At 41.0% G+C, this 288,358-nt stretch overlaps 1 protein-coding gene across 2 annotated transcripts; it reads right to left on the bottom strand.

The window, feature by feature from the left end:
- Positions 1 to 53,301: 53,301 nt before the first annotated feature.
- LOC126175160 (clathrin interactor 1) lies at positions 53,302 to 255,241 on the bottom strand. 2 transcript variants are annotated; one of them, XM_049921745.1, is made up of 13 exons: positions 254,898 to 255,228; positions 253,942 to 254,021; positions 250,482 to 250,603; positions 211,346 to 211,488; positions 209,021 to 209,148; positions 208,830 to 208,938; positions 181,887 to 182,100; positions 170,836 to 171,077; positions 145,148 to 145,305; positions 131,059 to 131,196; positions 108,784 to 108,887; positions 108,005 to 108,155; positions 53,302 to 55,861 (listed from the first exon to the last, which is right to left on the bottom strand). In XM_049921745.1, exons 1-13 carry the CDS (start codon positions 254,927 to 254,929, stop codon positions 55,689 to 55,691), a joined length of 1,794 nt encoding a protein of 597 aa, XP_049777702.1. In that variant the 5' UTR covers positions 254,930 to 255,228; the 3' UTR covers positions 53,302 to 55,688. The 2 variants fall into 2 exon arrangements, with proteins under 2 accessions (XP_049777702.1, XP_049777701.1); XM_049921744.1 differs by lacking the exons at positions 53,302 to 55,861; positions 108,005 to 108,155; positions 108,784 to 108,887 and adding an exon at positions 123,891 to 126,950 and having other exon boundaries at positions 254,898 to 255,241.
- Positions 255,242 to 288,358: the final 33,117 nt, after the last annotated feature.

The raw sequence follows: 288,358 nt of genomic DNA, 5'->3' as shown, positions 1-288,358 counted from the left end.
CCCTCAGAGCTACCCATTCTTCTTCTACTGTATTTCTTTCCCCCATTCCTGTCAATTGTTCCCTTATGCTCTCCCTGAAACTCTGTACAACCTCTGTTTTAGTCAGTTTATCCAGGTCCCATCTCCTTAAATTCCCACCTTTTTGCAGTTTCTTCGGTTTTAATCTACAGTTCATAACCAATAGATTGTGGTCACAGTCCACATCTGCCCCTGGAAATGTCTTACAATTTAAAACCTGGTTCCTAAATCTCTGTCTTACCATTATATAATCTATCTGATACCTTCTAGTATCTCCAGGATCCTTCCATGTATACAACCTTCTTTCATGATTCTTGAACCAAGTGTTAGCTATGATTAGGTTATGCTCTGTGCAAAATTCTACCAGATGGCTTCCTCTTTCATTTCTCCCCCCCCCCCCCTTCCCCCCAATCCATATTCACCACCCACTATGTTTCCTTCTCTCCCTTTTCCTGCTCTCGAATTCCAGTCACTTATGACTATTAAATTTTCGTCTCCCTTCACTACCTGAATAATTTCTTTTATCTCATCATACATTTCTTCAATTTCTTTGTCATCTGCAGAGCTAGTTGGCATATAAACTTGTACTACTGCAGTAGGCATGGGCTTCGTGTCTATCTTGGCCACAATAATGCGTTCACTATGCTGTTGGTAGTAGCTTACCCGCACTCCTATTTTTTTATTCATTATTAAACCTACTCCTGCATTACCCCTATTTGATTTTGTATTTATAACCCTGTATTCACCTGACCAAAAGTCTTGTTCCTCCTGCCACTGAACTTCACTAATTCCCACTATATCTAATTTCAATCTATCTATTTCCCTTTTTAAATTTTCTGACCTACCTGCCCAATTAAGGGATCTGACATTCCACGCTCCGATCCATAGAACACCAGTTTTCTTTCACCTGATAACGCCGTCCTCTTGACTAGTCCCCGCCCAGAGATCCGAATGGGGGACTATTTTACCTCCGGAATATTTTACCCAAGAGGACGCCATCATCATTTAACTGTACAGTAAAGCTGCATGCCCTCGGAAAAAATTACGGCTGTAATATATGTGATTTATTCTAACACTTGATATATGTGTCTATACATTCTGAGATCAGAGACCAGACTTAGTCAGCAATGGTGCTGCATTATATGTATAGGGCAAAGTCCCTAAAATGTATTAGCTCTTATTGCCATTATTCCTTCTTATGTAACTCCTTTGTCAGTCTTTGTTGTTGTCTGTCTTGTTCAAACCTTATGTGCTAGTTCACTTATTTATTTATCTGTACCATCTATATGAACCAACATCTTGCCCCTATATATTTTCTAGTACTGATTTCCATGCATTTAGAAGGATTTATTGTTATTTATGAATCTGCATATAAATCTCTGCTTATGGTTCACTACACTGAGGCACCTTCTCTTGATTATCTTTCTCTGATTTATTTGCATATTTGACAACACTCTTGTTTCCCATCGAACAATTACCTTGCTTCTACATGATTCTTCCATATTTTGGGGCTTTTGTTGTTCGACAAGCTACACTGGTTGACTGTTACTTCAATCTCCTGCATTATTTTATTGCCCAAACATATACATTTCATTTTTCCAATGACTCCCTCTTGTTTGTAGAGTTTTATACTGCAAGGAAACAAGGGAGAGAATGTTATGTAGGCCCAATATCCTCTTCCTTCAACACAAATGCACACATGGATTAATACAGTTCTTTATTTACATGAACTTGAAGTATTTACTTGTCTTGAAAAGAGTCCATGTGTTGTGATACAAGCTCCTCAGTAATAGTCCTCTTGCAGACAGTATCAGTAATCTTGGTATAGTCACAATTCTGGATGCTGAATGTAGAGATGAGCCACGAGATGTGACTGGAGGACAGCATAATGCCAACTGTAACCCGCCATCTGGATTGCGAGCAACAGGAACATCCTCCGGAAAACTGCTGCCAGGGCACACATCCAGGCCTGAGGGTGTGTCCTGGGGTGATGATGGTGACAGTAATCGCAGGTCCATGTCCACCACGTCGGCAATTGGGGACAGTGGGGGTGAGGGTGCATTGTCCATTCACTTCTCCTGGGGTCCCCTGGTGGCACCAGTAGGCAGTTGTGAAGGTCATGAGGACATGAATCTGGGGAAGAAAAGCAGCAGAATCATGGGGCAAATGACACACACAAATTTGTTTCTGGTGACTATGCTGAAAACCATTGGGACCTGCAATCAAGTACATAAACAAGCCAGTGCGTGCCTGGAGCACAGCTCTTTCCCAGTCCCCATGGTTGCCATCAACCCTGAAAAGAATGAGATCACATGGCACAAAGTGATACTTGTGGACCATTGATGACAAGGTATGTGGCAGTGGGTGTAGCAAGCAGAACAGCATGTGATGGTGGTGGCCACGCACAAGTTCCACCAGTATTGATCCATCTCATGGGTGGGAGTAATAAGAGGTGAGAAAGAGCTGCAGTGCCTCTTCCCGTGGGTGGACATCTGTTGGTTAAAAGTGCATACAGAGCATTCTGCTCCTCCATTGGACTGGGGGTGAAATGGAGCACTTGTAGATGACAAATGCCATTTCGTTCCCAGAACTATTAAAAGTCACGTGAAGTGAACTGTGGTCTGTTGTCCGATGCAAGTACTTCTGGCAAACCTTCTATACAAAATACGGAGGACAATACTTGTGTGGTGCTACATGATATGGTAGAAGCCTTAGGCACTGCAAATGGAAACTTGCTAAAAGAGTCTACCACTATTAGCCAATGGTCCTACAAAGACAATGTGCACTCATTTCCATGGTGATTGAGTCTTAGGCCAAGCTGGGAATATCTGTGGTGAAGCAGACTAGTTTTCCATGCATGCATGACACCATGATGTATCTGTTCAATATGGGTGACAATGCCCTGCCAAGTGCAGTGCCAGATTAGATTAGATTAGATTAGATTAATACTAGTTCCATGGATCATGAATACGATATTTTGTAATGTCCTTGGTGGAGCAATAGCAACACATCTTTTTGCAACACTTTGGGAATATGCACATGTGATTGTCCACTGTCATTTTGAACTAGGATCACACACTGCTGAACTGAAAGGTTATGCTGATGTACAAAATGTTGGTGCACAACTGAGTTCTGGATGCTGTTCAATGAACGAGGCCAAGACCTGCGAATGTAATGCAACAAAATCTTGAGATCTGGGTTTGCTTCTGTGGCATACACAATTTTTCTGTAGTGCAAGAGAAAATATTCCAGCAATTAGAGTCCTGCACATTGATTTGGCAACAAATTGTGGCAGATGCATCAAAATCAGAGTCTGAACCAACTGGAAGGTGAGACAGGGTGTCTGCATTGCCATACTTTGCCGTAGGTCTGTACACAATTTCATATTGAAACTGCCAAAGCAACAAAGCCCATCATTGCAATTTTTGAGCAGTGCATGAAGGCACTGGCTGTGATAGATGAAACAAGGACTGCGAAGGCATGTGATCTCTCACTAAAAAGGACATGCAACTATACAAACAGTGATGGAATTTTGTCACACCATTCACAACAGCGAGAACCTCTTTTTCTATTTGAGAATAATTTTGTTGGATTTGAGTTAACAACTTTGATGCGAAAGCAATAGGACTATCTTGTTCACCAATTCTGTGTGAAAGCATCGTGCTGGTTTCTAAAACTACTGGCTTGGCAGGGTCAAAATGCATTAAACATCTGTTACCAAGCAAGACATTTTTGAGTTTCTTAAATGTGTCTTGACAGTCTTTAGTCCACACAAAAGGTACATTTTTGAGATGCAAGTGATGCAATGGAGCCGTGATCTGAGTGGCATTCAGTATGAACCGAACATAGTATCTCATCTTGCCAGTACTGACCGCACTTCAGACACATTGTAACAGGCAGGTAATGGATTACAAGCAAATGAAATTGTAGGGGGTGCCCATCCTAACTGTTTATCACATGACCTAAGTACTGTAGTTCAGCTTGCAAAAAGTCTCAATTTTCGAGACGACACTTTGGTTCTGCTTCGACAACACTCAAAAAACAGTACACAAATTCACAATGTGTTCCTCTGGTGTACAACCTGAGACAACAATATCGTCAATGTAGTTTGAATAAAATGGCACTTTTCCAGTTAGCTGTTCCAAGTAACAGAGAAAAATGGTGGGTACGGGAGCACTGCTGAAGGGCAAATGCAAATACTTGAACAATCCTAAGTGTGTATTTACAACAAACACTTTCTGTGGTTCTTCAGCCAATGGAATTTGCAAGTAGGCATCAGGCAAATCTATCTTAGAAAAGTAACGTCTTGCACAAAGCCTGTCCATAAGTTCCTCAGGGCGAGGTAATGGATAAGTGTCAAACTACTGTCTGTGGGTTGACTGACTATAGACTTGAAGTCGAAGTCAACACAAATGCAAATGCGACCAGAAGGCTTAGGTAACAAAACGAGAGGACGTGCCAACTGACTAGCTTGAAAGGGGGGGGGGGCAACTACGCAATCATCTTGCAATTCTTTCAATTCACAGGTTACTTTGTCTCTTAAAGCAATTGGAACTGCGTGTGCCTGGAAAAACTTAGGCTGTGCATTGTCTTTCAATGTAACATGCACTACAAAGTAATTAGCTTTCCCCATTCCTTCTGAAAATAGTTCAAGAAATTCTTTAAGCAATTGTCTTTTGAGTCAAGAGCAGACACTGAAAGTACAATATCTTGGATGATAAGTCCAAAAAAACCAAAGGCGTCTAAAGCGAATATGTTCTCACTGTCTCTTAATTGCAACAGAGCAAAATTCACTGTCCTAGTTTGAGAATTGTAAGTGGCATGCAAACTGCACTGTCCAAGCACTGGAGTTTCCTGTCCATAGTAAGCAGTGAGGTGCTTGTTAGATTTAGAAAGGCTTGGTGAGCTAGACTATTCATACATGGCACGATTAAGCAAAGTTACTGAGGCATCTGTGTCTAACTTAAAGTTTACACTATGACCAGCAATTTGCAATGAGACAAATAGTTTGTTAGAATGTCATTGCACAGCAATAAGGCAAGAAGGAGGCACAACCTTAATCTTACTTTTGTCAGAACCTGTTGTAGGTTTTGAAAACCACAGAGTTCACTGCATGTGCACGAGCCTGTTTTTTTCTGGGAGCAGGCAAAATTGGCCTTTTTGTGCTACTGCAAACAAACTGCATGGACATGGCCTTTTTTTCCACACTTGTAACATGTTGCAGTCCTATATGTTACAGTGAGCAGAACATCTAGGGGAAGACTTGACTAAATTCACAGGCCTTTTTACAAGTCAACGTGGCTGTCTGCATGGCTGTGTATGCACTCGGTGTTGTGGCTGGTTGGTGTGGTTCCGAACAAGGGGCAAATCGACCTGACAAATCTGGGCCTGGTCAAACTTATTGGCCACTAAGGCACCGAAATCATATTGCTCTAAGATTTGCAACACTTGGGGAAGTGATGGATCACAGTACTATAAGATCTGTTCCCGTATCCTGCTTTCTGGGACACTGAATGTTATTACATTGTGTATCTTGAAAGCACTGTGTACCACTGGTAGTACTTCTGTTCTGGCTTTTTCTGCAAGCAAAAGAACTGATATCTAGATGCAGCTACTTGGACTTGCTGGTCATAGTATTGAGTTAATGCAGTGATTGCTTGGTCATAGCTGAGTTTGTCGGGAGACACTGTTGGGATTAGTTTTTGTATTAACCTGAATGCTGGGGACCCAGCAATCAAAAGCAAGTATTGTAACTTTACAAAACCTTGTACAGGATGAACTTGACAATGTGCTTGGAATTGAGTCAGGTATTCAAGCCATCCTTATTCTGATTCCTTAAATTGCTGGAGTGGTGGTATACTGGTTAGCGGCACTTGTTGGACTCATTGATTTGTTCATTGGTTGTGCCGCCAATGCAGCTTGTGCAGCCAGTAGTTATTGTATCATCCTTAGCAGGGTAGTAATTTGTTGGTTCTGAAACTGCAAAACTGGTGTTAGATCCGTCACAGTGGCCATCTGTGGCTGACGCACGGCAGCAGGGGGTCGATGTGGTGGAGAATTCATCATTTACACAAATACATTTTAGCAAAAAAGAAGCAAAGCCCCTGAAAAGAAAAATTTTATTAGTTCTGCAGCTCCCCTTCTGGAATTCATGCAATAACACAATGACAAAAAATAGAAACACTTGAACAAAAGCACCCCTGCAAGCCAAAACACAAGGGAAGCAACAAAATGATTCGGCCAAGTTGATTATCTCCAATCGCCACGAAATTATCCTCGTTCACCACTACAGAGTCTTGTACCACAAGGAAGCAGGGGAGAGGATGGTGTTATCGGTGGCTGGTATCCTCTTTCTACAACATAAATGCTTATGTGCATTAATACAGTTCATTATTTACTTGAACTTGAAGTATTTACTTTTCCTGAATAGAGTCCATGTGTAGCAGTACAAGCCCATCAGTAATAGTCCTCTTCCAGACAATATCAGTAATCTTGCTATAGTCACAATTCTGGACCCTATGTACTGGCATAGCCTGTGCTGAACTAAACCGCTCCCCAAGTGGACTGCAGACACCAAACTGGAAGTGTGAATCAGTCAGTGCGCCAGTGAGGCCCTCCGGTCAGCAACCTAAATACAAGCTGTCAAGAAGGCATTGGCAGCACATTGCTTGTCCACGTGTCTCCTGCCTCTCTTGTGATAAGTGCGCTTGATCCAGTGCTTCTTCGTACTACATATTAGCTGACCGGTACGCTGGTGACAACTTACACCAGCACAGTGTTCACCTTGTTTTTACACTTTTTTCCACAAACTTTCCCAATTGCAATTTATTGTTACAATTGTTTCCTGTCTATCAACATGTTTTCATGTCCTATCGTGTGTGTGTGTGTGTGTGTGTGTGTGTGTGGGTGGGTGTGTCTTTTTAGAGCTTACGGGCACTCAACACTGAGCTTGTCAGTGTGCTTACACATATTAAAAGACATAAATGCAGTGAGGAGGAAATCTATAAAATGACACTCATTCCGGTTCTAGGCACTACAATCTGGAACTGCGCGACCACTACGGTTGCAGGTTCAAATCCTGCCTCGGGCATGGATGTGTGTGATGTCCTTAGGTTAGTTAGGTTTAAGTAGTTCTAAGTTCTAGGGGACTGCTGACCTCAGAAGTTAAGTCCCATAGTGCTCAGAGCCATTTGAACCATTGTTTTGACACTCATTCACTCACTCCCATCTCACTCACATTGACCCACACAATCACTCTATCACATAGGCCTTAACATGATGTAGAAGGGTGAAAGATGCTAAACACTGTGATGAAGCAAGCTGGGATGATTTTAATTCCCCTCTTGTTTTGCCATCTACCTTATTAAAAATTCGTTTTTTTACTTTCTACAATTTACCATTAACATACACGAATTTAATCTGCATTTTCGTAAAAGAGGAAGGTTGGGCCTCAGTTCAAAAGGATTTAACACCAGATCTAATTTTGTGCTTAGTTTGATGTATGTATTTGATTTTCTAATTTATTTTGGTTATTCCTAGTTATTATCTTTTCTTATAGGGTGAAACCAGTAATTGTTTCATAACATAAACTCTGTTGTTGACACATAAACAAGTATAAATTCTGTAATAATTGTAAACACTTGGAAGATGAAATACTAGTAATCTTAAAGTATCTATTTGGCTCTATTCAAAAACATGTTAGCAAAACTAGCCCTGAATTAATTCCAAAGTAATTAACAGTTTTGTCCAAAGTATTATTTACATAACTATATATCGTAATGGGAACTTTTGCCACTGAATGTATCAGGATGACCAAATGTAGCAGGAAGAGGTAGAAGGCACCATATTAAGATTCGTCTGACCTTTCCAAATGATTTATTTGTTTCTACTACAGTGCACCATTCACCTCCATCCGCGTCACAGGGTCTCGCAATGCTGAGACCACCGTCCCAGCAACCCAGTGCAATGCGCTGCTATATTGGCCTTGTAGTGCCGGGTTGCAGGGCTGCACCGGGAGCTGAATCAGCGGTCTTCTTCCCCATTGAGTCAGCGCCACTCTGCTGGGAGTTGCTGAGCCACCCACTGCGTCCTTCCTCACTGGCATAGCTGAGATCATGGCAACTACAAGCACACACGATCCGGCGTCCGAATCTGTAGCCCTTGCCTCAGGATGCCTCCGGCATGTGTTGGAAGCCAGGACAAATGCCCACGGTAGCAAGCCGAAGAGTGGCCCGCCACTGGCTGGCTGGCTACGGACGCCGCATTGGCCTCAGAGGGTCAAACCAGTAACCCGCTGTGGACTGGAAAGCTGGCACCCCATCTGCTGCTGCATGTAGCTGGTGGTGTGAGCTCCAGGAGAGCTGCCACACTTGAATGCCTTGTTAGAAAACTAGCACCTATTTATACACAGCTGTGCACCTCTATTTTGCTAATGCGCCACTCCGAGTCACAACACCTAGGTTGCACCAGTGGGCCCCTTCTGCCTGTAACTTGCGCCATGCAAACTGCTGCATTTATGCTTTCAAGTGATTCGATGGCCCTGTGGCCTCCATTCTACTTTGCAACCACTGGTCAATGTAACTTACTGTCAACAGGCCCGCAACTGGCTGTAACTTGTGCCCTCAGAAATGTTGCACTGAATCTAACTTTCCTGTCTTCAACTGTGATGCCACTATATTATCCCCCTCTTCAGAAAGACCCGGTTCCCAGGTTGACCCTTAACTAGCTCTTAACTTGTTTGGGTCAGAACCTATGGCGTATTTCCTTACTATTGGAAAACTTAAATGTGGTCTAGTGCTCATTAAAACCATGACATGAAACAAAACCTAAGAATTCTTTACTGGATGACTACTGCTCAATCAACTCGTTACCTATTCATCTCATGCACTCAGTACCCAATCCACTGGAACTTGGACTACCCTTGGTTCCCTCTTGGAATTAGCTATCCACCTGATCAGAAAGAAAACAAGATCAGAAAGAAAACAACACATAACAAAGTAAAGGCTGCGATGACACTTGGCACCGAGGTGCTCAAAATCATTGTTATTTGCCATCACCTTTCCCTATACTGAGTGACATGTTGCACAAGCTGTTCAGCTGATATGCACCCATTTTGCTCTGAAATGAACTGGTTTATGGATCTCAACAGACCTGACTCCAGAGTTTGATTTAACAAGGTCAGATTCCGCCTTGGCAAAAACTCTTAAAGTGGCTTCTGGCCAGTACAGCTGTGGCTGCATAATATTCAATTGTGTGACTCCTGAAATTGCCGCTGGCAGATGGAACGTTGCTCCTATTATGTTACACTTAGCTCCATTGATTAAAATTCCACTCCCCTCAAGCTCTATACGTTTCACTTCTGCAAATACTCCCCGCTCAAAACAACTTGCTACTACCACCAAATTCTCATAGGTGGAGAAGATCCAATGCATCCCGACCTGCTGCAAGCTCAATTTTGGCTCCACAACGTCCCTTGGACAGTCTATTCCTCCCCCCCCCTCCCCCCTGGCTAAAAATAACTGCACCATGCACATATCCCATATTTGTAGCTTCACAGATTTTCCTCCAACCTTCACTATTTTTGACCCAAACTCAACACCGATTGTGTGATAACTTTCATCCTTAAATTTACATTATATGAACTGGTGCAATAAATATGACTTTCCTGACCCAGCACTGTTGATAACTAAAAATTTAATTAGGAAATCGTACAACTCTGACGTCATTCAACATCTATTTATTATGGCTTTGCTGCAAAATTTACTCCGACACATTTATTTCTACAGAGCTGCATTTGATTCTCCTCCAACGCTACACTTCCCTTTCCAGTGACCTGAGGACAGGGATCACCATTACCCTTCCCCCCCTCTTCAAAAAGACTGCTGCCCCTAGCAGGCTCACAGTACTCAAAAACACACATAAAATACAATGACTAATTAATCCATGCAAACCTAATGATACATGACACAAAAACAAAACAAAAAACTACAAATACTCTACTATTTTCTGGATTGCAAAGCATATGGTACTTCATGCTGTACTCTATCTTCTTGGTTTTACCTGTGCTTAGCACTTCTCTTCACTCTCTCTTTCTTCCTCTTTCCTTCCTGTGACACCCCTGGAATCACATCCAGACAACCCTTAAATGGCCGCAACCGCCCAATGTGTACTATCATTGTTCTAATTGGCAGCTGAACCTTAACATTAACAGGGGATGTGGTTTCAACAACTTGGTATGGCCCTTGATACCTCATGAGGAACTTCTTCATTTTCCCTTTTTGCGTATAGGGGATGGACAGCATTACCCATTGCCCCACTCTATACTGCGCTAAACTTCCTTTCCACATCACTGTGTCTTCCTGCCTTTCCAAATCCTTTGTATTTGCCTTTTGTACCCATTTCCAAACATCCTGAATTGTCCTTGCGAATTGACATACAGATTCACCAGTCCTACCTTTCTGTAGCCTCACCAAATCAAATGGTGATGGCATTTTTTGACCATACACTACCTCATATGGAGACAAACCTTTTGCATTGTACATGCATACAATATGCTTCAAATACTTGTCCCACTGATGCTGATGAGAGTCCACATGAAAACTCAGCATCTTCCCGATTGTTCTGTGTACCCGTTCTGTCCTTCCATTGGCCTGTGGATGCAACATGCGCGTCCTCAACTTCTTTACGTTCAACAATTTACACAGTTCCTTCATTAAACCCAACATGAAGTTGGTCCCTTGGTCAGTAATTGCTGCCTCCAGTACACGAAGCCTCAAAATCAAGTTGATTACTAATGCTTGCATGACCATTGCTGCCTGTTGATTTGGCATAGTCACCATCTCCACATACCTTGAAAAATGGTCTATTATTGTCAGAACGAATCTGTTCCCCGATCTCTGCACACATGGTATACAATTCTTGACATACTGATACACATTTCCTTTCCTTCCTCTCCACTCTCCTACCATTGCTCTACACTCTCCATGACCAGATAAAACGTGATCATGTGCTTCCTTTAAAACCTCATCCCTCAACTTCACTGGCACTACTGCACTTGGCTCTAACTTTGTTTCCCTGCACAGAAGACCATCATACAAATTAAACTGTGGCTGTGTCCGATAAAATTTACAATTATTGTCTGCACCCTGTAATTCTTGCCATACTGCTAGGTCATAACTTACGACTTCTACTTTTACCACCTTCCTACTTAGTGCATCTGCATTACCGTGCTTCTTCCCAGGCTTATGCACCACCTCATAGTCGAATTCACTAAGCCTCACAGCCCATCTAGCGAGTCTAGTGGACAGATCCTTCAACCCCAACAACCACTTCAATGCAGCATGATCTATCACTACCCGAAATCTTCTCCCGTATAAATAACATTTAAAATACATGATTCCACAGATTACGTCAAGCATCTCCCTCTCAGTTGTTGAATAATTCCTCTCTGCTGCATTCAACTGCCTAGATGCATAGGCTACAGGATGTTCTTTCCCTTGCCGGCCGAAGTGGCCGTGCGGTTAAAGGTGCTGCAGTCTGGAACCGCAAGACCGCTATGGTCGCGGTTCGAATCCTGCCTCAGGCATGGATGTTTGTGATGTCCTTAGGTTAGTTAGGTTTAACTAGTTCTAAGTTCTAGGGGACTAATGACCACAGAAGTTGAGTCCCATAGTGCTCAGAGCCATTAGAATTGTTGTTCTTTCCCTTCAATTTCCTGAGTAAGAACCCACCCTAATGCTTGATTCGATGCATCGCATGCTAGTATAAACTACTTTTCAAAATCTGGAAACACAAGAACCAGACTTGATGTTAACACTTTCTGACACTCGTCTGTCCACTCAAATTTCACACCCTTCTGTAACAGTCACGTCAATGGCTGTGCTAAATCTGCAAAACCTTTCACCAACTTTTGGTAGATGTTGAAAATTCTGATGAATGACTGCACTTCCTTAACTTTTTTCGGTTCCCGAAAATCCCTTACAGCCTGTACCCACCTTGGATCTGTTCGCACTCCATCCTTACTGATAATATGACCCAAATACTTTACTTCTTCTAATGCAAAAATGACACATCTCCAGGCTCAATGTCAAAAGAGCTGCTCTTAACCTCATAAAGACTTCCCTTAACCACTGTCTATGTTGCTCCATACTACCTGAAAACACTAATGTCTTCCAAATTGACAAGACATTGTCATGGTTTCCAGCACTTCAAGACACTGTCTAGCAACCTCTGAAACATTGCTGGAGCGTTTTTCAAACCGAATGGCATTCTAATGTACTGGTAATGGCCTCCAGGTGTAGAGAAAGCAGTTTTTGGACGATCCTCTGGAGCCACCTCTAACTGATGACAACCACTTGTCAAATCCATTGTAGAAAAGTACTGGCACTGTCCTAAGTGATCCAAAGTCTCCAATATGTTTGGAATGGGGTATGCATCTATTACTGTCTTATTATTGAGGTATCATTAGTCACAACAGAACCTGTATTTCTTAGTTCCATCCATAGATTTTTTTAAGGCACAGTCACAATGCCTGCTCCCCAGCAACTATTACTATGTTCTATTATACCGTCCGCAAGCTGCTGCTCAATGAAATCTTCCACAATCAGCTGCAAACACCTTGGTATTCTGTATGGTTTATGGTAAACAGGTGCTTCATTCCCTGTTATTATCGTATGTTGAACTAATGGAGTTGCTGGTAACGGGCCTTGTGGAAAAAACAAATCCTTAAATTCCCACAATAATTCTTCCATATGCTCTCTTTCTTCTCCTTTCAAATGCTTAATTTTGTCATGCAATACAGTTCTATGGGCAGTTAGTGGTTGATTGCTTCGCCTACCTCTCAAACACCAGTCTTCATCATCTGGCACATCCAAATTTGGTACTAAAACTCCTTTCCTCAAATTCACGTCTACAGCGCTAAAATTATCCATGTTCACAGGGGAACTACTCACCCGTCACTCCCCTCCTGTATGCGTACAACACTACGTTTCACAAAACAACCCAATGGTCCCAAAACTTGATTATCCTGCAATGGTTCAATAACACATACTGTACCAACAGGTAGATTTGACTCCACACTTACCCAAAGCGACTTCCCGTTGCCACTAGACACACACTCATACAAATTAAGCCTTAATGCTAATGTACACAGTTCAATTGGTTTGTTCATTATGTTGAGCACCCCTCACGACAGCTCTGCATTGACAACAGTTTCCCTTAGCTGAAATAACATTCCACCAAGTTCCACAGTTCATTGTCCAAGGTACATTTTGGCCTGATGTTGATGCAAGAAATCTACTCCTAGGATCATGTCGTAGCCCTCACTTACCCGTGGTACTACCTCCATGCATGCATTAAATCAGACTTTCTCTATTCGAAAGTCAACTGTCACCAACATCAAAGGCATGACCTCCTTATCCCACACTCTACGCAGCCTATAACGTGGTGGGTCTAGCTTACTTCGTCCCATTATATTCCTAGTTGCCACTGACACTTGCGCCCCTGTGTCCAGCAAAATCTTAAACTTTTTAGTTCCGGATCCTACCACTGAACATCCCTCATTTAACGCTTGTCCACCTCTCCTATCTCCACTTCTCTATCCTCCCCACTACCGATTACCACCCCTTCCTTTATTCCTCGGTGACTGTGTATATTGCCTCTGCACATGTCCCGTATGACCACATGTGGTGTCACAAGGCTTAGGCCTGTCCCACCCCTTATTAAGTCAACCAAGACTTATACGAAAAATTGTAAGAACAGTTGGCATTTTTATGTTCGTTAAGTTTGTTTTTTTGGGCTTCAGAAATACTGTGGGAAGAAAGTTTATTTATGTTGCAGATAATGTGGAAGACGTTGCCCAACGATCACCACAAAAGTTTGACATAGCAGCAAGTGGGCAAGGAATAAAACAAATGCTGCAAACTACAGCGAGCCATGGAAAAGCCTGGGCCACGAGGGCGTCAAGCTTCCTAGGTCATTGTTGGACAATGTCAAAGAAAGAGATTGTCTGCTTTCTCTTTGTAAACAGATCAATCGAGTCTTGAAAGGTTCTTGTAAAACGTGTAGGCGGGTGACACATTAGGTGGGACCCGATGCCTGTAATACTTCCACAGTTATTAAAAAGGTGTTAAACAGCAAAACCAATAGTTCATCATTTATATAGATAAAAAGTAGCACTCAGGGGACATCGACAACATTCAACAGCTTTCCACGTGACGTACGGTACCAGATCGCTGCACATTACGTCACGACTTCTTTAAAGGGGTGAGTTCCCAAATAAAACATTAACTACATTGATTTTAGAGTAGTAATTCAATATAAGACAGCAGTATGTTGCACATTAGGCGAATTCAGTGATTTTACAGTGTTTATCCAGAGTGATGCATTAGTGTTTTATACATTACGTTAATTTATATCGAATTTGAAGAGTTTCTTCATAGGGAATTATTAGTGTTTTGTGTATATTAATTATCATCGATCATTTCCAAAATGCATCCATACAAGATTCAAATGATATTAGTAAAATGTTTGATCAATTACTACAAAAAATGGATGAACACAGACAGGAACTTAATCGACATTTAGATGAACAAAGACAGGAACTTAATAGAAATTTAGCTGAACAAAGACAAGATTTACGTAACAGATTTGATGAGCAAAAACAAGAACTTAATCGAAAATTTAATGTTTTAGAAAGAAAACTTCTTACAGCAATAGATACACACAGAGAATATAGTCATAAGCAATTTAGTAACATTACAGAATAGTTACATGATCTGAAGGATGATGTAGCTACACAATCACAAAACTTGGAACAACACATATTATCTTCTACTCAGGAAACAGAACAAATTTCTAAGGAAATCAAGGGTTTAAATCAGAATTAATATATATGGATGTCAAACTTGGTTGTAAGTTTCAAGAGTGTGACACTAAAAATCGTGACAGGATCACAAAAATTAGGACAGAAATATTTTCAGACTTGGCAAAGCCTATTAAACATATCAGAAAAGACAGATACTTTTAAGGGAGTAATTGAAGATAAGGTACAAGCTATTTCATCTACAGCAGAACAGATACAAGAACAAGTAGCACAATTAAGATTGGGAATAAGTGTCGATTCAAATTCACAATCTGATTTGAAGGAAGTTCTTAAAGAGGAAATTACAATGGAATTAAAATCTATGCTATCAAGTACAGAGGAAACTAGTAAGAATGTACAGAACGGAGGTTTAAAATCTTCACAATAACAGGTTGAGCAACTTCATCAGCATATCACAGATAATAAAGAGTATATAGTATTACAAAATACAAATAATGTAATAAAGCAATTTCCAACTTTTAAACCAAATAACAGGATACATCCCATTGTGTTTTTGAAATCTTTTAAAAAATCATTACCAACCAACTGGTCAGATCTACAGAAGATAGATTTTGCAGTAGGTTGTATGGAAGCCGAAGCAAGAGACTGGGGAATAACTAACTTAGACAATTTTACTTCATGACAGGACTTTGAACACATGTTTATAGACAGGTTCTGGTCTAAAGGCACTCAGGATAAATTACGCCAATCTTTATTCAATCCACCATACTATAACAAAGAAAAAGGGTCATTAAAATGATATATACAAAGTCATCTAACCAAGTGTAAATATTTGGACAATCCAATACCTGAGGAACAATTAGCCGAAATATTGTTATCTAGACTACCAGTACAGGTTCAAAAAGAAGTATATTGTAAAGATTGGGAAGATGTTTCACAATTACTATCTTTTCTTGAGCATCTTGACACATTCACTAAACAGCAAACAAATGTATTTAATAAATATAATAGTACACATCAGGGTAGTATGATCTCAAGTACATTTACTAATAATGACAATCACACAACACCAAATAATACTGGAAATACCACGAAATAGTAAGGGCCAAGGCCAAGGCAAACAATCAGAATGGAATAGAAGCACAAATGATCAACCATCATTCAATAAAGGTGAGCATCATGGACAAGTACAGGGAAACGGCATTCGTTCTGGTCGGTGGGTCACGGGACGGAACGAAATGGAAGTTGCATAGACCCAAATATTTCAAAGTGTATGGTAAACTTTATACATAGTGAAGATGTAAGTAATGATTTGTTATCGGAAGAACATGATAAATGGGTAATAGCAAGAATTCAATTACCAACAGTAGAAGGAACTATACCCAACTTCAAGGTTCAATTAGCATTAGATTCATACAGTGAGGTAAGTTTAATTTCATATGATTGTTTTAGCATCATTAGGAAAACTGCGAAATGTGACATTTTACCAGTAACAGGAGTTAGGTTATTGGGTGTCGAAGGAAAAAAGGGAAAACATTACAGAAGAAACACGTTTACAGGTACATTTAAAAGTATTTAGCTTCATACGTACATTTTTAGTGAAGTGTAGCAGTATTTATAAGAGCTTTAGATAAAGCATTAAGTAGTGAACTACTGAAGGAATTGACAATCTATGTAGATGATTTAATGTTGGCATCATCAACATGGCAAGCTCATTTAAACTTACTCGAATGTACACTACACAGATTACAAATACGAGGAATTTCTATCAAGTTAGCAAAATCATTTTTTGCCAGAGAACAAGTAAATTATCTGGGACACGTGGTCACATCAACTGGTATAGCACCTGACCCACAGCATATACAGGCTATTAAAGATTGCCCGGAACCACATAACACTAAACAGTTAAAATCTTTCATGGGTTTGTTAGGTTTTTATAGAAGGTTTATAAAAGGACAGTGCTTGAATAACCCACATTTGCTCAAGTTATTAAAATCAAAAAAAAAAAAAAAAGGGAATGGAATAGGGAACAGAGAGAAGCATTTGCAGAACTTAAACAAGCATTATTAACATCAAATATATTACAACATCCTGGGTTTGACTTACCTTTCTGCCTATCAACAGATGCATTGGATTATGAGTGAATTCCAGGAGACTTCTAATGAAAATCATTATTCAATTGCATATGTTAGCAGAGCACTCACAAAGCATGAAATTAACTACACTACTACTGAGAAGGAATTATTAGCACTCATGTGGTCTATTAAAAAATTTCATTACTTGTTAGGAGGGAGAACATTCCATGTATACACCAATCACCAAGCATTACAATTCCTTATGGAAAGTAAATTATTAAATAGTAGACTCATGAGGTGGGCAATATTTCTTCAAGAATATGATATGAAAATACATTATATACAAGGTAAGTACAATGTAATTTCTGACGCTCTCTCCAGATTACCAATAGGCATGACTGAGGAAAGTCAATTAGAGAAACAAAAAAGAATTTTTAGAGTTTATTTTATTAAAAATGCAATACAAAGAAAGACGAACATTTATACCAACAACGAATTAACGATGAAATACACAAAGACGATTATTTTGGACCAATATTACGAGCAAAATTACATGATAAACTACATCAACCAACCAACCAACAATCAATGGCTATGGACCGATAATGTACTATTTTGGCGTAAAGACACATCTTCAAATCATTGGCATTTATGCATTCCCAATACAGTCACTAAAGATTTTATATATTATACAGTATACACAGAGGATATGGACACTTTGGTATACAAAAATGTATCAAACATATCAACAGATTTTATTATTTTCTAAACATGTCTAGAAAAGTGACTGTCATTATACGAAGCTGTGAAATATGTCAAAAAGTGAAAGGAGGTAAGTCAATGCATACATACACATTGCTTCCCATTATACCAAAATCATTGCTAGACATGGTTGCTATTGATTTTTATGGCCCTCTACCACCCAGTTGAGCGAGGGGGAATTAAGTATATTTTAGTCGAGACTGCTGGCCCAATGTCAAACTTTTCCCAATTAAATCACCAAATATAAACACAGTCACTGCAATATTACAAAAATATTTGGTAGAAAAACCAAAATGTATACTTTCTGATAGTGGGACACAGTTCAACAGCAACACTTTTCAGCAGTTTCTTATTTGGGAAGAAATTAAACATATCAAAATATCGAAACACCATCCAGAATCAAATCCTGCAGGGAGAGTTATGAAAGAGTTAGGCAGATTCTTTTGTACCTATAACGCAGAAAGACATACCAAGGGGGCAATAGTAGCTGCAGATTTACAACTAATTTTAAATGAATTACCACATTTAGCTACAGGACTAGTACCAACTGAATTAGTAACTGGAACATTTGTTGGAGAACCCTTATTAAAATACTTCCCTTGGCCCCAACATGCTTTAAATCAGAAATTATATACTAATGATCAGGTATTACAGTGACTATTAGACAATTCAAATATGAGATTAACAAAACATAATGAAGGAACAACTACACCTAACTACCAAATAGGAGATAATGATTTAGTGCACACACATCCACATAGTTCCACTATAGATAAGTGCAAAGCAAAGTTTTGTAACACATTTGAAGGACCTTATGAAATAACACAGATGCCATATCCAAAAGCAGTATATTTACGAGATGTACAAAACAATAGAGATATAGGCTTGTATAATGTGTAACATATTAAATGATTTATACCACAAGTATAGTGACAGAATTTTTTTTAATACTTTTGTAAGTCGTGTACTGACTAGGGGATGGGTTTTATTTCTTTTATTAGTATATTTTTATTATTTAGGAGATTAATATTAATATATTTAAAAAACAGAACATGACAACACATTAGAGAACTTGGACTTCAAGATATAGAGAGCTTAACATTTGCCGTAATAATGTCCTGCTTTCTAGGGGAGAAATAGTGGGGGAGAAGTAAAGAACAAGGACATTATTACATCAAATAATGTTAGTAAGTGATAGAGAACAGGAACACAAAGGTTTGTAAACGTATTAGCAAAGCACTTAGCACAAATTGAGATAAGGACGGATACTGATATGAAGAAAAATTGTTTCAGTTGAAGTAAAAGCGTAAAAATATTCAAGATTTACAGGTATACTACGGTGGCAAGAAGGATATGGTATTATGCAATGTTGTAGCCTACCTTCAAATCAGATGAAGAATAGACTTAAGGGTGAGAAGGCTCTTTAGTGAGATACAATTTACGTACCTCATCCTCAAAAGCACTGTACATTCAAACATATCAAAAAATAGATATAATTTAATATGTTGAAAATGCTTGGTGTTTGCCAATCTGAATGAATTTGTATAGTTTGAAATTGATCTGACAATGCTGTTCCAAGTTCAGTGTGATTTACTAGAGGAAAACTAGCTGTTGTACAGAAATGTATGAGTTATTATGAACTCTCTGAAATGTTGTACAACTGGTTATAAACCCACCTGTATAAATTAGTTTTCTGTTAATGAGAATCCCTTCAGGAAACTTTGTCATCTATTCACTATAATTTGTCATTGCTATTGATATAATGAAATAACGTATATCAATGGATATAAATGAAATATTAAAGTAAAAAGAATGAAGTGAATTTATATTAAGAATACCAAGTATAGTGATGAAATATTAATTAAATAAGGAGTATTAAAATAGAAAGGAACATTTAAAGTTTATGTAAATATTTTATCAAATAAGATGTACAAAGCGAGAATAATTCGCATAAGTCTGGTCTACAGTAGGAGTGTGTGGTGTCACAAGGCTTATGCCTGTCCCACCCCTCATTAAGTCGACCAAGACTTATACGAAAAATTGTAAGAACAGTTGGCATTTTTATGTTCGTTAAGTTTGTTTTTTGGGTTTCAGAAATACTGTGGGAAGAAAGTTTATTTATGTTGCAGATAATGTGGAAGACGTTGCCCAATGATCACCACAAAAGTTTGACGTAGCAGCAAGTGGGCAAGGAATAAAACAAATGCTGCAAACTACAGCGAGCCATGGAAGAGCCTGGGCCACGAGGGCGTCGAGCTTCCTAGATCATTGTTGGACAATGTCAAAGGAAGAGATATTCTGCTTTCTCTTTGTAAACAGATCGATCGAGTCTTGAAAGGTTCTTATAAAAGAGTCTAGGCAGGTGACAGATTAGGTGGGACCCGATGCCTGTAATACTTCCACAGTTATTAAAAAGTTGTTTAATGCCAAAACGAATAGTTCATCATTTATATAGATAAAAAGTAGTAAAGATATAGGAAAGGAAGAGTTGTGGCGTCAGAATGAAAAGTGATACATCGCTTAGCAATGAAGAAGGACGTAAACCGCGGGCATTACGAGCTGAAAACAAATCAACTAATAAAATAGTAAGTCTATAATTAAGCATAAAGCCACGTAACACTGCACACACTTAAAACATTTCACACTCACTGTAAACACTGTTTACCTAACGCATACCCCTGTTGCTATGTCTATTTCCTCACACTGAATTGCCAGCTGAATAGCCAAATACAAATCTTTTGGAGTCCCTTCACACACATTCCGTGACATATGCACCAGTAACCCTCTCAAAAATACATCAAGTACCCTTTGCTCAGCCTCCTGCAACAGAACACTATTCCCTTTATCGCTCTGACCGAACTCATAAGTATACACATTAATTTCCCTTATCCTGTCCGCAAATTTCTCCATTGTCCCTTTGAAATTGTACTTAACCTCTCTCTAAAGTACTGAGCACCATTCTGTTTTTTTTACCTTTGTAAAAGCCCTTCCTTTAACTGTTTAAACTATCCTGCCTTCCTTAAGGCCTCAGAACACCTTAGATATGTTTTCGCTTCACCCATTAATCTAATCTTGGCTACATGTAACAATTGTTCATCAGACCAACCATTCATCACAGCTGAAATTTCCAAGTCCTCCACAAACAAATGCACATCCTCAGATACCTTGCCAGAAAATGGAATAATCAAACTCGCGGCAGCTGGATCAATCTCCTGCACCCTAGGCAACAACGACTGAGCAGATGCGGTTTCCCGCTCACTTCTAGATGTTAATTCATTTCGCAGCTGCATATTTTCTGCTGTCAATTGTGCTATCTTTCCCATCAAAATCCGCACCGCTTCTGGTTCCAACACACCTTGCATCCTTGACTCTATCATTGTGTTGCTTTCATTCCCAGTTAGTCCCAAAACAAAACATTTAAGCACAAGAACAACCTGACTTCCTACAGCTCCATATCATCACACTCAGTATCATCATCAACTAATACAAAAATAATTAAATGCCATGAAAAAAAAATATCTTATTGCCCCAAAAACACTAACACTTACTCTGACAACAAATAATACTATGCCCACGCAAAACATCTAAAATGTGGCTTCTTGCAGGCAATACTCAAAACATAAACAAGCCAGAAAACGTCCAACACTCAAAAGAAAACTGGTCAAAACTCACATCATCTTGGGACCGTAATGCAGGTCTTGGGCTTGAACTTCTTACTGGACTGACGACGCCCGCTATTCTGACACCAGATGTAGTGGGAACTTCTGCCACTGAATGTATCAGGATGACCAAATGTAGCAGGAAGAGGTAGAAGGCACCGTATTAAGACTCATCTGAGCTTTCCAAATGATTGATTTGTTTCCACTACAGTGCCCCATTTGCCACAGTCCATATTGCAGGGTCCCACAATGCTGAGGCCACCGCCCCAGCAACCCAATGCAACATGCTGCTGTGTCAGCCTTGTAAGGCCATGTCGCAGGGCTGCACCAGCAGCTGACTTCCCTGTTCATTCTGCACGAGCGGCCCACTGTGTCCTTCCTCGCTGGTGTAGCTGAGATCGTGAGGACTATAAGCACCCGCGATCCGGCATCCAAATATGCAGCCCAGGCCTTGGGATGCCTCCGGCGTGTGTTTGAAGGTAGGTCAACTGCCTGTGGTAGCAAGCCAAAGTGCGGCCTGCCACTGGCTTGCTGGCTGGCTACGGACCCTGCGTCGACCTCAGAGGGTCGAACCACTGACCTGCTGTGGACTGGAACGCTGGCACCCCATCTGCTGATGCATGTGGCTGGTGGTGTGACACGCCCTGCTGTCCAGGAGAGCTGCCACACTTGAATGCCTCATTAGAAAACCAGCACCTATATATACATGGCTGTGTGCTTCTGTTTTGCTTACGTGCCGCACCAAGTCACGTACTCACAACACCTAGGTTGCGCTAGTGCGCCCCTTCTGCCTGTAACTTGCGCCATGCAAACCGCTGTGTTTACGCTTTTAAGTGGTTCAACGGCCCTATGGCCTCCATTCTACTTCGCAACTGCTGGTCAGCGTAACTTACTGCCAATAGGCCCACACCTGGCTGTAACTTGTGCACTCAGAAATGTTGCACCGAATCTAACTTTCCTATCTTAAACTGCGGTACCACTACAATAAGTTAATTTCATAATTTAAACAAATAATTCAGCTTAACCCTTGCAGTAGGAGTAACTGTTAAAAAGAACCAATTTTTCAATGTATTCAGTTAATTGAGTGAGTTAAGTTTTAATTGTAATTTCTGTAAATTTAACTTCAAACAATGTGTAGTTTCAGCACCTATTATTGTGATGATATATAAGGGCCTGATTTTTGGTCACGAGACAGTCACTCCACAGCCGAGTTTCAGATGAGTAACCTGTGCTGGTTAGAACAACAACAATGCTTCAGATTAACTGTGGAACAAGTGTTAAACAATTAGGCCCTGTGTAAAAACAGTGACAGTGTCTGCTCCATATGTACCTGATTATTATTCTTCAAGAACTGTGAACTTTGTGGTTAGGTTTTACTTCTCGTAGCTGTTCAACAGTAAACTATCATAGCAGTATGTGGAGTTTCGCCTGCAAACTATTAATGAGGCTTCTGGAAAGTTTTAACAACAGCGCACTGGTCATATAACTGTGTTTTATTGGGGGGGGGGGTTATGAAAAGTGAAATTATAGTACTATGAAACACAACTGTGCACCTGTCGGCTATATAATTTGCAGTAGTCAGTGTCGGAATCCACAACATTTTTTCAGCCAGTGTAGCAATGCAGTACATCGACACCAAGGACAATCATAAATTGACGAATAAATAAAAAGTAGATGGGACCACCACAACAAGTTATTAAACAAGAAGTAAAACCACAGAAGAGCCAAAGGAAAGGTGCAGGGAAATGTGACTGGTTGAGCACTTACAAAAAACATAGGTGAGCCAGTGTGTCCATAGACAAATGCAGGTACTAGTGCTGACACTAGCAACCTCCAGCCATCCTGGCTTAGGTTTCCTGTGATTTCCCTAAATCGCTTCAGGCAAATGCCAGGATGGTTCCTTCAAAAGGGCGTGGCTGACTTCCTTCCCCTGCCTATCCTAAATGAATTGAGTTGATGACCTCACTGTTTGGCCCCTCTCCCAAATCAGTCAACCAACCAAGAAGATTGGCTAAGCTCGGTTTATGGGAGAGGAGATGTGATTGACGGTGTGGCTGTTAAGGCAGCTGGATAGGGGCAGGGAGGAAAACACCACTGTTGAGGTAGTTCAGGAGAAGGTAAGTATCTGAGTTAGCTTCCACCTCCGCTCACTAAATGAGTTCCAAAATAGTTTAAGAATACATGTTGTGGTTGTCCCAGAATGGTGTTGGGAGCAGTGGAAATAAAGATGCAGACTGATGGAATTTTTGAAAATGTAAATTACATTTCACAAACTGATAACTGCCGCTTTATGCTGTCTGATTAGTGAAAATTTGTGGACTTCATCTTCAAATGACTGCAGCTTCAGGCTGTACAATAAGAGAAAAGATACTGATCATTAGTAACAAAGTTATTCAAGTGATGGATCAGTGTCACATCAAAGTGCTCCTCCTCTCTCACAAAAAATTTTGAAAAATTGGACTATTAGCACAATGATTAAGATAAATGTGTGGACTGGTATTGTAATCAAGTATGTGAAATTTAGCCTTTTCTTGCAGTCTGATGTTAGCTTGGCAGATGATACCATCCAAGGAAACATAAGGGGCAGATAACAGCTGGTTGTAGACTAGGATTACATCCAGAAACAAGGACTTTCAACACTCTTGGCAGTAATGCCCACAGACAAGCAGATTGTAAAAACCATAATGTTTTCGAAAGGACTGAATATAATATCTGTTGAGATCCACCATGGCAAGAGAGGAGGGTTTGGATTATTAAAGTTGGTAGTAATGGCATAAAAGAAGCGGGGGGGGGGGGGGGGGGGCAAATGGGAGAAAAAAATGGAGGTAATCAAGAAAAGAGATCAGAAAAATGTAGAAAAGTAATGGGTGGGTGAGAATTTTTCTTCACATTAGTTAACTATAATATATGAGACCCAGAGGCTCAGCATTCATTTACTGCATACGGGTATGGTGACCCAGGGGTTCAGAGCTGGGGGCTGGTAAATTCTGCCAGTGCTCTGTCACCGTAACCTCTAGACATACATCAATGACAACATTGCAGTGCAGTGGTGAAATTTTGGGTGTTGCAGGGCATAGGGCCTTGGCTTGACTGCCTGGATCATGAGGATGGTAAAAACCTCTGCAAAAACCCTTCAGTCACAAAGTGTGCTGTGTGCTGATGAGATGCATGGCTGTTGAGGCAGAACAGTCATTAGTGGATAGCCTATGGAGAACGTGCTGCTTCCCTCAGTTGTACAAGGCTTACGTAGGCACATGGGGCTCCATCTAAAATGGACATTCCTTTCCCTAGCTGCTCATGGGATTGAGGTGGAACCCTTGGAACCCTCTCCTTCTCCTCCCCCAGAATGGGTGTGTTGCTGGTAGGTACCAACACCCAATCAAATAGGAGGGCTTGTGTAGCCAGATTTCCTGACTGAGTTTATTCTAAAAGTATGGTCTCTAGTAATACAATGCATGCTGTTAGTCAAACTGTGTAGTGCATCGGAGATGTCAGCAGGTGTGTCAGAGACATCAGTGGGCGAGTCGGAGACATCAGCAGTTGCATTGGAGATGTCAGCTGGCACAGGACCTAGGAAAGAAGGCAGCAGTGGCACTGGCATCAGGTGGAGCAGGGACTGCATTGGTGACAACACTCAAAGTTTGCAGTGAAGGCAGGATTCCAAGACAGCAATCTGCCTGGTAGCAACCCACAGCTTCAGCGCAAACCAGATTGTCTGTGACACAGGAACAGGCATCGGAGGTATCAGGGGTGGAGGAGGTGGTGGGCCCTCTGGAATAGACCCTGCTGTGTGCAGCTGGTCGAAGTGACGGGACATCCACTCATCAGGTAATGGCTGTGGTGGTGCTTGATGATGGCAGTAATACAGTTTTGCCAGCAGATGAAACCACAAGCACAGACAGGTGCACCCGGACAGAACTGTCATGGAGCAGGTGACACTGGCAGACATGGCGTCAGATGCAGCAGGTGGAGGGTTTGTGGTTGACATCCATGTAGCAGCTCCACCAGGCTCTTGTCCCCCACCAGAGTGAAACAGCATGAACTCAATAAATGGTCTAAAGCAGCTTCAGCAGACCTGCCGGATACAGACTTCTGCGTACGAGCTTTAAAGGCCCAAACCACACTTTCGGCATCACCATTAGACTGAGGATGAAATGGAGCAGGTGTGAGATGGTGAACAGCACTAGCATGAAGAAAAGATGCAGATTCTTGAGAAAGAAACTGGGGGCTGTTATCGGTAACCACAGTATACACAAGTCCCTCAGTTGCAAAAATCTTAGACAGGGCCAAAATAGTAGTCACCACAGGCATGGGCGGATAATGTGTCACATAGGAAACTTGGAATAGGCATTCACTGCAATGAGCCAATACTGATGTAGGAGGCACCCAGCAAGATAGACAGGTAGATGCTCTCACGGGCACTGTGGCAGTAGTCATGGGGGAAAAGACACATATGGGGCAGCCTGTTCCTGAAAGCAGTGAGTGCAAGTAGCAATAAGTCGCGTAATGTCCCCCACCTATACCCAGCCAATACACATGCTAGCGGGCCAATGACCGACATGCAGAAGCTGCAGTACATCATGGCATAAGGAAGTGGGAATCACTACCTGGTGAATAGCATCCTCCATTGTTAATAAAAGAACCCCTTCAAACACAGAAAGATGGTGGGGGGAGGGGGTTCTGGCCAACCGTGCTGCACAAGAGAGAGGACCCAACTAAATACTATCCAAAGGGAGCTGGAGGTACACTTCCAAGAAATCAGTCTTGGAAAAATGGCAGTTGGCTGACCATTTTGTGAGTAACTCATTAGGGAGGGCAAAGTGTATGTATCTATTATCATGCACGGTGCATTAATTGTGACACTGAAATCACCACAAAGGCGAAGCTTATCTGTCGCCTTCTTAACAATGACCAGTAGTATAGCCCATTCATTGGAAGAAATAGGCCGAATGACATTGAGTGATATCAAATGACCTAATTTGGCTTTGACAGAGTTGTGCAACACAACAGGCAACTGTCGCCCCCAAATGAAAGGATGTCAGGCAGACTGTTTCATGGTAATGTGGGCTTGAAAACCAGTAGCACAACTGAGCCCAGGGAAAAAAGAGAGACGAAAACTCAGATCATGGAGAATCCAGCTGCTGATATGGAACTTGATCTGATACTAAATTTACCTCATTGGCAATGGACAAACTGAAAGCCTTAAATGCATCTAACCTGAACAGGTCTGCGGTGTGGGAATGATCCACAACATGGAAGGCAATAGGGTGAACAATAGAATTGTAAGAGACAGGAGCAGAGAACTGATCGAGGATCAGAACCTGCTGTTTATTGTAGCTAACCCATTTCCATGAAACCTGTGTGAGGGGAAGGGAGCCCAAGTCCACGTACGTTTGTGCATGTACTGAAGTTACTGTAGCTCCTGCGTCTACTTGCAAGTCAAACAGTTTTTTCAGGGAAACAGTCATCACAGAGATACAGTTTATGTGCTTGGGTACTACCGTGTCCACCACATTTGAAGAGGAGTTACACACTAATGCAACATGGTCTTTCTTTCGACACTTTTAGCAAACTGCCAAACACTTAGGACACTGAATATGCTCATGCTGGATGACACAGTATGGGCAGAATGGAAGGGGGCACACGGCCGCTACTGTGATGTGGCTCGTTGCTGCTGTCGCCAACTGACGCTGCCCCATCTGATGCTGAGTTGAAGGTTGTATTGCTCCAATGGCTTTCCCATCATCCTGAACACTTGCAGCCTGCCTAACAGGGGCTGACTGAGCAACTTCCAATACCTCCCCACACACAGCAGTCTGATCACCTGTGGGCCACAATGCTTCAAAGGACTGTGCTATATTGAGCACATACGTGTCAGATTCCCACATTGAAGAGTTTTTTGTGAACTTCCGTATCCATGGCCAAATGAATAATAATATCACGCACCATGTGAACAGCATAGGATTCGTGATGGATACTAGAGAAAAATTTATGATGGCTCACCCACGTGCTTCTGCAGCCCAGGCTTTGTAAGATTGGTTTTGGCATCTCTGACAATGATAAAATTCTACACGTCTCAATGACATGCATTCTGTCACAGCAATAGGTGAAGCTATGGAAGCTTGCACATTCATCAAAGGATATGCTAGACAATTCTTTCAAGGAATAAGTTGGTGCAACAACTGATAAACGCGTGGCAAAATTGAGAAAGAAAACAAGCCCTACATGGGTTTGCATCATCCAAACAAGAAACCCATGCTAGGGGGTTGGGTGGCCTCTATAAGTGGGGCTGTGAACTGTGTGGACGTGCAATCTCTGTAATCATAGCGGTCATGAATGAAGATACATCACAATGTGTATATGAAATCTCCAAATTCTTTAAAGACTTGTGTTTTGTTAAATCATGTCTCATATGAGCCCCAGTCTTCAGGCAATTGATTGTGTGCCAGAAATGGTAGCGAGTGCATTGACGGGAGAGTAATCTGCCACGAACACACAACTGTCACTTGATGTAGACCATGGGTGAGAGCATGCTGTTGTTCTGCAAAAGCTTGCTGCTGGGCAATGAGACATTGGAGGATTATTTCTTCCATCGAGAACTCCGTCATGTGACTTAGCAACTTTGATATAGTGAGAATAAACGCAATTTATGGAACATAGTACTTTACAGAGAAACACGTAAGATACAATGAATACAGGTTGTGCATAGTACTGAATACATGTACTGGAAAACAGTAATACAGGTTACAGAATAGTCTGCACACTCACTTACAATTGCTTAAATAATGCTGTTTCTTTGGCAGCTCACGAGAGCATGCTTGGGGGTTGGGCGGCCTCTATAACTGGGCCTGTGAACTGTATGGACGTGCGATCTCTGTAATCATCGCGCATCATGAATGAAGATACATCACAATGTATGTATTTAATCTTCAAATTCTTTAAACAGTTGTATTTTGTTAAACTTTATTTAGTATGCTTGCAGAATTTAACAGCACAGACATTTCAAGCAGTAGTATTTTATTTCGAGAAGTGTGTGCTCTACAACTGATATACTTTTACTAAAAGATGTTAGTTAAAACTTTTAAATTAGAAAATATAGAAAATTTTAGTTTCCAGGGATACTACATGAAGTAGAATCTGTCATTTAGGCCATTTAAAAGTTATACATACCGCAGGCTTTCCGGCCAAATGTTCTTTAAACCTACGGAACAGGTGATAGTCACTGGGCACCAAGTCTGGACTATAGGGGGGGGATTATGTTCCACTGAAACTGTGGCAAGAGAGCAACGGTTTGCCGAGCGATGTGTGGGAAAGCGTTGTCATGGAGAATGTGTACACCCTTGCTCAACATTCCTCTTCTCCGGTTCTGAATTGCCCATCTGAGTTTTTTCAGTCTCACAGTACCTGTCAGCATTAATTGTGGTCCCAGCGATTCAGCTCCAACTAAGAGGTGAAACAAGAGGTTCATAACTTTCTGAACAGCATGGCGGCGAGCTGGTATGATATGGGCATGCAAAAAACTGTCACAATGTCTACAAAAATGCATCCACAGAAATGGTGATTATGTGGAAAAATAGCTAAATGTTCAAGCTGTAAACTGATGTAAACTATTGTAGAAATAAACAGGTCTATGTACTTATAAAAAAGTAGGAGACCTTACTTTTGGAATTACACTCGTAAAATAACTTCACTACTGTGCATATTTATTCAATATAATTCCTGTCTATTATGTTTATCTTGAAAATGTAATAACTTTAAATAGGTGCGAGCTGCATTCAGTCTCAATTGTACATTCGTTGAGTTACGTTTGTACTATCAGTCACTGTCGAGCTGCAGTTATGTAAACTTCCATGTCAGTCCATCTGCAATTATCTAGTGATGTTAACTTTGTCAGTGTGTGTGCAGTTATAGTAGAGTACAGTCACTATTTTAGTTATTTAGTTAAGTCCCACAGTTATGTTATATACAGTCACTTTTGTAAATTTTCAGTTGAACAATTATTGAGTACGGACAATGAGTTATTGCTGTGTATTAAAGTTGTTACACTCCTCATAATCTAATTAATTTATTGATCTGTCTAGCCACAAGTGTGAAATTTAATATGTAAAAGCTGATAATCATTGTAAGGACAATGAAAATAAATAAGAGGAAATTGAAGACCTATTTTTCTTGTTCTGGGTAATGTTATTTAAAATTCACTTTCAGCTCCCAGCAATCAACAGTTTAAGAAGAGAAGAAGTTATGTCACCCAATGAGTAAACTTATGAACTTTGTGAATGGTACATGTCTGATACCTGTCAGTGTCCTTCTCACATCTTTACTAACTGAAGTCAGTTATTATGAAAAGGAAATGACATGCCAGTGTGCAACTCAACGAGTCATGTTTATAATCTATCCTTGTCATCAGGGCTGCTGAGAGCCAGCACTAGGCACAAGGCAGGGTATGAGTTTGCCCTAGGTTCTAATACAGCACACCAATTTTATTGTTATTTTAAAGAAGATTTGACATAATTTAAGCATAAAACAATTTGGAGAATACTGGAATACACAAAAATACTCCTTGGGATGAAATATAGAATTATCACAATTTATATTATGTTACAATACAATGCATGAAATATTGCTGGCAGAATTCAATCAAGCTAACAGTTGTTCATGGCATAAAATGTTGAATGATGTAGCATCAAGCCACTATTAACATAACAAAGTTCAATTGCATACTGGACGTAGAGTTATCCTGTATTACTGTTACTTTACTAAACAGTCACCATGTTTGTTTTTTCAAGCATTTTTGGTAATGTGCCAAGTTTTTCCAAATCAATGTTGATGTGACTTCATCATTGCAATTGTAGTGCTTATCACCATGAGGATCTTTGTGTTGAGGGAACACATGAAAATCACTTGGTGATCTGGTGATTATGGACGTGGGAACACTTCCCATTTGAATCTTCTGAGCTCCACTTGAGTCATTCAAGCTGCATGAGGCCGAGCATTGTTATGAAGGAAGAGAACTTTGCAAGACAAAAGTGCAGGACATAGTGGCAGCTCACAGATTCCTAAGTAAGACTTCTGCCTTTTTTGGGGGCACTTTTGTGAGGCTTGTTCAACACCGTGCCCTGATGTTTTGTCTCAGAAGATGAATGGTGGATCCAGGTCTCATCGCCAGCGATAAGCTGTTTGTACAGCAGACCTCCCTCTCTCTGTGATGCACTTCCAGATACATTCTGGCCGAATCCATCTGTTGCTGTTTGAAGGCACCACTCAGCAAATATGGCACCCATCTTGCACAGATTTTGTGGTAGTGAAGATGGTCTGTCAGGATCTTTGTGATGGAAGAGCATCCAACTGTAGATGCAAGAGGTAACCACATTAGGATGTTGTCAATGTTAATGCAACAGTCTCCCCTACAATATTACAAGCTGCCATAATGGCATCGTCACATACAGCCTTCCCGATAGGGGATAACTTCTGATGGGAATCGACAGCAGATAGTATTTTTGCTGTGAAAAAATGAATGACAGATTGCAGCTCACAAGTGGACACATTTTGTAGTGATAACTCCATACTAGATGGCAACATACTGCAGTATGCATTATAAGCCAGTGTGAGCATTGACAACACATACTGATCAAATTCGCCAGCCTTCACATCACAAGGACTGTTTATTTTGCAGAAAAGTAAAATTGAAAGACTCACTTATTGGATGACCCTCATATACCTTAAAAAAATACTGGCATCATGGTGCTTTCATCGATCAGGAGACTGAAAGAATAGTAATAAATATTGGTTTGAAAAGTAATGATGAAGACAGTGATCAGGAACCCAAGACCACTACAGCTAGGGAACAAAATGACAGTTCAATCGAAACCTACAGTGCAAGAAAGCAAACTGGTATGACTGATGAACTTACATCTTGCAAGTTTGACTTCAAATGCTACTCAGTAATGAACTATTTTTAAACTGTATGTAAGTGCCATTTCATTTCATTTTGTAAACTGGTATAATTTAATTTCACTTCATGCTAAAACAAAAGGCTTAGGATTATACTAATTTGTAAATTGCCAGTAATGCTATCCCAGCTCATGCCCTGCTGTGCCCACACATTTCAGTAAACAATGTCAGAACACTCGCATGCAAAGCACAATGAGCTTGCCCGTACCACTGTTAATAGTGCTTTGTGAGCCTTCCATTCAGCAAATGTTTGAATCACAGCATCAAAATCTAGTTGCCTTGCCAAATTACATTCAGTTGCCAAGGTCCCCGAACCTGTGAGATAATGTAGATGCATAGTCTGTGTGTGTTAATAGCATATAACTTAAGGGGAAGCATTATTACATATGGCAAAGAACCAGTGGTCACAAGTAACAAAACAGCAGCTTTTTTACAGTTGGGAGGGCAGAAACAAACTATGCTCAGAGGCAGGTTGAAAATGACATCCACACGGATGAAACAAACAACCAGAAAGCAAAGTTTAATGTACACAATTGATGCAAACAACCCCTACTTGAAACTCGAGATATTGAGTAATTGACATACAAATTAGGTTCATCCAATTGTTATTCAGCCAGTGTAAAAATCATTTATCCTTATTGCATCAGAATATCCAAGGTCTGAGGCGTAAGATTAATGAGTTGATTCTTTGTGTCGAAGAATTAGAGTTGAGCATACCAATTGATATAATTTGCTTCTCTGAACATCATGTGACAACTGGCATGGATATGTTGAATGTTACAGGATTCAGGTTAGCCTATTACTTCTGTAGAAAAATGGAGAAAGGAGGAGTTGCCACATTTGTCAGAAACTCTTTTAATTTCAAGACTGCTGGTTCCTTTATAATTTTTCTGACAGTTTTCATCTTCATTTTTCTCACAGAAGCTATAGCAATGTTTCATGAGTGTCTCAAAATCAGTTACTTTGTCTGTCTCTACACTTGTGATTGTGGCAACCGAGTTTTTTGATGTGTGGCCATGCTTTTGACATGTCCCAATCAAATGCAACTGTTATATCAGTGCTGCCTTTGTTCATTTCAATAGATTCATTTGCTGCCGCCTTAATTGCCATGGAAGCGACAGATTCAACTGCTTCTTCTGTAACTTCAGTATACCTCTGAACTTTTGCAGGTGTTGGTGGTAGGTTCATACATGGGCAGAAACACTGAGCTGCACTAAGATCTTTTCCAATAGCTCTCATGGCATAGAAAAGTCTTACCTTTACCTCATACCAATTTTTCTTCCAGTCATGTGACACTGCAAATGACTTTCTGTTGTCACAGCCAGTGCAAATAACTGTTATTGTCACAGCAAGTCCAATTCTTGCAGAAAACTCTTCTTCAATAATTACTTTTCCGCCACAAATATTACAGCACAGTGAATCACACAACACCTGATTTAAAATCTTTTTATCACACAAAACATAACCCAGACCAGAAGTGCTGTTTTCTAAATTATACTGCAGTAATCCTAGTTCCTCATATTTTATATCTATTTTAGTTTTACTTGCACTGAATGATGTCACAGCTCCCTTGTTCTCTGGTGGCACATTGAGGATATTTAATTTTATACTGCTCATGGGTTCTGACTCTTGAACACTCTGTTTTACACTCCTAGTGTGTTGGTTTCCTCCAGACTTACGTTTCCTGAAGAGACTAGCATTTCTAGGCACGTTTATACTATATCAAACTGCACCAGATATCACCGAAAGTAACTGTTTCACTCAAAACAAGCTAACAATTGCCAAGTGACAGACAATACAGGAGTGTGACTAACATCAAGGGCCACGTATTTTCTGTCCATAGATGAAAATCACAGCTTTCTATTAACTGTAGTTTCTGAGATATTCACATATAAGCAGATGCACGTCCTAAATTTGGTGATTTCAGAGGTAGGCATGAAAGACCAGAAAATTAAAAGAAATACTTGTAAATGTAGCACACACATAATTTATTAACCATTTTGTGCAGAAAGAATAAATAATATTCTAGGGCATGTTTTGTAAAATGTACAAAATTTTGAATTTTTGCGTGCAAACTCACCTTAAGCATCTGACTGCAAATAATATATTGTCCAAGTCACAGATTGGGTTCCTTGAGGGTTCTGATATAGAGCAGGGCACTTACACGTGCAGCGAGAATGCATTTAATTTATTAGATAACAAATTAGGGGCTACTGGCATTTCCTGTGACTTGTCAAAAGCCTTCTCGTAAGTAAATTAGAATGTTATGGTGTCACCAACAGTGCTGCAAAATGGTTCGAGTGTTAACTAACAAACAAGAAACAAAAGGTGTCATTGCAAAATACCTGTGGAGTAAGCAATTAGTCTTCATCCAACTGGGGATTAATTACATGTGGTATTCCTCAAGGTTCCACCTTGGGTTCATTGCTTTTTCTTGCGTACATTAACAACCTTCATTTGTTACATTGCCAGGTGCTTAGTTTATTTTGTTTGTAGATGATGCAAATATTACAGTAAATAGTGAGTCAAGTACAGATTTAGAAAAGTCTGCTAAACAAAGTTCAGTGACATTAATAAATGGTTGAAAGCTAATTCACTGTCATTCAACTTTGAAAAGACCCACTATACACAGTTCAGAACCTGCAAAAGATTTCCCTCCAGCAATATGTATAACATATGAAGATATGTAAATAGAAGAGATTGACAGACTTAAATTTCTGGGATTAAAATTCAATAATAAATTCCCTTGGGAAGGGCATACCACAGAATTGCTGAAGCGTCTAAGTAAGTCTGTATTTGCACTGAGAATGATGTCACATATAGGAGACATTAAAAAAAAAAAATAAAAAAAAATATAAAAAAAGACTTTGCATACTGTCATTCTATTATGTCATACGGTATCACATTCTGGAATAACTTGTCAAACCAAGAAAAAAATTTAGGGTGTAATAAGACTCATTTGCAGTGTAAATTCAAGAATATCGTGCAGAAATCAGTTCAAGGAACATGGTATTCAAACCACTGTCTCTCAGTATATTTATTCCTTAATTTGTTGCTAATAATATGTGTTTCCAACCAATAGGTCAATACAACACATAGTATCAATACTAAGAACAAGAACAAACTACACAAAGACCTAAAATCACTTACCTTGGTCCAAAAATGGGTCCAATACTCAGGAACACATATTTTTCAGTAAATTAACAAGTACGTAACTATGCTTCATTCTGATAGTGTATTAATTGTGTAAATATTAGCAGCTCCAGTTTACTGTAATCTATTCACATGTTTTGACAATCTCCTGACAAATGATCAGGTAAGTGTATACTACAGTCAAGTGTTCTATGTTTTTTATGTTATACTTTTTGACATGCCCCACACCCACGAGAATCATATCATTTTTTGGGTCTATGGAACGAAAACTGAATCTAATTTATAGTTGATCTGAGATCAGTTTGCAACATGAACCAAAGTGCTGAACGACCACTGCACTTCAGCATGTAGCTACACATACATTCATAAATAACCCTGAAATTTTAAACTAGTGCAACTTATTCAAGAGGTCTAATAGTTCCAAAGTAATGTATTCAAAGTTTGAATGCATGCCTAAGCACTATCAGTCAACTTTGAGCATTTCCATAAAAATCCCTATGTTTCATCTAAAATCTTCAGTATTTCATACAGGGCTTTCAAGTTAGACACTAGATTGTCTATGATGACATAAAATAATAATAATAAATCTTCTTGTTTTCAATTTTTTAAATTTTAAACAGGAAGAGGGATATTGAAGAAATTCAAAAGAAGGGAAGATTATTAGGAAAATATTGGGCCCAAAATTACTGATGGAGAAACTTACAGGCTGAGGAGTAATACGGAAATAGAAGAATACACATACATACATGGTGACATGAAAAAACAGACTTAAATTTTTTGGGCACATTTAAAAATGGCACACATTAGGTTGTCAAAACAAATAGTAGAACTATAAAAAAGTAGAAGTAAGGCTAAAACTGGGCCAATTAAATGGATCGCTGCAATTCAGGAGGATCTTAAAGTAGCCAGTATAACTTGGCAGATGTTACAGATAGAAAAACATTCATTCAGACAAAAGATACTTGACTGGAATGTTGGTCAGAGGGAAATCAGAAAATGGACTGGAACACTGTAGTCTGATGAAAGACAGAAACTTAATTCTCAAAAGTATCAAACAAATGTGGACACAAAGGAAGGCCAAGTATCAAAAGCGATACTGATTGTAGCTCGTGTGGTCCTATTAGGTCCCACACGTGAATAATAATAATGATAAATCTTCTGAATTCACATGTCACCTCACTCCTGGTTTCATATTGAAACGACTTCCTCTTCATAGTGCACCTCTCAGGATATTCAGGTTCGATATTAATAGAAGAATTTTAAGTCATTTAATAAGATCTCAAAGTGTTTTACATTAACATCTGTGCTAATATTTCAAGCTTGTATAAATTTGCTTCTCTAATTAATTAGTACCAACAGTCTTAATCAAGTAGATGTCATCATCAAACACGTGAAGGATCTCTCATAATCCACAACACCCCATACCACCTGTGACTTGCTGCACTCCAACGGATGTCAGACATCGAATATAAAGGACTTCCAACACACTGTTTCAGAATTTCTTGTTATTGTGGACTGCAACTGAACAGGTTGTAAGAATTTGAATCACTTCAAAATAATATATGCTTCGTGACGACTCTCAGCTACAAGGCTATGAGAAGCAAACAGTGAAACTTTGTAAGAGGATTCCATGAAGAAAATGTGCCCAAGTTCCTTTATAAGACCCTCCTGTACTACTTCCATTATCACAACCTTGTCAGCACCTTTTACTGACAGGAACTGAGTATTTCACAAGTACTGATCGAATTAAATGTGCAGTAGCAACTCCTGTTCTTTGATTGTAGTCTTAGAATTCCAGAAACTGTTCATTTATTTCATAGTCATCGATTTCCTTACTGAAGTAAATATAATGCAGGATGAACGTTGTCTGTTCAACATGATCTGAATCATGTGTTGCATCAACAAGAATTGAATAATATTTCTCATTCTCTCTCTCTCTCTCTCTCTCTCTCTCTCTCTCTCTCTCTCCCTCCCAAGACGGCACTCCTGCCTGACATATGTATAAATAAATTCATTCCCAGTATCATTTGGCAGACAATGCAATTGCAAAAGCTTTCTGTCCATCTGTGACATTGATAATGTATTTTGTAAGAACAGGATCGTAGAGACTCAAGAGCTCTAATATTTCGAGGAAATTTCCATTATTGGATATCAAATTTCCTGAGAGGAACTTCTGAAGGCCAAGTCTGTTCGACCAAGAAATAATATCACAGCAAGTGACATGAGAGTTTCCATGTAAGCTGGCTATTCTACAGTTGGAAGGAGGGGGGAGGGGGAGGGGGGGGGGGGGGAAGAGGAGATGGTACCTCTTTACTTCTGAGCATTAGCATGTCCAATGTACTGCTTTCATATCACTTTTACGATTCTTCCAGAACATTTACATACAAATACATACATTTTATTTTTGTTTACTCTCGAATGCAAAATACTTTATGTATATTTTGTGTAAAATCATCTTGTAATGGAATCAGAAGTGCCTTGCCTTTGAATGTTCGAAATCTTACCAAATTATAATGATGCTTCTTGGCTGTTACTGTATACAAGTGTTAGGGAAATGTTTTGGTAGGATTTCCAATATTAATTTATGAAAGAGCATTTTTGACTCCATTTCATGGTGGTTTTAGTGCATGATGTCTAAAGAAAATACTGTAAACTCAAGATTAAACATGAAAGACAACTGCATGTGACTGGCCTGTAAGATTCACAAAAGACAAGAACCAAAGAGGAGAGCAACAGTTAGATTGCTATACTGCTGCTGGGATAATGTTCTTTTATTTATTAACACTGAAGGGTGAAAGAAACTGGTACACTTGCCTAATATCATGTAGGATCCCCACAAGCACACAGAAGTGCCACAACATGATGTGACATGGACCCAACAAATGTCTGAAGTAGTGCTGGAGAGAGCTGACACAATGAATCCTGCAGGGCTGTCAATAAATCCACAAAAGTACGAGAGGGTGGAGCACAGCACGTTGCCAAGCATGAAGTTGTCAGGTCCACCTGTTCAATACAATCTGAAACAAGAGTCCTCCAGCCAGGCAACATGTTTCCAGCCATCAGCAGCCCAATGTCAGCATTGGTGGGCCCAGGCGAAGAATAAAGCTATATGTCATGCAGTCATCTAGGGTACATGAGTGAGCCTTCTTTAACAGGACTGTTTCATTGAATGGTTCACACACGTACACTTGTTGATGGCCCAGCACTGAAATAGCAATTTGCTGAAGGGTTGCACTTCTGACATGCTGAATGATTCTGTTACGTCGCTGTTGGACCTGTTCTTGCAAGATCTTATTCGGGCCACAGCAATGTCGGAGATTTGATGTCTTACCGGATTCCTGATATTCACTGCACACTCATTAAATGGTCGTACGGGAAAAATCCCCATTTTGTCGCTACCTCCGAGATGCTGTGTCCCAGTGCTTGTCGCCACCTATAACACCACATTCAAATTCACTTAAATCTTGATAACCTGCCTTTGTAGCAGCAGTAACCATTCTAACAATTGCGCCAGACACTTGTTGCCTTATATGGGCGTTGCTGATTGTAGCACTGTATTCTGCCTGTTTAAATATCTCTGTATTTGAATATGCATGCCTATACCAATTTCTTTGGCACTTCAGTGTATGATACAGCATTTATTTTAGAATAGTAGTTTGATATTTGCCAACTGAGCACCGTTGGGTATCTGATCCCTTGAGAGACTTGCCCCTCCCCCCCCTCGTCAGGCCAGTTTGTCATAATGGTAATATTCCAACCTGTACTCTTTCCATTGTTTAAAATTAGTTATTTTTATTTTTTGTAAAAATATTAAGCATTGTAAATTGATCAGCTAGTTCATTTAAAGAACTGTCTTTCGAGGTACAGCTCTACAGAGCAGCGTGATTCGGATTTTTGCCTCAGCTCTGTCTAGAGCTCCATGAGCAGGCGCACAGGGTGACTGTTCGCTTGACAATGACAATCAAGCAGTGCTGTGCACAGCTGGCTTATTCTCATTTTATGGAAAACTGTGGTGTCATAAATAGAAGACAGCATTTGAAACTGTTTAGTCACGAGTAATTCAGTACTATGGTGAGCAGTTGAGAATGTGCTCACCAAAGGAACCTTAAAAGGGAACCACAATTTTAATTAAACAGGTTGAAAATTCAATGAAGACACTTAAATACAATGCTCTTAGTGCCAAACAGATTTTCCAGTTCGAAAAAACATTGCCAGTAAATAAAGAAGGAAAAAATTAGTGTAAATACATACTAACTGTGATGGTTAATGTATGATGGCAAACTAACTCAATAACAAAGAAAGTACATGAAATTAATCCACGTAACTTTTCTGTTGACCAGAGCTTCAATGTTGGGAACGATTGATTCGGCACAGCTCAGTCTCAAAACATATTGCAGATGGTAATCTGATATGGAGATTCTTATGCAGTTTCATTAGGGTGAAAAAAACTGCTCACATTGTACACTCCTGGAAATGGAAAAAAGAACACATTGACACCGGTGTGTCAGACCCACCATACTTGCTCCGGACACTGCGAGAGGGCTGTACAAGCAATGATCACACGCACGGCACAGCGGACACACCAGGAACCGCGGTGTTGGCCGTCGAATGGCGCTAGCTGCGCAGCATTTGTGCACCGCCGCCGTCAGTGTCAGCCAGTTTGCCGTGGCATATGGAGCTCCATCGCAGTCTTTAACACTGGTAGCATGCCGCGACAGCGTGGACGTGAACCGTATGTGCAGTTGACGGACTTTGAGCGAGGGCGTATAGTGGGCATGCGGGACGCCGGGTGGACGTACCGTCGAATTGCTCAACACGTGGGGTGTGAGGTCTCCACAGTACATCGATGTTGTCGCCAGTGGTCGGCGGAAGGTGCACGTGCCCGTCGACCTGGGACCGGACCGCAGCGATGCACGGATGCACGCCAAGACCGTAGGATCCTACGCAGTGCCGTAGGGGACCGCACCGCCACTTCCCAGCAAATTAGGGACACTGTTGCTCCTGGGGTATCGGCGAGGACCATTCGCAACCGTCTCCATGAAGCTGGGCTACGGTCCCGCACACCGTTAGGCCGTCTTCCGCTCACGCCCCAACATCGTGCAGCCCGCCTCCAGTGGTGTCGCGACAGGCGTGAATGGAGGGACGAATGGAGACGTGTCGTCTTCAGTGATGAGAGTCGCTTCTGCCTTGGTGCCAATGATGGTCGTATGCGTGTTTGGCGCCGTGCAGGTGAGCGCCACAATCAGGACTGCATACGACCGAGGCACACAGGGCCAACACCCGGCATCATGGTGTGGGGAGCGATCTCCTACACTGGCCGTACACCACTGGTGATCGTCGAGGGGACACTGAATAGTGCACGGTACATCCAAACCGTTATTGAACCCATCGTTCTACCATTCCTAGACCGGCAAGGGAACTTGCTGTTCCAACAGGACAATGCACGTCCGCATGTATCCCGTGCCACCCAACGTGCTCTAGAAGGTGTAAGTCAACTACCCTGGCCAGCAAGATATCCGGATCTGTCCCCCATTGAGCATGTTTGGGACTGGATGAAGCGTCGTCTCACGCGGTCTGCACGTCCAGCACGAACGCTGGTCCAACTGAGGCGCCAGGTGGAAATGGCATGGCAAGCCGTTCCACAGGACTACATCCAGCATCTCTACGATCGTCTCCATGGGAGAATAGCAGCCTGCATTGCTGCGAAAGGTGGATATACACTGTACTAGTGCCGACATTGTGCATGCTCTGTTGCCTGTGTCTATGTGCCTGTGGTTCTGTCAGTGTGATCATGTGATGTATCTGACCCCAGGAATGTGTCAATAAAGTTTCCCCTTCCTGGGACAATGAATTCACGGTGTTCTTATTTCAATTTCCAGGAGTGTATATTGAGCAGAACAGACTAGGCCCCTGTGCTTCATGTCTATCAAGTTTTGGGTAGCATTTCTATGACAAATTGTTGTTAAAATCATTTTAAATCTTTCTGCTCTGATTTCTATCTTTCAATTCCAAATACCAGTGAAGATCTGTAATTTATGTTTGGAGAGGGCGGCTTACAGAAGCAGCATCCACAGAGTTCAGAGTAACAAAAATTCCTGAATATGCCTCGCACGAAATATCTGTGAATCTTGTTTCAAATTAAATATACAATTTCTTAAAAGATCTGTGTACTTTCCAATATGTGCAGCAATGCCAACGTTTGTTAATGGTGACAATTTTGGAAAGTAAGAGACACTTCTAGCCTCCAGCTGCTTTTCCCAGAGCGACAGTTTCATTTTGAATGCCTTTATTTTGTCACAGAAGTGGATGATGAGAATATCGTTATCTTGAAGTGACACACCCAAGTTGTGAAGATGCTATGTCACATCAGTTAAGAAGACTAAATCACAATCCATCTACAGGATGGGGCAAATGAAAGTGGCCTGGATGAGTGGATACAACTGGACATGAATGTGTGCATATAACCATACCCTGTGATGCGCACGCCATGTGTACACCCACCATGTGGTCCACACTGGTTCAGAGTATAATGTGGGCTGTGTCAGTGCGAGTGGAGCAGTGCAAAGGGGACGATGGTATACTCAGTGCAGCAGCAGGTGTTCTTTGTGGAAAGTTAACGTGATGACAAAGTTGTGGAAATGGTGTGGCCAGTTGTTTGTTGAGTTTAATGGTGTCAAAGTACCAGCACAGAATGCCATGCATTGCTTAGTCCGTAAATGGCTTCAGATGGTATCTCTTTTGAACAAGTCAAAAAATGTTCCAAAACATGCCCATACAGCAGAAAATGTGGCTGCATTTCACCACAAAATGCTTCAGAGTCCTACCAAATCAACCCGACACCTGTCGCTAGAGATCAGCATTTCATGTCAATCATGTGGGCGAATACTCCATCTGGACCTGAAGTCTGTTCATGACCCTGACTGGCCATCCAGGTCATCTTATCTGTCACTGTGCAGTTACCCTGTGTGGGGAGCCCTCAAGTCTAAGGTGTATTGCAAAAACCCTCATGATCTTCAAGAACTGCAGCAGAACATTTGGGATGAGACTACAGCAATTCCAGCAGTCCAGCTTCAATCTGCCTTCAGCAACTTGCTGACCAGGGCACAAAAGTGCCAAGATATGAATGGTGGTCACTTTCAGCATCTGCTGTAGTCAAGTTAATAATGTATTTTGCTTCCTCATCTGTGTTTCTTTGTACCCTTGAACTCTGTTCTCTGGGCCACTTCCATCTGTCCCACCCTGTATCATCCGACAGTTCAGGAACACTTTCTCACTTCATTTTCATGAATAACGATATTTCTTGGTGCAGTTCTACGAAGCGCCCCAGAACTTTAGCATAACTGAGGCAGTGAACCTTACAGCGATTAGGTAAATATCCATATTTACAACCAATACTGGCCAGAAAAACTTTGAACAAGCGATGAATGAATTATTCTAGCAAATTACCTTATTCAGTTTTAAACTTTTGGAACACAAATGATGATGATGACGAAGAATCCGACAGCGTAGTGGGTTAACCAGGAGATCATGATTCTTTATTTTTCTCTGGATGTATCCTACTTAGTCACTGATTTTGCCAGTCATAGCTGGACCAACGCCTGTTGCTACAGAAGTTAATAATTCCCACAGCAGATCAAACTTCTCCATAACCACTTCAGGTGCATCGAATATGTGCTTCAATGAGATGAGATCTAACATCCTTGTGGACTTCCAGTATTTTGTTTAATGCCCTAAGGAAAGTTACTAGCTGTGCTGTGTCTGACAAGTCAAGAGAGCTATCCAAAGATAAAGAAAATGCAACATTGTCTTTAATATTCATTGTCAGCTGAGCCTCCAAATTTTGCTAATTCTTCAATTCGATGCATTACAGTGGCTTGAGAAAGTTTTGTTTTGTTTTATTTTATGGCATAAAAACAACTAGGGTCATATGTGCCCATGCCAAAACTACACAACACACAGCCAGAGAGGAGTTAAAAAAACGACTACATGTTAATCCCAAATGATGTAAGAGAAGACAGATAAAAACAGGGATGTGTAGAAAGGTCTATAAAGTACATCCTAGAAAAACAGATGTCCAGAAATAAAAATTAAATGGCCTTTGCCATACTGCTACGATGGATAAAAAATAAAATGCATTCAACAGCTTACACATCATTTGCTAAAACAGCTGATAACTCAGACTGCAAACCCAAGCGGTAATGTAAACAGTTAAAAAATGCACATTACATCAGGAAATGGCAAACAGTTAAAATTGGGCACAATGGGTAGAAAGTGGTGGGAAATGGCGATGGCTCAAAAGGTAGTGCCCAATATGCAACCTAGTTAAAATGACCTCTTCGTGATGGGAGGGCCAAGAAGACGTTGTCCAAGCTGCTGGAAGAGGCTTAATTGCCCGGAGCTTGTTCGCATGAAGGGAGGACCAATGGTGATGCATCACCTGCTGACACACTCTGAGGGAATATAAGAACTAGTGTGCTGAGGTACAAGGCCTGCAGTCTTGGCAACAGCGTCAGCAGCATTGTTTCCTGGCAGGAACCCACAAACATCACAGTGGCTCCATCAAGAGTGAGCAAGTGAGAGTTTTTCTGGACCCTTTGCACTCACGGACAGGCAGTGCACAGCACACAGAGGATTTGAAGGGCGCTGAGAGAGCCTGAGCAGAAGAAACAACTGAAAAGCCTTTGTCGCCGGATGTACTCCATGGCCTGATAAAGGATGAAGAGTTCTGCTGTAAATACTGAGGAGTGTGCCAGATGCTGAAATAAAAAAATATTAACATCAATGACTACAGCACACTTGACACCACGGTCAGTCCAAGAGCCATCAGTGTACACAAAGGTATTATTGCAAAGTACCACGTAAAGGTCATGAAACTGAAGGCAATATAGTGATGCTGGTGTACTGTCCTTAGGAAGTGAATGAAGGCCAAGATGGTGAACAGTTCACACCCAATGAGAAAGTTGCATGTAGTGTGACGTTAAGCTGCCGCAGCAAGAGCCAAAAGCAAACTCCAGGGAGTAACAAAGAAGAGAGCTGCGCCTCATACTGGCAATCTAAGGAGTCATTGAAGGAGGTGGCATAGGATGGGTGGCCACACACGGCAAACAGCTTGCATACTTGCCGAGGAGAAAGTCACAGTGGTAGTTTAGCAGCTTCTGTGTACAAACTCTCAACCAGGCTAGTGTAAAAGGCACCAGTGGCCAAACTGATGCCACGATGGTGGATAGTGTTGAGACAGTATAAGAGGGACAGATGTGCAAATGCATAAACAATGCATCCATAGTCTAATTTCGAACAGACTAGGGACCGGTACAAACGGAGGGGGGTGGTTTGATCTGCACCCCACATAGTACCATTGAAGACATGTAGGACATTGAGGGACCGTGTATGGCAGGCTGCAGGTATGACTCGTGGGAGGTCCAAGGAACTTTCCTATCAAGAATGAGCCCCAGGAATTTCGTAGTTTCAACAAATGGAAGATCTACAGGCCCAAGATGTAAAGACCTTGGGAGAAACCAATTGTGCCACCAAAATTCATACAAACAGTTTTGTCAGTAGAAAAACAAAAGCCACTGGCAATACTCCATGAGTAAAGACAATTGAGACATCCCTGAAGATGCCACTCAATGAGACAGGTCTTTGGAGAACTGCAATAGATGGTAAAATCATTAACAAAAAGGGTGCTGAGATGCCTGGTGGGGGACAAGGCATTATAGGGTTAATGGTGATAGCAAAGAGTACAACACTCAGAGCGGAACCCTGAGGCACACACTTTTCTTTGATAATGGTGTCCGACAAGGCAGAACCCACACGGACCTTGAAAACTTGATCTTAAAAAATTCCTCAAAGAAACGGGGCAGATGGCCACGGAAGCTCCATATGTACAGAGTAAGGAGGATACCAGTTCTCCAGCAGGTGTCATAGACTTTCTCCAAACGGAAAAACACAGCCACATTCTGTGATTTCTGCAAAAAACCATTCATGACATGGGTGGACAAAGCAATGAGATGGTCAACTACAGAATGGCGTGCTCAAAATCCACACTGTGAAGTGGTTAGTAAATTGCGAGACTCAAGCCACCATACCAGCCCGGCGTGAATCATATGTTCCATCACCTTGCAAACACAGCTGATGAGAGAGACGGGGCGGTAGCTAGAAGGAAGGCGTTTGTCCTCACCGGGCTTAGGTATGGGGATGACACTGGCTTCATGCCAGCATCTGGTAAACGTACCCTCTACCCAGATGCAGTTGTAAATAATAAGGAGAAAGTGCTTGACCGCAAGAGAAAGGTGCTGCAACATCTGAATGTTAATAGTGTATGGCCCTTGTAACGGAACATATTAAAGGCTTTACTTTACTGAAGTATGCGATACCCTCCAAATTCAACCAGTTTAACGAGTATTTATGATTATAGAAAAGTTATTGTGTATGTTAACAATGATTGCATAACATGTCTCCATAAACTGTCAACCCATTAAATTATACTGAATAACTGACCCACACAAAAGTTTATATCACTTGATCACTGATACAGCAAATGTCATCATGTAAAAACACTAAGTTCATCTTAAATATTTAATATGAAGTACGAAGAATAGTGGCCAACTTAGGTATTTTGGATCTCCGTAAATAAAAATCACCCAGTGAAACCTATTTGTTCACTAGGAGCGTTTTCACTCAGTATTCACGTAAGCAATCCTATTTTAGACGAAAACCAATGTAATTCTTAATAATTCATGTTATTTACTTATGTATGCAAATTAGAGAAGTCAATTGACAAACTTCTAAAAAACGGCCTTTTTGTAACAAAGAATTATTCTGTCAAGTCAACAAATCTGTCTGTCATTTTAATAACATGGTAAATTATGTCACTCGATGCAAATTAATAACTTTTCTGCACAAATTATGATAACAGATATACATGTGACTTATAAACTATATCTCTTTTTAGTAGTTCTTTGACAATGTTATAAATACAAGCAGCAAGAACGGTCGGGAGGCAGTCGGAATGTCACTTTGGTAAAGTGTGTTTGTGTATTATTGTTTGAGGTGGATAAACAATGCAAAGAACATGTAACGTAAGTACTACTTTGTGTTGAGACATGGTCTTTGGTGGACAGTGGAATTAAGATGGCCACCAGAGTAATAAATATTTGAAGTTTACATATTTGTTGGTTTCGCTCGTTCTTTATCATCAAAAGCACATAAAAAACACGGGACCTCATGGTTTTAACCCTAGACAACCAGATTTAGAGCCAGCATCAGCATCGAGACACAGCAGCGATCCAGCAAGTAGCAGCGATTACCACAACACAATGCATTTTAATGGCGCCAACCTAACATCAAGTGCTAACAAGCTCCGTAAATGGGAGTGAAATAGTGTGATTATAGCAATTAGCTATAACTACGACTAGGCGACCATTACAAAAGTGGGGGCTCGTCCGGGATCTTTAAGTGCATCGATGATAATAGTGCAGCGATAAATTTCGTAAGTGCTTAGCATTCCAAAAAAGTTTATTTGTGCAGTGTGGCAACAGTGAAAATATGTCAAACGGAAAAAACGTGTGTATGTGCGGCTACGAAAAACAATCATCACAGCGCTCGGAAGATTAACGTCTGGATTATGTCAATGGAATTCATCTATCAAGACTTCAGCTTCGATAAAACCGAATAGAAGTGAAGAAAGCCAACAGGAACACCGATCACGACATCATAGTATAGCTACATAAAGCAAGGTATTTTGTTGTTGTCATTTAAAATAATTAATAGTTAACATGTCTCTACCTGAGAGGGATGAGATCGTAGGAAATGTAAAAATTGAACCAGGGGATGGTGAACAATTAAACTTAACAGAGTGGCTAGCAGCCTTTGCAACTCAAATAAGCTCGCAACTTAAACAATCGAGTGAACAAGTAAGTTCAAATTTTGATCTATTAAGTACTCATCTCAATGAGAAGTGTGAGGAAATTAAAACTACCCTCAGTAAGGACACTAGAGAACAGTTGATACACTTCAGAAAAGAATTTCAAGTTAAAGTTGAAAGTTTAAATGAAAACATACAAGCTAACACAGACAGCATTGCTGCCATCTACAACAGAGTAGATACTGAAGTTGAAAGATTAGATCAGAAAATAGACAAAACATCAGAAAACCTTAAACATGAATACAACCTGTATACCACTAATGTAGATACAAAAGTGGAAAATATACACACTAAATATACACAATTGGAAGATGCATTGATGTCAAAACAAATGTTTTACAATCTAAATACAATGTATGGGCACATCCAAGTGAAATGCTTTCCTGGTGAAAATCTGCACCCTATTGACTTTATTCACCAATGCAAGGATATGTTTGTTGTAGGAATGTCAGATAACATAAAAATTAAGTTAGTAAAACGGCTTCTAGAAGGGGAGGCCCTATCCTGGGCAAATGAGAATAATGATTCTTGGAATACTTTTGAAGAGTTTGAAGCTAAGTTTATTTGCAAATTTTGGTCACAATCCATACAAGCCAGATTAAAGTCAGAATTTCTAAATGGACCAGTGTATAGAGGGAAAGTAGGGGGAATGCAAAAATTTTGCAGAGATCAATTGAAAAAAACTTGCTCACTTGAATAACTCTTTTGATATTATGACACAAATTGATGTTTTAAAAAGAAGGTTACCAGAGAGACTGCAGTGGGAATTGGTCCATGGACCAGACGATTCAATGGAAGAGTTCCTGAAATTTGTAGATAGATTAGATAGGGCCTTGGAAAGAGAAAATAACCAAAGTTTTGGCTCTGGCAACAACCAGTATGGGGGGTGGAACAGGAATGTAAATAGAGATTATTATGGGAGGAGAGACTTTGAAAATTGTGGAAATAATGCTCCAAATAGGGGAGATAGGAGATATGAAAATGATTTCAGAAACAATACACAGGAGGGAGGATGGAGGAGAGAGAACAGGAATGATAGAAATAGGTATTGAGGAAGAGAACAAGATAGAAGTGGGTTTGTTGAAACTAGTGAACAAAACGACAACTACAAACGGACAGACCGAGGGAACCAGCCGGGAAACGGTGGACAGTCCCACTAGATGTCCGTAGTTTTGGGGCTAGACAATATTATGACAGGACAACACATAACCGAAACTGGAGAAGGAGAAGATACAATGTAAAGAGTAAGTACCATGAAAATACTGATGTTGTTAGAATGAATAAATTAGAATTTAATAAAAGGTTTTGGGATACTATGAGTAAAAGTGATACAGTTAATAAAAACAGTGTTCAAGCACAGGTAGTTAGTGAAAGTGCAGAAGTTGAAGGTATTGCAGAGCTCCATAGTTGGGCTGAAAAAGATACTGGTGTTAATAACAAGTCAGACACACCACAAATAGAATCTATTTTGGGGGGTTTATTTGATAAGAAGGGGGATGACGAAGTGTTTAATGGAGCCAAAGACTCAATTGCTGAGATTCAGATACATAGAGGGGAAGCTGAAGATGGGGTTGTTGTTGAGGAGGAGGAAGAAGTAATAGAGGGACATTTAAATAATGATCCTAAATCAAGTGATGTTGTTGATGAGAGTGTGGAGGAAGAAATAAAAGTATTTGTAGAATTGAAAAGTGATTATGTGGGAAAGGTAAGTGATGTGACAAACATGGGTAATAATGAGGTTAATTTAAGTGAAATGCAGACTAGGGAATGTGTATCTGAGGACAAGCTATTGCCTATTGGGAACTATGAAACACTAATCTATGAGAATGGTAATAATAATAATATTAAAGAAAATATAAAGGGATGGAATGTAAATGTGTATTTTCAAGAAAAAGGGGAAAAGTTTTTAGAAGTTTTGTGGAACAACTATGGAAACTGTATAAACAAAGATGCCTTTTGGAAAGAATTAGCAAAGGTAAGTGCAACCTTGTATCCTACATGGTGGACAAGAATCCGTAGTGGACTTTATAAAAAAGTGGGTGAAAACAGTAGTTTGTTAAGTGACAGTGTTAAAAGGAACAGGTGAAAACAAAGGTTTATGTTTAATTCTCAATGCTTTGCAAACAGAGAGGGGTGTGTCTAAGTGTAGGAAAGAGACATTAGACTTAGGAACTAAAGAAATTGAAAATGATCTATTGTTTGAAAATACTGAAATAGACAAAGATATTGAGCTAGGTTGTCCATATGTTAAAGTAAACATTGACATTTGTCCATTTGAAATAAAAGAAAGCCCACATCCTAATGCGTATAAACTTATCTTTCCCAGATCAAGAAGGTTATTTGGATTAAGAAACATCACTGAATTGAAACCATATAAACATGATTAAGCACATTTCCCTGTTTGAATACAGTTACTTACTCATTTTCCGTAAAGCGTGTTATCAGCAAAGAATTTTACTGGGTGTGTCAAATAGCAACTACCACTCATCCTACAGACCCTGGAAAAGTTCCAGATCTCTGAGAGAATGTTTTTATATTTTTATTGTCACTATAGAATATTAAATTTTGAGACATCATCTTTACTTGCAACGGGCATGAAGGTGACAAATGTTTATTACTTTCCTTTTGTATTATTGAATATGGGACATACTTGCACCAAATAAAAGACAAAGTAAAAATTGTTGTGCAAGACCCATCATTTTGTTACTATTGTGTTCTTAGGCATAAGATTTGTGTACAATTTTCTACAGCTAATCAGATGTTCACCAAGTTTGATGTTTGTGTTATGTTGTGACCAATTTAAGTGTCCAATCTTAGTATTAATATGTTCTTGTACTGTCTTGACTATGTGTCGCAATGGGAGACAATATTTAAAAAACTCTTCCTTTTTTTTCAAATGCATACTATATTCATACATGTGACTTCTCTAATGTTTGTGTTTATATATCATGTCCATACTTATAATTATGTTCTTTGTTTTCATTTCTTTTATGTGGCTCAAAAAGAGCAGACAATTACAATATTTTCCTATGGACATATGACCTGTTCACCTACGTAATATATTTATGTTCCTTCTATTATCTTGATTAATCTGTGACTCAATGAAAACTGACTTTGAAATAATTTACATATATTTTTTATATATCTTAAAATCGCATGTGATATATTTGTGTCTTTTTTTTATCATTTTCCATGTGGCTCACTGGGAGCAAAGATTAACATTTTTTTTTTTACTTTCATATATTACTAAATATTTTTATTATGCTGTCATACTGAGAGGCATTTCACAAAGTGCATTTGAAACAGCACAACTAAAATATTTGCAGGAAAAAAGTCATTTTGAGACGATGTAACGGTCCTTGTATACATACACATTATGCATAGTAAAACAAAAAAAATTATTAAAGTAGTACTTTCCAAAATTTTAACCATTTGACACATTTGTCCTAGTCGGCTAATATCATTAACATTCTGTAAATGATATTACCCGAGGGGGGTATTGTAACGGAACATATTAAAGGCTTTACTGTACCGAAGTATGCGATACCCTCCAAATTCAACCAGTTTAACAAGTATTTATGATTATAGAAAAGTTATTGTGTATGTTAACAATGATTGCATAACATGTCTGCATAAACAGTCAACCCATTAAATTATACTGAGTAACTGACTCACACAAAAGTTTATATCACTTGATCACTGATACAGCAAATGTCATCATGTAAAAACACTAAGTTCATCTTAAATAATTAATATGAAGTACGAAAAATAGTGGCCAACTTAGGTATTTTGGATCTCCGTAAATAAAAATCACCCAGTGAAACCTATTTGTTCACTAGGAGCGTTTTCACTCATTCACTCAGTATTCACGACATCAATTCTATTTTAGACGAAAACCAATGTAATTCTTAATAATTCATGTTATTTACTTATTTATGCAAATTAGAGAAGTCAATTGACAAACTTCTAAAAAACGGCCTTTTTGTAACAAAGAATTATTCTGTCAAGTCAACAAATCTGTCTGTCATTTTAATAACGTGTTAAATTATGTCACTCGATGCAAATTAATAACTTTTCTGCACAAATTATGATAACAGATGTACATGTGACTTGTAAACTATATCTCTTTTTAGTAGTTCTTTGACAATGTTATAAATACAAGCAGCAAGAACGGTCGGGAGGCAGTCGGAATGTCACTTTGGTAAAGTGTGTTTGTGTATTATTGTTTGAGGCGGATAAACAATGCAAAGAACATGTAAAGGAAATACTACTTTGTGTTGTGTCATGGTCTTTGGTGGACAGTGGAATTAAGATGGCCACCAGAGTAATAAATATTTGAAGTTTACATATTTGTTGGTTTCGATCGTTCTTTATCATCAAAAGCACATAAAAAACATGGGACCTCATGTTTTTAACCCTAGAAAACCAGATTTAGAGCCAGCATCAGCATCGAGACACAGCAGCGATCCAGCAAGTAGCAGCGATTACCACAACACAATGCATTTTAATGGCGCCAACCTAACATCAAGTGCTAACAAGCTCCGTAAATGGGAGTGAAATAGTGCAATTATAGCAATTAGCAATATCTACGACCAGGAGACCATTACACCCTGCAGCAGAGGATTATGGTGAAGTGAGAGCATGATCAAGCTCTCTTATAGTACAGTCAGCATTGTAGCACTCACGATTCTAAGAAGAGAAGGGTCTCGCTGAGCTCCTCTGCTTATTTCTGATGGAAGAAGGCAGGGTGATAGCAGGAAAAGCTCGAAGTTTTCGCAAATTGGTGGCCCAAGGAGTTGTAGATAGCAATAGGGTCCACAGTGGCATTGTTTGCTACTGTCAGGCCAAAAATATGGGAATGGATCTTGGTCCCAGAGAGCCATCAGAGGTTGACCTACATGACAGAGGAGGTGGTGGAACTGTTAAAACAAGTAGTGAATGAAACCCAGCTAGCTTTTTTGCTATCCTGAAAAATGTGAAGACACTGTGCACACATCTGTTTATAATGAATGCAGTTTGCCATCATAGGATGAGGGTTAAAATGCAGAGAGCACATCTCCACATGCGAATTGCGTTGCAGCATGCCTCAGTCCAAAGAGGCGTGGTAAAGAGGAAGTGCGGGGAATGGAACATTCTGCAGCGATATGGATAATGTTTGTCAAAAATTCCACCTGGTCTTCAGAAATGGGGAAATCTTGTTCGTCAAAGGTCGCCAGGGAGGAGTAAAGCCACCAGTCGGCCTTAATAAGCTGCCTCTTGGGTGTGCATACAGGTAGGGCAGGAGTCAGGAAACGAATAGCATAAGGGAAAAGGTCTCTCGAGCGGGTGTCAGAACTGATCACTCATGATGATGGGCAAGCTGGGCAGTGCAGATGGATAGATCCAAATCGGAACAGGTGTGCGAGGAGTTGGAAAGAAATGTGGGTGCTCCTCTGTTAAGGCAGAAGAGGTTAAGTTGATTAAGAAGGTCAACGAAGAGGGCAACTCTTTAACAGGTTATTGGAGAACACCAAAGGGGATGGTGCGTATTAAAGTCACTGAACAGCAGAAACGGGAGAGGTAGCTGTCCATTAAGCTGGAAGAAGTCTGCCCTGGTGACATCGAATGATGGAGGTATATAACTGGTACAAAGGCAAAATGCCAAGTGAGGGAGGAAATGGTGAACTGCAACAGCTTGAAGATGGGTAGTCAAGGAGATGGGTTGACTACGAACATCATCTGGTATGAGCAGCATGACTCCTCCAAGGAATGAAATTCTGACTTCTGTGGGAAGGTCAAAATGGACCAAGAAGAAATGTGAAATCTCAAAGCAGTCACGAGGACATAATTTTGTTTCCTGAAGGCAGAGTACAATGGATGCTGCAATTCTAAAAGCAACCCTAAATCCTCTTTGTTGGGTCAAACACTGCGAACCTTCCATTGGAGGAGAGTCATAATGAGGAAACAAATGAAGGGGTGTCAACTCGGCAGCTGCCGTGAGTCAGCCTGTGAAGACTCGCTGCTACAGGCCACAGAGGCAGGAGGATCCTGCTCCATGAAGTCCACAGAAGTGTCGGCTTTCTTGTGCTGTCTGCCTGTGGCATCCGACGCAGAGAAACAGTTGGTGGTGTGCATCAATGGCACAAGGACTGACTGGGTGAAGGTATCACGTGGCGACACGGTTGAAGAGGACCTTCTAGTCGGCAAAGGAAAAGACAATTTCCCTTTGTCGGACTTCTTTGTCGGGGAGGGAGGGGAGGAGGGGGGCAGGGCGCCTCGAGAAAGTGATGTGGACCGTAGCTGTGGGCACATCTCTTCTGCCACTATTACAAGAATTATTAAAGTCATCTTGAGCAAATGGCTTCAAGTGCACAGCTATCTGATGAGAAATATTGTAGTCAATTCCCAAGATAATTCTCTTCCAGAAAGATCAACATCTTGCAAATAATACAAAATACTTTTTAATCAAATAATATCAGTAGAATTAGCTCCCAAAAGTGACACAGTATTTGTGGGGTGTATTCTGCTGCACAATTTACTGCATAATCACTTCTCAAACTGAATTCCTTTAGATGACGCAAACACTGTGTGACACATTAAACCTTTTACATGACCTTTGTGTCCTGTAGAAAGGCTCAGTGTTAGAGCTACTTGCTGCTTCCTGCCACATCTAAACACACTGCTGTCTGGGATTGGTGGCTGGCATGGCCCGCACTCTTTTTGTTCCACTCACCTGGTGCTCTGTGTACCTTGTGGCTTCACATTCCTGACTGGCTTTGGTGAAAGCCCCTGATCTAAAGCTTCTACCCATTGATCTTTTATTGCTTTACTACAGCAAAAAATGCAAGGGGTAACCAGAGAGGGGGGGGGGTGTTTCTGCAATTTGTATCAGTTTTGACAAACAGCCGCAATTTCATATCTACTGTTTCATTTGATGAGGTATAAAATTAACAACAAACATTTTCTCCAAACAATTTATTGAAATTCCTGCATTTTTTGTTTACTGTGCTTGTATACTGTACAAAATTAGTTGAATCCCAAGCACCATGAGCAATACATGAACAAACACATTTCACATATGTACAACAACAATGGGATATAGTACATTATAATTTACATGTGACTCCCTTAAAAATAGTCAATATGAGGGAAAAATCCCATAGCAGCATATGTCGGAAACTTACAAAATATTTATATGGATATGTACTTAAAAATAAACAATTACATTAAAAAAATAAATCTCTTAAAAATGAGTAGTGCAATCAACAGTAACACTGTGTAAAGAGACCCACAACAAATGCAATATTAAAAAATGTGAAAATTGCATCAGTCCCCCATAATGCATGAAAAATGGAATGACAATGCCAAAGGAAAACAAGTCAAATTCAAGGTTATTTCATGACAAACTATGAAAAAATACTGATTTCCTAATTCTTGTGCATCATATTAAATAATAATAATAACAATTCAGTGTGTTTACACTACTTCAACTTTGAGTAAAACTGCAAAATCAAAGGAAATAATAAACATATACTTAAACTAAAAGCTGTAATGAAAAATTAAAATACGGATTAATAAAAACATTACAACAAATTTTCATGTAGTTTGATGCGCACTTGAACCAAGAACAGTAAAAGTTTTCTGATTCTCTAGAAAATACAGCAAATATACTCAGATTTGAACAAATTTTGATGGAAAATGGAAACCAGGAATAAAGAGATATCTTGAACCAGTATTGCCATAAATAGTTGTAATGCACCATACGGTGGTTTCAGATGTCCTGGACCGATCATTGCTAGGGCAGTTCACGAAGAAAAGCACCAATTTGCTAAACTGCTTTTACTCAACGAGGTTGCTAAAAAGAAAGACTAGTTACACCAAATTTTATAATTTATCTTGTTTCTTTGTAGGATCTTCTCTAATCAGAACAGATGAGAAGACTGACTCCTCGCAATATGGGGAAAAAAACAGCTTTTTTTCCTGTAATGGTTGAAAGACAATGAAAAGTACGTCAAAATCTTTGTCTCTCTCTCTCTCTCTCTCTCTCTCTCTCTCTCTCTCTCTCTCTCTCTCTCTCTCTCTAATAGCATAGATGAAAGGTTTACTAGCTTAACAGGTGTGTGTGTGTGTGTGTGTGTGTGTGTGTGTGTGTGTGTGTGTGTGTGTTATAGTAGGTCATTGACCACTCTGTGATTCATTCACATAGACGTTTTAAATCTATATTTTAGCTGAGCACTTATTCTCTGTAATGCCAATTCTTGTTACCATAGTCCCATTTAAATCACATTCTGCACTATTCAGTATGAAGTGCATTTGTTTCCTACAGCTCCCAAGCTTTGAGCAAATTGATTTCACAGTGATTTTAATCACATAAAATAACAACTTTCTGACATTCATGCAAACACATCAAAATAACATACCCTACCATAGATTTACTTGTCTATTTAACTGGGATAAGCCATTTATAAATAAAACAAATGACTAGTGTGCAGATCTCGTACCAACTGTGCATATTTGAGAAAAAAATTCACAAGAATTATATTCAAATTACTATTCATCCATTTCAGCTGATATGCTATGCACCACCCTAATGCAGCATTGCTTGTATTGATTTTATACTGTTTTGGTAATAGTAGTCAAATCATTAAAAATTAAGAAATAGAACTGTAACAGCATAGAGATCTCAGCTGGATTTTCTTTAACAGGACTGTATTTTTAATTATCACAAATGCAGAAGAAATTGCTACTTGCAGATAATATTTACTCACACTGCTTTCTGATTTTGTTGTGCAAATTCACTGCCCACATTACAGAACTCAAAATTTAGTATAAAATTCTCATTTCACTGAAGAATATCTTAAGCTAATCTCACCTGGCAAGGCACTGTGGCACAGCTTTTAAACATCAAGCTCTCCAGTTCTGGGAACTATGTCAACAGCATTTGCAAAAAATGCATAGCAGTTATGTATGTACACCCACACAATCTGACCAGGGCAAAGATTGGAACTAATTGCACATCATGCAATATGCAATTGTATAAATATTCCATCTTATACAGTTATGTCTTTAGATCTAATACATTTTGTGGTATATATTCTGCAAGAGGAATAGTCACCTGACTATGGGCAGTAAGAAAATGGAAGACAGCTAGGAAAATAGAAAAAGACATAAGAGCAAAAGATATACAAATGCTTCAAAAGGACATAGTTTCCATTATTTTTAAAATATACAAATTGGAGCATGGTGCCTGTATTTTGTGAACTGCCCATTTAACATCGGACAGTAAAGGCAAAAATACAAAACTCACTTTAAGTTCCACTGAATCACTGTCTCTAGAGAGAAATGGCTCACTTAAATGCTGGGAAAAATGTCTGGTTGCCTAGAGGAGTCTGTGAAGCTGCCAATGGTAAAGGAGTCTGTGTAGCTGCCAACGGTAAAGAAGACTGCACACCTGCCACCGGAGGTACACCAACCATTGGTCGAAAGGTTGTAGGGCTCACTGCACCTAAAGGAGGAATTGCTGCAACATTGAAAGTCACAATTTTACTTCCATGAAATTTGAAATAAATCACGTACTGGTGAAATAAATTTTCTACATTCATAAATTCAGCAAATTCATTTTTATTTTGAACACTTCCTCTGCCATCCATGAGACATTATTCCAATCTATTTTAACTGACAGAGCTCCAACAGCACAAGAACGTTCAGCATATGGACTAAAAGACTCTCCTTTTATGTATGATTCACTTCATTTCATGTCAAAGAAGCTTTCATAACAACCAAATTTCTTTCCAGTAAATTTAGATGTTCATCATATCTGGCATGGACACACAATAGATTTTCAAATTGAGGGCAAGGGGAAGCACAACGTGGGCTGGTATAGGGAAGAGGAAGAGAGAGGTAGGAGAGCTGACGGACAAAAAAGGAATGCAGAAGATGTATAGGAGACAGAAATGGAAATAACACCATAATCTGCATCCTCTTTTGTTACTCTGAGGCCCAAGCATTAATGCAGCTCACATAATGGTATTATTTGGAAAGCACCCATTTCTCGTATCACAAAAGCAACTTCCTGTTCTATTCCATTCCTGTACAGAGCAAGTAGAAAATTATTTTTAATATGCCTTAGTACATGTGCCGATTCTTTTGTTGTTATGATGATACCTACCAGAGATATATAGGATGGCTTGGAGACAAATGACACTTTAATACTGCACATACACAGTAGCTTTTACTAGATGGCAGAGAGGCAACGAGTGAAGGGGAGAACATTTCCTATACCAGTAGCAATGAAATATAGCATTGTCATTTCACTTCATCATTATTACAATATTGTGAAAGAAGTGCGAATTCTCTGAGACGACATTTTAATGTTGATCGACACTGTCAGGTACTAAATTAGCTCGGGTGAAGAGAAGTTGGGAAACAATGATAGTTTGATGTGAAGCATGGAGCATGTGTGCACCAGAAGAGTTGCAGAGAGTGAGGGAAGTCTTTTAATGTAATCCCCTATGCTCGGTGCACCAGTGGTTTCATGTTTTAGGGGTGAGTCTAAAAAGTTTATGCTGAATGTTTAAGGAGATCAAATTTCAGCATCACAAACTGCAAATTGCTCAGAAACTGAAACCTAGAGACAAGAAGTACAAGTTACTTTCTATACCAGTAGCAATGAAATATAGCGTTGTCATTTCACTTCATCTTTATTACAATATTGTGAAAGAAGTGCGAATTCTCTGAGATGACATTTTAATGTTGATCGACACGGTCAAGTACTACATTAGCTCGGGTGAAGGGAAGTTGGGAAACAATGATAGTTTAATGAGAAGCATGGAGCATGTGTGCACCAGAAGAGCTGCAGAGAGTGAGGGAAGTCTTTTAATGTAATCCCCTATGCTCGGTGCGCCAGTGGTTTCATGTTTTAGGGGTGAGTCTAAGAAGTTTATGCTGAATGTTTAAGGAGATCAAATTTCACCATCACAAATTGCAAATTGCTCAGAAACTGAAACCTAGAGACAAGAAGTACAAGTTACTTTCTGCAATGTCATGATTCATTTGACAAACAAAATCCCAATTTGTTGAATAATGCAGGAAAAGATAGGCTGCTACTTGCTGTAAAGATAACACACCAAGCATCAGCCTGTCCTTCCCTGCACTGTTCATATGCCTACCTAGAGTTTCTATCGTTTAATTTGTTAAATTATCTGTTCATGCCCAATGAAGCCCATTTCCAATTTTCAGACTTTGTCAACCAGTAGAACACACGTTACTGGTCTTCAGTGACTGCATGAAAAGCCACTGCACTCTCTCGAAGTGATAATTTGGTGTCTATTCAATGTTTTTGAGAATGTAGTACATAATTTTTACAAAATGAATGAAGATATGGAACAGTGACTGTTAATTCAGAATGTTACATCACTTTATTGAAAAACTTTGTTCAACCTTGACACTGATTCTGAAGGCCCTTTACTTTCAGCAAGAAAGCTTAACAGCCCACATCATGTGAAATGAGATGGCCAAGTTTATGGAATTTTCAACAGTGTTCTCTCTTGTTTTGTTCTGGAGACATTGCTTGGCCTGCTCAGTCATCTGATTTTTTTTCCTGTGTGGATTCTTGAAAGACCCATACGTTATGGAGACTTATAGTGAACATTTAGGAACTCAAATTTATTCCACATGGCTCAGTAAGAAAACCACTGCCTTTCTTCCAGAGATTTATGATATCTAAGCCTCTGTGTTAAACTTTCATCTGGACCTATTACAGTCCTGCTGTGCGCATCTGACTTAATTTGATGTCTGCTGTTAGGCTTACTTGGCAATACCTTCAAACTGTGGAACAGCATACTCTAGAGTAGGTCACAGTAGCATCTTGTTTGCTGCTGTCATGACAGTTTCTCACTTTATCACAAACCAAGGTCAGCACAGATGTGGGTATCCACAGTAGCTGTTATCTTGCAGATAAAAGCACGTACAATTAGGGGTATCCATGAGTTATCTATAGATATCTGCAATAGTTGCTGTGTAGTTCAAAATTAAAGAACAATTCAATTTTCTTATACTTTTTTATAAACTTGTGTTACCTGCAGACAATGATTGCGACTGCACGAATCAGCACTGCACACCTGTTATAATATCGCCCAGAAAATAAGTCTGTGGGCATTCTTGGAATGTTTGCAAGGTCCAGGTAAAGTGAACGTTGTTTCTGTCCCTATGTTCTGGCTATGACCACTTTAGCTGCACCCACGGGATCTTCACATAGTGACTGTGTATTGCCACGAGCTTATCTTATGTGCTGTCTGTGAAGCACAATCTGGACGACACTATGTGCATCACATCAGCAACCATATAAGGCACGGCTCACAGACCAAAAGGCTCCACTGTGCCAGCCAATTTGATTGTTTGCAGCAAGCGACAATGCTCTGTGATGTGACTGCCCAGTTGATTGTTTACAACTAAATGTCTACTTTTCTAATGGAGCATGAATTATTGTAAGACATATCGCTGAACTTTACAGTTACAGTTTTATTTACTTGTTTATTTCAGAAGATAGATTGCACTGTATACATTTGACTGTTCAGTGCACTGGAGGAGGATATAATCGTCGTCACATCTGCTGGGGCTAAATATGGCGACATGTTCTTCATCCTGGTTTTGCACAATTTTAAATGTGCAATTTATTTCCATCTTATAAGCAGCTGCCTTACATCTAATTCCTGTTTCTTTTGAAGTAACAGAGCTCAGTTGTGCAATTTCAAAAACCAACCACAATGTTATAACTAAGCTCTTCTAGGACAAACGGTTTTTTGAAAGTTTCCTTTCATAACCTCACTTCTGTCAATCACAACCACCATACAAAATGTTTGGTACAAAACTGGTGAGTCTATCAACATTTGTACTACGTATATTTAAAGTACGCTATGCAGTGATTGTTACACTGGGAAGAGTAACATGTTGACATAATTTAGCAGTGCAGTAATCAATATACATATGATAAACCAACTATTTAACTGACATTTAACAGTATGCAACACATGACAAATAGTGCCACGATTTCATCTGACTTCATGTTTGGCACACAACCGGCGAGTCCATCGACATTTGTACTACGTATATTTAAAGTACGCTATGCAGTGTTTGTTACAGTGAGAAGAGTAACATATTGACATAATTTAGGGAAGGGTGCCAATTATGTCGCTGTAGAGCTCGCTGATGCTCTATGATTGCTTCAGTGACTTCCAGTGACAACCAAGGGACTTTCGCCAGTGGCACCTTATAAAGAGTGAGGGATTGTGTTTTCTGCCACAGAAATGATTCTGGTAGTCACCTGCTCAACCATGACATGAATGTTACCATGTGGGGGAGAGTCAATGGCGACATTACAGGTGAAAGTTTCCCAATCCGCCTTGTGTAAAGCCCATCTGGGCAGGTGTCCGTGGGCCTGACGCCGGGGGAGTGACACGAAGATGGGGAAGTGGTCACTACCACACAGTTTGTCATGTGCTCTCCAGTGGACGGACGGGAGAAGTCCTGCGCTGCAAATTGATAAATTAATAGCCGAGTAACTACCGTGAGCCACACTGAAATTTGTGGCGGCCCCAGTATTGAAGAGGCAAAGGCTGAACTGACACAGTAAAGTTTCGACATCTCTGCCTCGGTCAAGGGGTTATGGGTGTTAAAATCTCCCAAAAGTAGGAAAGGTTTAGGGAGTTAATCAATCAGTGCAGCTAATACATTCAGGGGTACTGCACCATCTGATTATCTCCTGTATTGTCCGTATTCTGACAGCCACAGCTCCAAGAGGGGTTTGAAGGGGCACAGTTTCATTACAAACCGAGTTTAGGACATAAACGGAAACTTCATCTGACACTCGATTATAGTCGCTATGGTTCCTGTAATATCCCTTATAGCTGTGGGGTTCGTATTGCCGGGAACCAGGTTTTCTGGAGGGCAATGCAGAAAGCAGGTGTAAAGCTTAACTGTTGCCACAGCTCAGCCAAGCGGTGGAAAAATCCGCCGCAATTCCACTGGAGGATGACGTCATCATGAAACTGGTAAGGCATGGAACATTCAATGAGGCAGTTTACGCCTTAGGGTCACCTGCTGTCATCGACTTTATATCCATTGTGTCTGAGGGTCCGGCGAGACCCAGGTCCTCAGCGGACACCAGAATCTCCACCCCATCCTCAGACACAGAGCTTGTAGGTAGCAGTGGTGTGTGTACCACCAATAGGTCCTTGTTCTTGGGGGTCTTCTTTTCCGATTTCTCGCACTTTTCCTTGGGTTTCCCTGCCTGGGAGGATTTCACTGAATCAGTCTCTGGGACTGAGGATGAGCGTGAAGCCCTACAACCAGCTGCTTTTGGGCTCTTCAGCCACTGGCGGGTGTCATCTTTCCCACTAGCAGAAAGCTGAGAAGGGAGTGACCCAAAGGACCCCTTCCTAGTGAGAGGAGCCGAAGAAGCCTTGTGCTTCTCTGGCTCAGAAGTGGGGACTGAAATCCCCAATGGTGTCGGGGTGGAGGGTGTTGCTCCTGCAGTAGGTGGTGTGGGAGCAACAGGTAGGGAAGTGTCCTCCACCATCAAGGAGGCAGGTGTAGTCTCCTGGTTGAGAGAGGCGACTGGAATTCGAGGAACTGATGGGGTGACAACTGTTCTCGTAGTGGCTGCGTATGAGGTGGTCATAGCCACAGGATGTAGGCGATCAAATTTCCTCTGAGCCTCAGTGTAGGTCAGCTGGTCCAGGGTCTTACATTCCACGATTTTCCTCTCTTTCTGTAAAATCCTACAGTCTAGCGAGCAAGGTGAATGATGCTCCCAGCAGTTGACACAGGTGGGAGGCGGGGCAATGGAGTATTGGGATGCGATGGACGTCTATAATCTCGAAAGGTGGGGCTGGAAGTGCAGTGGGAGACATATGGCAGAACTACTAGCACCGCATTGGGGGAGGGATATATGGCTTGACGTTACAGCGGTAGACATCACCTTGACCTTCTCGGACAATGTGTTACTCTCGAAGGCCAAAATTAAGGCACCGGTGGCAACCTGGTTATCCCTCGGACCCCAATGGACGTGTCAGACGAATGAACATCTCGCCACTCTAAACTGGTGCGCAGCTCGTCGTCAGACTGCAAAAGAAAGTCCTTGTGAAATATAATATCCCGGGCCATATTTAAGCTCTTATGAGGGGTGATGGTAACAGAAACACCCTCCAACTTGCCAGAAGTGAGTAATGCCCGTGACTGAGCAGAGGATGCTGTTTTTATCAAAACTGATCCAGAGCGCATTTTGGACAAGCCATCCACCACCCCAAACTTGTCCTCCAAAGGCTCCACAAAAAACTTAGGCTTCATAGACATGAAAGATTCCCCATCAACTCTCGCACATATGAGGTATTAGGGCGAATAAGCTTCACTGCCATCCCTCCCATGGTGTGGCCAGGGGGTAAAACGATTTGGGGTCATATGTGTTTGCATTAAACTGATCCCTGGAATGCTTAGAGACTGCTGGCAGCTGGCCACCAGCAAGAGAAGATGTGCCAGGCTTCATTGCATGTCATCCGCTCTGATGCCACCCACGAACAAGGGCCCTCCCCACAGGCACCACCCAGCCGCAGGAAGGGCCACCCAGCCGCATGGCCATTGCTGGGAGTCCCGATGCACCAGGGTGACGGGCATCTACTCCTTGGCATATGTGGGGAGTTAATGGCACAGGCATCAGCAGAATGATCCCTGTGTTGTCAGGAGGCTACAATCAACAGGGTACATGGCGGCCCCACCACAACAGACTGGCTACCATGCTGAATATCAGGTGCAAACAAGTCCATTGTCATTGTCGGCACAAAGTGACACTGCATAGTGCACGGTGGAAAAAACACGCAGGAAGGTGTCCTCACCCAAGAGATGGAGAATGGGTGCGGCTACAGATCTAAATGCACAATGGACACAATGCACCATGTACAGCGCCCTTCCCCAACTGGCTTACTCTTCGGGAAAATTTTGAAAAATGGAGGTCAAACCCCACAGGGGACCATCACAAAGGCCGAAATATGTGAGACTCCTTTCAGACGCCTCTTACGAAAGGCAGGAATACCTCGGGCCTATTCTAACCCCAAGACCCACAGGGGGGTCGGTGCGTTGTATGACTTTCTATATAGATGTGTCCATCCTTAATTCTCATCAACACTGAGTGTGAACTTCAGCAGATGAAAATTCAGGCCAGGCATTTTTAAAATATGTGGGTGTAGGTAAGGATCTTGTGGATGGGGTACTGATGCGGACAACATTTTTCTTATCCATGCAGATCTCTAACCATGAATCTTCCAACAAATCTAGAACACTGATTTGTTGTAACTACTGTTTAATTTAAGTCTGCCCCATTTAATATTGGTTCACAGTATTATGCTGCTACTGCCGCAGCAGCTGCCACTGCTCCTCGGTCAGAAGACTGGACTGATTAAGCTCTACATTCTATTTTGTGGAGCCCTCTTCATCTCTGCACAACTATAGCAGCCTATATTCATTTGTATCTGTTTATAGTATTCAAGCCTTGGTATAATTTTCATACCCCTAACTTACTTTCACTTCCAAACTGAAGATTTATTGATGCTTCAGAGCATGTTATATCACTTATTCCATCCTTTAGTTAAATTTGTGCCATAAATTTCTTTTCTTCCCCCAGTCTGATTCAGCACATCGCTAGGTATTCATTCTACTTATCTAATCTTCAGCATTCTTCTGTGTACCACATTTCAGAAGCATCTATTCCCTTCTTCTCTGAACTGCTTATCATCCACATTTCACTCCATACAACTCCACATGAACACCTTCAGAGAATACTTCTTAACATTTTAGTTATGTACAACTTAAGAAAGTTATCCTTTTGCTTTGTGTGTTCATTTCCTCATCCAAGTCCCTCAGCTTGGCTTTATTTAATGTGACTACATTCCATTACCCTTCTTCTACTTTCACTGATGTTCATCTAATAATTTCTTTTCAAGACCCTACCCATTCCGTTCAACTGCTCATCCCCGTCCTTTGCCATAGCTGACAGTATTGCAACGCAATGTTTTATTTCTTCATCATGAACTTTTATTCCCTATCTAATTTTCTCTTGGTTTCCTTAGCTTGCTCAATGTACAGACTGAATGACAGGGGATAGGCTACAAACCTGTATCACTTCTTTCTTGATTACAGCTGTAGTTAATATATTGAAAAATTCACCTGAGTTGCAAAAACTTTCTGGTCTTTACCCAGCTTTCGGCTAGAATAATCTAGCCTTCTTCTGAAGCATAAAATTACTATAACATGCCAGAGTAAGGCACAGTCAACATTAAAAATTACAACCTATAGTACCATGGTACCATGTCGAATTACAACTACTTAACTGAAGTCCAGCCCCAGCATCACTTCACCACGCGGTCGGTTGGCAGTGGCAACTACGTTGGCACTCGAGTTTTAATTCTACATGGTACCACAGTACTATAGGTTTTAATTTTTATGTTGACTGTGCCTTACTCTGGCATGTTATAGTAATTTTATGCTTTTGAAGAAGGCTAGATTATTCTAGCCGAAACCTGGTTAAAGACCAGAAAATTTTCGCAACTGATGCGGATTTTTCAATATATTAGTCTATCACAGTTGCTGACGGGGCTGCAATATGCAAAAAATTCACAGCTGTAGTTACTATGCTTCGACTCCTGCAACTGCAGTCTTATTTCTGCACACCTCATAAATAACTCTTTACTCCCTGTACTTTACCCAGCTACCTTCAGAATTGCAAAGAGTGTATTTGAGCCAGTATTATCAAAAACTGTATCTAAATCTGCAAATGCTATAAACATTGTAGTCTTTCTTCAACCTATCTTCTATGTTAAATTATAGGGTCAGTATTATCTCACACGTTGCTACATTTCTATCGAACTGTAACTCTTCCCCAAGTAGGCTCCTACTAGTTTTTTCTGTTGTTCTGTAAACTATTCATGTGAATATATTACAACCATGATTCAATAAACTGATGGTTCAGTAATATTCACATATTTCAGCACCTACCTTCTTTGGAATTTGAATTATTATGTTCTTTCTTAAGTCTGAATGTATTTTGCGTGCTTCATATGTCTTGCACACCAGGTGGACTAGGGTTGTCATGGCTTGCTCTCCTATATATCTCATTAATTCTGAGAGAATGTCTATATCAATCTGCAAACCTTGTCTCTCCTTAGGTCTTTCAGTGCCGTGTCAGATTACTGTCAAATTCTTCTCACAGTATTGCATTTCCCATCTCATCTTCACTCTCTCTTCTATTTCTTGGATATTGTCCTCAACTTATTCCCTTTATATAATCCCTCTCTATATTCCTTTCGCCTTCTCGCTTAGTTTGCTTAGTACTGGCTTGCCATCTGAGCTCTTCATACTCACACTGTAACAGAACAGTGTTCATTTACACTTCGTAGTGTGTTCTGAATACCTGACATAACTTATTAATGATTATTTCACTGTGAATATGGTGGTAGAGATGTTATAAGAAGGCTGCAAAACTAAATTCTGATTAGCAATTGAAAATTTTATTTTGTTGTTACACATTTACGCATTTAAAACAGTAGTATTTGTTAAGACTGGTCTCTTTCTGAGGAAGCAATACTTTAGTATATTGAGAAGAGGTGTGTTCATTTAATGAAACTGGGAAACCGTTAGGCCTATACAAGCTTTTTCCCCTAGTTGTTCCTCTTTCTGGAACACCTTTCAATAGAAGAAATGCACAGTGCACTCAGCCAGAAGACACTGCCCGTATAGGATTAGAAAGTGGCGTTTCCATTTCTGGGATGCCTTCTCTTTGGAATGAGGAGTATGGGCAGACAGACCAAAGTGGGAAATGTGGCCATCTAGCAGTGGTTGAGTGAGGTCATGTAATGGTGTGTTCTTCATGATTTTAATATTTTGTGGTAACACTGATGCAATTTATGGAGGAAGGCAATAATTAGTAATTTTGTAGTAATAAGGTTTCTCATATACTGGAGCCCAGACTAAATGATATAGCCAGCAAAAAATATGGTGCTGCAAGAACTGTACCATCTTACATCAAGAATGGTTCTAAAAGGAAGACAACTTGGCATTTTTAGTCTAAGTAATACAAGATGTGAAGATACAGTGGAAGAAATTTTGCACAATATTTTCGACAACACTGCTTCTGACAAGGCAAGCAACTGGCATTTTATTTCCTGATCATCATCAGGAAATGCAGAGTTTGTTAACAAAAACACTGGTGATCATGTTTTTGGGTTAATACAGTAATAGTTAACTATCAAAAGTGTTACTTTCTTACTTTAGTACCTTATATTTACTTTGCTTAAATCTTGTCTAAAAACAATTATTTGTTAAGGTGTAACGTTGAAAAGCAATGTGACATGGAATGAGCATGTGAGGATTGTGATAAGGAAAGCAAATGGCCAACTTCAGTTTATTGGGAAAATATTGAGAAAGCGTGGTTCATCTGTAAAGATACAGGACACTAGTGCGACATATTCTTGAGCATGGCTTGAGTGTCTAGGATCCACACCAGGTTGGATTAAAGAAATACACTGAAGGAATACAGAGGTGGGCTGCGAGATTTGTTATTGGTAGATTCAAACACAAACAACAACAACAACAACAACAACAACAAATTATGGAGAGGCTTCAGGAACTCAAATGGTAACCCCTGGAGGTGGGAATCCCTGGAGGTAAGTTGGCATTCTTTTTGAGAAACACTACTGAAAAAATTCAAAAAACTGGCATTTGAGGCTGACTGCAAAATGATTCTACTGCTGCCAGCATACGTTTGCTGAGGGTCTACAGATTTTCAGAGGATTTTTATGACTGTCACGACTTTTTCATTATCTATTTAGTTATATTCATGACCTCTTGAAACTGTGTGTAGCATAGTGACAAAGGACTTTTTTACGAACCTGAACAAAGTCGACACTAACAATTCTTATATCACTTAAACTGTATGTCAGCATGAATAATGTAGCTACATATGAATTGTAGTCTACTATTCATCAAATGCTATAAAAACACTAAACTCTCAAATAGGATGGGTATGACTATTCACAGGTACATTATACATCACATCAATTAAAATATGACTTGTTTTAATGTAATTATGTACTGAAAACCTAAAATTATCCTTTAGGCAATATAACAATTTTGAAGGTACAAAACTGATGTCAAATGTTAAACTTCACAGTAAAAAGATTCTTTGTTTAAGTTTCTCAGCTGAAATTGAAAGTTCCAACACTTAAATTTGCAGGTTCCTCTTTTGCATTTCCTAGAGTTATTCTTTTTTATTTTTGAGTGCTTTTATTTCTTGAATTGTTCTCCTTTTAAGATTGGGCATTTGCTTTTCATTTTTAAGGCTTCTCCTTTTTGGTAGAACGTTCTTCACAGCCAGTATCATCAATTTTGTAATGCTCACATTCAGTTATTTCTCACTATTAAGTAAACAAACTAATAATTGCATTGCATTGTAAACACTTCTTTCTGCAATAATTGCATCTTCTTCTAAGGTTTGAAGTACAACTTCTTTGTTAACAGGAAAGCCTCTTTCAACTGCAGCATTTGTGTGAAACGTGCATAACAGCTTCTACATGAACTTTATGAACACACGGTTCCAAGCAAGAACTTTATGAATGATAAAACATTTTTGGGGTAGTGCTAACTTGCTATTCCCCTCTAGAGCCACACCTGATTGACACAAAATGAAGTCCACGATTACCCCCTGAATTTAATTTGCTTTACATGACTTTCATGGCATGTAGACACCCTGATTTCACTTAAGGATCACGAAGACAAGACATGAGAAATTAGGGCTCATACGAAATATGTAGACAATTGTTTAGGTAACAAGACAGTTGTTTTTCCCTCGCTCTATTTGTGATTGGAAATAAAAAGGAAATGACTAGTAGTGGTGCAGAGTGTCCTTCACCAAGCACCGTACAGTGGCCTGCGGAGCATGTATGTAGATATAGACACAGAGAAGTACTTGCAGAGTGGCTCATTTACATAAGAAAGTGGACACACACATTCTGATGGATTGCATTGTAACTTTACTCGATTATATTCTTTCGCCTAATTTCTCAAGACTAAAGTAAACTCAGCCTGACAAGAATAAACTGACTTCCCTTTTATTTGATAAGTTTCATAAAGTGAATGTTGGAAAAAAAGTTGTAAAAGATCTTGCAAGTTTCATTTGGCTACTAAAAGCTATACATTCATTTAGTTTAAAATAAATTCATTAACTGTCTCACATTTAAAGAATAGAATTATTTTCAAAATTCTGTCAAATCAGGACTGGTGAGTGGTATTAAAGGCAGAATTATTTATTTTCAGCGGGAAAGTTCTCAAGGTGAGTTGTTATTGGTTCCTCGCTCAGTGGTAACTACTGACTCTAATTTTCGTGGAAACAAATCTCAAAACGATAACTGAAGGTAAGGAGTGGAGTGAAGTGAAGTGAAGTGAAGTGAAGTGAAACACAGTTTCTCGTTAGAACAACCCCCTAGTTTTCATTAAACACTTTGGAGTAAGTACGACACTTTAAATAATATTCAAACAGGTTTACAATTGTACAAGAGGCCAATTTCAGTCTAAACAGTTCTCAAAGTGTAAAACTTATTATTCTTTGAGAGTCCATAGTTAAACACTATGAAAGCCCTTCAAGACTGCAACAAGGTCATACAGTTTTGCTGGCGCAACCAGCCACATTTAATGAAAGGTGACAACAGTACAATATGTTTTCAGAGGTACACAGACCGCGTAATATAAGTGAGTAGAGATGTGTAGCATTGTTATAATACAGCTATTTCTTTTTTCTTCGAAGGTCTCTAATTTTCCTGTAGGTGGCATCTATCTTTACCCTAATTATGCATTCTTTTACATCCTAACATATGACCTCTAGCCACTCCTGTTAGCCATGTTGCAGTTTCTGATAATCTCATTTTTAGATGTTTGTATTCGCTTCTGTGCGCTCCATTTGCAGCATTATTATATTTTCTCCTTTGGTCAATTCAATTCATTATCTCGTGTGTCGTTCAGAAATTTCTACTAGGCCTTTTTATCTATGTGATGATCTGCTGCCTTTCCTGTTTCATACCTCACAGATACACATTTCTTTTCTGTTTCAGTCCAATGCTGCCTAATGCTCCTTTCAAAACTTTGATCAACTGCTGGTTCCTTCAACTCATCCAGGTCATACTATCTTAATTTCCTGCCTTTAGCTATTTCTTCAGTTTCAGTCTGTGGTTCTTAGTAAATTTTTGACTTAACAACTGCCTACAAAACTATAACCACAGGAAGTTGCCAAAGATAATTTACCAGCTCATCAGTAATTATCAAGTAACATCCCTCAGAGGCAGGTCTTTCTTCAAGATAAGGAGAGCAGATGGTGCATACAAAACAAAAGCCTACCTCAAAGAAGTGCACTTGCTCATGTACTTTTTAATATTGACACCAATGATCGGCCCATTAAGCAAATTCATCTATGCAGATTATGAAGCAGTGGCTACCCAAGGTAAAATGTGTGAAGAAGTAGAAGAAAAGTTGACTATCTTTGGATAGGCTTGGCCTTTACTATGCGGTCAATCATCTAAGGCCAAATGCCAATGCAACACAGGCATGTGTGTTTCACTTATGACAGAGAGAAGCTGAAACATAACAAGTTGAAATTATTCCTCTTGCTGTTGTTATACTCCATTTAATAATTTTTTCCCAGCTAACTATACTTAATGAACTATGGCATATCATATTTGAAATGATTAATTTCTTATTTACATAGTGTTTCATATAATACACCATGGACCTCGCTGTTGGTGAGGAGGCTTGCATGCCTCAGCGATACAGATAGCCGTACCATAAGTGCAACCACAACGGAGGGGTATCTGTTGAGAGGCCAGACAAACGTGTGGTTCCTGAAGAGGAGCAGCAGCCTCTTCAGTAGTTGCAGGGGCCACAGTCTGGATGATTGACTGATCTGGCCTTTTAACACTAACCAAAACAGCCTTGCTGTGCTGGTACATCAAACGACTGAAAGCAAGGAGAAACTACAGGCAAAATTTTTCCCGAGAGCATACAGCTTTGCTGTATGATTAGATGATGGCGTCCTCTTGGGTAAAATATTCCAGAGGTAAAACAGTCCCCCATTTGGATATCCGGGCAGGGACTACTCAGGAGGACGTTGTTATCAGGAGAAAGAAAACTGGCGTTCTACTGGTCGGAGCATGGAATGTCAAATCCGTTAATCGGGCAGGTAGGTTAGAAAATTTAAAAAGGGAAATGGATAGGTTAAAGTTGAGTATAGTGGGAATTAGTGAAGTTTGGTGGCAGGAGGAACAAGACTTCTGGTCATGAGAATACAGGGTTATAAATACAAAATTGAATATGGGTAATGCAGGAGTAGGTTTAATAATGGATAAAAAAATAAATAAATAAATAAAAAAATAAGAATGCGGGTAAGCTACTACAAACAGCATAGCGAACACATTATTGTGGTCAAGATAGATACGAAGCCCATGTCTACCACAGTAGTACAAGTATATATGCCAACTAGCTCCACAGATGACGAAGAGATTGATGAAATGTATGACGAGATAAAAGAAATTATTCAGATAGTGAAGGGAGACGAAAATTTAAAATGTGGTGCTACGGAAGAATGCTAAAGATTAGATGGGTAGATCACATAACTAATGAGGAGGTATTGAATAGAATTGGGGAGAAGAGAAATTTGTGGCACAACTTGACTAGAAGAAGGGATCGGTTGGTGGGACATATTCTGAGGCATCAAGGAATCACCAATTTAGTATTGGAGGGCAGTGTGGAAGGTAAAAATCGTAGAAGGAGATCAAGAGATGAATACACTAAACAGATCCAGAAGGATGTAGGTTGCAGTAGGTTCTGGGAGAGTAAGAAGCTTGCACAGGATAGAGTAGCATGGAGAGCTGCATCAAACCAGTCTCTGAAATGAAGACCACAACAACAACATAACTTGTATCAGAATTTACCAACTGCTGATGGTACTGGTATATTCAGTTTCACTGAAAACTTTAGTAATTAAAGTAAGTAGGTGACTGGAATTTTTTACAACAATTTATATTAGTTAGATTCAAGTGAGCTAACCGGTAGTTTCCAGATAACCACAATCACTCTTTATAAACACCCCGTTTCATTCTTTCCAGTGGCTTGTTTCATTTTTCTGAAAACTAACTAACTTAAAAAAAGATATTCATAACTAAAGATCAGTTACATGCAAATTACTTTTGCCAAATGAGCCATTACGCTTCTTAAATTACAGGATTTGACATATAGAGGCTCTAACTTCCCTGAACTAGAGAACACTATTCATTATTCAATGAAGACCTCAGTTAAAAATTTCCATTAATTAACAAAATTTTAAACACGCTAACTTCACTTATAAGTAGATAATCTGCCATGTAAGCGTACAGTGTGCTAGTTAAATAGTACTGAGAACTTTCTATTTTTCCAACAACTATGTTTTAGTTAACCCAAATCATCATTGGAACCTACAGATCATCTACTGGTCAATAGCTCTCTGCCAAATTTGTTTATAACTTCTATGGTTACTACACTTATGTACTATGTCAGCCACATTGCACTTCCTATTTGCCTTAGGGAATATTTTCAATGGTTTAATTTGAGAATTGTGTATAACTGACTATTGTCTGAAGAACTGTCATCTGTGGAAGATCCATTACTCTACAATAAAGCTAGTACACTTACAAAGACCAATGCGAATGGTACTTGACATGGTACAACATAAACTACTTCAATTTTGCCCAATACCTGTATATCTGGGTGTTACTCTTGACTCTACGCCATCCTTAAAGATAACAGACACTATCTAGGGAGCTACTCCTCATGTCCTGTGAACTGTGTGTGTGTGTGTGTGTGTGTGTGTGTGTGTGTGTGTGTGTGTGTGTGTGTGCGCTCAAATCTTCTAAGAGTGTATGATAAAGCCAAATCATGTCGAGTGTATGATGAAGCCAAATCATGTCGACAATCTCTACCAAACTGTTTGAGTATCTCCTCCATCTGTCAGAAAGGCCATCACTGCTGGTATGGAGAGGGGAAAGCACATCAGTGATCCCAACATCCACTGCACGAGCATCAAGCTGTAGTCTGCCAACTGAAATCCAGAAAAAGCTTCATCGCTAGGACTCTACCATTCGAAGGAACACTTGAGTGTACACGAATCGCCCAGATGGAACATTAAGCTGCCATCAGATATCTCTGCAAATGAAGATCTAGCCCCAGGAAAAAATCTGTTTACCCTCTTTGGAGGCCACTCAATCATCTTGTGGTGGTTGTCCCCTGTTGCAAGACCAACACAAAAAATGGGGTTATCCTTCCAGCTTATGGAGATGAGTCCTGGAAGTGCGAAATGACCCAAGATCCAGGCCTTTTGCTTAGTGCCCTCTACTGGAATGACCTTGCACAACACAGGACTTGACTGAAGCAAATAACAAGGCCATCAGACTTGCTATGTTCTGACAATTCTGACTGGACATGGAAATGAATGAATGAATGAATGGTTAGAGTACAAATCTGCCCCTGGAAATGTCTTACAGAATAAAATCTCTCTTCTAAATCTCATCTTGCCATAATATAATCACTCTCAAATCTTCCAGTATCCCTAGGTCTCTTCCACATATACAACTTACTTTCATGATTCTTAAACCACGTGTTAACAATGATTAAATTATGCTCTGAGCAAAACTCTACCAGGCGACTACCTCTTTTATTACTTTCCCCTGCCCACCTTCTACTATGTTTCCTTCTCTTCCTTTTACTACTGCTACTGCTACTACTACTGAATTACTGTCATCCATCACAAATTTTTGCCTCTCTTAACTATCTGAATACTTCCCTTCACATCATCATACATTGTTTGAATCTCTTCGTCACCTGTGGAACAAGTTGGTATATAAACTTTATAACTGTGGTTTGTGTTGTCTTCATGTATATCTTTGCTACAATAGTGTGTTCACTGTACTGCTCATACAAGCTTATCCACATTTCTATTTTCTTATTCATTTTTAGATCTATTTCTGCACTATCCCTATTTGATTGTGCATTTAGAGCCCTATACTCACACTTGACAATAAATCTGGTTCTTTCTGCACTGCACTTTCACTAATTCCAATTGCATCAAATTTCAACCAACCCATTTCCCTTTTTAAATTTTCTTACCTACCTGCCCAATTAAGGAAGCCAACATTCCACACACTGATCCAAGAAACCCAGTTTAGTTTTGCCTGACAATGTGGTCCTCTCATCTAGTACTTGCACAAGGATCTGAATAAGGGGCTATTTTACCTTCAGTATATTCTACCCAAGAGGATTCGATCTTCATTGAACCGTTCAGTACAATTGGGAAAAAACAAATAATGGCTGTAGTTTCACCTTGCTTTCAACCACCTATAGCAACAGTACATGAAAGCCATGTTGGCTAATGTTGCAAGACTGGATCAGTCAATCATCCAGACTGCTGTCACTGCAAGTAATGAAAAGACAGCTGCTCCTCTTCAGAAGCTGTTTGTAATACAACCCCCGGAAATTGAACAATGTGACATGGTTCAGAAGTCTACAAAAAATATTACTATCAAACAACAGGGTTTTCTTTATTTGGTTTATAGGCATTATCTTGAATTTATCCACATTGAAAGAGAGCTGCCCTTCAGTATACTTGTAATGTTACTTTAATTTCTGTTGGCTATTGATCCACCAGTACAACAAACTATGTTCTGTATGCCGAATATTCTTGGAGACATTCACATATCAGAAATAATGGTAAGACCATACAGCAAAGAGATGACTATGTATGACCATATCTTTATTATTAGTTGACAACAGTGCAGCGTCAACTACCTTTTAGGAATGGAAGATTGAGTTTTACCATTTGGCTGCATCACTGTTTGTACTATATCGTGTGTGGGGCCGGGGTTGGGGGGAAGCTATGTCTCATGCAAGTGGTGTTTCCTGGACCCACGCCTATTAAGAAGTTATGCTTACAGAATTGTCAATGTTTGAGTTTCAGATGTCGCAGGATCTTCCAACAAATGGAAATTGCGAATGTTAGTCCAATTTTGTTATCTATTCCTTTAGCCACTTGGCAAACAAGCATGACAACACACTTTTCTAGTCAAATTAGACTATTAGTTGTACCACAGATTTTTTTCTAAATATGAATTAGGAAAGGAGTTTATAGTGCAATATATTCAAATTAAAATCTAATAGGAATTCTGTAGAAAAACACACACATATTTCAATTTCAGTAGTTTCAACATTGTGAGTGCCTCTACCCATATCTGATGTACATGATATACTGCCTTTGTTTGAAAAGGACATCTACACATGTAAATCACCTTCATCCTAAGAGCTTATATTGTATTTCTATGTTTCTAGTCTCGTTTGGTTGCTTTTGGTGGCCTTTTCTAAAATTGCATGTCTTTTTTATTAATGAGGGGAGCACAAAATCAATTTAAATTTTTGGTTGTGGGACATCCACATCCATTATATGTAATGTTCAGATTAAAATATTTGCTACAGTTGCAAAATGATTCTTTTTCTGCAGTCTATACAAAACTACCAGGTTTCAACAACTCAGCTACATCTACAGGTATATCTGTAAATTTAAGTAACACAATATCTCTAAACTGCAAGACTATGAACAAGCTAACAGTACTAGAGAAAAGAGATAATTGGGGTCACATAAATCCACTCCACCGAGCATACCTATAAATAGTGGGTTGAAGCGTCCATGTCCAAGCTAACTTACAAGGCAGTACATCTGATGGGAGGCAAGAAGTCTAAACAGCAGGTAAAAACCATGTAACGTATAGATGCACTTTCAAAAGGATCATCCATTCAGTTATGTTGTGCTGTCATCGGAATGCACCAAGCAGGTAACATGTAACTGGAACAATGAAACCACTGTTCAGGTAGCATAAAGTGAGTAACCAAATCACCACACTACAGCTAACACTTGCCAAATACTCAGACAGAGTGTCAATGCATCCCATCTGCCAACAGAGAGAGAACTGAGCAGTGGTGCACAGGCTGCATTGTTGTAAACATGGCTTGAGAAGCACTACATAAACATTTGGTGGTTGGTAATTTTTTAAAGTGCAGCAACATGTTACATAGTTTTTATCCTGCTGTTCAGATTTCTGTCTCACGCACAGAGTTTAACATGGCTTTATTTAATTTATTGAAAGTCAATGCTCTTTTGCCAAAAGAGGGTAAGGGTCACTTTTGCCTGTTACAACTGAAAGGTGCTTATTGCAATGGCATATTTGGGCATTTAATATGACGAGTGATGTACAGCAGATGTGTGGCCATGTAAGTTAGCTTTGACATGGATCCACTTTGATCTACCTTTCATTGGCACACTCAATGCAGCAGATTTAACGTTTTTACTCTTGTACTGTTAGCTTGTTTACAGTACTGCAGTTTAGAGATATTGGTGTTATTTTTATTTACAGACACAACTGAAGATGAGGCTGAGTCCCTGGAACCTGGTAGTGTGAATACTTCAGTCAATAAATCACTGTGTAACTGTAACAGATCTTTTAGTCATGAACAGAAAACTAATTACTTGTAACTGTTTGAGGATCAAACCAAAAGATACTTCAACACGGAAAAGCAATGATTTAGAATTTCACACAATGTCTCTTTTGCAATGCCATGTAAATAAAATTTAATCATTAGTTACAATTTTTTAAATTATTATGTTTATTTATTTTACTGCTAGATTTAATTAGAGCTATTCTTTTTCGAATTATGTTGATATCTTTGTATATGTAATTAAGGGGAAACAGTGGTAAGTACCTACAGAAAATGATGATTAAAATTCTTCTGGGTGTAGCGCCACATCATTGTACAAAATACTAACTATAAAATCGACGTCTTGACCTTATTACAATGGCCTTCATCCAGTTTGCCTCTATGTATTGCAGACAATTGGAGTCAGTATGTCATATCTGTGAAGTTTAACTGGCCCTAGCATACAACAGGCTAGTTATGGCAAAAGAGGACAGGGTAAGAAAGAAGCTATTCATGGACTATCTAGATTGTTAGTGATTGGTGATGGTCTGCAAACCAGCATTTGTCTTCTGCTGGGCATGTTTTCTTCGTGGCGTGTATGGAAATGACTGGCAGTTCTTTGACAGCAGTTTGCTTAGGTTCACTCTCCCTTGTCTGTTAGGGCCTCTGCCCTGTGACCAGTCGTGGTCCATTGGACTGGTGTAGCCAGCAGCCAGGATGCAGAAAGTTTGCATCCATCCTCTTTATTGATATTTTCAGGCTGCTTAACAATTTCAATTGCCTCTTGTATTTTGCATTGGCTTGTCTATGACTTTCGCCAGCACACAGGCTTCCTGTAAAATAACAGGTTGCCCAATCATGGTAGTGTTCTGCTATTGCTGGTTTATTATGCTGAGATAATCACACATGTTGTTCACGTTTTGCTACTCCTGTGTTGACTGACTTCCCTGTATCACCCATGTAAGCAGCTCTGCACTCACAAAATACTCCTGTGGTATGAAGGTTGTTTATTGCATTCTTGGTGAAACCTATCAGCATGACTAGCCTGCCTACATCCTAGGGCCAATAAAGTTTCACAAATATGATATACTGATACCAATCATTCTTGCCTTGAGGAAGGCCACTGTTACACAGTAAATGTTGGTTTTATAGTTTATATATACTATTTCATACATAGTGACGCAATGCAACACCCAGAAGAATTTTAATCATCATGACACTGGTTGCAGAAGCTATTCAAGTATTACTTACAGGAAAGTTAGATATCCTTAGAAACCTACAACATTCATGCTACAAATCACAACTCAACTATTAAAAACCTTGCCTTATCTCCCCCTTGACAGTTTTGAGAAAATTCTCTTCACATTTTCTTCTAACAAGTGGGGATGGAATATCTTTTCCTTAAATGTGAGAAACAACATAATTTCTGAATGTTATTATTTGATACTAAAACTCAAATCATCCAATAGCAATTTTACTTATTAATAGTCTGAAGCACTTAATTAACTTCAACCTGTATCAGACGTTCACTTAATCTGCTGAAGATTTAACTATCATATTTTTCTTATTTCAACTCTGAAAGTTTGATGATTAAGCCTGGCTTTATCTCTTTTACTTGCTTATAATATAAATTTTACTAAAAATACTGATCAAATTCTTTGATAAATTTTCAAGCAAATACACTTTTGGAGGAGGAGGAGGATCTTGGTGTTTAACGTCCCGTCGACAACGAGGTCATTAGAGACGGAGCGCAAGCTCGGGTGAGGGAAGGATGGGGAAGGAAATCGGCCGTGCCCTTTCAAAGGAACCATCCCGGCATTTGCCTGAAGCGATTTAGGGAAATCACGGAAAACCTAAATCAGGATGGCCGGAGACGGGATTGAACCGTCGTCCTCCCGAATGCGAGTCCAGTGTGCTAACCACTGCGCCACCTCGCTCGGTACACTTTTGGATTATGATTCTACAGAAATATTATCTATAATTTGTTATACCAATAAACAAGAAAACAAAATGAGGAAATGGAATCCTGTTTTTATTCCTGTTGACCACCCAAGGCCTCAACTATATGGCAAGTACTTGTCTTTAATGCCTCTATTATAAGCAGTCTATTAAATGAGATGACAGCTGGTATGCACTGTCTTTTTGCTGTGCTCTTTCTTTTTTGTTGAGCCTGGTCACAACATATTTGATCTTAACATTGTGTTAGGGAATACTCTCAAATGGGAAACAAGTCAGAAATCTGTAGTCTGAAAATTAACTGTCAAGGCCAAATTTAATTTCACCTTCTTGCCTAACCAAGAAAGTGCTTATGAAATTTGGGTAGAAAATTTATTTTCCCTTGTAGTGTAGCCCTTATTTAGTCTGCCTCTATGAATCAAAAATATAGCTTCTGAAAGTAAAATACAGGGCTATTACAAATGATTGAAGCTATTTCATAAATTCACTGTAGCTCCATTCATTGACATATGGTCACAACACACTACAGATAGTAGAAAAACTCAAAGTTTTGTTCGGCTGAAGCCGCACTTCAGGTTTCTGCCGCCAGAGCACCCGACAGCGCAGTGAGACAAAATGGCGACAGGAGCCGAGAAAGCGTAAGTCGTGCTTGAAATGCACTCACATCAGTCAGCCATAACAGTGCAATGACACTTCAGGACGAAGTTCAACAAAGATCCACCAAATGCTAACTCCATTCGGCGATGGTATGCGCAGTTTAAAGCTTCTGGATGCCTCTGTAAGGGGAAATCAACGGGTCGGCCTGCAGTGAGCGAAGAAACGGTTGAACGTGTGCGGGCAAGTTTCACGCGTAGCCCGCGGAAGTCGACGAATAAAGCAAGCAGGGAGCTCGTACCACAGCCGACGGTTTGGGAAATCTTACGGAAAAGGCTAAAGCAGAAGCCTTACCGCACTTCCATCATGATGTTCGGCATTTCTTAAACAGGAGATTGGAAAACCGATGGATCGGTCGTGGTGGAGATCATCAATTCATGTCATCAATTCATTCATGTCATCAATTCATTCATGTCATCAATTCATTCATGTCATGAATCAGCAATTCATGTCATAGCCTCCATGCTCTCCCGACTTAACCCCATGCGATTTCTTTCTGTGGGGTTATGTGAAAGATTCAGTGTTTAAACCTCCTCTACCAAGAAACGTGCCAGAACTGCGAGCTCGCATAAACGATGCTTTAGAACTCATTGATGGGGACATGCTGCGCCGAGTGTGGGAGGAACTTGATTATCGGCTTGATGTCTACCGAATCACTAAAGGGGCACATATCGAACATTTGTGATGTCTAAAAAAACTTTTTGAGTTTTTATATGTGTTTGAAAAGCATTGTGAAAATATCTCAAATAATAGAGTCATTGTAGAGCTGTGAAATCGCTTCAATCATTTGTAATAACCCTGTATATCAGCCACCTAAGCCTCAAAATGAGAATTCACAGGAACTTTTGCCAAAATGCATCACTTACAAATAAGGCATAAAACCACATTTGGAACATAATTTTTAATAGAAATCAACTGTGGAACACAAAATTATTGAGATTAAAATAACTTAGACACTCACAGATTTAAGAAAATACAGGGTTATTACAAATGATTGAAGCGATTTCACAGCTCTACAATAACTTTATTATTTGAGATATTTTCACAATGCTTTGCACACACATACAAAAACTCAAAAAGTTTTTTTTAGGCATTCACAAATGTTCGATATGTGCCCCTTTAGTGATTCGGCAGACATCAAGCCGATAATCAAGTTCCTCCCACACTCGGCGCAGCATGTCCCCATCAATGAGTTCGAAAGCATCGTTGATGCGAGTTCGCAGTTCTGGCACGTTTCTTGGTTGAGGAGGTTTAAACACTGAATCTTTCACATAACCCCACAGAAAGAAATCGCATGGGGTTAAGTCGGGAGAGCGTGGAGGCCACGACATGAATTGCTGATCATGATCTCCACCACGACCGATCCATCGGTTTTCCAATCTCCTGTTTAAGAAATGCTGAACATCATGATGGAAGTGCGGTGGAGCACCATCCTGTTGAAAGATGAAGTCGGCGCTGTCGGTCTCCAGTTGTGGCATGAGCCAATTTTCCAGCATGTCCAGATAAATGTGTCCTGTAACGTTCTTTTCGCAGAAGAAAAAGGGGCTGTAAACTTTAAACCGTGAGATTGCACAAAACACGTTAACTTTTGGTGAATTGCGAATTTGCTGCACGAATGCGTGAGGATTCTCTACCACCCAGATTCGCACATTTTGTGTCTGTTCACTTCACCATTAAGAAAAAATGTTGCTTCATCACTGAAAACAAGTTTCGCACTGAACGCATCCTCTTCCATGAGCTGTTGCAACCGCGGCGAAAATTCAAAGCGTTTGACTTTGTCATCGGGTGTCAGGGCTTGTAGCAATTGTAAACGGTAAGGCTTCTGCTTTAGCCTTTTCCGTAAGATTTTCCAAACCGTTGGCTGTGGTACGTTTAGCTCCCTGCTTGCTTTATTCGTCGACTTCCGCGGGCTACGCGTGAAACTTGCCCCCACGCGTTCAACCGTTTCTTCGCTCACTGCAGGCCGACCTGTTGATTTCCCCTTACAGAGGCATCCAGAAGCTTTAAACTGCACATATCATCGCTGAATGGAGTTAGCAGTTGGTGGATCTTTGTTGAACGTCATCCTGAAGTGTTGTTGCACTGTTATGACTGCCTGATGCGAGTGCATTTCAAGCACGACATACGTTTTCTCGGCTCCTGTCGCCATTTTGTCTCACTGCGCTCTCGAGCGCTCTGGCAGCAGAAACCTGAAGTGCGGCTTCAGCCGAACAAAACTTTGAGTTTTTCTACGTATCTGTAGTGTGTCGGGACCATATGTCAATGAATGGAGCTACAGTGAATTTATGAAATCGCTTCAATCATTTGTAATAGCCCTGTACACTATGTGAACATTGAATTATGGCCTCTAGGTTGAAATAACTATAACTAAATAAGGCTATAGCATAAAATCAAAATGCATGTGGTTATCAATCATTCGTACATTTATTATAGGGCCAGTCCAGAAGTTTGAGACTGATTGTGTTCTGCCACCAGGCACTGTGTTGTATCATTTCATTCTCTGTGTCATTGTGGTTCACAGTCTGAATACCACACTGCCTAATTCTCAGTCTTCAGTGTTCTATCAACAAGTGCTTGATGTGTTTAATACTGACATACTAAAACTGTTTCTTAACTATTTACAAAAAATCATCTCTGATGATTGATGAATAAAAGTGAAAAGAGGAATGCATGTGAACAAACATATTGAGTGTATTTTCTTCACTGTAAAGGCATCAGGAAGGGGAAATTCTAAAGCCCAACTTGAAGAAAGTAAGTAGAACAGTATATTCATATGCTGGAGCATACCTTCCAAATATCTGAAACAACAAAAGACGATCATAAGAAACAGTTCTACATCAAATATTTATTCCACTACAGCAACGTGCTCCTGCTGAGGGAGGAGAAGTAGATTAGTGTTTAACTTCCCATCAACATTGACATCATTAGAGACTGAGTACAAGCTTGGATTAGGGAAGGATGGAGAGGGAAAGTAGCTGTCCCCTTTTGCAGGAATTGTCCCGGCTTTTGCCTTAAGTGATTTAGGGAAATCGCAAAAACCTAAGTCAGGATGGCCGGGTGTTCCTTCACACTGGGCCACCAAACCACAAGTGGATCTAGAGGCCTTTATATTAGACTTTTTTTGCATTATTTTTACCTTGAATGTGACCAAGTGTTTTCTTTTATCCTTTAGAAAACATGCATGGGCATCGTACTGCAAAAGGGCTATCTTTGCCTAAGAAGTGCTCCTTCATAATTTTCCCAGAAATATTTACTGTGGAATATTCAATGTGTAGTTTGAGATTTTTTATTAGCATACACTATGTTAAGGTTAAGTTTTTTGAAAACAATCTGAAAGTAAACTGAAACATGAGTAAATAATCTTTGCAAACACACACACATCAAAATAAAACACTACTACTTCTCAGCGAGCTATTTTGCATCTTTCTTCACAACAGTTAAAGAGTTTCCCCCCAAACACTCAACACTTCTAACTGAGGTCCAATAACAGACAGGGATTAAATCAACCTATTTTTAAAAATTTTTTAACTAATATATCCCTACACGTACAAAAAAAGTTACTCCAGCACAGTTGTGATTCATTGTTCCAACTGGTAGGCCAACCTGCCATAAGAGCATGAATGCCAACTGATTTAACACCATAGAGTGAAGGGCAAAGTAATGAAATCTTCAGAAGATACTATTTCTCTATGGCCCTGCAATAATGCAGAAGCATTCTCCAATCACTTCAGAAAATTTTTCACTTGTCAGTAAAACTATACATCACAAAGGTGATAACTATGAGAACACTTGTGGTATGACCTTCATCAGGGATATCTGAAAGAGCATGGTCTCTACTACGAACTCCAAATATAAAATTACTAGGAGCAAGTGTCCAAGGAGTATGCTTGTTTCATTATTAGTCATCTACACTGTGTATTTTCCCTGTCAGGTCCATAATGAACAAACTTCATGTGATTAAAAATCATCTGAAGAATGAATGTTTGCTTGTAAAAGCCATATGAAGTTATGCTTGATGTGTTCTTTTACTGTTGCAGAAAAAATGGCAACAAAGAGAGTATGTTAATTTTTAACATGAATGATTTATTTTATGGAACCACATAGGGATGATATAATAGATGTACTATGCCTGTCTGAACATCATATAGTCACAGACATGCAAAAGGTCTATGTAAGTGGATTTAAGCTTTCAGCACATGTAAGCAGTGGTAATATGGAAAAAGGAAGAGCTGTCATATGTATTAAAAGTTATCATACTGTAGAAAATTTAGAAACTAAATAATTCTGTGGAGCCATCATATAGAAGCATGTGCCTGAGAACTTAAACTAAATAATGGTACTTTTGCAATTGTCTCCATTGGGAAATTTTCCCACCGTTTCTGAGAAACATGGATTCTTTCTTGTGCTATCCGTCAGACAGAGGGAAGCAAATTACTATTTGTGGGGACTTCAACAAAGATTTTCTGAAATAGTCTGTTAGGAACAATAACCTGTAAGTATTACTCTGTTCATTCCATTTGACATCAGTTATTGATTTTCCTACTCAGATAGGACAGGAAAGCAGCACACTGACATAATATTTTCACAGACAGTTATAAATTTAAACAAATAAACATGTATCTATTAACGATAGCCCTACCGATGATGATTCACAGCTAGTTGCAGTATACGACATAGCTCCACAGAGTAAAGCACAACAGTCTGCCAAAGTAACACGTTCAATAAATGATTTAACAATTCCAAATTCTTGAGAAAGCTTGCAGCATTTAAATTGGGATGAGGTGCACCAGGAACCTGATGGTAATTTAAAATTTAACTTACATTATGATACATTTGTGAGTAAATTTGAAAACAGTTTCCTTAAGAAAACAGTGATATATAATTGTAAGAAGCCATGTAAAAACCATGGCTTATTAAAGGGATAAAAACCATCTTGTAATCAAAAAAGGGGAATGTATCTAATAACAAGAAAAAGTAATGACCCAGAAACAGACAAATAACGTAAGAATTACTGTACTATATTAAGAAAAGTTACAAAGAAGTCCACCTGTGATAATAAAATCAAAACAATTTGGACTGTCGCTGAAAGGAAAACAAGTCAACTAAGAGCACAGGAAAACTGTATTACCATCAAACTGAATGAAAAGTTTGTTAACAAAAAGTCAGAAGTTGAAAATATTTTTAATAATCACTCTTTATATGTTGCAGAGAAAACAGAATTTAGATGTTCATTAGAAAAGGCAAAGCTATACATGAAAAAGGCAATACCTGCGAAATTTGATAAAATAGAAATTCTACCCACTTCTCCCTCTGAAATTAGGAAAATAATAAAGTCACTCACTTTCAACAGAGTACTAAAAGCTTGTTCCCCAACAGACAATTAGGATTCGTAGCCATTTATATAATTGCTGATTGAGACAGGGCAGTTTTCCTGGTAGACTGAAATATCCTCCTGTTAAGCCATTGCATAAAGAGGAGGATAGATCTGATGCCATCAACTGCCGCCCAATCTCACTTCTGACAGCTTTATCCAAAATTCTTGAAAAAGTAATGCATTCAAGAATAGCTTCACATATTTGGCAAAATAAGTACTAACAAAATGTCAGTTTGGTTTTCGGATCTCTCAAAGGCTTCCGATTGTGTACATCACAGAATATTTCTAGATAAGCTTAAGTATTGTGGCGCAAGTGAGACAGTGCACAAATGGTTTAATTCATATTTAACTGGAAGTGTGTAGAAGGTTGAAACGAACAGCTCATGTAATGCAGAAAAGTCAGCAGATACCTCAAACTGGGGAGGTACCACAAAATGGGGTCCCTCAACGTTCAGTCTTGGGTCCCTTATTTTTATTAATATATATTAATGAAGAAATCAGCCAACCAGTTGCAAACCAAAGGTTTATTTCGCCACCTAGGTTTCGCGATATTTCTAAAAGTATCTCCTCCAGATCACACACACACACACACACACACACACACACACACACACACACACACAAAGAGTTACATTTTGCCATTTTTTATGTTCATTTTTGTCAGACAACAGAAATCCTGTTCTCTCAATGCAATTCTTTCCCATCATTAACAAATCCGTGTTACAACATGTCCCACATTTTAAGCTTTCTTTGATGTTGTCATGACCTTTAACATTTATTTTCATACAGATTTCTGCAAAAAGTGCATTGGATTCCTCCTCAAAGACATCCCTGGAATAAAGCAGAAAACTCTGAATATACACAAGATATTGATCATGTGATGTAGCGTTAGTGCAGTAAGCAAGATTTTTATTCCAGAATGAGATTTTCACTCTGCAGCGGAGTGTGCGCTGATATGAAACTTCCTGGCAGATTAAAACTGTGTGCCTGACCGAGACTCGAACTCGGAACCTTTGCCTTTCGCGGGCAAGTGCTCTACCATCTGAGCAAACGAAGCACGACTCACGCCCGGTCCTCACAGCTTTACTTCTGCCAGTATCTCATCTCCTACCTTGGTAGAGCACTTGCCCGCGAAAGGCAAAGGTCCCAAGTTCAAGTCTGGGTCGGGCACACAGTTTTAATCTGCCAGGAAGTTTCAAGATTTTTATTGTCAGCACACTGGGTCACGGCCACCTGCATTATAGGGTCGCAGTGTTTGGAAAGCTGAGAAAGTATGCTGAGACACTGACATAACGATAAACGCAATATGACAATAGTTGCTAGTAGCAACCTTCCATCTGATAATTGTGTTGTATTATAACAACTTAAATTTAATTTTACAGTAATACAAATAAACATCACTTTTGCTTTAAAATGGGCTTCCACGAATTGTTACTTCTGGGTGAAACACACTCATTGGGTTGAAATGACTGATGTTGGAAACAAACATTTCTCCTGAAGATGCACGATAACATGACTACATTATCCACCCTCTTTCTGACCCAGGATGCGACTGCACCAAGTGACGACGTTGTTGACAACAAGTTGTAGATTTCGTGCCTATTGTTCTCTGTGTAAACTGCCAACTTAAGTATTTTAACAAATATTGTGTTAAAAGTTTTATGTACTGTAATTTTATAATGATTATCAATAATACGTCTCTCATTAGGTCACAAACATATTTTTAATGTGGTTTCACATAAGACTTTTGCCTTCATGATTCCAATTTTTTAAAACTGACTAAATTTAAATCAGTACTGATTTACATCCACTGCATCAAATATGTGAATATAAGGACATTATATATTATGCTATGACACCGAGACACTGCTTTGTTCGATTATATTGTTTATTCGCATAGGCCTATTTCAGCCTAGTTGCCATCTTCAGGTTACCTGTGGAAAATATGTAATTTGGTAGACTAATTCAAATTTTGAAGTATATAATTTAACGTATTACAGAATTATGATTTGGTACATACATAAGGTGATCTTGAAATCCATATGACACTGATGTCTTAGTTGCTGTCACACTGCTGTGTAAGTTTTACTCCTTTAATGTTGGTGGAGCCATATCAGGTGTTATAACTTTTGCTGGAGCAATATTTGTGAAGTTATCAAATTATGAAAATTTATTTTCATTGTCAGTTGTATTGATTGTTGAAGTCAGCGATGTTATAAGGTAACAGGTTGTTTGCTTCTATGCTATTCTGTAGGTCATATCATTGCTCTTACCAGCTGTATTATATTGCTTACAGATTCATGTTTATAAGCAAGATAATATAGCTGGTAAGAACAAAGATATGACCAACAGAATACCAGCCTGTCATCACATAATAGAGCTGACTCAACTGTCAATACAGCTTTCAAGAACTGCCGTTATGAAATAACCCTTCATAATTCGACAACTTCACAAATGACTGCTCCAGCAATAGTTTAACACCTGTTATAGCTCCACCACCATCAAAGGAACAAACTTATACTGCTGCGTGACAGCAACTACAACATCAATGTCATATGGATCTCAAGACGACATCACGCACATAGCGAATCATAATTCTATAATATATTAAATTATCTACTTAAAAATTGGAACTATTCTACCAAACTATGCAAGTTCCACAGATGGTCTGAAGATGGCTATCACCCAGAAGTAGGCATACTGTAATAAACAATATAATCTAACACAGCAGTTGGTCTCTCAGCATAATACAAAATTTAAATTGTTTTTAAAAAAATTTTATATTTTGAACACTATAAATAGAACGACTTTAAGAGAAACTCATCATGACGTGTGATGTCCTAGAGGAGCACTTTGGGGACTGCATTCTGGCTCTGGAGTACCCAGAGACCACTGGCATGGGCCTCAATTGGCCGCCATATTCTCTGGACCTGAACACATGCAACTCCTTTTTGTGGGGCTATACTGGAGACAAGGTGTACAGCAATAACCCCAAAACCAGCCATTCAGGAGGTCACTGACAGCATCGATGTTCCGACACTTCAGTGGGTCATGCCGAATTTCGCTGTTCATCTGCACCACTTCACGCCATGAAGGCAGGCGTATTGAACAAGTCCTAACCTAAATACGAATATCTGAAGAGGTGTTTACATATTGAATAAAGTGTGCACACACCATAGTTTGTAACAAATTTACATTTTTTTCATATAGTTCAATAATTATCACCCTGTACATGCAACTGACAATCCCCTCTTACCTTATTAGTCTCAACCCTGTGTTATATTTGTGGCAGCACTGCACTACATATGTCCAACTGGTCTGGCCAGTTATAATGCATTTGAATGCCACATATGAAATCTTCATGAGCATCAGAGCATGGCTCATTACACTAGTGCAATAAATACAGTACTGTTTTATCAGTGCCGTGGAAACAGCATTATGTTGTTACAGTTGCTCGTTTAGGTTCCAAATGAGCAGAATCTCTACAGTCAAGAGTATAGCTTCTGTCAGAGTAAATTGCTGGTGAGAAAACGTGTTTCACTTTCTCAAACGTGCTTGCAAAGTGTTTAAAAATCCGAACGACATTCATCACGTGTGTGTGTGTGTGTGTGTGTGTGTGTGTGTGTGTGTGTGTGTGTGTGTGTGTGTGTGTGTGTGTGTGTCACTCTTCTCCACAGTTGGACCAACAGTTCATTGTTTATCTATACTGATACGAGTATCAATGCATTTTTAACAGAATACCCCTTAAACATCCAGTTTGTCACTGTTGTAAATGAGAAAAGAATTTGTAATTTTAGGAATGATGGGACACTTATAACATTAAGAGCGAGATGAAAGAACAAAATGAGCTAATAAAAAACTCTCCAGCTTACATGTTCATCTATGGTTATATAAACGCGGATAGACTGGAAACAATGAATTAATGTTCTTCAGCAGTTTTCTGCACAAGTACTGCCAATTAGATTTTCAATTTGCATGACATGGAGCAAAATAAAAAACCAGAATTACCCTTTGTAGCTGGCCAGAACAACCTGTCACTTGTACCGCGATCTTTAAGGTCAGTGTTGGTTACTCTTTTTTTCCAGTTCTATACCTTCTTTCCATTCATACTGCAGATTCTCATACCTGTCTACATTTAACATCTTTGATGACTGGTTTTATATATTCTACTACCCCCCCCCCTCCCCCTAGAACTACGTCCTGCGGCTTCTAGTGCCAAGTTAAGTATTCTTGGATATCTTGTGAATATTTCACTAACCTCTCCACCCATACATAAAAAGTTCTCTGTACTACTTTCCGCAGCTAGTTGTATTTTGCACTTTACCTGTCCACTTAATTTTTCACTGGACTATCATCAACACATGCATATGGTTGTAACACACTCCCTTCTCCCCCCCCCCCCCCCCAAAAAAAAGTAATGTTACAATCAATCTTACTTTTTAATGATGAGCTAAGACAAAATATACAAATCTTTTTCAAAATCACTCACCTGACTTCACCAATCTGAGTCCGTGACAGACAGAAAAAAAGAGAAAATACACTGCTATATTTTTGTCACATCAATCTAAATGACACTAAATGCTACAAAAATTACTCTGCTCATATACACAAAATGACTAAAGTGACCCAACAATATTTCCACAACACAAAAGTGTATACAACTCAATAGCATGAATAGCTGAAACTTTTTCACATGAGAAAATGAGCACTATTTTTTGCGACACTGTAAATGACACAAAGGCAACCAGTAAGATATCTAAAAGACTAATGGAAACAAGTAGAATAAATTTGTATTTTTTTTTTTATTAAGAAAAGAAGTAAGACACTGCACCAGCAACATTATCTAGATTGCCAATACCTTAGGAGGTCATTAACTTAATATATGTCTCAACATTTATGCATGTCCCAGTACCACATACCGTATTTTACAGATATAAGATGCACCATAATTTTTAACAATTTTTTTAGAAAAATAAGTTTATCATGTTTATTATTAGATTGCAAGAGCAGAATTCTTAGTTTATAAAACTGAACTGACCTTTAAAATCCCTGAAAATCATCATCTCCAGTTTTGGCCATTTTGCATTCAGTCCTCTATTTGCACATTTAGTCTTCCTCATTGTTTTAGTTCTTCTTTACTAGCTTGCCAATCATGATTGGCCAAAATGCCGCTCTGCTGCTCTGTTTCTAAGTTCTTCTACGTTTGCTATCACTTTCAATTTATAGCCCACATCATTTGAATAATTTTATTTTTTTCCATTATGAAACAAGCTACTAACAAAAATATTGTACTGTTACCCATCACAAAATCACTTTCAGTTTAAGTTCACTGGCACCATAGACTGTAATGACACATCATAGGCTAGACAGTGACCTGGATTTGTGATGGCGGGACGGGAGGGAGACAGTGTTAACAAGCTCGTGAATCCCTGAAACTCATGTTTGTCACTTAGGTGCACTGCTGCTGCTGAATCCAATGTTGCCAGACAGAGATAGGTTTCCCAATGCATCGAATATGTGGCCATTTTTAAGACTCGCAGACATTTTTATATTAATTTCAAGTCAAAGATGCTCTTGAATTTTGGAGGAAATTGTTTGAAGAAAAAAGTGCATCTTACAGTCTGTAAAATATAGTGCCTAGTAATGGTCTACAATTAAAAACATGGTTCTTTATGTCACAATTTTTTTCACACGATCTTTTATACACTCCTGGAAATGGAAAAAAGAACACATTGACACCGGTGTGTCAGACCCACCATACTTGCTCCGGACACTGCGAGAGGGCTGTACAAGCAATTATCACAAGTACGGCACAGCGGACACACCAGGAACCGCGGTGTTGGCCGTCGAATGGCGCTAGCTGCGCAGCATTTGTGCACCGCCGCCGTCAGTGTCAGCCAGTTTGCCGTGGCATACGGAGCTCCATCGCAGTCTTTAACACTGGTAGCATGCCGCGACAGCGTGGACGTGAACCATATGTGCAGTTGACGGACTTTGAGCGAGGGCGTATAGTGGGCATGCGGGACGCCGGGTGGACGTACCGCCGAATTGCTCAACACGTGGGGCGTGAGGTCTCCACAGTACATCGATGTTGTCGCCAGTGGTCGGCGGAAGGTGCACGTGCCCGTCGACCTGGGACCGGACCGCAGCGACGCACGGATGCACGCCAAGACCGTAGGATCCTACGCAGTGCCGTAGGGGACCGCACCGCCACTTCCCAGCAAATTAGGGACACTGTTGCTCCTGGGGTATCGGCGAGGACCATTCGCAACCGTCTCCATGAAGCTGGGCTACGGTCCCGCACACCGTTAGGCTGTCTTCCGCTCACGCCCCAACATCGTGCAGCCCGCCTCCAGTGGTGTCGCGACAGGCGTGAATGGAGGGACGAACGGAGACGTGTCGTCTTCAGCGATGAGAGTCGCTTCTGCCTTGGTGCCAATGATGGTCGTATGCGTGTTTGGCGCCGTGCAGGTGACCGCCACAATCAGGACTGCATACGACCGAGGCACACAGGGCCAACACCCGGCATCATGGTGTGGGGAGCGATCTCCTACACTGGCCGTACACCACTGGTGACCGTCGAGGGGACACTGAATAGTGCACGGTACATCCAAACCGTCATCGAACCCATCGTTCTACCATTCCTAGACCGGCAAAGGAACTTGCTGTTCCAACAGGACAATGCACGTCTGCATGTATCCCGTGCCACCCAACGTGCTCTACAAGGTGTAAGTCAACTACCCTGGCCAGCAAGATCTCCGCATCTGTCCCCCACTGAGCATGTTTGGGACTGGATGAAGCGTCGTCTCACGCGGTCTGCACGTCCAGCACGAACGCTGGTCCAACTGAGGTGCCAGGTGGAAATGGCATGGCAAGCCGTTCCACAGGACTACATCCAGCATCTCTACGATCGTCTCCATGGGAGAATAGCAGCCTGCATTGCTGCGAAAGGTGGATATACACTGTACTAGTGCCGACATTGTGCATGCTCTGTTGCCTGTGTCTATGTGCCTGTGGTACTGTCAGTGTGATCATGTGATGTATCTGACCCCAGGAATGTGTCAATAAAGTTTCCCCTTCCTGGGACAATGAATTCACGGTGTTCTTATTTCAATTTCCAGGAGTGTATTTAGTGCATGCTGAATTCAAAAATGTAACTCACTTTGTTCAATCAGGTCATGTTTCTTCACTACCTAGGTGGTAGCTTATTGGTATATAAAACTATTCAAATGTTTGAAATTTTTAACTTTATCATCACAAAGCAGACTTATTTCTGTATCACAGAGCTACATTAAATGTATGATGTTCAAATAAATGTAGTTAACAAGGATGAAAAGATATTTCTACTTACCTTTGTTTCCTTTAAGACCTTGAAAATGATACTAGTACAGTCATAGTGGACAGTAATTGTGTACAGAGATGGAGGTGGTAACTCTAGTAGAGAAAGGTGGAGACTGAGCTGACCTTGCTTCTAGCTTGTAGCAACCTGCAGGCCAGTGTGACTTGAGCTCTGAGTGAAAGTAACATTGCTACAAAATGAACCAAAATTGCAAGAATCATGCTAACCAATTTTGTTACATTTGTGGTAAAGCCACCATACAACACAGCGAATTAAAAATTACTCCTTTTGTTATGAAAATGTACCATGCGCGCTTAGAAGCTAAAATTATTATTGAGGGCAGTCCTTCAAATCACACGTATGCTGCAGAAGTGTTTCAGTTTTGGTATAGCTATGATTTGGAGGGAAATAAGAAATCATCCTACTGATTATTTCTGCACGACAAATTTACAGGATAATTTAATGACTTTGATTCTCATGAACATAACATGTGTCCTTATGAACATAATATGCCTCTTCATTACATCCTATTAAATCAGTTAGAATAAGTATCTTATTTGAATTAATTAAATGAATACATCTGCCCTTACTTTTAGGTTAAAAAAAGACCATAAAATGACCAGAGGTGCCATCTGCCATAAGACCTGTGCCTTACACACCAGGAATTCCAATTGCAACACCCCCTGATAACCAAGAGTGATTCCAGTCCAAATGATGAAATGCATGAAGAGGATATTGGTGACATATATCAAGCCCCCCTCAGATTCATACCACACACACGTGCAGATTAACTTACAGGTTGTGGCCATACTGCGGGGTCTGCAACTTGGCTACACCACATATCAATGTTTCCTATACCTATGGGTCAATCGGGCAGATAACAAGCGCTACACACAAAACATCAGCGAAGCAAGACCGGTCCTAACACCAGGTTCACTCAACGGTAAGTCACAAGCTCAAAAAATTCTGTTTCCTCCACTGCACTTTAAACTTGGTTTCATGAGATCCTTTATAAGAGCAGTGAACAGGGGTAGAAGGGCTCTTGCTTTCTTGAAACAGAAATTTCCTTGTGTCAGAGAGGCCAAACTTTATGCAGGTATTTTTGTTGGTCCTCAGATCAAGGAGTTTATGAGAGATCCTGAATTTGATGAGTGTGTGGAAGGTACAGAAAGGAATGACTGGTTAGCACTGAAATCAATAAGAAAAAACTTTAAGAAAAAACTTTCTTGGCAACTATAGGAGCTGAGAATACGAAGATGCTGTTGAGGAACTCCTGCAAAACTTAAAGGTTCTTGGTGCTCATCTTTCAATGAAGATGAACTTTCTCAGCTCACATTTAGATTACTTCCCTGACAACTGTTGAGATTATAGCAAATGAACAGGGTGAGCGTTTTCACAGAGATATTACAGTGATGGAAGAGAGGTGCAAGGGTTGCTGCGTACATGTTTGTGGACTACTCTTTGTGCCTCAAGAGAGACATTCTAGATGCAAAACATAATGGAAGTCCTTGAAAATAGCCTTTTTTCCCATACAGTGATGTTAATGTATGATCTTATACATGTTGTTTAACTTAATCCAAACACAAGACTGTTTTTATATACTTATGATTAAAAAACTTCTTAAATGTCATAAAAATGAGTCACATTTCTAAATTTAACGTGCATGACATATTAGGAACAAATTTTAAAAAAAAACTTGACCTCAAAAATGGCGCAGGCAAGAGGAATGAACACCACACAAAAATATCACAACTGTACTTACAAATTTCGTAATAACCAAAGGAACTTCTGGAATAATTAACTCTAATGGGAAGGGTATAGTCATACCAATTACTTTTAGAACAGCATCCTTTAGTTCCAAGACAGAGAATTATTGCCTTTTCCTTCTTTCCAATTTCAAATATGATTTCAAAAGCTACGTTTTACCACATAATAATATGAGAATTACACATACATACAACTGTACAGTCACACTCAGTTTATCTTGGTTGTTGTAGTCTGCCAAAACTTTATTGTGAGTCTATGTTACTTTTAGGCAGTCTGTCCAGAGTGGCCAAAGGTGGTGTCCGTGCACGTGCGTGTGCTTCCCAAAGAAGGTTTTTGCCTGAAACTCAGTGAGTGACTGTCGTTTCATCGTGCCTGTCTGCAAATCAATATGTTATCTTTACACTGAGTGGCAGTCTGTCCTTTACATAACTATTAAACAATGGAAAATCCAGGATGGAATGTAACAATATTTTGAAAAGGATAGTTGCTACTAATCATAATATTGTTACTTTTCATAACTTTTCATTGCTGGGATCCCAACATGTCCTGGGGTCCAAATGAAGGTCACTCAATGACCTCTGTTGCCATGGACAAAAAGAGACTCCTGTATAGTCAGTACCAAAGGGTGCCAAGGGAAGCACTGGTCGAGAGCTTGTAGGTTGCTTAAGGAGTCACTTACAGATGACTAAGGACTCCCCAGCACAGGATTGGATATACTCAAGAGTGCGATAGATGGCTACCAACTCTGCAGTGAAAACACAGCAGCCGTAAATCCGCTGCAGGAGAGATTACAGAGAACGGGGATAAGTAATTGCTCCCCCAGCCAAACGATCAGCAAGCTCATTACCTGGGATATCCACATGGCCAGGAAGAAGTAAATGGAACAAGCAGCATGGTGAAGATCAGCAAGATGGTCATGGATGACCTAGACCAAGGGATGGCAGGAAAAACACCGGTCAATAGCCAGAAGGCCACTCATTGAGTCCATACATAAGAAAACGTGGTTGTGTCTGGACTGTTTAATAAAGGTACGGGCCTGGGAAACTGCCATCAATTCCGCAGTAAACACCCCACATGTAGGCGGCAGGAGATGATTTTCCGTGCCAACAGAGGATGTGAAGGCATATCCCACACGATCAGCAGATTTAGAGCCATTGGTTTAAGAAACAACAGCATCTTGAAACTCCCATAAAATTCGGTGGAAAAAACAACAGAACACCTTGGGGGGGAATGGAATCTTTCGGACCTCGGCGGAAATCCATCCAAATTTGGGGCCGAGGAACTAACCAAGGGGAGGTGTTGGGAAGGGAGTGTGGGAGACAGGACAAAGAAGGAAGCTGAAAATCACGGAGAAGAGACGCAAGGTGGAGCCCAACCGGTAAACCCGCCTGAGTGCGGGAATCAGGTGAGTGATGTCCATGGTCTGGGAACCAGATAGAGTAGGAAGGTTGAGTTGGACAGGAATGGACAGTGATTGCATTAGAAACCAGAAGCTGTTACCGCCAAACAGAAGGGGGGGAGGGGGGGGGGGGATCCCAGCTTCAACCAGGAGACTATCAACACGGCTAGTAGGTAAGTCACCGGTGGCCAAATGGATACCATGATAGTTGACCGGATCCAGCAGGTGCAGTGTGGAAGGAGCAGCCAAACCACAAACTTGACAACCACAGTCCAAGCAAGACAGCACTAAAGCCCAATAAAGGCAGAGAAGGATGGAGTGGTCTGTACACCAAGAGGTGTGGGCAAGGAAGCGAAGGACATTGAGTATACGGAAACATCCTACCTTCAGAAGTCTGACATGAGGCAGCCATGTGAGCTTGTTGTTGGAAAGAAGATCCAGGAAACGACACTGTGGGACCACAGGTAATCATTGTGCATCGAGGTAGAGCTCCGGATCAGGACGGATCGTAGGACGGCGCAGAAGTGGACCAGCCGCAATTTTGAAGGAGAGAACTGAAACCCGTGTGTGAGGGTCCATGCAGAGGCACACCGTATAGCTCCCTGGAGCTGCCGCTCTGCAAAGGCCATCAAAGAGGAACTAACCCAAATGCAGGAATCATCCACATACAGAGCAGGGGCGACCAAAGGCCCGACAGAGGCCTCGAGTCCATGGATAACAATGAGGAAAAGAAGTAGACTCAATTCAGAATCCTCTGGGATGCCATTCTCCTGGGTCCGTGGAGAACTAAAAACAGTACCAACCCGAACCCTGAATGAATGATGGAACAGGAACTGGCAGAAAAAAATTAGGAGTGGAATCCGAAGACGCCACTCATGAAGTATAAGTAAGATGTGATGGCGCCAAGCCGTCACAGGCCTTGCGAAGGTCAAAAAATACTGCAACCAAATGGCGGCGCTGGGAAAAAGCCTGCCGAACTGTGGATTCCAAGTGAAGTAAATAATCGATTGGAGACCGTCCCTCTCGGAAGCCACACTGCTAAGCGGACAATAGATCCCGAGATTCCAGGACCCAATTGAGCCAACAGGCTACCAACCATTCAAGTAACTTATAAACAACACTTGTCAGACTAATTGGCCGATAGCTTTTGACAAACAGGGGGTTCTTACCAGGCTTAAGGACAGGAACCACAATGCCATCCCTCCACTGAGAAGGGAAGTCACCCTGGAGCCAAATACGGTTAAACACATGGAGAAGATGTTGCCGTTGTGGAACACTGAGATGTTGAAGCAGTTGGTTATGAATGGAGTCTGGCCAGGGGCCGTATCATGAGAAGAAGAAAGTGCCAACAGAAGTTCCCATTCAGTGAAAGGTTCGTTGTAAGTTTCTAACTGAAAAGGGGTAAAACATAAGGCAGAAGCTTCGGCCTGCTGTTTCTGGTGAAGGAAAGCAGCCGGATAGGAGGCTGATGCTGTTGCAAAATGGGTTGCAAGATGTTCTGCGAGAATCAAGGGTCCGTACAAAGGCCGTCAGGGAGGTGAAGGCCTGGGATGATGGCCTGCCGATGGCAACCTTGGAGAGAGCGAATTGTAGACCATACCCGTGACATAGGGACAGTAGAACCGAGGGAAGAAACAAAGTGTTCCCAAGACATCCGTTTGCTCTGTTTGATTAAGTAACGGGCTTTAGCTCGAAGGTGTTTAAAGGTAATAAGGTTGGCAATGGATGGGTGCCTCTTATGATGTTGCAAAGCTTGACAGCAATCACAGATGGCAATGGCAATGGCTGTACTCCACCACGGGACTTGCTGGCAGTGAAATGGTCCAGATGAGTGCAGTACATCAAGGCTAGCAGCGCGAACAATCACGGGAGACATGTCACGTAGGACGTCAACAATACAACCCGACAAAGAGGGAGAAAACACAACCTGTGTAGTGTATAGAGGCCAATTGGCGCATTGGAAAGACCAACGAGGCAACCTGCCCATCGGGGAGTGGGAAGGGAGCGAGATAATCAACGGGAAATGGTCACTATCACAAAGGTCGTTGTGGGGCGACCAGTGTAATGAAGGGAGGAGGGAGGGAGAAGAAAAAGAAAGATCAATGGCAGAAAAGGTACCATGACCAGCACTAAAATAAGTAGGAGAACCATCATTAAGAAGGCACAAGTCGTGCTCTGCAAGAAACTGGTCTATGAGAAGACCTCGTCGAAATGGAAATGCACTGCCCCACAAGGGATGATGAGCATTAAAACTCCCAAGTAGGAGGAAGGGAGGAGGAAGTTGCTGAAGAAGGGCAGTTAAGGCAGCAGGTGTAAGAGTCCTGTCAGGAGGGAGATAAAGATTGCAAACCGTGACCTGAGAGTCCAGGTGGACCCTAACAGCAACCGCTTCCAATGTAGTTTGAAGAGGAATCCACGTGCTAGCAGCGTCTGTATGGACCAACGTACAAATGCCACCAGAGGTCCACAGGGGGCCGACCCGATTTTGACAGACAACATGGAACCCACAGAGGGTCAGTGAGTCATCATCAGTAAAATGAGATTCCTGTAGAACCACACAAGCTGCAGAGTAAGACGAAATAAGGAATTTCAACTGCGGACAGTGACGGTAATATCCATTACAATTCCATTGGATAACCACAGAACGATGATTCAAATGGGGGTTGAACAGGCTAAAGCCAGTCATGTCGCCGGGTCACCACCCGTCACCAAGGAGGGGACGGCATCCATGAACAACAGGTCAGAATCAGCTTGCGAAGTCGGGGATGAGACCTCTGGTGACACCAGAGGCTCCTTGTACCGGGACTTATGTTTCTTCTTCTTTTCTGTTGGAGATGATGAGAGCTGTGCGGCATGAAGGAGCCAGCTGCAGCAAGATCGGGAACAGAAAGAGATCGGGCGACCTGGGGGCCCACAGACCGTGGTTCTCGCGGTCGTCGCGTGGCAGGAGACCTTTGGCCTGGAAGGTGCTGAGAAGGGGTATCCCGGGTGGGGCGCCCTTGAACGGCAGACGCCGAAGAAGTGGGACACTTCTCCGGCTGGGGAGAGGGAACGGCGCCCAGAGGAGAGGGTGTGGGAGTTGCAGCGGAGGGGGTGAAGAGAGGGGTTTGGGACTGGGGTAAGGAGGGGGAAGAAGGGGTGAAGATGTAACTAAAGCATAACTACACATCATGGACACAGGGTGTAGACGTGCATACTTCTTACGAGCCTCAGTATAGGTTAAACGATCAAGGGACTTATACTCCTGTATCTTCTTTTCCTTCTTATATACTGGGCAATCTGGTAAACGTGGAGAATGATTGCCATGACAATTAACACACACAGGAGGCAGAACACAGGAACTCCCCTCATGGAATGGATGTCCACAGTCACCACAGAGAGGGGCCTGCGAACAGTGGGAAGACGTGTGTCCAAAACACAAGCACTTAAAACACCTCATAGGAGGTGGAATGTACAGCTTCACGTCACATTGATAAACCATAATCTTTACTTTCTCAGGGAGGGTATCCCTTCAAAGGCCAGGATAAAGGCACCAGTATCAATGCGATTGTCCTGTGGACCCTTCTGAACACGCCAAACAAAGTGAACACCCTGCTGTCTGAGATTGTCCCGAAGTTCCTCATCAGTTTTAAGTATGAGGTCCATGTGAAAAATCACACCTTGAATCATATTTAGAGACTGGTGGGGGGTAATGGACACAGGAATTGTGCCAAGATGGTTACAGGCACGAAGGGCCGCAAACTGGGGAGCTGAAGCAGTTTTGCTCAACAACGAACCCGACCGCATCTTGCTCGGAGAGTCTACTTCACCAAACTTGTCTTCAATGTGTTCCACAAAAAATTAAAGTTTGGTATTGGTGAAAGTATCCCCATCAGTCCTGGTGCAAACCAGATAGCGGGGGAAAGGTTTCACACCTAGCCAACAGACCTGACCCTCCTCCCAGGGGGTAGCCGTGGAAGGGAAGGCCGAAGGAGCAGGAGAAGCAGCACTAAAAGAATCAGTTCCACATGGAGAGACAGCCGCAAAAGAATGGCCAGAGTTCTGGACCCGTATGCGTTTCATTTGCATAGCGTCCGCCCTGATATCACCCACTCCGATCAGGGGCTCTCCCCATGGGCGCCACCCAGCCACAACGAGGGCCGTCTGGCAAAGCGGCCATTGCCAGGAGTTCTGATGCTCCAGGATGACAAGCAACCACTCCTAGGTTTACATGAGGTGGTCACAGCTCAGGTATCAGAAGTGTGATCCCTGTGTGTTCAGGGGGCTCAACCAAAAGGGTACATAGCAATCCCGCCACATGCACTGGCTACCGTGCTGGTTTTGCACCCTAGCACCAGACAACAATGTGAAAGAAAAGGTGAAATGAACTAGTAGGGCACATGTCGGAGACACTAGGTAAGTTGCTCTTCCCCATATGGCTCATACTACAGAACAGAAATTTAGTAATGGTGGTCAAATCCCAGAGGGGGACCAGGGAATGCCAAAAGGATGAGGTGATTATGCAACAAAACCAAATTGCAAAACCACCATAACTAGGAGGATAGCAGGGCCAACATAAACAAGGACACCAAGAGAGGGAGAGGAGAGGGTGAAGGGGAAGGGGAAGGAGCAAGGAGAGAAAAGGAGAGGAAGGGCAGGGAAATGCAGCCCTGGAAAGAAGGAAGGCTGAAATAGCTTGGGGCTCGTGCTCACCACGCACGTACTCACGAAAGAACCATGAGCCCCCTGGGGGGTTGCAGCACAGAAGTCTATGCTGAACCATGCACTAGGCTCCCATAGTCAATACGGGAGAGCAGGAGGGCTTTGTACAGCTGCAGCAGTGTAGGGCAATCACCACCCCAGTCAGTGTGGCTTAGGCATTGAATAATATTAAGACGCCACCAGCGCTTTTCCTTAAACTGACAAATATGTGAAAGCCAAGTTAAGTGGGCGTCGAAAACCAGTCACAAAAAGTGGCAAGTCTCCACTACATCAAGTAATTGGTTATTGAGGTAAAGTTCTGGATGACGGTGGACTGTACAATGATGACAGAAGTGCATGATGCAAGTCTTGGCAGCCGAAAACAAAGCCTTGAATGAGGGCCCACAACTGTACCTTTCATATGGCTCCCTGTAACTGGGTTTCAGCCACACCAATACAAGAGGAGCAGAAGGAAAAATAAAAATCATCAGCATATAAGACTGGTGATACTGAGAGCCCTACTGCTAATGTGAGACTGTTAACAGCAATCAATAAGAGTGGAACACTCAGGACAGAGCCCTGTTGGACCCCAATCTCTTGGATATATGGCAAATTGTAGGAAGCACGACACAAACTTGGAAAGTGCAGAGTGATAAGAAGTTCCATATAAAAATTGGGAGCAGGCCCCAGAACTTCACTCATCAAGAGTAGCGAGAATGTGGTGTCGCCAACTGGTATTGTAGGCCTTACTCGGGTAAAAAGAATGGCAATAAAGTACTGTTGCCAGGAAAAAGCCAATCGCATCACAGACTCCAGGTGAACCAAGTTGTCAGTGATGGAGCGCCCTTGGCGAAAACTACCCTGGGACAGAGCCAGAAGACCCCGAGACTCAAGGAGCCAACACAACTGCCAGTTTACCATACTTTCACACAGCTTACAAAGAACGTTGGTGAGGCTGATAGAACAATAGCTATCTATGTCTAACAGCTTCTTACCAGGCTTAGCCACTGTAGCGATGGTACTTTCCTGCCACTGTCACACGAATTCGCCACTGCTCCAGATGCAGTTGAAGACAGCAAGAAGGTGGCACTGTTAATCCCGTGACAGATACTTAATCATTTGGTCTGGGACAAGGGATGTGTCAGGACAGTCGGCAAGAGCACAGAGAAATTACCACTCACTGAAGGGAGCATTATATGGCTCAGGGTGATATGGAGCAAAATATAGGTGTTGTCGCTCTTCCCATGGTTTGAGGAGACAAAAGGCGGGGGGGGGGGGGGGGGGGGGGGGGTAACTCTCAGGTGCTGAGGTGCGAGCATAATGCTCAGCAAGACACTCTGTGATTGTCTAGAATGGCAGACACAGCTCCACATGTGGAAATTCCAGGTACACCTGGAGGGATCTGAAAGTCGTGTAGTCGTCGGAGCTTGGTCCAAACCCAGGAAGGAATGGTTCGTGTTCCAATGGTGGAGATGTATCATTCCCAGCATTCCTGCTTCCATTGTTTGCTGAGTAGGCGGACCTGGGCAAGGAGCTGTTTGAAGGCAATGTGGTTCTCCAGGAACGGGCGGCACTCATGGCGTTTGAGGGCTCCCCTACAGTCTCAAATGGCTGCAGCGATTTCTGGCGACCACCGAGCACTGACTTCCGCCATAGGCATGATAATGATGATGGTGATGAGCTTGTGGGGCACTCAACTGCGCAATTATCAGCATCCGTACAAAGTCCCAATCTTTACACAGTCCAATCTAGCTACTTTCATGAATGATGATGAAAATGATGAGGACAACACAAACACCCAGTCCCCAGGCAGAGAAAATCCCCAACCCGGACGGGAATCAAACCCGGGACCCTGTGATCCACAGGCAGCAACGCTGCTAGCCACTCGACCATGAGCTGCAGACTCAGGCAAAATGAGGGAAGAAGGATTTCTGATTCAGCTGTGGCAACAATGGTAGTAGTGATGATGTGGATCACTTCACTGATATTGCCATGCAACAAAGATTCAACAGTGGTGGCAGCAGTGAAAGCGACCCTTTGTGAGAGTCCATCTGGGCAAGCGTCCAAATAATTGATGCTGGAGAAGGAACGGGAAGAGCGGAAAGTGGTCGCTGCCACCCAAGTCATCGTGAGCCCTCCAGTGGATATACAAGAGAAGGCCAGGACTGCAGCTCGAGAGATCAATGGCTGAGTATGTGCCATGAGAAACACTGAAATGTATTGGGGCACCAGTACTGAGGAGGCAAAGGTCAAGTCGAGTTAGTAGGTCCTCAACATCTCCACCACAGCCAGAAATCTTGGTTCCACCCCATAAAGTGTAGTGGGCATTAAAAATCACCCAGAAGTAGAAAAGGTGGGCGGAGTTGGGATCTTAGTGGAGCCAATACATGGTGCAGCACCTCACTTGGAGGAGGTACATGTTACAGATGGTAATTTCCTTCACTGTCCTGACCCTGACAGCCACCAGCTTCTAAAGCCACTTGAAGGTGCACAGGTTCGTTACAGACAGATTAAGAGAACAACACCTGACAGTCTCCCACAGCCAGTATGGTTTTTGTAGTACCCCCAATAGCCACGAAGGGTTGGGGTTCGCATCGTGGGAAACCAGGTTTCCTGAAGGGCAATGCAAAAAGCAGATGTGACACTTAAGAGTTGTCGTAACTCAGCCAGGTGGGAGAAAAAACAACTTCCGCAGGGGTGGGGGTGGGGACTGGAAGGAATAGTTCTGTGCGAGAGGAGCTGGAGGAGGCTGTTGCTTCTCCAGCTGGAAGGAGGAGACTGATGTCCCCAGGCATTGGGTGGAGGGGGGGGGGGGGGGGGGGGCGGCTATGCTCCCAAAGTAGAAGTTTTGGTAGCAACAGAAGAAGACTTGCCCCCAGCCAACAGGAGAGGGGATTAAGATAGGCGGCCATGAGGGTCCACTGGAGTAAGCTTAGATTAGGAGCATAACAGTGTCATGGCGGGCGATGTCATTGTAGTGGCAGCATAAGATGGAAGTATTCGAACAGGGTTCAACCTTTCATATTTTAGTTTAGCCTTGTGGTACGATAGGCTGCCCAGGGTCTTGTAGTCCATAATTTTCCACTCCTTTCGGAGTACTGTGCAGTCCGTCAAACAGAGGGGGGGGGGGGGGGGGGAGCAGGGTGGCGGGGGTGCTATCCACAGTCGACACAGGTGCAGGAAGGCACACATGGAGTATTCGGATGCAGTGCACATCTGCACTCTCTACATGTGGTGCTGGAATTGCCCCAATTTCCAGCACTTAAAGGAATGCATGGGGGGGGGGGGCGGGGGGGGGGGAGAGAGGGGGGCGGCGTGTAAGGTTTGACATCACATTGGTATACCATCAACTTCACCTTTTCAGGTAATGAATCACCCAAAGGCCAAGATGAAGGTATCAGTGGCAAACCTATTGCCTTTAGGCCCCCTATAGATGCGCCAGACAAAGTTAATGCCCAGTCATTCCAAATTGGCATGTAGCTCATTGTCGGGATGCAACAGGACGTCATGATGAAAAATAATTTTCTGGACCATGTTGAGGCTTAAAAGTGGGGGGAGGGGGAGCAACCAAAACAGGAAACATCACCCAGATTGTCACAGGCGAGTAATGCCTGAGACTGGGCTGGGGATGCCATCTGAATCACAACTGACCCATCACACATTTTAGACAACCCTGTCATTTCATCAAACTTGCCCTCCAGGTGCTTAACAATAAACAGAGGCTTCATACCCAGAAAGGAGTTCCCATCAGTTCTGCTGCACACTAAATAATGAAGTGGATATGGCCCTCTTCGTTCTGTAGCCCTATGTTTCTCTATTGCTGTTGTCAGGGAAAGGAACGATTTATAGTCATACCTTTCACCACTGTTAACAACCTCCCTTTCTTAGAGACTGCAAGGGCCATTCAGTCCCCAGAAAAAGATGACTTGGACCACTTCATTACAGGTCATCCGACCTGATGCCACCCACTCCGATCATGGGCTCTCCCCATGGGCACCACCCAGCCACAGCAAAGGCCACCTGGCACAATGGCCATTGCTGGGAGTCTTGATGCCCCAAAAGGACAGGCATCTACTACTTGCGTACAAGGAGAGTTTGCAGCTCAGGCATCAGCAGTGCGATCCATGTGTTGTCAGCGGGCTAGCACCAAATGGATACATGATGGCCCCACCAAAACAGACTGGCTACCATGCTGGATATTGGGTGCAGAGAAATTCATAATGTTATTGGTGGCAAAAGAGGAGGGTAGGCAATGGAATAAGATGACATAACCCGGAAAGTGTCCTCACCCAAATAGTTGAATTACAAGTGGAGATGCAAAGCCATGACAATAAGAGGAAGGAGACACTGTAAAATGCTGATGCTGATGATGTCAGTCAGCTGTTGGTTGGTTGGTTTGTGGGGATTCAGGAGACCAGACTACAAAGGCCATCAGCCCCTTTTTCCACGACCATGAAAAACCCAAAAGGAATAAAAACAAGCAACGGAGAAGACAAGGAATTACAGAGAACAAGAAAGACACAGACAAAAGGAAGTAAAAGCACACAGAGTGTTACAGTGGTTGGCCGACCATGGAAACAAAAAAGGAAAAGCCAACCACCACGAGACACACTAAGAACCCCAATCTAAAACCATAGGCTAAAGGCTAGACAACATACAAAAAAGAAAAACCCTTAGATTGAGCGATAAAAGCCTCCTGCTAGAATAAAGTGCAAAACTAAGCCTGCCATGTTGGGTGAAGGCAGGGTGCCCCAGGTACCAAGGACATTCCGCTGCAAAACCAACCAGAGATCACATTCTGAAAGGCCAATCTCCAAAGCCTGTGAAACGACAGCCTGTTTGGCCAGCGTGTCAACACTTTCATTAGCTGGGATGCCGACATGACCCAGGGTCCACATAAAACCATAGAGTTGCTGCAACAAGCAAGACTATGGATGGACTCCTGGATAGCCATCACCAGACGAGAGCGAAGAAAACACTGGTCGATAGCTCGTAAACCTCTCAGGGAGACACTACAGATAACAGAGGACTCCCCTGAGCAGGAGTGGATATACTCTAGGGCGTGAGAGATGGCTACCAGCTCAGCAGTGAAAACACTGCAGCCAGCCGGCAATGGGCGTTCTTCAGAATGATCCCCAACTGTAATAGCATAGCCAACTCTACCAGCAACCATCGAACCATCGGTATAGACTATGTCAGAGCCATGAAACACAGCAAGGATGGAAAGAAAGCGGCGGCGGAGGGCCTCAGGAAGGACTGAGTCCTTTGGACCCTGTGTCAAATCCAGCTGAAGGCAGGGACGGGGCACACACCACGGGGATATATGGATATAGGCCCGGAAAAGAAGTGGGAGAGGGAAAAACTCACGCCCAGAGAGAAGAGCCCAGATGCAAACCGCCATCGTACACCCTGACCGGGGCCGACGTTCTGGAAGATGGACGACTGAGTTGGGGAACACAAGACAGTAATTTGGATGCCCGGGCAAGCTACAAACATGTGCAGCATAAGCGGCCAGCAGTCTTTGGTGTTAGATCTGCAAAGGAGGGACACCAGCCTCCACAAGTATGCTGTTTATAGAGCTTGTGCGGAAAGCTCCAGTTTCGAGTCGGATCCCGCAGTGAAGTATGGGGTCGAGCAACTTTTAACGCGGAAGGCGGTGCTGAACCATAAGCCAGGCTCCTATAATTGAGACAGGATTGAATCAACGCCCGATACAGTCGTAGGAGGGTAGAACGATCGGCACCCCAGTTGGTGTGACTCAAGCAACAAAGAGCATTAAGATGGCGCCAGCATGTTTGTTTAAGTTGCCAAATATGAGGGAGCCACCAGCAAGAGAAGATGTGTCACGCTTCATCGCATGTCATCCGCCCTGATGCCATCCACTCCGACCAAGGGCCCTCCCCACGAGCGCCACCCAGCCGCAGCAAAGGCCACCTAGCAGGATAGCCATTGCCGGGAGTCCCGATGCCCCAGGGAGACAGGCATCTACTCCTTGGCATATGTGGGGAGTTAACAACGCAGGCATCTGCAGAGCGATACCTGTGTTGTCAGGGGGCTACAACCAACAGGATACATCGTGGCCTCACCACAACGGACTGGCTACAGTGCTGGATATCAGGTGCAAAGTAGTCCATGGTCGTCGTCGGCGCAGAAAGTGACACAGCATAGTGGATGGTGGAAACTGCACCCAGGAACGGATCCTCGCCCAAGAGATGGAGAGTGAGCGGGACTGCAATGCAACGACGAGAAAGTTGGCTAAAGATCTCAATGCACGATGGACACGATGCACCATGTAAGGTGCCCTTCCGAAACTGGCTCGCTCTTCAGAAAAATCTGGTAGAATGTAGGTCAAACCCTACAGGGGACCAGATAAAGGCCAAAACATGTGTGACTCCTTTTAGTCGCCTCTTACGACAGGCAGGAATACCACGGGCCTTTTCTAGCCCCTGGACCCGCAGGGGTCAGCCAGCTGTGCAGAAGCTCTGTGGCTCTAAAGGTACTACTGCTGCTATACGATTCTCGAATGGCCGTCAGATACAATACACTTAATGTAAAAAATTCTAATAATGCTATTTGTTTGTCAGTCTTTAATGATTTCTGTAAGTTTTAGTATGGGCTTAATCCCAACTATGTAGAGCTTTTGATACCAAGCAGATGGGTGAGTCGATTTTACACTATTATTAAAGGTATTAATTGAGAAGTGATCAAGCCAGGTCAAGCGAGTAAATGAAACTATAACTTTTATGCTGTGGTAAGTAAACAGAATTCGACTAATTTGGATGTTTAGAAGTACTATACAAGAAAAGGAATATTTAAGTTGGGAGAGCCTTTAGTAATCGAAAACTAATCATTTCACTCAAAGCAAGACAAATTTGATTTTGCAGTAGGGTATATGGGAGAGATTTTCATTGGAAGAATATGATTTATTACCAGTGTGAAGAAGTTTTGCCTGTGCAGAGTGGGAAGGATTTCGATAAGTTGCCTTGGTTCTTGTAATAGGTTCGAATATATGATTGTAGCAGGCATTACTTTTGAGTGAACAGACAGTTTTGAGTTGGTAATTGGTAAATTTATCCTTCAACTAAAATATTACTACTGAACCGAATTGTGCATTTTTATATGTGGTTTGAGGAACCATCGAAACACAAAGTACTGCATTATGCATCATTCCTATTCATCACTTGTTTCCTAAGCTGAATAGAATTTTCACATTTTATTGCAACCCTTGTCACTGGGAGAAGTAATTTAGGTATAAGCCAACATCAGAACTGTTGGAGAATTGATATGCATTTTTATTAAGAAAGAGCGTTTCACCCATTGCTTTGTCCTTGTACATATATCACATATATTCAACATATTTCACACATTTCTGTACGCATAGTTCACCTGTATCTCCAGAAAATTTCACTCTGCAGTTTGGTTTTCACATAGCTCAATGTTTTTTGACATCATGTTTCCTGAACTATGGGTCGTAAAATGATATACTTTTGTAGGCACATTCAGCTGCACTTGTGGATACTGTCTGCTATTAACTTGTATTTGAAACACTTCTTGCAAAGAAGTAATAAATATAAAAGGCAGTTTTTCACACATCTTATCTACTAAACTACGTGTCGTAGAATCCTATAACTTTGCACGTACATTCAATGGTATACATAAATACTACCTGCAAAATGTGTTGAGAAATACATTTAGCAGTGAGGAAGTAATAAATTAAGAAGTCTTTCCTGATGCCGTAGTTTCAGTGCATGAAAAGTGAAAATTTTGCAGTGATAATTTTTTTTTTCCTTTCATAATTTTGTGTGAGATTGTTAATGAGAAAAAGCTTTGTAAAGGTTTGGAATTATGTGTGAAGCTTGTTGCAAGTAACTAAGTGCTCTCATTCTTGAATACCTGATAACAAGTCCGGCTATTCTTATGTCATGGGCTACATTTCTTTTTTACTCCCCCATCCCTTTTAATAAGCAGATGTTTTTTACCCCCACAACTTCTTTCCAGATAGTGAGTTATGTCTGTACCATGTTTAGTTGAAATCAGTCCAGTGGTTTAGGAGGAGATGCGGAAGTAATACATATGCAAGGTCCAGTTGGCAATGGGTGCACTAGAAATTGATTGTAGTGAGGGTAATGATTTAAAAGAAATAATAAAATTTCAGCCTGCCTTGTAACATCAAAAGACGAAGTTCTGATCATTTTATTTACTGGTTAGACCTGGTAATATAATGGTAAAATATAGTTCTCATGAAAGAATACAAAAGCACTTCACAAAATAAAGATGTGAAATGAAATAGTACTTCTTTCACTGACAAAAAAAGGAAAAGAAAAAAAAAATACTTTCAATAGCTACAAGTAAGGTTTCAGCTACGTAATAAAAACTAATTCCCAGTAACATATCAGACATTATTACAGAAAGAAATATCGAAGATACATATACAAATATTATGGTACAAACATAAAAGTTCTCAATATCAGAGGTCTATCTTAGTAGATTGACCTCATCCCCCCATTTTCTGTCATTCCTTAGTTGCTTCAGAATTCATACAGATATGTTCTGTCTAAGCAACTAAATGAAAGGCAGTTTTTTTCCATACACATTTTGCTTCTTTTACTTCTTTTATTTATGAAGCAGTATGTATTAGTTAAGAATGTGTTATGTTACATGAGAAAACTAACATAATAATATACTTTTAACTACTACATACTGCATTACGCAAACACACACAAAATTTTACATGCCACTGAAGATGCTTCACAAATAACAGAAGAAATACTCAAAAAAACTGCCTTTCATTTAGTTGCAAAGGCGAAACATACCTCTGTGAATATTACATCTCTGTTATCTTCTTACATTTGAAAACAAAGGAAAGAGTATTGCCAAAACATCCTTATGTAAAGTTTGCACTTCAAAAATTTTCATAAGAGAAGAGTTAGTTGTCACTACAGAGCCACAGAGAATTTAAAATTCTTTAAAACATGATAAGGCTAAGATAATAGCCTAAAGGTATATTAGTTTTCTGGCAACAAAGTCGAAGATTAAATTATTATGTTACCATAACTGAAAGTGATCTGATTTCAATTTGTTTAAATCACACAAGAAATATTGTATGTGTGTAAGAAGAAATTTTTTTTAATGCAGATGTGCATTATGAAGTGAGTAAGTATGTAACACAGGAAGGTATAAGCATTCTTATGTAAAGATAGTTAAACTGTCACAGGCTATCACTAAATGACTACTTTGTGCAGACTGCTTATATTAAAAGAATAATTTTGTATTGTTGCAAAGGAAATATTAAACTAGAGAGCTACAGGGCTCAGTTTTGAGGGAGTAAAAAGTACAGCAGCAGGAGGAGGAGGAAAATAGGAGTCAAAATTGGTGAAGCCAGCTCAGCTGTCATTATAAGTGCCCTTGTGAAATCACAGAAATCTTGATTTACACAGTACAGGATTTGTCAGTACACCACGATGTATTTTGTGTTTGCAAAAAGGTGGTGCTCCAAGTCTCAACTGTTCTACTGCAGGAACAAATCAATTAGGAGAATAGCTAGTTCATAACACAATTTAACCTCTTTAGGTGATACTGTCTTTTGTAAAATAAAGACCTCAAATTTAACAGTGAAAAGATGCCTCATGACTAAGAACCATATCTAAATCACCTTTATGAGATGCATCTCTCTCACTTCTAAATGATGTAAAGATAATCTGTTGCCAAAACAATATACACTTTGGCACAAACTGTATTTTACAAAGAGTGTCCATTTTGCCTTGATCTATTTTCTAAGTTTCGAACAACTCCATAACATTATTGCCAAATAAAACAGTCTTAACAAAATACCACATACGAATTTTTATTTTCACGGAACATTTTAAATAATATTCACCTTATTTTTTGTAACAGAAATAACGTTAAGCCTTACCTTGAGGAGGGCGAACCACAGGAGGAATTGGACTGCTACATGCCAGCTGATTCATGGTAGGTGTTGGCTTGGAAGAATTTCGGAAGCCCGAGATTGTTAAGTTATCTATGTCTATGTTTAATTTGCCAGAGTTGCTCCATGTACTGCCAATCTGTTCAAAGAAAATTTTTGATTCATTTTTGAAGTGAACACCCCCCCCCCCCCCCACACACACACACTTATTAAAAATAAATTAATGGTTCATTTGTTAGAATAAGTAACCACTTTATCTCAGCAAAATTATCTAAATATTTTTAACCGACAATTGTATGGCTTATATAATTAAAGTAACTCTAACATATCATTCAATAATACCAGTTTTAGTGAATAGAAAATTGGCAGGACAAAGAGCCTCTTTATCTCAGTTTGTATTGCAGGTGGTCCTATCTTTACCAACCATGCGACTCGTGTACAGTACTTAAATATGTGTCTCTTTACAATCAAAATTATTCTTGTGCATGACAGCTGTTCCTCCTCTAAGAAAAACTGTGTTTAAAGTAATAAGTATTAACACTGATGCAATACGTATGATGAACAACACTACAAATACTGCAAGGATATGGAAGCTGCTCGGGACTGCAAACATTTACATCATCTATTTTAATGAAGAGTATTGTGCCAGCAAAAACACTGCTGTTGCAACACAGTATGCACAACAATTAATGAGTTTTACTGTAAGAAGGAGAAACAATTTCAACAATATTAATCGAAATTTCAACTCTGTTTTTCAGAATTTGTACCTGTTGTGCAGTAGATTGGTTGCTGGAAGACTGAGAGACTTGGTCCTTTCCGGCAGATGGTGATGTTGGTTGCAAGGGTTGCGGCGACAATGTCAGGGGAACGCCTGTGACAACAGTAAAAGGTAATCTTAGTTAACACCTATTGTAGTACTTTAAAATGTCTGTCTGTTCACATTTAGTCTTTTAAAAGTTAACACCATATTCAGATTTAAAGAATATTCTTCACATCAAAGGGCATATTAGGTAATTACTTGTTACAAAACTAAAATTTATTACCATGTGAACTTAAAAAGTAACACTACACATAACTTATTAAGTCAGTGCATAATAAAACACAATATCCACTGAAAATATGGAATACTTCCTTACTAGAAATTGAATAGAACTAATCACATTACCATTTATCTGCATCACTTTTTACAATAATTTAAATATTCACACATTTTAAACCACTAAAGGAGTTTAGTATCTTATCAACGACAAGAGTATTTTATGTGGATAACTTTTCCATTTTGAAGACGGAGGAAGGAGTGGTCATAGTGTTAACCACTGTGCCATCTTTCCATGCAGATAATTACCTCATTTTTTAAATAAACTCAGCCATTAGTGTTTCTCCTCAAATGTGCCTGTCTGCTGCACGAGGCCCTTTTGATACCATGATCAGTGACCTAGTATCATACAGGTTTTTATACAGGATGTCTCAAAAAAACTCCCAGAGGGGTCCGTGGGTGGTGCGGTACGGCCACCGCCACAGCACCCACCCCACCTGCCTCTCCGACACTGATCTGCAGGTGCGCACTTCCCCTGAGTTAAGCATAAACAACACTGTCATGTGATTAACTGAGACCTAACTTTATTTACAGTAGGTGCTCAAAATGATGTCCGTCTGTGGTAAGAGCAGCCCACCTCCTGAGCAATCAGCAAACACTCGACAAATTTTGGCTGCCAAAATCTGGGAAATGACTAGCCGAACCTTCTCTCCCAACTCTTCGAGCATGTGGGGATTGGTTGCATACACCTTATCTTTTAGCATTACTCAAAGATAAAAATCAGAAGGACTTAGAACTAGAGAATGAGGAGGCCAGTCAACTATCCTATCATCAAAAACATTTTGTTCTGCTGTCATAGAAGCACTGGCGACGTGTGATCTTGCAGTGTCCTGCTTGACATAACCTACATCTTTTCATTAGGTGTCAGTTCTCGAAAAAATGATGCAGTCTATTGTTAATAGCTGTCTTGTGGAAAAAGATTGGTCCACTAATTAGTCTTGCACTAACTAAATACCACACTCCTATGTTCACATCATGCAGAGGTTGCTGATTTAGTTCATGAGAATTTTAGGAGCTCCAGCGTCAGTTGTTCTGATAATTTACGTACTCTGACAAATGCAGCTATGGTCCATCGTGCACAGACTGAACAGCCAGGTGCCGTAACAACGTTGAGCAATAGTATCCGAGTTCCTCAGCTGACACACTACCGTACTATTGTATGGTTTCATTTTCAGTTTGTGCACAGCTCTGTGAGCAGATGCTCTTGATACACCAGTCTTAAGTGCCAAATGGCGCAGAGATTTTCTCAGACTTATTTCCAAGGCCTCCCCTATCTTCTAATTTATTTTCAGTTAGGACACTAGGTTCTCTAGGCCGTTGTTTGTGTAACACAGATCCATTCTCTTGAAATTTCTTCACTCATCTATGCATCGTCAAATCACTGGGAAGGTGCACACCAGGAAATTTTTGTATAGATTCAACCTGACATTCCACATACGATTCTATTTTTACATAGTTCAGCACAAGAAACACTAGTTGACCCTTCGTGTACACCATACCAAATGGAAACTCAACAGAAAGTGCTCTTAAACACTCACTCAGTCACACAGTGGTGGCATTCTTTATTGATTCTGGATTTTGCAGTGGCCAAGATGTTTATGAACAGTACAAATCTTGCACTGATAGAACTTCTCTATATCTATGGCAAGAATATTCATCTGTACCTGATCAGTATTTACTAATTGGGAATAGGATATGCTACTGTGCAGCAAGTAAGGACAAATAAAATGTTGGACCAAACAGATACATCTGAGTCTAATATTAATGCTATTGTGACATTCAAGACACAACTTTCTGAAGAATTTGAAGGCAAACATGAATTGCTGCAAGGCAAATGCACCTCCAGACCTGTTACAAATTTGCATACCTTAGGCCATTACGAATCACGTTACTCAATCAATGGAATTCAAAGTTGGACATTCATGCCTTTTGTCTTATTCCTTCAGGTCAACATGTAACAATTGCAACTGCTACCAATGATATAACCTGTATAATGCAGATACTGGCTAAAATGTATAGAAACTGTAATACAGACATGCTTTGAGAAGACAGTAAATAAGAATTATGTTTTGGGAAAACAGTAGATAAAAATGGGAGCTGAAAGATAAACTGTGACTGTGGACAAGAATAATGTAAGCAGAAAATAAGGTGACAAAATTTACAAAGAAGAAGAACATTACCCTAATTAATTAGAGTAAATAAAATATATAACATAAAATGAATATCTCATCTGTATATAAATGTAATTTTTTTTTTAACACTGATTTCCCTCTCAAAGATGAACTCCATAAACATTTATCTCAGGGGAAGCTATAAAGGAACTCAGGTTCCATCTTAAAGGAGAGTTGACCAAGCACTAGGTATGTATGTACCTAGTAAAACAGTTTGTGATGGGAGAGACCACGGATGGAATAGATTCTCCATAAAATATTGCCAAAGAAATGACAATTACTGCATAAGAAGTGTAAAGTGATCCTTAAGGGCCATAAACAGAGCTGTACTGAATACAATTCATTCAGCTGTCAGATTATAATCTGAAGACCTCTCAAAACTCAAAAGAAATTCTTATCATGTGTAAAGGCTGTTAGTCATACCAAAGTTAGTGCTTAGATGCTCGTGGATGACAGAAAAACTACATCCAGATGGCTGGCACACAGACCTTCATTGTTAATCCACTAGGTGGATTCGATATCCTATTTCCAGAAGCAGCATGTACGAGTAAATATGTGCTGCTACCTGAGTGCGTTTTCAAATTCTGTCGACAGTGATACATAATACTGAAAACAAAACTTTTTTGTTGCCACCGGAAGCCATTACATATGCAACCTCCAGCTGGGAGACCATTTTAGCCATTTAATACATCTATATCTACAAACACGTTCCACAAGCCACTGTATTGTGCACGGTGGAGGGTACCTTGTATCAATCCTAGTAATTTCCTTTCCTGTTCCAGTGACAAATGAAGCCAGGGAAAAATAATTCAATATGCCTCCCTGAGAGCCCTGATTATCTTATCTTCATGGTCCTTACACCCAATGGACGTTGGTGGCAATAGAATTGCTCTGCAGTCAGTTTCAAAGGTTGGGTCTCTAAGTTTTCTACCCCCTGTTCTGCACTTATAGGTAGCACACCATGCCTAGTACATGTCCACCGTGGCACTTGGGGGCCACTGCACCAAGTTACAACACCTAAAGATGGGCTTACAAGAGCCCGAAACTGGTCATGTGATAATAAAAGTACTTTACAACTGAAGCGGTATTTTCAGCTTCTGATATAATGCTAAGCTGCGGATGTTCCTCCAACAGGATTACTTGCATGTTGATTGAACTACTGGTAACATATCTAGCACCCCACCTCTGAACTGCTTTGATGTCTTCCCATTAACCTGACCTGGTGAGCATCCCAAACACTTTAACAGCATTTACGAATGCCTCATACTAGCATTCTATCTGCATCTACATCTACATCTACATCCATACTCCGCAAGCCATCTGACGGTGTGTGGCGGAGGGTACTTTGAGTACCTCTATCTGTTCTCCCTTCTATTCCAGTCTCTTATTGTTCGTGGAAAGAAAGATGGTCGGTATGCCTTTGTGTGGGCTCTAATCTCTCTGATTTTATCCTCATGGTCCCTTCGCGAGATATACGTAGGAGGGAGCAATACACTGCTTGACTCCTCGGTGAAGGTACCCTTGTCACAGGGATCATATCCCTGTGGAAGATCCAGGTGCAAGACCTGCCCAATCTACCCAACCAGCATTTCCCAGTCTCCTTCATGATGAGACATACTTTCTTAAAATTCTTCCAAAAAATCTAAGTCAACCATTCGCCTTGCCTTCTACTGCCCTTATGTGCCCATTCCATTTCGTTTGTTGCATTACACCTAGATATTTAATCTACATGACTATGTAAAGGAGCACTCTACCAATGCTATATTCGAACATTACAGGATTGTTTTTCCTACTCATCAGCATTAACTTACCTTTTCGTACATTTAGAGCAAGCTCCAATATAAAAAGCTGTGCAATGACTGCAGAGGAGCTGGTGTATGACATGGCTGCTTTCACATGTGGCCTGGCATCTGATGGGTCACGATAAGCCTGTGACAGGATGGGAAGTGCTGGTTGGGTAGATTGGGCAGGTCTTGCACCTGGATCTTCCACAGGGATATGATCCCTGTGACAAGGGTATGGGATTGAGTGTGGCACAGGGATGTACTAGGATACTGTGAAGGTTGGCCGGGCAACAGAACACCACTTTAGGAGGGACAGAAAGGGTCTTTGGTAGGATGTCCCTCATTTCGGGGCATGATGATAAATAATCAAAGCCCTGACGAAGGATATGGTCCAGTTGCTACAGTCCAAGGCAGTATTGAGTGATGAAGGGGGCGCTCATTTGTAGCTGGCTCTTGTGGGCATGGGAGGATTGAGGGTACTTGGGGAAATGGAACAGGAAGGCTATTTGCAGAGTTTGTCTGGGGGGGAGTAACTGTCTGTGGCGGCCTTTGTGAGACCTGCAGCATGCAGGGCATGGGAGTTCTTGTCAATGCAGATGCACTGTCCCCAGGTGGCCAGGCTGTACAGCAATGACTTTTTGGTGGGGAAGGGGTGGCAGCTGTTGAAATGTGGGTACTGTTTGTGGTTGGTGATTTGACACTGCGCCTGGCAGCCTTGTCATGTTGCCACCTAGTCCCTGCACTCTCTGCCAGGCAGTGCTTCTTTCCCTCCTCTCCCCCCCCCCTACTTCCCCTCATATCTTACTATCCCCCCTCCTTTTCTGTCACTTCCAATTGCTGCTATAGTTCAACATGGCAGTTGCACTCCCAGAGGAGCTGCTGGAGACAGAAGTCATGTGTGGGTGACACGTGCTTGCTTGTCTGAAAGCTTGTGGTTTATGTTTTCTGAAGAAGGCTGTGGCCGATAGCTAAATATGTGACCCTTTTCATTGTGTCTGTCAGCAACTCAATGTTCACCTTTATGATGAGTAACAACCTCTCCTTTTCATAACACTATAGAATCAAATGTAATGCATATTCCAACCGCTTGCCAAAATTTTATCACGTCTGAACAGCACAAGATACGAACTGAGCCTCTGCAAGTTGAGTATGCATTAGAACCCTCGCAAAAATGATTGATGTACTTCAGCTAGAAGGTCAGAAAATTAAACAACTCTGCCCTGAACATCAGTAACATAAATGTTTGAGACAAGCTGGTTAGACAATGTTTGTAGAACCCAGCTTGGCAAAATTTGGCAGACAATGTAATCAAGTTATGGGATACCATCTACCTCATTATAGAATGGCAGAGATCACAATTAAAATTCAGTATTCAACAACATTAATAGGGGAATTTTGGAGATGCTGAACAGAGTGTCAGCAAGCCCACTGCAGTGCTGTGATGTGAACCTAGAAGAGAATGTCTCGTCCCCGACTGCAACTGTAGAAGGAATGCAAAATGCCTCCACATACGCGTTCCCGCCCACTGTTATCAACTGACTTGATTTTCACATAACAACTCTGTCAATTGTGTAAATGCTGTGGATGGATGTGTCCCTTGGCAATTCCTCTGTTCACTTAAGAACTTAGAGAATATATATTGTATGACAAGAAAGTGAAGACCTGGTCGAATATCACTGCAGGCCCATACACATACACTTGATCAGCAGGTATTTACATTATTAGAATTGCAGTACTCTGTGATAGTTACCTTGGCCACCAGAACTTACTTGTCTCAGTAGGTCCATTTTTTTTTAGAAATGGTTGCAGGATTCGGCTGTTTGATAGGGGATGTCAAATTAAACACCTTTCAGCCATGAATTTTCAATCTTATTTTATTTGGCAACCAGTTTCAGTGTTTTACTACATCATCTTCAAGCCCCTGACCAAGGTGCAAGAAGAATCTACCTCAAAACAGAGCCAGCAATACTGGTATAGTAGATATCTGCTTGCTACAGTGAACACTTCACTTTGGCAGGTGATGGTCGATGTTTTCACTGTAGCAAGTGGATATCTACTAATACCAGTATTGCTGGCCCCTGTTTTTTTTATCACAACCGAGGTAGATTCTTCCTGCATATCAGTCAGGGGCCTGAAGATTGCATAGTACACTGCTGAAACTGGTTGCCAAATAAAATAAGGTTGAAAATTCATGGCTGAAAGGTGTTTAATTTGGCACCCCAAAACGTACTTGCATTGTTCATATTTCATGTTGTTACCAGCCTTGGTAGGGTATATAAGGGGGGCATGAACAATGTCCGATGTTGAATGATCACTGGACATAGAGGTGCCACATACTCATGTGGGACAGCATTATTTGCACCTGATGCAGTTTGAAAGTGGCCTCATTGTGGATCTCCATTTGGTCAGCTGGTTGAATTGTGCAATATTCGTATGTGTGAAGCATTCAGATATGATAGTGGCTCAATTTTGGACTGCTTGAGAACATTAGGCTAGGCACATTCAGTATCATGTTTCTGGTCAAACACCTCAAGTAAGCACTGCAGTATTGTGCACAAAGCAAATTGTCAGTCCTTAATATCTTTGCCTGCCATCAGCAGATATGTTATGAACCCCTGCAACATTCTGTGTTATCCCACATCATTGCTTGAGACTTGCAGCAGTCACACCAGGGAATTACTGCCCCATGCATAGGCTGCTGTTAACACCACAACATGAATGGATGCATCTGGAGAAGTGCTACGACCAGGAAGCATCATATTTGCTTTCCTAAAACTGAAAATTACATTTGGATATTTTGTGGGAGGGAAAAAACTTGAAAAAAAGAAAGAAGGACGGCATCATTTACAAGACGTTGTGGACAACACTGAGCTCATTAAGCAAGTCAACTAAAATAAATGTTCTCGGACAGCTGGGCGTATAGAAAAGGAAGACTAAACAAAACCACATTAAACAAAAATGAGTGTGTACTGATGAAAAATTTGTACTTACCAATAACATTTCCAAATCTTTTTCCTTACTGTCATGTGAGATACCATGTTGTTGTGCTGAGAAAAACTTTTTGACCTTTCTACATATCTGAACTTTCCATTTTCTTTACCGTTTCTCTCATTTTTTTTATTTATATGGATATTTACAGTGTACTATCTTTACATATCACAGAGAGAGACTGCATAAAAACTCTGAACCACAAATAATGATGTATGTATCAAAAATTCAAGATCTTGCTTGAACTTCATTGTATTCTCTTTGTTTACATTTCAATGATTCCTGCCACCACCGAAGACAATTTTGTCAAAATACTGCACCTACATTCTCCTGTTAGTATTTTACCCAGCAAAGTTCTTCTACAGGATTTATAAAGAAAAGAATTATATAAAGCACGTTCTCATACGCAAGGTGACATTTTTAGAAAACCTCAACAACTGAAAACTTTCATTTTTTCTGTACACAGAGTAGGTAGTTTTCACTCCCACCTGCAGCTCCTTCAAACAATGGAAATTGAGAGCCAAAGACCCTACTCATACCACCCTATTTACTTGATTATAAGACCAATTTTTTTTTCCAAATTAGTCAATCGAAATCTACGGTGTCAGCTTATATTCGGCTATAAAACTATTGCTGCTGAAGTTTGACATTTTTACATTGTTTAATAGAGTGACATACAGGTCATCTTAACTTGCACATCTAACTTGAGCTATGAGATCACATGCAGATTTATTCTGAAGAATTTGGAAGGGTAGAAAGGCTAAACAAAACTCATGTTCAAACCGGTTCGAAATTTCCTGATACGTCAAAGTGCTCAATGTAGCACTGACTTTGCTTGTTCAATCTCACGACATTTGACTTGCACAGCACTAACGCAAGGGATGCACAATAAACTATGGGCTACCCATCACGACAATTTAATGCTCTGCTTAAAATCTGAGAATTTTGTGAAACTCAAGACGACATAGAATTTAACATTACCATCTTACAAACACTTGTGTTATTTGAACGGTTTTGCAATAAAAGTTCTCATACATGTATGTATTTTGTGTACAAACATTTATGGCACACTATAAATAAAGTTAACATCAAATGGCGAATAAGGTGTCCTTCAAAAAAACGTTACCTGATTCAGAACACAAGTCCATATTTTATTTGATTAGGGGATATTGTAATGATTTAGCATGTGGGTTGCAAATAAGAAATTGGGTTGCTGTTCATGTATGAGAATACCAGTTAAAATGTTACCACCTTTTAATCAGCTTTTGAACAAAATGGTGATACTTAAGAACTTCGAGAGTATACACTGCCTGACAAAAAACATTTAATCCACAATTAAATGTTTAAAAAAAATAAATCATGTAATTGTTATCACTATAATAAATTACAGCACCAAGACTCGTCATGGAGTCAGTACTAACAGAAGTCACTACATCGCGGGACAAGGGAAAGTTTGAGAATTTCACTGAATCATGATTGGAATCTTTTATTTAGGTATTAGTTGGTGTTGTTACTTATGACCTGCAATCTAGTTGTTCAAGCACAGCACTGTTGAAGGGCTGGAGAGGGAACAGTGATACTGGCATGACTCAGAACTAGGACGTGTGGGAAGAGAAGTAGTGAGGGCACAGCAAATTATGTCATGCTGCCAACCATGGAGAAACTGCAGTTTGCTTGAATCCATCTGAATTGACTTTAAAATTGAATGAATACACAACAGCGGCATACATTTCCACAGGAGACTGCAAAAGTCTAGATAGAGGCCACTGGCATACTTATGTGTTTCCTGCAACGATGTTATTGAGGTTCACCTTGAGGTATGACAGGAACAAAACACTGTGTGTCAGCTGCTGGTTCTGTGCAGCCAGTGAGAGAGTGGCAGGCAGATGCTATGTTTGGAAGCAAGGAACGTTGTAACATTTTTACATCAGTATAGAAGCAAATTCCAATATGTATTCAGCAAAAAATAGTTGCGTTCTAAGGTTCCACTGTAACCAGTCTCAGGTACTGCAACAATCCGCAAGAAACAATGAAATACTTGTGACAACAAAGATATAAATTTCATAAATGTGCTGTTAGGATGGTGATTAAAAATAGCAATAGCACAGATGCCAGTATTAGTAAGCGTAAAATGTAGTGAAGATAAAAATTTATGTATACCATTTCTTTTTACTTTATTTATTCTTGTATTGTCAAAATGTAGACAACCAATAAATGGATTAAGTTTAAAACAGGTGTACCTGGTAATGCTAACTTTTTTCACAGATACTCAACGACAATAAAACAGTCTGCAATTCTGGTATGTCAGAATATGTTGAAAATAATTTTTTCTCAAAGAGCCTCATTAACAAAAAGAGAAGAAGAAGAAGAAGGAGGAGGAGGAGGAGGAGAAGAAGAAGAAGAAGAAGAAGAAAGAAAGAAAGAAAGAAAGAAAGTGGGTGTTTCATCTTTTTCACTGTCGTCTCGAGCAAATACAGTATACCAAATTTGCGAATTCCTAGAAGCACAAAATATTCCTGTCTTAGTCTTCATGTTTATTAAAATGAAAAACTTTCATTTTATTATATCTTGATCCTTACACATAGGAAGCCAAAGAAAGAAAAGAAGGCCAATTCATAGCATTAACTCTTTCCAGGGTGACAATATTGTACCTACCACTGTTTTAATTGTGTCTACATTGGACAAGTGTAAAAAAATTGTGATTGGTAAAGAAATGCAAATAATTAATTTCAATACAAATATATGTTAGATTTATATTTTATTATATCATACTGCAATGCATTTTGAACTTGCTTTGGTCATCTTCAGGACTCATGGAATACGTAAGTTATTTCAAAAATACAAGTTACTCTGAAATCAAACTAAAAACAAATACTGGGCAACGACGACCTAAAGCATTCTGGGCAACGACGACCTAAAGCACGTAGCAATGTTCTGTTGGTAAGGTGGCAGTGGTGGTAGAAGAGGGAGCAAAGGAAGTACAGCTAAGAAAGAGATAGCCAGAGAAAGTTTGTTGTTGGACCACCAAAGAACTTATGTTCTGCAAATTGTAAAGAACGAGAGATGGCACACTGAGCTGTCCACAATAATAAAATTCCAGTGGACTTTATTGTCATTTCTGCCCTTCCTCCTGTTTCCATTGCCAGCAACTACCGTATTTACTCGAATTTAAGCCGCACTCGAATCTAAGCCGCTCCTGAAAAATGAGACTCTAAATTGAGGAAAAAAAAAATTTCCCGAATCTAAGCCGCACCTGAAATCTGAGACTCGAAATTCAAGGGGAGAGAAAAGTTTTAGGCCGCACTTCCAAATCGAAACAAAGTTGGTCCATTGTAATATGAGACACAATGTAGGTTGAATGAATGACGATACAGCTGTAGTAGTTTGGTTCGAGTCGTAAGCTTAGCAGTTAAGCTTTACCAGGTAGCCGTTGTTATGCGTCAGGCGCTCCGTCCTTATTTATACGCTCCGTCCTTATTTATTCGGGTACCCTTCCTTTTTCACGTGCTTCGTCGTGTTTGAATTGATTGCTTATTTTTCTTTGATCTGACAAGTGCAGTTCTCTTTGTTATAGGTGTTTCCGTCACTCAAAGCTGAAAATGCATTACTGTACTGTGTCATCCATTGTTTCTCGCATTCTGAAAATGAGGGTTCACAGCCTGACGCCACTCGCGGCATGGCTTGCTTTTGTGCACGCTACCGCCGCTTACAATTAAAAAAAAACAAAGAGAGGAATCGTCTCATTAGCGAAACAATGACAAGAGACTGCTATTCGTTGCTACTTACACTGCTGCTTTCTTTGATAATGATCAACAAGAACCAAATAATAGACTGCGTATGCTAGAAGATGTTCTGAACGAGAATTTAGCGAAAATTTTTTCCGTTTGAAAATCTTTGCAGACGCCTCTTTAGTACATTACATTATGCACAGAAATTAGAGTCATCTTAAATTTAAAAATCTAGTCAATTGCCGTGCTTCATTTCTGACTGTATCACTATTAGGCATAAGAGTAATACGATTATAAACATGACATGGTATGTATATTCTTCCGCATCTGCTGTTGTCTCACTCTAGTTCCGTAGTTTATTAGACGGACAGGATTTAAATGAGATAGCAGCAAACACGAAAGAATACATGGCAAAATGTTTATATTCGTATTATTCATACGGTGAAGAGAATACTGTATGTGATTCACAATTCATAAAAGTTCCTATTAGCAACCATTTCTTCTCACAGTTAGGAAAAAATTCAGAAAGCAGAGTTGGCCATATTGACAAATATCCCACTTGCCAGTCGGATTTTCGTAGTACATTGAAATGCTGCTACGTTCGAAGAGGAACAATACGAAATTTGTATTTACTTCGTTGGATAATGTATGAAAATGCAGTGGTCGAAACTCGGGGCGGAGAAAAAAAAGCTCGTCTTCCACCTTTTTTTTTATTTATTTACTGACGCAGTGGTTTTGGTGCCAGTATTTGTCTTTGTGCCTGCGAAGCATGCATGCATGCGTAGCGCTACATATATTCGATGACAGAAGTTAGTTGTGGCGGCACCTACCAACATTTTTCAGAACTTCAGCTTACTTTGCACTCGATTCTAAGCCGCAAGCGGTTTTTTGGATTACAAAAACCAGAAAAAAAGTGCGGCTTAGATTCGAGTAAATACGGTATGTAGGTAACATTCTACATACTTTAGATTACGGAGTTTTATTGTTTGATTGAGGAAATTGCATTTCTGGTAAGTAACTGTGTGCACATAATGCTCTTTGTGCATTATGTTTTGCTGTTGTGGTCTTCAGTCCAAAGACTGGCTTTATGCAGCTCACCACACTACTCTGTCCTGTGCAAGACTATTCATCTCTGAGTAACTACTGCAGCGTACATCCTTCTGAATCTGCTTACTGTGTTCATCTCTGGGCCTCCGTCTACAACGTTCACCCCCCACCCTTCCCTCCAGTACTAAATTGGTGATCCCTTGATGGCACAGAACGTGTCCTACCAATTGATCCCTTCTTCTAGTAAAGTCTTGCCACAAATTCCTCTTCTCCCCAATTCTATTCAGTACCTCCTCCTTAGTTATGTGATCTGCCCATCTAATCTTCAGCATTCTTCTGTAGCACCACATTTCGAAAGCTTCTATTCTCTTCTTGTCTAAACTGTTTATTGTCCATGTTTCATATCCATACATTGTTACACTCCATACAAATACTTTCAGAAAAAGACTTCCTGATACTTAAATCTATACTCAGTGTTAACAAATTTCTCTTCTTCAGGAACACTTTCCTTGCCATCACCCGTCTACATTTTATATCCTCTGTTCTTCCAAGTCCTTTGCTGTCTCCGACAGAATTACAATGTCAATGGCAAACATCGAGGTTTTTATTTCTTCTCCCTGGTTTTAATTCCTACCCCAAATTTTTCTTTGGTTTGCTTTACTGTTTGTTCAATGTGCAGAATGGATAACACCGGGGATAGGCTAAAACCCTGTCTCACTCCCATCTCAACCATTGCTCCCCTTCCGTGCCCCTCCACTCTTATAACTGCCATCTGGTTTCTGTACAAATTATAAATAGCTTATCATTCCCTGTATTTTACCAGTGCCATCTTCAGAATCTGAAAGAGTATTGCACTCAACATTGTCAAAAGCTTTCTCTAAGTCTACAAATGCTATGAACATATGTTTGCCTTTCCTTAAACTGGCTTCTAAGGTAAGTCGTATGTCTGTATTGCATCGCGTGTTCCTACATTTCTATGGAAGCCAAAATGACCTTCCCCGAGGTCTGCTTTTACCAGTTTCTCCATTCGTCTGTAAGGAATTTGCGTTAGTATTTTGCAACCGCGACTTATTAAACAGATAGTTCGGCAATTTTCACACCTATTAGCACCTGCTTACTTTGGAAATGGAATTATTATTTTTCTTGAAGTCTGAGGGTATTTCGCCTGTCCGTACATTCTGCCCACCAGATGGAAGAGTTTGGTCATGGCTGGCTCTCCCAAGGCTGTCAGTAGTTCTAATGGAATGTCATGTACTCCCGGAGCCTTGTTTCCACTTAGGTCTTTCAGTGCTCTGTCCAATTCTTCACGCATTATCATATCTCCTGTCTCATCTTCATTTACATCCTTTTCCATTTCCATAATATTGCCCTCAAGTACATCTCCTTGTATAGACACTCTATATAGTCCTTCCATCTTTCAGCTTTCCCTTCTTTGCTTAGGACAGGTTTACCATCTGAGCTCTTGATACTCATACAGGTGGTTCTCTTTTCTTCAAAGGTCTCTTTAATCTTTCTATAAACGGCCTCTATCTTACCCCTAGTGATATATGCTTCTACAGCCCTTTACATTTGCCTTTAGCCATTTTGCACCTCTTGTTGATCTCCTTTTTGAGACATTTGTATTTCTTTTCACCTGCTCCTTTTATTGCATTTTTATGTTTTCTCTTTTCATCAATTAAATTTAGTATCTCTTCTGTTACCCAAGGATTTCTACTAGCCCTCGTCTTTTTACCTATTTGATCTTTTGTTGCCTTCACTATTTCATCTATCAAAGCTACTCATTCTTCTTCTACTGTATTTCTTACCACTGTTCTTGTCAATCATTCCCTAATGCTCTCTCAAACTCTCTACAACCTCTGGTTCTTTCAGTTTATCCAGGTGCCATCTCCCTAATTCATACCTCCTGCAATTTAACAACAAATAATATTAACAAACTAGTCATTTAGTTAAATTCTGTAGGAAAAACCAAATATGTGAAATTAAAACAAAGTACATTTACATTCACCAAAACTATGAGAATTTATTTAGTAAGAAGTACTTAACAAGCAATTAATCTTTCAAAATCAAAACAAGTCTCAAGAAAGAAGATGAAGACTGAGAAAAAGGTCAGCACTCCAGTATTGGATGTAAAATGACACTGGGAGCTGAGCAGGTGGAAGAGGGTGAAAGAAAAAACGAAAATGTGCAAGGAGCACAATCCAAGGGTAATTCAGATTGTTGCACTTTGGTGGAAGGAGTGAGGAATCTAATCAAATCTTACTTTAAATACAGACAAAATAGGTTTAAAGTGTAGAATAGGAAAGAGTTGTCATATAGCCAAAAAACTGACAATCTATACCATCTAACTATATTATCACTCATTTCTGTTAGTTGATCTATCTTTCATAATCACTGCTGTTTTTCATTTTTTGTCATACTATTGACAGCTTTAATTCACAGTGCTAACTTCTTCCATCTAAAAATGTATTCTAGATACCTTCCATTATTCTTCATTTGGTATTTACAGAGGCAGACTTACACCATTTTCAATCTTTTTTATGCAATTATATGCTAGTTGCGTCACTAGTCACAGAAGAAGGAATTATTATTTTCAAAAACCTCAATATAATCATTTTTCAGAAGAAATTTCCACCATTTGACTATCCACTGTTCACTTATTTTAGACAATCAAGGTTTTGTCGATGACATGTCCCAAACAGGTCACACATATTTCAAGACTGCTCTTGAAAATGGCTACAAAACTGAAATCGTGACTGTGTAAAATAAATGAATAGGTAACACCCAAAAGGCAGAACTTTCTTTTAATAAGTTCTATAGGATTCTCCCATGAAAGAAAGAGCAGTATTTCATGTAACTTCTTGCAAGTATTCATATCAATTTGGCAATGGTACATACATTCAATAAAGCAGTGGTGTACCTCCTGTTTAATATAGATAACTTCCATTTTAGCATCATTTTCCAATTTTAAATTATAGGAACAAAAAATAAACTTAAGTGTTTCTTCTCAAATAAGGAGACTTACTTACAGAAAATATATTTTTATTTGACAATAATGTTGTTCTTACAGCATTTTAAACAAACAAGACATCTCGTACAAAATTAAAATTGTTTTGATTCAAATAGCTTAATGCCTGCATAAAGAGGTATACACACAAAAGAAAAAATAAATGTATATACACAAGTTTAATAGCATGCATAAATGGCGTATTTTCTCTAACATTTCAGTGCTCTGAGAAACTTCTGTGCTGCTAAACTCACTGCAGTGTTCTATTTCATCAGAAATGTATCAGTACTACAGTGCATCGATCTCCACGCAGTCAGGCCACTTTTGGTTTCAAATTTTGACAACAATAAGTAAGGAAACATCTGCTGCAAGCTTTCTACATCTAGAGTCTGGATCATTTTTGCCCATGTCATTCAACCAAATACAAGCTGTAGTTAAGGCAGTCTCAAGTTCATCTATACCTTCAATGCTGCCAACACAGACTACTGAAGCACCAACACATCTCACAACAGCAAGACGCACACGTGACTGAGGATGTTTGTGAAGACTGGACGCCAGTGCTAGAAGCTCCACACTTATACGAGGAGCAACTGGACAATTTGTAGTGCACAATGTAATTGATGCCAGACAATGCAATATATGATCTAACATAATGCTGTCACTATTTGAGGATGACAGAATATTTGCTGCTTGGATATTATGAACTAGTGGGAAAAAAAATGACCCTGCTACAGCTGAAAATTCATTTTTATGCTCAATAGGGTTACGTCTTCCTGATGCAAATATTCTAGTTTTTCCAGTTTGTTCTAATGCTTGTTTCACTAAGAGATTCACATTATCATTACCTAGCCTTCTTTTTAACTCTGAAAGAGTTGTTGCTGATCCTGTCAACACTTTGAGAATAAAAGTAAGCCTATCAAATGAATACCGACCCTGTTGTATGCCAAACTGATGACCGAGATACTCCGCCAAAGGAGCTGGGTGAGCCACTACAGCAGCTACAGAGGCTGTGTATCTCAACTGATCAAAATCAGTCGTAGAATACTTGTCCTCCATATTGATTAAAATTTCAAGAAGATCTACTCCCAATGATATGTCATCTCCAGGCAACTGCTTTTTTATGAGACTGTCTGCAACTTTCAGAGCTTCTGTATAACTCTCAATATCATCACCTTCTCTCAAAATATCTAACAGATCTCTCAAGTACTTGGGACGCTTTTTCTCTGACTGCTTCAAATCATCACACATTTCATATGGAATCAGGTCATCATCACTATCCAATACACTTTCTTCGCTGTCACAAGCTGCATTATCAATTATTTCTTTTTTAAAACTGCTGTCCTGCTGAGGAAAGCCCTGCTTTTCCTTTGACACTATTTCTTCAGCAAAAAGTTCAGCTTTTCCTGTCACTTTTTCCATTTCACATTCTACTGCAAGCTGACTTAACATACGATCACCCACACATTTACCAAGAAATGATTTGCATGTACATTCAGTGTTCATATTTGGTGTGTCTGTTTCACACTTATTTTTCATTGCAATAACTTGATTTTCTTCTTCCCAAAATTCTACACTCATCACAACATGCTGTAATTCATTAAGAATGTCGCCAGCAGACTTACCCAAGCCAGAGTAATCAAACTGTAGTTCATACTTTCTATCATCATTTCGTCCTTTTGCAAGGGTTTTAACAACAGTTTCAGCAATGAACATGCCAAGCACTCTAATAACTTCATCCGAAGACTCTAAACGAGCAGGAATACAGTGAATCATTTTCATTTCTATACCTGTTGCCTGCAGATCAATGGAACCTAGACTCAGTATACACGCTAATAATACCTTGGTCATTGCTACCTGAGATTCAAGTGGCATCTGGAGTACATAAGCATGATCACCCCATGCATTTAGAACATCAATGGTTACAGTTTTAAGTAGTGATACATCTGACAGTTTTAAATATCCTGCAAGATTGATAGCCATTCTTTCACAATTTACATTAAAATATCCAGTTACCATTGGTGCTTTACATGCCAAAACATATCTCCAATCGGCAGAAATGCAAACCACACGAGTCAGAATTCTGTGTACTGTCGCTGGTGACTGGCACTGTGTAAGTAACATTACTCCCCACAACTCACATGCCTGTCTACTTAAATGACTCATTAGTTGTCCTGAAACCAAAGAGAAAGTAGTATCCTCACACCAGCTTTCTAAAATAGTAAGTAAAGAAAGTAGTGCAGGTGACTTTCTTTGATTATTGAAATGTACAAAAATTTTGGACAGTAAATCTGATAATCCTTCTATCCTGAAGGAAAGGCATCTATTTGCAACAGCATCCACTAGAAAATGCAGTGTATGAGCTACATGTACTACCAAAATCATGCAATAATTATCTGGATAAAAGCATTCCAATGTATTGTCCTGTAGCTTATTAGCAACTCTACTTGGTAATGATACCAACAACTGAAGTGTTTCATCCCACATAAATATGTCTTCTTTATCCAAAAGAGGATCTCTTCCATTTCTTATACCTACAGAAGTTGTATCCACTTTACAATAATCCAGTATTGCACTTCTCAGAGATGTACATTTAAGCAATTTCTCCAACAAAAAAACTATGTATTCACATTTCCTACTGGGTCCCTTCACATCCTGTAATTTACTGACAAGTACTGAAAGTGCACTATGGAACATTGACAGCGGTGCACCATCAATGCAAAATATTTTTGAACATGTATCACTAATGTCCTTGGCAGCACAACAATCTGATAGTACTAAATCTAAAAGTTTCTGCAACAGTGATTTATACCACACATTTCTGAATATGTAAAAGGACTGTGTTTCTGTATCAATGTCACAAAATTTCTGAGGTGTGTACTGTCCAGGGAAATGTTTCAGCAGTTCTTCACAGTTATTTTTCAATGTCATCGATTCTTTTTCATTTCTGATTGGCAATGAATTCAGTCCAAGTAGTACACGTTCAACCACTTCCATGAATGACAATGTTTCTGTCCTGTGTCGTTGCTGCATAGATGCCACTGCTTGATTTTTGAGGTAATCTATCTGTTCCACTTCTTGTTCTGCAGATACTTGATGCTCAACACATGCAGGCATAGCTGGAATGTCAAAGTTCATTTGCTGTTCTACACAATACAATATACTTATTACTTCTTTATCACTACTTCAAGCAAAAATGATGCAGATGTTTCTCAGAAACAATAACACATTATGAAAATTTTTCACTTTACAAAACAGTAATAACAAAACACTTGAAGAGAGAGAGAGAGAAGGAGGAGGAGGAGGAGGAGAAGAAGAACAAGAACAAGAACAAGAAGAAGTAGTCCCTTATTGAATCACAACAACTCACTGTGCTATGTGCTAAAGAACACGGACTAAGATATTTGTGTGTGTGTGTGTGTGTGTGTGTGTGTGTGTGTGTGTGTGTGTGTGTGTGTGCTTTTGATCTTTGCTGTGGATTACAACATAGTTCCTAAGATATGAAACACAAAATGTACTTCCATCTCCATCATACATGAAGAAAACTAATATCTGTTTCACCTCTTATCTTCACTACACGTGGTTACACCTCATCCTAATGTATCACTCCCCACCCCACCCCACCCCCTTCTCCCCTCAAGGAAGCAACTAAGTTGTGAAAGCTGCAACAGTTTCTTGTTACGTCCTGTGGATCTATTAACAGTACCAAGGATTTAACATCAAAGCTAAGTACTGTCCAGCAATTCTGTCTCTTACTTTTATACAATGGAAAATCCAGGCTGGAAGGTAACAATATTGTGAATAGGAAAGCTGCTGCTCACCATATGACAGAGATGCTGAGTCGCAGATAAGCACAACAAAGAGACTGTCACAAATATAGCTTTCGGCCAGTAAGGCCTCTGTCAGAATTAGATGGCAAACATAAACACACACACTCATGCAAACGCAACTCCCACGCACATGACTGCAGTCTCAGGTGACTCAGTTGCCTGAGAGTGCAGTCACGTGTGAGTTAGTTGTGTTTGCACAAGTATGTATGTGTGTGTTTACCATCTAATTCTGACGAAGGCCTTACTATATTTGTGACAGTCTTTTTGTTGTGCCTATCTGTGACTCAGCATCTCCACCATATGGTAAGTAGCACCTTTCCTTTTTACAATATTCTTAATTTTTATAGTTCTATCAAGTAATTTTCCTTTGATACAATAAACCAGTAACACTGATGTACTTTACAATCCAATTTTTACAGCTATTAAATATCAATAAATGCTCTTTATGCCTATTTCTCTTTGATTCAATATAAAATATCAGATATATTCCAGAAAATTACTACCGTATTTACTCGAATCTAAGCCGCACCTGAAAAATGAGACTCGAAATAATGGAAAAAAAAAAATTCCCGAATCTAAGCCGCACCTGAAATTTGAGACTCGAAATTCAAGTGGAGAGAAAAGTTTTAGGCCGCACCTCCAAATCGAAACAAAGTTGGTCCATTGTAATATGAGACACAATTTAGGTCAAATGAAAGATGATACAGCTACAGTAGTTTGGTTCAAGTCGTAAGATTAGCAGTTAAGCTTTACCAGGTAGCCATTGCTATGCGTCAGGCGCTCCGTCCGTATTTATATGGGTACCCTTCCTTTTTCACGTGCTTCGTCTGGTTTGAATCGATTGCTTATTTTGCTTTGATCTGATAAGTGCCGTTTTCTTTGTTTAGGTGTTTATGTCACTCTAAGCTGAAAATGCATTACTGTACTGCGTCATGCATTGTTTGTCGCATAATGATCAACAAGAACCAAATAATAGACTGCGTATGATAGATCATGTTCTGAACGAGAGATAGGCGAAAATTTTTCTCCGTTTGAAAATCTTTGCGGCCGCTTCTTTAGTACATCAAATTCTGCACAGAAATTAGTCATCTTAGTTTTAGAAGTCGAGTCAGTTGCCGTGCTTCGTTTCTGACTGTATCACTATTAGGCATAAGAATAATACGAATATAAACATGACATGATACGTACATTCTTCCGCGTTTGCTGTTGTCTCACTCTAGTTTCGTAGTTTATTAGGCAGACAGGATTTAAATGAGATAGCAGCAAACACAAAAGAATACATGGCAAAATGTTTATATTCGTATTATTCTTATGGTGAAGAGAATACTGCATGTGATTCACATTTCATCAGGTTCCTATTAGCAACAATCTTGCCAGTCAGATTTTCGTAGTACATTGAAATTCTGCTAAATTCGAAGATTAACAATACGGAATTTGTATTTACTTCATTGGATAATGTATGAAAATGCAGTGGTCGAAACTCGGGGCAGAGGAAAAAAAAGCTCATCTTCCACCTTTTTTTGTAAAAAAATTTATTTACTGACGCAGAGGTTTTGTCGCCAGTTTTTTCTCTGTGTGAAAAAGGTTGCCTGTGTAGCGCTGCATATGTTCGATGGCATAAGTTAGTTGTGGCGACACCTACCAACGTTTTTCAGAACTTCCGCTTGCTTTACACTCGATTCTAAGCCGCAGGCGGTTTTTTGGATTACAAAAACCGGAAAAAAAGTGCAGCTTAGATTCGAGTAAATACGGTAAGTAGTTCCAGATGAAGTAAGTGTCAAAGAAAAATTCTATGTAATCCTGCTCAATTTATGCATTATTATAGGATTCATGTTCAAGTAAGTTAAAGAAAAATGGTGTATTATTTTTCTCTGAATTCATACTTTGGTAACAGCAGTAGGCATGACAACACCGCTACCCAACACTATTGTTGCAGATGCTACACAGATCAATTATGTCTTGGTAACAACCAGGGAACCCAACTCCAAGAGTGGAACGAACCCGCCATGTTAACTGAATTACAGGAAGCAGAGGATCCGCACACACCTAGATATGCACATGACAATATACCCAGCAAGTGGCTAGCTGTGCGTATGACAACTCTCAGGCACAAGCACAAGGCTAGGTCCGCACAAGCACAAGGCTAGGTCCGCACAAGCATCACTGACCTCCTTTGCTTACTGCCACCTGCTGGTAAATACCTCTGTCAGTAGGTCTGCCCATATGACAATGTGTGCACCCTCTATTGCAGGTTTCTGAACCACTACACTGTCTACCCATGCCAGACCATCTGCCTTCATCGGAACTTCCACTGGTGAGGATACCGAATGTACGATATTATTTGCATCAAGAAAACACTACAGAAAAAGAATTTCATAAAGTATTGCTACTGCCTGTTTATAGGATTCGCTGTTAAAAATTTGTTACTGGGAAAGAATTACCAATAGCTGAAGAAAACTGTATAACTTAGAGTAGTTATTTTTAACATTTTCCGTAACTTTCCAAAACAGCACTACATCTTCCAGAGAACTTTAAATGTGAACATTTTAGGTTAGGCTTTACCATGATTGTTATTGACATTAAATGAAACAAAAAGTTTACTGTTACTAGTCACTGTTTATACACTATTTATTTATCTCCATGACACGTTTCAAAGGTTTAAACATCCGTCATCAGGTGATTTACATATGTTAGTATGGTGTGTGTGTGTGTGTGTGTGTGTGTGTGTGTGTGTGTGTGTGTGTGTGTGTGTGCACGCGCGTCATTACTATTTTTTGGAGGAACATTTGGCACTGTCTACTGAGAGATACTACAACATCCTACACATCCAACCTAAAGGCAAAAAACTAGACATCTTTGAAACACTACAAATGTACAAACACCACACAAAACAGCCTGAATATATCTTAAATGACAATATTTACAATAGCATCATCTCTGTTGTCACCAACTGCCTACATTAGTAAATTTGAGCGCGTGTGCGCGCGCACGCACGCACGCACGCACGCACACACACTTTTAATACTAACAGTTGTACATTATGGAGGTTTAAACCTTTGAAATGCATCGTGGAGATAAATAAATAGTGACTGGTAATAGTAAACTTGTAGTTTTATCTAAAGTCTTCAAGTGAAACAAATCATACTTCCCCACTTAGTGTGTTCTGGTCTGAATGTTGTTTTTGTTTCCGTACTGAAGCAAAACATGTACTATATTTTATAACATTTACAAATAAGTAACAAATTCTCCCCCCCCCCCCCCCCAAAAAAAAAAAAAAATAAAAATAAAAAAAGCACACACAAACATATAGACAATACATCAAAACACATACAATAAATGGTCAGTACCAATATGCACAAATAATGCTGTTTAACAATATAAAATTATGAAGTCTTACCAGAAACTGTTAGTCCAGTGTCCAAAGGATTGACAGAAGGTACACTATTCACTGTAGAAGCTCCTAAACTACTGCCAAAGGCAGGTGAGCTGAAGCCACCCAAATCTGTTAGGAGATCAGTATTGGATTGTTGAGCACCTGTAAATATGGTATAACATTTACCTATCAAGGCTAAATGCATGTGGCATGTGATCAAAGGAAAGCATAGGGGAGGGGCATGGGGGGGGGGGGGAGAGTGTGGGAGAATAATAAGGGTTTCTTCCCTTTCCATTTGCATATGGAGCATAGAAAGAACGACTACTTAAATGACACACTGAGAGTTGTAGTTAACCTTACTGTGTCTATTCCAGATTCTGCACTTATGTCTGGTTCCTGAAATTTTTAGTATGCTTTCAGAGCATAGTTTGTTTGTGTCTTAAAAGAGTCTGCCAGTTGAGATTTTTTGGCATTTCTATTACTTTCTCATGGATTAAACATAACTCACTATTCATGCTTCACTTCTTTGAATAAATTCGGTATGGCCTGTTACAATTATCCGGTATGGATCTTGCACACTTGAGCAATATATTATGATGGGTGGCACAAATGTTTTATTAGTAATTTCCTTTGTAGACTAACTGCCTTTTGATGCTACAAACTAAACAGTCTGCCATCTGCTTCATCTGTGACTGAGTCTACGCAATTATTCCATTATGTATCACCATAAATTGTTAAATACAGCCATTTGTACAAATTGAGCGAATACAATTGTGACGCAAACATTGTAGTCATGGGTACTACACTACTTTTATGTTTTTGTGAAGTGCACAATTTTACTTTTCTGTACATTTAAACCAATTTGCCAGTCTTTGCACCACTTTGAACACTTTGAAATCCTATCAAGCTCTGACTGAACATTAGTGCAACTTTTTCTTTTTTTTTCAGGCACTAGTTCTTTTCAGACAACTGAATCATCAGGAAAAAGTCTGAGGTTACTATTGTCAGCCAGATCACTAATATGCAACATGAACAGCAAAGATCCCACACGTCCCTGGGACACACCAGAAGTTACTTCTCCATCTGTTGGCGACTCTCCATTCAAGATAACATTCTGTATCCTCCATAACAATAAGTGCTCAATTCAGTCACAAATTTTGCCTGATGAGATTCAACTTTTTTCTAATAAAACCTTCGTATGCAGCAAAATCATATTTATATCAATGTTTTTTTTTTTTTTTTTTCAGAAGTCATGGAATGCTGAATCCAACTGACAGCGAAATCTCTAGGAAAATGGGATTTTCATGTTTTCAGAATCAATGCTTTTAGCACGGAAGAGGTCATTCTGCTCAAGATACCTCATTATGTTTGAGCTCAGAATATGTTCTATGATACTACATCAGACTGACATTAATCAGACTGGGTGGGTGGTTTTGTGGATTGATCTTTGATATATTATGCTTAGAAAATAGGGAGCTCCTCAGCAACAAATTCTGTATAAATTCTAAAACACACGCTATCAGGCTCTTGTGTTTTGTTGAATTTTGAGAATTTCAGCTGTTTCTCAATGCACTGACACAACACTAATATTTTAATCACTGATCTTTGCAGTTGTGCAGTACGTAAATAGTGACAGTACTTATCATCTTCCTTTGTAAAGAAAAATTAAAACAAATTCAATCATTTCTGTTGTTGTTGTTGATTCATCATCATCATCAACATCATCATCATTTAAGACTGATTATGCCTTTCAGCGTTCAGTCTGGAGCATAGCCCCCCTTATACAGTTCCTCCATGATCCCCTATTCAGTGCTAACATTGGTGCCTCTTCTGATGTTAAACCTATTACTACAAAATCACTCTTAACCGAATCCAGGTACCTTCTCCTCGGTCTGCCCCGACTCCTCCTACCCTCTACTGCTGAATCCATGAGTCTCTTGGGTAACCTTGCTTCTCCCATGCGTGTAACATGACCCCACCATCTAAGCCTGTTCGCCCTGACTGCTACATCTATAGAGTTCATTCCCAGTTTTTCTTTGATTTCCTCATTGTGGACACCCTCCTGCCATTGTTCCCATCTACTAGTACCTGCAATCATCCTAGCTACTTTCATATCCGTAACCTCAACCTTGTTGATAAGGTAACCTGAATCCACCCAGCTTTCGCTCCCATACAACAAAGTTGGTCGAAAGATTGAACGGTGCACAGATAACTTAGTCTTGGTACTGACTTCCTTCTTGCAGAAGAGAGTAGATCGTAGCTGAGTGCTCACTGCATTAGCTTTGCTACACCTCGCTTCCAGTTCTTTCACTATGTTGCCATCCTGTGAGAATATGCATCCTAAGTACTTGAAACTGTCCACCTGTTCTAACTTTGTTCCTCCTATTTGGCACTCAATCCGTTTATATTTCTTTCCCACTGACATTACTTTCGTTTTGGAGATGCTAATCTTCATACCATAGTCCTTACATTTCTGATCTAGCTCTGAAATATTTCTTTGCAAACTTTCAATTGAATCTGCCATCACAACTAAGTCATCTGCATATGCAAGACTGCTTATTTTGTGTTCACATATCTTAATGTCACCCAGCCAGTCTATTGTTTTCAACATATGATCCATAAATAATATGAACAACAGTGAAGACAGGTTGCAGCCTTGTCTTACCCCTGAAACTACTCTGAACCATGAACTCAATTTACCGTCAACTCGAACTGCTGCCTGACTATCCATGTAAAGACCTTTAATTGCTTGCAAAAGTTTGCCTCCTGTTCCATAATCTTGTAGAACAGACAATAACTTCCTCCTAGGAACCCGGTCATAATGCCTTTTCTAGATCTATAAAGCATAGATACAATTCCCTGTTCCACTCATAAGACTTCTCCATTATTTGCCGTAAGCTAAAGATCTGGTCCTGACAACCTCTAAGAGGCCTAAACCCGCACTGATTTTCATCCAATTGGTCCTCAACTAATACTCGCACTTTCCTTTCAACAATACCTGCGAAGATTTTACCCACAACGCTGATTAAAGAGATACCTCTGTAGTTGTTACAATCTTTTCTGTTTCCATGTTTAAAGATTGGTGTGATTACTGCTTTTGTCCAGTCTGATGGAACCTGTCCCGGCTCCCAGGCCATTTCAATTATCCTGTGTAGCCATTTAAGACCTGACATTCCACTGTATTTGATGAGTTCCGACTTAATTTCATCCACCCCAGCCGCTTTATTGCACTGCAATCTATTGACAATTTTTTCCACTTCCTCAAATGTGATCCTATTTCCATCATCATTCCTATCCCATTCTACCTCGAAATCTGAAACATTACTGATCGCATTTTCACCTACATTGAGCAACTCTTCAAAATATTCCCTCCATCTGCCCAAGGCATCCACAGGATTCACCAGCAGTTTTCCTGACCTGTCCAAAATACTTGTCATTTCCTTCTTACCTCCCTTTCGAAGACTGCTAATTACACTCCAGAATGGTTTTCCAGCAGCTTGACCCATAGTCTCCAATCTCTTTCCAAAGTCTTCCCACGATTTCTTCTTCGATGCTGCAATTATCTGTTTGGCTTTGTTTCTTTCTTCAACATAACTTTCTCTGTCTACCTGGGTTCTGGTATGTAGCCATTTTTGATATGCCTTCTTTTTCCTTTTACAGGCTGCCTTGACTGAATCATTCCACCAAGCTGTTTGCTTCATCCTACTTTTACACACTACTGTTCCAAGACATTCTTTAGCCACTTCTAGTACTGTGTCCCTGTACCTTGTCCATTCCTTCTCCAATGACTTAATTGACTACATTCAACTAACTGGTACCTTTCTGAGATCGCTGTTATGTACTTGTGCCTGATTTCCTTATCCTGAAGTTTCTCCACTCTTATCCTCCTACATATGGACCTGACCTCCTGCACTTTCGGCCTCACAATCCCAATTTCACTGCAGATTAAATAATGATCAGTGTCATCAAAGAATCCCCTGAATACACGTGTGTCCCTCACAGCCTTCCTGAATTCCTGATCTGTTATTATATAGTCAATGACAGATCTGGTTCCCCTGCCTTCCCAAGTATACCGCTGAATTTTCTTATGTTTAAAAAAGGAGTTTGTGATTACTAAGCCCATACTGGCACAGAAATCCAAGAGTTGTTTCCCGTTCCCGTTGGCCTCCATATCCTCTCCAAATTTACCCATAACCTTTTCATACCCTTCTGTTCGATTTCCAATCCTGGTGTTAAAGTCACCCATGAGCAGAACACTGTCCGTGTCCTATACTCTAACAATTACATCACTGAGTGCCTCATAAAAACTATCCATCTTATCTTGATATGTCCCTTCACAATGTGAATATACTGACATAATCCTAATTTTCTTGCTAGACACTGTCAAATCTATCCACATCAGTCGTTCGTTTACATACCTTATTGCAACTACGCTGGGTTCCATTTCTTTCCTGGTGTAAAGCCCTACACCCCATTGGGCTATTCCTGCTTTGACGCCTGACAGGCAGACTTTGTATTCTCCCACTTCCTCTTCTTTCTCACCCCTTACCCGAATGTCACTAACAGCTAAAACGTCCAGCCCCATCTTACTTGCAGCCTCTGCCAGCTCTACCTTCTTCCCAGAGTAGCCCCCATTGATATTAATAGCTCCCCATCTCATTACCATTTGTTTGCCAAGTCGTATCTTAGGAGTCCCTGGTTTGTCAGTTAGAGGTGGGACTCCGTCACCTTCAAAGGTGCGAGGCATTTTGCTCTGATTATTGTCAGCATCATATTTAGAGTACCAGGGAAGCAGGTTGCTAGCCTTACTTGCCCCGAGTCCCATTGGGTTTTACCCCTAACGGCTGAGGGACTAACCGGTGGATTTGGTAGTCTTTGCCGTATGAGCACAAAGGTGACCATGACTCAGAATATGACCGGGATGCCCAGCCTTATTCCAAAGTAACTGGTATCCCGACTGTCGGGACCACTTACTTGGCCACTCATACGTTGCCCGTGGTTCATGAACTAGGACATGACTACAGGAACCCACACCATGAACCACCTTGTGTTGCTACATTCAATTCTGCTGCCTCTGTTATCTACACATCTGGACACGAGCTTTGGAGCCACTTACAGCCTACACATATGACTAGAATTTGTATAGATTTTTTAAAGAGATTATTTGATAATGTTCAGCTACTGCAGCTTTTGAAGGCTTCACACACTGCTCTTCTGACAGCTAAACTTTTTGCATTTACCATCTCGCTGTCCTAGCCCTACTCTTTGCTTTACACTTACTATGCAGTAGTTGCTGTTCCTTTAACAGTTCCTTCATAAAGATTGCACATCATGCAACGTCTCTCCCATCATAAACTGTTCTACTAAATACATACCTACATCCAGTGCTTGATATACTGCTCTTTCAAACTTCAGCAACAGTTCCATGTGATCGTGTCCAGAAGTAAATGTTTGAAAGGTTTCTCACTGAGGTATGACACAGTCAGTTTGTCCAATTTGCTGACCATGTAAACCTTGATTTGTTTCAGCTGCCCTTTGTACTTTGGTAATCATTGTTGCTTCAACCGCTTCACATCACTAATACTGGTTTCAAAGTTGACATGCTTAAAGAGGTCATATATATTTCTTGCTACCACATCTAATGTACAAAGAATGTTCAGTAAGACTGGCACTCCTTTTCTAAAAGCTTTATTTCAGAAGTTTAAAATTCCAATTTTTGTCACCTTCAACATATTAGTCGACCACAATATTACTGCACATGGGAGTTAGGACACTTCGGTTGGCTTATTGTAAGTTTTTATTATGATATTTCACGACACCAAAATGAGTCACTTGATAGTATATGCACAACTTTCCTAACAGCATTCACACAGTGTGATGCATTTTCCTTAGTCAACATCATTCTTGTTTACTGTAACATTACAGTCTGTTTCTGACAATGGCCAAGAGAGGCCAAGTGCAAAATAACATGATTGAGTAGTACTCCTACTCAATATCTACATCTACATTCATACTCCGCAAGCCAGCTGACAGTGTGTGGCGGAGGGTACCTTGAGTACCTCTATCGGTTCTACCTTCTATTCCAGTCTTGTATTGTTCGTGGAAAGAAAGATTGTCGGTATGCCTCTGTGTGGGCTCTAATCTCTCTGATTTTATCCTCATGGTCTCTTCGCAAGATATGTGTAGGAGGGAGCTATACTATTTGTCTCCTCGGTGAAGTTATGTTCTTGAAACTTCAAGATTAGATTAGATTAGATTAATACTTGTTCCATAGATCATGAATACGACACTTTGTAATGATGTGGAACGTGTCAGGTTAATAAAAGATGTCTGTACAAGATATTACATTACACAAAATATTGCATGACACTAATGTTTAAGTTGTTCTTGTACAGTACACCGCTTTAAGAAGGGGGGGGCTAGTTCCTTCACGTACTCTGTGTAGAATTGAAGTGGTATCCCATCAGGTCCAGTGGCCTTTCCTATTTTGAGCAATTTTAATTGTTTTTCTATCCCTCTGTCATCTTTTCGATTTCTACCATTTAATCATCTGTGCAACGATCTAGAGAAGGAACTACAGTGCAGTCTTCCTCTGTGAAACAGCTTTGGAAAAAAAGACATTTAGTATTTCGGCCCTTAGTTTGTCACCCTCTGTTTCAGTACCATTTTGGTCACAGTGTGTCTGGACATTTTGTTTTGATCCGCCTACCGCTTTGATGTAAGACCAAAATTTCTTAGGATTTTCTGCTAAGTCAGTACATAGAACTTTACTTTCGAATGCGTTGAACACCTCTCGCTGAGCCCTCCTCACACTACATTTTGCTTCATGTAATTTTTGTTTGTCTGCAAGGCTTTGGCTATGTTTATGTTTGCTGTGAAGTTCCCTTTGCTTCCGTAGCAGGTTTCTAACTCAGTTGTTGTACCACGGTGGCTCTTTTCGATCTCTTACGAGCTTGCTTGGCACATACTTATCTAATGCATATTGTACGGTGGTTTTGAACTTTGTCCACTGATCCTCAACACTATCTGTACTTGAGATAAAACTTTTGCGTTGAGCTGTCAAGTACCCTGAAATCTGCTTTTTGTCACTTTTGCTAAACAGAAAATTTTTCCTACCTTTTTTATTATTTCTATTTATGGCTGAAATCACCAATGCTGTAACCGCTGATTCCCTGTTCTGCGTTAACTGTTTCAAATAGTTTGGGTCTATTTGTCACCAGAAGGTCTAATATGTTATCACCACAAGTCTGTTCTCTGTTTAACTACTCAAGGTAGTTTTCAGATAATGGACTTTAAAAAAAAATTCACTGGGTTCTTTGTCCCTGCCACCCGTTATAAATGTTTTAGTCTGCCAGTCTATATCTGGTAAATTAAAATCGCCCCAAAACTATAACATGGTCAGAAAATCTACTTGAAATATTTTCCAAATTTTCCTTCAGGTGTTCTGCCACAACAGCTACTGAGCCAGCGGGCCAATAGAGACATCCTGCTTTAACTGTGACCTTCACCCAAATGATGCGCTTGTCCCAGTCCCATGGCACTCCTGCAAAACATGGTGAAGGCCATTCTTTGCCATGTATCTAGAAATTGTATGTGTCAAAACAACTTTCCTTGAGGTCCGTTTTGGCACTGCGGTGAAGGAAAAAGTGTAACAATGTCAAATTTTGACTGTAAGGTGGATGGGGTACCATAGAGATGCCTTTTCTGGTCAAAATTTCTATCACAGTCTGTTTCAGATGAACACTAGCATTATTCCAATGAAGGTTCCACTATTAAACAAATTATTTACTCTTCTTTTGAATGTGATCATTAGATGGCTCAAGACCTGCCCATAGTATGCTGCAGTGACTGTAACACCTTTTTCAACAGAATCAGCATACAGCATGTCTTTGTAATAGAATGATGTTATGACAATTACCTTATTCGCTGCCTTCAGTATACATACTTTATGGTGGTGGTTGACCATGTTACATCCACTCCATGCTACTCCATTTCATTTCTAGGTCATAACAATGGACCCTCATCTCATCAGCAGTGATGGTATTTTGCCACAATGCATCATTAGACATATGCAAATGTTCCTTTGAAGAAAAATTACTAAAATCTATCTTCAATTTATCACGTCACAGAAGCATTTTTGTTCAGGTGAAGACACAAAGCTGATCACAAAACTCAGATGTTTTGGAGATTCAGATGATTCAAAAATGCACTGATATTTTCATTCACTGCTGCAACTCAACAGAGAGTGAAAGAATGAGACACTGTGGGGAAACTGCCAAGTTTAGCATCCACCATAAAGCTCAAACATGCATAGTCAAATTGTAGTGTTTTCTCTTTAATTTACTGATTACACATTATTTTAGTCTTATTAGAATTGTATTTCCACCCCTCGTCCACAAAATAGATACATTTCTTTCGTCCTGGAGTTTGAGTAATATGTACCTTCTTTCTCACTTTCCCCAATCCATCCTTTTCTCCTCCCTGAGGAAGGAAATAATAACTCAAAAAATAGAATAGTGTCATGTACTTTTAAATGTGCCTATCAGCACTATTATCTCACATCCCGAAGAAAAGTTAGGTTAGGTTAGGTTACGTTGTTTGGGGAAGGAGACCAGACAGCGAGGTCATCTGTCTCATCGGATTAGGGAAGGACGGGTAAGGAAGTCGGCCGTGCCCTTTGAAAGGAACCGGCATTTGCCTGGAGCGATTTAGGGAAATCATGGAAAACCTAAATCAGAATGGTGGGACGCGGGATTGAACCGTCGTCCTCCCGAATGCGAGTCCAGAGTCTAACCACTGCACCACCTCACTCAGTCCCGAAGAAAAGTAATGGCCAGCAATTGTCTTTCACACTTTTCTAATTTCCTTGAGTGAATCTTCCTTTTGTTATGAAGATTACTTTCATTCACTTCCATGCACACAACTATTACCCAAATAACATAGTTATTGCACATACTGACCATTTACTAAAACAAGTGTACTCATCATAATTTCCTTATGTCTACACAGATGGCAGACAAAACATGTTCGCCACGCAACATTTTCTCAGAGAGTGATTTTGGTGATGGCAGTACATTTATAATGTATTACAGGCATAATATTATGGAAACTGCCTATCTTCACACTGCAGAAAGTAGTTCATATTGTGTGTAGGGTATCCCCACACACTTCATGCTGTGTTCTATTCAAACAACTGTATATAAGTACAACAACATCTGAGTACGTACAGCCCCTGATAGTCTTTATTATGAAGGAAAGACAATCTGCAGTCTCCACTCTTAGTCAAAGCATCTGGCACTTGTTCAAAGACAGTCAAGTACATTCATGCTAAAATATTCAATTCACTATCTAATAATAGCAGAGGAACAATAAGCTTTGTTTAAAAAAGAAATACCTGTTTGACACTCCATACTACTTCATGAAAAATCCTTTCAATCATAAATAAAAACCTTTTATGTGAAGTTTTCATTTTGTATGAATAACTGGAATTTCCTATCAATCATTTCCTTATTAAATAATATCTAAGTTGTAACTATACTACTTGTATGTGTAATCCTCTGTGGCAATACGAGTTTTACCCTAAAGTGGTAAAGAAAAAATAATCTTTAATGTGCAACTCAAAAGTGTACAAGGCATGTTCAGAAAGTAAGTGTATTGTGATCATAACAAGTTGTGATTTTTTGAGGATTGACAACACTGAGGGGTAGTAGGGGATCCCCTGACCAGAGCAAGTATCACAGGAACATGGCATTACATAAACTCATGCTGTACTGTCCAGTTGCGTGAAAGATGTTCGTAAGAAATCCTGCCAAGTGCGAGCCACATCCTGTGACCCAATTCCTACTTGCACAAGGAATAACATCTACTGAAGTTTTTTTTTTGAAGGTTTACACTGAAGTTTTATGTACACAATGAGTGTGTTTATGAGGGATCAAAGATTGCACTCACTGCGGATGAATTTTTTGCAATGTTTCCATAACTCTTCAGAGCTCCCTTATACAAAACACTCACAGAAACACCGGGATATCAGAAACTGCGCAAGATGGGTCCCAAAACAGCTTACAGGGCAGCCCAAGAAAAATCTAGTCAGTTGTGCCCACGAGTTTCTTCACCAACTTGAATTGGAAGGCGAGGATTTTCTGAGCTCTATTGCGACTGGTGATGAAACCTGACTGGCTCATTACATGACTGAGGGGGTGGGGGGTGGGGGTGGGGGGTGGGGGAAGAGTCACCACAGTGACACCACACCAATTCTCCATCTGCCACACAATTCAAAATACCAATTTTAGGTAAAGTCATGGCCTCAGTGTTTTAGAACCAAAAGGGTATCATTTTGGTTTAATTTCTGTCTCGAGGAGACGAGAGGGGTGTGCCTGCTGCACAACACACGTATTCAAACAGCCTTAGCCACCAAGCTGCTCTTGGACTCATTTGGTTGGGATGTTTTGAACCACCTCTTGTTTTCCCCTGACTTTTCACTATTCTGAAGGCATACAAGAGTAGAATTAAGTTTCCAACTGACAAGTAGGCACAGAAAGAGATTATAAAGTGGGGGAAATAGGCTGAGGGAGAGTTCTTTGAGGAGAGCATAAAGGAACTTGTGCCACAGCTAACTGCATGTGCTGAATGGGACAGTGATTAGGTGACAAACAGTCAACTGGTATATCAAAAATATACTGCAGTTTTTTTTAAGTACACCTTGGCTAAAAGGAATACAAAAATCAAATACTCTTACTTTCTGAACATGGTTCATATTACTTACTGCAGTGTTATTGTTGCACTATCACTATCCTGTGTGACTTGGCATCTTGAGAGTATCAAAGCCAATGCTGAACCCTGCCTGATGATGATCACTCCCCCATCCAAACCGTGCTCCACCCCCACTGCTCCCCCCCCCCCCCAAAAAAAAAGTCACTCCCTATTAACAATAGAAAATTTCTGAAACTAAAGTTTGCTTCATAATTCCCAAAGCCCTCTACATGAAAGCTAACCACAACATTTGCTGAAAGAACTGCAATCCACCACCTGAAAACTGATCCTCGCCTTATAATCTGACAAAGGTTCCACCACTGTGGTTTTTATTCGCAGGGATTGCCTGGACAGTCTCTGCCAGCCGTCAGATTCTTCCACTTACAAACCCCGCCAAGTGAACCCACGGAAGGAATCCAATAAAATTCTCCATTCAAATCCTTACGCCCAACCCAAAACCTACCTAACCCCCTTCCCCCCTCTCTCATTCTTTCTTTTTTCTTTCACACACCCCATCCCCACCCCCGCCACTCAGGGCACTCCTATCTTCTACATGCACCCCAACTACCCAACAAGTCCCATTGTGACCAGTTATGGTGCCCCCACAGAGACTCTCTGCTCTTGTGCTCCAACACCTACTGTCTATTTACCCACAACCTACCATCCCATATGAAGAAACCAACCATCCCCTCCACTGACTCTCCACTATTCCTGTTCCTTTAGCACTTTGTACCCTGATCATCACTACTGATGTCAGACTCTCCACTGTTCCTGTTCCTTTAGCACCTGGTGCCCTGCTCATCACTACTGATGTCAGCTCCCTTTATACTGACATCCCTAACGCCCATCTTCATAGTCGCCATGACCAACTGTATCCTCACCCAGAATTATTTCTCCTTTGAAAGCATTGCTTACAGCAATGCACGTCCACATGGCACCGTTCTATGCCAACCTATTCATGAGCCATCTAGAGGAATCCTCCTTAACCACCTGGAATCCCAAACCCATCATACCTGGTTCAGATTCACTGACGATATCTTCATGATCTGTACCAAGGGTAAGGATATCCTATCCACATTCCTCCAGAACCTCAACAAGGTGTTGATGTTCACTTCACCTGGTACTCCTCAATCCAACAAGCCACCTTCCTTGATGCTGATAACCACAGAGATGGATACATCACAACCTCTGCCCATATCAAATATCCCAACAACCAGCAATATCTCCACTTTCACACCTGCCACCAGTTACCTACAAGTCTCTCCCCAACAGCCTAGCCACCTGTAGCCATCACATGTACTATTAGTACCAGAGCAACCAGTAAAGTATAAAATCTTAGTATGTGAAGGACATTTTTTTCTTGAATGTTCAAACAAATTGTTCTGCATCATTGATAGGTATACAAACAAAAGGTACAGAGCTTTGTGCTAGCTGTCGGAATGAACTTCCATTTTCAAGCTTGTAGGAAAAACCATGGACATGGACATGGAAATGAACGAACACACACACACACACACACACACACACACACACACACACAGAGGTGCAGAGGTGCACATGCTCTTTCCCTACATTGTGCTAACTGCCAGCTCTTTCCTGGACCACAGTGAATGTACTTGGATGAGGTGAGGGTGTAGGGTGAGATGATGATTAGAGGCGGAAGGTAGGGAGGAGGTTAGGGACAAGCATGGGAGAGTGCGGAGCCATCTGTGGGCTTGCTAGGGGTGCAGGTAGGGGGGCATGTGGCAGATGGCTGGGCATGTCATTTCATAGGCTACAGCACGATATAGCTGCACACAACTAGCTGACATGAATTGGATGGGGGTACTGAGATAGGGGATGGTGTGTGTACACCACACACACACACACACACACACACACACACACAGTATTGGGAGGGGGTGGGGGAACAGCGAGTTACATTAGATTTAGGCCAGGGAGGTTATGGGAGCATAGGATTTGCTGGAAGAATAGCTCCCATCTGCGCAGCTCAGAAAAGTTGGTGGTCGTGGGAAGGATCCAGCTATCATGGGTTGTGAGGCAGCCATTGAAATCCCTTACGTTATGCTCTGCTGCATGTTACGCCAACTAGTTTTTGGCATCACTGCAGATGCGTCTGCCCCAGGTGGCCAGACTGTATGGTAGGGACTTTTTTGGTGTGGAAGGGATGGCAGCTGCCAAAGTGTGGGTACTATTGGTGATTGGTGGGTTTGACTAATACACAAACAGCTCTCCTGTGCCATAACCTCATACACACCTGATCTGCACATCCATCCCAAGAACCAACCACGAAGAAGCACCCCCTTGTCACCCAATACCACATTGGACTGGAACTACTGAACCACATCCTTGATCAGGGCTTTCGCTATCTATCATCATGCCCTGAAATGAGGCACATCCCACCCAAGATACTTCCATCCCCTTCCAAAGTGGTGTTCCACCACCCACCCAATCTCTAAAACATCCTAGTCCATCCCTATGACACTCCCACTCCCAATCACTAACCACAGGGATCATACACTTGTGCAACACCCAGACACAAGACCTGCCCAATCCACCCACCCAGCACCATTTACTCCAGTCCTGTCACAGGCTTATCCTACCCCATCAGAGGCTGGACCACCTGTGAAAGCAGCCACATTATATACCAGCTCTGTTGCAACTGCTGCACAGCATTTGTCATTGGTATGATGACCAACCAGCTGTAAACTAGATTGAATGGCCACTGCCAAACTGCTGCTAAAAACAAGGTGGACCACCTAGTGGCACAACATGCAGCAGAGCACAATATGAGAGATTTCAATGGCTGCTTCACAACCCATGATATCTGGATCCTCCTTACCATCACCAGCTTTTCTGAACTGCACAAATGGGAACTATTCTTACAGCAAATCCTTTGCTCCCATAACCTCCCTGGCCTAAACCTAAGGTAACTCGCTATCTCCCCACTCCTTTCCAATACTGTGTGTGTGTGTGTGTGTGTGTGTGTGTGTGTGTGTGTGTGTGTGTGTGTGTGTGTGTTTTTCCTACAAGGGCGAGTTATAATCTTTATTCTTAATTCTCAACCAGTACCTTCTGTATATTATCAAACAAATTGTTCAACATTTTGCCCATTCCTGTTGAAATTCTAAAGGACTTAGGCTGTAGCACTATTATATTTCTAGTTCCCAAAAGAATAAAGACTGCATGTACATACATAGCCTTCTAAATAAATATCAGAATGCTGTGTGAAGATGCCACTGCCCTCACAATCTCATGTTATGTTCATATGTGGACAACTGGTGCCCTTCCCAGTCTTTTCGTCCTACCATTACACACTAGAGCTGGAGTTAAATATTTTTACCAAGTAAAAACAACAACTTACCCATAATCACCGCAGTGTTGTTTGTTATGGGAGACACTGCAGATTTATTTGAGAGTGATAGTTGTATCTGAGCACTTTGCTGCAACACAGTCTGAGGCTGGCTGCTAGGAGTACCAGTAAATGCACTAGCAAAATCTGCAAAATCATCCTGATTATCCCTGAAACAGATGTGCCTAACTATAGAAAACAAACTTTCATTACACAGCTTATTGGGGTTGTTCATTAGTGAATGAGCGCGCACACACACACACACACACACACACACACACACACACACACACAGAGAGAGAGAGAGAGAGAGAGAGAGAGAGAGAGAGACAGACATTGTGATGCACAGAAACAGGGTATTGTGTAACTTGCAAAAGGAATATGTAGCATGTACCATAAAAAAGGTATTCTACAAACTGCACATGGGCTCAGTTCTGAAACAGTATATAACTGTTGAGGAGTGTTCAGGCAATTAGAAGTTGACAATATTTCTGAAGGTAAAGGTGTCCAAATTGCTTCGTTGTGTAACAGACACCTATGGAAATGGCTCTTCAACTTCAATTGTTATTTAACAATACAACACATGTACATATTTGTACATGCTTTTTATACAGAGTTTCAGAAAAACAGATGTGATATATTGCTACAAGGCCTAAAAGTTCTTCAAACTACAGCCCTTGATCATTGACACACTTTTGCCAACAGCTTTTCCCATTATTCGAAGTCTCCCTTGCAGGCAGATTCCAGAAGGTGCGGATTCCAGAAGGTCCTTAAGGGTACGCGTTTCAGGGCACTTAGGAGTACCATTTGAAGGCGGATTTCGCTTTTGGGAATAGGATATACTCTGCTGGTGCTACGTTGGGACTGCAAGGAGTTTGGGAAATTGTCACAATGCCATTTATCTTCAGACAATCTGTGACCTTGGAGTAGGTGTGACTGGGTGCATTGTTGTGATGCAATTCACAGTTCCCAACGATGGCTGTTCTCACCCGGCTGACCCTCCTCTTCAGTCCTCTTAGCACTTGTGTGTAAAAAGCACCATTATTGTCTGCCCCTCAGGTACAGATTCGTAGTGGCCCAGCCCCATTAGTGTTGAAGAAAATGAATCGCTTTCACTCTGCATTTGCTCATTCAAGCCGTTTTGGACAACAGGATGCTGCAGTATGCTGCGTGCAAAACTCGTCACTTTGTTTCCAGATCATATTCGAAAATCCAAGCTTTGTCTCCCATGATTATGTTGTCGGAAAGGCTGGAGTCTTCTTCAATGGGTTGCAGAAGATTGTCACAAGCATACACTCGCCTCTGCTTTTGGTCGTATGTCATGACCTACGTATCGAGTTTAGCGAAGCTCTTTTGCATCACCAAATCTTCCATGATAATGGTGTGCACTGCCATCTTATTAATACCACTTGCATATGTGCCATGTGTGCACTTAACCGAATGCCTGAATTCAGCACTTCATGCCTGCCTTCACTACTTCATCTCTCAAAGCTACCCATTCTTCTACTACTGTATTTCTTGCCCCCATTCTTGTCAGTCGTTCCCTAATGTTCTCTCTACAACCTCTGGTTCTGTCAGTTTATCCAGGTCCCATCTCCTTAAATTCCCAACTTTTTGCTGTTTCATAAGTTTTGATCTGCAGTTCATGACCAATAGATTGTGGTCAGAGTCCACATCTGCTCCTGGAAACGTCTTACAATTTAAAACCTGGTTCCTAAATCTCTGTCTTACCATTATATAATCTATCTGAAACCTTCTAATATCTCCTGGCCTCTTCCATGAATACAACCATCTTTCATGATTCTCGAGCCAAGTGTTAGCTATGATTAATAATGCGTTCACTATGCTGTTTGCAGCAGCTTACCCGCATTCCTATTTTTTTTTATTCATTATTAAGCCTATTCCTGCATTACCCCTATTTGATTTTGTATTTCTAACCCTGTATTCACCTGACCAGAAGTCTTGTTCCTCCTGCCACCGAACTTCACTAATTCCCACTATATCCAACTTTAACCTATCCATTTCCCTTTTTAAATTTTTCAACCTACCTGCCCAATTAAGGGATATGATATTCCACGCTCCGATCCGTAGAACGCCAGTTTTCTTTCTCCTGATAACGACATCCTCTTCAGTAGTCCCCGCTCGGAGATCCGAATGGGGGGACTATTTTACCTCCGGAATATTTTACCCAAGAGGATGGCATCGTTTAACCATACAGTAAAGCTTCATGCCCTTGGGAAAAATTACGACTGTAGTTTCCCCTTGCTTTCAGCCATTCGCAGTACCAGCACAGCAAGGCCATTTTGGTTAGCGTTACAAGGCCAGATCAGTCAATCATCCAGACTGTTGCCCCTGCAACTACTGAAAAGGCTGCTGCCCCTTTTCAGGAACCACATGTTTGTCTGGCCTCTCAACAGATACCCCTCCATTGTGGTTGCACCTATGTCTATCCCTGGCTATCTGTATCGCTGAGGCACGCAAGCCTCCCCACCAACGGCAAGGTCCACGGTACTTTTTATACAGACTCAGTATATGAGAAGAATGACTGTCAGTAAGCCTCTGTATTATCTGTAATTTCTTCACCTTTGTCATCGCCGCCATTTCATGAGATGTACGTGGGAGGTGGTTAGCAAAAACGCCCTAAAAAGGCCATTTGCAACTGTGGCAGATACATCCCAAATTTTTCACATGACAATGCGATCACATACCCAGACGAATTTTATTGATAGTGACTATGGCCATGGAAGCCTACGCTTACAAGTAATATGTTGTCCAACTCTTCCTGGAAAATACTTTCTTGAAATTCAAATAGTGAACTTCTCCATGACGCACAACACCGCTCTTATAACAACAAAAACAATCAATTTTTAGCAATATAATGTAACTGTATGGATAAAAAAATCTACTCAGCGGCAGCAGGAGAACACACATATGAAAAAAGGTGTCACATCTACAAGATTTCGGAGCAAGTGACCCCTTCTTCTGGCAGAAGGGTTGAACAGGAAGGAAGAGGGATGAAGGAAAAGGTATGGAGATGTTTAGGAAAAGGGGCAGAGTTCAGAAAAGTCACCCAGAACCCCAATCAGGGGAGACATACCAGATGGGATGAGAAGGAAAGACTGACTGTTGGGGGACTACACCAGAAAAGCTAAGTGCATCACATGTGATAAGAGGTGGGAGGGCGACAGCAAATAACAGAGAGGTCAGAAAATTAAACATGTAGAAAACTACAACGGAGTGAAGAAAGGAGTAGTTATTGTGAAGACCTGCTCAGACAGAAGAAATTAATGTAAAATAAGACCAGGTGGGTAGCAAGAACCAAGGATATGTTGTAGTGCCAGTTCCCACCTGTGGAGTTCTGAGAAACTGGTGTCTGTGGGAAGAACCCAAATGGCGCATGTGGAGAAACAGGCATTGAGGGCACAACTGTCATGTTGTGGAACATGCTCTGCAACAGGATATTTTGTGTTGCCAGTATGCAACCCCTGCCTACACCAATTCATCCTAACTGATAACTTGATGGTAGTCATGATGGTGTAAAAGACTGAACATTGTTTACATAACAGCTGGTATATGACATGTTGTGTAACAGGTGACACTCCCTTTGATAGTGTATGTTTTACCAGTTACAGGGATGGTATAGGTCTTGGTAGGAGGATCCATAACACAAGTCTTGCAGTGGGGGCAGTCATAGGGGTAGGAGCCATACTGTAGGGAGGTTGGTGCAGAAGGAGTGTAGGGTATGACAAAGATATTGCGGACATTGGAAGGGTGACGAAAAGCTATTTTAGGTGTGGTGGACAAAATCTTATGCAGAATGGACCTCATTTCAGGGTATCATTTCAGCAAGTCATTGTCTTGTTGAAGTAGTTGACTAATACACTCAACACCAGGATAATACTGAGTGAGAACTGGTGTACTACCAAGATGTTTTTTGGCGGGATCAGCAGTACCAGGATGTGACCTGGGGAATCTGCTTTTGAACTAGGTTGGTGGGGTAATTCCGTCCAGTGAGAATCTCTGCAATACCCTTGCACTGACAAAATGATCCCAGAACGAAATACCCCAGTCTTCATTGGATTTCTCCTCCCCCCTGCCCCTGTCATAACAGCATGTAAGTCACTTCTTTCATGGAGGAGTTACATTTTCTAATGAATTTCAGTATGGTATCTGCTTCTCCTACTACAGCAGAATCTCAATTACTCACGACAGAAAAGACAAATTGCGATGAAGTAAAGGTTGGCTTCACCAGTGAGCATTACACAAGTTGCTATTTCTGGTGAAAAGATTTCTGCTGCTGCTGATTATTATTATTATTATTATTATTATTATTATTATTATTTCTTTCCTTTCTCAGACATTATGTCTGGTTAAAAATGGAAAGTGACATGGACCTTGATCAAGTGTGACTTCCTTTTAACTGTACTGTATATGTTACATTGCATTTAGGAACTTTCGGGTAACTGAACATGTATCAATAATTACAAACTTCTGTAGTTGTATATATACATTTGGATGTAGCTGTATTGCATTGATGTACTGGTGGATATCGTGTGGTATGACTCCTGTAGTTGATAGTATAATTGGTATAATGTCAACTTTATCCTGATTCCACATGTACTTGACTTCCTCAGCCAGTTGGATGTATTTTTCAATTTTTTCTCCTGTTTTCTTCTGTATATTTGCTGTATTGGGTACGGATATTTTGATTAGTTGTGTTAATTTCTTCTTTTTATTGGTGAGTATGATGTCAGGTTTGTTATGTGGTGTTGTTTTATCTGTTATAATGGTTCTGTTCCAGTATAATTTGTATTCATCATTCTCCAGTACATTTTGTGGTGCATACTTGTAAGTGGGAACGTGTTATTTTATTAGTTTATGTTGCATGGCAAGTTGTTGATGTATTATTTTTGCTACATTGTCATGTCTTCTGGTGTATTCTGTATTTGCTATTATTGTACATCCGCTTGTGATGTGATCTACTGTTTCTATTTGTTGTTTGCAAAGTCTGCATTTATCTGTTGTGGTATTGGGATCTTTAATAATATGCTTGCTGTAATATCTGGTGTTTATTGTTTGATCCTGTATTGCAATCATGAATCCTTCCATCTCACTGTATATATTGCCTTTTCTTAGCCATGTGTTGGATGCGTTTTGATCGACGTGTGCCTGTGTTAGATGATATGGGTGCTTGCCATGTAGTGTTTTCTTTTTCCAATTTACTTTCTTCGTATCTGTTGATATTATGTGATCTAAAGGGTTGTAGAAATGGTTATGAAATTGCAATGGCGTAGCCGATGTATTTATATGAGTGATTGCTTTGTGTATTTTGCTAGTTTCTGCTTGTTCTATAAAGAATTTTCTTAAATTGTCCACCTGTCCATAATGTAGGTTTCTTATGTCAATATATCCCCTTCCTCCTTCCTTTCTGCTTAATGTGAATCTTTCTGTTGCTGAATGTATGTGATGTATTCTATATTTGTGGCACTGTGATTGTGTAAGTGTATTGAGTGCTTCTAGGTCTGTGTTACTCCATTTCACTACTCCAAATGAGTAAGTCAATATTGGTATAGCATAAGTATTTATAGCTTTTGTCTTGTTTCTTGCTGTCAATTCTGTTTTCAGCATTTTTGTTAGCCTTTGTCTATATTTTTTTTAGTTATTATTATTATTATTATTATTATTATTATTATTATTATTATTATTATTATGAAGTCAGTGAGTTTGTTCAAAAACTTTAAAGAAGTTTACGTTGATTAATTATACAACATTGATGAGATTGGACTAAACTATAAAATGCTTCCTGAAAAAAACTTTGCCTCAAAACATGAAACAGTCACATGCATAAAACTACCAGAGTATAGGCTGACAAGTGGAACATGCAAGTGGTGACTGTAAGTGCTCATTGTTTGCGATTGGCAAATCTAAGAAACCAAGAGCTTTAAAAAACATAAAAATGTCAGGACCTCCTGGTTCTTAAAAAGCTCAAAAAAGTGCTTGAACGAATGATAAATTTTTAAAGACTTTTTTATGCATTTATGCTGGCTGTCAAAAAATACTTTGGGGGCGACAGCAGGGTGGGGAGGACACCTCCAAGCCACACCTTCTGAATTTCAACAAGTGACAGAAGTGCACATAAAATGCAGGAACCAAAAAATTGGGTTTTACTGTATATGTAGTTGGTATCTTATATTAAGAGATAGAACCAATGGATATTTTGGATAGCACTTTTTTTATTATCTGCAATGCACTTCTTTGAGGAAAGTTGTTAAAATTTTTTAGTGCTCTAAGTATGGATATTAACCCTGCAGTATTTATACTGCACTCCTTTAGTAGAGAAACTTGTTCTTGATTCCAGCTGTGTATGTATGCACAGCAGACTCATTCATTATCTTTAGTGTCAACTGTGCAAAGGAGGTGGATTCTCTTGGATGACTGTATGAAACGCAGTGTGATAAAAATTGGTAATTATATTATCTTTCGTGTCGTGTCTTAGGTGCATCCTTACTACTCGTTGGGAACAATCAACAGATACTTTTGCGACGGGGACTGTAACTGGAAGAAGTTGAAGTTCTCGTCGGAGGTAATACAGTTTTACTGCTGCTGGTCATCCTGTTCAAAGGTGGTTAGATGCCGACATTTCTATGTAATATATAGCTAAATGTTCAGTAATGTCAGAGGGACTGGTGTTAATTTCCCCTTCATCTAGAATTCCTCGCTTCTATTAGTGCGTTGAAGTCCAGTACTCTGCTGTCATAGAAGAAATACTTCTTTCTCAACATTCTCCTTTGTTTCTCTGAGTGTTGTGCTTTTGCCCTTATTTTTTGAATAATATTAAATTTCCAGTACAGGAGAGGTGCCTATGACATTTTGTCTGTGTATGTGCGAGTGTATACCTGTCCTCTTTTCCCCCTAAGGTAAGTCTTTACGCTCCCGGGATTGGAATGACTCCTTACCCTCTCCCTTAAAACCCACATCCTTTCATCTTTCCCTCTCCTTCCCTCTTTCCTGACGAAGCAACCGTAGGTTGCGAAAGCTTGAATTTTGTGTGTATGTTTGTGTGTCTATCGACCTGCCAGCGCTTTTGTTTGGTAAGTCTCATCATCTTTGTTTTTAGATATATTTTTCCCACGTGGAATGTTTTAAGTGTTTGACTAAGACTTCCAGATCTCTGCAGGTAATTTCTTGGTCAAGGGGAATGTAGTTATTACAGAGTGTTATCATTATGGTTAAATGTATTCTAATGGCTATTGCTTCAAGTTTAGTGTTCACAGGCATTTGTACACTGAAAGTGTTTGATTTGACTAGTGTGCAAACACCTCCAGAAGTTCATTCGGTATCAATTTCACTTTTGCCATACACACTATATCCTCTATGCATATGAAAAAGGCACTAGCAACCACTACAATTCCATTGTAAAATTACAGAAAAGGTCTCACTGTGGTCAGCGAAGATGAAGGTATATGCTGATCTACAGATTGGTCCAATGCCTTCCCCAAGGAAGTGTTATAGACCCTCTATTGTTCCTGATCTATACTGATGACATAGGAGACAATCTGAGTAGGCCTCTTAGGATTGTTTGCAGATGATGCTGTTATTTCGATTACAGCAACAAGTCACAAAAACCTGAAGGCTTTAAATTCAACTAAATACTTAGGGATTACAATTACAAATAATCTACATTGCAACAATCACATAGATAGTGTTGTGGGTAGAGCAAACCAAACACTGAAATTCATTGGCAGAACACTTAAAAGGTACAACAGGTCTCCTAAAGAGACTGATTACACCATGTTTGTCCACCCTATTCTGGAGTACTGCTGTGCAGTGTGGGATCTGCATCAGGTGGGACTGATGGATGAAATTGAAAAAGTTCAAAGAAGGGCATATCATTTTGTATTATCGTGACATAGGGGAGATAATGTCACAGACATGATACGAATTGGAGTGGCAATCATTAAAACAAAGGTTTTTTTGTTGTGGAGGGATATTCTCATGAAATTTCAGTCAGCAGTTTTCTCCTCCGATTATGAAAACAATATGTTGGCACCCACCTACATAGGGAGAAATGATCATCACGATAAAATAAGAGATATCAGGGCTCACACAGAACAATTTAAGTGCTCTTTTTCCCATGCGCCATTCGAGAGTGGAATGGTAGAGAAAAAGCTTGAAGGTGGTTCATTGAACCCTCTGCCAGGCACTTTATTTTAAATGGCAGAGTAATTGCGCGTGTAGATGTAGATGTGTGGTTGGCACAGTTTCCATATATTCTTCTGCTGTCAAGGAAAGTTAAAGTTCCACCACAACTGTCAAATTAATTCTTTGCTTTGTTCTTTTCTTGTCTTTTTCCTTCTTTTCCTCTTTTTGCTGTTTTCTTCCACTTAATTTTTCAGGTTGTACATCAGGGTAAGAATATCACAGAACATTCCTTTTGCTTGATGTCTTAATCTCTTTTTATCACTGACTAATATTTGACTGTACATCAGTTATATTTTGGGAGGAAGAAGCTGTGGACTGTGTGTTTCTCTCTTGTGCTGTTGTAGGGATATGAAGTTGTAGGGATATTGTATATCCACTGAGAGGCTCCTGGTGGAAGTTTAAAACAGTCACAAAATATAGTCACAAGGTGTGGCAACTTCTCTTGCACATAATTTTTTTGTTTTCATTGCATGGTCTTGGTTTGGTAGCAGCTTGCTGATTTGGTTTTGAAAATGTGGAGGTAGGTGGGGTGAGAGCTGTCACTTTTGCATAATTTTTCATCATGTCAAGTGGATGCACATCTTCATATTTTTTCCTTGGCAGCGTGTGACTGGTAGTTTGTGGTTTTATATTCCTGTATTTTCTTTTCTTTTTTAAATACTAGGCAAACTGATGAATGTGGGGAATGGTGTTCCGCAGAATTTCACACAAAGGATGATCTCCGCGAAGTGATCTTCCACAGTTCCTGAATTTTGGGTCTGTCGTGCAGTGGGATGACATGTCCAAAACACAGGCATCAAAAACATCTCATAGGTGGTGGGACATAAGATTTCACACCGCACCTATATGTGATAACTTTTTCTAAGAGGACATTTCCTTGACAAGCTAAGATGAAGCACCAGTATCTGTTTCCTTGGCATGTAGTAATTCCTTGGAAAGGCCTTGATTGCTAAATATGAAAGAATGGAAAATTCAGGATGGAATAATGGCAATATTATGAACAGGATAGTTGCTACTCACTAAACAGCAGAGATAGGCACAACAAAAAGACTGTCAAACAAACCTTTCAGCCAAACATGCCTTCATCAGAATTAGACAACATACACACAAACACTCGCGCAAATGCTACTCACACACACACACACAGGAGCACAATCTCTAGCTGCCAAGGACAGACTCCTGGCCTTGGCAGCCAGCCACTGTTGTCGTGTGAGTCAGTTATGTTTGCACAAATGTCTGGTGTATGTTGTACAATGCTGATGAAGGCCTGTTTGACCAAAAACTTTGTTTGATAGTCTCTTTGTTGTACCTATCTGCAACTCAGTGTCTGGTATATGGTGAATAGCAACTATCCTTTTCGTAATAATGTCATCGATCAATGAATATTTCATTTAGAACACATTTCGAATAATTCTCATCAGACAGCTGTGACAAAATTTACACAAAAGACAATTTAGAAAAGCTTATACAGTAATACCCCTCCCCCATGAACCATGGACCTTGCCATTGGTGGGGAGGCTTGCGTGCCTCAGCGATACAGATAGCCGTACCGTAGGTGCAACCACAATGGAGGCGTATCTGTTGAGAGGCCAGACAAACATGTGGTTCCTGAAGAGGGGCAGCAGCCTTTTCAGTAGTTGCAAGGGCAACAGTCTGGATGATTGACTGATCTGGCCTTGTAACACTAACCACAACGGACTTGCTGTGCTGGTACTGCGAACGGCTGAAAGCAAGGGGAAACTATGGATGTAATTTTTCCCGAGGGCGTGCAGCTTTACTGTATTGTTAAATGATGATGGCGTCCTCTTGGGTAAAATATTCCAAAGGTAAAATAGTCCCCCATTCGGATCTCCGGGCGGGGACTACTCAAGAGAACATCGTTATCAGGAGAAAGAAAACTGGCGTTCTACGGGTAGGAGAGTGGAATGTCAGATCCCTTAATCAGGCAGGTAGGTTAGGAAATTTAAAAAGGGAAATGGATAGATTAAAGTTAGATATAGTGGGAATTAGTGAAGTTCGGTGGCAGAAGGAACAAGACTTCTGGTCAGGTGACTACAGGGTTATAAACACAAAATCAAATAGGGGTAATGCAGGAGTCGGTTTAATAATGAATAAAAAAAAAATAGGAGTGCAGGCAAACTACTACAAGCAGCATAGTGAACACCTTATTGTGGCCAAGATAGACACGGAGCCCACGCCTACTACAGTAGTACAAGTTTATATGCCAACTAGCTCTGCAGATGACGAATAAATTGAAGAAATGTATGATGAAATAAAAGAAATTATTCAGGTAGTGAAGGGAGATGAAAATTTAATAGTCATGTGTGAGTGGAATTTGGTAGTAGGAAAAGGGAGAGAAGGAAACGTAGTAGGTGAATATGGATTGGGGCTAAGAATGAAAGAGGAAGCCGCCTGGTAGAATTTTGCACAGAGCACAAATTAATCATAGCTAACACTTGGTTCAAGAATCATAAAAGAAGGTTGTATACATGGAAGAAGCCTGGAAATACTGACAGGTTTCAGATAGATTATCTAATGGTAAGACAGAGATTTAGGAACCAGTTTTTAAATTGTAAGACATTTCCAGGGGCAGATGTGGACTCTGACCACAATCTATTGGTTATGAGCTGTAGATTAAAACTGAAGAAACTGCAAAAAGGTGGGAATTTAAGGAGATGGGACCTGGATAAACTGAAAGAACCAAGGTTGTACAGAGTTTCAGGGAGAGCATAAGGGAACAATTGACAGTAATGGGGGAAAGAAATACAGTAGAAGAAGAATGGGTAGCTTTGAGGGATGAAGTAGTGAAGGCAGCAGAGGATCAAGTAGGTAAAAAGGTGGGAATTTAAGGAGATGGGAACTGGATAAACTGAAAGAACCAAGGTTGTACAGAGTTTCAGGGAGAGCATAAGGGAACAATTGACAGTAATGGGGGAAAGAAATACAGTAGAAGAAGAATGGGTAGCTTTGACGGATGAAGTAGTGAAGGCAGCAAAGGATCAAGTAGGTAAAAAGACGAGGGCTAGTAGAAATCCTTGGGTAACAGAAGAAATATTGAATTTAATTGATGAAAGGAGAAAATATAAAAATGCAGTAAATGAAGCAAGCAAAAAGAAATACAAATGTCTCAAAAATGAGAACAACAGGAAGTGCAAAATGGCTAAGCAGGGATGGCTAGAGGACAAATGTAAGGATGTAGAGGATTATCTCACTAGGGGTAAGATAGATACTGCCTACAGTAAAATTAAAGAGACCTTTGGAGAAAAGAGAACCACTTGTATGAACATCCAAGAGCTCAGATGGAAACCCAGTTCTAAGCAAAGAAGGGAAAGCAGAAAGGTGGAAGGAGTATATAGAGGGTCTATACAAGGGTGATGTACTTGAGGACAATATTACGGAAATGGAAGAGGATGTACATGAAGATGAAATGGGAGATACGATACTGAGTGAAGAGTTTGACAGAGCACTGAAATACCTGAGTCGAAACACGGCCCCCAGAGTAGACAACATTTCATTGGAACTACTGACGGCCTTGGGAGAGCCAGTCGTGACAAAACTCTACCATCTGGTGAGCAAGATGTATGAAACAGGTGAAATACCCTCGGACTTTAAGAAGAATATAATAATTCCAATCCCAAAGAAAGCAGGTGTTGACAGATGTGAAAATTACCAAACTACCAGTTTAATAAGTCACGGCTGCAAAATACTAACGCGAATTCTTTACAGAAGAATGGAAAAACTAGTAGAAGCCGACCTCGGGGAAGATCAGTTTGGATTCCGTAGAAATGTTGGAACACGTGAGGCAATACTGACCATACGACTCATCTTAGAAGCTAGATTAAGGAAGGGCAAACCTACGTTTCTAGCATTTGTAGAGTTAGAGAAAGCTTTTGACAATGTTGACTGGAATACTCTTTCAAATTCTGAAGGTGGCAGGGGTAAAATACAGGGAGCAAAAGGCTAATTACAATTTGTACAGAAACCAGATGGCAGTTATAAGAATCGAGGGGCATGAAAGGGAAGCAGTGGTTGGGAAGGGAGTGAGACAGGACTGTAGACTATCCCCGATGTTATTCAATCTGTATATTGAACAAGCAGTGAAGGAAACAAAAGAAAAATTCAGAATAGGTATTAAAATCCATGGAGAAGAAATAAAAACTTTGAGGTTCGCTGATGACATTGTAATTCTATCAGAGACAGCAAAGGACTTGGAAGAGCAGTTGAACGGAATGGATAGTGTCTTGAAGGGAGGATATAAGATGAACATCAACAAAAGCAAAACGAGGATAATGGAATGTAGTCGAAGTAAGTCGGGTGATGTTGAGGGTATTAGATTAGGAAATGAGACACTTAAAGTAGTAAAGGAGTTTTGCCATTTGGGGAGCAAAATAACTGATGATGGTTGAAGTAGAGAGGATATAAAATGTAGACTGGCAATGGCAAGGAAAGCGTTTCTGAAGAAGAGAAATTTGTTAACATCGAGTATAGATTTAAGTGTCAGGAAGTCATTTCTGAAAGTATTTGTATGGAGTGTAGCCATGTATGGAAGCGAAACATGGACGATGAATAGTTTGGACAAGAAGAGAATAGGAGCTTTTGAAATGTGGTGCTACAGAAGAATGCTGAAGATTATATGGGTAGATCACATAACTAATGAGGAAGTATTGAATAGGATTGGGGAGGAGAGAAGTTTGTGGCACAACTTGACTAGAAGAAGGGATCGGTTGGTAGGACATGTTCTGAGGCATCAAGGGATCACCAATTTAGTATTGGAGGGCAGCATGGAGGGTAAAAATCGTAGAGGGAGATCAAGATATGAATACACTAAGCAGATTCAGAAGGATGTAGGTTGCGGTAGGTACTGGGAGATGAAGAGGCTTGTAGAGGATAGAGTAGCATGGAGAGCTGCATCAAACCAGTCTCAGGACTGAAGACCACAACCACAACAACAACAACAACATACAGTAATACTACAAGACCAATGTAACAACAGGAATTAAAGTACAGATAGTGTGCACATACTTATAAAATGCTTAGGAAAGATCATACAATTGAGCAATACAAGGAAAATGTGCACTCTTATATACAACTGCCATTAGGGCAGTTTAGGGGGCAGATGAGAAACATGTTGAATAGCTGACGAACTGGAGGGAAGGATAGCACTATGGGACAGAGGGGAATGGAGAAAGAAAGAGGGGATGCGGGAGAATGATACTCTAATGGTACACTTCCTCTAAATTTTATATAATAAACATAATGATATTTAAAATTACATTATAACAGAAAAGACAAACTTTTTGTGTATTATTCTCTTTTAGAGAAATAATAAAGAATAATGTACTGAAGACAAACACATTGTTATTTCTGTTATACTGGAATTTTAAATAACATCTTTTGCAATGTCTAACAGCAATTGTGCATAACAGTGAACATTTTTCTTCTTGTACTGCTCACTTGCAGGAACTTCCCTATGCATATTCCAAGTACTTGTACTCAATGTGTACTTTGTTCCTTATGTTACATTGGTATTGAAATATTTATATATAAGCATTTCTAGTTTGTCTTGTTTGTAGATTTTGCCACAGTTATCTTCTCAGGATTAGTCTAAATGTGTCATAAATGAAGTATTTAGCTATCTAGGCATTATTAAGGAATTACTGCATAGCAAGTCTAGATGGTCACATACCTTACAAATGGATGACTTCATCAGTCATCTTTTGGACCATACTCATCAGACAAAATGTACACCTACTGAGCTACATTAGCTCATCTTCTGTCTGAAGTGCAAAATCTCAGTAGAAGATAACTGCTTGTACCATACCTGAAGTTTTACATGAAGTAGAAGTTGATGGTATGTCACCCAGTCTTTTACATTTCTGAATTGTTTCACACAGCACAGTACCAGAGGAGGCCCCATTTCACATTTCTTTCCAATGTGTGAACTTCGCCATGAAAAATAACATTCAGTTCTACAGTGACTTTTGCAGCTGTTTCCCTCTTATTTTCCATCACAATCCTCCTCAGTGGCCATCCACAATGATCACAACTCTCATTTTTGTATGTGTTATCACTTGGCAAGTGATGTCTTCCGCTTTTCCTTTAAGTGGTATAAATATTCAGTATGCTGCCTCCTGAAACACCAAACACTTCGGTTCCACTGGTTACAGAAGGTCCCAGTCCCACCATATGAGAACCAACCATGTGCCCCTGTTCGAATTCTACTAAGCACAGACATAACACACTCACTACAAAGAACATTGTTATGACCATGACTCACACTTGCAACAGACATAACACACTCACTACAAAGAACACTGTTATGACCATGACTCACACTTGCAATGTAATGAGAGCAATGCACAGGTGCCACCTGTGGTCTAACACAACAGCGTCACTTGCAGACTTGGCTACCATCTGTCTTTATGTTCAAGCATGTATTTCTCACTGTGTTTCCATATTAATGTCCAACCCCTATGTTACCCTCAATGAGATCACAGGCCTTGTTGGAACTGACCAATGTTGACTGATGCGACCACTGACAGTAACAAACCAGATTTACTTACCGCTAATAAAATCAACACAATTCATATCATTGTCGACATTGTAAATCATCATAAACACAACATAAAGAAGACAAACTAAAAAAGAATGAGGATTTGACAACTTAAATGAAACTTAACAATGGGTTGTTACTGTGCAAAACTTTGTGCCTTGTCCCGGATTACAAATGTGAATACATTACATAATTTTAACCAATAATGCTGCTACAGTAGTATTTTATTTAGCTGTTCTTATGGCTATGAACCCATTTCAACACCATGGTTATTTTGAAGCTATTTGCAAAACATAAGATTTTTGAACATAATTCTTGTAAGTTGTAAACCAGACAGAAAACACTATAGAAATAGGACCCAAACCTAAATTTTGTGGAAGAAATAGAAATTTAGACTCATAAGAGCAAATAACAAAATAAATTCTTAAATGAAAAACTGAATTAAAACATAAGAATTACATCAACAATTATACTGAAATCATTAAAAATGATCATGGATAAATAATTTAGGCACAGGTAATACCACCAGGATGACAATATCACACAGAATCGTAGATTAATAAACCAGATATATATGTAGTACGTCATTACCTAGCTGTGAAGAGAAGCTGTCAATTTTAAAAATGAATCAAACATCTCAAAAATAGAGTGATCAGCAACTACAGATTAATAAAACTCCATCAGCTTATTACAATATGATAAATTTCAACAGCATCAGCATTAATAATGTATCAAGGACATAAGTACTTCCAAATCTTAACATAAAAATTAAGTTAATTGTATAGATAAAAAAAAAATCTACTTATCAAGCAGCAGCGGCCCCACACACAAAAATGGTTGTAATTAGGCAAGCTTTCATAGCCAGTGGCTCCTTTTTCAGGCAGAAGAGTTAAGAGGTCAAGGTAACGTACTGGAGAGGTCTAGGAATAGGGGTAGATTTCGGGAAAGTCACTCAGAACAGCAGGTCATGGGAAACTTACTGCACAGGATGAAAAGGAAAGACTAATTGTTGGGGACTGCATCAGACAAGACTTAAAAAAACCTAAGAGCTTAGAGGTGGAAGACAGGGTAATATGCACAACAGAGATTATGGCTTAAAACATCATGATTGCGTTATTAAGAGTGAAAAGGTAAGTGCACTGAATGTACCAAAGCTGGGACGGGGAGGTCGGGCAGAGAAAAGTAAAATGGGTAAGACAATGAAAGATGTAGAAAGCTAATGGATTGAAAGGAAAGAGTAGTTACTTGAAGAAACGCTAAGTTGGAACAAATTAACATAAATTAATGCCACGTAGGTGGCAAGAACCAAGGACATGTTGTAGCAGTAGTTGCACCTGTGGTGTTTTGAGAAACTTTTGTCTGGGGGAAGAATCTGGATGGCGCATGTTGTGAAACAGGCAAAGAGGTCATGATTGTCATGCTGTAGACCATGCTCTGCAACAGAATACTGCGTGTTGCCAGTACACATCCTCTGCTTAAGCCCATTCATCCTGATTGATAATTAGGTGATAGTCATGCTAATGTAAAGGCCGAATGTGTTTACATAATACCTAGTATGTGACATTTTTCATTTCAAAGGTGGATCTCCGTTTCGTAGTATATGTTTTGCCAGTTTCAGGGCTGCTATAGGTGGTGGTAGGAGTGTGCTTAGGGCAAGTCTTACAGTGGGGATATTCACAGTCGTAGGAGCCATAAGGTAGAGAGGTGGGTGCATGAGGGGCATAGTGTGACAAGAATATTGCAGAGATTGGGAGGGTGACAAAAAGCTATTCCAGATGTGGTGCGTAAAATTTGATACAGAATGGATCTCATTTCAGGGTATGATTGTAGGAAGTCATGGTCCTGTCAAAGTAGCTGATTAATACATTCCAGATCAGGTTAATACTGAGTCACCAGTGGTGTGCTCCGAAGTTGTGATTTAAAGCAATCAGCAGTACCAGGATTTTATGTGACGGCTCAGGAAATTTGCTTTTGAACTCAGCTGGTGGTGTACTTAGGACTAGTGAAGGCTGAGGTGAGAATGGTGGGGTATTGCTGTAATGAGTCTACATCAGAACAAATACGTTTGCCTCAGATGCCAAGTCTGTATGGGAGGGTATGTTTAACATGGAAAGGATGGAAACTGTCAAAACGTAGTTCTGTCGTTTGTTGGTAGGTTTATTGGACAGAAGTGTGCAGCTGGTCTTCAGTGAGGGCAGGATAAACATCAAGGAAAGTGGCATGGGGTCTGGAATAGGACAATGTGAAATTTAATTGGGAGACAGTATCCAGGAATTTTAACAAGTCAATCTCACCAGGTTCTATGTTCCCTAAAAGCTGATGACTCCATCATTATCCTCCTAGCAGATAAAGGCTCTACCACTGCAATACTTGACTGGAAGAAGGTTCGTGAAGGTCTACGCCAGTTGTCTGGCACCTCTACATAAAAGGCCCCTCGCAAGGACTAACACCTCAATCCATAGAACTTTTCACCCCACCCAAACCACACATCCCCACCTTTTACCTTCTTCCTAAGATCCACAAACCTAATCATCCTAGCCACAGTTGGTGGCTTCAAAGCATCCACCAAACATGTATCTGCCTTAGTTGATCAGCACCTGCAACCCATAGTACATAGACTCCCCTCTATATCAAAGACATCAACTATTTCCTAGATTGTCTGAAATCCATGCCATGTCCCACTCCCACCACATACCTTGCTTGTCACCATTGAAGCCACCTCCATCTATACCAACATCCTCCACGTACAGTCTTTCTGCTGCTGAACATTTCCTCAGTTGGTGTCTTACCTAATTCCAGATCTGTGACATCCTTCCTACTCACCTTAATCAACTTTATACTTACCACTAACTACTTCACCTTTCAGGAGCAGACATACAAACGGATCAGAGGTATGGCGATGGCAAGCAGGATGGCTCTTTCCTACATGGATTGCTTGGAGGGGGCTTTCCTGGGATCCATAAGTCTTCAGCCCCTGGTTTGGTTTAGATACACTGATGACATTTTTACCATTTGGACTCATGGTGAGGCTGACATGTTGGAATTCGTGGAACCTCTGAATACCTTCTCCCAATTAAATTTCACATCATCCTATTCCAAATACCATGCCACTTTCCTGGATGTTGATCCCACCCTCACCGAAGGACAGTTACACACTTCTGTCCACAGTAAACATACCAACAAACAACAGTACTTACATTTTGACAGTTGCCATCCTTTCCATGTCAAACATTCCCTCCCATACAGCCTCGGCATCCGAGGTTAACGTATTTGTTCAGAAGTAGACTCTTCATAGCAATACGCTACCATTCTCATCTCAGCCTTCACTTCATGTAATTACCCCACCAGCCTAGTTCAAAAATCAAATTTTCTGGGCCATCACATCCAATCCTGGGCACTACTGATCCCTCCAAAACACAACTTTGGAGCACACCACTGGTGACTTAGTATTATACTGGTCTGGAAAGTATTAACAAGCTACTTTGACAGAGCCACGAGTTCCTAAAACCATGCCCTGAAAAAAAAAAAAAAAAAAAAAAAAAAAAAAGAGAGATCCATTCTGTCTGAAATTTTGCCCACCACACCTACAACAGTTTTTCATCACTCTCCCAATCTCCATGATATTCTTGTCAGACACTACGCTCCTCCAGCACCCATCTCTCCCCTACGGCTCCTACCCCAGTGACTGTCCCCAATGCAAGACTTGCCTACGCACCCTCATACCACCACCTATAGCAGCCCCGTAACTGGCAAAACATATATTATCGGGCCACCTGTGAAATGATGCATGCCATATACCAGCTGTTATGTAAATCCTGTTTGGCCTTTTACATCAGCATGATTACCATCAAATTATCAATTAGGACAAATGGATGTGGAGAGAGAGTGTATACTGGTACCACGCAATATCCTGTTGCAGAGCATGCTCTACAACATTTTTTTTTTTTTTTTTGTGGTTTTAGGGCGCACAACTTCAATGGTCATTAGCGCCCTGACTACTCTAAGAATGCACCGCGAGGCACAAGTTGACAACAATAACTAAAAGGGAAAACACGATAAAAGACAGACTGACAGGCATAGGATTAAAAAACAACATCATCAAATGTCCTTAGCGAGGTTTGTCAAATTGATAAAACGAAGAACACGAGCAGCTGCTCGTGGGTCATCCGCTAAAATGGCATCGAAAGTATTTGGCAGGTTAAGATCGAGGCGCAGTGTGTTAAGATCTGGACAGGACATTAAAATGTGTCTAACCGTCAGCAAGTGCCCACATGGGCAGAACGGCGCCGGCGCAGCCGTCAGTAGATGGCGATGGCTGAACCGGCAGTGTCCAATTCTTAACCGGGCTAAAACGACCTCCTCCCGCCGAGAAGGGCGTGAGGAGGACGTCCAAGCCACGGGAAGAGGTTTTAAGGCCCGAAGCTTGTCGTCTGTAAGGGCAGCCCAATCGGCATGCCACAGCGATAAGATGCGCCGACAAATGACCCCGCTAAAATCGGACGAAGGGACACAACAAGAAGCTGTCCGAGGCTGGAGGACCGCAGCCTTGGCCGCGGCATCTGCAGCTTCGTTCCCAGGGATACCGACATGGCCAGGAACCCACATAAAGCTAACCGGAGAACCGACGTCCACCAGCTGCTGAAGAGAGCGTTGGATCCGGTGTACGAAAGGGTGAACCGGGTACGGATCACTGAGGCTCTGGATGGCGCTCAGGGAATCTGAGCAGATGACATAAGCAGAATGTCGGTGGCGGCAGATGTAAAGAACAGCCTGGTAGAGGGCAAAGAGCTCAGCTGTGAAGACCGAACAATGGCCATGGAGCCGGTATTTGAAACTTTGTGCCCCGACAATAAAGGAACACCCGACCCCGTCATTGGTCTTAGAGCCATCTGTATAAATGAAAGTCATGTTGATGAACTTCGAACGAAGTTCCAAAAAATGGGAGTGGTAGACCGAACCGGGGGTGACCTCTTTTGGGAGCGAGCTGAGGTCAAGGTGAAAGCGGACCTGAGCCTGGAGCCAAGGTGGCGTGCGGCTCTCGCCCACTCGAAAGGTTGCAGAGAGTGAAAAATTAAGGTGTTGAAGGAGGCGACGAAAGCGAACTCCAGGGGGTAGCAGGGCAGAAACATACAACCCGTATTGACGGTCAAGAGAGTCGTCAAAAAAGGAACGATAAGACGGATGGTCGGGCATTGACAGTAGCCGACAGGCACACCGACAAAGCAGTATATCGCGCCGGTAGGTGAGTGGCAATTCGCCAGCGTCAGCATGAAGACTCTCTACGGGACTGGTATAAAATGCTCCGATCGCAAGTCGTAAACCCCGATGTTGTATGGAGTTGAGGCGGCGTAAGATGGATGGCCGTGCAGAGGAGTATACGAAGCTCCCATAATCCAGCTTGGAGCGGACGATCGACCGATATAGACGAAGTAGGACGGTTCGATCCGCTCCCCACGACATACCACTGAGAACACGGAGGACATTTAAAGAACGGGTACAACGGGCGGCCAAATATGACACATGTGGAGACCAGCTAAGTTTCCTGTCAAAGGTAAGGCCTAAAAATTTGGTTGTCTCCACGATTGGGAGAGCAACGGGACCGAGTCGTAAGGACGGTGGGAGAAACTCTTTGTAGCGCCAGAAGTTAATACAGACCGTCTTCTCGGCAGAAAAACGGAAGCCATTGGCGACACTCCAGGAGTAAAGACGGTCAAGAGAACGCTGAAGACAGCGCTCCAGGACACGTGTACACTGCGCGCTGCAATAGATGGTAAAATCGTCCACGAAAAGGGAGCCTGATACATCAGCTGGGAGGCAATCCATTATTGGATTGATCGCGATGGCGAAGAGAGCGACGCTCAAAACTGAGCCCTGTGGCACCCCATTCTCCTGGCGAAAGGTGTCGGACAGGACAGAACCCACACGTACCCTGAACTGTCGATCCATTAAAAAGGAACGAATAAAAAGAGGGAGGCGACCGCGAAGGCCCCATGTATGCATGGTGCGGAGAATGCCCGCCCTCCAACAGGTGTCGTAAGCCTTCTCCAAATCAAAGAACACAGGCGCGGTCGGGCGCTTCCGCAAGAAGTTATTCATAATGAAGGTCGACAAGGTAACCAGATGGTCAACAGCAGAGCGGCGCCTACGAAATCCACATTGTACATTGGTAAGTAGGCGTCGAGACTCGAGCAGCCAAACCAATCGAGAGTTAACCATTCGCTCAATCACTTTACAGACACAGCTGGTAAGCGAGATAGGTCGATAACTGGAAGGCAAGTGCTTGTCCTTCCCTGGCTTAGGAATCGGGACAACAATAGACTCGCGCCAGCATGCGGGAACATGTCCCTCAATCCAGATGTGATTGTATGTATGAAGAAGAAAACCTTTACCCGCAGGAGAAAGGTTCTTCAGCATCTGAATATGAATAGAATCAGGCCCTAGAGCGGAGGACCGTGATCGGCCAAGTGCGTTTTCGAGTTCCCGCATGGTGAATGGGGCATTATAACTTTCACAATTCGAGGAGCGGAAGTTAGGTGGCCTAGCCTCCTCTGCCTGTTTGCGGGGGAGGAAGGCAGGGTGGTAATGAGCGGAGCTCGAAACCTCTGCGAAAAAGCGGCCGAAGGCATTGGAGACAGCCTCAGGGGCCACAAGGACGTGATTCGCGACCTTCAAGCCAGAAACTGGTGAGTGGACCTTAGTGCCAGATAGCCGGCGCAGGCTACCCCAGACAACAGAAGAAGGAGTAAAACTGTTGAAGGTGCTTGTGAAAGCAGCCCAGCTGGCTTTCTTGCTGTCTTTGATAATACGACGACACTGAGCACGTAATCGTTTATAATTGATACAATTCGCCACTGTAGGGTGGCGTTTAAATGTGCGTAAAGCACGTCGACGAGCACGTAAAGCGTCTCTACATGCTGCGGTCCACCAGGGGACCGGTACGCGACGTGGAGAAGAAGGAGGGTGAGGGATGGAATATTCAGCAGCAGCGAGAATGACTTCCGTGAGGTGTGCGACCTGACGATCGCAGCTTGTGAAGGTTTGATCCTGAAAGGTCGCCCTGGAAGAGAAGAGCCCCCAGTCTGCCTTGGAGATGGTCCAACTAGAGGAGCACGGAGAGGGGGTATGCTGCAGGAGATGGATAACACACGGGAAGTGGTCGCTCGAATATGTATCCGAAAGGGCATACCATTCAAACCGGCGTGCAAGTTGGGGAGTACATATAGAGAGGTCTAAATGGGAATAGGTGTGAGATGTGTCCGAAAGAAAAGTAGGGGCGCCAGTATTGAGGCAGACAAGATTGAGCTGGTTGAAAAGGTCTGCTAACAAGGAGCCCCTCGGGCAGGATGCTGGAGAGCCCCAAAGAGGATGGTGGGCATTGAAGTCTCCAGTTAACAAAAATGGTGCAGGTAGCTGAGCAATAAGTTGCATCATGTCTGCCCTGGTAACGGCAGATGATGATGGAGTGTAAACGGTACAAAAGGAAAACGTAAAAGTGGGGAGAGTAATGCGGATGGCAACTGCCTGCAGGCCGGTGTGCAACGTGATGGGATGGTAGTAAATATCATCCCGGACCAGCAACATAACCCCTCCATGAGCTGGGATACCTACCACAGGGGGTAGGTCAAAACGCACAGAGGTGTAGTGTGCCAAGGCAATTTGATCGCATGGGCGTAGCTTCGTTTCCTGGAGGGCTACGACGAGCGGACGGTGCAAGCGGAGCAGCAACTTCAAGTCCTCTCGGTTGGAGCGAATGCTGCGAATATTCCAGTGAATAAGTGCCATCGTAAGAAAAGGAAGATGAGAGAAGGGGTCACCTCGAAGGCCGCTTAGGGCCTGGCTTCGAGCGAGCACTGCCGCCGCTATCAGTAGGCGGACAGTCATCGTCCATTGGGTCTATAGGGTCATCGGCCATCTCGAGAGGATGGCCAGGAGGGGGAGCTTCCTCCGCCGGTGAACGGCCAGATGTACGGCTACCAGCGGTGCGGCCAGGCGAAACGGATGACGGCCTGGGGCGGCAACCGCTGGGTGGCGCAGGAGAAGAAATGCGCCGTGGCGGAGAAGGAGAACTGTGCTTCCTATGCGCCTTTTTGGAAGGACATTTGGTGGAAGTACCGGTCGAAGGCTGGGAGGTCGAGGTACGGAGGAAGTCTGCACGGGATGGTTCCTTCTTGAAGGCCCGTGCATCTGACTTCGGGGTCTTCGTCTTAGCAGAAGCTGAGGAAGGGGCTGGTGTCTGTGGGGTGATGGGAGGAAGAGGAGACGTCGACCGCGCGATCTTAGCACTGGCCGAACGGACGACCGTGGTGCTGAAGGTCAGATCGCATGTCTGGGTTGCTACCTCCCGGGTAGTCCGAGGAGAGGCGAGGACAGTACTGTATTTCCCCGCTGGGAGCAACGTGGGCTTCCTACTAGCCAATAGCTTGCGAGCAGCCGAGGTGGACACTTTCTCTTTGACCCGAATTTCTTGGATACAGCGTTCTTCCTTATAGACAGGACAGTCGCGGGAGGATGCGGCATGGTCACCCTGACAGTTCACACAACGAGGTGACGGAGGTGGACAGTCACCCTCATGGGCATCCCTACCACAAGTGACACATTTAGCCGCATTGGAACAAGACTGTAGAGTGTGATTGAAACGCTGACACTGGTAGCAGCGCGTAGGTGTCGGGACATAGGGGCGAACAGAAATAACCTCGTAGCCCGCCTTGATGCGCGATGGCAGCTTAACACTATCGAAGGTCAAGCAAAGTGTCCGGGTCGGTACAAGGTCATTGTTGACCTTTTTCATGACCCTATGGACAGCCGTCACGCCCTGCTCAGCGAGGAAAGATTGAAGCTCCTTGTCAGTCAATCCGTCGAGGGAGCTAGTATAGACTACACCACGAGACGAATTCAAAGTTCGGTGGGCCTCCACCCGGACAGGGAACGTGTACAGGAGGGTGGCCCGAAGCAGTTTTTGTGCCTGAAAGGCACTCTCAGTTTCTAGTAATAAGGTGCCGTTACGCAACCTGGTACAAGATTTGACAGATCCGGCTATGGCATCTACGCCCTTCTGAATAACGAAAGGGTTGACAGAGGAAAAATCCTTTCCGTCCTCAGATCGAGAAACTACGAGGAACTCTGGGGCAGGCGGTAGTACTTTTGTCACTGTTGGCTGGTCACGTTTCCGTTTTTGGGTCGAAGTCGAGAGAGATGGAGCAGAATCCATTGCGGAGGAATCCCCATGATTGCCAGCGTCTCCGATGGCGCGCTCCTTCCTTGTGGGGACCCTCTCAGAGGGCACTCCCGCCTTAGGTGAATGTTTACACCTCAGGTCACACCTCCCGAGAAACAGACGGAGGGACCAATCGGCATGGTCAGAAGGTATCAGCTCAGGCAATCACCCCTCCCCGGGCCTGGCCTTTACCAGGGGGTACGCGCGTGCCTTACATGTCTACCCAGGGCGGGGACTTACGCGTTACCCCGTCACCGGCTACGCGTGCGAACGCGTGGGTCGGCCTTCAGGCACGCACAGGGAGGAAGGAAGAAGAGGAAAAAGAAGAGAGAGAGGGAGAAAGAGGACAGACTGTCTCAAACGCAGAGGCGGAGACCAGAGAAAGCAAGGAGAAGAAGGCAATGAGAAGGCAAGGAGAAGAAGGCAATGAGAAGGCAAGGAGAAAAGGCAATGAGAAGGCAAGGAGAAAAGGCAATGAGAAGGCAAGGAGAAAAAGGCAATGAGAAGGCAAGGAGAAAAAGGCAATGAGAAGGCAAGGAGAAAAAGGCAATGAGAAGGCAAGGAGAAGTCAAGGGAAAGAGTAAGGAAGACAGTGAGGTGGAGAAGAGCAAAGAAAGGAACCAACAAAAGGAAGGAAGAGACGAGAAGTGAAAAACCAAAAAGACCACGATTATAGGTCGTGGAACCGTCCGTCTCCGGACGCAGGCGCTAACTACCCCCGTGAGGGGGATGGACTCCTTTTAGTCGCCTCTTACGACTGGCAGGAATACCTCGGGCCTATTCTAATCCCCGGACTCGCAGGGGGGATGCTCTACAACATGACAACCGTTACCTCTGGGCCTGTTTCACCACACCACCTGGATTCTTCCCCCAGGCATCAGTTTCGCAAAACTCCTCAGGCGGGAACTAGAACTATAACATGCCCTTGCTTCTCGCCACCTGTGTGGCCTTAATTTACATTAATTTCTTCTGTCTTGACATTTCTTCAAGAAAATATTCTTTTCTTCACTCCATTTTAGTTTTCTAAATCTTTCATTGTATTGCCCGTCAATTTTTCAGCCCCCCCCCCCCCTCCTTCCTTCCATCCCACGTCTGTTATGTACAAAGCGCTGATCTTTTCACTCTTAATAGCTCATGCATGATGTTTAAGCAGTAATCTCTGTCTTACATATTACCCTGCATTCCACCTTTAAGCTCTCAGGTTTCCAAATCTCATCCGATGAATTCCCCAACAATCAGTCTTTCCTTCTGATGATCCTTTGCAGTAAGTCTCCCCCGACACGTGGTTCTGGGTGACTTTCCCATAATATACCCCTTGTCCTAGAATTCTTTAGTCCTTTTCCTTCACCCCTCTTCCTTTCCCTTCAACCCTTCTGCCTCAAGAAGGAGCCACTGGCTCTGAAAGCTTGCCTAATTACAACTTCTTTTAAGTAAGTGTGTTTTGGCACCACTTGGTGAGTAGATTTTTTTATCTGTTCAATTTAACTTTTCTGTCAAAAATTGATTGTTTTTGCTTTTCAGTTAGCTTGAAATTTACCATGGCATCTAAATGAGCTAATAGCAATAAGAACAGCTGAATAAAATATTATTATAGCAGCATTTTTGGTTAAAATTATTTAATGTCTTTACATGAGATTTAAAATGCTGCACGCCCACGAGAAATTAAGGGAAAAAAAAAAATTGTCACAATAACACAATAGATTAACACCTACGAAAAATGCAACTGCTTACCGTGGATTGTTAGTTGGTGCAGGTGCGCCAAAAGCTTTGGAAAAATCTCCAAATTCTGTGTTGTTTGTGCTTAACTCCTCTCCACTACGTGGATTAAAATCATCATCACCAGTGATAAGTGAACCATTATTACTGATGACAGTCCCACCCAATATGTCAGTCAGTAATTCACCACTATTTTTGTTTATATTGTTGTTGTTTTGATGTGAAACAGCAGAATTGTTTTTCATCGGGCTGGCAGTCTGAAAAAAAATAACTCAATGTTATAAAGACTTTATTGGAAACATTATCAGTAGATTGTGGTATGAAAATTTTACACTTCCCGTTTACCTGCAACCTACAAACCAACGCCCCCTAAAATGAGCTCCAATGTCATTACGTCAATGGAACAGAGATTTCAGCATAGAACAACTTTTATTCAAATGCAGTTGGTTAATGTTTTATATAAAATATTTTCAAGGTCCAACTCCAAATGAACCATCCCCATCAGAATTCATTTAATATAAAATATGAAAATTTTACACTTCCCGTTTACCTGCAACCTACAAACCAACGCCCCCTAAAATGAGCTCCAATGTCATTACGTCAATGGAACAGAGATTTCAGCATAGGACAACTTTTATTCAAATGCAGTTGGTTAATGTTTTATATAAAATATTTTCAAGGTCCAACTCCAAATGAACCATCCCCATCAGAATTCATTTAATATAAAATTTAGAAATTGCTGACAAGAGGTAAATCTGACATTTCTTTCAGTAATGCATTTCATTTGCATGTAATCTCAATACAAAAAACAATACAACAATCACTTAGTATGTTTTAATTCTTTTTCAACACGTACCGACAAAATTTTCAGAGTGGGGATTACTAAAATGAATAGGATCTCTACATTAAATAACAATCAAATGAAAATAGAAAACTCACCACCAGCAGCAGCAGCTTCAGAACAGCAAAGCAAAGCTTATTAACGTACAATACATTACTAATTTCTTTTGTGGCATTTGAGACACCATGCGGCACCCTACAGAAGTTATGAAATAATGTGTTAACATCAGAAGTAAGTTTTCAGACTTCAGGCTAGATCAGTTATTGTGTTAAAATTGAAGAGATTTGAAAATTTGTGAAGCGGGAAGTGTCAACAGTAGTAAATCAGTAATAAGGGAAGGACAGACAAATGAAAACATAAAAGGACAAATATTAGCAAAGGAGAAACAACAAAGCAGAAGAAAGAGCTAGTATATCATTTGGAAGGGAAGTGAAGACGACTACTCAATAGGATCGATTTTTGCTGTTGACAACCAATGCTTAATGGTAACCACGTGAGTTCACAGACTGACTTCCCTATTGCAGAAAGTTTTCGCTGAATGTGTAAAGAATTCTTTGAATAAATCTTAACCCTAGGACGCCCAAGCCTTTTTTTCTAACGCGGATGCCCAAGAAGGGAAGGGGGGGGGGGGGGGGGGGGGGGGGTCGGCAAGCCCACAGGTACTAAGTTTACTGACGAAAAATTACAACTTTCAAAATGGTTTATGTATTTTAACTAAGGCATCGGTTTATAAATGTTAATTGTTATAAATATCGGATTGAGTGAATAAAAAATTGACATATTACAATACAAAATACAGATGTGTCAGATGTGTTCATACACAATAGACTACTCTGAGTCCTCAACTTCAAGGCAAGAGACACTTCACAATTTTTTTCTGAATGTGTGTTACACACATGTTTATGCCACTGTCCACAATACTGTTTTGGTTTACTTATGTTGTTGTACTTCTGCTTTTTTGTTTTAGCTTCTCTTACACAAATTTGGCACCAACCTTTCCCTGCAGGAGGCTGACGTGCTTCTGTTGTCACTTCTTTGATGTTCTTTTGTAGAATAGTCTCCATTGATTGAACAATTTGGTTAGATAACCCTCTTGCATTGACACTTCTTTCTTCTACTTGCAATTTCCCTAGTTCCATCCCAGCTTTCAGAAGATAGAGTTCCCGTTTGTTGTGTTTCTTTTCATTCCGTCTTTGATGCTGCTGGATGAATATGGTGGTTGCATTGATAGCACAGATGTCGATGAGAGAGTAAAATACAGATAGAGGCCATCTCTTTATTCCCCTCTTGCAGGTGTACATGCGTGCCATTTGATCAATGGTATCAATTCCACATTTAGTAGAATTATAATGTGCATTTATCTCTGTTTTATTCTTCTCTCCTCCAACAGTGCCTTTATCTTGATGAATTGTTGACAACATCAGTAAGTTTTTACTTGGTTTCGTTTTTACTATGCAGGAGTAGGTTTAATAATGAATAAAAAAATAGGAATGCGGGTAGCTACTACAAACAGCATAGTGAACGCATTATTGTGGCCAAGATAGACACGAAGCCCATGCCTACCACAGTAGTACAAGTTTATATGCCAACTAGCTCTGAAGATGAAGAAATTGAAGAAATGCATGCTGAAATAAAAGAAATTATTCAGGTAGTGAAGGGAGATGAAAATTTAATAGTCATGTGTGACTGGAATTCGGTAGTAGGAAAAGGGAGAGAAGGAAACATAGTAGGTGAATATGGATTGGGGGTAAGAAATGAAAGGAAGCCGCCTCGTAGAATTTTGTGCAGAGCATAACTTAATCATAGCTAAAACTTGGTTCAAGAATCATGAAAGAAGGTTGTATACATGGAAGAACCCAGGTAAGACAGATTTAGGAACCAGGTTTTAAATTGTAAGACATTTCCAGGGGTAGATGTGGACTCTGACCATAATTTATTGGTTCTGAACTGTAGATTAAAACCGAAGAAACTGCAAAAAGGTGGGAATTTAAGGAGATGGGACCTGGATAAACTGAAAGAACCAAGGTTGTACAGAGTTTCAGGGAGAGCGTAAGGGAACAAATGGCAGGAATGGGGGAAAGAAATACAGTAGAAGAAGAATGGGTAGCTTTGAGAGATGAAGTAGTGAAGGCAGCAGAGGATCAAGTAGGTAAAAAGACGAGGGCTAATAGAAATCCTTGGGTAACAGAAGATATATTGAATTTAATTGATGAAAGGAGAAAATATAAAAATGCAGTAAATGAAGCAGGCAGAAAGGAAAACAAACGTCTCAAAAATGAGATCGACAGGAAGTGCAAAATATCTAAACAGGGATGGCTAGATGATAAATGTAAGGATGTAGAGGCTTATCTCACTAAGGGTAAGATAGATACTGCCTACAGGAAAATTAAAGAGACCTTTGGAGAAAAGAGAACCACTTGCATGAATATCAAGAGCTCAGATAGAAACCCAGTTCTAAGCGAAGAAGGAAAAGCAGAAAGGTGGAAGGAGTATATAGAGGGTCTATACAAGGGTGATGTACTTGAGGACAATATTATGGAAATGGAAGAGAATGTACATGAAGATGAAATGGGAGATATGATACTGCGTGAAGAGTTCGACAGAGCACCGAAAGACCTGAGTCGAAACAAGGCCCCGGGAGTAGAAAACATTCCATTAGAACTACTGACGGCCCTGGGAGAGCCAGTCCTGACAAAACTCTACCATCTGGTGAGCAAGATGTATGAGACAGGCGAAATACCCTCAGACTCCAAGAAGAATATAATAATTCCAATCCCAAAGAAAGCAGTGAAAATTACCGAACTACCAGTTTAATAAGTCACGGCTGCAAAATACTAATGCGAATTCTTTACAGACGAATGGAAAAACTAGTAGAAGCCGACCTTGGGAAAGATCAGTTTGAATTCCGTAGAAATATTGGAGCACGTGAGGCAATACTGGCCCTACCGCTTATCTTAGGAGCTAGATTAAGGAAAGGCAAACCTACGTTTCTAGCATTTGTAGACTTAGAGAAAGCTTTTGACAATATTGACTGGAGTAATCTCTTTCAAATTCTGAAGGTGGCAGGGGTAAAATATAGGGAGCGAAAGGATATTTACAATTTGTATAGAAACCAAATGGCAGTTATAAGAGTTGAGGGGCATGAAAGGGAAGCAGTGGTTGGGAAGGGAGTGAGACAGGGTTGTAGCCTCTCCCCGATGATGTTCAATTTGTATATTGAGCAAGCAGTGAAGGAAACAAAAGAAAAATTCGGAGTAGGTATTAAAATCTATGGAGCAGAAATAAAAACTTTGAGGTTCGCCGATGACATTGTGATTCTGTCAGAGACAGCAAAGGACATGGAAGAGCAGTTGAACGGAATGGATGGTGTCTTGAAAGGAGGATATAAGATGAACATTAACAAAAGCGAAATGAGGATAATGGAATGTAGTTAAATTAAGTCAGGTGATGCTGAGGGTATTAGATTAGGAAATGAGACACTTAAAGTAGCAACGGAGTTTTGCCATTTGGGGAGCAAAATAACTGATGATGGTCGAAGTAGAGAGGATATAAAATGTAGACTGGCAATAGGAAGGAAAGCGTTTCTGAAGAAGAGAAATTTGTTAACATTGAGTATTTATTTAAGTGTTAGATAGTCGTGTCTGAAAGTATTTGTATGGAGTGTAGCCATGTATGGAAGTGAAACATGGATGATAAATAGTTTAGACAAGAAGAGAAAAGAAGCTTTCGAAATGTGGTGCTACAGAAGAATGCTGAAGATTAGATGGGTAGATCACATAACTAATGAGGAGGTGTTGAATAGGATTGGGGAGAAGAGAAGTTTGTGGCACAACTTGACTAGAAGAAGGGATCGGTTGGTAGGACATGTTCTGAGGCATCAAGGGATCGCCAATTTAGTATTGGACGGCAGCGTGGAGGGTAAAAATCGTAGAGGGAGACCAAGAGATGAATACACCAAGCAGATTCAGAAGGATGTAGGTTGCAGTAGGTACTGGGAGCTGCATCAAACCAGTCTCCGGACTGAAGACCACAACAACAACATGTAGGACACCAAAGTTGCTGGAGGCCTATCTGTTGATGGGTCTGTGAACAAGAACATTGATGAATATAGCTCTCGATTTGACGTGTTCTTCATTATGTCTGGAATATGCTTCCTGTTTGACAGGAGAGTTCCTACTGTAGTAACTTTGTAGTCTTGGTATAACTCTTCCGCCAAATCCACCGATGTGTAGTATCGGACTGTAGTAATATTTCAACCAGTATTTATCACAGGTGCTACCAGACATTTGATGACAGCTGCTGAACCCCATTCTTCTTTCGTCAAATTCTGAACATTACCTGCATAGGATTCCATATTGAAGACGTATCTGTCAACTGCATCGGACATCATGCATCTAAGGATGCCCGATTTATCCTTCATAAATACCTTGAAGGGGCAGCGCCCTCTAAACAAGCTGAGCATGTCATCAATGGTGAGGTGGACCCCTGGTTTATACAGTAGTGGAAATCTATCATTCAATTTGTTGAAAACATCATGGATTGCTGTGAACTTGTCTGCTTCCCTTCTTAGCTGGCGGGTACTTTTGTCATCAAACCTTATGATTGCAGTAAGTTCCTTGAAACGTTCTCTTGCCATAATACCCTTGTAAACTGGCCGACCCATTAAGTCTGACTAAAGATTGTGTACACTGACAGAATTGTCCTTATTTGCCCCCATAAGTATCAGGATTCCTATAAAGGCATACAATCCTTTCTCATTACTCAAAGTAACATTTCGCCTAACTGCCTCTTCATTTGAATGTTTTACTATAACATCCATGATGTCAGGCGAAACAAGTAACTTCAAGGCTTCTCCAGGTGAATGGCAAAAACCAGTTCGAGTTACTCCTGCCTACTCTCTTACTATATTAGCAACAGACGTCCGAGGAATTCCAGGCTGTGTGGTTACGTACCTCCTTCGACTTGGCCACAATAACATCCTGATGGTCACTACCTGAAACTGCGCTATCTTTATCTTCTCTAACATCCACATCACTTTCTCGATCTGAATCATACTCCATAACACCATCCTCATATCCACTTTCACTCCCCGAGTCAGAATCTCCATCTAAAATTTCATTCAGAACTCTTTCTAAAGATGAGTCACGTATTATTTTAGTCATTTCTAAGTCTGGGTGTGAACAGTAGGGAACTGCACTAACTCACTGCAAGTTTACAAGATAAATAACAGCTGACTGACATCAACAATCACTTCCTCTGAAAGTAAACCGATTGTTGTGAAAACCAAGAATACCAACTAACAAGAAATTAACTTGCATTGTTGTAGAGATGAGAAATACGAAATCCTACTAAGGGAAATTTTCTATAGCATGGAAGCCTAAGGGGAGGGGGAGGGGGGATTGTTAGATTGTTGGACCCATAGTAAGTTTATAAGTTTATTTATTTTTACTTTCAAAGCAGGAATTTTCTATAAAATATATTGGCACTAACGTTTCATAAAATAGCCAACAAACAATAACTCAAACAGAATATGTAGTATGAAAGTTACTTAGGCAAAAGCAGGAGACATAAAAAAATTGTGGGTTCAATAACCTCCCCCCTCCCCCCCTTAGGTGTCCTAGGGTTAATTATATTTAGTAACATTAGTTTTATGGAACATTAAGAAATTTTCCACAAAAATTAAACAAATGCTTCTCACTATTTCAGTGGGCTTCCATAACAATGGAAGAGTACACACGTTCCATACGTACCATATGATCATCTCTTAAATCTGCCAAGAGAATGAAGATCCAAAGTATAAAAAAGAAACACCAGATGTACTACTGGATGTAGAAATAAGCAAGTCTCCATATTGGCAAAAATATGACCTACATGAAATTGACATGCTCAACAAAACACTGGAACAACCTTTCTAATAACAAGAAAATAATGACTGAAAAGATGTAAGTGACCAGGATATGTAAATATGCTGCACAGAACTCCACTGCTGAAGGCAATGCAATGGTACACTGCTAAAATCTCTTAAGTACAACGAATAAAAACAAGGAAACAACCCCTAGCCATCTTTTAGACATTAACTAACCTCTTAACCTGCGATTTAAGTTTTAAGTTCCAGGAGCCTGGGCCAAAAATGTAAACGCCAGGCCTTCGAGCCAATGCACAATGCAGCAAACCGGGCCAATGTTGTACCAATCATATACAAGTTATGGAATGTAAGTATATGCATAAGATCCAACTGGTTTACTTTTGAGAAATAGTTGATAAATGCATAAGAAGTGCAAAATGTCTAAGCAGGAATATCTGGAGGACAAATGTAAGGATGTAGAAGCATGTGTAACTAGGGTTAAGACAGATGCCACCTACAGGGAAATTAAAGAGATCTTTGGAGAAAAGAGAACCACCTTTATGAATATCAAGACCTCTGATGGGAAACCAGTCCAAAGCAAAGAACGGCAAGCTGAAACGTGGAAGGACTATCTAGAGGGACTATACAAGGGAGATGTACTTGAGGGCAATTTAATGGAAATGGAAGAGGATGTAAATGAAGAGAAGATGGGACATATTATACTGCATGAAGAATTTGACAAAGCACTGAAAGATCTAAGTCGAAACCAGGCCCCTGGAGTAGACAACATTTCATTAGAGCTACTGATTGCCTTGGGAGAGCCAGCCATGACAAAACTCTTCCAGCTGGTGAGCAAGATGTATGAGACACAAGTTCTTTAAAGAAGAATAATGGAAAAACTGGTAGAAGCTGACACCAGGAAAGATCAGTTTAGATTCCAGTGAAATTTAGAGACACGTTACGCAATACTGACCCTATGACTTCTCAATAGAGATAGATTAAGGAAAAAACAAATCTTCATTTATATCATTTGTAGAATTAGAGAAACATTTTGACAATATCGACTGGAATATATCTTTCAAATTATAAAGATGGCAGGCGTAAAATATAAGGAGCAAAGGCTGTTTACAGTTTGCACAGAAACCAGGTGGCAGTTATAAGAGTCAAGGGGCATGAAATGAAAGCAGTGGTGGAGAAGGGAGTGATACAGGATTGTAGCCTATCCACGATATTATTCAGTCTCTATATTGAGCAAGCAGTAAAGAAATTGAAAGAAAAATTTGGAGTAGGAATTAAAGTCCAGGGAGCAGCCACAGTAACTCTGTCAGAGACGGCAAAGAATTTGGAAGAGCATCTGAATGAATGGACAATGCCTTGAAAGGAGTTTATAAGATAAACATCAACAAATGCAAAACAAGGATAATCGAATGTAGCTGAATTAAATCAGGTGATGCTGAGGGAATTAGATTATGAAATGTGACACTTAAAGTAGTAGATGAGTTTTGCTATTTGTATCAGCAAGTGTTTTCTGAAAGTATTGGTATGGAGTGTAAGGAAATGAAAGTTGGACAATATACAGTTTAGACAAGAAGAGAATACAAGCTTTTGAAATGTGGTGCAACTGAAGAATGCTGAAGATTAGAGATATAAATCATGTACCTAATGAAGCAGCACTGAACAGAACTGGGGAGAAGAGAAATTTGTGGCACAACCCCAATAGAAGGGATCAGTTGGTAGCACACATTCTGAGACATCAAGGGATCACCAATTTAGCTCTGGACGGAAGCGTGGGGAGTAAAAGTCATAGAGGGAGGCCAAGAGATGAATACAGTAAGCAGATTCAGAAGGATGTATGCTGCAGTAGTTACTTGGAGATGAATAGTATTGCACAGGACATAATAGTGTGGAGAACTGCATAAAACCAGTCTTTGGATTGAAGACCACAAGAACAGTAACATTTGATAAGTAATTGCAGCCTCGTGTATTAAATGGGTTAGAAATACCACAAAATAAATACTATGAATCAATACAATTTAATGTAAATCCATACCACTTATCTCCAATTTCTGAATACATTCACAATTCACATAATTAGCACTCTTACATAAAGTAACAACATAAATCACTAACCTTCTAGGAATTGGTATCATTCGAAACAGATGGGTACATGTCATGCAACTTTCATCTCTTTTTTTCACCCACATTGTTTCACTACGTTTTTTTTATTTTTCATGCTGACTTTACACAGTCTTGAAGGCCTTCACTCTGATGCTGTTGGGTCAATATGCTTAGGAAAATGGGCCTGATGTTTTGCGTGCAGTGTCTCTGGTAACCCTCCACACAATACCTGTCCTTGTCCTTTTTGATCTGATTTGGTACATTCTGCAGTAATGATTCAGCTATTCCAATCCTTTAATCAAAGTAACTCTGTTTTTTCCATTATTTATTTTGTTGCACAAAATGTACAAATTGAAATGACCAAAGTCAAACAAGTGAAAGAAAATTTTTCAAATGCAACACTCATTGCCCTTATTATTTATGTTTTGAAAACATTTTGTGGGAATGGGTCCCTAATATTTAAGAACATATATTTTGAGATGCGAACTTGACGAAGCATGACATGTAACCGAGTGTGATGCCAAAAGATAACAAGAATTTATCACAAGCCTGGCCCGTACGGTGTGTTAACATTAATCAAACACTTTCATTAAAGCAAAAACACTAATAAGTGCTGTGCAAAACATTAGCAGCAACACTGTTGGATAATGTAACACTTTTTTTATTAATAGAAGCTGACACACAGACAGGAAACTTATCTCAACACCAAAAAGTAATTAATATAAAGAAATGAAATTTAAGGAATAAATTTGTCTACGTAACTACTGAAGTGATCGACATTGCGAGATCACAGGTTAATATAAGCCTGAGATAAGCTCTTGGAAATTGAAATGCTGGTACGTTAATAAGCAGTTGAACACAAGCATGCAGATTTGCATACATTGTGTTGTATAGGTGCCAGACGTCTGTTCGTGGGATGCAGTTCCATGGCTATTCCACTTGGTCAGTCAATACAGGAATAGTTAACACTGGTTGTGGATGATGCTGGAGTTGTCATCCAATGATGTCCCGCATGTGCTCAATTGGAGATATATCTGCTGATCGAGAAAGCCAGGTCAACATGTCAACACTGCAGAGAGCATGTCGGGTTACAACAGCAGTATGTGGGCAAATGTTATCCTGTTGGAAAACACCCCCGGGAACGGTGTCCATGAATGGCAGCACAACAGGTCGAATCACTGGCCTCCTCATAACCAATCCATGGCCATTACTGGCACCAACACAGACACAGATTTCATCGGAAAACACAACAGACCTTCACCCTACAACCCAATGAGCTCTCACTTGACACCACTGAAGTCACAAATGATGGTGGTTTGGAATCAGTGGAATGCACAATACAGTGCATGGGGCTCGGAGCTGTCCTTGAAGTAATCAATTCGTAACAGTGTTTTGTGACACTGCGGTGCCAACTGTTATCCAAATTGCTGCTGCAGAGGCAGTGCGATGCACCAGTCATATGCCAAATATGATGGTCTTCCCTCTCAGAAATGCCATGTGGCCATCTGAAGGCTGTTCTTGTGACCACACATTCCTGCGACTACCGCTGCCAGCAATCATGTACAGTGACTTTGTTCCCACCAAGTCTTTCTGTAATATTGCAGAAGGTAAATCAAGCTTCTCTGAGCCCTATTACATGACCTCATTCAAACTCAGCAAGGTGGTGTTAATGGTGTGTTTGCCATCTTAAAGGCATTCTTTACTAACATCAACTCACCATGTCTAATCTCAAACTTAACTAATGCTCATGACCATTACAGAATGTATTTAAAGCAAATCTGATTTGTATCCTCACAGTGGCACTACTAGCGAAACTCATGCTACTGGGGTGAAAATTGAGTAGACATCATCTTTCAGATGTAGGAACAAATGTACATGTTTACACTGGACAATTCCTTCTTGGTGTCGTGATTTTTTTTTTCCCCGTCAGTGTATTTCTATTGCAAGATTCATAATGAATATCGTCTCACTAAACAGCTTACTAAAATATGCACATTGATCCTAGGCGAAAAAGTAAACAGCTGCAATTTGCATGTAAATCCTAATCAGAAAGTTATTAAAAAACTATTCTATTTTCACTGTCGTCTACCATTAACAGAGGCACTCCTTTACGAGGTGGCTTTTATGTTTGAACATAGAACTTTTACAGACAATTTTAATTATTTTAAAAATCTGCTCATAGTTTTCAGTGGTTTACATCCGTATTTTATCTTGACTTTTATCAATGCTAATAATATTGTTAATAAACAGTTATAATCTTACCCCTGAGTTTGAATCCTTGCCATAGTGTGCTGCTGCACCCAGGTCTATCCTCTTAATAGGCTTATTGGAACGGACAGGTGTCCCAGCTGTTGGAGAACTTGCTGGCCTGTTGGACCGACGGTCACCAGAATCTAGACTGTCACTGTCCTTATCACGGTATTCACGGCCTGTCCGTCTACCTTCACCATCCGAATCCTCCCTTTCACCATCATCACTTTAAAATGTTGAATATAAATTAGCATAGCAAACAATTTTACAACTTACATTATTTTAGACTACATTTATCACGCACACACACACAGGAGCACGCGCACACACCAAATCGAGTAATGGTGGCAGCAGACTAATATATTAAATGACTGCACATTGATAATTAGATAACACAGCAGACATGAGTACAACATGGTAGGAAAAAGAGGGAGGGGGGGGGGGGGTTGAAGAGATTTAGTGTATTTCAACTTTCATGGAGAGAGAGGAACAAAGTATAAGGAACAGCCAAACCAAAATAAGACAGATGGAATTAGTAAGTAATCTGTTGATTACTTCAAAAGCACTTACCATAACTGTTCATACATTTATACCACTGTAAGACAAGATGGTCAACACCTTCATGGAAACATGTTGCGGTTGTGTAAGGAACCATGACGGTAGCCGGTCATACATCTCTTTGTCTGAAGTAAATTGACAGCCGTGAAGTAAATTGACAGTCGCAAATGTCTTTCTACAGTGTACCAAAAATATGGAAACCACATGTGGACATACCAACACTATATGGAGTGTGTGTAAGAACTTCCCAGCAAAATTTCTGCAGCATAGTTGATATAACCTCCACATGTTGCCGTCAATTTGCTTCACATGAAAAGGTGCACAACACCTGAGTACACTCACGGTTCCACCCACAAGCTACCACAAACATTTTTCCATGAAGGCACTAATCGCCTTGTCTCTCGGTGGGGATATATGTATTCACAATTATGGTACTTACTTCTGAAATAATAAACAGGTTACTTATTTTTTATGGTTAAGTTCCTCAATCAGTAAAAACAGAACCCTTACAGGATTACTTTGTTGTCTGTCCATCCGTCCATCCAACTATTAAATGCCCCTTTTTCTTCCGGAATGAGTAGAGGGTATCACACTGAAATTTATGTCACGTACTAATATCTGTAGTCCATTTGCAGTATATAAAATTTAAGCTTCTAAGTCAATGCACTCAAAAGATATGGTCATTTACATCACCTATTTTGATAGTTGCAAATTCACTCATCAAAACCTATAGGTGCTTTCCACTGACCTACAATTTTGAAAATTTAACAGAAAGCAGGCATCATAGTACAAGTAAAGGAAAAAAAAAAATAAAAAGATCAAAAAATTGTTAATTTGTAATTGTGTCGTCATCGTCACCACCACCACCACCACCACCACCACCACCTTCTTCTTCTTCTTCTTCTTCTTCTGCAGCTCTCCATGTTCCTCTATTTTGTTAAAACCTTTTCGTCTCTGAATAACTGCTGCAACTTACATTCTTCTGAATCTGCTTATTGTATTCATCTCTTCGTCTCCCTCTATTGTTTTTACCCACCACACTTCCATTTGCAATACTAAACTCATGATCCCTTGATGTCCTGGAATGTGTCCTATCAACCAATCCCTTCTTCTAGTCAGTCTGTGCCACAAATTTCTTTTCTTCCAATTTTATTCTGTAGCTTCTCATTAGTTACATGATCTACCCACCAAATCTTCAACATTCTTCTGTAGCACCACATTTCAAAAGCTTCTATTTTCTTTTTGTCCAAACTAATTATCGTTCATGTTTCACTTCCATACATGGCTACACTCCAGACAAATACTTTCAAAAAGGATTCCTAACACTTAAATCTACATTGAATGCTAACAAGTTTCCTTCTTCAGAGATGCTTTTCTTGCCACTGTTAGTCTACGTTTTATAACCCCTCTACTTCATTCTCTCTCTCCCTCCCTCTCTCTCTCTCTCTCTCTCTCTCTCTCTCTCTCTCTCTCTCTCTTTTTGCTGTCTGAATAGCAAAACTCATCTAATACCTTTAGCGTCTCATCTCTAATTCCATCAGCATAACCTGATTTCATTCAATTACACTCCACTATTCTTGTTGCACTTGCAATCACTGTTTTGTTTCTGTACAAGTTGTAAACAGCCTTTTGTGCCCTGTATTTTACCCCTGCTATCTTCAGAATTTCAGAGTATTCTAGTCAACATGGTCAAAAGTATCCTCCAAGTCTACAAATGCTACAATGTTGGTTTGTTTTTCCTTAACCTATCTTCTAAGATAAGTTGTAGCATTAGTACTGCCTCATGTGTTCCTACACTTCTACAGAATCCAAATGGGTCTTCCTCAAGGTCTCCTTCCACCAGTTTTTCCATTCTTCTGTGAAGAAACTGCATTAGTATTTTACAGCCATGACTTATTAAACTGCAAGTTCAGTAATTTTCACACCTGTCAGAAAATGCTTTCTTTGGAATTGGAATTACTAGATTCTTCTTGAAGTCTGAGGGTATTTCGCTTGTCTCACACATCTTACTCACCAGATAGAAGAGTTTTGTAATGGCTGGCTCTCCGAACGCTACCAGTAATTCTGATGGAATGTTGTCTCATTTTGACTTAGGTCTGTCAGCGCTCTGTCAAATTATTCTCGCTGTGTCATACCTCCCAGCTCATCTTCATCTATGCCCTCTTACATTTCCACAATATTGCCTTCAAGTACATCTCCCTTGTATAGACACATTATATACTCCTTCACCCTTCTGCTCTCCCTTCTTTGCGTAGGGTTGGTTTTCCACCTGAACTCTTGATACTCATACAGGTGGTTCTCTTTTCTTCAAATGGTCTCTTTAATTTCCCCTAGAGATATATGCATATACATTCTTACAATTGTTCTCTGGCCATTCCTGCTTAGTCATTTTGCACTTCCTATCAGTCTCTCATTTTATACATTTGCATTCCCTTTCACCAAATTTATTTGTTGCATTTTTAAATTTTCTCCTTTCTTTACTTAAATTCAATATCTCCTGTGTTATCCAAGGATTTGTACTTGGTGTGATCTTTTTAACTATTTGATCCTCTGCTGCCTTAATGATTTCATCTCTCTCAGCCATCCATTCATCATCTACTGTATTCCTTTCCCCTATTCTACTCAATCACCTAATACTTGCTCTGAAACTTCGACCACCTCTGGTTTTTTTTCAACCTAGCCATGTCCTATCTCCTTAATACCCAAGTTCTTGAAATTTCTTCAGTTGTAATCTACAGCTCATAACCAATAATCAACCAGCATCCACATCCTCCCCTGTAAAATTCTTGCAATTAAATATCTGGTTCTGAAATCTCTGTCTTACCATTATATCATGAACCTGAAACCTTCTGAAGTCTCCAGGTCTATTCCATGTATACAACCTTCTTTTATGATTTTTAAACCAAATGTTGGCAATGATTAAATTAAGCTCTGTGCAAAATTCTACCAGTTGGCTTCCTCCTCCATTCCTTCTCTCCCCCCCCCCCCCCCCCCCCCCCCAGTTCATATTCCACCTACATTTTTTCCTTCTCTTCCTTTTCCTAATTCCAGTCCCCAATCAGTATTAAATTTTCACCTTCCTTAACTATCTGAATAATTTATTTTATCTCGTCATACATTTCTACAATCTTTCTTCATCTATGGAGCTAGTTGGCACATAAACGTATACTACTGTGATGGGTGTGTTCTTCATGTCTATCTTGGCTATCATAATGCATTCACTATCCTGTTCATAGTTGCATACCTGCACATTCCTATTTTCTCTTTCACTAGTAAACCTACTCCTGAATTACTCCTGTTTGATTTTCTATTTATAGCCCTGTATTCACCTCACCGGAAGTCCTGTTCTTCCTGCCGCCAAACTTCACTAACGCCCACTATATTGAACTTTCACCTATCCATTTCCCTTTTGAAATTTTCTAATGTACCTATGTGATTAAGGAATCTAACATCCCAAGCTTCAATCCATAGAATACCAGTTTTGTTTCTCCTGATGATGACATACTCTCACGTATCTGGAGATCCGAACGGGTAGGGGGACAACATTACCTCCTGAATATTTTACCCATGAGGATGCTAATATTTAACCAAACAGTAGAGCTGTATGCCCTTGGAAAAAATTATGGCAGTAGTTTCCCCTTTCTTTCAGCCATTCACTATACCAGACTAGCATGGCCATTCTGGCTGATGTTACAAGGCCAGGTCATTTAAACAACTAGACTGTTGCTCCTGCAACTACTGTAAAGGCTGCAGCTGCTGCCCATTTTCAGGAATCACACATTTGTCTGGCCTCTCAAAAGATAACCTTCCATTGTGGTTGCCCATGTGGAGTGACTTTCTGCATAGCTGAGGCAAGATTCACGATTCGTAATGATTATATCATGTCTTTTTTTTGTCAATTTTTGTCCATCTGTCTATCTGTCCACCTCTTAAGACTTCTTTTTCTCAGGAACGGGTAGGAGTATGAAGCTGATATTTATGTCAAATACTGTACTAGCAGCTATAGACCCTCAGCAGTCTAACAAACTTAAGCTTGTAAGTCAATGCACTCAAAAGATATGGCCACAAGTTGTGTAATTTCATACTCAAAATCAATTGTCAGAGCCAGTAGATGAGGTGTTTATATACATGCCTATCGGTAAAGCACATGCCTGAAAACAGTGGTCGCAGGTTCAAATCTGTTGGCCCACAGGATTTTCAATCTCCCTTTTAATCTAGCCTTCATTTCTCAACTTTGTTGAAGGGTCACCAGAAACAATACCTGGTTCAGAGTGAAGTTAAAGTATAGGTGCACTTTACCCAGTTGGATAACTGGGGTAGGTTAGAGACACGTAAGTTGCCGACGTGGCATCCAACAGGAAGACTTGCACCAGGCCATAGAGCCACATGAAGTAGCAGGAACAACAACCATCATTATCACCATCACCTACTGTATTTACTCAAATCTAAGACGCACTCGAATCTAAGCCGCACCTGAAAAATGAGACTCGAAATCAAGGAAAAAAATTGTTCCCAAATCTAAGCGGCACCTGAAATTTGAGACTCGAAATTCAGGGGGAGAGAAAAGTTTTAGGCCGCACCTCCATATCGAAACAAAGTTGGTCCATTTTAATATGAGACACAATTTAGGTCGAATGAATGACAATACAGCTACAGTAGTTTCGTTCTAGTCGTGAGCTTAGCAGTTAAGCTTTACCAGTAGCCATTGCTATGCGTCAGGCGCCCCGTCCATATTTATACGGTACCCTTTCTTTTTCACGTGCTTCACCTGGTCTGAATCAATTGCTTATTTTTCTGTGATCTGATAAGTGCCATTCTCTTTGTTATAGGTGTTTACGTCACTCTAAGCTGAAAATGCATTACTGTACTGTGTCCTGCACTGTTTGTCGCATTCTGATAATGAGTATTTACGGCCTGTCGCCGCTCGCGGCATGGCTTGCTTTTGTGCGCGCTACTGTCGCTTACAATAAATAAAAGAGAGAGGAATCGTCTCATTGGCGAAACAATGGCAAGAGACTGCTATTTGTTGTTACTCACATTGCTGCTTTCTTTGATAATGATCAACAAGAACCAAAAGATAAGACTGCGTGTGATAGAAGATGTTCTGAACGAGAGTTCATTGAAAATTTTTCTCCGTTTGAAAATCTTTGCAGACGCCTCTTTAGTACATTACATTCTGCACAGAAATTAGAGTCATCTTAGATTTAAAACTCTAGCCAATTATCGTGCTTCATTTCTGACTGTATCACTATTAGGCATAATAATACGAATATAAACATGACATGATATGTATATTCTTCCGTGTTTGCCGTTGTCTCACTCTAGTTTCGTAGTTTATTAGGCAGACAGGATTTAAATGAGATAGCAGCAAACACGAAACAATACATGGCAAAATGTTTATATTTGTATTAATCTTATGGTGAGGAGAACACTGCATGTGATTCACAATTCATACAAGTTCCTATCAGCAACCATCTCTTCTCACAGGTAGGAATAAATTCAGAATGTAGAGTTGGCCATATTGAAAAACGTCCCAAACAGTCTTGCCAGTCGGATTTTCGTAGTACATTGAAATGCTGCTACATTCGAAGATGAACAATACGGAATTTGTATTTACTTCGTTGGATAATGTATGAAAATGCAGTGGTCGAAACTCGAGGTGGAGAAAAAAAAGCTCGTCTTCTACATTTTTTTTTTTTTTTTTTAATGACACAGAGGTTTTGGCGCCAGTATTTATCTTTGTGCCTGCAAAGCATGCTTGTGTAGCGCTACATATATTCAACGGCACAAGTTAGTTGTGGCGGCACCTACCAACATTTTTCAGAACTTCCGCTTACTTTGCACTCGATTCTAAGCCGCAGGCGGTTTTTTGGATTACAAAAACTGGAAAAAAAGTCCGGCTTAGATTCGAGTAAATACGGTATACATATAATAAAGTTTGCAAGAAACCCACAGAGCACTTGCCCGGAGCCCCCACCCCCATCTCATCTGTCTCGTTTTCATTCGACTACGTCATGTACATAACAAACCACACTTTAGAGCAAGGCAAGGAGCAAGCCATCTTCAAGCATAGTGACTGGAGAGAAGTGTTCTGTCCCATATTGTGGAGAAAATTAATCCAGGACATTTCCAAAATACATTAAATAAATTAAGTGCCAGGTCAGAGAAGAATGCAGTTTAGCACCTGTAAAATAACAATACCAGAAAGCTTACCAATTTCATGACTCTGGAGTGCATAACAAAAATTGTTTTGACTGACCAACTACAGCCACCACAATTCAGATTTACAGTCATATTTAGTTTTCCCTGCAAGACTGGTGGACAAAACAACTCACTATGCTGACATGCATCTTAAAATTTACAGAAGACAGAATTCCATGCAACAGGAACAAGAAGTGTAATACAACAATGGTATTAGGAAAGAGAACTTCTTGCTGCATAGAAGATGTTTTGAGGACATAGAACACATTCAAAATTATTGTAGTTCAGTTCCGCAAACTGTTGGGTTAAGGTGACCATATTAAGATGTGTAAGTAATCTGCCTAGTAGTAAATGAACATTACAAAAAGTGATCGCTGGGGTCATTCACACTTGGTTCATTGTTGCTTCCTGTGTGGTACAGAGGGGAATCCACTCACTGATGACACTTGTATGAATCAATGTAAAGACCTCTCCAGATGCTCTCCCAAGAACAGTAAGGTTATGACAGAATGAATAGGAACCTTGAAGAATTAGAGAACGGTTGTCAGTGGAACTTATTTACTGAGACCAACACAGAGCGCAGGTTGCAGTACAGGAAGAAACTAATTGTTGCAGTTCTGTCAGGTGACAGTAAATCCACTGCTGATCCACTGAATTATGTTAAGTGTGTTCTGGTCAGGTAGAAATGGCCAGGAAGAGGGGTCATGCTCCAGGATCACTGTCTATCACAGGTGAGGGTGGAACAATGTCGAAGACCATCAGTTCAGTGTCCGATAGGAAGGGGGACATCTGGTGTCTCCGAGGTCATCAGAGTAGCACACCCTCCGAGATTTCTTCTTTTTCTGTTTTGCTGTTTTTTTGCAGTCCAGAAACTTGTAAGAGGATATTCACTGTGGATTTAGGAGCAGGCACTGGTCTGTAAGTTTGACAGAAGAAGGTTACTGAAAGGGACTCCTGTCGTCAGCAAACACTGGAGGAGGAGGAGGAGGAGGAGGAGGAGGAGAATGCTTCTCCGGCCACGAGTTGGAAATGGTTCTCAAAGAAAGTGCTGAAGCAAGCACAAGAGTGAAGTGCCTATCACCCTCGGGTATAATTTACTACTGGAGCTACCAAACAATCGATTAAGTGAACCTGGTACTACTGAAGACCTGGCAGCAGTAGTGGCAAAGTCGGTATCATGGAGAGATGGTATAAACTATCATGTTTAGTTTCCGAGCCTCAAAATGTGAGAGGTGATATGGCTTCTTCAGCTCCTTTATTTTGTGTTCCTTAACTGTGCAGCATACTTCAGGGATGGAGGAAACTGGTCATTCCCACAATTTGCACAGACAGCTGGTAGCGCACCCACAGTGAATTTTGGTGAAGTGAGTGACTATCATCTCCACAAATTGGTCGCATGTACATCGGGAACACACGTGCCTGAAGAGCTGGCATCTGATGCGCCATGATGGAGGTGGGAAATATGGCTTCATGTCTCCGTGGTAAACCATGATTTTAACCTTCCTGGAAGTGAATCCCCCTCAAAAGTGAGCATTAATGTTGCAGTATCAACATTGTTGCCTATCAGACTGTAACATACACAACAAATGAAGTGGATCCCTCACCACCTCTCCAAGCGACTGTGTAGTAGTTCATCCATCATGTGTTAGGCCCAGCGAAAAATTAAATCCTGCACGGTGTTTTGGTACCAAATACATCAGCAAGTTGTGAACAACAGAATACACCTGAGACTGGGAAGAATTTGCCACCTCAATTGAGATGGAACACTGTGATTTACCAAGGAAAGAGAGAGTTACCTAATTGTTTCTCCACAAAGTACATTGGCTTAGTAGAGAGAAAGGACCTTCCTCAAAACAGGAACTGACAGGACAAAGTGTCTGCAAGTGGACTTGTTTTGCATTCCTTCCATGCAATGGTCAAGGAGGGTAACTTCAGTCTGTTAAGTATGACCGTGGTTGGGAAAATGTATTTGACAACAAACTAAAACATACATATGTCTGTTCAAGAAATTCTGGAACATTTGTAATTTCGCATCAATAGTGTGTTGGAGCAAAATGCAGTTGGCATCCCCGCACACATCTGTATTTAATGTGAAACTGGCAGAAGTTTCATTGTTTTATGTCTGTTACTGTTTAGTGTTGTATTGAGTAGAATATCGTGTGCCACACTTTGCAAATTCTGAGATGGCAGAGTTAGAGGAGCAATGTGCACGCATTAAATTTTTCATGAAACTGAAGAAAACCTTTACAGAGGCACACCAAATGACTCAGAAAGCCTACAGTGATGAGTGCTTAAGCCATACTTGGTGTTACAAATGGTTCGCATGGTTTAAAAATGGCTGGACAGAAGTTAACGATGACCCTGGCTAAGGATGCCCTTACATATCTACTGATGACACTCACGTCATGAACATAAACAAAATTGTGCATGCCAATCTAAGATTGTCTGTCCAAAAGATTGCAGAAGAATGTAACCTTTCAGTTGGATCATGTCATAAAATCCTAACACAGCATCTCTGGAATGTATCATGTTGCCACCAAGTTCGACCCACAGCTCACGAGACAAGATGAGAAAGATCTTCGCCTTGCAGTCTGTGAAGAGCTTTTGGATCATGCAAATGAGAACAAGATGTCACTTAAGGGAATCATAACTGGTGATGAGACTTGGGTCTATAGTTATGATGTTGAGACCATGGTTCAATATTCACAACGGGTGGGGAAAGATTCTCCAAGACCAAAAAAAGCTTATCAGATCTGATCACATGTCAAAGCATGCTGACAATTTTCTTAGAATTGGTCCAACACAAATTCATGCCACGGGGACAATCTGTTAATCGACAATGCTATGGGATGTGTTGCGATGCCTGTGAGCAAATGTGAGAAAGAAATGGCCTGAAATGTGGTGAGACAATTCATGGCTCTTGCATCACAACGCACCCGCACATTCATCCCTGTTGGTGTGAGACGATTGGGGGGAAAAAACCACTGTGCTGCTTCATCCCCCATACTCTTCAGACCTGCAGAACCCCACTGAAAGGGTGGAAATTTGTAACAAAAGAAAAGGAAACAGTGTTGGGAGTGGTGTTTCAATTGTGGAGGAGAGCATTTGGAACGAGACCATACATAATAAGTAAAAGGTAAGTGCAGAAAAATTTTGTACACAAAGTTCCAGAATTTTTTGAACAAACCTTGTACATAGATAATATATGAACAAAAGAAAATGCAATTACAATTAATATGTCCAGTCACCTAAAGTGTTGGCAATTGCTTGTCATCTCCAATGCATGCTTGAAACTAAGTTTTCTGCATATTTATGCGGAAGACACCTCTAAATGCATTGAATTTGTGTCAACAGCTGTTTCAAAGTGGAGATCATTTTTCCTTGCAACTTCTTTTTGATGTAAGACAATACATTTTTAACAGGATTAGCATCAGCTGACTGTGAAGACCAATCCAGTACCTGCACACTTTTATCCCTATTCCAGTCGCTGCAATGCCTGCTTCAGTGCTCTGTATCATTGTTCTCCTGCAGTATCCAATCTTCATTTTTGTTGATGAACCAACATTTGGCAGTCGGCATCAAACATCTTTGATAAATGCAATGTATAAACTGTACTCATGTTTCTTCTTGTGTATCTCAGTCAAGAATTGAAAGTAAACTAATTCTCTATGGATGTTGCATGGAGGACAAAGGTTACCTTCATCGGGCTGTAATATCTTTTATCATATGTGTGTAATGCCGATCACGCTCTTACTTTATGGACTGTACATGTGGTCACAATAATCTGCAATGAATTGTTCTCAGTCTGAAAGGACTGTCTGGCAATCCTTCCAACCACCAGCTGACAACTATGGTCTTTACATGACACCGTATATCTGCCATGATGCTGCCTACTCCAAATGGGGGCTCCCTCAGGGCAGAAATTCAGAAATGAAAGAAGTCATATGCAAAAGTTTGCATCACCAAAACTATCGTTGGCAGTTTTAAAGAAAGTTTCAGGTCCTTAAACCAGTAAAATGAAGAAGGAATATATTTTAAGGCAACATAAATGAACCACTTTTGTTTTGGTGATGATACTGTACTGTTTGCCTCTAGTACGGATAACAAATGGGAGAACTTGATAGGGCAAACGTGGAAATGGTCTAGAAAATTAATTAGCATAGGACTAAATTTGTAATCAACGTATTTACCAGAACATAGTATAAACTGACGAAGTCATAAGACATATATATTTTTTATTTATGGAAGATTAAGACAATGACTCCATGGATAGCAAAAAACAAATTAAAGAGTAAAACTTTCTCTGGTTGCTTCTAATGAACAATATGAGCTTTTAAAAAATAAACTTCTTATTGGTCTGAAAAGAAAAGTTTACAATCACTGTGTATTGCCAGTTTTTACTTACAGCAGTGAGATCTGGACCTTCAGTGTTGAAACTATCTAAATCAAGAGAAGCTCAGTGAGCAAAGAAAAAATGCATGTTGGAAAAGACTAGGAGAGAGAGAAAAGCAAACAAATGGGTCAAGCAACATACTAGAGATCAACATGTAACTATAACATTGGTGAAAATTAAATTGGAATGGTGGGACAAGTTGCCAGGTGAATAGATGGACTAAGGGAATTATTTGTTGGATCACAAGAGAAAGAAAAGACAAAGATGATGACCTGATGGATGGTGGGCGTATGACATTCAAAAAGCAAGAAAAAGTAATAAAAACACATGCAGCTGAAGGCAGTAATGCACAGGGCACCCCCAGAAGCAGGCTTTCATCCAGTGGTGGATGTCAAGTAGCTAATAATAATGATCACTGAAGTCTTGGCCTATGCAAAGCAGGAATATGCCACATGTAAACCCAAATTACTGAAAAATTCTATCACAAGTGCCTCACTATTAACAAAAATTACACAGAAAGGCATGTAGTAACCTAACTATTGCTCTCATGTTATAACATTTAATATAGCTGGTTAAAATGTGACAAAATAATTAGTATATCAATGAAGATGAAAAGCAGCCTTTCCTTCTCGCCCCATTTGGTAAGTCTCCCCTGACCCAGGGTTCTGGTCAACTTTTTGTGAACTCTCACCACTTTTAAATCTCACCAGTCCTTTTCCTTCACCCATCTTCCTTCCCCTTCAACCCGTCTGCCAGGATGAGGAGCCACTGGCTCTGAAAGCCTACAAATCTTAAATACCTTTATATTTGTGTTCTCCTTCTCCCACTTGGTGAGTAGATTTTTTATTACTCCAATAAGCAAATAATCAGTACGTCACTAGCACTGTAAAATTTTATAATTTTGAATACTCTGCAATCCATGTACCACAGGGCCAAGTTCTCTCCAGATGTGGATTACAGACGTTATCTTACCAGGAACCATTCAGGGTTGTGTTAATTTCAGCCACTACAGATTGATGTACCTCCCACTGAGCCATTTATCTTCCACTGGTTCATAATACACTGATGCAATGTCTAGGTCACAGCAATCAATCCCTCCCCAATTCCAATTTTTGTTAGTGACTGTCTTTTCAGTCTCATTTTCTCAAATCTGCATCTACCCTTGTATCCTACACAATGACATCTCCTGTCCCTAGCTTTTGAGTGAAGAATGGGACTTTGGATGTACTGGACTTTCTTCTCTGCTTGGTACCTGTGCTACAATACCTTTAAAAAAGTCGTAGAGGCAGTGAAGATGAGCAACTTTACTGTGCTCTTACATTTCATATTCTCTGGAGTCCCAAGCTCTCTTTTAGTGCTACAATAATAATAATAATGAATTTAAGTTTGTAGGCTTCCATGGCCTGTATCATTTTGGATAAAATAATTTTGGGTACTAGGCCATGTCACTGTAAACTGCTAAAACCACTAAATTGCTGATGTTTTGATCAGTTTGCTGCTGTCCTAAGACTGTGGCAAATTGATTGAAACCTCAGCAATTTACAATGACACAGATAAATTCCCAAAATTATTTTATCCTAAACAATGAATTTTTCGGTTAAGTAACTTGAGAAGACAATCAGTGAATGTAGGAAGGCAATCAGCTTAGACTCTTCAGCACACTACCATTTGTTACAATACTCAATAAAAACATGATAAATAGTTATTTAAACATATATTCCTTAGTCCGGGGTGTATCTCAGTTACCAAAGGGGTCGCAGATGGTGGATAGCGCTTGCTCCTCAAACAGGGTTAGCTATGAATATAGATGGATTCGAGTAAGTTGTTACAGATGGAGGTGGCAGGATCAGGGGGAGTGGAAGAGTAGCACATGGTGAAGCTACATTTAGTAAGCACCAACCACATATGCTCATGTTGATCCTGTGTCAAAGAGAGTGAACAGCACTAAGTGTTGATCCGCTTTCTTGCTGACAGGGATTAGCCGAAAGACTAAGGTAAGAAAAACTCAAACAGAAAACCAAAAGGCAGAAATCCCTCTGTAGCCATAGATAAGCCACCTCTCTCTCTCTCTCTCTCTCTCTCTCTCTCTCTCTCTCTCTCTCTCTCTCTATCTCCCTTTTTTTGGGAGGGGGTGGGGGGTAAAAACTATGACTGACAGGTCCCAGTCCTCCTAGTTGGAGGTTGGCAACAGGTTACCAAACTGTCCTGGAATAATAATTATAATTACTAGTGCTACTGTCACAAGACCCTCAGATAGGACTACTGATCTCTAAAAAACAACCTAAGCAAAAATATGGACTCCAAAATGAAATACTACTAAGAACCTGGATCGCCAGGAGCCTATGCCAATCTGGGGCAGCAAAATGTGTTTTAAGGCATGTGGATAAATATGGAACAGACTTGCTGGCTCTGCAAGAGACAAGGTGGACAGAAATGATCTTCAGAGGAAAGGAAAACTATGACATGTTACACGGAGCATCAGAAGCGAACCATTCAATAGGTACTTGTGTACCAGTCGTGTAGATTTTACATCAATCAACCCCAGAATCTCACTTGCAACAACAGATAGCGAGAAACACAAAGTCACATGTATAAACTGTCAACCATCAGTGAAGAGTGTGAAAATATAAAAAAAGTATAATCTACAAGGAACCAGAGATGATCTTGGACAATGTACTAAATGAGCACTACAAAATCATCTTGGGAGATCTTAGTCCAAAAGGAGGAAAAGAAGCAGCCTTCAAGGTAACCACTGAGAAGCACAGCTTACATAATGCGAGCAATTATAACGGTATTTGTTTGGCTAACTCTGTGACTGCACAAGGCATGTTTGTGTGGAGTTCTGTCTTTGATAAAAAGAGAATACATAAATGCACTTTGGTATCTGTGGATGGAAAGACAGTGAATTAGATTGACCCTGTAGTAGTAGACACTGGAATAAAAAAGCTGGTGTGAAATGTCACGACAGCAAGAGATGATGAATGTGGATAGGACCACTCCATCGTCAGAGTAGTGATGAAGGCAAAATATAAGAGGCATTTTCAAGATCAAACTGACCAACTTTTCTGAATTATTGGGGAATGAAGAGAACAGAGATTCCAAATAGATCAGAATTGGAAGGTAACTGCAGATGCCATTAAAGACACAGCCCAAAAAAAGTAGTTGCAAAGTGAATTAAGGTAAAACAAGCTGTTTGATGAGGAATGGAAGTTATCAGAGATAGATTGGGGCAAATTACCCGGGGTACGAAGTACTATGCCAGAAGGGAAACCAAAGCTCAAAGAAATACAATGGCGAACAAGGCCACATTACAGAAAGCAACGAGAAGATATGTAAGAACCATCATGGAGGAAACTCAAAAAGACTGATGCAAATGGATGTAAAGAACAATACAGGAAAGCAAAGTGGTTTAAAGGAAAACCAAACCACCAACACAAATTCATAAAAGATGCCTATGGAAAGGCATTAATGGAGGATCAAAGTATTTGGAGAAGATTGACAGACTACTTCAGGAACCTACAAAATTTCGAAGAACCAACTGAATCATTCTAGTGTAATGATTTGGTAGCAGTGGATCCCGATAACCTCCACCCACTGTCAAGAAGATACAAAAACAAATTAAAAACCTTAAAAATGGCAAGCACCCAGGAGAGGATGGAAGTCCCACTGAGCTTCTCAAGGCTTGGGAGAAAGCTCTCTGCTCCAAAACATAACTGATTTAATCTGGGCAAAGAAGACAGCACCAGGACCATCAAAACCAGTCCAGATCTGTGAAACAATGTACAAATAACCTCCTCTTTGTAGACATCAAGAAGGCTTACAATAGTATCCATAGATGAGTCTGATTAGAACCATATGCTGTGTCTAACGTCTGATACGGTGCACAGCCTATTGCACAGAGGGTGCGCCATATGCCAGGCAATCTCCAGCACAGCACCACATACTTATGATCTGTCAGCACTGCCATGTGACTTACAAAGCAAACAGTCCAATCTATCTACCAATAGTTCTATGGCTTGGTTCTAAAAGGACCAATGTCAATATTTGTCAAAACTGATTTTATTGGTGTACGCCGTATAGTTTCACGTGCTCTTCACAATGTTAAAACGGCCAACGTCTAAGCCACAAAGGACGAGATATACTGGGGTTTTAAGATGTAAACCCTAAAGTGTTTTATCAAGTTTCCAATCAGCATAAAGGCGCCAATCTTGACACTGGCCCTCCCTCTTATTTTACATTTGTTGTAAGAAGGGCCAGTGTCGACATTGGCCTTTTTTTTGCTGACAGATGGTTTCAACGATGGAAACCGGGCTGTGACTGGACTTAAATCTGGCAGGAAGACACAATAATAAGAGTTGTTCATTTAACAATTCACCTAACCATTCGGCGCATTGTTAGTGAGGAGTCTAGACAGTCTTGGTGGGCACAAACATCATTTTTCTTAGTGGCAATAAGAAAGAGCTTGAGGAACAAACTTCATCTGAAATATCACCGCTAAAGTCATCACTTTGCCTTGACGGTATGTTTACTAAAATGAACTGCTATCAGGAGCATTTATCCCTAATTTTTCCAACACAAGACCATAAACTGACTGGTATCTCTAGTTAATACCAGTCTAAAATATTATCAACCACCTATTAAATTTATTTAATTTTTATTTTCTTTAAGGTCATCCCAGTACCGGTACAAAAGGAAATGCATGTTCATCATTATTGGCAGACATGATTTCAAGTGATTTCAAGTTCTGATGAAGAGGCATTTGAAGATTCTGATGAATATGTTCCAAGTGGTGGCGAAAATTGTGATGAAAGCAATGCTGGAGGGAATATAACTACATGAAAGGCAGTTAAAAGATCTTCAAGGATTGAAGAAACTGGTCTAATTCAACAGCAGCCTGGCTACGAAACAACAAAGTTCAGTGGAAGGGGGAGGAAGAAATGTGATCCGTAGGACTCGTACAGAAAAAGAAAGCAAAACGAAAAATTATGGGAGAAAAATTGGAGGAAAGAACTGAAAATTGCAGGAAAGGAATAGGTGACGTCGAAAGGAAAATTTACACCTGCTACAGTTCTGAAATCATCGTGCAAGTGCAGGAAAACTTGCGGAGGAAAAGTAAATGACGATGAGAGAGAGAAAATGTTCAGAGAATATTACAAATTGTCCCCAGGAGCTCAAAATCAGTTGATAGCTAATCATGTGTCTGAGGAAAAGAAACATGTGGAGCATTTAAGGAACAAACCTGAAGGAATAGCAAGCAGGCAAAAATATTCCAGGAAGTACTTTCTTTACAGTCCTTCCTTGTAGACTAGGATAGAAGAATGTAAGAATATGTCCCTTAGTACATTTTCTTTAATACAAAAGAAAGGAAGAACAATTGTGGAGAAAAGACAGGACTCTGAAGGTGGAGTGTGTTCTGAAGATGGACGTGGTAAACATTCTAATCATCTGAAAGTTCCATTTGACAACATTGATTTAATAAAGGAACACATTAATATGTTTCCTTCCTACGAAAGCCATTATTCTCGATCTCCTTCTAAAACATATTTATCTCCAGACTTGATTATTTCAGCAATGTACCGGCTCTATCAAGAACTTTGCCAAACCAAAGGTATGAAGCCAAGAAGTGAAGTGCGTTATCGAAGAGTTTTCGTGACCTTTTTCGATCTTAGCTTCCACAAACCAAAGACTGACACTTCTGCAAGATGTGACAAATACCCCATGTTACTCAAGAATTGTACTGATGATGCTGAATGTTGTAAGATTGAAGTGGAATGACAGCAACATTTGGATCTAGCCCAGGCTGCTTACGATCAGAAAGACAGTGATAAAAAAGGAAAGCTGAGCAGAATTCCAATGTAGAAACCCTGGCCTTTGATTTGCAGAAATGTATAACCACTCCATTTCTATGCTGTGGTGTGGAATTTTACAAAAGACAACTTTGGACCTTCAACTTGACCATCTATGTAAAGAGACAAAGAATGTTCTCCAATATGTTACATTTGGAATGAAACAGTGGCACGAAGAGGTGGCCAAGAAATTGTTCCTTGTCAATATGATTATTTGATGAAACTGGCCGACGAAATTGTTGAGGTACACCTGTACGGCGATTCGTGTACCATACAAAACAGAAATATTTTTATTGCCATCATATTTCTGAGAGTACTGGAAGAATTCAGTATTCAGGGAAGATGTTTGTAAATCAGCCGGAAGTTTCACTTGGAAGCTGACTCAATTTATGCAGCCATTGAGAAGACAAAGAAAACAATACCTGCTGAAGTAGAACTGCCAAGAGACTGTGCCAAATTAATGCGCATGGTTCCCTGAAAGCGACCCATAACTGTGGTAGAGCAGGAACAGAAGGACTTCTACAACTCTGAAGACTTTATGAGGAGTCATTATCTGCACAAGAAAATTAACACAGAAGGGAATCCTATTGTTTGGAACAAGATAAAATGGATTAAGTATCACTCAGGTATGCCAGGAATTGTCTCCAAAAACACAGTTACTCCTCAGAAGAACCATTCGAGATAACAGATCTGAACAGAAAGAAATCTCGACGCTTGTCTATGCCAAAACTTGCACCTATTTCAGATGCCATTGTATCCATTTCAGAAAAAAAATTGAAGGACTTCAGGGATCTCCTTCCATATATCAATGTAAGCAGTCATTCATTCTACATGCAGTTCATTAATCATCTGAGAGCTAATACACAGTCACATGAAAGAGATAAAGAGATATCTTATGATGTGGAGGATGAGGATGGTGATGATGACGAAAACAAGTGGTTTATTTTTTCTCTCCCCTTTTACAGTATCAACCACAGTGTATGCAAATTATTTGTCTTATATTAAGAAATGGCAATAAACAGTTTCCCCCTGATTACAAGACCAAACAGTGTTTTCATGATTTATGGTGATAAAATGTGATTTTTGGAACATGTAACAGTTGCTATCAGTTATTAAATTCTTGAGGAATGAATAAAGTGATTTAATTAATGAGTACAAGGAAATATTTATCTTAAAATTACCGGTTTCTGGTTATTCAGTGTACCTGACCCTGATGTCCGAAGGGCCAATGTCAAATAATTTAAGAGAGTTCGTGATGTTAAAATGGGCCAATGTCCTCTTAAGTCACTTAATTTTGAAGATGAAAATTCTAGAAATTTATTATTTAAAAATATGCTTTAGTTAAGTTGATTTACTATAATGATAGTCGCAAATAGCCCCAAATATATTGTTAATAGTTGACAGAAAATATTCAGAAGTTTATAACTTAAAACTAAGATTCTTGATGTGATTCTTGAGTTTCTCCCGGCATATTTGATAATCAAAATATCCACGGGTGTGCTGCCGGTCTATAGTGTCCAACGGGCACAATATTTCGGCGATCATACATGTCGCCATCATCAGGTGATATTCTTGACATTAGCCCGTTCAGAACCAAGCCACAGAGTTATGTCCGATGTTGCAGAGGATGTTCATGCAAGGGACTACTACTATCATCTGCCCAACAGTTTGCAAACGAACATTCTTCTGCTAACCACAGATCTAAGTGGCCTCATCACAATGTTTGGCCAGTTCCAGCTGCAGTTATCAATAAGCCACCAACAGTTATCAACAAGTATCGTCACACTGCAGCAGTCATCACCAAGTGTCACAGCGTTTATCATTGAGCATGAACTAACATATTGTCAGTGATGGCATTGCACACTGAACTACTATTCAATAGTCAGTCATTATTCACAGTGTTCAGAGCTTTTACTTCAGAGCCACACCGTCTCATCAAAGTGGAGTTGAGTATTTGTAATGTACATTCTTTTAATAGATGACTTAATTGTTTATCATTGTGTTGCCTACATTATTTGTGTTTTAGTCAACTTTGCCCTGTGATCAAACAGTTGCATAGTGCAAGCGTGCCACCGCCACCTAGTGGTGTGAAATGCCTCGACATTCGTAAGTTGGAGCAAATGCCCAGGATAAAAGACTGGGCAAATGCCCAAAATTTATAAATGTCTGAGCATTTATGCATTTTAAAGATTAACTGATAACTGGAACTTATAAACAATACCCAACTTGAAAAGCATCAGCAATGTACGAGAAGACAGATTGCTCATTATCATAAAGACACGCCTAGTTGCACACAGGCACAATTATAAGACACTCACTTATAGCTTTCAGCCATAGCCTTCATAAGCCTGTGGCCAAAAGCTATATGTGGTTGTCTTAATTGTGCCTGTCTGCAACTTGGCGTGTCTTCTTTATAGTAATTAGTAATCAGTCTTTTCCTACATTATTGATATTCCTACCTGGAGTTTCCATTGTTCAAGTTTAAAAGTAACTTTTTAAGTAAGTATGGTTTATATTAAGCAGCTAGCTTGTAGGCAGCATTTTTACTTATACTATACTACTGCAAAAAATTAAAAAAATGTTCTCAATCATTTCCTTAATCTTCATAAGTTGAAGGAAGAGCAGGAAGTTCCAATTCTGCCTCAGATTATCCTGATCTGATTCCTCACTGACTACTAGGTTCCTTTCCATTTTTGTCTTTGCTTGGACTGTTCAGTATGGGCTTTTCCTTGGGATCAATGGGCTTATGTTGTGTTCCAGCTCTATTCATCAACTTCCAGCCATAGGAGAGAGAGGGCAGTTTTACAGCTCTCTTTAATGCGAGTTTGTTCATTTTTCTTTTTCTTAAATGTAAATCCATCCAAAAGTGCTGAAGGAACCCACTGCAGCAGCAGCTGTAATTGGTGAGCCCACAATTTTTACAGCAACTTCTGCCTATTCACCAGTTCCTCTTAAACTTTGACACCACAATAAAGGATTAGTATGATTATTTTAATCTTCCCGGTGGTGAGGATTCACTTCTCCTCAAACAAACTCTGGAACAAATTCCTTTTTTGTTTCTACAATTAGCCAAGTTCCCTCTAACCTGAATAACACATAGTCCAGTGTTCTTTGCTGTGCCACAAGGTTGATAGCACCGAGCATCTTGATAGGCCTCAGGTTACTACATAGTAATGCTCGATCAAGAAGATAAGCATCAAGGTGACACTGATTCTTTGTTATTAAATCCTTTTTGTGTTAGTCTTATTTTATCTTGATAGCAGTGCAGCCATACAAAAGTAGATAGAGAAAGGAGCAGAACAGAAAATTATAGTCTGTCTCAAATGTCACTACATCTGACAATAAAGCTTTTTTGTTTTCTCACTGGAAACAGTTTAAGAATAAATTTATCATCAAGAAACACAAGCAATCTGTTTAAAACATTCAATAATAATTTTGTTATTAATAATCATTCTTCACTAATATTCAGAGGTTTGACATGGATTATAAAGTGTGTTACATTACAAAGCAATGATTTAAGGAATTTTTTTTTTTTTTTTTTTTTTTTTTTTTACTGACTTATCACTTGTCGCTATGCAGCTATTCAACGTGTGTCACAGGAATAGGGGGGGGGGGGGGGGGGGCAGCGTATGTGTGCACGACAGAGCAGTAAAGAGTAGAAGTAGTAACATTATAAATGATAAGTAACTGTGAGCAACACATTCCTGGGCAAATGACAATTTATGAATGTCCTGCCCACCAGGCATCTACCCGGACCACATCACTAATGCCACCTTAACTGCTTTCTGTGGTAGGGGGTATCTTTACATTTGGCAGAAATTGGTTAGGCTTTTACAAACATGCCTAAATGACATGAAAGCTAAGGCTAATGGCAAAGTTTCCAAGTAGAAACAGGATTAAGACAGACAGACAAATTATCACCTGGCCTTTTCAGTCTGGCACTCTAAAAGGTAATGCGAAATTTCACAAAGAACTCTCAGGGTGATCATATTGAAAATGACAATATTACCTGAGTTCTATGCAAATGACTATTCCTGTACAGCGCACGCACGCACACGCACACACACACACACACACACACACACGCACACACACACACACACACACACACACACACACACACACACGCGCGCGCGCGCACGCACGCGCACGCACGCGCACGCGCACGCACGCGCACGCACGCGCACGCACACACACGCACGCACGCACACGCACGCACACGCACGCACACAGATGAAGTGAAAAGTATTCAGAACACGGAATTAATGGCATTGAGGTACAGGCTACAAATTAGTAGTGAAACGGTCAAGTACGTGAGTACAGGAAGAAAGCGCAATAATGCACAAGATCGACAGTGAACTGCACCAGGTAGAAGTATGTGAAAGAGTTCAAATATCTTGGATCAATTTTTACTGAAGTAACATCTACTAAAGCAGAGATAACAGCAAGACTCTTACTCCCTACATCCTGTATTAAAATCTAGAAGCTTATCTCAATAACGAAATAATTAATAATAATGCCAGTGATACTATATGACTCTTCAGACCTTAACTGACTGCTTATACGTTAGAGAAAGCTCTTTGGGAAAATAGATAGTTACTATAAACAGCGCACTCATTTTCAGAGTCCTATATTTTCCAAAATATTACACGTACAAATTCAACTGTGGAAAAAAAAAAAATTGCAGGTCAATAAAATTGAAGGTCTGCATAAGCAAAGAACATTGAATAATGCAGCAAACTGTGACCATTTTGTGATGGCAGTTACATTTCAAACTGTACAGTCTGCAGCTCATGCAATAATTAAAACTGGAAGATAATGACCAGTACCTTCAATTTTGCATCACAATGAAGGAAGCACTTTAGCAAGAACATTTTGCCTCCAACCTGATATTCAGCAACTAAGCACCCTTCTATTTGAAACTTGCTGGCAGGTTAAAACTGTGTGCCTGACAGATTCACGAACTCATGACCTTTGCCTTACACAGTCAAGTGCTCGACTGACTGAGCTACTCGAGCAAGACCCATCCTCACAGCTTTACTTCCACCAGTACCTCATCTCCTATCTTCCAAACTTTTTTAAAGTTCTCCCGAGGAACTTCCAGGTCTAGGACTCCTGGAGGATAGTTTACTGCAGAGACATGACTTTGTCATAGCCTGGGGAATGTCTCCAGAATGCTTGCATAGCACAGAGCACTTGCCTGTAAAGGGCAAAGGCCACAAGTTCAAGTTTCGGTCCAAAACACAGTTTCAATCTGCCAGGAAGTTTCCTATCAGTGCATACCCCACTGCAAAGTGAAAATTCATTCTGGAAACCTTCCCCAGTGTGTAGCTAAGTCATGCAAGTTTTGCAGGAGAATTTCCCTGAAGTCTGGAAAGTAGGAGATGAGGTACTGGCAGAAGTAAAGCTCTGAGGGTGGGTCATCAGTCATCTTGGGTAGCTCAGTTGGCAGAACACAAGCCAGAGAAAGACAAAAGCCCCTAGTTCGAGTCTCAGTCTGGCACACTTTTCATCTGCCAAGAAGTTTCATACCACCACACAGTGCACTACAGAATGAAAATTCATTCTGGAAGCTTCCATTTACCTGGAACGGTTATTCCCATAATGTCATGGTGTGGGGCATTGAAAGTCTTCATGAAGTTATGGCACATGAACAAGATTTGCTGAAGGTTAATATTTTCAGTGTCACAGACAAAGCCGTATGGGGCATTTTTCTACAGTGAGAAGACTGTGATGGGTACCTCTTCCCTTGATATTTTTTTCCCTAACTGAGTGCTCAATTTGAGGATTTCACCTTACAACAAGATAGAGCACTGATTTTCACCTTCCACATCACTGGACTGGGTGTAGATGGTGAAGAAGATGTGGCTTTGTTCCCTTGGCCACCAAAGATCACCTGACCAAACACTTCGCGACTTTTTGCTTTAGAGGCACTCTTAGGATTGTGTTTATGAACCACCAGTGCGAAGAACATCGGAATAGGTCATGGAACACATCAATCACTGACAGAATGTTGACACACAAGGTATGGAACAAACTTTAATACTGTTTAGACGCATTTCGTGTGACCAGAAGGGCACACTTAGAACATCTGTAAAGTGCAAAATGCAAATCTGGTGAGTTTACAGTTGTATTCATTCATCAGTCATATTTGTAAATGTAATACTTCAGAAAATACAGAGTTTTGAAAACAAATCAATCATTTATAGTAGCTCTGTATATGGACCAATCTTGGGTCCAACTACAGGATCCAACAAGTAAAGGAGAAAGCACAACAACACAGAACTAGAAGAGTTATACAAGGAGCCTAATATGATTGGCGTGACAAAAGGCAAAATACTTCAATGGGCTGGAAGTTAGTGAGAATGGAAGAAAGCTGGCTCAAAATTGCAATGGATAGGATTCCATCAGGCAGCAGGAGGGTGACTTTATTAAGACAAGCTAGTGTGGTGAGCTGAAGAGAGATGGCAGATGACAGAAGCAGACGGAGAGCCATAACTATGGCATCATATCCTCCGAGCCTGATCCTGTAAAGTTCATTCAAATGTATAATTCAATTTGTATACTTGTAAATCTACATCCCAATTGGATAACTGTTCCAGGAGGCAGGAGGTGGTGGTGGTGGTGAAGCATGAGAGGATTGTGTAAAATCCAAAGACTCTTCAATCTGTACACTATAGTTACCCACCACTGTTTTTCTGTCACACATTAGTGGCGCTCTATCTTCTTATACAAATTAAAATAACTAATGCAATCACAATGGAGAATGAAAAACCATTCAACAGATGAGCAAATAATTATATGCAAGGCTGGCAACCATGGAGTGCAAAATGTGCTGTGTACTTAATGGAAAAAGATGACAAGTAACTTTTGCCTACTTACTCAGCCTATGTATGCATGTTTGACCTTCAACGAACCATACACCCAAATAGAGAAACATTGCCACTGCAAAGCCACCTCCACCACATATATTTTAGCACCTCTCCTCCCCTTCTCATAAACAGAGGTTCATATGTATTTGAAGAAGGGATCAGTAATGTGTATAAGTAAGTATCACAAGAAAAACACTGAAATGTATTTTGTCCCCTGAGGAAAAAAAAGAAAAGAAAAAAGGGGGGAGGGGGGGGGGGCACCAAAAGAAAGGCGAAAGGCAAGTAAATAAAGCACGAGACCTGAAATTTAATAACAAAATCTTTCAGTTAGGGTGAAGTGGGGTAAGTGTAACCACGTTTTGGCATAGTTCAACTTTGACACCAAATTGCCAACTTGTTATTGAAGATATGATTTTGAAATTTCTCATGCTTAAAGTTTGACTTATTGACTTTTAAACAATCTACATTTTGTTTTTTGAAAAAAGAAATTATATGGTCAATTAATTGTTTTAAAAATTTTGTGTTGTGAGGTTACACTTGCCCCATGGTTCGGGGCAAGTGTAACCCCGCATTGTTGTACCCATACAGAGCATTGTAAAAGAGACTTGGGGTAAGTGACCTGATTACACAATTTTTACTGAATTTGAGGATTTTTAAATTATTAAAATATCTTAAATTTTACTCAAGATATGAACTTTTTTGCAAACGCCTCTTTGTATATTATGGTTATAATAGAAGGAAACATTCCACGAAGGAAAAATATATCTAAAAACAAAGATGATGTGACTTACCAAATGAAAGTGCTGGTAGGTCGACAGACACACAAACGAACACAAATATACACACAAAATTCAAGCTTTCGCAACAAACTGTTGCCTCATCAGGAAAGAGGGAAGGAGAGGGAAAGACGAAAGGATGTGGGTTTTAAGGGAGAGGGTAAGGAGTCATTCCAGTCCCGGGAGCGGAAAGACTTACCTTAGGGGGAAAAAAGGACGGGTACACACTCGCACACACACACATATCCATCCACACATATACAGACACAAGCAGACCTGTGTGTCTGTCGACCTGCCAGCACTTTCATTTGGTAAGTCACATCATCTTTGTTTTTAGATATATCTTTGTATATTATGAAATACACAGATAATGTTAGCTAAACTAAAAAATAAGTGTTAGCCTAAATCATAAAACACTGAAACAGAATGCTTCATAGATGATTTATTTCACTTTATAAGTTCACTTTCTATTATTTTTCATGGTAATTGAACTAAAGCTGTTGGCAATTTGCGTTTAACACTAAACTGCCCTAATTCAACTTCTTATATTCACACTTAGGCCCTAACTATTACTTAGTCACTGAATGTTGTATGAATCAAAGGTAACACCAAATGTCAGGTCTCTCCTGGGACTCAAAGTAGGCTCAGGCAGCACTGAAATGACATCAGAGGATGGAACTTCCATCTCATCTCTTCTATCAGGCCAGTAGAATGTGGTGCCATGCTTTGTCTTATTTTTGCACCTGAGGAAAATCACTTCTGGATCTCCTAAATCACTAATTTTGGTAACTTGGCCAATAAAATGAACTTTCTTACATTTTGTTGCAAAAGCTACCAGAGCCAATAAAATGAACTTTCTTACATTTTGTTGCAAAAGCTACCAGAACATAGTTTACAACTGTAATTTTATCTTTGGCTTCAGAAAAGTTTGCCTCTTTTTCTTCTTCACAGTTTATCATTTCTTTCCTGAGATTGTCCAGTGTTGTTATGGTCCCATTTTCTTCATCACTACTTATTAAAGATAGGCCTCCTTCAGTTTCACTTTCTTCACTTGTTGATTCAACTTCCAGTCTTTTTTTCTTGTTAACCATATGAGCAGTGGAGGATTTTTTTCCACAACAATCCGAGATGCCATTTCGAATAAAGTAACAGCACTTTGTTTGGAAGATTTACTTTTCATTACCAAGCCCTTTTTTATGTCGATAATGATTTTTCGTTTTGCTTTCTCCTTATTATTCTTGTTTTCTTTAAAATCTTTTTCTTTATAGATGGCATCTTGAAAAGTGATAACTTCAGCTCCTGGTGCAATCCTTTTCTTCTTTGTTTTACCAGTGGGACTACACTGTCGGACTGTGTCATATTTTATAAAAGGAAACGTGGTTTAAAAATATAGTAGACTTAAATAAAAAATAAAATATGTCTCACACAAACTCAGTAGGCCTACAAATCCAGCACATCACGTATTCTGGTATCCATATGTACAGGAAGGCCAGTTTAGTTGATCTAGTGTGATAGTAAAAACAAGGTTACAGCTTAAATAAATAAATCTGAACCGTTAAGTTTGTTTGGGGCAAGTGTAAACCCCCCCCCCCCCCTCCCCCCTGGTTACACTTGCCCCAGCCTGTTGGTTACACTTGCCCCACATGGGAAAAAGTTGGGGTACGTGTAACCATGCCCGGCATATCAAGAGCTTTATCAGTAGAGTAAAATGAATCTCATATTTGAAATTGTGATGCAAAAGTTAGTTTGTAACCAAAAAATTGTGCAGTTATCTTTAAAACTGCAAAAATGACAGACCACCAAATTCTGAGCATGTCACTCACTTGCAGAGTGAAAATGTAGACGTCAATTCAAGTCCAAAAATTAATTACCAATTTATGTAAGATTTGACAACTTATGGTGAAATATAACAAAGAAAGGAGTAAATTAATATGTGTGATAGGTCAGAGGTAAAAATACGGCTTCTTTAAGGCACCATAAGCCGTGGTTACACTAACCCCATGGTTACACTTACCCCACAAAAATGAATGTATAGAGCCAACCACATTTTAAATTATAGGTTGTTTGGTGGAACGGGGATGTGTAATGTATCCTTATTTAGCACTGATTTTGGATTATGGCAGTTCTTGTAATGCGTATGCTTCTACAGGTAAAAAGCATTAACAACCAGCAAATCACTGGAACCATCAGGAATCCAAACAAACACAGTGAAGTAACTAATCAGACAATTAACCAGTGAGCCACAGAACACTATTTTACTCCTACAAGATAATAGTAATGTCCCACAATCAGCGTGTACAATTCCATACCTGTTATTAGAGTCTTCAAAGCTCCGGTGTCGTGACCTTGCATTTCCACCTGAATCCCAGTCAAGGTCTTCTTTTTTCCATCGAGGTGTATCGTCCCAGCCACTACTTCCTAAGTAGCAAAATTACAAATCACGAACAACCTTTAATTCATGTAAAAACATTTACATTCACGTCAGTTTCAACATACTTACCAAACCTCATGCCCATGGCATCACTTGACATGCCCACATATTTATCTTTATTTTTCTTGGCTTTTTTCCTCTCTTCACGCAGTTTGTCGTCATCCTGAATAAAGTCTATTAACTCACGAACTTTATGCCTATAAATCGCAAAAAAAAGTAGAGTTAGTGATTTATTGTCAGATCCAAGAAATACTTACAAAAAAAGACACACAGTAATTCTGGTTGCTTGCAAATTAACCATAAACAGCTTCTTCAGCCTACATCATCATGATCCAGACCTAATTTGTGCCCCCACAAAACATTTCAAACAATAGTATTTTTTTAAATAAAGTTACTTAGGTACATGTTCTATAAATCATTTGAACTATTCTTTTATCACAATGATATCAGTTTACAGATATACATTGTTAGTGTTAACATTAATGAAGACTTAGTCCTACTCATGCCACTACACTTAAAACTTTTTTTTTTACAGTTTACCAATTCCTTAAAAAGAAATTCATCAATGGAATAGGAGTTGCACAAGAGAAATGTTTTATGTTACATTTAAAACTTGCTTTGCTACCTGTTAATACATTTTATGGTGTTTGGCAAATGGTCGAAATTTTTTGTTGCTACGCACAGAACTCCCTCCTGTAACACTAAAAGCTTTATTATATGTAAAAAAAAAAAAAAGTCATGCTTTCCTCCAGTGTTGTAGGTATGGATATCACCGTTGTTCTCAAATTATGATGAATTCCTTACAACAAATTTCATTAGCGAATATTGTGATGGTGCGAAGTCCATGACGACAACCGGTGAATACCACATATTATTCTTACTACTTGCTTTTGCGCAAATAATTTCATTCTGAATGATGAGCTAACCCAAAAAACTACTGAACTATTATTCCATTCATGGAAACTAACTACACTGACAATGTAATGCTGTGGATTTATGGAGGTCACGGAAGAAATTTAGGTGCACTGTGTGACTTAACTGCAAATGACCCACTGCTACTTACTATTATTTTCCTTTGAAGAGAAGATTGTAACAGATTACTCAATCTTATAAGGACGACCATGTAATTACATGAAAAAGTTCCATCTCTGGTTTTGGAAGCCTACATTAATGGACGAGAGCAGCGGGCTAACTAGGTGCCCCTTTAATAGTGCAGTCCAATAACATCTTATGACAGAGCAGCTCAGTCAAAATCACGAAGATCTCTGTGCAGGTGCAAGGCTCTACTGGAGAATATTTGTAATAATGAGGGGATCAACTATTTTATTGTTTAGTTCTACCATCAGTCCACTAAGTTCTGAATCCTGTCATAACACATTCTATATTTCTAACATGTTCATTAGTAATCTGGATGAACTAATACCATAAGACAGTCTATATTTCTAACATTTTCACTAGCAACCTGCATAACCTAAATGGTAATTCAGAAGAACTAGCTTTGGAACAACATTCACAATGGGATACTATTACAACTAAACATGTTCCACAATGAGGGATGCACAAGAATGAAAATATTACCCTTCATAAAAAGAGCAATAGTTTCTGTAAACCTTAGTGCAACATAAGGAAATGTAGAGCTAGAAGGATTTTGTAACAACTTATTCACTCACAACCTGCAACATATTAGTGAAAAAAATAAATCTAGCAACACATCTCTGATTGGATTTTTGAGTGATTTGGGGGAAATAGGTAAATGAAGTAATTCATTAGAGGTGATCAGTGACCTTCATGCAATGACCCTGCTTTTCCAACTATCAGGGATTGTCTTCATAATGAGTAAATCAACATCATTGATTTCATTAAGGACCTCAAACTCTACACATGATTTGCAAATGAAAATGCTGTTACTAGTTCTCTTATTGTCCAACATACAATACCATCTTGCACTGCTCACATTGACATAACAGTAGTTCCCTGACACCCCTCCCCCCTCCCTCTCTCTTTCCCATCAGTTCCTTGTGGTCCGTCACAAATCCTCTTGTGCCAAACTCTTTATTTCATGGCACTTGTAACCTGTGTACTACATTATTCATGAGCAGTATTCCAAACTCTGTCTTACCCTACAGCTTTTACCTTCTACAGCTCCTTCTAGTACCATGGAAGTTATTTTCTAATGTTTTAATACGACTTTCTTCTTTTCTGGCTTTCCCATAATCCATATGGGGCGAACAACAGCTCACCTACATATCTTCTTCTTACAAAACTTCAGTACTTTTAAATGAAACTTAAACAATTTTCATGCCATCTTTCACTTTATTTTATTCTTAAGAACTGGGACTGATCTCAATTGTACCACTAGTACTCACTGCGTGAAATATGAATGATTAAACTTACCGAACGTTAATTCCTTGATCCTTCCCATACTCATCTACGTAGGTGTAGTTCTCCAAGCTTCGCAGATCGTAAATGTGTTCCCGTGCAGAAGTAACCACCCGTTCTGACCCATTACGAACCAAGTAGTTTAATAGGAGGAGTGACTGCAGAAAACATAATGCTTGTAAGTACAAGGATGATGAGTAACAGCTGCAGTAAATTACGAACTATTTTCAAAGTAGTTATGGTGTAAACATGAAAACTTTCACTGCTTATGGCACTATCACTATGTGTAATTAGACAAAATGCAGATACAAAAAGCTTTAATATTCTTGGATGAAAACAATATGTATTCCACACATACAGAGGTTCATGCAAACATGATTTGATATGACCATACTTACTACAGCATGCAGTAGTACCCTGAAAAATCAAGCAAAAAATCATCCTAGCAGTAGTTACTGACATGTGACATATTTCAGATTTTTTCCACTACTTTTCTTTTCAGACTGAAGTAAACCAAACTCACTCCATTCAACTCCTCCCCCCCCCCCTCCCCCCCAGTCCGTGGACTGGTAGCTTCATCTCTCCATCCTAGTCTACGCTGTGCAAGAGTCTTCATTTCTGCACCTCTACTGCAAAGGACAGCCATTTGAACTTGCTTCGTGTAAACAAGTGGCAGCCCCTCTACAATCTTTAATTCTCACACTGCTTGGTAATGACCATACTGATGACTCCTTTCTTTTGGTCAAATTGTGCCCGTTTTCCTCCCAGTTTGATTTAGTAACTATTTATCAGTTATATGATCTGTCCATCGTATCTTCAGTATTCTTCCATTGCATCACATTTCAAATGCTATCCTCTCCTTATCTGAACTGTTTACCATTGATGTTTCACTTCTGTAAAAGGCTGCATTACAGAAAAATACCCTCAGAAAAGGCTTCCTAACATTTCAGTTTGTATGTAAAATTAAAAAGTATCACTTTTCAGAAATCCATTTCTTGCTATTGCCAGTCTGCATTTTAAATCCTCTATACTTCAGCCATTGCCACTTATTTTGGCACCCAAATTGCAAAACTCAACTACTTTCAGTGTCCTAATCTAATTTCCTCATCACCACTCAATTTAATTCAACCACCTTTGGTTTACTTATGTTCATGTTTCTCTTATAAGCTTTTTCAAGACCCCATCTATTCCAGGAAACTGTTCTTTCAAGTGCTTTGCTGCCTCTGAAAGAATTTCAATGTCATTAGCAAACCTCATAGTTTTTTATTTCTCCTCTCTGAACTTTGATTCCTTCTCGAGATTCTTCTTTGGTTTCCTTTACTGCTTGCTAAATGTACCGACTGAATAACATTGAGGATAGGCTACACCCTGTCTCAATCCCTTATCAACCATTGGTTCTCTTTAAGACCCTTAGCTTCTTTCGGCTGTTTGGTTTCTGCACAAGTTGCAGACAGCCTTTTGCTCCCTGTATTCTACTTACATCTACACCTACACTCTACAAACCACTGAGAAGTGCTTGGCAGAGGCCACATCTAATTGTACCAGTTATTAGGGTTTCTTTCTGTTCCATTCTCATGTGGAGTGTGGAAACTATGATTGACTGAATGCCTCTGTGCATGCTGTAATTATTCTAATCTTATCCTCACGATCTCTGTGTGAGCAATACATAGGAGGTAGTAGTAGATTCCTAGAGTCATCATTTAAAGCCAGTTATTGAAACTTCGTTAATAGACTTTCTCGGGATAGCTTATGTCTGTCTTCAAGAGTCTGCCAGTAATAGAACTGATCACATGAGTCTACCATCTGTTTTACCCATGACTGAGCCTATGTGATCACTCCATTTCTTATCCCTACAAAGTGTTACAACCACGTATTTGTATGGGTCGACCTATTCCAACAGTGACTCACCGCTATTATAGTCTTAGGATACTGTGTTTTTTAATTTTGTGAAGAGTACACAATTTTACATTTTTGAACATTTAAAGCAAGTTGCCAATCTTTGTACCACTTTGGAATCTTATCAAGATCTGACTGAATATTTATGCAGCTTCTTACACATGGTACTTCATTATAGACAACTGTATCATCTGCTAAAAGCAGTATTTTACTATTAATATTGTCTTCAAGATAATTAATATACAACATGGACAGCACACGTCCCAATGTACTTTGCTGGGGCACACCCACAGTTACTTCTACATCTGACAGTAACTCTCCAGCCAAGATGACGTGCTGCATCCTCCCTACCAAAAAGTCCTCATTTCACTTGATACACCATTTGCTCATATTTTTGGTAACATTCACAGATGTGGTACAGATGTGGTACTGAATCAAATGCTTTTCAGAAATCAAGAAATACTGCATCTACCTGCCTGCCTTGATCTGAAGCTTCGAGTATGTTGTGTAAGAAAAGTGTGAATTGGGTTCACATGATCCATGTTTTCAGAATCCATCTAGTTAGCATGGAGGAGGTCATTCTGTTTGAGATAACTCACTATTTTTGAGCTCAGAACATGTTTTAAGGTTCTACAACAAACTGATGTCAAGGATATTGGATCGTGTTTTGCGGATTCCTGCTAGTTTCAGAATTTCAAAGACCACATTTCAGTCAACACTGTCAAAAGCTTTCAGTAAGTCTACAAATGCTATAAACATATGTTTGCCTTTCCTTAACCTACCTTCTAAGGTCAGTATTGCCTGTGTTCCATCATTTCTCCAGAAGCCTTACAATTTCTCCAAACTTGGGTTTTACTAGTTTTTCCCTTCTTATGTAAATAACAGGTTTCAGTTTTTTCCAGTCACGACTTAATGAAATTACATTCACACTGGCAGCATCTGTCATATTTGGAATTGGAATTATTGTGTTATTCTTGAAGTCTGAGGTTACTTTGCCTGTCTCATGTCTTGCACAGCAGGTGGAATAGTTTTGTCATGGCTTGCTTCCCAAGAATCTCATTAATTCTTAGGGAATGTCTACTACTCCAATGGCTTTGTTTCTACTCTCTTTCTTCTCCTTTTTATAATATTGACCGAATAAGGTCACTGGACTCACGTCTGAGAGGACGCCAGCTGAAATCCTTATCCAACCATCCAGTTTTAAGTTTTCTGTGATTTCAGTAAGTCACTGATCGCAAATATTGGGAGAGTTCCCTCGAAAGAGTGTGGTCAATTTTCCCCGCCATCCTTCCTTCCGCCTAGCTTGTGCTCCATTTATTATGACCTCGTTGTCAACGGGATGTTAAACACTACTCTTCATTCCTTTCTATAATATTGTCTTCAACTCTATTTCTTTGTGTAGTCCTTCAATATATTCCTTCCACCTTTCAGCATTTCCATCCTTGATTAATATTGGCTTCCCATCTGAGCTCTTGATACTCATACAGGCGCTTCTCTTTTCTCTGAAGGACTATTTGATTTTTTCACAGGTGGCACTATCTTTCTCATAATCATGCATGCTTCTACAGTTTTGTGTCCCTCCTGTAGTCATTTTTTCTTTGTCATTTTTCACTTAGTCCATCTTCATTCTTAGAACCTGCATTCACTTTTGCCTGTTTCATTTGCTGTATTTTTATGTTTTCTCCATTTTAAAACAAATTCTGCATCTCATGTTGTCCAAGGATTTATATTGGGTCTTGTCTTTTTGTTTCTTTGCTGCCTTCACTGTTTTCGTCTCTAAAAGATACCCATTTGCCTGCTATTGCAAGCCTTTCCCCTGTTTGTCATTCACAGTCTAATGCTCACTTTGAAATTTCCCATAACCTCTACTTCTATCAACTATCTACATTGTTAATATTTGTCCTGAAATTGTTCATTTTTAGTCTACATTTTATTTTTAGCAAATGAAAACAAAGTCACTTGGAAGTAAGATCAAACTATAGCTTGATAGGTGTTCAAAGCAATAGTTCAATGCAGTGTATCATTGGTTTTGCAGATAATTCTGCATGTCACCTGACAGTTGTATCTCAAAAGGTGTCATAGAAGCAAACAAACTTTCAGCACAACAGCAATAATTACTTAATCAAAGAAGTGAATTATCTCTTGCTGAAAATGCCCAAATTATGCTTTTTTCACAAAGCATTACTTTTGGGTAAGGAGGGTTGTTCTACAAAAATTCTTTTGTAATCCTTTTGGACCAAAGAATCATTCTTTGAAAAAGGGCTTATCAGTCATTACTTTGGAAACAGCTGACCACTTGAGAGCTATGACAAAGAGCAATGTTAAACATTACCAGAAAATGTGTCCAAAACAATTTACAGTAAAAAAATCTAACAACAGAAGTCCGATTCATCACAGTCAGAAGATGATGTACAAAGAGTAGACCAATCTGAATCACTCAACACAAGCCTAACTACTCTGAAGTTTCGATGGGTGTCAATGATGGATGCCAGAGGTTATACAGAAAGAAATATAATTGAAACTAAAGAAGCAATTCCTCATAACATTCTGCTGCCGGGAGCTTTGAACCAAATGATTTTAAAGCACCTAGCACAAGTAAGGCATGTCCTGGATGCTTAGATCATAAGCTGCTGATTTAAGAGCTGAAAGAACTGAAAATTGTCAAAAGAGTCAACAAAAAACTGCAGCTTGACATTATCATCTCAGAGTTGGCCTATGAAAGAAACAACAGGAGCTGGGTGCCTCAGAAAGAATGGTAAAAAGTTGTCAGATGACATACAGAACTATCTTCAAAACCAGTACTCCTCGTGTTACCTTGAAAGTCCATCAAGCAACAATTTGGTCTTATAGAAACTTTACATTTTTTCATCTGTTAAACGTAAAAATGCTGGATATTCACCTGAAAAGAATTGTATGTCCGTAACTTGTGAAAGGTGTTGACATGTATTCCAAAAAATAGCTATAATCAACTGTTAATGAACAGATAAATATATATATTTTAGGAGGACAAGGACAACTGGCACAGATTTAACAGATTTTAAAGTCTACACATTCTTCAGTCATAAGAGCAGTCAAATCATGTCTTTGAACTTCTTTATCATCTTTGAACTACACTGTCTCAAAAATTAAACTTTTCCTGGTCAAATAAAATGAGCCCTTTTCAATGGTGCAAAGGAAAATTAAATCTGAGGTGACCCTTCTCAGATGTAGCCTTTCTAAAAAAAAAAAAAAAAGATTATGCTCTGAATTGACTTTAATCTTGGATAACTCATTGATTATATGAGTACTCGAGATGCCACTTGCACAACCTTACGACATGATGGTTGGTTGCAAACAAGAAAAAGAAAATCAGCATTAGAAAGACATACTATCATGAGACACACACAGCCAAAACACTATCCATGTTTGTCAGTACAAAATGTATGCACTACTTTGAGAGCAAATTGTGATTAACATGCTGTACACTGATCACTTGTTCAGCAAATAAGCCATTGTACCTGGAATGTAGAGTAGAATCTCTATGTTTCATCATGGCAGCCACTCTTATCATGAGCAACAGTAAAGCAAAGTTGGTGACTTATTCATAAATGTCGCAATTTCGAAAACTGTCCCTTTAGAAATGCTTGACTACTACTTACCAAGCTGTAATTTGCTATGGGTTCATGTAAGATATACATAAATGCCCCATAAAAATTTCAAAAGAATTGAATCAGGTTGAGTGGGGAACTTTAGGCCACTTGACATGAAGTGAGCCATCTCCAAGAAATTGCAATGCCTTAATTATAAAAAATTAATTTTGTGTCTTTCATTTCTATTATATCATTAAGTAATCTATAGTACTTTGTCCGAAAGGATATCAGTTAACAACATAACCTTCAATCTAAGTGTGAAAGTACCTGTGTGATAAACATTATTATATATTGTTTTGAAACTTCTGAATCAATAACATGGAAAGTCTTTTGCTTTGTTCTGTTGTTGAAAAATGGATGTCGTACCTGCAATTAATTTTGTGATTTACTGATGACTTTTGATTAATATAATAAAGGTTTTACTTTAATTTGCCTATGAAACTCCCAAATTGTGAAGTTTTTGATGATGTTAACAGCAATTTAATTATAGCAGCAAAAGAAAATGCACAGTACTGGCATGGCTATCCTGTTGCATGAACAAAGGTTCCTTTTAAGGCTTCATTTACAACTCAATACTAAATTGCTGCTTTATGACAGACGCAAAGCTGCTACAGTCTGTGACAGCATTGATGGCCTATGAGCCAAGGATGCACAGTAGACAGCTGTGCAGCTAGCCAATCAGCACTCAGTTGGTTCCCGCATCCTGTAATGTGTGAACTTCAGTAATATTTGAGCATTCTATGGTGTTTTACACACTCGAAACTATGACTTATTTGTGTTATATTCTGTGTGTTCTGTGAGTTTTCTTACAAAGGCTGAAATGCCTCGAAAGCACCAATTGTTTCTATTTGTAAAGTGTACTCACTCTTCAAATGTGAGGCAGATTTGGGTAAGCCGGTCTGTGAGGTTTCCAAGGTGCAGGAACGTAATGTAGTGGTCTGTAGCAACACTGGTGTAAGAACTGTCTGAAATGTTGTGCAAGAAGCTAAGTTGCCTCGACAGGAAACTGGAAACGTAGAATTTCAGTCTCCAGAGGAGAAACTCGGCATGCCAAAGTGGGTAGCAGGAACTGACAACTTCAATCAAGATACCCTGTGTTGGAAAGTTTTCAAATTTTATTATGAAACAAGTGAGTTCTGCACAGCAGCAAAACTGCTCATTGTTATGTGAACTTTAATTCCTACTCCATATTTTTCTTTTCCTTTACTGCTTGTTCAGTGTAAATATTGAACAACACTGAGGAAAGGCTACAAGCCTGCCTCACTCCCTTTTCAACAACTGCCTCCCTTTCATGCTGTCGACTCATAACTGCCGTCTAGTTTCTCTACAAGTTGTAAATAGCCTTATGCTCCCTGAATGTTACCCATGCAACCTTCAGAATTTCAAAGAGAGTATTACATTCAACACTGTCAAAAACTTTCCCCAAGTCTACAAATGATGTAAATGTAGGTTGGCCTTTTCTTAACATATCTTCTAAGATAAGTTGTAGGGTCAGTATTGCCTCACTTGTTCCTACATTTCTACAGAAATGTAAACTGATCTTCCCAGAGGTCAGCTTCTACCTGTTTTTCCAGTCTTCTATACAGAATCTGTGTTAGTATTTTGTAGTCACTACTTATAAAACTGATAGTTCAGTAATTTTCACACCTGTCAGCAACCGATTTCTTTGGAATTGGAATTAGTACATTCTTCTTGCATTCTAAGGGTTGTTTGCTTGTCTCTGACATCTTACACACTAGATGGAAGAGTTTTCTCATGGCTGGCTTTCACAAGGCTATCAGTAGTTCTGATGGAATACCGTCTACCCCTCCAGGACACGGTTTTGACACAGATCTTTCAGAGCTTTGCCAAATTTTTCTGCAGTATCGTATCTACCATTTCATCTTCCTCTACATCCACTTCCCTTTCTATAACATTGCTTTCAAGTTCATCTCCCTAGTATAGAACCTCTATATACTCCTTCCATCTTTTAGCTTTCCCTTCTTTGCTGAGAACTGGTTTACCATCTGTGCTCTTGACATTCATACAGCTGCTTCTCCTTTCCCCAAAGGCCTCTGACTTTCCTGCAGGCGGAATCAGTTTTTGCCCTGGTGAAATACGTTCCTAAATGCTGACATCTGTCCTCTAGTCATTACCACTTAACAGTTCTGCACTTCCCGTAAGTCTCGTCTTTGTTAAACATTTGTATTCCCTTCAGCATGCTTTATTTGCTGCATTTTAAAACTTCCTACTTTCATCAATTAAATTCAATATCTTTAAAAAGAAAGATGATGAGACTTACCAAACAAAAGCGCTGGCAGGTCGATAGACACACAAACAAACACAAACATACACACAAAATCTAGCTTTCGCAACCAACGGTTGCCTCGTCAGGAAAGAGGGAAGGAGAAGGAAAGACAGAAGGATATGGGTTTTAAGGGAGAGGGTAAGGAGTCATTCCAATCCCGGGAGCGGAAAGACTTACCTTAGGGGGGAAAAAGGACAGGTATACACTCGCACACACACACATATCCATCCACACATACAAGACACAAGCAGACATTTGTAAAGGCAAAGCACTTGAGTTATCCAAGAATTTCCACTACCTATTTGAGCCTCTGCTCCCTTCACTATTTCATCTCTTAAAGCTACTGCATTCCTTTCCCCTGTTCTTGTAAACTGTTGCCTAATGCTCCCTCTGAAACTCTCAACATCTGGTTCTTTCAACTTATCCAGTTCCCATCTCCTTAATTTCCTACCTTTTTCCAATTTCTTCAGGTTTAATATTCAGTTCGTAACCAATAAATTGTGGTCAGAGTCGACAACTGCCCCTGGAGATGTCTTACAATTTAAAATCTGGTTCCTAAACCTCTGTCTGACCATTGTATAGACAATCTGAAACCTTTTGGTGTCTCCATATGTATTCCAGGTATACAACCTTCTTTCATGATTCTCAAACCAAGCATTAACAAAGATTAACTTATGCTCTGTACAAATTTCTATCAGGCGGCTTCCCCTTTCGCTCCTTTCCCCCACTTCATATTCACCTACAATCTTTTGTTCTCTTGCTTTTCCTGCTTTCAAACTCCAGTCCCCAACTACAAAGAAATTTTAACCTTATTTAACTATTCAAGTAATTTCTTTTTTCTCATCATTCATTTCCTCATTCTCTTCATCATCTGCAGAGCTAGCTGACATGTAAACTTGTACTACTGTGGTGGGTGCAGGCTTCATGTCTATATTAGCAACAATAATGCATTCACTACACTGTACATAGTAGCTTACCTGCACTGCTATTTCCTTATCCATTACTAAATGCACTCCTGCCTTACCCCTATCTGATCTTGTATTTATAACCCTGTACTCACCTGACCAGAAGTGGTGTTCCTCCTGCCACCAAACTTCACCAATTCCCCTATCCATTTCCCTTTTTTAAATTTTTTAACCTACCTGCCTGATTAAGGGATCTAATATTCCACACTCTGAACTACAGAATGCCTTTCTTATTTCTCCTGATGATGACATCCTCCCGAGTACTCCCAGCCCGGAGATCCAAATGGGGGGCAATTGTACCTTCAGAATATTTTACCCAAAAGGACATCATCATCTTACAGTAGAGCTGCATGTTTTCAGGAAAAAGTACGGCTGTAGTTTCCCATTCTTTCACCCGCTTGCAGTACCAGCACAGAAAGATGGTTTTGGTTGATGTTACAAGGCCAGATCAGTCAATTAACCATCATCCTGGTTGTTTCCCCTGCAACTACTAAAACGGCTGTTGCCCCTCTTCGGGAAGCACACATTTGTCTGACCTCTTAACAGATAGCCCTTCTGAATATTACTAATAATAGCCAGCTACACTACGATGTAAATTGTTTATATTTTACATCATTCATGATCAGCCCATTTCAGCATATTGCCACTGTCAGGCGTTCTGTAAATACATAATTAAATGATGGTATTAATATAAAGGTCTTTTAACTATGATCTGAAAAGCTATAATACATCATTAGGTGTTTTACCTTGCATGTAACAATGTTGCTGTCATGTCCTGTCTTTAGAAGAATTATTACTCTCTCCTAGGTGTAAACTGGAGATGTACCCTATGTGACGAAAAGTATCTGGACACTCCCAAAAACATACGTTTTGCATATTAGGTGCATTGGGCTGCCACCTACTGCCGCGTACTCCATATCAGTGACCTCAGTAGTCATTAGACATTGTGAGATAGCAGAATGGGACGTGCCGCAGAACTCACGGACTTTGAACAGGGTCAGGTGATAGGGTGTCACTTGTATCATACGTATGTATGCTGGATTTCCACACTCCTAAACATCCCTAGGTCTACTGTTTCCAATGTGATAGTGAAGTGGAAATGTGAAGGGACACGTATAGCATGAAAGCGTACAGGCCGACCTCGTCTGTTGACTGACAGAAACTGCCAACAGATGAAGAGGGTCATAATATGTAATAGGCAGACATTTATCTAGACCATCACACAGGAATTCCAAACTGCATCACAATCCACTGCAAGTACTACGTCAGTTAGGCGAAATGTGAGAAAACTTGGCTTTCATGGTCAAGCGGCTGCTCAAAAACATTGTGTGGAGTGATGAATCACGGTATATAATGTGGCGATCTGACAGCAAGGTGTGGGTATGGCAAATGCCCGGTGAACGTCATCTGCCAGTGTGTGTAGTGCCAACAGCTAAATTCGGAGGCAGTGGTGTTATGGTGTGGTCTTGTTTTTCATGGAGGGGACTTGCACCACTTCTTGTTTTGCATGGCACCGTCACAGCACAGGCCTACAGTGATGTTTTAAGCACCTTCTTGCTTCCCACTGCTAAAGAGCAATTCGGGGATGGCAATTGCATCTTTCAACACTATCGAGCACCTATTCATAATGCACGGCCTGTGGCGGAGTGGTTACATGACAATAACATCCCTGTAATGTACTGGCTTGCACAGAGTCCTGACCTGAATCCTATAGAACACCTTTGGGGTGTTCTAAAATGCCAACTCTGCGGCAGGCCTCACTGAACCACATTGATACCCCTCCCTAGTGCAGCATTCTGAAGAATGAGCTGCCATTCTCCAAGAAACCTTCCAACACCTGATTGAACATAAGCCTGTGAGAGAGGAAACTGTCATCAAGACTAAGGTTGGGCCAACACTATATTGAATTCCAGCATTACCGATGGAGTGTGCCACGAACTTTTAAGTCATTTTCAGCAAGGTGTCCAGATACTTTTGATCACATAGTGTAGGTGCATCCAAGGCCAATTTCATTTTTCACATTTTGATGATTTTTACTTAGTTTCCATGTATGCTACTTTTCTGACAGATTGGAAGGCTGTGGATCAGCGATATTATATGTTTACATAGTTAGCATTATAAATAAGTAAATATTCGGTAACTCTGCAGGTAGCTGTATGCACACATCTATTTCCACAAAGATGTTAATTTCTGTGTAATAAGGAGGATTTCCAGTGCTTTGTTTACAGGTTTTACGTTGTGTTTTTCTGTTTGTAAATGTTGAAAAAATATGGATGGGTTGTTTTCACTTTTCATTCCGGCCTACGTCAACATCAAGATTTCAGTAGAACCAATATTGGTACCTCACATCAGACAATATGGAGCAAAATTATGGATCTAACAAGAAATTAACTGTAATCTATCTTACAAGGAACACATGAAACAAGACACGTATGTGGCTCACCAAAAATTAAGTAACAATATTACTCCATCAGTTTTCAGCACCATGTCACATTTCATAAATATCTGCACCCAGGTCAGATAACCACCAGCACCCAGATCAGATCTACACACAAAAGTGAAATCAAATGCCTCTTGGAAAAACAATACCCCACTGCCAAAACTAACAACATAATTTCACCTTTCAATTTTCATAGAAAAACCATCCACATGACTGAAATTACTTTCAATTATCACGAAGAAAAATTACTGGATAAAGAATTACAACATACTATCTAACCTAGATTCCACAATACTGTACAAGAACAACTAGTAGTATCTGCAAAAATATCATTAGACTTAGCAAACTTACCCATAAAACAGTAGAATGAAATTACAATCAAAATCGCATATGCAACAGAAGGAGCACTCAAAATCAATAAAAGCTCTAATGGCTATTCAGATAACAAAGCACTATGCGAAATTTATGAACCCCAGAACACCAAAGCTCCGTGGACACCCGAAGACACAAACAATTCATAACTATATGATCTGTAGAAGAAAATGTTAACAGTTCCCCATACTACATAAGCAAGAAATTAAACAACCCCCTTACACGTACAACAAAGAATGTACAGTAAGGAATCCTAGAACATTAACTAAAAAATCAAAGACTTACAAATACCCCCAAATGCAAAATTTGTACCTTTCGACATTACTAACATATACACGAACATTCCAATGGTTGATTAGTTGGATTAAAAGAGGGGGGAAGCGACCAAACTATGAGGTCATCAGTCCCATTTTCTGAATAAAACAATGCCCCAAGTGTGAGAATAAAACAAACGAGACTGGCAACACAAAACAAAATGAAAGGAAAAAACACAAGAACGATGAAGGGCAATGAACGTGTAAATGGACAAAAGGGGGACACGAAAACCATAGAAACGCAAGAAACAAAGCAGATGACCATGGCTGGCTGACCATGAGAATAAAAGGGATAAGCCAGCCACCCGGCAACACATTAAAACCTCCACCCTAAAAGCACAAGGGTGGGGGACACAGAGAGACAAAGGACATGCGCTAAAACTTAGCTCAAATGATAAAACCCACCCTCATTAACAAAATGTAAAACTAAATCAGCCAATGAGGCGTTGCCAGATAAAATTAGTGGCAATGAGTCTGGTAACCTAAGAATCCGTCGCTGGGTAGTCGAAGTGGGACGGTGCACCAGAAGATGGACCGCTGTCAACCGGCCGCCTCACCAACACTGAGGCGGGTCTCCACGGTGCAGGAGGTAACCGTGGGTCGTCCAAGTGTGGCCAATGCAAAGCTGGCAGAGGACAAATGGTTCCCTGTGAGAGGCCCGCATGGAAGACTTCCACATGTTCTTAGTCTCCTTAATGACACGCAGTTTGTTGTGCATACTGTTATGCCATTCCATCTCCCAAAGCCGAAAAACCCCGCGGCGTAAGTCAGAACACAGGTCAGGTTCAGAGCTGCCCATCTTCTGAAGCAGTTTCCGCATAGTCTGTTTGGCCAGCCAGTCGGCAAGTTCGTTGCCTGGGATTTCGACGTGACCTGAGGTCCAGACAAATACCACTGAACGACTGGACCGTTCAAGGGCACAGATGGACTCGTGCATGTCACTACCAAAGGATGGCGAGGGTAGCTTGTAGGCTGCTCACAGAGTCAGTACACAGGAGAAACAACTCAGCGGATGTGCTCATGAGCTCGAAATATGGACACCAGCTCTGCAGTGAAAACACTGCAGCCATATGGCAAGGAGTGCTGTTCTATATGTCCTCCATGAACATAGGCAAAGCCAATGTGACCATCGACATCGAGCTACCAGTGTAAACCACTTCATGGTCCCAGTACATGTCAAGAATCTAGAGGAAGTTACAACGGAGAGTAGCAGAGTTAATTGAGTCCTTAGGGCCATGTGAAAGGTCCAGGCGAAGCCGCGACCTAGGTGTACACCATGGAGATGTACGTGAATAGTAAAGGGAAGGACTCCAGTTCAGACAGAAGGGATCACACGCAAACACGAAGCATTAACCCTGAACTTGGCCGCCGATGCGGGAGACAAACTGCCACAGGTGGGAAAAGGAGACAGTAATTCAAATGCGCAGGAGAACTACAAATGTGTGCAACATAACTGGCAAGCAGTTGTGCATGCCTAACCTTCTATGGAGGTGCACGCCTAACCTTCTATGGAGGGACTTGGCCTCCACCAGGACACTGGTCACCTGACTCGTTCTAAAAGAACCTGTCGCTAGGCAAAGGCCACAGTGGTGCACTGCATCCAGTAAACGCTATGCCGAGGGCGCCGCCGAACCATAAACCACACTCCCATAGTCAAGGCGGGATTGAACAAGGGCTCTGTAGAGCTGCAGCAGCGTGGAGCGATCTACACCCCAGTTGGTGTTGCTCAGGCAACGGAGGGTATTGAGGTGCTGCTAGCATTTCCACTTAATCTGACAAAGGTGATGTAGCCAATCAATCGGGCATTGAAAACTAGTCCTAAGAATCGACATGCCTCCACTGCAGTGAGCGAATCGTCAGTAAGATAAAGTTCTGGTTAAGGATGAACAGTACAATGCCGACAGAAGTGCATGACACAGGACTTTGCGGCTGAAAACTGGAAGCTGTGGGCTAGAGCCCATGAATCCACCTTATGAATGACTCCCTGTAGGTGCCGCTCAGCAACACCAGTACTGGGGAAGCAGTAAGAAATGCAGAAGTCATCCACTTATGGAGAAGGTGAAACGGATGGCCCTACAGCTGCTGCTAGACCGTTAATGGCTGCTAAAAACAGAGAAACACTCAATACGGAGCCCTGTGGGACTCCACTCTCCTGGATATAGATGGAATTATGGGAGGCACCAACTTGGACATGGAAAGTACAAAGTGACAGGAAATTTTGGATAAAAATTGGGAGCGGGTTCGGAGACCCCCATTTGTATAATGTGGCAATGACATGATGTCACCAGGTCATCTCATATGCTTTTCGTAAATCAAAAAAGGCGGTAACTAGTTGTTGGCATCTGGAAAATGCTAAGCAGATGGCAGACTTAAGGGACACAAGATTATCAGTGTTAGAGAAACCATGGCAAAAGCAGCCCTTACATGGAGCCAGTAGGCCACGTGACTCCAGGATCCAACCCAACCGCTGACACACTAACGTTCCAGAGGCTTCCAAAGAACGTTTGTGAGGCTGATGGGCCGATAGCTATCCACATCAAGCGGGTTTTTACCGGGTTTGAGCACCGGAATGATAGTGCTCTCCCACCACTGTGATGGAAAGACGCCATTGCACCACATCCAGTTGAAGATGATGATGAGATGTCGCTTGTAGTCAGATGAGAGATGTTTATCATCTGACTGTCGATGCAATCCAGCCCAGGAGCTGTGTCGAGGCAATGCACAAGAGCACTGAGGAGCTCCCACTCCATAAATGGGGCATTATACGATTCACTGTAGTGTATAGTGAACGAAATCATTTTCCCTTCCAGCCGCGGTTTGAGAGCGTGAAAGGCTGGGGGTAATTCTCCAACGCAGAGGCTCGAGCACAGTGCTCAGCAGAGTGCTCGGCAATCGCGTTTTCATGGGTAGATAACACGCCATTTATGTTAATACCGGGAACACCTGTTGGGGTCTGGTACCCGAAAACATGTTTGATCTTTGCCGAGACTTTGGTAGGTGATGTATGGCACCCAGTGGTCGAGACATATCTCTCCCAACACTACTGCTTCTGTCATTTGATAAGATGGCAAACACGGGCACGGAGCCATTTAAAGGCTATGAGGTGCTCCAGGCAAGGGTGCCGCTTATACTGTTGTACAGCACGCTGACACTTCTTAATTGCTTCAGCGACTTCTGGCGGCGACCAAGGGACTGCCTTTCGCCGCAGGCACCCTAAAGAGTGAGGGATCGAATTTTCTGCTGCAGAAATGATAGTTGTAGCCACCTGCTCAACCATCACATCAATGTTACCATGTGGGGGAGATTAAACGGTGACAGCAGAGGTGAAAGTTTTCCAGTCCGCCATGTTTAAAGCCCATCTGGGCAGGAATCCATGGGCCTGTCGCTGGGGCAGTAACAGGAAGATTGGGAAGTGGTCACCACCACACAAATTGTCATGTGCTCTCCATTGGGTAGATAGGAGAAGGCCAGGACTGCAAACTGAAAGATGGATGGCTGAATATGTGCCACACTGAAATGTGTGGGGGCACCTCTATTTAAGAGGCAGAGGTCGAGTTGAGACAGTAAATTTTCGACATCTCTGCCTCGGCCAGTAAGCACGGTGTCACCCCACAAGGGGTTATGAGCATTAAAATGTCACAAAAGTAGGAAAGGTTTAGTGAGCTGATGAATCAGTGCAGCCAATATGTTCAGGGGTACTGCACCATCTGGAGGAAGATATATGTTGCAGACAGTTATTTCCTGTGTCATCCTTATCCTGACAGCCACAGCTTCAAGAAGGTTTGAAGGGGCACAGGTTCACTGCATACTGAGTTCAGGACATACGCTTAAACCTCACCTGACAATTATAGTCACTACAGTTCCTGTAATATCCTTTATAGATGAGGAGAGCAGATTCCGCATTGCCGGCAATCATGTTTCCTGGAGGGCAATGCAGAAAACAGGTATAAAGATTAACAGTTGCTGTAGCTTAGCCAGGCGGTGGACAAAACCACGGCAATTCCATCGAATGAAGACGTAGTCGTGAGACTGGGAAGGCATGCACCATTCAATGAGGCAGTTTGCGCCTCAGGGTCACCTGCTGTCACCTATTTGTTTCCTGAGCAGTCTGTATCCACAGTGTCTGAGGGTCCGGCGAGATCTAGGTCCTCAGCAGATGCCAGAATCTCCGTCTCATCCTCAGAAGCAAAGCTTGTAGGTAGTAGTGGAGTTGGTGCCACCGCAAGTTCCTTGGTCTTGGGGGTCTTATTTCAGATTCCTCTCACTGCTCTTTTGGTTTCTCTGGCTGGGAGGGATTGACTGATTCAGTCTCCGGGACTGAGGATGATCGTGAAACCCTACAACCAGCTACTTTTGGGAACTAAAGCCACTGGTGGGAGTCATCTTTCCCTCTATCAAAAACTGTAAGTAGGCTATGTAAGTAGGCTGTTTAGGTTCTTATATTGGTAACACCGCATAAGTAGGCTATGTAAGTAGGCTGTTTAGGTTCTTCTGTTGCTAACGCCGCCGCCACGTAGCGCTCTCTGTATGAAAATCACTGGCTGTGCTGTGTGCAGTCTGTGGCTAGTTTGCATTGTTGTCTGCCATTGTAGTGTTGGGCAGCTGGATGTGAACAGCGCGTAGCGTTGCGCAGTAGGAGGTGAGCCGCCAGCAGTGGTGGATGTGGGGAGAGAAATGGCGGAGATTTGAAATTTGTAAGACTTGATGGCATATATATAATGATTATTAAGGTAAATACATTGTTTGTTCTCTATTAAAATCTTTCATTTGCTAACTATGCCTATCAGTAGTTAGTGCCTTCAGTAGTTTGAATCTTTTATTTAGCTGGCAGTAGTGGCGCTCGCTGTATTGCAGTAGTTTGAGTAACGAAGATTTTTGGTGAGGTAAGTGATTTGTGAAAGGTACAGGTTAATGTTAGTCAGGGCCATTCCTTTGTAGGGATTTCTGAAAGTCAGATTGCGTTGCGCTAAAAAATATTGTGTGTCAGTTTAAGCACAGTCATGTATAATTGTTATAAGGGGACGCTTCATATGTCGACCCTTAGCCTAGGATACCTCACTGGAATCTTCTGATTTTTTTCCTTGTAGTTTGTGTAATTAGTGTAGATTTTGTTTATTGCTAGTGCATAATTGTAGAGAGAATCTCCCTTGTAGTTGCAGCCTTTCATTCCTGTACAGTAAAACAGTTGTGGCATGCATGTAGATTTACACCAAGTATTTCACAGCTGCGCTTGCAATTAACTAGATATTATTTTCAGTGCTATGTTAATGAGTTCCCCTATTTATGCTCTTCAAATTGTGTTTTTCTGTGTTGTCGTGTGAAATATTGTGACAATAATGGCGTGTGAAAAACGTAATACTAGGCTCCAAAGTAAACTGAGAAATAATAGTGACGACGAGCATAGCTTATCAGCACCACTGTGTAGTGAATTAACAGACATTCGAAGTAGTAATTTGGTAATTGTGCATAAGGAAATGGAGCAGGCGGCAAACAATGGCGTAGGCAGTGAAATAATTAGTGAACAGGGAAGCATTATCGATCGATCGGTCGGCAACAGCTCGCCTCAGAAATCCGAAATGACAGGACACAATCTTGCAAATACTGTAGATTCAGGTTTTGCGTCCTGACCGTTTTCTCAAATAAGTCAAGACACATTTTCTGCTTGTCAAAATGTGAATGTTGCCGGTGCAAATGCACTGCCGAAAAGCGTAGAGGAACAGATTTCAGACACTAATGCATTGTTATTACAATTAATACAACAAATGGGACAAACACAGCAAAAGCTTCGAAAGTTAAACACAATGGAACAAAAGCTTCAAAAGTTAGACACAATGGAACAAAATCAGAGACAAACACAGCAAAGGCTTCAAAAGTTAGACACCACAGTTGAACAAACACGTAAAGATTTAACTACTGAGTTACATAACATTGAATCGAAATGTCAAAAAGTCTGTAATGATGTAAAAACACAAATTTGTGAGCATTTTCAACCTATTTTTTCGCGGCATGAAAATGCATTACAGAATCACGAAGCAGCCATAAAAGAACTGCAAACCATTGTTCATGAAAATCAGGAGACCTTGTGGGCTAAAATTGACTCAGTTGCATCTACCGATTCGGTTACGCAACTTGCAAAAACTCAGGAAAACTTAAAAGACACAGTAGATTCGATTTCAACACAAATGGACACTCTGAAACTTGGTTCAAAAAAACACACTGAGGAAATGTGTTCACTATCAGAGAAAGTAGCCGAACTTTCGGATCAGGTCACTAACTTATCTACAAAGGTAGATGATGATCTGAATGACACAAGACCCACAGTCTTCACTGACACAGAAGAGTATGAACAAATTAGAAAATTCAAACAAAATCAAAATCAAATCAATACACAGTACAAAAGAGAAATCCGGGAAGTACAAGATCAGTTGACGCAGGTAATACAAGAATTACATATTTCAGAGGACACTCGCGCTCCAGTACTGGAAGAGGGACATAGAAATACGGAACAACCACAAAATAATAACACAGGGCATTTCGGAGATTATGAAAGAAATTGGCAAGGTGCACCGAATTTTGAAATGGAACCGCCGAAACGTCGTAACAATGACCGATATGCGACTCGCCGACATGGTGATTTTGACTATAAGCTGTTCATTACTACACGTAAATTTAAAACATTTAAGAATTCTGGCAACGACATTCATCCACAAGCGTGGCTCCATCAATTCTCTCATTGTTTTCCTCCCAACTGGTCATTGGAGCACAGGTTAGAATTTATCTGTGGCTACTTGGAGAATGAACCAGCTGTAAGAATGCGATCGGTCATTCACGATTGTCACAGTGAAGGTAATTTTTATCATGCCTTCCTCTCAGCATATTGGTCTCGAGCTATACAAGACCGAGTAAAACATAGCATCATTATGATGAAACGCTTTGAACAATCTGAATTTTCCAGTCTTGTCACATATTTTGAAGACATGTTGCATAAGAATCAATATCTTTCAAACCCATACAGCCCTTCAGAACTCATCCACATTTGCTTAATCAAATTGCCTGCACATTTACGACATATTATTTTAGCAGGACGTTGCAAAGACGACATTGAAGCTTTTCAGGGACTGTTACAAGAACTGGAAAGTGACACTGACAATCGTGGAAATCGCGGAACGCGAAAACAGGAACACAACAATTACAGGTCACATCCGTCACAATTCCGCGACGAAAGAAATAATAACTGGAAACGACAAGGCTATTGTTATAACGTAAATCGTGACCAAAACAGACACCATCCGTATGACAACCTTTGGCAGAATAATAGTTATAGAGAAAGATCGCTTTTCCATAGTAATGAATGTGACAGAGACAACCATAGAAACAGACAATATGGGAACCAAAATAATTATTATCAAGGGAGACAGAATAACTTCAGACGCAACGGTCCGCCACGCAGTTACGATTCCGGGAGAAATTCTCCACCACATAACCGACAAACAAGAAACTATGTAAACTACCGACAAAACGACAGATCTGAATTCCATCAGAACTGGCGAGCTTCAAACAGGGCAGGGCCTTCTCGGCAAGGCGAATTTGTAGAAGTTAGGTCTCCTAATCCCAGTAACAACGCGCGCCAACAAAGGAACAGACAATGACTCGCACCGCAGGCTGCCGCGTGCGCCGGCTGGCTCAGAGAAAAATAACATAGACGCTAACCTTGAGAAAAATTCCAAGATTCCTTACCGACGTATACCACATGATAATTGCGTTAAAGTTGAAATTCTGCGTACTAGGAAGAGCAAAGGGTTACACCACATTTCACATGTAAAACCATTTATTGAGAGATAATCTGTTTTTTTATTTAGTCTTTGCTATAAAATTTTTCACTTCACGTTACTAGTACTCTTTGTCACACTTACAAACTGTTAATATGCAACTATGTTTTAAAGCTAACTAACTATCCAGTCAAGAGCATAGGTAACTTAGAAAAGTAATTGCGAATGCACTGTTATAGTGAACAGATGACACAGTGGTTAGTTTATGTGACAGCTACACGATTTTATCACGACACTACTAATGAGTGACAATTTACAATGTTGCTTTTGCGGTGTTTCTGTTTTATATCTGCACAGTTTTTCTGAATTATTCTGGAAAGTAAAACATGTTTTAGTAGTAATTTTTGTGGTATAGCTACAATGAGACAGCCTCTTTCGTAGCACAACAATACGTTACATTATAGTACTTTCTTGATCACGGTAAGGTACGTAATAACTACGATATCTATACGCAAAGCATTTAACTTTCGTTTATGATGAGGTAAGTACATTGACTTCAGCAGAACTTTGCTTACAGAGGACGATAACTACGACACTTGCACAGAATTATCTTACAGCAAGACGCACATTTAGCGCTACACGACATGCATTTGAGTGCTTAATTTTGTACTTAAACCATTTATTTTTCAAGATTTTTGAATTACAAAGAAAGTTTTCCGTGATACATTTCATTCCATTGCTATAATCTATAACACCTGAGGGTATAATTACATTAATCCTCAGGGGGGTACACGCTTACTTTGTGTACCATGTGTTTGGCAAGCACAAGGAGCCCTACCTAATATGGTATTTGCTTATACAACTTTACACATCGGTACCATATTTCTCTAACACAGAATTACACAGCTATCTGGTCATTTAACTGAGAGAGACAAATATTTATTTTACTACATCAGTGACAGATGTTTATGTAATTACACAGTTGGATAACTTCACACTTATGAAATTGTATTTTGTCTGTACTTTGTGAACTGTTCATATTTTTTCGGAACCATTGTGATACTATGAGAGCTTTGAATGATGTATTTGGTAAGGGAGCATGATTTTAAAGTACGTTCAAGGTAGATGACGCTATTGAAATGAGCAGAGAATTTTTTTTAGGTTTTGAAATTATTGCAGAAAGCTACGACGTTTTTGAGATTTGACTGAGGTGTTATGATGATATTATTACGACGACAATGTGTATTGTGCTGTTGAGGAATGTTTATTATGCTACGTATTATTTGTGATGAAATATTGAAGAAGTGTCGACGAATAAGGTAAGGAATAATGAGTAGTGGTTAGGGACTCTGGTTTGTGAAAAAGGTTGTTGGAAACCAAGAATCGTACTTTAAGAGTTATGAAATGTATGTAAATGCGTAAATGTATCACAATGCCGGTGAAAATTTTTTGGACACTGTTATATTCATAAGATTTTGTTTCTACAGATTTGTAACGCGAATTCTTGACCTGTGAAATATTTTTATATGAGACTGTCACTGTAGCGGAAACTGGTGTCATAAATATTTCAATAAGAAAGTTAAGTGACCACCTTCACGTAGTGAGTCGTGGGCACCCAGCTGCGCGACAGTCGCCTGGAAAAAAGCCATTAGTGTGTGCCTTTCAGAGGCACAGGGGGAGAAAAAAGGAGGCCATTATCTTCGCTATTGACATTCCATTGTAGAAAGCATCGCAAATACGACACGCTCACGCTCATTACTAGGAAACATATCGTACTTTGTGCTACTTACTGAAATGCTTATGAATTGATGGGAAATATTCTTACATCTGCAAACCTGATTATGACAAGTGTCATTCTACGAGAGTTGAGAGCTACTGACTTACGAAATGCCACATAGCTATTGAATGATATTTTAATGCTTTGCCTTTCATAGTTGGTTATTTCATTTGATATCTGTTTTCCAGCTATGTTGCAGCATTGGTTTTATAAAATAAACTTAAATGCATCTGCTAATGTGAACACTTTCTGTCAACAGACCTATTAAATAATTATGTTCTGATCCACATTCTTCGAAAAAGGAGCTCTTGGAATGGAAAGAACAATAAGAAGGGTCTAATAACAGTAACTGCATATATAATTTTCTTTTCAACTACTTGGTAATATTTTTCGTAGAATAAGTTGTGGTGCACCACCTTAATTACATAGACATTAAGATGTGAATAGACATTTCCCTTATCTGCATTGTTGTCTTTAGTGTACTATTTTTTCTGCTTGAGCTTTGTCATGCTTAGGTATAAGTTATAGCATTTACTGCTGCTGTTTGCCAGGCATAGTGTTACTGAATTTGACTTTGTGTTACTCTTCTAAGCCAGTTTACTGCTGATTTATTTTTCTTGTTTGCTGCACATTGCCTTATATTAGTTGTAATATTGCAATTGCTTTGCTAATTTCTATAATGCTGCTTGCTTCGAAAATCTGCATTTTTTTTCATTGCTGTTTGTGTTAATTATTTCGTGCTGCTGCATTGCCTCGTCCCTTAGTTTAGCATCTGAGCTCAGTAGATTTAAGTTAGCTTAAGAGGGGTAGACTATATAAGAAACTGACTATGGAGAATAGGTAAAGAATGCATTGCGAATTTATATGAAAAAGATTTGGGCCAAAATGAGTATTGTACAATGAGAAATAATTATTTTGAAAGATATATGAATAGAATACAGGAAGGAGGTATAGATAGGACTTTTTGGGAATAATGATGAATGAAGGGAGATCTCCAAGAAGCAAAGAAAGTTTTGTTTGCAAAATACTGCAATAAAACAAAACCTGTCCTTTCCTTGTGTTATCCCACTATGTGTTTATGTACCCTTGTTTATTTGTCTTTTTCCTGTCTTTATGTGTTTAGCTGATGAGAGCTATGTTGTAGAATTTTTCTGATAATATGTTATTTTCCTTGTAAAGATGTTTAGACATTATTTATTCTGTTTTGTTTTGATGCTCATGTGTGAAGTTGATGTTTCGAAAGTTATTCTGATCTTTTATGTATGTACTCATGTTATAATTCCTGTAACACTGATGTATATGTTATTACTATTCTTTTGTAAAGCCTGTATTACTACAAATGTTATCTGTATTGTTATGTTTTTAATGATGTATTTTGTACCTTTGTAATTGTATTCTCATGTTATAATATTGTAATTGACACCAGTTCATCAAATTAAGTAACTTGTAAGTTCCATTTCACTGCACACGTTTCTGTAGGTCATAGTATATGGACAATATATGAGAAGTAGGGACTGTTAGTGTTTGCACGTGTGTTAATAATTCAGCAAGGGACTGGATAACACCATTGCTGGTTCTAAGGACAATTCCCAAAACTTTGTGAGTGCACAAGTGGTGGTTATGAACTTGCAATATTATCCGCAAGACTCTTCAATGGTGATTGTGCACTTGCACAGTCACAACAGATGGCTGCTGGCCATCTCTACAAGGACTACAGTGGGTCTGCATCTTTGATGACCCACCAATACCATTATTTCTACAAGGACTACAGTGGGTCTACACCTTTGCTGACTCACCAGTACCATTATTTCTACAAGGACTGCAGTGGGTCTGCACCTCTGGTGGCCCACCAATACCGTAATGTCTACCAGGAATACAGTGGGTCTGCTCTATGATGACCTACCTACCAACATTCTTCAAAACTTCGAATGACTCTGCTGTGGGTTTGCTCTGTTGTGGCCCATTACCTGTCTGCATGTCAAGAGTCAGCACTGTCTTTCCGTTGGAAGGACAACACTACTTCTTCAAGACTGCATGGAAATCCACTACTTCCGTGTGCATTGTCTTTTACTGCTCAGACTTTGAGAAAAGAAACGGCAGTTTTACTGTGATGGATGATCAGGACTGTCTTTCTGGACTGTGAGAAAATTTTAGCTTTTGACCAACATTGTATTAATAAGTGTGTGCATTTGATATTTTTCTTACTGTAATTATAAAAAAATTTATCAAATCATTATTGGCCACTGCCCAAAACAATTTGTAAAATTTTTTTGTGGGGGCATGGGGGCTATGTAAGTAGGCTGTTTAGGTTCTTATATTGGTAACACCGCATAAGTAGGCTGTTTAGGTTCTTATATTGGTAATGCCGCCGCCACGTAGCGCTCTCTGTATGAAAATCACTGGCTGTGCTGTGTGCAGTCTGTGGCTAGTTTGCATTGTTGTCTGCCATTGTAGTGTTGGGCAGCTGGATGTGAACAGCGCGTAGCGTTGCGCAGTAGGAGGTGAGCCGCCAGCAGTGGTGGATGTGGGGAGAGAAATGGCGGAGATTTGAAATTTGTAAGACTTGATGGCATATATATAATGATTATTAAGGTAAATACATTGTTTGTTCTCTATTAAAATCTTTCATTTGCTAACTATGCCTATCAGTAGTTAGTGCCTTCAGTAGTTTGAATCTTTTATTTAGCTGGCAGTAGTGGCGCTCGCTGTATTGCAGTAGTTTGAGTAACGAAGATTTTTGGTGAGGTAAGTGATTTGTGAAAGGTACAGGTTAATGTTAGTCAGGGCCATTCCTTTGTAGGGATTTCTGAAAGTCAGATTGCGTTGCGCTAAAAAATATTGTGTGTCAGTTTAAGCACAGTCATGTATAATTGTTATAAGGGGACGTTTCAAAACCTAGGAATGAAGTGATCCAAGGGACCCCTTCCTAGCGAGAGAAGCCGCAGGAGACTTACGCTTCTCTGGCTGAGAAGTGGGGACTGGTGTCCCCAATGGTTGGGGGGCAGTGCTCCTGAGGTAGGTAATGTGGGAGCAACAGGGAGGGCAGTGCCCCCCACCGTCAAGGGGGCAGGTGTAGTCTTCCAGCTCGGAGAGCTGACCAGATTTCGCAGAACGGATGGGGCTACAACTGTTCTTGTAGTGGCAGTGTACGAAGAAGTCATAGCCACAGGATGGGGACGCTCAAATTTCCTCTTAGCCTCAGCGTAGGTCACTCCGTCCAGGGTCTTTTATTCCACGATTTTCCTTTCATGCTGTAAAATCCTGCAGTCCCGTGAGCAAGGGGAATGATGCTCTCTGCAGTTGACACAGACGGGAGGCAGGCATAGAGTATTGGGATGTGTTGGGCATCCACAATCTCGACATGTGACACTGGAAAGTACAGCGGGAAGACATATGGCTGAACTTCCAGCACTTTAAGCACCGCATAAGGGGAGGTATATATGGCGTTACATCATAGTGATAGACCATCACCTTGACCTTCTTGGGCAATGTGTCACCCTTGAAGGCCAAGATTAAGGCACTGGTGGCAACCTGGTTTTCCCTCAGACCATGATGGACACGCTGGACAAAATTAATGCCTCGTCGCTCTAACTTGGCACGCAGCTCATCATCAGACTGCAAAGGAAGGTCCCTTTGGAATATAATACCCTGGACCATATTTAAGCTCTTATGAGACATGATGGTAACAGAACCATCCCACAGCTTGTCACAAGCGAGTAATGCCCGTTACTGGGCAGAGGATGCTGTTTTTATCAAGACTGACCTTGATCACATTTTGGACAAGCCCTCCACCTCCCTTAACTTTTGCTCTAAATGGTCTACAAAAAACTATGGCTTCATCAAATCAAAGGAATCCCCACCACTTCTCGTACATACAACGTACCAGGATGAATAAGGTTTGCTGTCATCCTTAGTTTGGCGTTCCTCCCATAGTGTGGCCAGAGAGCGGAATGATTTAGGGTCGTACTTCCTTGCATTGTACTGAGACTTAGAACGCTTACGGACTGCTACTGTTTGATTACCAGCAAGTGATGACGTGGTACACTTAATCATGCGTCATCCGCCCTGATGCCACCCACTCCGACCAGGGAGGCTCCCCACGGGCGCCACCCAGCCACAGCAAAGACCACCTAGCAGGATGGCCGTTGCCAGGAGTCCCAATGGCCCAGGGTGACGATCATCTACTCCCTGGCATACGTGGGGAGTTCACAGCACAGGCATCAGCAGAGCAATCCCTATGTTGTCAGGGACCTACAACCAACAGGGTGCATGGAGGCCCCACCAAAATGGACTGGCTACCATGCTGGATATCAGGTGGAAACAAGTCCATGGTCATCAGCGGCGCAGAAAGCGACACTTCATTGTGCATGGGGGAAAATGAACCCAGGAAGGTGTCCTCACCCAAGAGATGGAGCACGAGTGGGCCTGCAATGCGACAACAAGAAAGCGGGCTACAGATCTCAAGGCACGACGGACACGATACACCCTGTAAGGCGCCCTTCCCCAACTGGCACGCTCTTTGGAAAAATTTTGAAGAATTGAGGTCAAACCCTACAGGGGACCGCCACATAAAAGCTGATACGTGTGAAACTCCTTTTAGTCGCCTCTTACAACAGTCAGGAATACCTCGGGCCTGTTCTTAGAGCCCGACCCGCAAGGGGGGAACATTCCAATCCAGGAAATGATAGATATCATAGAACAAAAAATAATTGAATACAGACAAATCTCAGTACAAGGTACTACAGAAATCATAAACTAACAAAACTTGTTTTACACCAAAATTACTTCGAGTTTGATGCTAAATTATATACAAAGGGCGTTCAAAAAATTTTGCACAGTCGTCTATTTTTTTTAATTTTTTGCAGGAGGAGAATGAATTTTTTTGTGAACATACTTGGAACATTTAGCTATAAGTTGGTATATAAAAGTAATTCCTTGTACCTACAGGTGAGCCACTACGGACCGTGGAGTAGATATCAGGTTTTGACAGTGGTGGGTGATGGAGTTCCTCTTCGAGACCGGCGATTACTCTGCCACATATATTCACAGTAAGTTCCTCCCTGTTTATGGGGAAAACACAGTGGATCGCAACAGTAGCTGATGGTTAGTTGGTTTGTTGGTTTAAAGGAGGGAGAAGGGACTAAATTACGGGGTCACTGATCCCTTGTTCCTAATAAAACAATGCCACAAGCATGAGAATAAAACGAACGAAACATTTACCAGAAGACGGAAGGAAAGGAAAAGCCACAAGAATGAAGGGAAGGCAACAAACACTAAAAGGAACAAAAGAGGACAAGAAAACAACAGAGATGCTACAAACAGAATAGAGTAAAACATGAAAGCGGATTACAGTGGCTGCCCAACCACGAGAATAAAAAGGGAAAGCCAGCCACTCTGCAACACATTAAAACCTCCATCCTAAAAGCACTAGGGTGGAGGATACAGAGGGACAAAGGACATGCACTAAAACCTACATAGAAGTATATAATCCACTCTCACAGATAAAACGTGAAACTAAAGCTGCTGTGGAGGCACTGTTGCCCAACACCGAAGGCAGTGTATTGGGAAAGTTAAAAGTCTGCCGCAGAGTGGCTAAAAGTGAGCAATCCAGCAAGAGATGGACAATTGTCGTTGGGGAGCCCCAGCGACACTGAGGTGGGTCCTCACAACGGAGTAGGTAACTATGCGTTAGCCACCTATTGGCCAATGCGGAGCCGGCAGAGGACAACTGATTCCCTGCGAGTGGTCTGCATGTAAGATTTCCACACATTCATAGTCTCCTTAATGACATTCAGTTTGTGGTGCATGAAGTTATGCCATTACGTCTCCCAAAGCTGAAAAACCCTGTGGTGTAAGACAGAACACAGGTCAGCTTCGGAGATGCCTATCACCAGAAGCGGTTTCCATGTCACCTGTTTGGCCAGCCAGTTGGCATGTTCGTTGCCGGGGATTCCAGCAGGTCCTGGGGTCCACACAAACACCACGGAATGGTGGGACTGTTCCAGGGCATAAATGGACTCCTGAACGGACGCTACCAGAGGGTGGCGAGGGTAGCACTGGTCAATAGCTTGTAGGCTGCTCAATGAGTCAGTACACAGGAGAAATGACTCGCCAGGGCATGAGCCGATGTACTCAAGAGCACGAGATATGACCGCCAGATCTACAGTGAAAACACTGCAGCCAACTGGCAAGGAGTGCTGCTCAGTATGTCCCCCATGAACATATGTGAAGCCTACATGACCATCAGCCATTGAGCCGTCAGTGTATACCACTTCAGAGCCCTGGAAAACTTCAAGAATCAAGAGGAAGTGACAGTGGAGAGTGGCGGGGTTAACGGGTCCTTAGGGCCATGCAAAAGGTCCAGACGAAGCTGCGGCTGAGGCGTACACCATGGAAACGTACATGAATGGATCACAAGTACAGGTGGTAAAGGGAAGGACTCCAGTTCGGAGAGAAGGGACTGCACGCGAACCGCAATCATTAGCACCAATCTGGGCCGCCGATGGGGGTGACTGTATGCAGCGGGCGGGAAAAGGAGATAGCAATTTGAATACTCAGGGGAACTGTGAATGTGTGCTGTGTAACTGGCGAGCAGTTGTGCACGTCTGATCTGCAGTGGAGGGACACCAACCTCCACCAGTATGCTAGTCACTGGACTCGTCCTAAAAGCTCCTGCTGCTAATCTAACCCCACAGTGGTGCACAGGGTCGAGTAAATGCAATGCTGAAGGCGCTGCCGAACCATAAACCACACTCCTATAGTCAATTTGGGACTGGACAAGGGCACTGTAGAGCTGCAGCAGCGTACAGCGATCTGCACCCCCATTGGTGTTGTTCAGGCAACGGAGGGCATTGATGTGCTGCCAGAACTCTGCTTAAGCTGACGAAGATGAGGGACAAAGTTAATCGAGCGTAGAAAACCAGTCCTAGGAATTGATATGTCTCCACTACAGTGAGTGAAATGCCATTAAGGTAAAGGGCAGGTTCCGGAGGAACGGTACAACACCGACAGAACTGCACGATACACGACTTTGCGGCTGAAAACTGGAAACATTCCAGCAGCTTATGAAGAACGTTGGAGAGGCTGATGGGCCGATAGCTATCCACATCAAGCGGGTTTTTACTGGGTTTGAGCACCAGAATGATGCTGCTCTCTCGCCATTGCGATGAAAAGACGCCATCGCATCAGATCTGGTTGAAGATGACTAGAAGATGTCGCTTGTAGTCAGATGAGAGATGTTTAATCATCTGGCTGTGGACGCAATCAGGCCCAGGAGCTGTGTCGGGGCAATGTGCAAGGGCACTGAGGAGCTCCCACTCTGTAAATGGGGCGTTATAGGATTCACTGCAGCGTGTAGTGAATGAGAGGACGTTCCCTTCCAGCCGCCGTTTGAGTGTGCGAAAGGCTGGGGGTAATTCTCCGATGCAAAGCGCTCGAGCAAAGTGCTCGGCAATCGCATTTGCGTCGGTACATAACTCGCCATTTATGGTAACACTGGGGACAACTGTTGCGGTCTGGTACCCAAAAACGTTTGATCTCTGCCCAGACTTGGGAAGGTGACGTTTGGCACCCAATGGTGGAAACTTATCTCTCCCAACACTCCTCCTTCTGCTGTTTGATAAGGTAGCAAACACGGGCATGGAGCCATTTAAAGGCTATAAGGTGCTCCAGGGAAGGGTGCCAGTTATGCCGCTGTAGAGCTCACCGACGCTTCTTAATTGCTTCAGCGACTTCCAGTGACCACCAAGGGACTGCCTTACGCCACAGGCACCCCAAAGAGCAAGGGATCTAGTTTTCTTCCACTGGAACAATTGTGCTAGTCACTTGCTCAACCATCACATCAATGTTACCGTGTGGGGGAGATTCAGAGGTGACAGCAGATGTGAAAGTTCCCCAGTCCACCTTGTTCAAAGCCCATCTGGGCAGGCGTCCGTGTGCCTGGCGCTGGGGCACTGACAGGAAGATGGGGGAACTGGTGACTACCATACAGGTCGTCATGTGCTCTCCAGTGGATAGATGGGAGAAGTCCTGGGCTGCAAATTGATAAATCAATGGCTGAGTAACTACCATGAGCCATGAGCCACACTGAAATGCCAAGGTCGAATTGTGAAATTTGAAGAGAAGTACTGGTCTACCAGTGCACAAGAAAAGTTAATATCAGATCCATGGGACCCGGGTGGAGTCATATATCCCCCAGGGACATTAACGTTCTGAGTTAACGGGCGGAGTGATGGCCATTGGATCCCAAGTTGTTTTCAATGTTTCTTCCAAAATAGATTTCCTGCACCGAATTCCCGTAAAATCTTAAACTATTCTGTCATTTATTCCTAACGTCTATTACTATCCTGTAACCTTACTACTTAGAAAACCGGATCTGACAATAAAATAGATACCGATTTAAGAGAATCACCAAAAACAAGTGATATCTAGACAATATAAAATTGAATAGATTATTATATTTATGGGTAATATAATATGAGGTGACTAATGAAACAACTGTGAAACCAAAGTGTATAAATTTTCCATTTTGTATAGAGTATTTTATACCTTTTATGAGATGTGATGTAAATGGGAGGGTTTGTATAGGTTTTGAAAGGGGGTGGGTATTGTAGATAAAAGCATGGTTTACAAGAGCAAATAAATCATGGCTAACACAAAACACACATCACACCTTTCAGACAATCCTCGCCAAGAAGGGTACCAGATTTTTCACCATTTGCCATTTCCATAGGGTTGCTGAGATTTCCTTCAGGGACCTCAAAGGTGAAAGGTCGGAATGTCCGTTCTGTAGGAGATGATTTAACACCGAAACTCCTCCAGCATCTCACTTAAGGAATGCACTATTGTAAACCAATCATAGCTCCTGTCACATGATCTTGCCAGCCAATGACAGCAGATATTCAGAGCATAGGACAGATGATGCAGTCAGCCAATAGCAACATCACTGTTAAGTAGTGTGAACACACAAACAGGAAAAGTTAACATTTCAAATTAATGTACACAGTGTAGCTACAAGAACAGCTAAGTTTTCATACATAATATTGGCCTTGAAGATCAATAAGCTACAAGAAAAGCTAAGCTTACACTTTAAGATAAATCACACAAATTTTTCGGCAAAATTTTCAACAATGACATTATTCTAAGTGGCTGGTCCTCAAAGTGTCAAGTCTTAAATGAGAGTCAAATGCTCTGTGATTTAAGAAATTCATTGCACATTCTCATACGTAACATAGTTCATCTTGCGTAAAAGGAAATTTCCATTGAAAATAACGTTTTTCAAAGAACTATTCACAATATTTTCCCATGACCTCTTAGACATGGGTCCATTTCAGCAGCTGCCAGAGTGTGCCAGAAAACAGGGCATTACTGCGGCAGGTACGATGATGTAGGGAGCCCTATGTTAAAACTCATAGCATTGGGAGATCTTCCATGATGTCATAAAAGAAATAGGACATCAGAGGATACTCCAAGAGCATAGGAATTTTGTAAACCATACTAAAATGCATAATTTGGCTAAAAGAACACATTCACGATGAAGTAGGCCCCAACCTACTAAGCTTTTCAGTGCACTTTTTAAGATGCAAATTTTCTTGTAGTACCAGTATCGTATTGTCTCATGTTTGGTTCTTTATTATGGCATAATGACTTATTTAGCAAACAGACAAAAATTTCATTGTTGTCTAAGGCAATCAATGCTCGACTGCCAAAAACATGTAAATCAAATGAAATCAGGAAACTGAAGCTAACAACATATTTTAGCCTTCTGTAATTCTACGAATGTAATTTAATTCACTTGATAGTTCACAGATGCAGAAATCAGATTTTTATTTTGTTTTGATGTTTGAACTGTAAATTAAGAGGAAACAGAAAAAAATCATGAAATGTATACACGGCTCACTATCCTCCTCCCCACTACAACCCAGACTGCTCTGCATATGTGCCATTCTGGGAGCTCGCGTGCCAGAAAAGTGTTTCTGTGTAGCATGACTGCTTCTTGCTACTGCTGCAGCCAAGGTACTGTTCATGCACAATTGAACTGCGCATGCTCACGAGCCTGCTGGCGACTGCTCAAAACGAACTTTATGTTAACAGTCATGACATCACGCTCACAGGAAGCAGTTTGCTGTTATGAGGTACGCTACTGTCTTTGTCCTGAAGTTTTGACACATTTTGCTTTTGTCGGGCACTTGTGTGTGCACTGAGTTTTTCTGCTGTCAATGGTGCATTTCCTTCGCCACTTAAATTTTATTTTTGTTTTATTCTCTCATTTGCATTTTACTGGTGCAGTAATGGGATACAGTAAAATTCTTTGTTAGAATATCAGTTCTTACCAGTCAAAATTACAAAATTGTAGCTGAAGACTAAAATAATAAACAACTCCTGGAATTCTAAGAAGTTACCAGGTTTTCCCTGGTTTTCTCCCAAATAAAAAAATTCCCAAGTTCTTCCTGGATTTACCGGAGCAAATACATCCTGTTTGGATACATTTATCATATGCCCCACATTGATTTCTGTAGTTATTTCATGTAGTGTTGCAGCACTGACAACTCTATGCAAAGGACACTGCTGTCGGTCATTAAGTGAAGGCCATCAGCCACTGTGTTGTCCACGGTGAGAGGTAATGGATGAAATTTAGTATTCTCAACAGACTTTTGACAATGTGAATCTTGCAATACTAAATTCCCTAACAATTTCTTAAATGGAACGTCCTACGCGTCTAGCTGCAACTGCTATTCCGCATTCAAAGTCTGGTAATTCCTGTTGTGCCATTATAATCACAGTGGAAACCTTTACATACAAATCACCTGAGTACAAATGACAGCTCTGCCAATGCACTGCCCTTTTATACCTTGGGTACACAATACTACCATCATGTGTGTATGTGTCTATGACTATCCTTCGACTTGTCACCTCAGTGTAATTGGTCATCCTGAGGGTGTGAAGAAAAGGGGATGTCTTCAATTCATAGCTTCCATCGCAAAATGAGTTGCGAGGCGTTCAGCAAGAGTTGACGTGCCATTACAGAAACTATTCTGATGGAAGAGATCAGTTGTAGTTGTGGATCTTTGCGACTATGGAGCTGAGGCATTCTTTCCCAGGGAGAAGACATAGCACTCACAGATTTCTTCCTCACTATAATGAATTAGGTAAGGAGACTTAGCATGAACTCATTCAAAGGTGTCGCTTGAAACGTCGCAGAGCTATTGTTACTACAATTCTTTGGTCCACCAAAGCACTGGCCTGCGATAGAAGGGACCTGTAAAGAGAGGAATAGCAGTTCCAGCACTGTGGGTGATCCCATGGGAGATGTCCAGCACAACCCCACTGATGCAATCTGACAGAGAAGAGAGAAGGATAACAGCAAAAGGCACAGAATTGCTAGTTGGGTCTTCGAAGCACCCAATGAGAGAGAGAGAGAGAGAGAGAGAGAGAGAGAGAGAGAGAGAGATCAATAGCTGAAAAGTGTCATGGGCAACACTGACGTGTTTGGTAGTACCATCACTGAGGAGACACAGTCGTTTAATGAACAAAGTAAGAGCATATGGACTATCGGACCAATTGTGTGATTGGATTGAAGAGTTCCTAGATAACAGAACACAGCATGTCATTCTCAATGGAGAGAAGTCTTCCGAAGTAAGAGTGATTTCAGGTGTGCCGCAGGGGAGTGTCGTAGGACCGTTGCTATTCACAATATACATAAATGATCTTGTGGATGACATCGGAAGTTCACCGGATGATGCTGTGGTATATCGAGAAGTTGTAACATTGGAAAATTGTACTGAAATGCAGGAGGATCTGCAGCGAATTGACGCATGGTGCAGGGAATGGCAATTCAATCTCTATGTAGAAAACTGTAATGTGCTGCGAATACATAGAAAGAAAGATCCCTTATCATTTAGCTACAATATAGCAGGTCAGCAACTGGAAGCAGTTAATTCCATAAATTATCTGGGAGTACGCATTAGGAGTGATTTAAAATGGAATGATCATATAAAGTTGATCGTTGGTAAAGCAGATGCCAGACTGAGCTTCATTGGAAGAATCCTAAGGAAATGCAATCCGAAAACAAAGGAAGTAGGTTACAGTACGCTTGTTCACCCACTGCTTGAATATTGCTCAGCAGTGTGGGATCCGTAAGAGATAGGGTTGATAGAAGAGATAGAGGAGATCCAACAGAGAGCAGCGCGCTTCGTTACAGGATCATTTAGTAATCGCGAAAGCGTTACGGAGACGACAGATAAACTCCAGTGGAAGACTCTGCAGGAGAAACGCTCAGTAGCTCGGTACGGGCTTTTGTTGAAGTTTCGAGAATGTACCTTCACCGAAGAGTCAAGCAGTATATTGCTCCCTCCTATGTATATCTCGCGAAGAGACCATGAGGATAAAATCAGAGAGATTAGAGCCCACACAGAAGCATACCGACAATCCTTCTTTCCACGAACAATACGAGACTGGAATAGAGGGGAGAACCGATAGACCCTCCGCCACACACCATCAGGTGGCTTGCGGAGCATGGATGTAGATGTAGATCATGGTTGGTATGAAGCTGGTTAAGTGGAAGGCCCCTACCATGCTTAGTGGTACTTCCTCAAAGGGTTTGGTGCATAATGAAGTCGCTAAATAGAGAAAAAGGGGGGGGGGGGGGAGGTGTCACTGATGACACCTGTGTGAACCAGCGCACAGACCAGTCCAGATCACCTCCCATGATCAGCATGTTTCTGATGGAATGCAGGGTAAGCACGGAGTGTCAACGAATGGCGATAACTAATCCATTACAGTTCCACTGAATGATCACATTATGGCTGTCCAGGTTAGGCATTAAAGCACCAGGTAGACAAGTTACATCCCAAGATCAATGTTTGTCACAGATGGGGATGGACCCACATCCTCGTGTACTGATTCAGAATCTGATGATATAGGGGGATCTGGTGTAATCAGTGTCGCCAGAGTAGCCTTCTCTCTATTACTCTCCACTTCCTCCTCAGCCTTTGGTGACCATGACAATAACAAGGGCCTATCCACGATGAATGTGGGGACAGATGAAGAGCGGGCAGCCCTGGGTACCACAGCCCACAGCTTATTCAGCCACTGGCTAGCATAGGCTCCTGATCTACAAGTTTCAGGGGAAAGGGGTCCCAAGAGGCGTCCCTGTTACTGGAAGGTACTGGAACAGGGAGCTGTTCCTTCTGGCCAGGTGCGAGAAAATGTTCCCAAAGATGGTGCCAAAGGAACCACAAAAGAGAATGGTGGTGGGAGAACAGGTTTGGAAATATTTAGGTAGTGGTATGGTGGCTGTGACTTCCACATACTTGATCATCATATTAACAAGATGTAGGTATCCACATTTTTTTCCATGTCTCACTATACAACAGGCAATCAAAAGATTTATATTCATGTATTTTCTTTTCTTTCTTGAAAACTGGAAGAACCATTAAATGTGGAGGATGGTGCTCAATGTAATTGACACACAAAGGTGGTTGTTCACAAGGACTATCTCCGTGGAGAGTGATCATCCACAGATATGGCATTTTGGGTCTGCCGTGCAACAAGATGACATATGATCAAAGCTAAGCATCTGAAGCATTTCATGGGTGGGTGGACATAGAGTTTCATGTCGCACCTGTATACCATAACCGACATTTTTAGGGAGGACATGCCTTTCAGAGGCACCTATGTTTGTTTGATTATCCTATGGACATGTAGGACAAAATGTATGCCTTGTCATTCCAGATGAGCCTGTAGCTTCTCTCCTGGAGCAATGGTCACTGGCATGTCAGCCAGACAGTCACAAGCCTGAAGTGCAGTAGACTGTGCAGCAGAGGCAGCTTTGGTCAATCCATTGTGTATTCCCAAAGACTCAACTTCTCCAAATTCATCTTCAATATGTTCCACACACACACAAAAAAAAGTATCCCCATCAGTTGAAGTACATACTACATTGTGGATAAATTGTTTTGCTCCCATACATCTGGCTTGTCCCTCTTCTCAAGGGCTCTCACCCCAGGTGCCATCCACCCACAGCATAGGTTATATGGCACACTGGCCATTGCCAGGAGTCCTGACACCTCAAGAAGACAGACGCCTATGTTGTCAGCAGGCTCATCCAGGCACCCCATCATGTTGGTTTGGCGAACGCATCGGCTTTGAAGTGCATATAAGAGAGCCTATGCCAGTGTTGTGCGTAGATGATCTTTCACTTCATGTAGTAGGCACTATTTTAGGTGTTCTTCCAAAGTCAGTCCACACTAGGGGGTGGGGAGATTGAGAAATGGAGGCAAAACCCAGAAGGTGACCAAAAATTACTTTAGCCAGAAGGTGATGGACGAACAAATGAGTATCCTGAGAACGGAAAGCTGAGCATACCGAATAGCCACATCAACATCAGAAGACGCCACCTAGAGAAAGTCAGTAAGACAAGGAGAGAGAGTCAAAGATGAGAGTGTGGAGCACAGGAAAGATGTAGGTGCTGCAATAGCTTGGCATGCTCACTACACACATACTCATGGCAGAGTCATGAGCCACTTGAGGGCCCAATGACTTAGAATTGTTCATGTTAATACATTTGGTCATGAAGCAAGATCAGATATGATAACAGCTCTTTTGATGCCTGGTTTACACCAGAGCACTCAAAATGAACAAGTATCCCTCTAGCATTAACTGTAAGCAAGTGCCAGCAAATTGCAGTCAGTCATGTTCCGTTTGCATACATAGGTGCTTGCTTATATTCAGCTGATTATCAGTCTTTCAATGGAACATCCAAAGCAAGTCTGCGCAATCACCTGTGTGGAAGGCACAGAGAGTATTCACTCTCACAGTCACATATTTTGCAAACAAACTACCTTTGTTTAAAAGCCAGGTAGGAATATCAACAATGTATGGAAAGACAGATTGATACTTGGCTTAAAGACAACATGTTAAGTTGCAGACAGGCACAATTAAAAGCTGAACACACACACACACACACACACACACACACACACACACACACACACACACACACACACCATTCAATCACACAAGCAAGCACACCTCGCTCCACCCTCATGACCACCAACTCCGGCAGCTCGGGCCAAAACCTTACATGTAAATGTCTTAATTGTGCCTGTCTCCAACTTAGCATGTTGTCAATATGGTAAGCAGCAATCTACCTTTTCGTACACTGTTGACACTGTTAATAGAAGAATACAGATTCACAGTGACTTGTGAGACTCAAGAGAGTCACAACACAAAGTGTCAAATGAAAGGAAAGCTGCCTGGTGTGCTTAAGCACTCAAAATGTCCAACCAGATACATTAAAAAGTGATAAATTCATTAGTTGCTTCCATCAGGCGAGAATGGAGTAGAAATAATTATTTGTGTATCTTTTTATTGAAACGGAAAATTTTCGTGAAAGCTAACAGATCTCAGTATGGCAAAATCAAACAATGGAAACTAAGTTAAAATATTAACAAAATAAGGAAAGGCTAGATTGCTACTAACTGTACAGGTGACACACTGAACTGCAGACAGGCACAACAGAAAGACCGTCACAATTTAGCTTTCCACCAAAGCCTTCTTCAGGAAAGAAGACACACACACACACACACACGCGCGCGCGCACACACACACACACACACACACACACACACACACACACACACACACACACACACACACATTCATTTTCATTCACATTAGCAAACACATCTGATGTAAACATGATCCACATCTGTAGCAGCTCAGACCAGAATGCAACTGTCAGAATGAAAGCAGCGATTTAGAGGGAGTGAGGAAGAGTAGCTGGTATGTCCATGTCATACACCAGCCCTGCTTCAATCACTGCACAGTTTTTTATACTGGTATGACTATCTCCAAGACGTCCACCAGGATGAACAGCCATGAAAAATTACACCATCCTCTCGCACAACATGAAACTGAACATAATACGCTTGATTTAAACGGCTGTTTCACTACCTGGGCCATCTGGATCCTGCCCTCCACCACCAGCTTTTCTGAACTGCACAGGTGGAAGTTATCCTTCAAATGGTTCAAATGGCTCTGAGTACTATGGGACTTAACATCTATGGTCATCAGTCCCCTATAACTTAGAACTACTTAAACCTAACTAACCTAAGGACATCACACAACACCCAGCCATCACGAGGCAGAGAAAATCCCTGACCCCGCCGGGAATCGAACCCGGGAACCCGGGCGTGGGAAGCGAGAACGCTACCGCACGACCACGAGATGCGGGCGAAGTTATCCTTACAACACATTCCGAGTACTTCTGTTTCATTTCACTATGCTCATGGTATGCCAGAGTAAGAACATTATGTTAGAATTTATAGTTATTCGGGGAGCACAAACTACTCTGAAAAGAAGTTGATGCAAGAGTTGTCACTTATGACAGTCACTTACGCCAAAAAGGAATAAAAATACAAAAATGTTCACACCCTCAGATTTTTCAGTGGTTAGTATTTTGAAGCACACATTGTAGACATAGAAATTCACGGAAGTTCATAGCAATAGTCGCAATATTCATAGCTCTATCTGGTGACAGTTATTTACAAGATACCTATATGCATTAATATGTTTCTAAATTCTGAGAAAGAATGAAGTAATATAAAATGGGCGTTTAAACTAGAATGTTTAGGGCATTCCTATTCTATTCCTTGTAATTTCAAATAATCCAACCCTCCCTCATAAAAGATATATGAAGAGTTATGGAAACCAACATTTGATAACATTTCTACACACACACACACACACACACACACACACACACACACACACAAAATGGGGATGGGAGGCCCTAACTGTGAACTGCATCCGATGTGGGCAGCAATCTGGTGGGTTGGGTGGTGGGGATCAGGAGGTGGTATGGGGTGGCTAAGGGGAAGCTGCTCTGCTGCCTGTGGAAGACAACAAGGATGTAGTGGGGATGGAATAGAGTGGCTAGGTGCCACGATGGAAAGCAGAGCTGGGGAAGGGGGAAACTGAGTGCAGGGAAAGGAAGAGAAAGGGACAGGGATTGGGGGCAGAGTGATGATGTTTAGGTATGGGGTTCAATGAAGTACATGTAGCACAGTCAAAGTCATAAATCTGTTCTCCAAAGGCCTCAGTCTCATACAAGTATCAGTCTTTTCCAAAGGGCTTATCTTTTGCCCCACTCCCAAATTCATGTTGGGATTGTTAAAGACTTTCTTGTCTTTTACTGGTCCCTACAGTGGAAACACATTTTTGCCACCAACCCCAATAATCAGGCTCAAAGACTCAACCCAACATCAATACATAATTATATTTGTCAACTACTTAATGAGAAGAAGATTAAATTATGCACCTGCCAACAGATCAGTGGCCAGTATTATGAGAAAATGTTTATCATTTTTGAAGTTACAGATGAAGGAAGGTACATATTTCACAATATAAAATATTGAGAGAGAGTGGTAAAGTATTCTGTTTATCAGTACTGACTCGTATTAAAATTCTTTTAAAACACACAGATAATTGATACGGACTACTAATAACTGAATGCTCAGCTACCCTGCCACAATTTATGACAATGTTACAAAAACTGGGAATTTTGCAAGTGTTTGACGATATTAAGTGTGTAATAATATAGAATAAATTTAAGAACATTGTTCCAGATTGAAAATTTGTCTTGATAGCTGAAGGCCAAACAGTAGTTAACTAAGCAATAAAGTTAGCAAATACATATTCACCTTATATGTTCTCCTCCAATTCTTTTTATTATCCTGTAGCATTCTCTTCCAAAGCATTGACATCACTTCTGGGAACTGCTCATATGTGAATGTACCTTGTGCCACTTCTTGCATTAGTGCACCTGGAAAACAAAAATTGGAAAGAAAACACCATTTCTAAAAATACTGCTCTCCACACAATGCTTGGCTGTAAAAAATTTGTATAATCAGAAAATAAAAATCTAGCTCAAATTCTGTTTCTTTCAATAACACCACTGGTATTCAGAGTATAAGATAAGCTTCACAACTTCGCAAACACTAGGAAACAAAAACACATTTTATGATCATAGAAGCTTTAAACCATGACCCTGATGTGTATGTTTGTTGCTACCTATAGTTTTGCTCTCCATTTTATTTTGGAATGGTAGCATGTAAATGTTTGACTCAAATTTGAATATGGCAATTTATGCATAAGGTCTTAATCAACGGAAGCCTGTGTTTGAGAACTCTTTGGCTACTTCTAACCAAACTGCCACCTTTCAACCTAACCTAGGCCTTGCATTTTGCTACAGATCAATGTCATCAAAACTAAGATTTAGTATTCACCTTTCAAGTTAAACCATACCCTGGGCTACGCTACAGATCAGTATGCTCCACAACCCACATTCCAAGAAAGAATATACACACACAAAAATATTGTTAGTGTTCCGATCTCTCTCTCTCTCTCTCTCTCTCTCTCTCTCTCTCTCTCTCCTCCCCCCATGTGTATCACATGACGTGTGGTATTGGTAGGTTTAGTTAATCCAAAGAGTTCATTTTCTAACTTTAGTTTGCCAAGATTGTCCTCTGTAGTACCATCAATAAATAGTATTCCTCACCACTACAAGCCTCTTCTTTTCTATCTTAACTCCTAAGGCTTATCGACTTCCCTTTAAAGGAACAATTGTAATTCTGATGGCTACATTTTATTAATTTTGTAAATACAAGGTAAGTAATGCCTTATACGCTAACATACGCAATCAACAGATCGCAACTGTATTTACTCCAACACCACAAAACTATAAATAGGTCAAATCTGCTACTTAGTTTTATTAGTATTAGCATCAGGAGTAGCAACAGCAGGGCTTCAGAATCAAAAGTATGTTATCAATCTGTTTTTTCACAACTCGGGTGGAAGTTAAAACTGTTTCCATTTAATTCTGGGATTATCCATAGGCTAGGCCACACAATCTGTAATAATTTTTCTGATCAGTATCACTTCACCCTCTATGGAATACCTACATGAATTTCACCTGCAGTTCTTCAAATTCTTCCAAGTTGTACTGTTTCATGTATGCATGCCCGCAGTGAGTGTATCACAAATTAATCAACACATAATGGCTATACCAATTCACGAATTTTTATTTTTATTAGTAACTATACTGTAACAACTTTAGAAAGGAAATCATTTTCTACTTATCTACTGTCATTTTGTTTTCCTCAATTACTCACTTTTAGCAACTATGTCATTTTTTAAGTGGAAACAAAATGCTTAAGCACAGCCTCAATAGCAATGGCACAAATCACACAAAGTCAGACAAACGACGTATTCCAGTTAGTGTTACACAGGCAGTGCGAGGACTGCTGATATTGTAAGAGCACTGCTGCACTATATGAACATAAACACTATGTGGTTAATTCCAATCCAAGTTGTTTAAGTTACCTCCAAAGCTGACCAAAAACTCTCAGTAACCGCAATAAGATTTCAATCTTCTAATAAAAAATATTAATGCGTGAACACATTACTTACCCTGTTTATGTTTTATTCATCTCCTAGCTCTTTCCCTGCATTGGCATTTGACACTATACTGAACACAACACCACCTCCCTCTCACTGTGCCCACCTCATTTTCCACCTCTACCTGCCTATCTCCTGCTCCCCTCTTTCTCCCTCTCTTCATCCTCTTCCCCCTCTATTTTCCTCTTGACCTCTTGCACTTGCCCACTACCCTTCTACACCTTCCACCAGCGTAATGTGTTTCCCCCTCATCCTCCCCTATGCCCATCTCAATCTGTACCCAGCAAGCTCACTGGAGTGTGAAGCCCCTGCAATACATTTCAGTAAAGCAGACCAATACCATTCTCACAACACACCTGTCAAGCAGGCAAGACTGACATCAGGGGCTTGGAAATCATTTACTTTCCCCTGACATACAGATTGCCATGCAAAAGCAGACTGATAAAGCAGGCCTATTCTATTACAACACCACATGCCTACCACGCAGGGCAGCCTACATATCAGGGTCCAGAAAATGTTTCTTCCCCCTAATATACAGGGTGTTACAAAAAGGTACGGCCAAACTTTCAGAAAACATTCCTCACAAACAAATAAAGAAAAGATGTTATGTGGACATGCGTCCGGAAACACTTAATTTCCATGTTAGAGCTCATTTTAGTTTCGTCAGTATGTACTGTACTTCCTCAATTCACCTCCAGTTGGCCCAACTGAAGGAAGGTAATGTTGACTTTGGTGCTTGTGTTGACATGCGACTCATTGCTCTACAGTACTAGCATCAAGCACATCAGTACGTAGCATCAACAGGTTAGTGTTCATCACGAACATGGTTTTGCAGTCAGTGCAATGTTTACAAATGCTTCCACGCTCTCCTGACCTCAACCCTCTTGACTTTCATTTATGGGGGCATTTGGAAGCTCTTGTCTACGCAACCCCGGTACCAAATGTAGAGACTCTTCGTGCTCGTATTGTGGACGGCTGTGATACAATATGCCATTTTCCAGGGCTGCATCAGCGCATCAGGGATTCCATGCGACGGGGGGTGGATGCATGTATCCTCGCTAGCGGAGGACATTTTGAACATTTCCTGTAACAAAGTGTTTGAAGTCACGCTGGTACGTTCTTTTGCTGTGTGTTTCCATTCCATGATTAATGTGATTTGAAGAGAAGTAATAAAATGAGCTCTAACATGGAAAGTAAGCATTTCCGGACACATGTCCACATAACATCTTTTCTTTCTTTGTGTGTGAGGAATGTTTCCTGAAAGTTTGGCCGTACCCTTTTGTAACACCCTGTATAGGCTGTCCTGCAAAGCACATTGATTTGGCTTCCCACACAACATACCCCTCATGCAGAGCAATCTATACGTCAGTGGTGGGAAGAAAATGTTATTGTCCGTGTTTTCGCTCCTACTGAAGTTAAGAGTTTTTACATCTCACAGTGCTGATAATCATGATGCCTGCTGTTTCTGTGCCAAATTTAGCTCAAATGTATGAAGAGTTTGTGAAGCAATCCTGGACATGCAAACATATACTCTTCTACATATTTACAAAAGACTATTTATGTGATGTAACCGACATGCCCAATACTGTTATTCTGAATTACCTAAGGATTAATAAATAATAAAATAAATAAATACAATACTTATTTCTGCAAACAAAATGGCAGACTTTTAAACACAAGGACAGAGGTATACAAATTACGTACCAGTCGGTCCCCATGCATCATCATTTGTGGCTTCTCTAACTTTTGCTTCTATATCAGTGTAGTTCATAACAACATTGGTGCTGAAAACACAGAAACAGGAAGATCATCATCAATATAAAACAAAGAACAAGAGAAACCAATAGCAATGCTATATCAGATGCAAATTATCTTCAAAGCTAAAGTGTCTGCTGACTACATATAAATAGTAACACACATCTGTTGTTTCACACTATATTACTTTGGTGCATCGGAAAAAATTGCACTAATAAATAATTCTGTCCGGATTTCAGAAAAAAAGCTCTAGAACATATGACTAATATGTGGTTTATTTTTACAATGTAAGCTTTAAAGTGTACAAATAAAATAAAAGCTTTGGAGCTACTGTTGAATTAAACGAGCCACTAATTAAAGTAGGCCTACAATGTTCTAGACGGCTACCATACTGAGTGCTGGACAGATAACCTAGAACCAACAACCATTTAGCAGCAGTATACTCTTTATTCACGAGGCAGTTCAGTTTGAGTACAGGCAGTACGCATTCATTCATAACTTAATATCTTCCAAAAGAGTGTATCGTTACAACAGAAAACCACAACACAAAACAATATTGTATGCAAAAGTAAACAAATTTCTCAATGATGCAATAATAGCTTTCTTACTGTGTGAAAGGGGAAATTCTTCCCTATATTGTACGCATGATTGTGTAAAAGCAAAAGTCAAAGTGATGGAATGTATTCCCGACCTATAACTAAAGTATCTGTTGTCAATGGCTGTACAAAACCCTTTCTGACATAACATTTAGGTTCACATATTTTCTAAGTAGCATTAGATACCTAATTATACTACAATCTGAAAATACTCAGCAGCTGACACATCTTTAGGTAAACATAACCATTGTGTCGAAGGACACGATTCATTTGTGCAAAACAATAATTTTGATATTAATGACTACTTACGCTTTATCCACCAGTTCCCTCACTTTCCACATGATTGTAGCACTAAAATGATTCTATACTATATACACAGACAACGAAGCACAAGGTCACAACCCAATCACAATTTATCCATCTCCCCACTGTTACAAATCTCAGTAACAGCTGATATGTAACTTCAACATGGCCGAGGTAACGTCATCAATCTCACATCATCAGTACTTTTTCGTTTCATTTTCATGTGAGCAGTCCAGAAGTGCTTCCAACTATTTTCGCAAATTCATAGATTTTTCACTTTTCATTTTAGATGTTGTTAAACGATTCAAACGAATTAAGTTTAAACACTTTCGACCAGCTATCGATTCTTCTCATGAAATCTCTGCATCCTCTAGGAGGGATACTGTAAAGTGTAAATATTTCGTCGACCGCGCAAAGTAATTTAAACGTCCTAGAGCAGTGTATACTAACTTATTCACAATTTAATTAAGGCTAGCATATCCAACTATGTAGGATTGTTTTCTGAAAAGGACACTGAGCCGAAACTATACCACGTTCATTCAGTATTACAGCTCTATGCCGCGGTGGCTAGATGTTTCCTATGTTTAGATGTCTCCTTTCTAAGTGACTAAACGTGCAGGGGCATTATGCAATAAAATAAGCAATATAGCACTCACAAATTTATACCAAGTAGAAATTACTCCGATATTATAAAAAATACGTATACAACATAATTAGCAAATTTCTATCGTAACCACTTTTCCCAAACAAACGTTGTTAAGAGTTATGGAGACTAAGTTCCTGCTCATTCTAAAGCTAGTAACTTAGACTAGGGCCGGCCACGGCATGCCAAACTTAAAGCGTGCAGCGTGTGCGGGACGGCCCACACCCGGCTTTGCCCGGTCGTTCTCGGTCCAGTGTCTGTTTACACAAAACGAGGTAGGCCTAGTCTAGCGATGTATCGTCACAATCCTTTAAAATGCGTGGGAATGACGGAAGAGAAGGATGATAATTCTGAATTCGCATAAGTGACAAGTGCTGTTTATTTGCCACGAAACGACATTATATTACCATGTAGAAAGAATTTAAACTGTTAGATGACAATGAAAGAGCAAAAAATCACTACGATAAACAGACGGGATTCATTGCTCTGCACATCAAGAAGCACTGTGCTAAATTTGCAGGCATGAAGCACTTGAGCAAAGTGTTGGAACGGATAGCAAAATTTCTGAAATTGCGCCTGTAATTCCACTTTCAGTTGCAACAGTTTTCAATGGAAATGAACGAAGAGTATATACCGTAGACTTCATATATTACTGTAAAGTACGTTGGTTATGTCAAAAGGCATGCCTGGAACGATTTTTCGATTTAAATCTCTCTATTGCAGAATTTATGAAGGAAAAAGGAGTGCAGGAACGAAAACTAGAACATCCGGAATGGATTGCAGACTTCACATTTCAAGTGGACTTGACTGAGCACTGCCCAAAGTAACTTCTTTCTGATTTGATGGGGATGCATTTAAAAATAAATACGCGTTGTACAAGAAACACTTTCTGACAAAAACAATACAGCTTCTTAAGCTCAAAGGCATTAAAGAAAGTGCTAGGTTTGAAGAATTCATTCTGGCCTTGCAAGAATTACAACAATAGTTTTATAGAGGTTTTGTGAGCACTGTCAGTCTTAGATCTGTTTTCGAGACCGTTTGCCGCTTCAGTTGAAAGAGATACTGTGCATGTACAGATGTAACTGACTGACCTGTAAGGTAATTCCAGTTTTTATTACAAATCTTTTTACATTAAAATTGTCCAGGACGTCTACATTCCGTTTTCTCCGGTAGATCTTCGGAATGCCCATAATGAGGTTGCAAGTGTTATAATATTTCGATCGACATATTTGTGTGAAAGATGTTTTTTCGATTATGAAACTAAATAAATCATGATTATCTGGCAACTTGAGTGCAAAACTCTGTGAAATTGTCTGTGCCTGTCTGTGTGCTGACAGTTTCTACCAGATGAAAATTGCCTTCAGCACTCCAAAAACAATTAATTAATCTGAAAAATTGTTTTGTTTGTAACCTATATTGTTGAGAAATGTGAAATATAATACCAAGCACATGCAGTACAACTGCAGTGCCATTTAAATGCTATGCTTCGCTGTTTCCCCCCCTCTTCGCCATCCTGATGCGCAGTGTGGCGTGGCAATGGGGGAAACGGGAAGCGAGACGGAGCACTAATATTTGTGTAAAATATTCATGAGAATTAGCACCCTCATGTAAGTTATTGTTAGCAATTTTCAGTTTGTTTCATAAACAAACAGACACACTGAAAATTTTATAGTAGTTCTTTCCGAATGTAGCAACACCATCGGCTTCCGAAATTTTAAATTCTATATAAAACACGCTATGCCTGTGGTAAAATACACTCATGATCAACTGAGAAGAAGCTTCGATATCTGAGAAACAGCGCTGCTGTCGTCACGGTGAGCTGAGGAGTATGATGTTATGTGTGATGCGAGTCGATACGTCATTAAACCTTGCATTAGCCGTAGGCGCGAGAGTAGCTGACAGACCCATGGGACTTTACAATTACAACACGTCTTCCATGTCGAACAGGCACAGTAAATATCCATTCAGGCAGGCTAGGAAAAACCTTACATTCGTAGTCTCAGATGTTATTGAATTTATCATCTGTTAAAATGAAGGACTAAGTAAGTAACAAGTTTTTTTTTTTTTTTTTTCTCCAAAAAAATTCTGCTCCGAGATACAGCCCTCAAAATGGCGCTGCGAATACCATTTTGAAGATGCGAATTTTGGAAAAAATTTTAGAATCCCATTAACAGTTCTAGATATTCTGCTGTTTTTTATTTGAAAGATAATTGCTTTATGATTACAAAGAAATCCTCAATTTGTACTTATAAGTCAACGTTCTTTTACTATAGCGTTCTGATCTTTTTTTATAATTTATGGATTTTTTTTCCAAAATGCCAAACCATAAAATTTTGATTTTTTTTCTGTTGGTTAGTACCATATAGTTCTGCAGTCCCTGAAAAGGAGAGCTTGCTCTTACAGGTTGAACAGGTTTTATAAACAACTGAAATTTTTGCGATACATAAAACCTGTATTATTATTACGTAAGAGACTCATAAAAATAAAAATCTATCCTCAGTTTTGAATGAGGAGTAAGAGATTCATTTTTCAAGGATTTTAAATTGTTCCAAAATGTATGTGAAAGGTGCAAAGGCTTGTGGTTTTTTTGGCTATAGCGATGGACCACGCACAGAAAACTCCAACTTATTACGATAAGACACTTTTATTAAGGTTCATATAATTACAGAATAAACAAAAAAACAATGCACAAATTCGCGACACGCGTATCATTCAGTCAAGTTGTAGACGGGACTACCAAAGAATCTCGAGTCTCCAAAGACCATTTATTTTGCACTTCACTGGTGAAGTTACTGGCGATCGACTGTCGCCACAGAGCCCCCCCCCCCCCCTACCCCCCGAGTCGGAGCACTGGGGGAAGGACGTGGGTGCCTTCCTGTGTAGTGGCGTTGTGGGATGCTTGCTGGTTGATAGCAGCGTGTGCTAAGAGTCCATACTGTGTGTGCAGGGTGGACTAGCGCTCATATAGTCCGCCATCCAGTGGGGGGGGGGGGGGGGGGGGGGCGGACTGGTCGACCTGCACGCGTGAACTGGACTGATACAGAAGATGTCGTTGTTGCAGTATCAGTGGAGAGGGGGATGCGAATCTTGAGCATCCCGTCAGTACTGAACGTTGCAGCTATGGCAGCCGTATCCACCCCATTTGGGATAGGGACTGTGCACTGTGATATGTGATGTGGCTGTGGACCCACGTGAAGTGCCCCCTATGCGGAGGACGAAGATGGATCCCTCGTGGAGCTGCAAGGAAAGCTTGTCGCATGGGCACTCAGAGGCGTTGATTGCGATGCAAATTTCGTCGACAGTGGATGTAGGGGGCACTAGGGGGGTTGGGGCAGAAAAGCAACATAGTTCAGGAGAAACAATGGAACACTCTGGGGGTATTGGGTGCCAACACTTGGAATGGGGTAATGTCACACGCAACATGTGGTTGAGCCTGAGGTTGTGGGTTGTCACATGCAGTGCCTGTATGAAACAAGGGTAGAGTATCGTCATATGCAACCACTGAGTTGCCCACAGGTGTAGGCTCGGTGCACATACAATCATGGTGGAGCGCAGGGGAGTGGGCGGTCTGTGTGGTATTGGGGTCATCACCTGATGGAAGAACACTCGATGCGGGGTGGTGGTGGTGGTGGCGGTGTTGGTGGTACAGATTCCTCGATCGTCCAGGCTGGTTTCATGCATTGGAGGGAAACTGTCTGCCGGCGGCCACTGATGGGAATGTCCATAATATTGTCCGTGCAAGCCACTACTCGTTGTGGGCCAGAGTAAGGTGGTTGTAATGCCGGTTTGACTGTGTCATCCCGTATCATAACGAACTCGCAAGAGTCCAGTGCTGAATGCAGGAACACCCAAGGACGGGTATGTTGTCGTGGTGGAGATGTGCGGATCACGACTATGTGTGTCCGGACCCGCTCAACTAGCGTGGGGAAGTTGGATAGGTTGGTGATTGCTTCATCATTGACAAACTCTATGGGGAAAATTAGGGTCTCAGCATACAGGAGCTCTGTGAGTGAAGCCTGGAGGTCTGTCTTGTAAGCCGTGCATATTCCTAGCATAACCCAGGGAAGGGCGTTGCACCACTCACCACCGTGGCACATGAGTGCCGCTTTCAGTCCTGTGCCACTGCTCAACCAGTCCATTGCTCTGAGGGTGGTAAGCTGTAGTGTGGAATCTATCCACCCCACAGAGGACGCAGAGTTTGTTAAACAGCAGGGATTCAAACTGTCTTCCCTGGTCGGTGGTGATGGATGTATGGCAGCCAAATCGAGCTATCCAGGAGGATACCAATGCACGTGCTATGGAATCCACTGTGATGTCATGCAGGGGTATTGCCTCCACCCAAAGTGTAACATGGCCAATGACGGATAGGATATACCTGAAACCATCAGACACGGGTAATGGTCCTACGAGGTCCACATATACATGTCGGAAGTGGCCTTTCGGGATGTTTGAATTTACATAGACTGGGTTGTGTGTGCCTGCCAACTTTGCTGTGCTGGCACTGTAAACAAGCACGAGCCCAAGTACGACAATCCCTCGTCACGCCTGGCCACACAAAGCGTTCTGTAACCAGGCGCGTAGTAGCCTTAGCACCAGGATGTGCCAGGTTATGTAAAGTAGTGAACACTTGGCGACGCAGCGCAGGGGGAACAATAGGTCGGGCAGTGCCCATGGATGTATCACACCACAGTGGCCTGGCCGAGCCCGGTAGGTTGCATGAAACGATCTGAAGGGAAGTATCTGGGTCCTGTCGGAGGTTGTGTAATTCGGTGTCACCGTCCTGTAAGTGGGCCAATGCGTCGAAATTAATGGGGGACAAAATTGCAGTTATACGTTATAGGTAGTTAGCCACCACATTTTCGGAACCTCGAATGTAACGGATGTCTGTTGTGTATTGGCAAATTAAGTCCATTTGCCGAAACCTACGTGGGGGAAGGTCGGCAGAGGGGTTACGGATAGACTCCGCAAGGGGGCAATGGTCTGTGAAAATTGTTATATTCCTTCCTTCGATGTCTGTGCAGAAATATTTTACAGCTTCATAAGCTGCAAGCAATTCTCTATCAAATGCTGACCATTTACGCTCTAGATAGTTTTCTGGAAAAAAACCGGAGTGGTTGTGTCGTGTCATTGACATGCTGTTGGAGGACTGCACCTATTGCAAAATCACTTGTATCTGCTGTAATAGAGATGCAGGCATCTGGCAAAGGGTGGGCGAGAGTGACACTATGTGCTAATGCTGATTTAAGGTCTTCAAAAGCTCTCACCATGTTGTCAGACCACTGTTCTCAGCGACTGCCCGAGATTTGTTTCCCGGCCAATGCATCAGTCAAAGGGGTTTGAATTGCTGTTGCCATTGGCAGGTTACAATGGTAGAAATTGACAGTTCCTAAAAACTGGTATAATTCGCGAAACGACACTGGGAGAGGTAGATCTCGAATGCAGTCAACCCACTCCTGCGGGGGGGCATATACCATGTGAGGAGACGGTGTACCCCAGAAAAGTGACAGTGGTGCAGTGGAGTTGTGACTTTTCATTATTGATCTCGACTTTGTTATGTGTCAATAAGTCCTATATTGTGGCCAGGTGGAGTTCATGTTCCCTATCGGAGGGGGAGAGAATTAGTATGTCGTTGAGGTATGCGTAGCAATATGTGCAGTTAAACAGAAGTGAGTCTATAAAATGCTGTCAAATTTGGGCCGCGTTTTTGAGACCAAAAGGCATGTAGCAAAATTCGTACAGGCCAAAAGGTATGATCACTGCTGTCTTAGGTATGTCACTCTGTTCCATTGGTATCTGTAAATATGCCTTGTGGCAGTCCAAGACTCTGAAGATGCGTGCTCCGCTAAGTACTTGCGCAAAGTCTTCTATGTGAGGTGCCGGATAATTGTCTAATACCGTCCACGCGTTGAGGCGACGATAGTCGCCACAGAGGCGCACTGTGCCGTCCTATTCGGGGACTAAATGTATGGGCGAGGACCAGTTACTGTCCGATGGGCGAACAATACCTGCCTGTTGAAGTTCCTCCGATGCGGCTTTAGCAAGGCGTAGTTTATGTGGTGGCAGTCAGCAAGCTTTATGATGCACTGGTGGCCCATCTGTCGTGACAATTTTGTGTATTGTGCCATTCGTGATGGCATTCAGCTCGACTGGCGAACTCGCTCGGGGGCTGTCTTGAATGGGAATTGGTAGCACACAAGAGTCACTAACCTGATCTGCCAGGGAAGCTGTCTGCGTTGGTGGCGACAAAGTTCCACGAGGTGCATCTCCCGTGTTGGATGGTGGCGGCGTTGAGAGGCATTGTATGAGGCATTGTGCCTCGGTGAGGGCTTGCGTAGCCGACAATATGGCACAGTTCAGTTCAGCGTTGTGAGCACATAGATAGTTGACTGCAGGGCGTTCGGGCTGGAGCTGGGCAATGGAAGTTGTGAGGCTGTCCGCCAGTGAAGAGCACTCGATGGGAGCTGTGTCAAAGTCATCGGGAAGCTGAGGGGGAGGGGGGAACGAAGAGGCGTCTGAACATGCAATATGAGTGGACGAGGCGTGGTGCAATAATGTGGCCAACTGAAGATCTGGAGACAGTCTGAAATGGAAACGGAAGTCAATGTCTAATACTGGATCTTCGACATCAGCCATGTAGAAGGACCAAGTGAACTGTTTGCCAGGTACGAGTTCAATTGGTAACTTGGCCAAACCATCGACACAAAGTGGCGAGTTATTTGCTGCTCAAAGGGACAGTTTGGTTGGTGTCGTGTCCTTTACAGAAAATGTGGGAGGTATGACACTAACGTCTGCTCCAGTATTGACGAGAAAATACTGGCGTGAACCTAAATCCAAGGCGTACAGACGTCCTCATGAGGTGGGGGATCTGACAGAATCCAACGTCTGTGGGTGCCCCTGCATGTATCCACGGGCCGTGGCGCCTGCTGCGGCCCGCGTGCGGTGTTTGGGAACGTGCAAGGTGGACGGCAGTTGTGAGCGGCATCCCTGAAAGTGGAGTTGAACCAGCATATGTGTGAGTCACCTGTACTCGTCCCATCAGCCAAAGCGTCAGGCGAGGGGAAGGTGGGGCGGGCAGGCACTAGCTTGGTTGTGGGTGGGGAGAGGCTGTTGCCGACCCGCTGGTGGTTCCAGGTCTTGGCCACTAGATGACTGCTGTTCCGTGTGCTGTCTGCAATACGTACGCGCCCGGCCTCTACCGCCCGACGGTGGAAGTATAATCACAGGATTACCAACCTCGGCAGTATTAGGCACTGTGCTGCGAGGAGGAAGGTGGCTGTGTCGAATAATGGCGTATGCCTGGTCTGCCAGCCATAGTTTATCCTCGTGTGACGCTGCGATATGTGGAAGCAAAGGTAACTAGTTCTTGTGCCAGCTTCACCAACCACAATGCCCAGAGTGCTAAGTTCGGCAAGAACTTGGTACTGACCTGCGCACGCAAGCGTCGCCACAGCTGTGAGGGTGTTCTGTCACCTAAAGTCTCATCATAAATTATGTTGTGAATTGTATCGGCTGGTGGACGAGAGAGGCGTTCGATGAGTAATGCACAAGCAGAGGCATATTTGTTGCTCTTGGGTGGGTTCAGCAACAAGTCAGTGATGAGATCAGGGTAGTCGTGCAGGTGGCTCACTAAACACACAAAACGAGTGCTGTCATCCGCAATACCGTATATGTCCTACATGTTGTCCACCAAGGTAAACCATGTCACTGGGTTGTCCGGTTGTAACGGTGGCAGCTTCGGAAAACGACTGGGGCCTAGTGCTTGCGGGGCTGTAGGAAAGGCAAGAAATGTACAGGGATTCTGCAGTGTTCACTGGTGTGAACTGTGCCTCAGTGACGGGCGATGTGTTGCGCTGAACATCCATTAGCTGTATAGGCGAGACGTAGTATCCAGTCCTTGTAGGCAGGGAATCTGTACGGCCGCACAATGAGCACGGCGCGGTTGGCGCACAAGGATCAACTGCTAATGCAGCCGAAATCTAGAGCAGAGGCGCGAGATCGCGATTGAGCGCCTAGTGACGGGGCGGAACCATGGCAGGTGCGTCGCCGAGGTGTACGCAGGACAGATAGGCGTATAAATGGCCCACCGCAGTTGGCGTGAGTGTCCCTTCAGCCGGTGCGGAGGGTGACACGTTAAATAGCGGGCCGCTCTGAGGAGGGGGCGGCTGTGCGTGTGGACCTCGCAACTGGACAGCCGTGTGGTCCATGTTGTGCAGTAGAAACTCGGGCGAGGGGTTTCCGGGGTCTTGTGCTGGAGGGGCATTCTGTCGAGTGTAGAGTGCCGTAGAAGCTGTCCACAACAACGTGTACATCACCCGGTGTGGTATGCCAGCATAGGTTAGAGTCGTCCAGCCAGGCAAGGCAAACACTGGAGATACGAACATTCCCGGTGAATTAGTAGCACACAGGGTAAAGTGTTGTGCTTCACAGTCGAATGTTCATTCTGCAGTCGCGGTGTCCTGCACTGCCGGAAAAACTGAAGGCTGCGACATTGCCTATTGGTGCGAAACCAGTGATACACAGCAAGTGACTGCAATGTATTTTCGCGACTCAGGGTCACCAATGTGAGTTTTTTGGCTACAGCGACGGACCACGCATAGAAAACTCCAACTTATTACGATAAGACACTTTTATTAAGGTTCGTATAATTACAGAAAACACAAGAAAAACAATGCAGAAATTCATGACACGCGTATCACTCACTCAAGTTGTAGACGGGACTACCAAAGAATCTCGAGTCTCCAAAGACCATTTACTCTGCACTTCGCCGGTGAAGTTACTGGTGGTCGACTATCGCTACAGACTTAAAGGTTTCAATTTATACAACTTCTGTGCACTCTGTTTTGTACTGAAATTAGTCAGTGAACTAAAAATGTGTTCCACTGCTTCAGTATCTTCCTTTGATATAAAGTGATGCCTTCCTGTTGAACCAATAGGAATTGGAGCATTTACAGTCTTCAAAACATCGTGAACAGGAAGTGAGCACTGAATGTGTTGTTGCTGTCCCTCAGCTGGAAATCTATATCCAACAGCTGGTCCATATAGTAGCACAAAGTTCACTACAAATTAATTTAACACATAACCGGTGTCTATAATCTCTGCAATCCACCACTCACAGTCACAAACACACACCACAACCATCCCCCTTCTCAGGTAATGAATCTGAATATTATCCTGCTGGTTCTGAGGTGTTGGCCGAACAAATGAAACTTCTTGTTTCTTGCTCTTTAAAGGGCGTGCAATATGAGTTTGCCCATCACTTTGAGTCCAAAAATGTGTCTTCTGAATTCCTTTGACAGGAGCAGTTTGTTTGGACCATTCTTCTTTTTTTTTCTGATCACGGAATTCTTCAATTTACTCTTTGGACAAAAGAATGACTGTGGATGTGTAAGATTTTATGACTCTCATAAAATCCTCAGCATTCTGAATCACAGCTATATTTTGTCTGGAAAGATTATGTTTTGTGGCATGGCGTTTCAGCAGGCCTCCTACACCATCACAAGGCCCCTTCCCATGACCAGTAGCTCTGTATACCCAGTCAGTTGGCACAAGCGACTTACTCAGTTCAAACAGCTGGTAACGATTTTTAAAATGACTAGGGCCATCATCAGAAACAATTATGATCTTCTCTGCCCCTGTTTGCAGTTGAAGAATTTTGTGTATTGCAAGCAAAGCATTTACTGTGTCATGTCCTATGTCATCACTTATAACTGCAACACACACTTGTGGTATTGTTTTGAAAATATGCCACTACTGTAAAAATTGAAACCTGGTCATAACTTCAGTGATACCCCTCTACATCTTGTGGGAGAATTACAGACCAGTTCTCAGAAAAATCACAATGAAGCACTAAACTTAGTTCTTCAGCCTGTACACACACTTTCACTTCTGCAATGTGTGGTTGCTATTTCTTCAGATGCTGGTGTGTTACTGCTTTCACTGACCATTTATCAAGTTCATCAATGAAACTGTCAAAGGCAACAGTTTTCTTAAGTAGTTTATTTTCCTCCCATGTCGCATATGTAATTTCTGAAGAGTTATCTGCTATGTCTTCCAGGCCAAGTATCTGTAAAAACAGTTCTCCCTTTTCTTGGCAGTCACCACAGACTTGAAACAAACAAGTCTCTCGCTTTACGTCACAGAATACTAATGACTTCACACACCTAATTGAGGTGTCATATGTCACATGCTCCAGTAAGTTCTTCAAAGTTACCACACAAAGTTCAAAATTCATGCAGTACACACATAAACAGACATCTCTAGGTGGGTGTGGAACTACCCACTTAGGTCCTAGTGCAAAAAATTTTGATCTTACAATATGTGAAGGTGTGTAGTTGCTCTTATAAATTGCAAAAGTTTCTTTAATACTGCAAGTCATGTACCTCTTCACTTTCACAGCTTTTTGACCTTCAACTGTTACAGTTATAGTGTCTTTTTTGTTGGCACTCTGGTGAGAACACTCCCATTTATCTTCCAGATAAAATAACTGCACTATTTGAACTTGAGCTGCTTCTACAGGATGACCATAATATGGATCTGGTCTTCCAAAGACGCCTTTTACAGACCTCACATTTCTTGATTTGTCTACCATGTACTTTGATACTGATAGAACATGGTTTAAAATTGTTTTCTTTGAAAACATCTCTGGAATAAAAGTTAAAACTTTCACATTTTCGCTGTAGGGTGCACAATATTCAACAGCTGAATTTATATTTGTGAAAAATTCCTGGCAAGAGGTGCAAGAGTGCTTTGGTTCATTTTCTTCTGAAGATTTAATTTCTACTTTAAAGAGTGTGTTTAGTTTTGCTGTAGTGTATTCATCCATAGCTTTAGTAATTTCTCTGCACTTTCTTGATGCATAGAGCTTATGACTCAACTTCACTGACTACGGTTTCTTAACAGGACTAACAATTACCTCTGTAGTTGACTGATTCACTGGATAGTCTCAGATTTCTTAGAGGCCTCTTCAGTAAAAAAATTAGCACTGAACAGCTACAATACGAAAACCTGCAATGAATAACCATAACGAAGATACTGACAAGAAACTAAAACAAAGTGTAAGAAATATCTGCAACAATGAAAGTGAAAAAAACTGCAACAAAGAAAGTGATAAGAAATAACTGCAACAAACACAATAGAAATAAACATTGTAACAAAGAAATTAGTAAAAAATGACTCCACTGAAGACATACATTACCCTCGAAATTAAAAAAAAAAAAAGATTTTTTAAAATGAAACCTGTCCAACTTAAAACTGTAAGCTCTCCTTTACAGAGGGTATAGTACTATGTGGTACTATACAACAGCAAAAATTTTAACTCCTCTGGATTGGCATTTTTGAAAAAAAAATATTCTTCTGTAAATTATAAAAAAATTCAAAAGATGACAGTAAAAGAACTTTGACAGATATGTCCAAACGAAGGATACCAATGTAATAATAAAGCAATTATCTTTCAAATAAAATAGTATGAACTGTTGCAGCAATACAGCATTTTAAAAAAATTTCCGAAATTTGCATCTTCAAAATGGTGTTCGCAGTGTCATCTTTGGAGGCCTGTATCTTGAGGAAGGAATTTTTTTGGAGAAAACAAAAAAATGCATGTTTCTTAATTCTGAATTTTAACATATACTAAATTCAATAACATCTGAGACTATGAAGGTAACTCCCCCACCTGAAGTGATATAGATTATGCCAGGAGATACTGAGCTTCTGGTGCATAGTAGCCATTGAGGGGCCCTCACACACTCGTCTACAAACCATCCCATATTTTGTAAGCCATTCAAGTCCGTGTGTGATGTAGACACATATGTTTTAAGGGTTGATGTTATGCCGACATTGCACATATGGTTGATCTCAGACACTTTGAGTTCATAACGTATTCCCTGAAACAGAAATGCTAAAGTGTTACATATAAGCTTGGCTCCCACTGTGTTGCTGCCATTGGTTTTCTTGAATGACCCCTCCAAATATATGAAACTCTCTTAGGGAAGTGTCAGTGTGTCTTGGTGTGGATGACAATCCTAATTTCATCATTCTTGTTAAATGTGGTTGAAGCGAAGATTTATGTGAGAAGTATTCCTGACATATAATTCACTCATCATACTCTACTGGACTGGTTATACTGAATGGGGACATCATTGCGAGCTTTCAAGCGAACTGATTTAAGAAACTTATAGTTTGCACATGTTATCACTTTGGGGTTCAGCAGCGAAGTGACGTGCTGTGGATTCTGTGCACTGGTTTTATACTGTATACCCATCCTGCCTTAGATGTAATTGTACAATGATTTCCTCATCACAAAAATCAGCAAGTTGATTAACCTAATCCACAATATACAACTCCAAATAGTCCAATGTCTAAAGTGTCAATGGAAAGTGTATTGCATTGATAGGAGTCTCAACAATCTTATAACCTGTTGCAATTGAGGGGAAGAATCTGTAAATAGTATGAATAAGACTGTTGTTGAGATAGGAGTTCATTGCAATGTTACACTCGACTCGGATTGTGCTGACGTGCAGTATGTCTACAGTCTGATCTGACTTGTAAAATTTAATAGGATCCTTCTTTAAAACCTGCCTTTAGTGAAACTCAGTAGATGCCCTATTGAACCTTTCTGCCTAAAATCAATAATCACATTTACAGTCCTTATTTCAGATTTAAGTGTAGTGATGTTTGCATATAACTCAATACCTTTTCCAGACTGTTTTAAGACTGTTTATATCGTTGATATCATATGCACCCAGTTCTATTTCCACAATGTCTTTTTCACCAGTGATATTTGGGATGCTGTTGTATGTCTCCAGTCCAATCAATGCAATACTCCATTCACCAATCCTCAAATCAATTGGTGGGAAGTAATTCGCATGCAATACAGACGATTGTTCTTTTAACAGCAAAGTGTATGACATTGCATCTGAACCTCAACTGATGAAGGAATGTTTAAAGCTCCTCCTTATATATATATTCTTCTTCTTCTTCTTTGTAAATGTCAATAGAAACATGATGCATAGATGTCCACAGAGGTGTGTATTAAAGTCCTGAAAATTGTAGAACACACGGCTTCTGTGAGTGAAGTACCTCTGTAATTCTTCTGGCGGTTGAAGATCACCAAAAGAGTTGAAATAGTAGATGGTATCTGCATTTTTCATAACATATGACACCCAGGGTGCCGGGACCTCCAGCAACATCTAAATTCACAATACCACATTCACCAGTTTTACATAGTCTTTGGTAATGTATCCCACATAAACTCTCCACAGAATCTTGGAATGTTTAATTTTTTTTATGACAGACTTAAAGAAGATCACTAGTTGTGAGTGGTTGATCTTATAGGACCATTAATGGACTTTTTTTAAAATTTATGAATAGACCAAGCCATTTCCTACACGGTTGCAAGTATAGTCTTTTTCCGATAGCTGTGGCTCCATCATGTATGTCTTCTTGCCTCTGCTAACTGTGCTTGGGTGTTTTGTGTTGTGCATTCTTGACTGTCCAAGTAATAGCTGCGGCACCACCAGCGAAGTGCTCTACTGCCGAGAGTGCGGAGAGAGCTGGGGTGAGGAATGGAAGAAACCATCAGACTTCTTGGGTACTGGTAGATCTCGAGGTGCTTTAACTGAATATCTTCTTCTTCTTCCCGCACCTTTCTGCTTCAGAGCATTTTTAGCTGCATACATTGCTGTCAGGATACAGTTCTTGAAACAGCTCTTCCTGTTTAGTGCACAACTTGCAGCATTCATAACTTGCTTGAAATTCATCAATCCTAAATCCAACTTAATTTTTCCACGGATGGTTTTATCAACTGCAAATGCTGCAATGCATTGACCTATATCAATATCCTTTCTTCTGAATATTGCCTTAGCCTTAGCAGCTAAAATCCTTTCTGCAATGTGACGACTTGAGCAATCTTTATTTGCAGCATATGCAATGCCGTGTTCCGTACGTGCTTCGTCAAGCAGACTAACCCCCTTAGCACATTGTGCCAAGTGTTTCTGGAGCTTTGTACCAGTCCACAGTAGTTATATCGCAGAATGTGTAATTCCACTGGTAGTTTGTCTAGAATACCACCACCTCCTCTAATGTTCTTCCTAGCATGCATGTTATGCTACTGTGCAACTGCAGTGCTTGTGGACTGTGCATCCCATTACATAGCAAATTGTTAGCATCAATCCAACTGTTTTGTGCCAGGAAAGCCAAGCCATTTGATTAGTGCTCTGTTTCCTGGACATCTTATGACTCTCCACAAGAAACATATCTGGTTCTGGGCTTTTCTGCAACTCCTTGGTGTAGCAACCTGCAATTTCTTCACCTTTATTATACTTCAAGATATAAGTTCTAGAATTTTTTCTTTGCACCTTTGGAACTGTAAATATCTCTATTGACCACTTCAGTAGGTATGATTTCTCAAATGCTGTCTTATGTTTTGAGATACATTTCAAATTGCCTACATTAAATTTCTGCCTGCGTGGATCCAGCATTTTAATCCAATTGTACACTGTATCCGTGAGTTGATTATCACAAAAATTGACTGGTCTCTTTTTCATTGAGGTATGTTTGGTTCTATTATACTGAGCAATTATTCCTGGGAGGATATCTGTCCATTTGTATGAGCCGCAAAGGTTAAAACACATCCACATTTGACCTTTCATTTTTCTGTTCCGATGTTCCGCAATACTTGCCTTCAGGTGGGTGAATGTTGAGTACTGATGTATTCCAATACCACTGCATCATGTTCATGAAATACCTATTGTAAAACTCTCCACTGTGATCAGTTTGGAGGTTGTATGGCCATCGATTTGTCCTTGTCTGTAGCAAACACTCAAACACATCTGCGACTTTCTACCCATTTTTGTTTTAACAGATAATGACCAGGGAAATTTGGAATATGTATCAATAACTGTTAAAACATATCTGAACCCCTTATTCCCATGTGAATATTCGCTCATATCTACAAGATCAGCCTGCCAAAAGTCATCCAAACCTTCAATCATAACATGCCTACGAGGGTATGTTCTCAAACTACTGTCTGCATACTTATTTGATGATACCTCTCTCTCTAAGCTCAGAAATTATTGAAACAGTCTCATTCAAAAGAGCAGTACTATCTGCAGGACAGATAGTTTAATTTGTGGAGAGGGGCCAAAATGAGTGACTATCAGTTGCACTCGAACGTACTACTTTATTCATTTGACAAACATTACAAGAGTTAAGAAAACATTAAAACCAGAGCAAGCCAAACATTAATTTAGAACGTAATTCCTGGCTAAATGCGCCATTCACTCTCATGCCTCAAGGGCAAAACAACTTCAATTTAAAACCGGCTGAAGGCCAATCACTTAAGACTCAAAAACAAGAATTTGAATTTTAAAAGGCAGAAGGCCTCATCTTAAAACATTTCTCTAAATTAGGTTGAAGGCCCAAACAATCTCGTGCGTTAAGGGCAAAACAACTTTAATTTAAAATCGGCTGGAGGCCAATAACTTAAGACCAAAACAGGAATTTGAATTTAAAAGGCAGAAGGTCTTATCTTAAAACATTTCTCTAAATTAGGCTGAAGGCCCAAACAATCTCATGCCCTAAGGGCAAAACAACTTTAATCTAAAATCACCTAGAAGCCATACATAAACAAACAACAAGGACAAATAAGAAAAGGCAGCACATCAAACGGCGCTCAAAAGTTTCCAAGCATCGGTCTGGAATTGAAACATTAACACTCGCTTAGGTGAGACAGGCAGTCAGCCCAACAATTCTCAATCTGACAGCAACCCAACCAACAGACGGTCAACGGACCAAGCATCAGGATAACTTCCACTCTACCCGACCAGCACACAACAGGGAGTTCAATGGAACAATGCAGAAGGTATCAGCACCCACAACGAATTACACATTCAGCTGCCAAACCATATGCCATGCTGGACAGCCACAACACGATGAGGAAAATACACTGCCTCAATTTATGTCAATGGCCAGGGCAAGTAACCAGAACATTAACAGCCACAAGGCAGAAGATTCTGCTGGTGCAGTTCAATGCGAAAATAATCAAGTGAAGTTAAGCTCCACAGGAGGGCGGCTAGAATTTTGCCAACTTGAAAACACACGTTGTTGCTCGCGGGAATGTTCCAACAGCCCACAATTAAATTCAAATGACACAATGTGAACAGTTGGGGCTGGCTGGTAGATTAAGTAAAGACTCAACTTTTGTGTCCGGGATCAGTGAGCCACAGACCTCATAGCAATGGGAACAGCCCCTCACACTCCAACCGCGCGTGAACGCCGCCAGCTACATGCTAACGGACCAACTCCCAGGCCCAGAAACAGTGAAAGGACCAAATATACGCCGGCCAATGAGATGACCAACTGAACGACAAACCAATGGTTGTCCCGCTCCAATCTCCCTCTGTCGAGCAGTGCATGTGTGTCGCCAGCGGTCGGCGAGCACTGGCTGTCCGCACCTCACCAGCGCTCCATCCCCGACTTCACTGCTGCTGCGTCCCGACTGCACTGCTGGTCTGTCTCCAACTGTCTGCCAGACACATGGTAACCCAGAAATACTATCGGTCACTCCAGAGATGGTACAGCTGTACACTTATTGATACGCACTGCTGCTGCCACTCATGGGCAAGTGAGGCAGGAAGTTAGTGACACCAGTAAATGGAATAAAAAAACGAGGCAGCAGTATGGTAATAGAAGATGACAAACAATAAATGGCATGAAGACAAACCATGCATGGCTCAAGCACGCTAGCCAGTCCATTGTGGTGGGGCTGCCATGTACCCTGTTGGTTGTAGCCCCCTGACAACACAAGGATCCCTTTGCTGATGTCTGCGCTGTTAACTCCCCACATATGCCAAGGAGTAGATGCCTATCTCCCTGTGTGCCCACGTTTGCAAGCTTATACAAAGTCAGAAACAGGAATGTTGGGAGAGATATGTCTCGATCACTGGGTGCCATATGTCACCTTCCCAAGTCTGGATCAAAATCAAATGACTTTTTGGGAACCAGACCCCAACAGGTGACCCTGGTGTTCACATCAATGGCGTGTTGTCTCCCGATGAAAATGCAATTGCCGAGCACTTTGCTGAGCACTATGTTTGCACCTCTGCATCAGAGAACTATCCCCTAGCTTTTCATGTCCTCAAGCAGTGGATGGAAGGAGGGTTCGTTCTCTCGTTCACTACAAGCCACAGTGAACACTATAATGCCCCATTTACAGAGTGGGAGATCCTCAGTGCCCTTGCATGTTGCCCCGACACAGCTCCTGGGCTGTATCAGATCCACAGTCAGATGATTAAACATCTCTTGCCTGACTACAAGTGGCATCTCCTCGTCATCTTCAACTGGATCTGGTGTGATAGCGTCTTTCCATCGCAATGGTGTGAGAGCACCATCATTCCAGTGCTCAAACCCGGTAAGAACCCGCTTGACGTGGATAGCTATTGGCCCATTAGCCTCACCAATGTTGTTTGTAAGCTGCTGGAATGTATGGTGTGTTGGCAGTTGAGTTGGGTCCTGGAGTCACGTAGCCTCCTGGCCCCATGTCAGGGCAGCTTCCGCAAGGGTTGCTTTACCATTGATAATCTGGTATCCTCGGTCTTTGGACTGAAGACCAGAACAACTTATTATGACTGTGTACTCACTGTTTATGTATTTATCAGAACATTATCACAGTGAGAATATATGATAAACACCTCCTCAGCAAAGACATACATGATAACACAATGAGAAGAAAGGAAAATTATTGCACACAAGACAGCAAAATCTCAAACTGACGATGACTGCTCCAAATGACGAAGCCAAAAGTTTTTAACAACCTATCAAAATAAGCTAAGGAAGATAAGGAATTAATTTTTTCCATGTAAATTTTTGTTCCACTGGTGTTGCTTCAAAGCTCACTTATCTAGTATATTTTGTGATTTTTGGATGGCTAGTTGATTCGTAGCAAGAGAAAGTGGCAACCTCACCACATTTATGCAATTTTAAAGATGGTTACATTTGCGTACTTGTTCAAGTTGTAGGCTTCCATCTGATTACATTTAGCCCATGTTCTGGTTTTCGCAAAGGAAAGTCAATGGTTACAGCAGCAATGGACTTAGCTATGAAGATAAGGCAAGGGTTTGAAGACAGGGAAAGTGTGGTACTGGGACTCTGTGACTTCAGCAAAGCATTTGATTGCATTTCACATAAAACACAGGATGTTCCAAAAAGGACTTTACAATTTTGAAAATTCATATAAATTAATTCACAGTACTACAGAGGTGATTGTGGTGTCAATTTGTAGGGTAATGCCTCAAGTTTTGTCTTGCGTAATTCGCTAGTGCCCAATCACATCATAAAGAGCACAAGCAGGAGTTGCGTTAAAGGTAGCTGCCTTCACTGGATCCGAGCATGCTAGCTGCATGTTTTGGAGTGAAGAATCGAAGTTGGCAACAACAGTTCAGTGTAATTTCTGTACCAAGTATGTTAAAGATCCTCCTGGTAGACCTACAGTTCATGAGTGGCATAAATATTTTGTAGAAACAGGGTGCTTGGTAGGACATGGGAAATCATCAAGTCATCCAAGCACACCTGACGACGTCATTGAGCGAGTGTGACAATGTTTTGTCAACAGCCCTATGACATCGGCCTGGTGTGCATCTCGCAAATTGCAAATCCCACATATGACTGTTTGGCATGTGTTGGGAAACAGTTTGCATTTGAAACTGTACAGATTGATGATCATACAAGCAATAAAAGACACTGGTAAATTGCTTGCAAGAACATCTGTGCAGGTATGTTAAATTGATTATATGAGGATGAGCATTTCTTGGAAAAAATCATCTTTTCTGACAAGTCAATTTTTCACTTAAGTAGCAACATTAACACATATAACTGTAGGATCTGTGGCAGTGAAAACCCACATCAAACATTGCAACATGTTTGTGATAGCCCAAACTGAACGTTTCTTGTGCATTGAGCAATATCAAAGCGTACGGCCCATTATTTTTCCGTGAGAGAACCATCAATGGGAATTTCTCGACCTCCGATATCAAGTGGAGAAATGTAGGGTCCCCCTGAATAGGTCGGGCGTGCACTACACGCCGGAAGCGGCTACAAGGGTAGCGGAGTACGTGTGGAGTGCACATGTGGGTTTTTTAGGTTAGAGAATTCCCTCCCTAGACCTGACAAGATGCCTCCTGAGACGCGGCAAGGTAGGAGTAGGCAAAATGCAACAGGGAATAACAATATTAATGTGCTAATAGTAAACCGCAGGAGTGTCTATAGAAAGGTCCCAGAACTGCTCTCATTAATAAACGGTCACAACGCCCATATAGTACTAAGGACAGAAAGTTGGCCGAAACCAGACATAAACAGTAATGAAATCCTAAACTCAAATTGGAATGTATACCGCAAAGACAGGCTGGACAGTGAAGGGGGAGGCGTGTTTATAGCGATAAGAAGTGCAATAGTATCGAAGGAAATTGACGGAGATCCAAAATGTGAAATAACTTGGGTGAAGGTCACGGTTAAAGCAGGCTCAGACATGGTAATTGGATGTCTCTGTAGGCCCCCTGGCTCAGCAGCTGTTGTGGCTGAGCACCTGAAGGATAATTTGGATAATATTTTGAGTAGATTTCCCCACCATGTTATAGTTCTGGGTGGAGATTTTAATTTGCCGGATATAGGCTGGGAGACTCAAACGTTCATAATGGGTGGCAGGGACAAAGAATCCAGTGAAATTTTTTTAAGTGCGTTATCTGAAAACTACCTTGAGCAGTTAAACGGAGAACCGACTCGTGGCGATAACATATTAGACCTTCTGGTGACAAACAGTCCTGAACTATTTGAAACAGTTAATGCAGAACAGGGAATCAGTGATCATAAAGCGGTTACTGCATCGATGATTTCAGCAGTAAATAGAAATATTAAAAAAGGTAGGAAGATTTTTCTGTTTAGCAAAAGTGACAAAATGCAGATTACAGAGTACCTGATGGCTCAACACAAAAGTTTTGTCTCAAGTACAGGTAGTGTTGAGGATCAGTGGACAAAGTTCAAAACCATCGCACAATATGTGTTAGATGAGTATGTGCCAAGCCAGATCGTAAGAGATGGAAAAGAGCCACCGTGGTACAACAACCGAGTTAGGAAACTGCTGTGGAAGCAAAGGGAACTTCACAGCAAACATCAACATAGCCAAAGCCTTGCAGACAAACAAAAATTACGTGAAGCGAAATGTAGTGTGAGGAGGGCTATGTGAGAGGCGTTCAATGAATTCGAAAGTATAGTTCTGTGTACTGACTTGGCAGAAAATCCTAAGAAATTTTGGTCTTATGTCAAAGCGGTAGGTGGATCAAAACAATATGTCCAGACACTCTGTGACCAAAATGGTACTGAAACAGAGGATGACGGACTAAAGGCCGAAATACTAAATGTCTTTTTCCAAAGCTGTTTCACAGAGGAAGACTGCACTGTAGTTCCTTCTCTAGATTGTTGCACAGATGACAAAATGGTAGATATCGAAATAGATGACAGAGGGATAGAGAAACAATTAAAATCGCTCAAAAGAGGATAGGCCGCTGGACCTGATGGGATACCAGTTCGATTTTACACAGAGTATGCGAAGGAACTTGCCCCCCTTCTTGCAGCGGTGTACCCTAGGTCTCTAGAAGAGCGTAGCGTTCCAAAGGATTGGAAAAGGGCACAGGTCATCCCCGTTTTCAAGAAGGGACATCGAACAGATGTGCAGAACTATAGACCTATATCTCTAACGTCGATTAGTTGTAGAATTTTAGAACATGTATTATGTTCGAGTATAATGACTTTTCTGGAGACTAGAAATCTACTCTGTAGGAATCAGCATGGGTTTAGAAAAAGACGGTCGTGTGAAACCTAGCTCGCGCTATTCGTCCACGAGACTCAGAGAGCCATAGACACGGGTTCACAGGTAGATGACGTGTTTCTTGACTTCCGCAAGGCGTTCGATACAGTTCCCCACAGTCGTTTAATGAACAAAGTAAGAGCATATGGACTATCAGACCAATTTTGTGATTGGATTGAAGACTTCCTAGATAACAGAATGCAGCATGTCATTCTCAATGGAGAGAAGTCTTCCGAAGTAAGAGTGATTTCAGGTGTGCCGCAGGGGAGTGTCATAGGACCGTTGCTATTCACAATATACATAAATGACCTTGCGGATGACATCGGAAGTTCACTGAGGCTTTTAGCAGATGATGCTGTGGCGTATCGAGAGGTTGTAACAATGAAAAATTGTACTGAAATGCAGGAGGATCTGCAGCGAATTGACGCATGGTGCAGGGAATAGCAATTGAATCTCAATGTAGACAAGTGTAATGTGTTGCGAATACATAGAAAGATAGTTCCCTTATCATTTAGCTACAAAATAGCAGGTCAGCAACTGGAAGCAGTTAATTCCAGAAAATTATCTGGGAATATGCATTAGGAGTGATTTAAAATGGAATGATCATATAAAGTTGATCGTCGGTAAAGCAGATGCCAGACTGAGATTCATTGGAAAAATCCAAAGGAAATTCTATCTGAAAACAGAGGAAGTAGGTTATAGTACGCTTGTTCGCCGACTGCTTGAATACTGCTCAACAGTGTGGGATCCGTACCAGATAGGGTTGATAGAAGAGATAGAAAAGATCCAACGGAGAGCAGAGCGCTTCGTTACAGGATCATTTAGTAATCGTAAAAGCATTACGGAGATGATAGATAAACTCCAGTGGAAGACTCTGCAGGAGAGATGCTCAGTAGCTCGGTACGGGCTTTTGTTAAAGTTTCGAGAACATACCTTCACCGAAGAGTCAAGCAGTACATTGCTCCCTCCTACGTATATCTTGCGAAGAGACCATGAGGATAAAATCAGAGAGATTAGAGCCCACAGAGAAGCATACCGACAATCCTTCTTTCCACGAACAATATGATACTGGAATAGAAGGGAGAACCGATAGAGGTACTCAGGGTACCCTCCGCCACACACCGTCAGGTGGCTTGCAGAGTATGGATGTATATGTAGATAGTGTACCTGAATATGTTACAACAATCTTTGATACCACGGATCGATGAGGATGACCAAGAACGACATGTTAACTTCATGCAAGATGATGCACCACCCCACTACCTGGCTGAAGTCTGGGTATTTCTCAGAGGCCGATTTCCAGGTCAATGAATTGGTTGTGGAGCACCAATTGCATGGCCCCCATGTTTCCCAGACCAGACACCACTTGACTTTTTTTTTATGGAGATTCATCAAGGATATTGTGTTTGCATCTCTCATGCTGGCTTCTCTACTTGAACTTTGAGCAAGAATTTATGCACCCACTGAGAAAATTACACCTGCAATGCCACAGTGACTTTGGGAAGAAATTGACTTCCAATGGGATGTGTGCAGGATAGCCAACGGAAGCCACATACAACATCCTTAGTTTAATGTAAAAAATCTTGATGTGTTTCCCTACAAAATAACACTAAACCCAACTCTATATCTTCTATCAATAAATTTATATGAATTTTTAAAATTGTACAGACCTTTTTTGAAACACCATGTATTGCTTAGTAAATTAAAATGCTACGACATTGGAGGTGTTGTGTTGGCTACTCTTCAATCCTATCTTGCAAGCCAAAAGCAGGTAGTATCAGTTCATTGTGCAATCTCCCCAGAACAAAAACTGGAGCATGGTGTACATCAGGGATCCATCGTAGAACACCTCCTGTTCCTTATTTATGTCAACGGTGTGGGTTGTAAGAACCAAATGTTACAGTTTGTTGATGACACCACTCTGTTTGCAAAAGGAGAAGCTGCTGCACAAGCTTTGCAAGCAACAAATATGTTCTTTGGAAACATAAATGGTTGATAGACAATAAAATGAAAATACATGAAGAAAAAGTGTAACATCTGATATGCAGCCTTAGCAATGTTGGATATCATGATAATGTAGAGGCCATCAACCTGCTGGGACTCATGACTGACAGCAAACTGTCAATGAATGACCACACAGTGTGTGTGTGTGTGTGTGTGTGCTCCAAGCTCTCCCGTGTAAAATACTTTTGACAAGACTAGAAGGTGCATTAACTAACACATACCTTATAACAGTGTATTATGCTCTATTTCTTAGCCGCATAAATTGTGACCTACCATTATTGGAACACTCTACAGGTTGCAAGGATATATTAATGCTACAAAAGAAAATAGTCAGAATAATTTCATCAAGCACAAGGTTGGAGCACCGCAAGGCTATATTCATCTGGTAAGGAATAATGCCAGTATTCAGCCATACGTATTTTTATCTGTACACCGAGGGGTTTTCATCATGAGACAAGACATACCTAATCATGACACCCACAACAAGAAGAACATTGTTATACCAAGCTGTCGACTATCAAGAACATTAGATAGTTTTCCAATGGTTGTTTTAAAAATGTTCACCTCATTGCCCCAAGAAGTGCAATCTCTGGCACCAGGACCACTCCAAAGGAAAATTGCACATGACCTGAAAGATTACCCATTAAGGGCATTCATACTGTCTGTCACGGCACTGTCATGTTATCGCACCGCCACATCAAGGAGTATTCACACTGTCCATCACATCATGGCACATTGAGTGATTTCAAGTAATGTGATCTCAACTCAATTCGCATTGCTCTCCGCAGCTGTTCTTTTTGTGGGAATTGTCATCTTTGCAAGATCATTTTCAAATGTTTTTACTTGCGAAGTACACATACACAATGTGGTAACTTATATGTGCGGATGCTGGAGTCCACGTTTGTGTAAAAATGATATTTATTGGACTCACATGGATTGCAGCTTACAGATGTAGCTCATACATTAGAGAAAATATGTTTTTACATGCTATTGAAGGGGAAGTTTACACATTATACAATTAACTTGAGGGAGAGAAATGTGCAATTTATATTTTGGAAAGTGGAAGCACCAGTTTTTTCATTTGTTATGTCAAATTGCGCCCAGAATTACTAAAAGGAACACAGTGTTATGAGCTGCCATCATATCCAATGACAATTTGGTTTAAAGTTAATGATAGTTACTAGTCCAGTGCAAATTTTTGTGCATTAGTCATGTCTTCCTCAATACCTTTCCCTTCAAGATACATAGGTTTTCTATAAAAGTTTTTTTGGCTGTTAGTAGATCAATTGCCTTATTTGTACTGGTGTTAGCTAGCGAAACAACCACTGATGCTTGTAAAACTGTTTCACACACAATTCAGAGAGCTGCATAACAATAAATAGGTCTGCCATCGCAAATGCTACTCACCATGTAGCGAAGATGCTGAGTCACCGATAGACATAACAAAAAGACTTTGTCAATTAAAGCTTCCAGCCATCGGCCTTTGTCAACAACACACACACACACACACACACACACACACACACACACACAAGGGATAGTATGGTGGGGGGTAGTGGACAGTAAAGTGCTGCAAGTTAGATGGAGGGCAGGGGTGACGTGGGAAAGGGAGGGGGGGGGGGAGTATTGGAAAAGGAGAGAAATAAAAAGAGTGGGTGTGGTGGTGGAAGGACAGCTGTGTAGTGCTGGAAAGGGAACAGGGAAGAGGCTGGATGGGTGAGGACAGTGACTAACGGAGGTTGAGGCCAGGAGGTTTATGGGAATGTAGAATGTATTGTAGGGAAAGTTCTTACCTGTGCAATTCAGAAAAGCTGGTGATGGTGGGAAGGACCCAGATGGCACAGGCTGTAAAGCAGTCATTGAAATGAAGGATATCATGTTTGGCAGCGTTTACAGCAACAGGGTGGTCCACTTGTTTCTTGCCCACAGTTTATAGGTGGCCATTCATGCAGACAGACAGCCTGTTGGTTGTCATACCTATGTAGAATGCAGCACAGTGGTTGCAGCTTAGCCTGTAGACCACATCACTGGTTTCACATGTAGCCCTGCCTTTGAATGTATAGGTGATGTTAGTGACTGGGCTGGAGTAGCAGGTGGTGGAGGATGTATGGGACAGGTCTTGCATCTAGGTTTATTATACAGGTATGAGCCATGATCTAAGGGATTGGGAGCAGGAGTTGTGTAAGGATGGAAGAGTATATTGTGCAGGTTCGGTATATTGCAGAGTACCACTGTGGGAAGGATAATGGGCACGACATTTCTCAAGTGGGAACTTTCTATGCAGTACATCCTACATTCCCATAACCTTCCTGGCCTCAACCTTCGTTAGTCACTCTCCTCACCCATCCAGCCCCTTCACTGTTTCCATTCCAGCACTACACAGTCGTCATTCCACCACCACACCCAATCTTTTTAACTCTCTCCTTTTTCACTTCTGCCCCCTCCCCCCGCCACCTCCCCACATCTCCCCAGCCCTCCATCTAACCTGCAGTACTACCCTGTCCACCACCCCCACCATACTATTCTTCCCCCTCCACACCCCGACCTCCACCTTACCCCCACCCATTCGCCACTCCCCTCATGCACTGGTACTGCTGCTCACTGTGTGGTTTCAGTTGCCTGAGACTGTAGTATCGCGTGTGTGAGTTGTGTTTGTGTGAGTGTGTATGTCTATTGTTGACAAAGGCCAAAGGCTGAAAGCTTTGTTTGTGAAAGTCTTTTTATTGTGCCTATCTGTGACTCAGCACCTCTGCTACATGATGAGTAGCAACTTTCCTTCTCATAATATTGTTACATTCCATCCAGATTTTCCATTGTTTGATTCTGCCACCACAAATACATATTTAAACAAACAACTTGCTACATTCTATATTTAGCAAAAATATCGCCAAGTGAACCAAAATTAAATAAAATCTTACAAATAATAGTCATTTCACATTCTCCTTTGATAAACATTTGTAAATATGTGTGGTGCCTCTAGCGTAAAGCGCCATATCTTTGGACTCAATCATCTTTGATATGTCTTTGTCTATGCTCTCTCGCCGTGCTACATTTGTACTGCCACATTGTATTCGCTTACTTCTGTGCTAAATAAATATATATTTGGCGTCTAAAGTGAGTTATTATCACTCTACGACATGTAATAGCCACAGTGGTGAACCCGACGTCGTCGTCCTGTGTTTTCAAATTATTTTGTGTTTCTTTCATCATTAACGGACCTTGTGTGCTGGCCCATATTGTCTTCAGAACAGTGGATCTACCAGTGTCTTTCTGTGCTAGTGCCTCATGCCCTATTAACTGTGCTTGCGTATTTACAACTCTACCTAATGTGCATTTGGTTAAAAGTGAATAATTACATATGTCCATCCATGCGAGTAGTCAGTTAACCATAACCAGCTCAACATGCCCACCGTCAAGTGCAACTATGCAGCAGTGATTGCTACGTGGACAGTGCATGCCGCTTAGTGACATTGTGAATGATAATCCAGTGAAGAAAGTTGTGGTTCACCCCTCAGCTACGCAATCTCCTTTGGTTTGGTTTGATGTGCCAATGAAGTTTGAGAACTGTAATTCGAACATTCCAATGCATAGGTTCACACATTCTTATATGCTTAACATCGCAACACCCCCCTCACATGCCGTCTCGATGACGCCGCTTACCTCGAATGCACCGGTTTCTGCGACCATTGCTCCGTGCTCTCCCCCCCCCCCCCCCCTCCTCCGCGCAGACCTCGGGCGATGCACCATCCACCACTACTGAATTCCCGGTGTTGGGGGCTTCCTGCCCTGCTCACAAAGATCTTTGCCTACAGGTGCTGCATCAACATGTGTTACCCGGCAGGTTTCCTAAGCTGCCTGCTTTGCAAAAGGACAACCCTAAGACTTGGTTCGCATTGGTGGATCACCTACTGGATATCCATGGGATTTCGGACGATGACTCACATTTCGACTGCTGGGTGAGCCACCTCCATGCTCATCCAGACCTCATCAGTGATCTGCTCCTCTCACCGCCTGCCTTGCCCAAGTATTTAATGGTGAAAACACTGCTCATCGAATGCCTGTCTCACCCACCAGTGGGGCTATCCACCACATTATTCATGATGAGCACCTCAAAGATTGCACACTTTTGCTTCTTTGGCGGCGCCTTCATGCATTAATTGATCATCAAGCAAATAATGGACACCATGCTCTGGACTTTGTGGATGGCCAAACTGCTGTCGGATCTACAACTTCACCTACTATCTCACGTCACCGACCCTCTCGAGGTTCCCTATGCATGGTTGACTGCGCCTATGCTACCATTCGTCACCGACACTGCCTGTCACAGACAACATCCCCGTCGCCCTCAGTTGGCACGCCTGCACCTTCAGTTCCACGCTCTGCCGGCAGAGGCCAGTGCGCTCACCTCAGCACCTCAGTGGCCTGTCAGGAGCTGCCACCTAGTGGCCTGTCAGGAGCTGCCACCTAGTGGCCGACAGGATGTACTGCCTGCAGCCACCCAACCACAGCTGAACCCGCCCGAGCAACAGCCCGAGTGGTCTCAAGCAATGATGCAGTCAGCTGTGTCCCCCTCCCGTTCTCCCATGCTGCACTGCCATGCTTCCAAGCTTACCCGCCTATGCTGGTACCATGCCACTTATGGAGAAGCCATTTGCAACTGCCGCATGCCTTGTGCGTACCCAAACAATTCCGGCGGGCACATTTAGGTGCCACATCCCACTCCACCATGATCCTTCACGGCACCTACTGTCCGACACTGCACCACTTGCTCCAGCAGCACGCCACTTTTGCATCACAGACTTGTCATCAGACACTCACTTTCTCGTCGACACCGGCACCGACATCAGCATTATCCCAGCCAAGCATGCGGCAACATGCTTTCTCCTGCTAACCTCACTTTGATTGCTGCAAATCATTCTCCTATCGCAGTTTTTGGCTTCATCAAGATGTCGCTTCACCTATTACCAGTCGCCACCTTCCCTTGGACTTTCCAAGTTGTCGACATGGATAAAACTGTGATCAGGTTGGACTTCCTACACCATTATGAACTTTTGCCAGACGTGCACGCCATCACACTCCACCACGCGTCTAATTCTACCGTTCCGTGCTCGAACGAGTTCAGCATGTCTCCGCTCTCTGCCTCCTTGGCTACGCTTTCCACATGTGCATCTATGCTCAAGTGTATTACTGAAAGACTCTCTGATTTATCAGATGTGCGTACACAAATCAATGAGCTCTGCACACATCACGAGAAGTTACACACTCGCATTGTCGGCACCTCTGCTGAATTCTCACACGCACAGAATATGAGTTGCAGCTGTCTACAGTGCTGTAACATACGGGACCATAACTCACATCTCCTGCACCTTTGTACTACATTGCTCCTGTGTTGAGTTTCCCTCTGCCTGCTGCTGTTTCCGCGTCATTGCAGGCGAATCTACGAGATACTCATGTTCTCGCTTTGCGGGATTCCTTGCATCACGTGGCTGCCATTCCTCACCCTCTGTCGTCATCTGCTGCTGACGCCCTGCCCACGCTGTTCCAGCCTGGCAAGGTCATTGAACTGTCATCACACCAGTCTCCACTCTTGTGCCCCCCCCCCCCTCCCGCCTCCCTTCGCGGGTATTGGCCATCAGCAATGGCACTTGTCATAGAATTCACACCATGGACAGCCTACCTGTACATTATAAGGCTAGGCGTCTTCTTCCGGTGTGCTGTGACCATCAGACAGCAACTGGTCTTCACCTATCCACCTTGTTTCTAAGAAGTATGTCTCCTTATGCATTTGTGGGAACTACACGTCCCTTAACACTCAGACAATTATCAATAACTATCCCATTCCTCATATCCAGGATTTCACGCAATTACTGCATGGCTTCAAGTTCTTCTCTGTCTTAGATTGTTCGAAGGCATATCACCAAATTCCTATGTACTCTCTGTATATTCCAAAGACAGCCATCATCACATCCTTCAGCCTATTTGAATACTGCAACATGTCTTATGACTTGAAAAATGCTGTGCAGACTTGGCAAAGGTTGATTGCTTCCATTTTGCTACCTCTGCCTTTCGCTTTTGCTTATTTGGATGACATTCTGATAGTTTCCTCCTCTGCCGAAGAGCACAAGTTTCACCGTGATGCAGTTCGTTCAGCTCTTGTGGCCAATGGTGGGGTGATCAACCACAATAAATCTCAAGTCAGTTCTAAATCAGTTTCATTCCTAGGTGATACTGTGCTGGCCAATGGCCTTCGACCAACGGATTCTCGTGTCGAAACCATACTCGCACTGCCTCTTCCCGAAGATTATGCTCAACTCCGTCGTTTTCTGGGTATGGTAAACTTTCATTGAAGCCACATCCCTCAGGCTGCCTCTGTCCAATTGGCCCTTAACGAAGCCCTCTCCAGTAAAAATACCTCAGGGAAACGAAAGTTGGACTGGACCAAACCCATGCTCGACGCATTTGATAATCTCAAAACTGCAGTTGCGAAAGCCATCACACTTGCCCACCCCAATCCTGAGGCCCGTGTTTCTATTACAACTGATGCAAGTGAATCAGCTGTGGGTGCTGTTTTACAACAGCACACTGCTGAATCCACCTAGCCACTCCGCTTCTTTTCAGAAAAACTAACCAGGAGTCAATGTAAGTGGTCAGCTTTTGACCGCAAGCTTCTCGCGGTTTATGAGGCAATTAAATGCTTTTGGAGTGACCTTGAGGGGCGCCCTTTCACTATCTACTCACATCACAAGCCTCTCATGGACGTGATACGTAACCCACTGAAGGACCTTCTGCCACGATGTTTCTGGCATATGGACTATATTTGCCAACATTCCTCGGACACTTGCTACATCTGCAGTGTGGAAAATGTTGTAGCTGACTATCTATCTTCTATCTCAGTACTTACCAAACCCTTGAACTTAGATGACCTCGTCTGACTCCAGACCGAAGACATTGATACACAGTGGTTAGTTTTGGACAACAAGTCTTCGCTCGCTGTCCATCCTCTTGTCCTGCACAGGTCAATGACTGTGGTCCTTTGCGATGTTTCTACAGGCTTTCCCTGTCCCTTGGTACTGTCTGCTGTTCAGTGTGGGATCTTTGATGCTTTACACAATGCGGGCAACAACAAGACTAGTCACTGAATGCTTTGTCTGGCCCGGCGTGCGGCATGATTGCCACACTTGGACTCATGCATGTGTCCCATGCCAACGTAGTAAAGTCGTCAGACACGTGCAGCCTCCTTTAGGGAAGTTCGATGTCCCAAGGGGTCGCCTTCGGCATGTGCACATTGACATGGTCCATCTGCTGCCCCCTTCTGAGGGGTACAAATTCATATTATCTATGATCAATCACGTAACCCGTTGGTCAAGGCAGCTCTCTCGTAAACATACCAGCAGAGTCCATAGCTTGTGCTTTCTTATCTGCATGGATCATGAGGTTTGGCTACCCTCTTTCACTCACTACTGATCAGGGATGACAAGTCGAGTCCACACTTTTTGCTCGACTGTGCGAGCTGTGCGGTATTGCAAAGTTCCACACTGTGGCTTATCTCCCACAGGCGAGCGGCCTGGTTGAATGATGGCACTGAACTCTAAAATCCGCGCTCATGTGCCATGGTGGGTTATGGTCCGAGGCCCTCCATTGGGCCTTACTCAGCATCCGTTACGCACCTAAGGTGAATGCATCACTGGCAGAGATCGTATACGGAGAACCCCTCCTCTAGCCAGCAGAATTCATGGAGGATGCACCACCGGCTGGCGCCATCGACCTTCCAGCCCTTGTGGAAGAGGTGCACGCACATATTGCTCGCCTACGCCCCTCCCTGCCTCGCCTCACCGTCATACCACGCTGCCAGTGTTCATCCACAAGGACCTGGTATTGTGTGAATTCATGATGCTGCATGACAACTCAGTGCATGCAGTATTTCAACCACCTTTTTTTGGGCCCGCATCACATCTTACGTCACGCAGTGAGTACTTTCATAATACATGGCAATGGACGACCTCAAACAGTTTCCATTAACTGCTTAAAACTGGCATGGTCCCTCTCCGAACCACTTTCTGACGCTTCCGATCTGCCTGCCTTCGCCGCCACACCTTCTGATGCCACTGATGTGAATTCGAGCGATGTTCCGCCATCTACGCCGCAGTCCAATGCAAGTGACTCTATCAGCGCGGTTGATGACGTGCCCACTTCTCGTGCTGGACGCCACCTTCAACTACTGCACTGGCATGAAGATTTTGTGTTCAAGTGAGAAAGCTTCTCTTCAATGAGGTACTGCCATGTTGTATTTGCTTACTTCTGTGTTAAATAAACGTATATTCGATGTCTAAAGTGTGTTATTACCGCCCTATGACACATAATAGCCTCATATGAAAACAGATACTAGTTTTCTCCTGGACTGTATTTAAACATCTGCAAAACTATGAACAAAGCAAACGTTGAGATTTGTTACCTAAATAAATGCTTCTTAGGGTACTAGTAGGGATACCATAGCATTATACATTTAAACTTTCATTAATTTGGATTTGTCACTACTCTGAACTAGATATGAACACATACTTCATGAGAAAGCACCAAGTGTTGTGCAATGATACTCAAACAAAACTGTCATACTTCTAAACTTTATGTATTGTCTGTACAATTATTATGCACAACAGTCATCAAAGTGAGCACACCTTCACAGTTTTCCTTGAGAGCAGGTTCATGTCAGTGAATTTATACATAGTCATGAGTATGAAGTGCAGTGCAGGTTTATACATTCAGTTCACATGGTTATGTACACTTAGACCAAGATTACACAACATACAATCCATTGGATGGACTGAATTCAGACTGTGTAATTTTCTTGCCTAAAAACACAGGAAGCTATTGGCAATGTTGACTGGAATATTCTCTTCGAAATTCTGAAGGTGGCAGGGGTAAAATACCGGGAGCAAAAGGCTATTTACAACTTGCACAGAAACCAGATGGCAGTTAGGCCTATAAGAGTCTAAGGGCACGACAGGGAAGCAGTGGTTGAAAAAAGAGTGATACAGGGTTGCAGCGTATCCAAAATGTTAATTCAATATGTACACTGAGTAAGCTGTTAAGGAAAGCAGGGAGAAATTTGGAAAGGGAATTAAAGCTCAGGGAGAAGAAATAAAAAATTTGCAGTTTACTGATGATATTGTAAATATATTGGAGACAGCAAAGGACTTGGAAGAGCAGTTAAATGGAACACACAGTGTCTTGAAAGGAGGATGCAAGATGAATAGTAATAAAAACAAAACAAGGATAACTGAATGTAATTGAATTAAATCAGGCAATGCTGATGGCATTAGATTAGGAAAAGAGACACTAAAAGTAGCAGATCAGTTTCGCTATTTAGACAGTAAAATAACTGATGGTGGCCAATGTAGAGAGGCTATAAAAAGTATACTGGCAAGAGCAAATAAAGCATTTCTGCAGAAGATAAATTTGTTAACTTTGAATACAGCTTTAAGTGTTACGAAATCTTTTCTGAAGGTAGGGAACAGTAGCCATGTATGGAAGTGGAACATGAACAGAAAGCAATTTAGACAAGAAGGGAATAGGAGTGTGGTGGTGTAACATCTCTGACTCAGCAAATGAGGATTGCTGCCCCACAGGGCTGTGGGAGTTAGTATGCTCTGTACACTTGTAAAGCTTACACATGTTATGTATATGTGCTTACTAATAAATAGTGTGCAAATCGTATCTTTATGCTGTGTCACTATTCTGCTGTCACACTGCATTTTACCCACAAAAGCTTTTGAAATGTGATGCTACAGAAGAAATGCAAAAGATTAGATGGGCAGATTACATAATTAATGACTAGTTCCTGAATAGAATTTGTGGAGAAAAGAAATTTGTGTCACAACTTGACTAAAAGAAGAGATCAGCTGATAGAACACATTCTGAGACATCAAGGGGTAACCAGTTTAGTACAGAAGGAAATGTTGGGGCTAAAAA

This window comes from Schistocerca cancellata, chromosome 3, assembly GCF_023864275.1.
Source record: "Schistocerca cancellata isolate TAMUIC-IGC-003103 chromosome 3, iqSchCanc2.1, whole genome shotgun sequence".
NCBI lineage: Eukaryota > Metazoa > Arthropoda > Insecta > Orthoptera > Acrididae > Schistocerca > Schistocerca cancellata.
The sequence above is the reverse complement of the archived record's forward strand: the minus strand, read 5'-3'. Positions and strand labels throughout refer to the sequence as shown.

Coding starts and splice junctions, on each gene's coding strand:
- LOC126175160 (XM_049921744.1), bottom strand. CDS start 254,929: ATGTGGAAAGTGAGGGAACTGGTGGATAAAGC. Junction 211,489..250,481: donor ATTGGAGGAGAACATATAAG/GTGAATATGTAT, acceptor TGTTTTCTGCAG/TCACTCCTCCTATTAAACTA. Junction 131,197..145,147: donor CAACACTGCGGTGATTATGG/GTAAGTTGTTGT, acceptor CCATATTTACAG/GTGCTCAACAATCCAATACT.